Here is a 259,881-nt window from a genome sequence, read left to right as displayed (position 1 = left end):
CTCATTGCTTATCCGTTCCAAAGGCAATAGTTTGCATCTGCTCACCCCAAATTCCCAATCCATCCCATTCCTTCCCCCTCCCCCTTGGCAATGACGAGTCTGTTCTCCAAGTCCATGATTTTCTTTTCTGTGGAAAAGTTCATTTATGCCTTATATTAGAGTCCAGATATAAGTGATATGTGGTATTTGTCTTTCTCTGACTGACTTCACTTAGTATGGGAGTCCCTAGTTCCATCCATCTTCCTGCAAATGGCATTATTTTGTTCCTTTTTATGGCTGAGTAGTTTTCCATTGTGTATATGTACCACATTGTCTTAATCCAATCATCTGTCAATGGACATTTTAGGTTGTTACCATGTCTTGGCTATTGTGAATAGTGCTGCAGTGAACATACGGGTACATGTGTCTTTTTCAAGAAAAGTTTTGTCCGGATATATGCCCAAGAGTGAGATTGTTGGGGAAACCCTTATGAATTAGGGTTAAATCCTTATGTGAATAGTTGACAGGGGTCACAGAAGGTCAGAGCAGCACTACACAGGTTACTTCCTAGATGCAGGGGACAATTTAACTGTAACTGTATAATGGAGGTATCAGATTGTGACCACCCTAACTGAGAAATTAATCTGAGTTTTGCTAGTGGTTCACTAATCTTCAACAAGATTGTGTGTCTTCAATGGTGATATAATCTGAAGTGCAAGAGATCAATTGTAATTATTTATTCTAGCCAAAAAATGTTTTACATGGATCTATTAATCATTAGATTTTAATTCCAGTTTATAGGAAATGAAGAGAGATGAGGAACCAGATGAATGACACAAGGAAGCAATAACACAAAATTAGAAAATGGGAAATTCTGCAGGACAACAGTCCAGTGTCTTTAAACAAATGAGTATTGTGTTTGTAAAAATGACTTTTGTTAGATTGAAAGAGACAATACAGGGGCCATGATAATCATTTGCAATAGGTGATCCTGGATTGGATACCATTCTGGATTGTGGTTGTTTCTTTTTTAATTGTGGTTACCTAAACATAACAAAATTTACTATTTTAACCATTTTTAAGTGTTTTTAATGACATTAGTACATTCACATTGTTATGCAACAATCACTACCATCCAACCTCAGAACTATTTTTTTTAGGGCTGCATCTGCAGCAGGTGGAGGTTCCCAGGCTAGGGGTCAATCCAAGCTGCAGCTGCCAGCCTACACCACAGCCACAGCAATGTGGGATCTGAGCCACATCTGCGACCTGCACCACAGCTCATGGCAAGGCCAGATCTTTAACCCATTGAGCAAGGCCAGGGATTGAACCTGCATCCTCATGGATACCAGTTGGGTTCGTTAACCACTGTGCCACAACAGAAACTCCAAAACTATTTTATATTCCCAAACTGAACCTCTGTACCCATTCAATGGTATCCTGTTCTCCCTTCAGCCCCCAGTAACCCCCATTCTACTCTATGTGCCTCATGTAAGTGAAATCACACAGTATTTATCTTTTTGTGTCTAGCTTATTTCACTTAGCATAATGTCTTCAACAAGTACATCCATGTTATAGAATGTATCAGACTTTTCTTTCTTTTTAAGGCTGAACAAATGTTCCATTTCATGAATATACCACATTTTGTTTATCCATTCATTCACTAATGGGCATTTGGGTTGCTTCCCCCTTTTGGCTATTGTATGTAATGCTGCTCTGAATGTTGGTGTACAAATATCTTTTTGATTCCCTGCTTTTAGTTCTTTTGGGTGTAATCCAGAAATGGAATTGCTGGATCGTATGGTTATTCCGTGTGTAATCTTTTTGAGGAAGTTCTTTCAGAATTTTAACCTCGATGTAAGTCACCTCTCTAATGTGGGTCTCTGTTTCTTCATCTGCAAAATGTGAGTGGGTGGGGAGAGACGAGATGAGAGTAAGAGGGAAGGCTAAGACAAGGAAGAGCTCAAGAGGGTCTCTAAGGAGCTCACGAATTAATGACCATCTAGACCCCTGGACAAAAGTCCCCTCCCTAGAATCTCACTGAATAAGGAGAAAAGCTTTTCTTATTCTCAAGAGGCACAATTTGATTTCTACTAGATGATGGGCCTGGGGAGGCATAGAGGTAAAGGATGGAGGACAGGTAGCCAAGACTGCACGGGCTGGTGGCACAGCTGGGGTCCCTCTGCGTCACACCATCTCAACCCAGCATTTCCTTCTCCCCTCCTTCAACATCTCAGTTTGCCTGTCTGTGTTCAGAGAGAAGGCTGTCAAGCCAGGGCCTAGGCCAACCTGACACAAAAGCACTTGAAATTTTAGTAAGGAAATTTCCTTAAAAGGAACTGTGCACATCTTCCAGTGTCACCATGGAGACGGCTGAGATGAGCACTGTCAAGACCCAGTATAGCTTCCCTCCTCCCTCTGGGTACCAGCTGAAGTTAAATCTCAATCCTCAGTGATCTGGGAAGATCTTTGCAGCCAGCACGATCTTTCTGCCTCAGGATGAAGCCCAGAGTACAGACTCCTTAACAAAGCCTGTCCTGCCTGACCTTGTTTCAACCTCTCTCTTTGGCCTTGATTGCCCACCCCACCCAACCTACAGCAGATGCGCCAACTACAGTGGACTAGAAAGAACAAAGCGGAGTTCCTTTCGTGGCTCAGTGGTTAATGAATCCGACTAGGAACCATGAGGTTGCGGGTTTGATCCCTGGCCTTGCTCAGTGGGTTAAGGATCTGTTGTTGCCGTGAGCTGTGGTGTATGTCGCAGACAGGGCTTGGATCTGGTGTTGCTGTGGCCCTGGTATAGGCTGGTGGCCACAGCTCTGATTAGACCCCTGGCCTGGGAACCTCCATATGCCCCCAGTGCGGGCCTAGAAAAGGCAAAAAGACAAAGAGAGGGAAAAAAAAAGGACAAAGCCATGGACTTTCAAGCTTCTAGGATGCCAAGTGCACTTCTTCTAAATATTTAAGTTGAAAATAAATGTTTGCTTCTGGCATCTTATCAGTGTGTTTAGTGATGGCATATATACACAACTTGCTTTGGAGAAAAGTCAAATGCCTGAGCAATGTCTAATGACTAAGATGCCCTTAGGAATATAAGACCTGGAGATGAGGGGCTTCCCGCTGCCCCTTGTGTGCGGCTCTGATTCCTGCCCTTGATTTGCTCTGTGAGGTCAGGCAAATCTCTTTCCCACTCTGGGCCCCAGTTTCTTCACCTACATAACAAGGGGACAGCTACTCAAGGACCTTGCAAGGCTGTCTCTCCTCTGAGTTCCTATGCTTCTTTGATCTTCCCTGAGACCAGCTGGTTGACTCAGGACGACTCCCACACCCTTCCCACTCAGGACCCAAATGGCATCCCTGCAGGTTGAAGGGACAGAAAGGAAATTGTGATCCCTCTGTGTTCACAATGGTGCCATTGTACCCAGCAGAGCCTCCTTATTCTTTTCAGCGCAATCTCCCAGTCTTCCAGATCAATATCCATTTCCCAGCCATGAAAGGGGTGGGCAGCAGGGCTCATTAATGCTGTGGGCTCATTAAAGAGCATTTAGCAAGTACTTAATAGTAATAGCTGCCATTTGTGGAGTCTCCACTCTGTGAAGTGCCTCCTGGTTCCCAAAGGACCTTTAGCTAAGTTAAAGACTTGTCTAAGACCACACAGCCAACTAGTAGAAGAGCTGAGCCTGACGCACACCTGTGGTGCAAACATGCCATAACTACTTCCTCTTGTATCCTTTCTCATTTGCTGTCACCCAGGCATTTTCTAAAGTACTGTGTGTGTGTTAACTCATTTCACCCTCATAACAATTCTGGTGGGAAAGTGTTGTTATTATCATCATAAGGATAAAGAAACTGAGGCACAGAGTAGTTAAGTAACTTGCTCAAGGACACACAGCTAATGAATCTGTATGATTAGCCTGCTCAACATGGCTGTTCTCCTGCTCTCTGTATATCCTCTTGACCAGTTCCTGTTCATGCACATGACCATCCAATCCTTGTAACCATAGGGCTTAATCAGTAACTACCTCTGTGCTGGCCCCCTGCCCCAGCTGCTGCTTTCCCTGGTAACGGATGAGCTCAAACTGATGTCAGTCCTGCCCCTGCCTCCAATAAATGATAGTCTCCTTCTCTCTCAAGGAGCAAAGATTGCTGCCATGACCTTCTGCTATACGTGGTGATTTGTGGCTCCTGGACCTTTTGCTTCCAGTCAGATAAGAATTCCACATCATTGATGTCTGCGTTGCTCCCTACCGGCTCTTCCTTCAGTCTTGCAGCTGGGTAGTGACAAGACTTGCAGGCGTAGGGTGCAGCCCGACATGTCGTAGAGTTGGAACTTGGATAAGGCAGTCTGGCTCCAGCACCTACGCTTTTGCCATTATGCACCAGTCAGCTAACAAATTCTTAAATCTGACCTTTCATTTTCTGCGGTTTACGAAGCATTTCTTGGTGGGTTGAAAAGGGATTAAAGTATAGTTGAAAGAGCTCTGGTGCCCAAGTCTGATATCCACTGGGACTACGGGATCAGGCAGATGAATGAAGGGGCTAAGGAGGCCTTTGAGATTAGAGGTCTGATCCAAAGGGGCAGCCCCTGCCAGGCATGCAGGCCCAGCACCCCCAGATCTTCCAACTTTATTTAAAAAGGAACCAGAAATCTGGACTTTAAGCAAAAATGCCTGATTTTCAATGTTGACAATTAACTTTTTTACAATGCCAAATTGTGCTGGCTGAACAAATGCCACCTGTGGGTCACTTGTAACCTGCAGGCTTCTAGTCTTCACACTCAGGAGTAGACTGAGTCAGACCCCCTAACTTCCCAGGATTGGTGAAGTGGTGGGGACAGGCCTTCCTGCTCTCCTGCCTTCTCAGGCACCGTGGGGGAGAGGCTCCTGCCACCAGGGCTGAGAGCAGATGTCCCAGCCCTCTCCATCAAACATATCCCCTCTTGGACCAGAACCCCCCACCTGAGACCCCAGTCCTCAGGGAATTAGCATGTGATTTGGTGGGTCAGACCAGGATGCGAGGCTCAGTTGGAACTCTTGCTCCCCAGAGACTGTGCTCTGTCTCCCTAGGACTGCAGCTGTGGGGGGAAGGGCTGCTCCAGCTATGCCCTTCTCCAGCCGTGCCACACACAGTGCCCTGGGCCCAAGAAAACAGGCACATGAGACACTTTGATGTTCTTGGGGCAGGGGGCAGGACACTGGCATGATGTATCTTCGACCTTCCAGCTCCCTTAATCCTTTTGGGAGACAATTCATTTCATGAAGCATTAGCGCTGGAAGTTGCCCAATTGCTCATTTACGAAGGAGGAAATAGATCCCCATAGGGCCATTTTAGAATCTCAGACTTGAACAGATATTTGTACATCATGGTTCATAGCAGCATTATTCACAATAGCCAAAGGATGCTCCATTGCCTAGCAACGGATCAACGGATAAATGAAATATAGTCCATGCATATAATGGAATAGTATTCAGTCATAAAAAGGAGTGAGATTTTGACATATGCTACAACATAGATGGGCCTTAAAAATCATGCCAAATGAAATAAGCCAGACACAATATTGTAAATATTGCATGATTCCACTTATATGAAATACCTAGAATAGTCAAATTAATAGAGATGGAAAGTAGAATAGAGGTTACCAGGAGCTGGGGGAAGAAGGAAAGGGAGTATTGTGTAATGAGTATGGAGTTCGGTTGGGGATGATGAAAAAGTTCAGGTATAGCAGTCTTAAGAGTTATACAACACTGTGAATTTATCGTCATTTATGCTTACAAATGGTCAAAGTGGTAAATATTATGTTATATATATTTTTACCAGAATAAAAAATATTTGAAACACACTACACTTATTACTGGAGTCCCCACCCAAACACAATATCAAACATTTTAACATTTTAGGAAACTGTATAAGTTCCCTTGTGGCACAGTGGGTTAAGAATCTGTCATTGTTGGAGTTCCCATCGTGGCTCAGTAGTTAACAAATCCGACTAGGAACCATGAGGTTTTGATTTTGATCCCTGGCCTCACTCAGTGGGTTAAGGATCTGGTGTTGCCGTGAGCTGTGCTGTAGGTTACAGACGTGGTTTGGATCCCGCGTGGCTGTGGCTGTGGCATAGGCCAGCGGCTACACCTCCGATTAGACCCCTAGCCTGGGAACCTCCATATGCCGTGGGTGGGGCCCTAAAAAGACGGAAAAAAAAAGAATCTGGCATTGTGTAGTTCCCATCATGGCGCAGTGGAAATGAATCTGATTAGTAACCATGAGATTGTGGGTTCAAACCCTGGTCTCACTCGTTGGGTTAAGGATCTGGCATTGCTGTGAGCTGTGGTTTAGGTCACAGACGTGGCTTGGATCTTGCTGTGGCTGTGGCATAGGCTGGCAGCTGTAGCTCTGATTCAACCCCCAGCCTGGGAACCTCCATGTGCCACAAGTGCAGCCCTAAAAAGCAAAAAAAAAAAAAAAAAAAAAAAAAATTAAAAAAAAGGAAAACGTGTGAGTTGAGGAAGGCAAGGATTTCTGTTTCTGGCTGTGTTGTACTATGTTGTAGCAGATAGCTGTCTTGCCAAGATCTATTAGGAAAGCTGGATAAAACACAAAAAGCATCTGTGATAAAAGACAGAATAGTAGTTACATTTTGGGGAAGTAGTGATGGGAGAGAGCATGAGAGGGCCTTCAGGGATGTTGGTCATGTTTTCTTTCTTGCTTTGGGTGTGGTTTCCTGAGTGTGTTCACTCTGTGAACATTGAGTTAAACATTTATGATGTTTGTGGGGTTTTTTATGTTAACATTATACTTTAATACAAAAGTTTATCGAAGACTCTATCTGTGGAGTTCCTGTTGCGGCCCAGCGGGTTAAGAACCCAACTAGTATCCATGAGGATTCGGGTTCGATCCCTGGCCTTGCTTAGTGGGTTAAAGGGTCTGGTATTGCTGTGAGCTGTGGTGTAGATCTCTGGTGGCTTGGATATGGCATTTCTGTGGCTGTGGGGTAGGCTGGCAGTTGTAGCTCCAATTGTACCCCTAGCCTGGGAACTTCCATATGCTGTAGGTGCAGCCCTAAAAAGACCAAAAAAAAAAAAAATCCTATCTGAGTTGACTTGATGTAGTATTATGCCTTTAGACTTTTATGCAGTCATGCATTAATGCATAAGGGTTTTTTTGTTTTGGTTTTGTTTTGTTTTCTGGTTTTTTGGTTTTGGTTTTTAATTTTTTTTTTTGGCCACGCCCATGGCATGGGAAATACTTGAGCCAGGGATGAAACCTGCACCACACCAGTGACCCAAGCCACACCGGTGACAACAGAGTCCTTAACTACTTGGCCACCAGGGAACTCCCATAAGCTTTTTAAAAAATATTTTTACAAGCCCTTGGCACTGTGTCTAAAGGAAAAAAATGTCCCTGGTCTAGAGAAGTGATGGAGAGGGCACATGCTTCTCTCAGAAGGTTGGACTGGACAGACCTAGGACTAGAATTCAGAGCTCCCTCAGGCCACACTCTGTCATTTTCTCCCAAGAGCCACATGGTTGAATGTGGCAGACATAGCAAAGCTAGCACAGTTCAGGGAGAAGAGCAAATAGACCCCATCTGCCATCCTCCCTGCCCCCAAACAATGTTGCTTTGTACTGTTGCTCAAGCCACACCTCCTCTTACACTTACAGAATCCTAATATCTAAAACTTATTTCGTTACTTAAATCTTTGTTGGACTATTTTGTGTTAATTACTATGCTAAAAACTGGAAATATACTTCCTTTTCTGGCAATACGGTAGAGTAGACAGCTTGAAAAACATCCCTTGATGCCAGAACTTTAAAAATGCTGGAATATATATCCTTTAAAATTCATGGCTGAGCTGGGGAAGCAAAGCCTAGGGCCAGGGCAAAAGCGTAGTCGAGGAACAAGACTGGAATCTCCAAAATATCATACTCTCAGTGAAAGGGTAACTAAGAAAAATTTTAGTTTTTTTCTTAGGCAGAGAGCAAGGAAATGTGCCCTTTTTGGGGGCCACTTCCACAGCATGCGGAAGTTCCCAGGCCAGGGATTGAAATGTCCTTTTCTTTCTTTCTTTTCTTTCTTTTTTTTTTTTTTTTTTTTTGCTTTTAAGGGCTGCATCCACAGCATATATAAGTTCCTAGGCTAGACTAGGGGTTGAATCAGAGCTGCAGCTGCCAGCCTACACCACAGTCACAGCAATGATAGATCTGAGCCATGTCTGCAACCTATTCTGCAGCTCATGGCAGTACTGGATACCTAATCATTGAGTGAGGCCAGGGATCCAACCCACCTCCTCATGGATACTAATCAGATTCATTTCCACTGCATCACAACGGGAACTCTAGGAAATGTCCTTTTTAAATCTTAACTGTGGACAGAGTGAGGGAAGGTCTCCTCTGGAGAATTCATAATGATAGTATGGCTTTCCCCATGGTTTGGGGGCCTAAAGTATATACCTCATGTGCTAAACATATGGTCCAAGACAATCCAATCTTTCAATTTTAACTGGCAGAGCAAATGCAAATCTCTCTGGAGAAGAGCACCCTCAATCCAGATTGCAAGGAATTCCTCCATGTGAAGTGTCTCTGAAATGAGCTTGCCATCAGAAATGACATAATACAGGGCATAGAAAGTGCATCTTAAGTTAAAAATCAGGAGACACAAATAATAGCTGAACCATGCCTACAAACACTTAAGCTTTTATAAGATACAAAGTATAAAACAATTATGTTTAATATATTTAAAGACATAAAAACCTACCTGAAAGTATGAGTGAGGAATGAAAGATTATCAAAGACAAGCTAGAAAAAGAAAAAAATAGAACACTTATAAAAGATAAAAGAACGAGTCTATGAGGAGTTAGACAGCAAATTAAAAACAGCTAAATAGAGAATGAGTGAACTGGAAGATAGGTCTGAGGAAATTATCCAGAATATAGTTCCAAGAAGGAAATGATGGAAAATATAATAAAGAGATTCTGAAATAGGGAGGATAGAGTGAGAGGTGTAACCAACATCTGATCAGTGTTCCAGAAGATGTAAAGAGAAAATGGGAGAGAAGCAATACATGAAGGTATCACTATAAACATTTTTCGGACTCTATCACAGATACGAAGTCCTCAGGTTCAGGAAGATTATCAGGTTGGATCAAAAATAAAATCTAGCCATAATTGTTTATAAGACATACACCTAAAATAGGCGCAAAAAAAGGATACACCAGGCAAATACTAATCAAAAGAAAGCTGATGAGTCTATATTAAAACCAAAAAGAAAAAAAAAGACTGTAAGAAATTAAAAGATTACTAGGCATTAGGATTATAGTGATGGAATAGACAGGCCATCATCCCATGGGTATTCGAATATAGAAGGGGAGACCTGTAATAGACACATATGGAAGGAAGGGCGGGAGGAAGAAAGGGAGAAAGAGAAAGAAGGAAAAAGAGAAAGAAAAAGAAAAAAAGGAAAGGAAAGGAAAGTCAATGAGTGATCTTTTGAAAGAGCAAAACAAACAAAAACCTGTAAAAGCAAATGTGGCAGGAACATCCACTTTAGAGGTCAGATAAAAACTTTTTTTTTTTTTGGCCACTCCCATGGCACGCAGACATTCTCAGCCCAAGACTGAACCTGTGCCACAGCAGCAACCCAAGCCACAGCAGTGACAATGCTATGTCCTTAACCTGCTGAGGCACTAGGGAATTCCAGAACAGAACTTTTGGAAGAAGTGCTATTCTAGCAGACACCTGAAGGTTGCCATCTGGAGCATGGGGTGGGGACAGAGTATCCTGAAGAGTCAGAGTTAATTCTAAGAATAAGAGCTCTGAGTTTGGGAGAACTGATTATTGGAAGAGAAGGTTGTTGGGAAGAAGATTAGAGTGGCTGTGGCTGGGGAGTGAGGATGAATAATCCTTTTCCTTCCCTATAGAACCACTGATTGTCATCATCCAACCTTTGCTGTTCTGGGAGTTGAGAGCGTAGCCTTTTCTTTTGGAACAATGGTAAGAAGTTAAACACGAGCTCACGCAGGGAAGCCTGTATTGGAGAGAGGTCATCCCATTAGTCCCAAGAACTGTAGAGCCTCTGAGCTGCTTTTTGTCCAAATCATCCTTGCCATCAGGGCCTTGAGCATCCTCAGCTCATGGGCTGCCTGGGCCTGAGTCACCCCTACAGGTACCTTAGGGATGAGGGCTTGCCTGGCTCGTCCCATCAGGCAGGGCAGTCCTGGTCTCTAGGCCAGTTTGTTTTGATAAAAGGGGCTGGGGTCTCTTGGCTACTTTCAGGAAGGAGTCGAATTGGAAGAGAGATTTGCTGCCCTGGAAGGAGGAAGTCAGAGTTGGGATCCAGGGAGGGAGATGGACATCCTGGCCCTCAGCCCTTCTTTCCCTTAAGACGGTGGTGCCACTGGGGGCTAAACAGCAGACCAGCAAATACCACCCTGGGGCCAGCACTTTTCCTGGAAGAGAATGGCAAGGGTCAGAGTCCTCATCCAGTGTCAGTACCTCCCTCATATATTAATTTATTAAACAAACATTCATTAAATGCTGCATTTATTAATGCCTCCTGTGTGCCTAGCACCATCAGGTTCGGGCACCTAAACTCAAAGAATTAAGACCTGGAAAGAGCCTTGGAAATCACTAACTCTGATCTGCTTATCTCATGGACAGGGAGCCAGAGAGAAAAGGGCCTTTCTTATGCCGCACAGCAAATGGGGAGCAGACTTGGGAGCAGGTCCTAGGTTTCCTGCTGCCCAGGCCTGTGCCCTTTTCGCTAGCCCCAGCCCTCTGTCTACTCCATCTCCATTCAGCCACGTCCAGTTTCCTCTCTTGTTATGTAATTGTAGCTCTCTATTTGGAAAATGTGAGTGCCTTTCAGAACTTCAGGTCCGGTCTTTTTTTTTTTTTTTTTTGTCGTTTTTAGGGCCGCACCCGCGACATATGGAGGTTCCCAGTGTAGGGGTCCAATTGAACCTGTAGCCTCCGGCCTACACCACAGCCACAGCAGTGCAGGATCTGAGCCATGTCTGCAGCCTACACCACAGCTCATGGCAATGCAGGATCCTTAACCCACTGAGCGAGGCCAGGGATCAAGTCCTCATGGATGCTAGTTGGGTTCGTTAACCACTGAGCCACATTGGGAACTCCCTGATCTGAAAACTTAAGGAGAAAATATGCTCTGGATGGAAACATAAATATTTAACAGCCGAGTTTTAAAGTTTTTTTGAAGTATAGTCGGTTTACAATATTGTATTAGTTTCAGGTGTACAGCACAGTGATTAAGTTTTTATATATATATTCTCTTTCAGATTCTTTTTCCTTATAGGTTATTACTATGCTATGCAGTGAGTTCTTGTCAGTTATCTCATTTATATTCAGTAGTGTGTATATGTTAATCCCAACCTCCTAATTTATGCCTGCCCTCCAAATTTCCCCTTTGGTAACCACATCTGTAGGTCTCTTTCTGCTTTGTGGATAAGTTCATTTGTATCTTTTTTTTTTTTTTTTAAGATTCCACATATAGGTGATATTATGTTATTTGTCTTTGGCTTACTTCACTTAGTGTGATAATCTTTAGGTCCATCTATGTTGTTGCTGCAAATGGCACTACTTTGTTCCTTTTTATGGCTGAGTAGTTTTCCACTGTAGGTATGTGCCACATCTTCTTTATCCCTTCTTTTGTCAATAGACATTTGCTTCCGTGTCTCATCTACCTTAGTGCTGCAGTGAACATTGGGGTGCATATATCTTTAAATTTTCATCCACAGAGAATTCAAATGTCTTCACAGACCCCCGGCTGACTTCCCTAAACCTTGGAGGAAGGAACAGACTTGACCCAGAGCCATCAGGGACTGGAGGAAACAGTAGCAACCTTTTATTGAGTGCTTAGTGTATGCTAAGGAATTTCTAGTCATTTCTCCTTTACTTCTCAGAGCAGCTCAACCAGGCAGACAGAAGCATTTCCCACTTCACACATGGGGAAACCAAGCCTCAGAATGATATGGAAATTTGCTCAAGGTCACAGAGAGTTAGGGCCAGAGCTGTCTGGATCCTCCCCCCAAACTACAAAGCAACAGAAAGACACGCCAGCACATTGCTAAACAGAATCTCTCAGAATACATACCATGTGGATCCTGGCATTTATCAAAAGAAATGTTTATAGAGATCGAAGTTAAACAGCTCCAAGAGAGCTTTTAAATTGTCTTTTGCACAATAGAGCAAAGCAGCCGAGGACTGGCCAAGCTGGAGACGCAGAGGAAGTGCTCATGGCAAGCAAGGCCTAGACAGTGTTAGTGTTCCAGCCCCCTTCGGTTCCCCATGCCCACCCTGCTCCCAGGCTGAGCCGTCAGTCCTGATGGGACCAAGTGACAAGCTGCAGCAGATATCTACTTTTTTCATTTTTTCCCTAGACGCTCTCTGGGAGACTCTGTAAACAGAGAGGAGAGAGAAACCATGACCTACAAGGGGAGGATGATCACCAGTCAGTTTGCCTAGTCTTTTTTTTTGTCTTTTTTTTTTGCCATTTTCTTGGGCCGCTCCTGCGGCATATGGAGGTTCCCAGGCTAGAGGTCGAATTGGAGCTGTAACCACCGGCCTACGCCAGAGCCACAGCAATGCCAGATCCAAGCCGAGTCTGTAACCTACACCACAGCTCACGGCAACACCAAATCCTTAACCCACTGAGCAAGGCCAGGGATCGAACCCACAACCTCATGGTTCCTAGTTGGATTCGTTAACCACTGAGCCATGACGGGAACTCCAGCCTAGTCTTTTTTTTTTAATTTCTTTTCTGGACCCACAACATGAGGAAGTTCCCAGCCCAGGAATCCAATCCACGTCACAGCAGTGAAATGCCAGGGAACTCCTGCCTAGTCTTCATGGTGAAAGTTCTGGGGAGTTCCCGTCATGGTGCAGTGGAAACTAATCCCACTGGGAACCATGAGGTTGTGGGTTCGATCTCTGGCCTTGCTCAGTGGGTTAAGGATCCAGCATTGCCGTGAGCTGTCGTGTAGGTCAAAGATGTGGCTTGGATCTGGCATTGCGTGGCTGTGGTGTAGGCTGGCAGCTGTAGCTCATATTTGACCTCTAGCCTGGGAACATCCACATGTGTGTGGAGGTGTGGCCCTAACAAGCAAAAAATAAAAAAATAAATAAAAATAAAACCTGAGAATTATCTATAAAAAAAGAAAGAAAGAAAGTTCAGCTACCAGGAAACCAGCAAAGTGCATGTTGCTCACCGTGCGACAGGGTGGCCTGCTTTCCTCCCAGGACCTTGTCACACTGAGAAAGCCAGGCTGTGACATGAGCTCTCTAGGTGACCTTGGACAGTGGCCTCCTTTCCCTGGACCTCAGTTTACTCATCTCTAAATCAGAGGCTTAGCTAGGACCTCTGAGGAGGGTGTTTCTAGCTTACGCATTCCTCAGTTTATGAATATATGTCTTGCTGACCAAATTAACAGCATCTTTCGGTCCCCATATTGCCACCTCCCTTGGGGCAGTGCTGAGAAACCAACTGCAATAATCCAAGGTGACAACTGGATCCCTGCTGGAGTGACTGTTCCCCACCCCACACCCTTCATCTGTTCATAGGTATGTCAATTAGGAGGTGATTATGCATCTTACCTGCAGCAGAAGAGCACCTAAAATGGGGCCCACTCCACCCTCTGGGAATTGAAAGTGGGTTTACGGATTCCTGCTTCCTTGACTTTTTGATTTAATTTTATTTTATTACTTAATGAATTTTATTACATTTATAGTTGTACAGTGATCATCACAACCCAATTTTATAGCATTTCCATCCCAAACCCCCAGTGTATTCCCCCACCCCCTCAACCCATCTCATTGGGAAACCATAGGTTTTTCAAAGTCTGTGAGTCAGTATCTGTTCTGCAAAGAAGTTCATTGTGTCCCTTTTTTAGATTCCACATGTCAGTGATAGCATTTGATGCTAGTGTCTCACTGTCTGACTATCGTCACTTAGCATGATAATTTCTAGGTCCATCCATGTTGCTGTGAATGCTGTTATTTCTTTCCTTTTCATGGCTAAGTAATCTTCCATTGTGTATATGTACCACATCTTTATCCACTCCTCTGTCGATGGGCATTTAGGTTGTTTCCATGTCTTGGCTATTATGTACAGTTTTGCAGTGAACATTGGAGTACATGTATCTTTTCGAGTCATGGTTTTCTCTGGATAGACGCCCAGGAGTGGGATTGCTGGATCAAATGGTAATTCTATTTTTAGTTTTCTGAGGAATCTCTGTACTATTTTCCACAGTGGTTGCACCAATTTACATTCCCACCAACAAGGTAACACCCTTTCCAGCACTTATTGTTTGTAGACTTTTTGAGGATGGCCATTCTGGCTACTTGACATTTTAATCAGTGTGTTAGGGGCAGGGAAACTTGAAATGGAAGGGTCTAAAGTCAGGGCCACAGGCATTTCCATTTCAGCAAAGAATCTTCCAGCACGTACACTTGGCCAGAGGCTATCTTGAGGGTGACACAGTTCAGAGGAGCAAGGGCTCTGGCTTGGAGGAGCACCTGCTCAGCCCAGCAAGAGGGCCATACTCATAAGGGACTGAACTCAGGGTGTCCTGAGGGTCCTCAGGAAGTAGGGGAAGCTGGAGTGGAAGGTTGGATGGCATGACTTATCAGTGCAAACCCGGAAGGTTGGATGGCATGACTTATCAGCGCAAACCTGCCATAACTAGAGGGCCAGAACTGTTCTTTCAACCAGGCCCAAATAACTGTCTGTGGTCCTTGAATGCTTTAACAGAGGTGACTGAAAATGCTTTGAGAGGTGGGGAAGGAAGGGCAAGGGCTTCTGACTCAGGATGTTTGGAGGCCAGGGGGCAGTGGGCAGGCCAGCAGAGCAGCACAGCACAGAATCAGCAAGGGCTGTGGGTGCACAAGCAAACATCCCATCCAGAGGGGCTGACACCCCAGGCAGAGGGGGACAGCGTGAATGGATTTGCGTGGGGTCCAGGGTCCAGAGAAGGCTGGAAGGGAGCTTATGGTGCAGGGACAGGATTCTGGGATTCTAGGGCTTCACCTTGTAAATTTTTGCTTCTCACCCTGGGGTTTTCCATGGTGCCACATGGGGTATGTTGGGAGCACCAGTCACTTGAGGATAGGGACATTATTTTTATTGTGGAATAAATATGGATTTAGTATGGAGCAGACTGCAAACTGGATGAAGTTGAAGATAAAACTCAATGTTTTAAGGAACACTTCACTTACAACTGAATGCAGAGCCTTTGAGGCTATTTCAGTGGAGAAGTTTTGGGGGAGGGCTGCCAGGCAGCAGGGACCCAGAGAAGGGTTTAAAAAAGCAGACAAGTGGCAAGATCAGCTTTGTGGCTTATGGCCCAGAGGAGTATGGGGCTGCAGACTTTAGCCAAGGGTGACACTTCTCCCCAGCCCTCCTCCTCAGGCAAACTCAGCCTGCAGGATATCGGCTTTAGTTCCCTAGGGCTGCTGTAATGAATCGGCACATAGGGTGCTTAAAACAACAAAAATTTGGGCATGTGGCTCAGCAGGTTAAGAACCTGACATAATATGAGGTCAATCCCTGGCCTTGCTTAGTGGGTTAAGGATCTGGCATTGCTGAAAGCTGTGGTTTAGGTTTGCAGATGTGGCTTGGATCTGACATGGCTGTGGCTGTGGCTGTGACATAGGCCAGCAGCTGCAGCTGCACTTCCACCCCTAGCCTGGAAACCTCCATATGCCACAGGTGCGACCCTAAAAAGCAAACAAACAAACAAAACCCAGAAATTTATTCTCTCATAGTTCTGGAGGCTAGAAGTCTGAGATCATGGTGTCAGCAGGGCCCTGCTCCTTTGGGAGGCGTCACTCTAGTCATCTCCATCTTCATACACTGTTCTCCTGTCTGTAGGTCTCTCTGTCTGCATGTGACCTTCTTGTAAGGACATCAATCATTGGATTAAGGGCCAGCCTGATCCAGGATGATTTCATCTTAACTTGAGTCCATCTGCAAGGATCCTATTTCCAAATAATGTTACATTTACAGGTACCAGGGTTGGATGTCAATATGTCTTTTTGGGAGTTCCCACTGTGACACAGTGGGTTAATGATCCAGCTTGTCTCTGTGGAGGTGCAGGTTTGATCCCCGGCCTCGCACAGTGGGTTAAAGATCTGGAGTTGCTGCAGCTGTGGTGTAGGTCACAGCTCTGACTCAGATTTAGTTCCTGGCCTAGGAACTTCCATATGCCGTGGGTGCACCAAAAAAGGAAAAAAAAAAAAAGTATATATGTATATATCTTTCGGGAGAACACAACTCAATCCATTTCGGCATCTGCTTTCAAATATGGTTGTTAGCCTTGAAGGTCATGCTGTCTATAACCAATCCCCAACCACAATGACTCTGGATGCTCTTATCCCCACAAACTCTTGCTCCTCCAACACCCCATCTTTCCTCCATGTTCAGCCTCCACTGCTCTCCTGGCTCCTTCCCACCTGTATCTAAATGACCACCAGTTTCCCTTATAGCCTTATAGCCCTTGTGACTTCCTGGCTTCTTGCCTCTATCACAAGCCACTTTTTTTTTTTTTTTGGCTTTTTAGGGCCGCATTGGCGGCATATGGAGGTTCCCAGGCTGGGGGCTAATTGGAGCTGCAGCTGCCGGTCTACACCACAGCCACAGCAACACAGGATCTGAGTTGCGTCTGGGACCTGCACCACAGGTCATGGCAACGCCGGATCCTTAATCCACTGAGTGAGGCCAGGGATTGAACCTGCAACCCATGGTTACTGGTTGGATTCATTTCTGATGTGCCGCAATGGGAACTCCCATCACAGGCCACTTTGAAAGAGCTGTCCACATTTTCAGTTTCTAGCTTCTCCCTCTCCCCTCTAGCTGCTAGAATCTGACTTTCTTCAGCCAGCCTCTTCCATCTCTCAGGAGTTGGAATTCAGCCAAGGGCAGCCTTGCATAGTTCAATGGTCAGCCTTCATTTCTCGTACAATGTCTTGAAGTGTCTGCTTTAGCCCAAGGCCACCCTCCTTTGCAAACTCCACACCTACAAAGGCTTCTGGAATAGTTACCCTCTCAGTTCCTATTAAGATAAAAGAGATGTTGTGGAAGGCAGTGAGCCCTGAGCTGCCTCCACATTCACTCATATAATTTCTGCCTTTTTCCCCCCTCTTTATGGCTGCCCTGTGGCACATGGAGTTCCATGGTCAGGGATCAGATCCGAGATGCAGTTGCGACCTAAGCTGTAGCTGCAACAACACTGGATCCTTAACCCACTGTTCCAGGCTGGGGATCAAACCTGCATCCCAGTGTTTCAAGATGCCGCCAATCCTGTTGCATCACAGTGGGAACTCCTCATTTCTGTCTTGCTTAACTCCAGTCTGATAACTCATAGTAGAGGCAGGCAGGGGGGCAGGCCTGGGATGATGTCAGCTCTGTTGCTGATTGACTCTATGCCACTTGTCTACATGGAGCCTCAGTTTGCTCCTCCATGAAATGGGCATAATGTGACTTGGCTCCCAAGGATGCTGTGAGAATGAATGGAGATGATGACCTAAAGGAGGTCTGGAGAATGTAATAGATTGGACAAAGGTGGGTTCCAGAAAAGGCCCAGGCTAGCTGGCCCAGTCCACAGGACCTTGGATTTTAGGAGTGGTCTCCTGGAATGCACAAGAGGCTTTGGAAGACTCTGCTCAGGCTGAGGGAAGGGGGAAAGAGACGAAAGACCACCTCATACACAGGCAAACAGGAGAGCGAAGGCCTGCGCAGCAGTGCTCACGCAGTCAGCGGGCATTTATTGACAACCTACTGTATAAGCAATACAAGCACACCTCAGACAAGGATATCTACAATTTGTAACTGAAGAAGAAATGCAGACCTACTAAGCATTGAGTTTGCTGTCCTTCATGGGCAGAGCACTGTGTAGGGGACCAGGGAGTCCTGTGTGCCCTCCCTCATCCTCCAGGGTGGGCAGAGGAGCTGCAGGAATGTCAGCAGAGTGGAGAACTAAGAGCCAAAACAGACAGAGAAGGGGCTTGGGGCACACAAGGGAGGGGTGCAGAGTCAACACAAGGGTCTCCAGAACGTTCACAGAGTAGGCTGGGGTTGAGGAGAGATCTAGAACATCTTCCTGGGGTTCCAACCCTTGGAAGAAGGCTCTGTGGAGGCCCTGGGAGTGAGGGGACTTGGAAGAGAAAGAAAAGCTCTGCTGCCCCTCTGTCTTTTCTTTTTCTTTTTCTTTTTTTTTTTTTTGTCTTTTTGCCTTTTCTAGGGCTGCTCCTGCGGCATATGGAGCTTCCCAGGCTAAGGGGTCCAATCGGAGCTGTAGCCGCCAGCCTACACCAGAGCCACAGCAACTCAGGATCCGAGCCGTGTCTGCGACCTATACCACAGCTCACGGCAACGCCGGATCCTTAACCCACTGAGCAAGGGCAGGGATCGAACCTGCAACCTCATGGTTCCTAGTCAGATTCGTTGACCACTGTGCCACGACGGGAACTCCTGCTCCTCTGTCTTAAAGGGAAGAGAGGAAGGTGGCCTGGGTCAGGAGGGACTAGACCAGTTGGGCTGTGTGACTCAGGGTGGGGTGCAGAGAGGCAACTTGCCCTCCTCAGGGAAGAATTCAGCAGGAAAGCTTGCTGAGGCTGAGGTGCCAGGGCCCTGCTGCTATAAAGGCCAGTGGGTTGGGAGTTCCCAATATGGTATAGCGGGCTAAGAATATGACTGCAGCAGCTTTGACTGCTGCAGAGGCATGGGCTTGATCCCTGGCCCAGTGCCATAGGTTAAAGGATGTGGCTTGGGTCACAGCTGTGGCTCAGATTCAATCCCTGGCCTGGGATTTCCACGTGCTGTGAAAATGGGCGGGGGGGTGGGGTGGGCAGTGGGTCATTTCTGTAAGCTGAGGATGCCTTTCAACCAGCCAGCCACAACCTCCTGGCACAGGGTCCACGGCTGTACATCTCTGCCCACTTGGAGCGGTTTCAGAGGTCTGAGTAATCCCTCATCCCTCTCCCCTATGTGCCATTTAGGGGGCTGGGATGTGCTGGGATCACGACAGTATCAGATGTCCTCAGGATTCATCCAGGCCATCTGTCCCCCCTCCTCCCCTCCTCTCTAGCATCTGACACCGCAGCCAATCCAGCATCCGTTCACCCATTCAGAGCACCTCTTCTTCTGCAAGCGCTTGGCTCCTCTGTCCCCTCTGTGCCCAGGACACAAGTTGTCATTTGGCCTCTTTGAGCATTTTAACATCTTTCTTGGCATAAGGCAGATTAGCCAATAGTGGTTAAGAGTTTGGGCATTGAGGAGTTCCGTCATGGGTCAGTGGTTAAAGAATCTGACTAGCATCCATGAGGACACAGGTTTGATCCCTGACCTCACTCAGTGGGTTAAGGATCTGGCGTTGCTATGGCTGTGGTGTTGACCCCTAGCCTGGGAACCTCCATATGCCACGGGTGCAGACCTAAAAAGCAAAAAAAATTTTCCTTTTTTTTTTTAGGACCACACCCACAGCATATGGAGATTCCCAGGCTAAGGGTCTAATCGGAGCTGGAGCTGCTGGCCTACACCACAGCCACAGCAACAACACAGGATCTGAGCCGTGTCTTCAACCTACACCACAGCAATGCCAGATCCCTAACCCACTGAGCAAGGTCAGGGATCGAACCTGTGTCCTCATGGATGCTAGTCAGATTCATTAACCGCTGAGCCACGATGGGAACTCCAAAAGCAAAAAAATTAAGAGTTTGGGCATTGGCATTGAGGAGCTGCAGTTTGAAATGCTTGCTGTGCCACCTCACAGGCTGTGTGACCTTGGGCAGTTCCTTCACTTATGAGAGCCTTCATTTCCTCCTCACAATGTGAAAAACACTGCACACCTCAAAATCCTTTGTGAGGACCCAGCACACGCAGAGCACATTGCATACCTCATTGCCAAGTGCTCCCCAAGGGCAAGCTCGTTGGTCTTCTTGAGGTACAAGCTCTGGGGCTTGTTCTTTTCCTCAGAATTTTCACTTATTCCGCACTTCCGTGTGTGCATTTCCCTCATTTCCCCTCTTCTCGACATAAAATGATGATTCTTCTCGCTCACCTTTTCCAGACAGTTTTCTCAGAGTTTCCTGTCCCTGTGTCTTCCTCCTCCTGTCCCCTCAGCAAGGAGGTCAGGACCCTGATGAATGCACCCTGGGGAGCTGTCTTTCTGGGGCACATCTGAGTCCTGATTCCACACACAAGATAGTTGCGAGGGAAGCCTCAGGAGTACTGGCTGAGGAGTTCCCTTCATGGCTCAGTGGAAATGAATCTGACTAGTAACCATGAGGACACAGGTTCGATCCCTGGCCTCGCTCAGTGGGTTAAGGATCCGTCGTTGCCATGAGCTGTGGTGTATGTCGCAGACTCGGCTCGGATCCTGCGTTGCTATGGCTGTGGTGTAGGCCAGCAGCTGTAGCTCTGATTCAACCCCTAGCCTGGGAACTTTCATATTACATGGGTGCAGCCCTAAAGAGTCCAAAAAAAAAAAAAAAGTGCTGGCTGAGAGCTGAGCACACGTCCAAGACTACCAATACAGGTATTTTATCTGCTCCTCCACAGGAGTCACAGTCCCATTCCGGGTGAGCAACATACTTTTACGGCATGAGCCAGTGAAAGTTTATCCTGAGCCAGGAAACAGTTCATAAGAACAAAGAGTTATATGAACTGTGTGGTGACAAGAAATGACCCTAAAAACAGTTTACAAGTGAAGAGTGGTTAGAAAAGAACAGAGAGGGGGTAAAAACTAATCATTGAATTATCAACCCACTCATTTTATAGATGAAGAAATTGAGGCTCAGAGAGGCAAAGTGACTTGCTTAAGGTCACGCAGCAAGCTCGGAGCAGGGGCTTCTGACCAGGCTGACTCCAAGCTGAATGTCTTTCTCCCACATTCCATGGTCTACTCTATGGTATTTATGGAGTCATTAGTGTAACTTTCCTAAAATACTCTTTTTTTTTTTTTGGTCTTTTTGCCTTTTTCTAGGGCTGCACTATGCCAAAGCCACAGCAATGCGGGATCCGAGCCGAGTCTGTAACCTACACCACAGCTCACGGCGACACCGGATCCTTAACCCACTGAGCGAGGCCAGGGATCAAACCTGCAACCTCATGGTTCCTAGTCGGATTCCTTAACCCCTGAGCCACGAAGAGGACTCCATAAAAGATTCTTTTAACAGAATGAAATGAACATTGTCCTTAGGTTCTATTTAATAAGCTATTATTTCTGATTTAGAGCACACAGGTCTCATGTTCTCTTGGGAGAGCACCCCTGCGTCCCATCCTTTTAGTTCTTAGGGTTGGTCTTGTGGACAACAGGGGATGGGCTGCAGGAAGAGAGGTGAAAACTGCTCTAGAGGCTCCTTTTCCCTCCTGTTGCTCCCACAAAACACATTCCTCTGCACATAAAGGAGAAATGAGCTGCATTTTAAAAAATGACCCATTTTTAAAATAACACTGAGAAAAATAATCAAGGCTTGGAGCTACCAATGAAGCACTGCAGTTCTTTGCTTTCCAAAGTCTTATTTTCTTTCTAAGTGGACAGGTACTCTGAGGAATAGATTCTTTGTGTTGTGGTACTTTAGAGGAATAATAGTATCACCCACACCAGGCCTAGGGACTCTCATTCCATCAGGTGCTCCCTGTGGGTTTCACCCCCTTCTTCTGGTTGCTCTCGGATGACAAATCTGGAGACATTTGAGTTGACCCAAAGTCCTGCATGGGCGCCTGGCTTGGACATCAGGCAGTGCAGGATAGGCTTTTTCCCCCCTCTATCTTCAAGCATCAAGTCTTCCTCTATCAGTGGCATCTGGCGTGAAATTGATGAGCAAGTCTTTGCAAGGATGCAAATACGAATTCTGACCTCTGACCACCTAATCTCAACTCATATGTGCTGAGAATGCTTTATGGTGGTGGCTCTGCATTGATATGAGTATGAAGTGCTTCCTACCAGAGAAGGGATTTAAATCAGTCACCCTGTGATTTATCTTTAGGGTGCATTTGGGGAGCAGGGGGAATAGATGCCGACTGCTAATGTCTACATCATGCCAACTCTGAAGCTACACTCTCATCTGTCCCATATCAGTTACAGGGCCTCCAGACTCAAAGGGATTGCTGAAATCATCTAGCAGCTCCACAGCCACTTCTGATGCCATCAGTCCTGTTCCCATCAGTCTCTGTCATAATAACTCCATGGACAGGGAGCTCACTATTTCATGATGCTCAGGTGCTCAAAAATGGGAAAAGTCTGTAGTAATGAGGGATGGAAATCTGCTTCTCGTGACTTATCTCCCACAGGTCCCAGTTCTGCCCTATGTGGCCGCTTAGGCCACTACTGCCCCCTGACCCCCGTCAAGCTGCACAACTCCAGGCTTTCTGGCTACTCCTTGCAGCCAGTCTTCATGCAGTAGCTAGCTCTAGCATGCTCAGATTTCATAGCATACTCCTGCATGAGTGAGGTTGGGGTCAGCCAAGTCCCCAGGGTCTAGAGAAGCAAGTAGCAGGCAGGGCTTGCAGACAAAGGCTCAGAAATCTGGAGCCATCAAGGGCCGCCTGCTATCCCTGAAGTCCCTCCACCTAGGTTTCCAAAAACAGCCCAGACCCCTCTCTTATAGCTTCCTTATAAAAATGAAAAGGGAAACATAAAGCAGGAGTCAGATTAAGTCCTTAAATGGAGCTCACACTGTTTGAAGAGGTTGTGCCAGGAGGATGAAAGGGCTGGATGTAGCGAGGTCCCCACAGTTGATCCAATCCCCACCTCTCCTTGAAGGAATGAGGAAACTTAGCCCAGGGAGGAAGGGATTCACCCTGGGTCATGCAGAAGGTTAGGGGCAACTCTCAGTCTCCACTGCCAAAGGGCCAATACAGCCCCTCCAATCGACCCCAGAACACAGACCCTGAAGGCAGACACTGCTGCCTGACTTCATTGGCCCAGTCCCAGGTGACATAATCTGCCCCATGACTCTTGGTACAATAGAGCGGAGGGTGGTTCTTACTGAGAGGTGTACCTCTCTGTCCTCAGGCCTGGTGGGAGAGCGCAGTAGCTGGGGCACGGCTGTCCGGACCAGGTCGGAGGTCTGCGGGGGGCTTGGCCCAGCCGCACAGCTTTTGCAGGCCCTGGCGGAAGTCGCTGCGCAGCAGGCAGTAGAGCAGCGGGTTGAGGCAGCTGTTGGAGTGCGCCAAGCAGATGGACACTGGGAAGAGGTAGGCCTGCGCCAGGAAGTAGGCACGGTCCCAGGGCAGGGCATTCAGCTTGATCAGCGCTCCCCAGAGTGTGAGTGCTTGGTTGGGCAGCCAGCAGAGCTCAAAGGTCAACAGCACGCAGGCCAGCGTCCGGGTAACCTGGGAGCGTCGTCTGGGCCAGACCCCCGATGGCCAGCGTGCCCGCCGCCGCCGCAGGAAGCGCAGGAGCAGCAGTGAGCAGGTGCCCAGAGTGGCCAGTGGCAGCACGAAGGCCACGGCGATCTTTTGCAGGTGGTAGAAGGCCAGCCAGTTGGGACCTCCGTCGGGGAAGCGCAGCAGGCACAAGCGTTCATCTCCCACTCTGGCCGCTGTGGCAAACAGGGCGGTGGGCGCGGTAGCCAGGACTGCGATGGCCCAGAGCAGGCAGCACACGCAGACAGCCCATGGGGTTCCGGGCTGGCGAGGACGCAGCGCATTTGCCACCGTGCAGTAACGCACCACGCTCATGGCGCTGAGGAAGAAGCTGCTGGCGTACATGTTGAACACGGTGAGGGTCAGCACCACCTTGCACATGGCACCCCCGAAGGGCCAACTGAAGTCGCGCACCGTGTCCGCGGCCCAGAAGGGCAGCGTCAGGACGAACTGCAGGTCAGTGGCTGCAAAGTTGAGGAGGAAGCAATTGAGCAGGGAGCGGCGGCGTCGCTGTTGGGCCCGCACCGGGACCAGCACCAGCGTGTTGCCCACCAGCCCAACAGCGCACAAGGCCAGGTAGGCTCCTGCGATCAGGGCGCGCAGCGCCAGCGTCGCTCCGGCCCCTGCCACTCCCTCGAGGCGGTCCAGGCTGCCCGGACCCCAGGCCAGGCGGGTGCTCTCAGATCCGTTGTCCGCCGAACTGTTAGTAGGCAGCCCCAGCGGCGCGTCTCCCAGCCAGTTGAGGGGGAGCACAGCCCCGACGGCGCGGGCGATGCGGCAGCTGCCTCGGACTGATGCCATCGCCCTTGGTGGTGCGCAGTGGTCTGCTTAGGTCCACCCCGAGGCCAGTAGCCCGGCCGAGAGCTAGGAGTGTTTAGGTCCTCGCGGCAGCATTTTTAAAAAGCTGGGGGGCGCCCCGCTGGCCAGCGATTGGCCAGTTGCACCCTAAGAGCTTCCAAGCCGCATTTATATTGGCTACTTATTCGCCTTCGATTTCCTGGAGAACTGAGGACACTCCGCCAGGGTGGAGGCTGGGTACTGAGACCTGCAGGCTGGTCTCCGCCAGAAAAAAGGCTTCTGAGATTCAGGTGGGCACACGGCCGCTGCTGTGGGTAGGTGCGTGAAGATGCAACCCTAGCAACAGAGCGCCTCCGGCAGCCGCTCACACTCAGGGCTGGAGGAGAGGGGTTCAGACAGATTTTGCCTCCAGAGGCACCGCACACCTCCACATTTACCCTGTGGGCCCCCCACCTCACCCTGAGATACACAACAGGAGACCGCGGAGGGTTCCGACACCCGACAGCAGGGCCTGGCGGACCCTCTGGCCTCCAGTCCTTCTCCTTTGGACCCCCCGCCCAGTCCCCGGCTTCTCTTGATAAGGGCATTTCTCTAACTGTGCTTTAGCATTGGGTACCCCTCATCCCCACTCCCATTCTGTTCTGTTCTCTTCGTGCCAGATATCTACTTCCCAAGGCCAGATTTTTGAAATCAAATGTCACCTCCTCAGAAAATCCTTCGCTCAACCACCTCCTTCTTTACTTCCGAAAATATTTATTGTATACCTTCTACGTGCTAGGCACCTTGCTAAGTACTGGGGATGCAGTTATGCACATGGAATATATTTTCTGCTGGGAGAGGAAGATAAATAAATAAATAAGATGAACTCATAAAGAGGACAGTATTATCACCAGGATAATAACTCAGTGAGTGATAAAGCAGGAGGTGCAAGGGAGGGGGTTTAAGGATGAGCGGGTTCCCAGGGAGAGAGGAGATCATTGTCCCCTTTATGTTACTTACCAGTTGTGTGTCCTGGGGCTAATTTATTAACTGTGGCGGTCTGCAAAGGATGATAATGACAACCTCTGGCCAAGGTCATGGGAGAATTCATCAAGCTAATGAGGGAAAGCCCTCAGCTCTGCCTGCTGTGGAGCCTTGCTCCTCCTTTTCCTCCTCCTCCTTACTGAGAGGCCAGCTGACCTCCTGTTTTGCTGAAGGCCCTCTCAGCAAGTCTCCATTGGAGAGCCTACTCTCCGGAGTCCATTCCCTCTTTCCTATCCTCATGGGGAACATCGGCGCAGCATTCCCCCCCCCCCCCCCCCCCCGGGAGCTGGTTCCCAGAGTCTCTTATCTTTGATCAATGACCACAGGCATATTCATTTCCAGGCCTCCCTTGCCCAGGAGACAGAGAATCAGCAATAAGTGGGATTCTCTGTCTAGTGGCCAGAAAAGAGGAATTAACCCAATTACCCAGCTCTAGTCTGGGCCAGAACCCAGATGAACTGGTAATGTGATAGAAAGTTTGAAAAATTAGTTGTATTTTCCCAGGATTTCCCAGTGGGCCCACATGGCCCAGATGTTTTTCTTCCTGATGAGAGTTGTCAGTGAGTGCCAGGTAGTCTGGGTTGCTAGTCTCTGTGCCCTGGTCACTAGCTTGCTGTGTGATTTGGGGCAAGTGACTTACCCTCTCTGGTCTCAGTTTTCTCATCTATAAAATGGCTCTTGTTGTTCTCACATTTTGAGTTCTCTATGTACGTCTCATCTTATTCATTCATGTCTTTTGGGATGCTTCAGCCCAGGATCTTTTCTCCCCTCAGCAGTCAGAAGGTGAGTCAGATCACAGCAAGCCCCTGAATAAAACCCTCCATGTCATCTTATCCTGTTTAGAATAAACTCTTCACTCCCTCCTGACCAGCAGGCCTCTTGCCTGATCTGATGCCGACTCACCTCTCTAATCTCATCTGGTAGCCCTCCAGCCCCCACCCTGCTCTGTGCTAGGCTCCACCTGCATTGACCTCTGCTGTCCCTCCAGGGTGCCACATGATTTCCAGCCTCCAGGACTTGCTCTCTGCCTGGTGTGCTTTCCCCAGTGTATCCCAAGATGGGCTTCTTCCTTTAAAAAAAAAATTTTCAATTAAAAAAATTAATTTATATTTATTGAAATATAGTTGATTTGCATTGTTTCAGGTGTACAGAAAAGTGATTCAATTATACTTATTTATATGTTCTTTTTCAAATTCTTTTCCATTATAAGTTATTAGAAGGTATTAAATATAGTTTCCTGTGCTATAGTAGGTCCTTTTTCTTTTTTTTTTCTTTCTTTCTTTCTTTCTTCTTTTTTTTTTCTTTGTCTTTTTGCCTTTTCTAGGGCTGCTCCTGGGAGGTTCCCAGGCTAGGGGTCTAATCAGAGCTGTAGCCGCCGGCCTACACCAGAGCCACAGCAACGCGGGATCTGAGCCTCATCTGCCACAGCTCACGGAAACGTCGGATCCTTAACCCACTGAGCAAGGCCAGGGATCGAACCCACAACATCATGATTCTTAGTCAGATTCCTTAACCACTGAGCCATGACAGGAACTCCGGTCCTTTTTCTTTATCTAGTTTATATATAATAGCATGTATCTGTTAACCCCAAATTTCTTATTTATCTTCCCCCCTTTTAGTAAGCATAAGTTTGTTTTCTATGTCTGTGAGTCTATTTCTGTTTTGTAAATAAGTTCATTTGTATCATTTTTTTTTAGGTTCTGCATAGAAGTGATATCATATGACATTTGTCTTTTTTCATCCGACTTCACTTAGTATGATAATCTTTAGGTCCACCCATGATGTTACAAATGACATTATTTCATTCTTTTTATGGCTGAGTAATATTCTATTGTGTGTGTGTGTGTGTGTGTGTGTGTGTGTGTTTATCACATGTTCTTCATCCATTCCTCTGTCAATAGACATTTAATTTGCTTCCATGTCTTGGCTATTGTAAATAGTGCTGCTATGAAAATTTGGGTGAATATATCTTTTTTATTTAGAGTTTTCATCTTTTCTAGATATATGTGCCAAGAAGTAGGATTGCTGGATCAAATGGTAATTCCATTTTAGTTTTTTTGCTTGTTTGTTTGTTTTGTATTTTTAGGGCCACACCCATGGCATATGGAAGTTCCCAGGCTAAGGGTCAAATTGGAGCTCTAGCTGCCAGCCTACACCATAGCCATAGAAATGCCAGATCCTTAACCCGCTGAGTGAGGCCAGGGATCGAACCTGCATCATCATGGATCCTAGTCAGATTCGTTACTGCTGGGCCACGATGGGAACTCCTCTGTTTTAGTTTTTTTTTTTAACTTTATCTTTTTATTTTATTTTATTTGGCCACCCTGTTGTATATGGAGTTCCTGAGCCAGGGATCAGATCTGAGCCACATTTGCCACCTACATCGCAGCTGTGGCAACACCAGATCCTTTAACCCACTGTGCCAGGCTGGGGATCAAACCTGAGTCCTGGCACTGCAGAGAGGCCACAGATCCTGTTACACCAGTGTAGGAACTCCTGTTTTAGCTTTTTAAGGAATTCCATTCTGTTCTCCACAGTGGTTGTACCAATTTACATTCCCACCAACAGTGGAGGCGGGTTCCCTTTTCTCCTGACCCTCTCCAGCATTTGCTATTTGTTGACTTTTTGTTGATGGCCACTCTGACCAGTGTGAAATCACTGTAGTTTTGATTTACATTTCTCTAATAGTTAGTGATGTAGAGCATCTTTCCATGTGCCAGTTGGCCATCTTTATGTCTTCTTTGGAAAAATGTCTATTTTGTCGCTTACCCATTTTTTGATTAGGTTATTTGTGGTTTTTTTTTTCTTTTATTTTGGTCACTTGTGCATTTTTGATTAGGTTATTTGTGGGGTTTTTTTTGTATAAGCTGTTTGTATGTTTTGGAAATTAATCTTTTGTCAGTTGCCATTGTTTGCAATATTTTCTCCCATCGCAAGGGTTGTCTTTTCATTTTGTTTATGGTTTCCTTTGCTGTGCAAAAGCTTTTAAGTTTGATTAGGTCCCATTTGTTTATTTTTGCTTTTGTTTCCCTTACTCTAGGGGGCAAATCCAAAAAAATATTGCTGTCTTACGTCAAAGAGTATTCTGCCTATGTTTTCTTTAGGAGTTTTATAGTATCTGGCCTTAAATTTAGGTCTTTAATCCATTTTGAGTTTATTTTTGTATATGATGTTAGAGAATGTTCTAACTTCACTCTTTTAAATGTAGTTGTCTAGTTTCCTCAGCAACACTTTTACAATTATTTTTTTTGGGGGGGAGCCACACCCACAGGATGTGGAAGTTCCCAGGCCAGGGGTCAAACCTGTACCATAGCAATGACCCAGCCACTGCAGGGACAACACTAGATCCTTAACCTGCTGCATCACAAGAGAACCCCCTTGGCACCACTTATTGAAGAGACTATCTTTTCTCAAGGCTGACTTCTTTTTAAGCAATAGGTCTCAGAACAAATGTTACTTCTTTCGGGAAGTCCTCCCTGACTAGCCTACCCCTGTCACCAGACCCCACCTCTGCCTTCAAGTCCCCCTCCTATCCCACTAGGATTAAAAAAAAAAAAAAACAATTCCCTAGGAGTTCCTACTGTGGTGCATTGGGTTTGGAATCTGACTGGAGCACCTTAGGTCCCTGGCCTGGTGCAGTGGTTTAAAGGATCTGGCATTGCCGTAGCTGTAGCTTGAATTCAGTCCCTGGCCTGGGAACTTCCATATGCCACAAGTGTAGCCATAAAATGAAAAAAAAAGTTTTAAATGAAATGTAATATCCACACGCACCTGCCCATGTATCGTAAGTGTCCAGGTTGATGAATTGTCACAGACCAAACACACCCATGTGACCAGCACCCACATCAAGGAAGAGAACATGAGAAGCCTCCCCGGAAGCCCCTTCATGTCCTTTTAGCTGCCCTGCCCCCTTCCAGGGTAATTAGTGTCCTCACTTCTGATAGCACAGCCTACTTTCATATTTCATATGAAAGGAAACATACATGTATACACTTCAGGTTCTGGCTGCATGGATCTGAGAAGTTCAGCTGTGTTGTAGACTATAGCAGTAGCTCATTTGTCCTCACTGCTGTATGATCACCCTGGTTTTTATTTGTTGTTTTTCGCTTTTTGGGGGGCTGGTTCTGAGGCATGCAAAAGTGCTTGGGTCAAGGATTGAGCCTGATGGGAGTTCCCGTCATGGCTCAGCAGGTGACGAATCCAACTAAGAACCATGAAGTTGCAGGTTCGATCCCTGGCCTTGCTCAGTGGGTTAAAGATCCGGTGTTGCAGTGAGCTGTGGTGTAGGACACAGATGCAACTTGGATCTGGCATTGTTGTGGCTCTGACGTAGGGTGGCAGCTATAGCTCCAATTAGACCCCTAGCCTGGGAACCTCCATATGCCGCGAGTGTGGCCCTAGAAAAGACAGGAGAAAAAAAAAAAAAAAAGGATTGAGCCTGAGCCACAGCAGTGACAATGCCAAATCCTTAACCACTAGGCCATCAGGGAACTCCTTCACCTTGTTTTATTCACAGCACTTGTCACAATAAGAATTTATGTATTCGTTGGCATTTTTAAAATCTGCCTCCACCAGAAGGCTAGTTCCAGGGATGATATTTGTTCTGTTCACCCCCCATGTTGAGAGGTCAATAAAGAAGCATGGGGGAAAAAAAGCAAAAAACAAACAAAAAGGAGTTCCCGTCATGACTCAGTGGAAACGAATCTGAATAGTATCCGTTAGGACACAGGTTTGATTGCTGGCATCACTCACTGGGTTAAGGATCTGGCATTGCCGTGAGCTGTGGTGTAGGTTGAAGACACAGATCAGATCCTGTGTTGCGATGGCTGTGGTGTAGGCTGGCAGCTGCAGCTCCAATTCGACCCTTAGCCTGGGAACCTCCATATGCTGGTAGTATGGCCCTAAAAAAAAAAAAAAAAAAAAAAAAAGACAAAACAAAAAAACAATAAAAAGCACATGGGATGAAGGCCTGCAGGATACTGCCTGGTCTGGGCTCAGCATTTGGTTGGCACTGCAATGGAGTTGGAACTGGACCAGCATCAGTCCCACCCTCAGGAGCTCACAGGGCCTGGGAGAGCTCTGATGGGGAGAGCCAGCCCTGGGTGAGGGCTATTAGGACAGTGTTGGGGGCAGAAGTCACCTGGAGGGGGCAGGAAGGGAGGGCTGGGGGCTGTGAGCTCTGAGCAGACGGTAAAGATTCATTCCATGAGCACTTGTGAGCACATCGTGGGATGCGTTCTGTTTATGGGGAGACCTTATCTGGGTCTTCAGGAAGGCCAGAGCTAGAGGGCCAGTGAGCACAAGTGCTGGAAAGTGGATTCACTCAGGCAGGGGTTCAGGGAATGTCTCAGAAAGAACAGTTGGAGCCAGGGGAGGGGACGGCACTGAGGCCAGGGGAGCTGAGCCCATTTCTGGGAAGCAGCTACCCTCTCCTTAGTTGAGCGGCACTGTGTGCCAGGCCCAGTGCCAGGCATTTTACAAGTACCATCTCTCCAATCCTACAACTCCTCTAAGAGGCAGGGAATGTGATCTTCATTCTCATGGGAGGGGACTGAGGTCAGAGAGGGGACTTGCCTCATGTGCCACAGCAGAATCAGGAGCTCACCAAGCCTTCCTCTGAAGAGCCTGTCAATTTCCCTGGGGCGCTACGATGACAAGGCTCCGAAAATCTGCACTTTGGGGGTCCACCCAAAGTGGCATTGGTGGGAGAGGGTGATGGGCTGAGGATATATTTATTTTTCTTTCCTTTTTAAAATTTTATTATTATTATTATTATTATTATTATTATTATTTTGTCTTTTTAGGGCCGTGCCCACAGCATATGAAAGTCCCTAGGCTAGGGTCAAATTGGAGCTGTAGCTGCCGGCCTACACCACAGTCCCAGCAACATGGGATCTGAGCTGCGCCTGTGACCTACACCACAGCTCATGGCAACGCCAGATCCCCAACCCACCGAGTGAGGCCAGGAATCAAACCTGTGTCCTCATGGTTGCCAGTTGGGTTCACTAACCCCTGAGTCATGATAGGAACCCCTTTTTTTCTGTTTTTATTTTTGAAGTACCACTCTCCCTATTTTATTTTATTTTAATTATTATTATTATTGGCCGCCTCACAGCATATGGAACTCCTGGGCCAGGGATCAGATCCAAGCTGCAGCTGTGGCAACACTGGATCCTTAATCCACTGTGCTGGGCTGGGGATGGAACCCTCGTCCCAGTGCTCCCAAGACACTGCTGATCCTGTTGCGCCACAGCGGGAGCTCCTATTTTTTCCTTTCTTAAAAAAAAAAACAAAAACTTTTTACTATTGTTACTAAAATGACCAATAGCATTTCCTTCCACAGAATTTTCTACAAATGATGTGGCCAGTGTTGGGTTTTCCCTTTGGGTGATATTTTCCCTCAGTGAGATCATAGGTGGCTGTGTCAAAGGGTGTGGGTTATTTGGGGTTCTTCCGGTTCCCCATTTCCACTCCCACTCTGGGCCACTCAGCCATTTGCTTTGCTGCAATAGGAAGATCACAGGAACCTCAGGGCAACATTCCCGGGGGCCCTGAAGAGCCTAGAGGAAATGCGGAGGTTGGAAGGCAGGGGAAGGAAGGCAGAAGCCATGGCTGGAACAGCCAGGGTCAGGCATCCTCTTGGAATTGTGTCCCCTCCTCCCACAGAGGGTGCCTGGGTGTGTGTGTGACGGGCCAGGACAGAGGTGGCTGTTTTTCAGCTTGTGTGTCTGTAGTACTGTTTAACTCTTTTAAACCATCAACTTGAATTACTTTGACATAAATGCACATTAAATTTCAAAAGAGCAAAAACCTTTGCAAATTTAACTAGTAAGAAGTGCACTGCAGCGGCTTGGATCTATAGCTCTTTAATTGCTGACAGGAAAGTACATTTCTCAAATGTTTGTGCACCGTTTGTGTTTTTTCTAAATGCTTGGTATCTCTTGCCAGGAACAGTAGGAGACTGGCACTTGAGGGCAGACTTCCTTTCACGTCCTGCTCTGCTAGTTACTGTGTGACCTCACACAAGTGACCTAATCTCCATTTTGCTTGCCTGTAAATTGGATAGTAATAACTTCCCGCATAGGGTTGCCTGAGGGTTAATGAGGAAATTCATGTAAAGCATCACTCATGTGAGTATGCCAGTATCAGTTCAGGAATAAAGAACACTTGGATTAAACAAGGAATAGCTGTAATGCCAGGGGCGGGGGTAGTACAGGTGGTACAGTGTTGACTCAGGGTAACGGGGAGGGGGAGAACTTGCTGTCCCCAGGCTTGGTCCCCAGGGCACGCTGGCTGGCAATAGCTCCAAGTATCAGACGCTTCCCAGAAGCCTCCAGTACTGAACTCTAATTCCAGGCCACTCCCCTTTATCATGTCTTCCCAAACACGTCCAACCTAATTTTCATAGAAACAACTCTCCCTTTGTCCTCAGACATGGGCTTATTTATTTAATTACATTTCATAATATAACAGCAGAAGCAACAGTATAAACTGGTTTGGGAACAAATCCAGGTAGGTCTCAGAAAGCCTGCAGCTTATTTGGTGGGAAGAGAAATGTTTGAGGCCGGCTAGACCCATGTTTAAGATGCCCAGCCATCCCCTGGGGAGCTGGTGAAAGTGCACATTCTGATGCAGCAGGTTGAGGGCAGGCTGAGATGTAGCCTTTCTCCCCAGCTCTCAGGCATTGCTCGTGCTGTTGGTCTGAAGGGCTGCCCTTGATGTAGGGTGGGAGAGTGTGTTCGATTAGCAGCAAGAGATGAGCATGCCATGGGCATTAGTCTCTATGTTTTACCAGGAGGATGGCTGCTGAGTCCAGTCGGGCTGCTGAAACAAAATATCACAGACTGGGTGGCTTATAAACAACAGAAATTTCTTTCTCACAGCTCTGGAGGCAGGGAGTCTTCAGATCAGGGTGCCAGCATGGCCAGATGAGGGTCTTCTTCCAGGCTTCTTGTTATGGTTGTGACCACTCAAGGTATAAGGGGCCAGGGAACTCTCTGGGACTCTTTTATATATTTCAGGAGGGCTCCACTCTCAGCACCTAATCACCTCCCAAAGGCTGCACCTCCTAACACCATCACCTTTGGGGGTTAGAATTTCAAAATCTGAATTTTGGAGGGACAGACACATTCAGACCAATGAATGTTTCATTTCATAGCAATGGCAAAGTTTTGGTGAGCTGGATTGGCAGAGGTTGCTGTATAACGTCCACGGTGACTAATACTAGTTTACAAAGCATTTTCACATATGGCATCTTAATTTTCCCAGTGTCATGGATCATTGTTTTAATCTCTTAACAATGGGCCGTTGTTTAATCTTTAATATTTGCTAGGGTTATAAGACTTGGAAGGATCACGCAATTTGCCCAGGGGCATGCAGCTAGTTCTAGGCAGAGTTGGGGCTTATACCCAAGCATTCCAACCACAGAGCCTGTCATATTCTATCACTACGTGGAGCTCACCGTGAGAACATCTCCAGATCCTGAACCCAGTCAGCACAGAGTAGTAGCTAAGTGGAGCCAAGCCTGTGGGTCTTATCTTTACCACTAAGTGTTGGAATTGGTCATTCAGATGGTTTGCAGTTTTTTCCTGCACGTAGATCAGGTAACATCTACTGCTTTATTTTTCATTCATTTCTTTTGAGACCTCCCGTCTGGATTTCTGACTTCCTGTTCCAGTGTGAACTTGTGGTGCTTTTGGCCTTCTAAACAGTTGTGATTCTGAGATTTTCCTTTATTATTTTGGAGACTCTCTTTACCTTACATTTGTGTTGGATCACCTGTTGTTTAGTTCCCAGGTGTTCCCTTGTAGCTTCCCTCCTAATTTTGGTGGGCATATCTTCCAGTAACTTTCTGAAAAAAGGAGCATAAAAGGTAAATGTTTTGAGACCTTGTATATCTTAAAATGACCCTATTCTATGCTCACACTTGATTGAGAGTCTGGGAATTGAAGTCTATGTTAGAAACCACTTCCTCAGAATTTTGAAGGCATTGTTCTGTTGGCTTCTAACTTATAGGGTTGCTGGAGAGAATTCGGGTGCCATTCTGATTACAGAGTCTATGTGACCATTTTCTCCCCTTCTCTGGAAATTCTGGAAACAATTTTCTCTAGTACCTAAGAATTCTGGTACATCAAGATGTGTCTTGATATGGGTCTTTATTATCCATTGTGCTGGATGCCAGCAAACTCTTTCAATCTGAAACTCATGTGCTTCAGTTCTGAGAAGGATTCTTGTATCATTTATGTGATAATTTTCTGTCTTTTTTTTTCTGATCCCTTATTTTCTGGATGTTGGACTTAGGGAGTTTTACAATATGGAGAAGTGTTTGCTTTTCATGGAGGCACATCTATTAACTTTTTTTCCCTACGTATTTTGCTGGTGATTTCATCTTTAAAATATCCTTCCCCAACCCCCAAATTATATAACCAACTCCATTTTTAATGTTGGCAATAGCAATTTCACAATAAGGTTCATGCTGTTTTTATTCATTTAAGCTCCACTGCAGGCAGCACAAGTGAGTATCTGTTGGCTAAATAAAGGAGTGAAATGATTTATTGATTAAAAAATAGAAAAAGAAAAACGATCCCATGTAATTTATTTCATCCAGGATCTTATTACCAGCATTGATTCTGTTTTTTAAATGTTGGAATAAGTGTTTTCTTTACAAAAGTTAATAAAATTCCTGAAAAAGAATGTTGTAGGAAATAATGAACAAAAAGAGCTCCCAAACGCTCAGTAAATACAGTAGAAAAAGCATAAAAAGTTTTCAAATTATTTCCAGACATGAGGATATGGAATACCCATTGCTGAAACAATAGCATGAAAAAGGGGAAAAAAAACACAATTAAAAAAAAAGAGGAGTTCCCATTATGGCTCTGTGGGTTAAGGATCCCTGGCCTTGTTTGGTGGGTTAAGAACTTGGTGTTGCCATAAGGCGTGGCACAGGTCACAGATGTGGCTCGGATCTGGTGTTGCCATGGCTGTGGTGTAGGCCTGCAGCTGCAGCTCCAATTCGACCCCTAGCCTGGGACCATCCACATGTCACAGGTGCAGCCATAAAAAGAAAAAAAGAAAGAAGGAAGGAAGGACGGATGGAAGGAAGAAAATAACCAAGGCAACCATCAGGCTGCAGAGTGTGGGACAATAAGAGATCTAAGGATGGTTAGCTTTGTGCCAGGGTGAGGCTGGACCCAAAGACTCTCCATACAGCAGTCTTCTTCAGCCCATCAGACATGGCCCAGGCCCTCTGCGAGTTCATGGGCTAGATGTGAAGACAAGATCTGACTGCAGGAAATAACGTGATGGCCATGCTAAGGGTCCCTTTGGAAATCAGCATGGCTCTTGGCAATGGGCACTTGGGAGGTGTTCCAACATGAAAGCCTCAGTGGTCCCCCAGGGAAGGGGAAGGGGCCCATTTCCTACACATCTATCTGTCTAACAGACAGAAACAACTCTCAGAGGAGGAACGGGGAAGAAACAGACCCTTTGATGCAAGGAAGCTGAAACGGGCAATCTGGAAGACAGAGGTGTGTAGTGCTCAAGGACTCAGGTGCTGGGGTCTTTGGCAAACTACATACCCTCTCTGTGCTTCAGTTTCTCTATCCATAAATAAGGATAATAATAATGTCTACTTCATGTTGGGAGGAGGATTACATGAGACACCACGTGTAAAGCTTTAGTGCCAACCTGTGGGATACAGTATTCACTCCATGTCACAATTTGCCTCTGCCTAATCATCATTCTCATTGCCCAGGTGGCAGTGGGTGAGTCAGTGAATGCCACTGTAGGACCTTTGTCCCTGAGATGACTGATGGCTCTGAAATCTCCATGTGAGTAGCATCTGTGATGCCCGCGGTATTGTCCCTCATGATGGTGTAGGGGCAGCCCCCCTTCTAAGGTTGGGTAGTCGGCAGGTGAAGGCCACAGTGCTTCAAAGTATAGGAGAGCATCCATATCTCCAAGGCTTCCACAACAATGGCTCATCAGGCCCATGGCGGCAGCTCAGCAACTCATTCCAAGTCAATCATCTTGCACATTTCCAAGGCCAGCTCTTACTCAGCCCAGTTCCTACCTCAAGGCCAGCTCTTACTCAGCCCAGTTCCTTTTGGGCATCCCTCTTTAGCAATCTGTACCTTCAATTAACATTTAAAATTATTTTTTGCACTTTTTGCAATTTACTAGGGTGGAAGGGACCCATCAAAAATAATGCCAAATTAATTTGTCAATACTTCTCTATCAAAGTTGCAAATGCACATGCCCTGGACAGCAATCCCAGATCCAGAACTTTATCTTGCAGAGAGAAATAGTCACATCAAGAGACTAGAACCAATCTAAACACTTACCAGTAGGAGATGGGTATAATTGCATATAATCCAGTATCCAACATTTATTTGAGTAATTGAAAATATATCCTGAACATGTATTATATGCCAGCTATTGTTCTAAGTGCCTAGGATACATTAGTGAGCAAAACAAAGATTTCCTTCCCCCCTTGAGCTTAGTTCTGGTTTATGGGCCACATGCTAAGAAGCTATTGAAAGGCTGCAGCAGGTCCATAAGTAAGGATAGTGAAACATCTCCCAGCTCTATTGTTAAGTGAAAAAAGCCAGGTATAGAGTGTATATGTGCTACCATGTGTGTACAATGTAACTTCATGTTTGCATTGAATTTTTCTAGAAGACCCAGGAGAAACTGAGATAACAATGGCCCCTGGGAAGGAGCACTGACTAGGGGTCAGCTTTGGGAGGAAAAAATTACTTTACTTGTAAATTTTGAATGTTTTTCCTGTGCTTGCCTTAACCAAAAAACACAAAACAAAATATTAAAACAAAAGGCCTTTCACTCTGCCAAGTGCCTTCAAACTACTTAATCCTTCAGAGTTTCTCAACCTTGGCACTCTTGTCATGTGCGGCTGGATGATTCTTTGCTATTGGGGGGCTGGCCTGTCTGTCGTAGGATGTTTAGCAGCATCTCTGGCCTCTCTACCCACCAGATGCCAGTAGCACCTTCCCCTAGTTGTGACAACTAACAAATGCCTCCAGACATTGCAAAATTCTATGGAGGCAAAATCACCCATGGTTGAGAACCACTGCTTTAAAAACACTGTGAAATAGGGGAGTGGGAGGAGTTCCCTTTATGGCTCAGGGGAAATGAATCTGACTAGCATCCATGAGGACACAGGTTTGATCCCTGGCCTTGCTCAGTGGGTTGAGGATTCGGTGTTGCCGTGAGCTGTGGTGTAGGTTGAAGATGAGGCTTGGATCTGACATGGCTGTGGCTGTGGTGTAGGCCAGCGGCTGAAGCTGTGATTCTACACCTAGCCTGGGAACCTCCAGGTGTGGCCCTAAAAAAAAAGGAAAAATAGGGAAGTGGGAACCACTGTCTCCATTAGACAGATAAGAAAGTTGAGGCCCAAAGAAGTTGTATAGTGCTTTTTTTTTTTCTTCTTTTTTTGCTGCCCCACAGCATATGGCGTTTCCAGGCCAGGGACTGGGTCTAAGCCACAGTTGTGACCTACACTGCAGCTATGGCAGTGTTGGATCCTTTAGCCCCCTGTGCCAGGCTGGGGATAGAACCTACATCCTGGTGCTGGAGAGACACCGCCAATCCCATTGCACCACAGTAGGAGCACTGGTTTTATAGTATATTAAAAAATTATATGCCTCCTTTTTTCATTGTCATATATTCATTCATGATTTTAAATTCACAGTGCTTTACTGTACTCACTACTTTTTAAGGAGTCGCAATATACAAGTGTATATATAGAAGCAGAATGAATCTAGTTTCTTACTGAGTTTGATTAGTTTCTGGTAGTGTTTTAGCTAAGTTAAATCTCACTTGAGATGTTGGACTACGTAGCATTAATAATCATTTAAAGAATAAAATAGGGAGTTCCCGTTATGGCTCAGCAATAACTAATTTGACTAGTATCCATGAGGATTCAGGTTTGATCTCTGGCCTTGCTCAGTGGGTTGAGGATCCAGTGTTGCCGTGAACTCTGGTGTAGGTTGCAGATGTGGCTTGAATCTGGTATTGCTGTGGTATAGGCTGGCAGCTGTAGCTCAGATTAGACCCCCTAGCCTGGGAACTTCCATTTGCCGCAAATGCGGCCCTAAAAAAAGTAAGTAAAAAAAAAGAAATAAAATAATCTCTATCAGGATTTGTGTGTGTATGGAGGGACTGTCTAATCAGATACCTGACATTCTTAACAATTATACCAAACATGTTGAAATATCAAATCTTTTGCTTTGTTCGAAATGGATGTTTTACCCCCAAAATTTGGAATTGGCTGGCCTTATTCTTCCAGCTGGATTATTATTTGTGTCATGAGGGCAGGACGAAACCGCCGTTCTTTTGTGTCCTGTGGTGTCCAGCCTGGTTCCCGAGGAGGTTTAAAATGAAGGCAGCCCAGCAGGGTATGGACAGAGGAAAAGCCAGGACCTGGGACACTAATGGAAACAGGTGCAGACTGTTGTCAGCTGATGGTCTGAAAACACAAACTTCCTAGGCGCCTTTCAGAAAAGCCTCTAATCTGTGCTTGGCCTTGGCAGCTCACCAGAGGAGTGAGGACAGTGGATCGCCGTGCTGGCCAGGGAGGGATGCGTGGCCCCTCCTCAGATCCTCTCCCTCTCTGGGGCTTACCGAGCTGGGGCTGGGATCCCCAAACAAAAAAAAAAAGACATGACCTGAGTATCTGGGGTGGGAGTTTGGGGGACAGGATGTGACCCTGTCACTGGTGGCAAGGCCCACTGCTGTTAGGGGTGGGGGAGAAGTGGAAGGTGGTTGGGTGGGGGCCAGGGGTTGAGCAGTGAGTGTAGCTGGGAAGGGAAGTAGGTGAACCAGGAGAGGCTGGTGGGTGGGGGACAAGAGGGAGATGACAAGAAACTGGAGAAAGAAAAATACATAGAGTGCTGGTGAAGGTTCAGGGAGGCTGGGCAAGACAGCAGGGCGTGGTCTGAGAGTGGAGCATCTGATCTTCCCATTTCAGAGTGGGCAGTTGGGCATGACATGGCCTAGGCTGTGGCCGTGAGAGCTGGTGGCTAAGGTGGCGGGAAGGGTCATTGGAGGTGAGGAGGTCAAGGAATTGTGGAGCCATGTGCTGCATGGGACCCGCAGGAGGCTTGGGGTGAAGGACCCAGAAGGAAGCCTCCAGGAATGAGGGAAAGTGCATGTGCGATTGGACAGGGAGGAGGTATGTGGGCAGCAGGGGGCAGGGGGCTACATAAAGGCTGTCCAGGGGAAGAAAGCCGGCCACCGGGTTTTAGGGAAGGAGAGCTGGCATCTTCCGGTTAGGACCGGGTTGAGTGAAGGCAGGAGGGAAAGAACAGGAGTATTCCTTGACGGGGGCGGGGTCTCCTGGGAGCACAGGGGGAAGGGAGCAGGAAGCCAGCATCGGGGCTGGGGCCTTGGAAGGACAGATGGCCCGTGTTTGAGGCGGAGGATGTGAGGCTGGGGTTGGCCTGCCTCCAAGCTCCCAGGGGGCCCCTGTTGAGAGTGTGGGCTTCAGCCTGTGGGCCCAGCGGTGTGCTTCGCTCCAGGCAAACACACTTGGAAAGGAGTCTGGACGTGAGGAATTGTGGGACCTCGCCCTAAGTGGGAAATGGCCGCCCCTGGGGAAGTGTCTGGGCCACTTTCCCTGCTGGCTTTGGAGCAGAATCTACCTTGAGACCCGCAGCCCCTGTGGGCTCGGGTGTGAGACCCTGGACCCTCGCGAGGCCTCTGTGTCCCTTTTCCTTAGAAAGGAAGGCCTGCCTGGCCCAGGGAGCACACCGAGGGGCGCCTCCTCGAGCACAGTTTAGGGACGAGCCAGAAATTCTAGATTCATTGGAGGACCCTGGTGGGCTCCTGTCGAGAGCGCTCTGATGTCGGCAGGGCCCTGCTGGGCTCCACCGCCCGCCAGAGGGCGCCCTCGTCCCAGTGGGCGGCCGGGCGGCCGTCGGGGGGCGCCACTCGCTCCCGGTCGGCCGGACAGCTGAGCGGGTGGGCCGCCGGTGTGCGCCCGAAGTGGCCCGCATGGGCGGTGCGAGGGCGGTGCGAGGCCGGACCGGGCGGGACAGGGAGGGCCGGGCTGGGGGCGGGGGAAGGAGTCCGAGGGGCGGGGAGGGGCGGAGCGGGGGGCGGGCGGCTGCGCTCCCTCCCACTCCCCCTCCCTCCCTGCCTCCCTTTCTTTCTTTCTCTCCTTCTCACTCTCTGGTCTTTGCCTCCGCAGCCGGCCGAGGGGGCGGGCCCTGCAGTCTTTGTTGCCCAAGGACCGTGCGCAGCCGCCCGCCGGACCAGAGTTCGGGCCCGGAACACCTAGAGCTGCACGCGGCTCGGGTATGTCCTGAGCCGGACCCGGGACCCGGCAGCGAGTGGACGGGACGGACGAGAGCGTGCGCGTGGGGTCGCCCAGCGGCCGCCCGGCCCCGGCCATGCTCGGTGGCCCGAGTCCCCGCAGCCCCACGCCGCTGCTGCGCCCCCTCCTCCTGCTCCTCAGCGCCCTGGCGCCCGGCGCCCACGGATCCGCACCAGGTGGGTGGCCGCCCCCACCACCGCCCCGGCCGGCCCTGCCGCCCTCTCTTGCTCCCCGAGCCTCGGTTTAGCCCCTTCTCACCTCTGCAGACCCCGCGCTCGCCGGTCTCTGCCTGGAGCTGTCGCGCCCCCCTCTCCCCTGGTGCGAGGGACCGGGGTGGGGCCAGGGCAGCGAAACGGCGCCGCCAGGGAGCCTTTCTCAGCCCCCGACTCCGCTACCCCCCTGCCTGCAGCCGAAATCAGTCTTTTATACTCTTCGGGCTCCAGATTCTCTACCTCGGGTGCAGCAGAGCGCGTCTGTCTCTCTCGATCTCTCGTCCGAGGGGCTGGACGGAGCGCGGCTCACACGCGATGGAGTCGGTTTCTCGCTCTCAGTGTGCCTCGTCTGGAAAGCAAGCAAGTCTACGCCGTCCCCCTCTGCGTCCCGGCCCCTGCCCACCGCCTCTGCGGTGCCTGCCCGGCCCTCGGCGGCTCCCCGGGGCCGGGTCTCGCGCGGCTCTTGCACTTCCTGCCTCCCCCTCCCCCAAGTGTGAAGGCGCCCGGAGTGGAACGGGGAGAAGGAGCTTCTTTCCCCGGCCCTGGGCTTGGCTCTCCCCGCCCCGCCCGGCCGGCCGGCCGGCCTCCGACGAGTCTCTGGCTCACGTCCAGAATCTTCGGCTGGGCGGCGGAGCTCTGTAGCGTTCGGAACGGCCGGCCTGGGAATTTAGGATCAGAGGGTGTAGGGGACCCCTGGCCCAACGCTCAGGGAGCTCCTGGTCTGATGGGGGCGGGCCGGATAATAGGGAGAGCCTTGCAGGCTTTGTGGGGACGGGGCGAGGGGGGGCGCTGAGCTTGGAAGAACTGGAAGGATGGATGAACTTTGGATGGGCTGGAAGAGTGTGTGTAGGGGGGGGGGTCGGGGGATGGGGTGGCTGGATTTGGCCTGTTTGCTGGGCATCGGGGAGACCTGCCTCTCCAGCAGGGGGATTGTGGTTGTGAGGCCAGAAAAGCATATGGGTTGGAATGTACGGAATATTTAAACCAAATCTTAGAGGTTTGGGGAGCTGTTGAGGGAAGCAGCTGTTGAGAGCAGTGTTTTAGGGAGGGGGCTCCCTGTATGTATAGGAAATAGAGCAAACATTTAATAAGACCTGTTTTGTGCCAGCCTCCGGAGTTCTTATTTCTCATCTCCACAGCAGCCCTGCAAGGTGGGTGGTACAAAATCCTTTTATGGGTGAGGGAACAGGTTCAGAAGGGAGAGTGACCTGCTAGTTTGGACTCCTGGGCTACCGGCGTGAAGCCTGTGTTTTCTCACTGTCCAGAGCTGAGGATCCATGGAGATGAACCAGGTGACTGGGATGAGAAAGCAGGAAAGTGCTTGCCCCAAGGAACTGCTCCTGAGCTTGATCTTGGGTCCAGGCCCCCTGGCAGCTGTGGGAGAAAGGTTGGGGGGAGTCCTCTGTGGTCAGGGTCCCTTTCACTTCCCCTGCAGGCCAGACCTATGTACAAGCTCATCCATGTGCTAAATGGGTATAATGGTGTCTACCTCAAAGGGATTTTGTGAGAATTAAGTGAAATGCTGAACGTGATTGCTTAGCACGGGGCAGAGAGACGACCATGTAGTGGCCATTATTTTTATTAATCTGCCAGGCAGACCCAGTGGGATTAGGGAGTGCTTGTGCATCCTGTAACTTGAGCCTGCCATTTGGGGTGGAGGCAGGGCAGGCACTCCTATCTAATCTGGGCCCCCCTTTAGGGTGTCTGTCTCTAGTGTCCCCAGAGACACGTAGCATTCTTCTCCCACTCTTCTCCCACTCAGGATCCCTGACCTGAGGCTACTGAGTTCTCTGCATTTTTCCTGGAGCTGCCTGGGCGACCTAGACTGGGGGCTCCGCCCACTGAATGCCACCTTCTTTGAGGCCAAAGAGCACACCCTGGGCTTACCTTTAGGGAAATATGACAAACCAAGGGATTTGGGATTGCTGGACTGAGGCAGGGGCTCACCAAAATGCTGTGTCACACCTGTGAGCACACACATGCAGAACTCCCACATGCACACAAGCAAGTGCAGATGGACTCAGGGAGGAGGTTGTGACACACGCACACATGCACACACCCTGGTCATTTTTTCCTTTCGGCATGAGTTACGGGTCATTTGAAGGGCTGGATTGTAACCCAGGTACTTGATAAGAGCGTCAGGGTAAACACCATGTTGGCATCTCTCTGAGAGATGCTCCAACGTGACAGTTCTGTCACCTCAGAGTGATATTCAAAGTATTTAACACCCAGTGTGGCAGGAGCTCAGTCCAGTCACAACTGACCAACCTCCCTGGAGGGACAGACTCAGCCATGAACCACTGGCAGTCCCTCAGAATGGCACCTGCCCCCATCCCACTGTAGCTTGAGCTCTGCTGGCTCAGCTCCACTGCAACCACAAGCCCGACTGGAACCTGCAATTACCCCTTGCTGGCACTGGGTGGTGGTAGTTTTGGCCACCAAGGTCTCTATTAGACCTTGTGAGATGTAAGTGACATTGAGAGAGTTTATTTTTGTTTTTACAGCTGCGCCTGTGGCATATGGAAAATCCTAGGCCAGGGCTACAGCTGCCATACCTTGAAGCAACATCAGTTCCCTTAACCCATTCAATGAGGCCAGAGATCAAACCCAAATCCTCACGGACACTGTTGGGTTCTTAACCTACTGAGTCACAACAGGAACTCCATGAAAGTTGTTTTTTTTGTGTTTTGTTTTTTTAAGGGCTGCACCTGCGGCACATGGGAAATTCCCAGGCTAGGGGTCTAATCGGAGCTACAGCTGTCAGCTTATGCCACAGCCACAGCAATGCCACATCCAAGGTGAGTCTGCAATCTACACCACAGCTCATGGCAACACTGGATCCTTAACCCACTGAGCAGGGCCAGGGATTGAACCCACAACTTCGTGGATGCTGGTCAGGTTCATTACTGCTGAGCCACAGTGGGAATTCCAAGAGTTTATTTTTTAACTCGCTGTGTTCTCCTTTAAAAATATTTTATGGCAAACGGTACAAATTTGATTATTAAAAATGAATGCAGGAGTTCCCAGCGCAGTGGTTAACGAATCCGACTGGGAACCATGAGGTTGCGGGTTCGGTCCCTGCCCTTGCTCAGTGGGTTAACGATCTGGCATTGCCGTGAGCTGTGGTGTAGGTTGCAGATGCGGCTCGGATCCTGCGTTGCTGTGGCTCTGGCGTAGGCTGGCAGCTGCACCTCTGGTTAGACCCCTAGCCTGGGAACCTCCATGTGCCGCGGGAGCGGCCAAAACCAAGAAATGGCAAAAAGAAAAAAAAAAGAATGCAGAACAAAACAAGAAAATAAAACCTATTGCAGTTAAACTGGTCACATCCTGTATTTTTTCTTTTTGATTTGAAAAACATCTTATTAAGCCATTAGGCAAAGAGATAAGACAAATTTTTTTAAAAAATAGCTAAGTATACTTTGAACCTCTCTTGCTAATTTTCAGTCTGTAACTTAGTTGATATTTGCCATGTCATCTACTCTTCTAAGCATTTACATATTAGCTCATTGAATTCTCATTGTGTGAGAATTCAATTATTATCAGACCCATTTTACAGATGGAGAAAGTGAGACCGAGTGGTGGAGTCTGTACCCACAGCCCCACAGCTGTGCGTGGCAGAGCTGTGATGCACACCCAGGCACTCTGGCCTGAGAGCAGCCTAATTCTAACGCCTTTCACCTGCAGCATATTTCTACTTAGCTCCATCACATTTTTGAACTTAAGAAGATGCTTCTTTATAACACTTGAATTTGTCTTGCAATAATTTCCCAAGGTCTAGAGCAGGGATTCTCAAAAGGACTGTATATCTCCAAGGTCCCGGACGCCTCCCCAGGGACACTTTTGAGCTCTTGGGGCCATTTCTCTCTAGGAGTTCAGATTCCCCAGTCACATACATTCTGCCCCCTCCCATCCCTCCCCTTTTTTTGTCTTTTGTCTTTTTAGGGCCTCATCCTCGACATATAGAGGTTCCCAGACTAGGGGTCTAATTGGAGCTGTAGCTGCCAGCCTACACCACAGCCATAGCAATGCGGGATCTGAGCCACATCCGTGACCACCACAGCTCACGGCAATGCCGGATCTCTGACCTACTCAGTGAGGCCAGGAATCAAACCTGCATCCTCATGGATACTAGTTGGGTTCGTGAACCACTGAGCCATGACCGGAATGCCACACCCACGTTTGAGGACACTGCTGTGCCTAGAAGTGTGCCTTGGAGCTTCTTTTTTCTAGTATACTGAGCACTTCAGGGCTGGTTGGCATCAGCAGCCCCAGACTTCAGCTCATCTTTAGCAGCCTTGGTTGCAGCGATTCATGCTCTGGAGCTGCTGGAAGTACTCATTTGAAACAAAGCCTTGGAGTGTAGCCGTTGTCTCATTCTTCAGCTCTTTGCCCTGTGACCCTCATATTTTCTGACTTGGATTCTCTGAGCAGATGAGGAAACTGAAGCTTAGCAAGATGAAGTGACTGTCCAGACCACAACTATTATATGGCTGAGTTGAGACCCTAAGCTGGGCCTTATAGTCAAAGCCCGTACTTTGGACTTTTTTGACTACGCATTATTTTGTCACCCCACTGTCTCTCATTTCACAAAAGAATGCCAGGACCAAGCTTAACTTCTTGCTGCTTGTTCCCCTTCCTCCTGGCTTTGTCCTGCTTCTCTGGGGGCCTGCCATATGGTGTCCACCACCAAGATGCCCTCCTCATCTTCATCCTTAAATATGCACCCCTATGTCAAGGACACTTCACACGAGCCCCCTTTGATGACTTTTCTTCATCCCCATCCATCTGTGGGGTGGCGGTAGTTCACTCCCCTCTCCTGGACTGAGCACTGTGCCAGGGGTAAGGATTGCGAGTGCCCTGCACCCATTGCTCTGAGGGCAATGGATGGATGGTGTCTTGTAAGTTTTCCTGGAGTTTGGGGCACCTAACTGTCCCTCATAACACTAAATGCCAGGGATCAGGCAGGTAACACAACAAGGCTCGTGGGAAGACATTTTTCCTGAAACATGGGGCCTCCTGCCCCATCTGTTGTTTTCCCATTTTTGTTCTTTACTCAATGTAAGAGCATACACGTGTGATGCTGAGGACAGCTTCTATTTAGCTACTGCATGGGGAACACCATGGGGAGTGGTGGAGACTGAGGCAGATGAGGGCTCCTCTTTCGAGTGCTGCTCCTGACCAGTGGGAATTTAGGCCTGACATGGATGGATGACTTTAGGCTGAGAAATTGAGATTTTTATACAAAATCATGTGTGTGTGTTTTTTTTAAAACTCCGTCAACTAATTACTTTTCAATATTTGTGCTAGCCCAACAAACCACTCTGTCTTCCCAGATCAATAAACTGACAAACAAAAAGCAAGTCTGCAGGCTATGGTTGTGGAGTTGCCATCCCAAATATCCATAATATGATGTCAGGGCAAGAAGTCTCCTTAAATGATCCAGCCCTGAAATGGTTACCTCAGAATCCCCAGAAGGTTTAGAAAACTATAGATGATGGAACCTCGGAGCCCTGAGTCTATGGAATCAGAACCTCTGGGCTGGGCCCTGGGCAGCTGCAGTTTTCCTAAGCTCTCCAGGTACTGCTGGTGTTCAGCCAGGTTCACTTCCAGTGAGGAATTTCCTAACTTCCCTGATGATCCCAGTCCCCTGAGGCTTTTGGGATAAACAGCTTCCTAGTCCCGTTTCCTGGAGATGCTGATTCAGTGGGTCTGGGACAGGGCCTGGGAATTTGTTTTTAACAAATTCTCAGCCAAGAAGTCTGGGAAATCCTTGCACTGGTGCCCTCTTGAAAATCAGAGACAGGGAAGCTTTGACCAAAGGCACACAGTAAGCCACCCCAGCCCACCCTGCCTCCTGCCTCCTGCCCCTCAGAGCATGTTCAGAGAGGGTTGTGCCCTGATGGCTGGCCTGCTGGGACAGTTGTGGGTGGTGGGGGTTTCCTCTGCAGGGGGGCTAGCACAGAGGTGTGTAGGGCGCTCCTGTGTGTAGTTCAGCAGGAGACAGGTTGGAGGGTGAGGTGGGTTTCTGCAGCCTGGCCTGGATGGAGCTTCAAGCTGGGCTTGGCTTCCCTTCGAGCCCCAGCAGCAGCCACACGGGGGGCCGTGTGGGATAGCTGCAACGCACTCAGGCATTCTTGTGGGCATGACGAGTCACTGTCACAAGCAGCCAGGATCCCAGGAGCTGGGCATAAAGCCAGTTGATCTGGGAAGGACTGAGGGCTGGGAGAAACCTCAGATGGGCCAGTTTTGTACCTGGTCCTCAGAGCCGGGGAACTGAGGAGGAGAAAGGGGGACAAGACCATTAGCCTTGGGGTTCCTGCCCACCCCCAGCAGTGCTGCTTTTATGTGTGTGGGTCCACATGAGATGTCTTTTGAAGACTAGGTCTGGTGGCAAAAATGGTTTGAAAAACTTGATCTAGTCCATCTCCTTAATGTTAGCAATAAGGCAACTGAGCAAGGGGCAGGCTGCTGAGAATGTGGAAAAATGTTACTGAAAGATTGAAGCCATTTGGGAGACTTTGTTACTCTCCCTGTGACTAAGGGCCAGTCTCTGTACTTCTCTGAATGTCCCTTTGCTTTCTCCAGAAGCAAACTGGAGACTTTACTGCAGGTGTCCTAACTTGGAATCTGTAGCTGCAGGGACATGGGTGGAATCCAGAGGATCCATGAACTTGGATGGGATATATCTTTAATTTATCTAACCTTGAAGTGAAATTTAGCATTTTCTTCAATTGTAAATATTAGCAACAGATCATAATTGTGCTCATAGCATCTGTGCTTTTGCTACCAGTAGGAAAAGCAAAAAAAATTTTTTATCTTAATACAGTTGCAGGTATCTTGAACTAAGGTTGATGCTCATCATGACTTCAAAATCACCATAGTGTTAAATTTGCCATTAGATCTTGTTTAATGTATTAATAAAGGTGCACATAATGCCACAGCTTCTTTTTAAATTATTCTGACAACTGTATTTCATCACAATCAGTTTCCTATATATTTTATCTTGTGCATTTAAAAACATTGTGAGGGAGTTCCCTCTGTGGCACAACAGGATCGGTGGCATCTCTGCAGCACCAAGATGCAGGTTCGATCCCCGGCCTGGCACAGAGGGTTAAAGGATAACGTTACTGAAGCTGTAGCTCAGGTCTGACCCTTAGCCCAGGAAGTCCATATGCTACAGGGTGGGCAAAAAAAAAAAAAGAAAAAGAAAAAGAAAAAGAAACATTATGAGGAATTCCTATTGGCACAGCAGGTTAAGGATCTAGCATTGTTGCTGTTGTGGTGTGGGTTTGATCCCTGGCCTGAGAAATTTTGTATTCTTCAGGTGCAGCCAAAAAAAAAAAAAAATTCCTTTCAGAGTTATCTGGTGGCCCAGTGGTTAAGAATCACGGTTCGGGTTCCATCCCTGACCTGGGAACTTGTGCATGCCCTGGGTGTAGCTAACCCCCCCACAACAAAAAACCCCAAATCCCAAAAACACTCAGAGAAGGAATCCATGGCAAAAAAAAAAAAAAAAAAAAAGGTTACAAATCAAGCCTTACTGGGAAATAGTAGCAGAATGACTCGGAGAGGATTCTGCAACTGGCAAGGGCCTGAGCAGAAATCTGCAACTATTTTCCAGCCCTAGAACCTATTCTTCAAATGAACTCTTGCATGTGAAAGAAATAAACCAGAGCAGCCCTACTGAAGTGGTAGTGGTGAGGGGCCAGGGAGCCCTACCTGGGTGGTCCATCTCTGACTCTCCATCTCAGGAGGCCTGGAGATGCCTGCAGAACCCCCAGGCACTTTTTAAGAAACCCTTCAGGCTAATAATAGTCATTATAGCCACAGATCCAGTGTTGCCGTGGCTGTGGCGTAGGCCCCAGCAGCACCTCCACTTTAACCCTTCGCCCAGAAACTTCCATAAGCCGCAGGTGCAGCTGTAAAAAGAAAAAAAAGTCATAATCACCATAATTGCCATCATGTTCAGCCAATGGGCCAGGTGGAGTAGTTCAGTTCATTTAATCCAGCAGCCCCCAACATGTAAGTTATTATCTCCACTCTACAGATTTTACACAAATATTTACTGAGAAACTACTAGTTTCCAGACACTCTTCTGGCACTTAAAATCTTCAGCAAAATTGCCCTCCTAGAGTTCACGTTGGGAGGAGTTGGAGAAGGAAAAATAACATAATGAAGATGTTAAGTGATACAGTATGAGAAATGCTATGGGGAGAAATAAAGCAGGGAAGAGTGGGTAGGGCAAGCCAGGGAGTTGCAATTTTTTTTTGTTTGTTTTTGGCTTTTTAGGGCTGCACCCTGGCACATGGAAGTTCCCAGGCTTGGGGTTGAATTGGAGCTACAGCTTCCAGCCTGCACCACAGCCACAGCAACGCTGGGTCTGAGACGAGTCTGCGACCTACACCACAGCTCAGGGCAACACCGGATTCTTAACCCACTGAGGCCAGGGCTCGAATCCACATCCTCATGGCTATTAGTCAGGTTTGTTAACCTCTGAGCGACAGATGGGAACTCCAGGAGTTGCAATTTTAAAATAAAGTGAGGAGAGCTTTGAGGAAGGACTTGAACAGGAGGTGAGGGGTATAGTCAAGTGGAAAACCAAGGGAAGTGTGTTCCAGGTGGAGGGAACAGCAGTGCAAAATCTTGAAGCAGGAGCATGTCTGACTTGTTGGAGGAACAGCAAGGAGGCCAGTGGGCCTGGGGAATGGAACTTTGGGAGGTATAGCAGAAGTGAGATTAGGGAGGTAACCTTGCCTTGGGTCTCACAGGTCATTGCCACAACTCTGTCTTTTGCTGTATGTGATCTGGGAGCCACCTCAGGGTGTTTGGCAGAGAAGGGCCCTGATCCAGCTGGTTTGGAACGTCCTTGACTGCTTTGTTGAGGGCAGACTAGGCGAAGAGGACCCAAGATGGATGGACAACAGTGGAAGCAGGGATGACCTGGGGGAGGCCCCAGTGAGTGATGGCTTGCAGCGAGATCTTTTGTTTTCTTATGATTTTTATTTTTTCCATTATAGCTGATTTACCATGTTCTGTCAGTTTCTACTGTTGCAGCGAGATCTTAATTCTCTGCTCAGGAATTGAACCTAGGCAGCCTGGTTGAAAACCAGGAATCCTAGCCACTAGATTATCTAGAGGCTAAAAGCAGAATTTAGCCTCTTTCTTGCCACCTGCTGAAAGCAAGAATGTTTCAAGGAGGCAAAGACCGTGAAAATAGGTATAAAATTTGTTAGAGACACTGTACAACATATGGGAGAGTACACAGAGAAGTAGTTTATTTAAGTCGCAAGTAATACACACCCTAAAGAGGAGTGTGGGTGCAGGTGTCCCCCTGAGAAGGGCACCAGAGTGGTGATCTAAATCACTTATATGGGATGGTTCTTCTGGGTCTTTGTTTACCTTTAGCCAATTATCTTGTTTATTTCTCACACCTAACTGGACACAGGACCCTCCCCAATATGCATGCATATCTTTTGGCAAACATGGATTTCAAAGCAAAGGGTGTGGGGAAGGTATCAGGATTTATTATGGCCTGGCACCCCCTCCCTTTTCAAGCCCTCACTGAAAGTAAGTAGGAGTCTTACTGCACATGTGTAATTGGCGAGCTCTCCTTGACCGCAGGAGGGCTTGAAGTGGTCATCTTATCTTTCTAATCCAGCAGAGCTCAGCTCCTCCAATTAACTTTCTCCTCCAGGCGTCAAAGAGAAACAAGGCCCAATTTACTGGGCCCAAGACCCAGCTGTTCTCAGCCCAGGGACCCATCTACCAGGAGGGACCAATTAAGAGGTTCTCGCGATAACTTAGAAGGCGCCGCCTGCTCCAACGAGATGTGGCGTAGAGGTGCTGGGTGGCTGGTGAGGCCGTGCGTCTCCACGCTCAGACCTTAGCCGCCGTACTGGCAGCTCCTCACTCTGTCTTGGGGGTTCTCCCCACAGGGCACGCGGCCCAGGGTCGGGCGGCGCTGGACATCGTGCACCCGGTGCGCGTGGACGCGGGAGGCTCCTTCCTGTCCTACGAGCTGTGGCCCCGCGCGCTGCGGAAGAGGGACGTGTCTGCGCGCCCCACCGCTCCCGCCTTCTACGAGCTGCAGTACCGAGGCCGCGAGCTGCGCTTCAACCTGACCGCCAACCCGCACTTGCTGGCGCCCGGCTTCGTGAGCGAGACGCGGCGGCGAGGCGGCCTGGGCCGAGCGCACATCCGGGCCAGCGCCCCGGCCTGTCATCTGCTCGGCGAGGTGCAGGATCCCGAGCTCGAGGGCGGCCTGGCGGCCATCAGCGCCTGTGACGGCCTGGTGAGTGTGCGCGAGGTGCCCCGGAGGGATGCAGGGCTGCTTCCTCTCTGGCCTGGGGCGCGTCTGCTGGCTTTGACCCCCTGGCTTTTTCTCTCCCAGCTTCCGTATTCACACCTGTAAAATGGAGTGGGCATCACAGGTCTCCTTGTCCTCTAGGACAGCAATTCTTAAACTTTATTATGAACTAGAATCATCCAGGCCTCCTTAAAACCAAGTGTGTTGGGGCGGGGGGGGCGGGTAGGAAATCTTAAATTTCTGGCAGTTTCTCAGTGTTGAAGCTGCAGGTCCAGACACCCAACTTGGAGAATGACTGTTTGTAACTCAGAAAGCAGCTAAGTCCTTTTTCTTGGTTGGAGTGAGGGGTGGGGTGTCAGTTATGACTTTGGTTCCCCCCCTCCACTCCTTTAGGCTTCTCTTCTCCAGGACAGGAGGTGATAAAGCCTCCTCCCAGGCCTCAGCCTCCAGGTTTTTCCAGGTTCAGGTGATGCCCACTCTTGCGTGGGGCCCTAATTGCCTTCTTCTGCTTGGGTGCCTGCTTTAAGCAGCTCTGCTCCAGGCAGGTTAGGGCCCTTTTCTGCTCCCAGCTCCAGAGCGTGAGGTGTGGGAGAACTAGGGGGGATGGGTGTACATTCTCAGACATCCACTGTTCCCAGGGGGCAGCCTCAGCTCAGATTGTTTGGGAAAAACCATGGGCTGTGGCAGGACAGGGCCTAATGACAGCACACAGCACAGAGTTTAGGCTATCTTGGCCTTTGAGCTTATTTGCCTGGGAAAGTGTCATTTACGTACAGAGCCTGTGCTCCTTCCTTTCCATACAGTTAATTAATCTTGTTGAGCCTGTGTGACAGCCACATATATGGGCATTGTTCCCACTTTATAGATGAGGAAACAGGCTCAGAGAGGAACTTGGCCAAGGTCACTCAGTTATCCAGTGGTGGAGTCCATTTAAACTAGGTCTCCAGCCCCTAGAGCTGATGATACACTGTCTAGCATTCCAGACCCTACGTGACCCAACTGGCAGACTTGGAGCCAGTGAGGGAGGTCCGAGGGATGTGGTGGGTTGCACAAAGATACTTTCCAAGGCCCTTCCCTCCCCTGGCCTGAGTGCCAGTGGACATGCCCAAAACTCCCTTTGCTAGCTTCCCTTCTTTGGTGGACCCTGGGACCAGGGAATAGGATGTCTTGCTGGCAGTGGGCATCTTGTTAGATTTGGATGCAGGCTCATTTCTTTCTTTCTTTTTTTTTGTGATAAGATTTCTTTTTCTTTTTGTCTGTTTAGGGCTTCACCCATGGTATATGGACATTTCTAGGCTAGGAGTTGAATTGGAACTGCAGCTGCCTGCCTATGCCACAGCAGTACCATATCCGAGCTGCATCTGCGAACTACCTACACCGAAGCTCACGGCAACGCCAGATCCTTAACTCACTGAGTGAGGCCAGGAATTGAACCTGGATCCTCATGGATATTAGTTGGGTTCATTACCTCTGACTGAGCCACAATGGAAACTCTTTTTTTTTTTTTTTTTTTTTTTAATGGCCGCATCTGCAACATATGGAAGTTTCCAGCCAGGGAGTGAATCCAAGCTGCAGCTGTGGCAACCCTGGATCCTTTAACCCACTGTGCTGGGTGGGGGGGTCAAACCTGCACCTCTGCAGCGACCCAAGCCGCTTCAGTTGTATTCTTAACACAGTGTGCCGCAGCAGGAACTCAAATTTCTTTCTTTTAATTCATATATAATTGATATATTAGTTTCAGACAAGGATTTGATGATACATGTATATATTGTGAAATGATCACAGTAAGTATGGTTACAAATTTATATACATATAGTTGCGTATTTTTTTGGCCATGCCCAGAGCGTGTGGAAGTTCCCTGGGCTAGGGATCAAACCCAAGCCACAGCAGTGACAATGCTGAGCTCTTAATGGCTAGGCCGTCAGGCAACTCCTAGTTAGATTTCTTTTCTTGTGATGAGAACTTTTATGGCTCTTAGTTGGGAGTTCCTGTTGTGGCTCAGCGGGTTACAAACCTGAGGATGCAGGTTCTACTCCTGGCCTCGCTCAGTGGGCTGAGGATCTGGCGTTGCCATTAGCTGTGGTGTAGGTCACAGACGTGGTTTGGATCCTGAGTTGCTGTGGCTGTGATGTAGGCTGGTAGTTGCAGCTCTGATTCAACCTCTAGCCTGGAAACTTGCACATGTGGTGGGTTTAGCCCTAAAAACCATAAAAACAACAACAACAACAACAACAAAACCAAACAAACCAAACAACCCAAAAAATCTCTTGTAGCAACTTTCAGAAATACAACATAGTATTATTAACTGTAGTCACCATGCTGTACATTACATCCCCAGGACTTTTTTTTCCGCCCTTCTTGATGTTAAGCTGCTTTCTTTTTTTTTTTTTTTCCTTTTTTATGGCTGCACCTGTAGCACATGGAAGTTCCTGGGCTAGGGGTTTAATCAGAAGTGTAGCCGCTGGCCTGCACCACAGCCACAGCAACACTGCATCCAAGCCGTATCCCTGACCTGTGCTGCAGCTTGTGCTAGTGCTGGATCCAGGGATCTGTGAGGCCAGGAATTGAACCTCACAGAGATAATGTCGGGTTCTTAACCCGCTGAGCCACAAAGGGAACTCCTGATGTTCAACTTTGAGTTATAATTCCTGCTTATCTCTGAGGATTTCTTGCTTCTCATGGGCTAAGGGGTGGGCTGGGTGTAAGTAGCAGCTTCCTCGGGGAGGTGGCTTCTGAGCTCAGCCTAGAAGCCTTTGGTTCCGTGAAATGGCGGGGAAGGGCATTCCAGGCAGAGGGTACAAAGCGAACCAAGGCCCAGAGGGAGAATGGCAGTGTGTCTGGGGTCAGAAGGGGTGGTGGGCTCTGCTGGGTAGGACAGCCTTTTGGGATGGGTGGGAAGAGCAGCCTAGTGCCAGCCTTCCCTGTGTGACTCTGGTGCTTCTTCCGCAGAAAGGTGTGTTCCAGCTTTCCAACGAGGACTACTTCATTGAGCCCCTAGATGGTGTCCCAGCTCGGACTGGCCGTCCCCAGCCCCATGTGGTGTACAAGCGCCAAGCCCCTGAGACGCGAGCAGAGCAGGACGACTCCAGGGCTCCAGGCACCTGTGGGGTGGAAGGTGAGCATCTCTACTGCCAGCTCTAGGCTAGGGGATGGGCCTGGGGGCATGGACAGTCCTTTCTAGAAGGCTCTATCAACACCACCATGCTCGTCTCCTGTTGGACCAAAGGGTTGCAGACAGACCAACAGACACATCATCATAGCCTGTGCCCTCCAAATGTGCCACGGTGCTGAGGCCTCTGCCTTTCAGGCCTGCCCTAGCTCATCCTGGGACCAACTGCTCTTCCTGCCCCTCACCTTCTTCCCCCACCTCGGGGCTCCGTCTTGCCCTACCCACTTCTCACTCACCGCCTGCGTCACTTCCACCTCTGCCAACCTTTTTTCCTTCTGTGTCCCAGGGAGGTGGCGCCACACCCAGCCCCCGCAGGAGAGATAGTCAGGTCCCACCTCAGAGTAAGGGACTTCTGTTACTGGGCACCTAGAATGTGGCATCAGCATCTCCTCTATAGAGTGCCCCCGGTGCTGGCCAGTCCTGGGAAGGAGCTACCTGCTCAGGGCGGCCAGGGTGTGGGGCCTGTACCGACTTCACAAGCTGCCCACAGCTCAGGGACTCTGTTTGCTGGAACAGATAACCACAGAGATGCACTCTTTGGCCTCAGTTTCTCCAGCTTCGTGGATGTCCTTTCTCTTCTGACCTGGGGGAAGCCTGAGACAGAGGGGCAGGTCTCTAGTGGGGTCAGCTGGCTTGGGGCTTGGCCAGCCTCCACAGGATGGGGGGTTTGCATGTTCTGGAAGGTGTTCCCCCTACCCTACCCCACCCCACCCCAGTGGGGAGGGAGCAGTATGGGCAGGTTGGGACCCCGGAGCTCACCTCACCAGCACAGTGCCTCTCTGTGTTCATATCCACCATTTCACTGATTTCATTGGTTTCATTGGTCCCTGAGGTCACTCTGCGAGGCTGATCAGCTTAGCCCTTTGTAGTAAGGGCTTCCCAGGGTCAGAGAAGGGAAGGGACCAGGTCAAGGTCACCCAGCATTGTTCTGCTGACCGGGCGAGAGGCCCTTCCAATGTGTGCCCTGGGCCAGCCTACTGGCAGCTGACCTGCACCCCATCTGGAGTCCACAGGGTCCCCAGAGCTAGAGTTCCGGCGGGAGCGTTGGGAGCAGCGGCAGCAGTGGCAGCGGCCGAGGCGTCTACAGCAGCGCTCGGTGAGCAGAGAGAAGTGGGTGGAGACCTTGGTGGTGGCCGACCCCAAGATGGTGGAGTACCACGGGCAGCCCAACGTCGAGAGCTACGTGCTGACCATTATGAACATGGTGAGGCTGCCAGGGGTGGTGTCGGGGAGGTGCAAAGGGGGCGTGTGGCCCAGGCCTCATGTGGGACGTACAGGCTCCACGCTCCTGAGTACTGGAGGGGATGGGGGGTTCCCCACAGGGAGTCCGTCACTGGGAGAGAGCCTGGACAGAGGTGGGGCCCTCGGGGCTGCTGTTGGGGAAACACCTTTGGGTGTCATGCCACCTGCTGGCTCAGCAACCTCCATGCACTGCAGGGACTAGAGCTGGGGGAGGGGAGGCCGAGCTGGGGGAGCCTCAACCCTGTGCCCGCCCTGGGGGAGCTTGTAGACTGGTTGGCTCATCCACACCGCTCTGAACAAAGACCTCCCTCCTCTGTGTGCTGGGACCTGTGCTGGGGACACAGAAGGGCCCAGTCAGACTAGCCCCTGGCTGAGACGTCAGCACACGTGAGCGTTAGATCTGTTCAGTTCTGGGGTCTAACTAGCTGGTGCCTTGGGGCAAGCCACGCTCCTTCTCTTAGCCTTGGCTTCTGCTCATCTGTGGACTGGGGGTGACAGTACTGCCTTACAGGATGTCATACTGCTCTGGACCCCACAGGACGGTTGAGCTAACCTAGGCACTGAGAGGGTGAGTGACTTGCCCAGGTCCCACAGCAAGGCAGGACAGAGCCGAACAGGAGCCCAGGTCCCACATAGGGCACCATGGCAGGTTGGAGCTGGTGATTCTCCGAGCTGCCTGTAGTGCCAGCCGCTCCCTCCCTGCTGCTGCCGCCCAGATATGCAGGTGGGAGGCCTCAGGCAGCCAGGCTGCTTCCTGCGGCCCCTGCAGGAAAGACCTCTGCCCTGGCTTTCTTAGCAGGTCACCCACTGCCCAGCTCTGTTTCCCTCTGGGTTGGGTGGCTAAGAGCGGGGCGGGGGGGCGGGGGGGGGGTGTGCTCTGCAGCTGATGTGCCAGCCTTTGATCTCCGGCAACACCTCTGGACTGTTTAAGGTCTAGTTACCCCTTTTAAAGCCATGGAGCCTGGGCTCGGAGAAAGGTGGGGTCTCTGTACGTATCCATTAGACCCTCACTGCTTGAGTCCCTATGGGCAAGCTCAGCTCTAGGCCAGTTTCTACCCGACTTGGCCACCCTTGATGGCTCCCTGCTCCTTATAGAATAAAAGCCATGGCCTTCTGCTTAGCACTTGAGGCCTCTAAGGACCAGCCAAGTCTCCATTTAGCTTTGTCTGTCCAGGAAGAGGAATGACTAAAGGCCAGGGTTCAGAGTGGGGGCTGCTGCTGAAGAGCAGGGCCTGGTTCCTGGGCTGGGAAGTGGGCAAGGTCGGGTTCCCAGGCCATGAAGTCCTTTCCTTCCATTCTCCCTTCTCAGAGGCTCAGCCTGAAAGAAACCTTGAGCTTGGCTGGAGCCACTGATGGTTGGCTGGGTTCACTTGCCTCACTTTTGCTGAGTGATCTGGGTGCCCAGGTACTGAGCCCTCCAGGTTCCCTGGGCCATCCCCTGGGTAGCGGATTAGGGATTTGGTCCCAGAGCCTGGCCCCTTCCTGTCTCCCTGTCCAGGCTCGTAGGACACATGCATTCATGTTATGAGCCCCACCCTGGGAGGGCGGTCTGGCTCTCATATTCACCTGCTCTGGACAGCATCAGGTTTTCCTGAGCTGACCAGTCCAGCACCGGTTAGGACACAGTGGGGACACCTATGAGCCTAACAGTGCTAGACACCAAGGGGAGACCCCAGGAGATGGCAGGGGCACTGGTGGCATGCAGCCAGCCTCTCAGGAGGCCTGGACTGTGTGTTAGGGCTGGAGCCTTGGGAACACCTGTTACTTGTCTAGTTGTCCATACTCACTGGTTCCTCTAAGCCTCAGCCCCATTCACTTGAGGTTCAGAGAGGCCAAGGGACTTGCCCAGGGTCACAATAAGTGGCCGAGCTGGGACGGGAGCTCAGATTCATCTGTTTCCAAAGTCCTGCTCTGTTCTCTCTGCACCACAGGCTGCTCCAGAGCAGGACAGCTGGGTAGCACGGTGGCTGGGGTGGACTGGAATGATGGGGATGGGGAGAACTTACTCCCTTTTCCCTCTGGAGCAGATGTTTGTTCATCGAAGCTGACAAGCTGAGTGCCAGCTTGGTACCAAGCATAAGGTGATGGATGCATAAGAAGAGGATCTGGCGCTCAGGAAACTCTGCCTCACTGTAGCATTTCTCAAAGAATATTCCAGGCAGTACTTGTTCCAAGGGAAGCTAATAAGTGTTCTGTGGGGAAAGATGCTGCTGTTGAAAAAGTCTGGCAACTCGGGGTTTTTTGGGTTGGTTGGTTTGTTTGTTTTAAAGTAACACAGACTTCTTTATTGCAGGACTTCTCAGAGCCTCCAAAGAGAGGAGGCAGGCAGCACTTTCCAAACTTAGGAAGTAAGAGCAGAAGCTTTATTGCAGTCAGATCTGGATTCTGAGCCCATATTCAGCCTCTTTTTGAGCCTCAGTTACTCCATCTGTAAAATGGGGATAATTGGTGCCTGCCTGGGCAGTAAAAAGGTTAAGTGTGGGGTGGGGGGCAGGGGAGGAGTTCCCATTGTGGCTCAGTGGTAATGAGAGTGGGTTTGATCCCCAGCCCTGCTCAGTGGGTTAAGGATCCGTGAGCTGAAATGTAGGTCGTAGACGTGGCTCGGACTGGCGTGGCTGTGGCATAGGCCGGCAGCTATAGCTCCAGTTTGACCCCTAGCCTGGAAACTTCGATATGCTGCAGGTGTGGCCCTAAAAAGCGCTCCCCCACTAAAAAAAAAAAGTTTAAGTGCAATGGGCATGTGAAACTCCCAGCACAAAGCCTGTGTGCCTTAGGTTTGGTCAGTGTTGGCTGCTGCTGTTGTGGCTGCTGAAGCACCTGTCCTTCAGCCCCACAGCCACCTTCAGGACAGTCTCACTTCTCTTTACTGGGGCCTCTTACAGTTTCCAGTTTGTCAGTGTCCTCTCTCTGCCAGACCCAGACTGAGTCTGGGAGCCCATCTGGGTCTATTCCAAGCATAGCAGGAGAAGCCCCCTCCCCTGTTTTGTGCCCCCAATTCTGTTCATGTCCTCTGAGCTCACAGCCCCCCTTTTTTTCAATAACCATTTTTTCAAGTTGAAGTATAATTTACAATGTTGTGTTAACTCAATCACTGCTGTATACCTGAAGCTATCTATTTTTTTAATTTTTTTTAGATTCTTTTCCATTATAGGTTATTACAAGATATTGAATATAGTTCCTTATGCTATGTAGTGCGTCCTTGTTGTTTATCTGTTTTATACGTAGTACTCTGTACATCTTAATCTCAAAGTCCTGTTTATCCCCCTTCTGCCCAGCCTGCTATCCCCTCTGGTAACCATAAGTTTTCTATGTATGTGAGTCTATTTATGTTTTCTAAATAAGTTCATTTATATCATTTAAGGTTTTACATGTAAGTGATATCATATGCTGTTTGTCTTTGACTTCACTCAGTATAATCTCTAGATCTACTTCACTCAGTATAATCTCTAGATCTATCCATATTGCTGCAAATGGCATTATTTCATTTTTTTAATGGCTGAGAAATATTCCATTGTGTGTATATACTATGTTGTCTTTATCCATTCATCTGTCAATGGACATTTAGGTTGCTTCCATATCTTGGCTATCGTGAATAGTGCTGCAGTGAACATTAGGGTGCATGTATCTTTTAAAATTAGAGTTTTCTCTGGATACATGCCCAGGACTGGGATCGCTGGATCATACGGTAGTTCTGTCTTTAGTATTTTAAGGAATGTCCTTAACTGTTCTCTGTAGTGGGTACACCAATCACAGGCCCTTTTCGAGTGGCTCATGTCATACTGCCAGCTCACTGGGAGCTCATGGCTTCCTGTAACCCCCAGATCTTACTTTCAGGAACATCACCCGCCCCTGCTTGCTCTCTGGACTTGCACCAGAACAGGGCTCATCTTCCCTGGTTATTGTTTATCCAGTTGGAACCACCATGCTGAACTCAGGCTATAGGTGCTCGGTTGACTTGGTCAAGAAGTAACCACTCTGGGAGTTCCCGTTGTGGCTCAGTGGTTAACGAACTCGACTAGGATCCGTGAGGACGAGGGTTCGATCCCTGGCCTTGCTCGGTGGGTTAAGGATCCAGTGTTGCTGTGAGCTGTGGTGAAGGTCATAGACACGGATCAGATCCTGAGTTGCTGTGGTTGTGGTATAGGCTGGCAGCCACAGCTCCCATTCTCCTCCTAGCCTTGGAACCTCCATATGCTGCTTGTGTGGCCCTAAAAAGACAAAAAACCACTGCCTCCCTCCGGTGCCTCTGCATCTGTTTCACCTCCATACTTCTTGGGGGACAGTGAGAAGTGTTGTATACTCTGGGGGGGTGGGGGGCGGCTTTGTGGTATCGGGAAGCTGTCTTAGCCCTGACTTAGAACATTGGGGGGGGGGTGCTGGATGTTGGGACCCTCAGGGTCTTGTCATCCTAAGGCGTCTCTTTGTTGGGGGCTGCTGCGAGAGTTCACCTGCATGTCATCTAGGAAAGACTTGTTCTTTTAATCTGACTTTCTCCAGTGTATTGTTTCCATTTTCACTTTTTTTTTAATTTTAATTTTTTTTTTGTCTTTTGTCTTTTTAGGGCAGTACCCGCAGCATATGAAGGTTCCCAGGCTAGGGGTCCAATCGGAGCTGTAGCTGCCAGCCTACAACACAGCCACAGCCATGGCAGATCCGAGACTTGTCTTCGACCTACACCACAGCTCACAGCAATGCTGGATCCTTAACCCACTGAGCGAGGCCAGGGATCGAACCTGCAACCTCATGGTTCCTAGTCGGATACGTTTCTGCTGTAGCCATGGCTGAAACGCCTTGCTTTTTTTTTTTTTTTTTTTTAATGAGGAAAAACTGGGAAAACTTAGCAAGTACCCAAGATTCATTCATTCAACTATTTCTTTTTTTAATTTAATTTAATTCTTTATTACTCGAACGAATTTATCACATCTGTAGTTGTATAATGATCATAACAATCCAATTTCACGGGATTTTCATCCCATAACCCAAGCACACCCCCCCTACCCCCCAAACTGTCTCCTCCAGAGACCATAAGTTTTTCAATGTCTGTGAGTCAGCATCTGTTCTGCAAAGAAGTTCAGTCTGTCCTTTTTTCAGATTCTGCATATCAGCGAAAGCATTTGATGTTGGTGTCTCATTGTATGACTGACTTCACTTAGCATGATAATTTCTAGGTCCATCCATGTTGCTAAAAATGCCGGCATTTCATTCCTTTTAATGGCTGAGTAATATTCCATTGTGTATATGTACCACAACTTTTTTTTTTTTTTCTCTTAGCTGGTTGGGTTTGCTTCCCCAACTTTTTATTTATTTATTTATTTTTTGATTTTTTTATTTTCCCACTGTACAGCAAGGGGGTCAGGTTATCCTTACATGTATACATTACAATTACATTTTTCCCCCCACCCTTTGTTCTGTTGCAACATGAGTATCTAGACAAAGTTCTCAATGCTATTCAGCAGGATCTCCTTGTATATCTATTCTAAGTTGTGTCTGATAAGCCCAAGCTCCTGATCCCTCCCACTCCCTCCCCCTCCCATCAGGCAGCCACAAGTCTCTTCTCCAAGTCCATGATTTTCTTTTCTGAGGAGATGTTCATTTGTGCTGGGTATTAGATTCCAGTTATAAGTGATATCATATGGTATTTGTCTTTGTCTTTCTGGCTCATTTCACTCAGTATGAGAGTCTCTAGTTCCATCCATGTTGCTGCAAATGGCATTATGTCATTCTTTTTTATGGCTGAGTAGTATTCCATTGTGTATATATACCACATCTTCCGAACCCAATCTTCTGTCGATGGACATTTGGGTTGTTTCCATGTCCTGGCTATTGTGAATAGTGCTGCAATGAACATGCGGGTGCACGTGTCTCTTTTAAGTAGAGTTTTGTCCGGATAGATGCTCGAGAGTGGGATTGTGGGGTCATATGGAAGTTCTATGTATAGACTTCTAAGGTATCTCCAAAATGTTCTCCATAATGGCTATACCAGTTTACATTCCCACCAACAGTGCAGGAGGGTTCCCTTTTCTCCACAGCCCCTCCAGCACTTGTTCTTTGTGGATTTATTAATGATGGCCATTCTGACTGGTGTGAGGTGGTATCTCATGGTAGTTTTGATTTGCATTTCTCATATAATCAGCGATGTTGAGCATTTTTTCATGTGTTTGTTGGCCATCTGTATATCTTCTTTGGAGAAATGTTTATTCAGGTCTTTTGCCCATTTTTCCATTGATTGATTGGCTTTTCTGCTGTTGGGTTGTATAAGTTGTTTATATATTCTAGAGATTAAGCCCTTGTCAGTTGCATCATTTGAAACTATTTTCTCCCATTCTGTAAGTTGTCTTTTTGTTTTCTTTTGGGTTTCCTTTGCTGTGCAAAAGCTTTTCAGTTTGATGAGGTCCCATGGGTTTATTTTTGCTCTAATTTCTATTGCTTTAGGAGACTGACCTGAGAAAATATTCATGATGTTGATGTCAGAGAGTGTTTGCCTATGTTTTCTTCTAGGAGTTTGATGGTGTCCTGTCGTATATTTAAGTCTTTCAGCCATTTGGAGTTTATTTTTGTGCATGGTGTGAGGGTGTGTTCTAGCTTCATTGCTGTGCATGCAGCTGTCCAGGTTTCCCAGCAATGCTTGCTGAATAGACTTTCTTTTTCCCATTTTATGTTCTTGCCTCCCTTGTCAAAGATTAATTGACCGTAGGTGTCCGGGTTTATTTCCCGGTTCTCTATTCTGTTCCATGGGTCTGTCTGTCTGTTTTGATACCAGTACCACACTGTTTTGATGACTGTGGCTTTGTAGTATTTCTTGAAGTCTGGGAGAGTTTTGCCTCCTGCTTGGTTTTTGTTTCTCAGGATTGCTTTGGCGATTCCGGGTCTTTTGTTGTTCCATATAAATGTTTGGATTGTTTGTTCTAGTTCTGTGAAAAATGTCCTGGGTAATTTGATAGGGATTGCATTGAATCTGTAGATTGCTTTGGGTAGTATGGCCATTTTTACAATATTGATTTTTCCAATCCATGAACATGGAATATCTTTCCATTTCTTTACATCTTCTTTGATTTCTTTGATTAAAGTTTTATAGTTCTCGGCATATAGGTCCTTTACCTCCTTGGTCAGGTGTATTCCAAGGTATTTGATTTTGTGAGTGTACCACAACTTCTTGATCCACTCCTCTGTCGATGGACATTTAGGTTGTTTCCATGTCTTGGCTATTGCAAATAGTGCTGCAATGAACATTGGAGTACATGTGTCTTTGTGAGTCGTGGTTTTCTCTGGATAGATGCCCAGGAGTGGGATTGCTGGATCAAATGGTAGTTCTATTTTTAGTTTTCTGAGGCATCTCCATACTGTTTTCCGCAGTGGTTGCACCAGTTGACAATCCTATCGTCAGTGTGATAGGGTTCCTTTTTCTCCACACCCTCTCCAGCACTTATTGTTTGTAGACTTTTGGATGATGGCCATTCTGGCTGGTGTAAGGTGGTACCTCATAGTGGTTTTGATTTGCATTTCTCTAATAATGAGTGATGTTGAACATCTTTTCATGTGTTTCTTGGCCATCTGTATGTCTTCTTTGGAGAACTGTCTGTTTAGATCTTCTGCCCATTTTTTGATGGGGTTATTTGTTTTTTTTGGTATGGAGCTACAGAAGGTGTTTATAAATTTTGGAGATGAATCCCTTGTCAGTTGATTCACTTGCAAATATTTTCTCCCATTCTGTGGGTTGTCTTTTTGTTTATGTTTAGGGGTTTCCTTTGCTGTGCAGAAACTTTGAAGTTTGATTAGGTCCCATTTGTTTATTTTTGTTTTTATTGTCAATACTCCCTAAGAGGTGGATCTGAGAAGATGTTGCTGTCGTTTCTGTCAGAGAGTGTTTGGCCTATGTTTTCCTCTAAGAGTTTTATAGTGTCTGGTCTTATGTCTAGGTCTTTCATCCATTTGGAGTTTATTTTTGTGTATAGTGTTGGGGAGTGTTCTAATTTCATTCTTTTACATGTGGCTTCAACAACTACTTCTTGAGTCCATAATGTGTGAGGTACTTGACAGAGCCCTGTGGCTGTCAGAGGGAGCCCACACAGACACTGCCCTCACGGAGCTTATGGTTTGGAAGAGAGACGTTAATGAAACAGTCACCCTGATGAATACGAAGCTGTGATGGACAAATTCATGGTGGTTTGGGAGTGTCATGTAGAGTAAAGGCTCCCCAGAAGACAGGATGGAGGGCTGGGGAGCTGGAGAGAGGGTAAGAGGTCACTTGAGAGGGAAGTTGTCCCAGGCTGAGGGCACAGCATTTTCAAAGGCCCTGTGATAGGAAGCATCAGGGAATTCTGAGAGAAATCCAGAGGGTGTGGGGAGGGGGAGTAAAGCCGGAGAGGCAGGCAGGGGCCAGACCACCCAAGCCTGTGTGCCCCAGACCTAAGACTTTTGTCTTTAGCCTGTGGATAGTGAAGACTCAGTCATTGCTCTAAGCCAGGGCATAGTGGGATTGGATTTGCATTTCACCTACAGATGACTGGCAAAGCAAAATTTAGGAGGCAAAATTGGCTGATGTGAAGGAGGAGGGCAGTGCGGGGGGGAGGTGCCAGGCTCCAGCCCGTGGAGGGAGGTGGCAGGCTCATTGCATCCCCGTCTTCACCATTCCTGACCTTGGGTTCTGTAGTGTCATTCATCTCCATTATCAGTGATTTTTGTTCCCTCTTAACTGTGTTTTTTGTCTGTTCCTATTTGAATATTATTTTTCTCTATGGAATTGCTAGAAGGCAACTCACAGCTGGCATGTCCTAACATTTCTGCCTGCTGGGAACCTGACATCTCTCCTCAGTTGTTGGCTGGCCTCTTCTTCTTCTGAGGGAGCTTTAAAAGAGCAGATAGCTTTACCCCTCACTTCCTGCAACATGGCCCACAATCTACCTTTGGGGGTGGCCTTCTGTCTTTGTGTTGAGTGGTGATCTACCCGTGTAGCTATAGGGGTGTTGAAGAGACATGCACACCTGCCCTCTTAGGCCTGTGGCTCTCAGCCCCAGGGAAGGAGGGCCTTGGCCTGCCTCCACCCTCCCCCAGGCTCTGCCTAGGACATGCCTCATGGGAGGGCTTACTCCAGGAAATCTGGTCCTGGTGTTCCCAGGGTGGGGGGGACTGCAGGGCTGTCCCAGCCCAGGGAAGAGTAGGGCCCTGTGATGGGCCAAAAGCCAGCCTTTGGAGATGTGAGCTGAGGCGTAGGATCCTGAGCTGGTACTCAGGATTTGCTTGGGACAGGGTGGGGCTTGGGAGGCCCTTCTGTCCTCCCCTGGTTCTGCCAATGCAGGATTAGGGAAGTGCATGTACAAGTATGGGCACTTTGATGAGATGTGTGCACTGGGTGAGCTAGCCTGGATGTGAATCTGGGTGTGCATCCTCCAGGTAGGTTGGAGGGGGGCAGGGGTTGCCCATATCTTGTATCTAGGGTGACAGCCTGACTGTTACCTCTTGGGCAGGTGGCTGGCCTGTTCCATGACCCCAGCATCGGGAACCCCATCCATATCACCATCGTGCGCCTGATCCTGTTGGAAGATGAGGAGGTGAGAAGTCACGTGGCCTCACGCTGCCCCCTGGGATAGGTATCATCTCCCAGAGCCCTCCTGCCATTTATTGAGCTGCTTTGTGTAGAAGGACACTGTGAGGGCCTCCTTGGCCCAAGCAGTATCACATGTTACCCCTGGTCCCTGGCTGACCCTCTCTTAAGTCCCCTTTGGATGGTGCCCGTGGGAGGGTTGGCTAGACTGGAGGCTGGACTGGGGCCCACAGGCCTGGCTGCTTGTTTGCTGTCACCTCTGGGCCCCTGTCCCATCCCTCCCTTCCCTTCCTAGGTCTCCTCTGGATGGTGCCCAGGGGAGGGGTGTGGAGAATTGACCTGACCCTTCAGAGCTCGGGGGAGGCTTGAGTAGTAGCTGCTCTCTCTGCTCCTAGGAGGACCTAAAGATCACTCACCATGCAGACAATACCCTGCGGAGCTTTTGCAAGTGGCAGAAAAGCATCAACATGAAAGGGGACGCTCACCCTCTGCACCATGACACTGCCATCCTGCTCACCAGGTACTGCCAGCTGTGAGGGGGTGGGCCATGGGTGCACCCGGCAGAGCCTGCGTCGCAGAGAGGTGACCCTTGAGAAGTCCCAGGATGAGGGGTGACACGGCCCTGCTCTCAGGGAGCCTCATCTTTTTTTTTTTTTTTTGGTCTTTTGTCTTTTTAGGGTTGCATCTGCAGCACATGGAGGTTCCCAGCCTAGGGGTCCAATTGGAGCTACAGCTGCTAGCCACAGCCACACCAGATCTGAGCCGTGTCTGTGACCTACACAGCTCATGGCAGTGCCGGATCCTTAACCCACTGAGCAGGGCTGGAGATCGAACCCACATCCTAATGGATCCTAGTTGGCTTTGTTAACCACTGAGCCATGATGGGAACTCCTCAGGGAGCCTCATTTTGAGGAGAGTTTGTGCTCTTTTGACCTAAGACTGGATTCCAGCAGCACTTGGGGTGATGTGTTTATTTTGGGATAACTATTTCATGCAGTTGTCAGAAATAATGCAGGAAGATACTGTTTACCTTTCCCCCAGTTTCCCCTGTGATAACATCTGGTGTAAGTGTAGTGCAACAGCCCAACCAGGAAACTGATACTCATACAATCCACAGACCAAACTCAGGTTTTGCCAGTTTTACACGCACATATTTGTGTGTGTGTCTTGAGTTCTGTGCAGTTTTATCACCTCCACAGTCTAGATAGAGGTTCTGTTAGAAGGATCTCTCGTGCTGCTCTCATAGCTGTCCCCACCCCCAATACGACTCCAGCCTCTGGTGACTACCAGTCTGTTCCAAGGCAGTATTTTTTTTTTTTTTTTCCCACTGTACAGCAAGGGGGTCAGGTTATCCTTACATGTATACATTACAATTATATTTTTTCCCCCAAAAGGCAGTATTTTTTAACATGAGGTGGAGTTACTTCCCTCCGCTGGGTTCTGGCAACTTCTCTCAGCACCCTTTCTGGGGAAGTAATCCAAATTGTCTGTTCCCCAAGCCCTGATAGGTGTCCTGTGTGAACGAGGGTACCTGTTCCCAGATGCTCCTGTGCTGGTATCAGAGCGGCAGGAGGGGTATCCTTCTCACTCCCACCCTCCCTCGGAGTCAGCAGGGCCCCTCCCCTGGCCCCCTCAGCTTGGGTGGGCTTGGCTCCTGGCCAGGTCAGCCTGAGGACCCCTTCTCTCTGCATGTGCAGGAAGGACCTGTGTGCGGCCATGAACCGACCCTGCGAGACCCTGGGCCTGTCCCATGTGGCGGGCATGTGCCAGCCGCACCGCAGCTGCAACATCAATGAGGACACGGGCCTGCCCCTGGCCTTCACCGTGGCCCATGAGCTTGGGCACAGGTACCCTCCATCTCCCCACTCCTTACTGCTGCCCGCTACACTAAGAGCCCGGCCTCACCTTCCAACCTGAGGGAACCAGACAGCCAAGCTGATGGCCCACACAATCCCAGGGAAGGGAGCCCTGCCTTAAGGAATGAGCCAGCCTGGCCCTATGCTGTCCCTGCAGTGTCCCCAGCCCCATAGCCAGGCTGCTTCCTGGTTAGACAGGAGAAGGGCCCACCTGGACTGGAGTGAGTCTTACTTGCGGTGGGGTTGAGATGGGCCAGAAAGTCACCATAGGTCTTTGTCCCTTGTATTGCCCTCAGCGCTTGCATTTTTGATTCTTGGTCCCTACCATGTCCCTATTCCTAATTGCTCTGGGACCTCAGGCAGGTTCCCTGCCTTCTCTGGGCCTGTGTGGTCCATGTTGGTTGAAGGGGTTAGATTCTGTGATGTCCAAGGCTCCCTGTGTTGGACACCTGCCTGAGGCTGCTATGCCTAAGCATGGCCCATGCCATCCACCAGCTGTGCCTGGACTGTGTAGTCATGAATCTCACAGCATTTTAGGCAGCCTGGGAGCCAGTGATGGCCGTCTGGTCTGAGGTGTGGGGCCCTCCCTGAGGATTGAGTGAGATAGTGTTTCTCAAAGTGCTTAATATGCTGCCTGGCACATAGGAAGTGCTCAGCAAACAGTTTTTCTCACGTCTTTCCCAAGGGCGGTCTCCTGAGACCTTTTCTGTGGCACAAGAGCTGAGACTCCCTAACTCCACTGCACAGCCTTGGGACAGGAACCGAGGGGTGGGGTGAACTCTGTCAGACTGTTCTTGGTGCCAGCGAGTTTCAGGGGCCCCAGCGGGCCCTGTGCGTGCTGCTGGGCCTGCCCTTGTTGGCCAGCTCAGGGCAGAAGCAGGAGTGCTTTCCCTGGCGCTCAGTTCAGGCTCAGGCTGGTGCTCCTGGAGGAGGGTCCTGGGGGATACTGGTTATCACACCCAAGTTTAACCTTAAGGAAACCGAGGCCCAGAGATGGAATGTGACTTTCCCCAGGCCACACAGGGATTTGGAGTCAGGGCCAGGCCTGGGAGCTAGGATTCGGCACCTCGCAGACCACTGAGGGATGGGCGTGCTGGTGGCTTCTCTCCAGCTCACCCGCCCCTGGGGCCTGTGCTCTCACACAGTTTTGGCATTCAGCATGACGGAAGCGGCAATGACTGTGAGCCCGTTGGGAAACGGCCTTTCATCATGTCTCCACAGCTCCTGTACGACGCTGCGCCTCTCACCTGGTCCCGCTGCAGCCGCCAGTACATCACCAGGTTCCTCGAGTAAGACCCTCCCCCAGCCTGTCCGCGTCCCTGAGGTCAAGGTTTAATCCGGGAGATGCTGGCAGCAGCCCTCAGTGCCAGGGTAGAGCAAAGCACAGGGGGCCGCAGATAAAGATGGGCCTGGGTCCCCAATGCCCTCCTGTAAGGGCCCCCAAGCTGCATCTTGGGGGGTGTGCAGGGGTTCACAGATGTATGCATAGTAGGGGGAAGAATGGCGTTCCTGGTAGAGGAGACATTCATGAGAAGCAGGAGAGTTTCAGGGGATGGCAGGATATTGAGTGAGGCTATAGGAGCCAGAGCACGATAGGAAAGGAAGCGGGAGGAAGTGCAGGGCTGGCCACGTGGACGGCAGAGTCCAGTGAAAAGCAGGGAAAGAAGGGCCATTAAAGATGAAGGGAGTTCCCATCATGGCTCAGTGGTTATTGAATCAGACTAGGAACCATGAGGTTGCAGGTTCGATCCCTGGCCTCACTCAGTGGGTTAAGGATCCAGCACTGCTGTGAGCTGTGGTGTAGGTTGCAGACGCGGCTCGGATCCTGAGTTGCTGCGGCTCTGGCGTAGGCCGGTGGCCACAGCTCCGATTGGACCCCTATCCTGGGAACCTCCATATGCCTTGGGAGAGGCCCAAGAAAAGAAAAGAAAAAAAAATGCTTCTGAAATACAAAGCTTTGCCTTTCTTTCAAGTTCTTTTGATTTGCTGTGGTATTTTTTATTTGCTATTTAATGTTCTAAGTAAAGATACATTTAAAAATTTGAAAGGTTAGCAGTTTTTAAAAATTGAGGTATAGTTGATGTACAACATTATATACGTTTTAGGTGTACAACATAGTAACTCAGAATTTTTAAAGGTTATACTCCGTGTATAGTTATTATAAAATATTGGTATTCTCTATGCCATACGATATATCCTTGTAGTTTATTTTATATATGGTAATTTGTACTTCTTAATACCCTACCCCTGTCTTGACCCCTTCCCCACTGGTAATCAGTAGTTTCTCTATGAGTCTGTGGGGTTTTTTGTTTGTTTGTTTGTTTTTTTGTTTTTTACTGTCTTCACTAGTTTATTTCATTTTTTATATTCCACATGTAAGTGGTATTATACAGTGTTTGTCTTTCTCTGTCTTGCTTATTTCTTTAAGCATAATAACCTGCTAAGTCCATCCATGTTGTTGCAAATGGCAAAATTTCTTTCTTTTTTATGGCTGAGTCGTAATCCATTGAGAGAGAGAGAGAGTGCATATGTATGTATCTTCTCTATTCATCTGTTGAAGGACACTTAGGTTGCTTCCATATCTTGGCTATTGTAAATAATGTCGCTGTGTACCTTTTGAATTTTTATTTTCATTTTTTCACATGTATACCCAGAAGTGGAATTGCTGGGTTATATAGTAGTTCTATTTAAAAAATTTTTTTAAAAATTACTGTTGATTTACAATGTTGTGTTAGTTTCTGCTGTGCAGCAAAGTGACCCAGTCATACATACATATAAATTTTTTCTCACATTATCCTCCATCATGTTCCATCACAACCGTTTAGATATAGTTCTCTGTGCTATACAGCAGGTTCTCATTGCTTATTCGCTCCAAATGCAATAGTTTGCCTGTACTAGCCCCAAACTCCCAGTCCACACCACTCCCTTCCCCTCCCCCTTGGTAACCACAAGTCTGATCTCCATGTCCATGAGTTTGTTTCTTTTCTGTAGATAGGTTTGTTTGTGCCATAGATTAGGTTCCAGATATAAGTGATATCATATGGTCTTTGTCTTTCTTTTTCTGATTGACTTCACTCAGTATGAGAGTCTCTAGTTCCATCCATGTGGCTGCAAATGGCATTATTTTGTTCTTTTTTATGACTGAGTAGTATTCCATTGTGTATATATACCACTTCTTTTCTTTTCTTTTTGTCTTTTTAGTACCATGCCTACAGCATATAGAAGTTCCCAGGCTAGTGGTTGAATTGGAGCTGCAGCTACCAGCCTACACCACAGCTAAAGCAATGCCAGATCTGAGCCGGTCTTCGACCTACACCACAGCTCATGGCAATGCCGGATCCTTAAACTGCTGAGCGAGGCCAGACTGAACCCACATCCTTATGGATACTAGTTAGGATACTATATGGATACTGAGCCACAGTGGTAACTCCAGTATACCACATCATCTTTTCTTTTTTTTTTTTTTTTGGCCATTTCTAGGGCCACTCCTGCAGCATATGGAGGTTCCCAGGCTAGGGGTCTAATCAGAGCTGTAGCTGCTGGCTTACGCCAGAGCCACAGAAATGCAGGATCTGAGCCGCGTCTGCAACCTACTCCACAGCTCACGGCAACGCCAGGGATGGAACCACTGAGCAAGGCCAGGGATTGAACCCGCAACCTCATGGTTTCTAGTCGGATTCATTAACCACTGAGCCATGACAGGAACTCCCTACCATATCATCTTAATGCATTCATCTGTCAATGGACATTTAGGTTGTTTCCATGTCTTGGCTGTTGTGAATGGTGCTGCAGTGAACATAGAGGTTCATGCATCTTTTTCAATGAAATTTTGTTCAGATGTATGCCAAAGAGTGGGATTGCTGGATCATATTAAGTCTGTATTTCGTTTTCTGAGGTACCGCCATACTGTTTTCCATAGTGGTTGTACCAGTTTACATTCCCACCAACAGTGAAGAAGGCTGCCCTTTTCTCCACGCCCTCTCCATCATTTGTTATTTGTGGACTTGGTAATGATGGACATTCTGACTGGTGTGAGAGTGGTACCTCATGGCAGTTTTGATTTGCATTTCTCTAATAATTAGTGATGCTGAGCATTTTTTCGTGTGCCTGTTGGCCATCTGTATGTCTTTGGAGAAATGTCTATTTAAGTCTTCTGCCCATTTTTCAGTTGGATTGTTGGTTTTTTTTTTTTTTTCTGTTATGTAAGTTGTTTGTATATTTTAGAGAGTAAGTCCTTGTTGGTTGCATCATTTGAAACTATTTTCTCCCATTTCATAGATTATCTTTGTGTGTGTGTGTGTTTATGGTTTCCTTTGGTGTGCAAAAGCTTGTCAGTTTGATTAGGTCCCATTGATTTATTTTTGCTTTTATTTCTATTCCCTTGGGAGACTGACCTAGGAAAACACTGGTATGATTTATGTCAGAGAATGTTTTGCCTATGTTCTCTTCTAGGAGTTTATGGTGTCTTGTCTTATGTTTAAGTCGTTAAGCCATTTTGAGTTTATTTTTGTGCATGGTCTAGTTTCATTGATTTACATGCAGTTGTCTAGTTTTCCCAGCACCACTTGCTGAAGAGACTTGTCTTTTTCCCATTTTATATTCTTGCCTCCTTTGTCAAAAATTGACCATAGGTGACTGGGTGTGTTTCTGGATTCTCTATTCTGTTCCATTGGTCTGTATGTCTGTTCTTCTACCAGTACCACACTGTCTTGATTACTGTAGCTTTCTGAAGTCTTGGAGAGTTGCCTCCTGCTTGGTGTTTTTTCCTCAGGATTATTTTAGCAATTCTGGGTCTTTTGTGGTTCCATATAAACTTTTGGATTGTTTGTTCTAGTTCTGTGGAAAATGTCATGGGTAATTGGATAGTAACTGCATTGAATCTGCTTTGGGTAGTGTGGCCATTTTAGCGGTATTAATTTCCCCAATCCAGGAGCATGGATTGGAGAAGTCTTTCCATTTCTTTGCATCCTCTTCAATTTCCTCGATTAATGTTTTATAGTTCTCAGCATGTAAGTCTTTCACCTCCTTGGTCAGGTTTTATTCCTAGGTATTTAATTTTGGGGGGTACAACTTTAAAAGAGATTTTTATATTCCTTTTCTAATATTTCATTGTTAATATATAGAAATGCAACTGACTTTTTAAACTCAATGGATTTTATTATATTTACAGTTGCACAATGATCATCACAACCCAATTTTACAGAATTTCCATGGCAAACCCCCAGCCCATCCCTCTCCCACAACCTGTCTCCTTTGGAAACCATAAGGGTTTCAAAGTCTGTGAGTCAGTATTTGTTCTCCAAAGAAGCTCATTGTGTCCTTTTTTTAGCTTCCATATGGTAAATGTTAGCATATGAGGTTTGTGTCTCGCTGTCTAACTTCATTTAGCGTGATAATTTCTAGGTCCATCCATGTTACTGCAAATGCCATTATTTCATTCCTTTTTATGGCTGAGTAATACTCCATTGTGTATATGTACTACATCTTCTTTATCCACTCCTCTGTTGATTCTTCCATGTCTTGGCTGTTGTATATAGTGCTGGAATGAACATTGGACTACGTGTCTTTTCGAGTCATGGTTTTCTCTGGATAGATGCCCAGGAGTGTGATTGCTAGATCAAAAGGTAATTTTATTTTTAGTTTTTTGAGGAATCTCCATTCTGTTTTCCATAATGGTTGCACCAATTTACATTTTCCACCAACAGTGTAATAGGGTTCCCATTTCTCCACACCCTCTCCAGCATTTGTTTGTAGACTTTTTGATGGTGGCCATTCTGGCTAGGTGGTGCCTCATAGTGGTTTTGATTTGCATTTCTCTAATAATGAGTGATGTTGAACATCTTTTCATGTGTTTTTTGGCTGTCTCTATGTTGTATTTGGAGAATTGTCTGTTTAGATCTTGTGCCCATTTTTTTGATGGGGCTGTTTGCTTTTTTTGGTATTGAGCTCCAAAGTATTATATATTTTGGAGATTAATCTCTTGTCAGTTGCGTGATTTGCAAATATTTTCTCCCATTCTGTGGGTTGTCTTTTAGTTTTGTCTGTGCAAAAACTTAATTAGCTCCCATTTGGTTTTTTTTGTTTTTATTGTAATTACTCTAGGAGGTGGATCTGAGAAGATACTGCTGTGGTTTATGTCAGAGTGTTTGGCTTATGTTTTCCTCTAAGAGTTTTATAGTATCTGGTCTTATATTTAGGTCTTTAATCCATTTTGAGTTTATATTTGTGTGTTGTTAGAAAGTGTTCTAATTTCATTCTTTTACATGTGGCTGTCTAGTTTTCTCAGCACCAATTATTAAAGGGACTGTCTTTTCTCCATCGTATATTCTTACCTTCTTTGTCATAAATTAGTTGACCATAGGTACATGGGTTTAATTCTGGGCTTTCTATCGTGTTCACTGATCTCCCTCCCTCCCTTCCTCCCTCTCTTACTTTTTCTTTTTCTCTTTCTGTTTCTTTCTCTCTCTCGCTCTTTCTTTCTTTGTCTCTCTCTCTCTCTCCCTCCATCCCTCCCCCCCTTACTTCTTTCCTTCTGCTTTTTAGGGCCGCACTCTGGGCATATGGAGGTTCCCAGGCTAGGGGTCTAATCAGAGCTACAGCCACCACAGCAACACAGGATCCGAGCTGTGTCTGCAGCCTACACTATAGCTCAGGGCAATGCCGGATCACCAACTCACTGAATGAGGCCAGGGATTGAACCTGCATACTAATGCATACTTGTCAGGTTTCATTTCCGCTGCACCACGATGAGATTCCCATATTTTTTATTTTGTGCTAGCGCCATACTGTTTTAATGACTGTAGCTTTGTAGTATAGCCTGAAGTCAAGGGAGCCTGATTCTTCTAGCTCCATTTTAATTTCTCAGGATGGCTTTGGCTATTCTGGGTCTTTTGTGCTTCCAAACGAAATATTTAAAATATTTTGTTCAAGTTCTGTGAAAAATGTCCTTGGTACTTTGATAGGGATTGCCTTGAATCTGTAGATTGCTTTGAGTAGTAGAGTCATTTTGACAGTATTGATTCTTCTAATCCAAGAGCATGGTGTATCTTTCTATCTGTTTGTGTCACCTTTGATTTCTTTCATCAGCATCTTAGAGTTTTCAGAGTACATGTCTTTTATCTCTAGGTTTAGTCCTAGGTATTTTATTCTTTTTGATGAGATGGTAAATGGTATTGTTTCACTAATTTCTCTTTCTGATCTTTTGTTGTTAATATATAGAAATGCAGTTGATTTCTGTGTATTAATTTTGTATCCTGTGATGTGCCAGATTCATTGATGAGCTCTAAAAGTTTTCTGGTAGCATCTTTAGGATTTTCTAGGTATAGTATCATGTTATCTGCAAATAGTGATAGCTTTACTTCTTCCTTTCCAATCTGGATTCCTTTTATTTCTTTTTCTTCTCTGGTTGCCATGGCTAGGACTTCCAAAACTGTGTTGAATGGTGGTGGCAAGAGCGGACATCTTTGTCTTGTTTCTAATCTTAGCAGGAAATCTTTCAGCTTTTCACCATTGAGAACGATGTTAGCTGTGGGTTTGTCGTATATGGCCTTGTTATGTTGAGGTAGGTTCCCTCTATGCCCACTCTCTGGAGGGCTTTTGTCAGAAATGGGTGTTGGATTTTGTCAAAGGCTTTTTCTGTATCTATTGAGGGTATCGTAGGTTTTTATTCTTCAGTTTATTAATGTGGTGTATCACACTGATTGATTTGCGGATATTGAAGAATCCTTGCATCCCTGGGATAAATCCCAGTTGATCATGAGATACAGTCCTTTTAATGTATTGCTTGATTCAGTTTGCTAGTATTTTCTTGAGGATTTTTGCATCTATGTTCATCAGTGATACTGGCTTGGAATTTTCTTTCTTTTTGTGGTGTTTTTTGTCTGGTCTTGGTATCAGGGTGATGGTGGCCTCATCGAATGAGTTTGGGAGTGTTCCTTCCTCTGCAATATTTTGGAATAGTTTCAGAAGGATGGGTGTTAGCTTTTCTTTAAATGTTTAGTAGAATGGATTAGCAATGAGATCCTGCTGTGTAGCACTGAGAACTATGTCTAGACACTTATGATGGAGCATGATAATGGGAGAAAAAAGAATGTATACATGTGTGTGTAACTGGGTGACCATGCTGTATAGTAGAAAAAAAATTGTATTGGGGAAATAACAATAAAAAAATTAAATAATTGTTTTATAGAATTCACCTGTGACACCATCTGGTCCTGGACTTTTGTTTGTTGGACATTTTTATTTTGTTTTTGTTTTTTTTTAATTAATTAATTTATTTTTTGTCTTTTTGCTATTTCTTTGGGCCGCTCCTGCGGCATATGGAGGTTCCCAGGCTAGGGGTCGAATCGGAGCTGTAGCCACTGGCCTACGCCAGAGCCATAGCAACGTGGGATCCGAGCCGTGTCTGCAACCTACACCACAGCTCACGGCAATGCCAGATCGTTAACCCACTGAGCAAGGGCAGGGACCGAACCCGCAACCTCATGGTTCCTAGTCGGATTCGTTAACCACTGCGCCATGACGGGAACTCCCTTGTTGCACATTTTTAAATTACAGTTTCAATTTCAGTACTTGTGATCAGTCCATTCATCTTTTCTATTTCATCTTGGGTTAGTCTTGGAAGATTGTACTTTTCTAAGATTTTGTCCATTTCTTCTAGGTTGTCCATTTTATTGGCATATAGTTGCTTGTAGTAGTCCCTTGTGATCCTTTGTATTTCTATGACATCCATTGTAACTTCTTTTTCATTTCTCATTTTATTGATTTCAGTCCTCTTTTTCTTGATGAGTCTGGCTAAGGGTTTATCAATTTTGTTTATCTTTTCAAAGAACCAGCTTTTCGTTTCATTGATCTTTTCTATGGTTTTCTTTGTTTCTATTTCATTTATTTCTGTTCTGATCTTTATGATTTCTTTCCTTCTGCTAACTTTGGGTTTTGTTTGTTCTCTCTCTAGTTGCTTTAGGTGTAAAGTTAGGTTGTTTATTTGAGCTTTTTCCTGTTTCCTGGGGTAGGCTTGTATTGCTATAAACTTTCCTCTTAGAACTGCTTTTGCTGCATTCGGAAATTGGTTTTGGATTGTTGTGTCTTTGTTGTCATTTGCTTCTAAGTATTTTTTAATTTCCTCTTATTTCTTCAGTGGTCCATTGGTTGTTTAGTAGCATGTTGTCTATTCTCCACATGTTTTTTTTGCACCCTTTGTCAGGTGGTGATTTCCAGTTGTATAGCATTGTGATCAGAAAAGATGCTTGATATGATTTCAATTTTCTTAAATTTACTGAGTCTTGATTTGTGGCCTAAAATGTGACCTATCCTAGAGAGTGTTCCATGTGCACTTGAGAAGAATGTGTATTCTGCTGCTTTTGGATGGAATGTTCTATAAATGTATATTAAGTCTGTCTGGTCTCATGCATCATTTAAGGCCTGTGTTTCCTTGTTGATTTTTCTGTCTGAATGATCTGTTCATTGCTCCAAGTGGAGTGTTAAAGTCCCCCACTATTACTGTGTTACTGTCAATTTCTCGTTTTAGGGTTGTTAGCAATTGCTTTATATGTTGAGTGCATATATATTTGTAATTGTTATATCTTCTTGGATTGATCCTTTGATCGTTATGTAGTGCCCTTCTTAGTCTCTTATAAAATTCTTTATTTTAAGGTCTATTTTTTCTGGAGTTCCCGTCGTGGCTCAGTGGTTAACGAATCCGACTAGGAACCATGAGGTTGCGGGTTTGGTCCCTGCCCTTGCTCAGTGGGTTAACGATCCGGTGTTGCCGTGGGCTGTGGTGTAGGTTGCATACTCGGCTCGGATCCCACGTTGCTGTGGCTCTGGCGTAGGCCGGCGGCTACAGCTCCGATTCAACCCCTAGCCTGGGAATCTCCATATGCCGCGGGAGCGGCCCAAGAAATAGCAACAACAATAACAACAACAACAAAGACAAAAAAAACAAAAACAAAAACAAAAAACAGTTAAAAGGTCTATTTTTTCTGAGTGTTGCTACTCCAGCTTTCTTTTGAGTTGCATACACATGGAATATTTTCTTCCATCCCTCACTTGCAATTTGTATGTGTCCTTAGAACTGAAGTGGGTCTCTTGAAGACAGCATATATATGGGTCATGGCTTTTTTTTTTGTTTCAAAGGGCTGCACTTGCAGCATATGGAGGTTATCATGCTAGGGGTCGAATTGGAGCTATAGCCATTGGCCTATACCACAGCCACAGCAACACTAGATCCAAGCCACATCTGTGACCTATACCACAGCTCATGGCAATGCCAGATCCTTTACCTGCTGAGTGAGGCCAGGGATTGAACCTGCATCCTCATGGATGCTAGTCCCATTTGTTTCCACTGATCCATGGTGGGAACTCCCACAAGTTTTGTTTTTTGTATCCATTCAGCCAGTCTGTGTCTTTTGGTTGAGGCATTTAATCCATTTATATTTAAGGTAATTATTGATATGTATGTTCTTATTTCCATTTTGTTACCTGTTTTGGATTTGTTTTTGTTGGTCTTTTCCCTTCTCCTGTGGTTTGATGACTATCTTTAATGTTATATTTGGATAGCTTTTTCTTATTTGTGTATCTATTGTCGATTTTTGGTTTGCACTTACCATGAAGTTTTTTTGTTTTTGCTTTTTAGGGCCACATCTGTGGTATATGGAAGTTTCCAGCCTAGGGGTCGAATTGGAGCTGTAGCTGCTGGCCACAGCCACACAGGATCCAAGCCAGCTCTGTGACCTACATCACAGCTCAGTGCAATGCCAGATCCCTGACCCACTGAGCAAGGCCAGGGGTTGAACATGCATCCTCATGGATGCTATTCAGATTCGTTTCCACTGTGCCACAACAGGAAATCCTCTGAAGTTCTGATATAGGAGTCTATATGAATACAAGATTGTTTTAAGTTGTTGGTCTCTTAATTACAAGTGCATCTGCAGTGTCCTGCATTTGTATGCTCTTCTCACAGTTTCTGGTTTTGGTAGCATATTTGTGTGTGGATGATCTTCTACCTTTATAATATGTATGCCTTTACTGGTGAGCCTTGTCATTTGTGGTATTTTTGTTTCAAGTTGTGGCCTTTTCTTTTACATCTAGAGAAGTTCCTTTAGTATTTGTTGTAAAGCTGGTTTAGAGGTGCTGAATTCTCTTAGCTTTTGCTTGTCTGTAAAGCTTTTGATTTCTCCTTCAAATCTGAATGAGAGCCTTGCTGGGTAAAGTAATCTTGGTTGGAGATTTTTTTCCTTTCATCACGTTAAGCGTATCATGCCGCTCCCTTCTGGCCTGCAGAGTTTCTGCTGAAAAATCTGCCAGTAAACTTATTGGGGTTCCCTTGTAATTTTTCTTTTCTCTAGCTGCTTTCAGTATTTTCACTTTGTCTTTAATTTTCTCTTTGACTTTAATTTTGGTCAGTTTGATTAATACGTGTCTCAGGGTGTTCCTCCTTGGGTTTATTTTATGTGGTGCTCATTGCATTTCCTGGATTTGAGTGAGTGGTTCCTTTTCCATGTTAGGGAAGTTTGTGGCTATTATCTCTTTAAATATCCTTTTCTGTCTCTTTCTCTCTCTCTCTTCTCCTTCTGGCACCCCTATAATAACATCCTTCTGGCATGGATGTTGGTGCATTTAATGTTGTCCCAGAGTTCTCTGAGACCATCTTCATTTCTTTTCAATCATTTTTCTTTTTTCCGTTGTGTATCAGTGATTTCTGCTAGTCTGTCCTTCACTTCACTTATTCATTCTTCTGCCTCCTTATTCTGCTGTTGGGTGCTTCTCATGAATTTTTTATTTCAGTTATTGTGTTTTGTATTTCTGCTTATGTAAGTTTTAAATCTAGTATGTATTTGCTCAGTGTTTGCTCTAAATTATCAATCTTTGCCTCCAGTCTACTCTATTTCCAGTGTCCTGCATCATCTTTACTATCATCAGTCTAAATTCTTTTTCCTGGAGGCTGATAATCTCCAAATCACTTAGCTGTTTCTCTGTTTTTTTTTTTTTTTTCTTCTTTCTTCCTTATCCTGGTTATAGTTCTCTGCCTTTTCATTTTTATAGGTTTTTGAGGTGGTGTCCTTTCTGCAGGCAAAAGAGTTTGCAGCCTCTCTCTCTCTTTTTTTTTTTGGTCCATTGAGTGCCACACCTGTGGCATCATATCGAGGTTCCCAGGCTAGGGGTCAAATCAGAGCTGTTGCTGCCGACCTACACCAGAGCCACAGCAATGCCAGATCCAAGCCATGTCTGTAACCTACACCACAGCTCATGGCAATGCCCAATCCTTAACCCACTGAGCAAGGCTAGGAATTGAACCCACAACCTCATGGTTCCTAGTCAGATTCGTTTCTGCTGTGCTGGGACGGGAACTCTGCCTCTCTTAGTTCTGATGTCTGACCCCCTTGTGGCTGAAGTTGGTACAGGGGCTTGCTGTGGGCTTCCTGGTGGGAGCTGCTGGTGCCCTCTCACTGGTAGGTGGGGCTGATTCCTATCCCTGTGGTGAGTGTGCATTTGTCTCTGGGTGAGATTAGAGGTGTCTATATGCCTGGAGGGGGGCTAGTCTTTAGGCAGCCTGTTTACTGATAGGTGGGGCTGTGATCCCACCTGAATTTTTGCTTGGCCTGGGGCTTCTCAGTGGTGATGGGTGGGCCATATTTTCCCAAAATAGCCACCTGTAGAGGCGCACACCCTGGTGAATATTCCCAAGAGCTTTGCCTCCAGTGTCCTTCTCCCACAAGCCACAGTCACCCCCTGTTTTCCCAGGAAATCCTCCAAGAACTTCATTCAGGTCCAACCCAGATTCCCATGGAGCCTCTGCTTTGCCCTGTGACCCAGTGCACATGAAAGCCTTTGTGCACCTTTCAAGAATGGGGTCTCCATTTCCCCCAGTCCCGTGGAGCTCCTGCACACAAGCCCCACTGCCCTTCAATGCCGGATGCTCTGGGGGCTCTTTCTCCCAATGCCAGATCCCTAGGCATATGGACCTGATGTGGGGCTCAGAACTCTCACTCCTGTAGGTGAGTCTATATGATACAGTTACTTTCCAGTCTGGGGGGGCTTCCCATCCATCAGGTATGGGGTTGCTTATGTCGCATAATCCCCCCTCCTACCATCTCGATGTGGCCTCTTCTTTGTCTTCTGGAGTAGGATATCTTTTTGAAAGTTTCCAGTCTGTTTGGTTGAAGGTTGTTAGGCATTTGGTTGTAATTTTGTTATTATGAGAGAAATTGAGCTCCAGTCCTTATATTCTGCCATCTTAATCACCTTCCCATTATTAATATCTGTGATGTTTTGATTACTGTAGCTCTATAGTGTCTGGGAGTGTTATGCCTCCTGCTCTGTTCTTTTTCTCCAGCATTGCTTTGGCAATTCTGGATCTTTTATGGTTCCATATACACTTCAGGATTATTTGTTCTAGTTCTGTGAAAAACTGTCCTGGGTAATTTGATAGGGATCACATTAAATGTGTATGTTGTTGCTTTGGGTAGTGTGGCCATTCTAATATTAATTCTTCCATTCTAAGAGCATGAGCTATGTTTCTATTTCTTTGATTCATCTTCAGTTTCCTTTATTAGTGTTTTGTTGTTCTCAGCATGTATTTCACCTCCTTGGTGAGGTTTATTCCTAAGTATTTCATTTTTTTAGATGTGATTTCAAAAGGGATTGTTGACATTCCCTTTCTGATATTTCATTGTTAGTGTAAAGAAATGAAACCAATTTCTGTATGTTAATCTTGTGTCCTGTGACTTTGCTAAATTCATTTATCAGTTTTGGTAGTTTTTGTGTGGAGTCTTTTATTAAGGTTTTCTATATACAGTATCATGTCATCTGCATATAATGACAGTTTTACCTCTTCCCTACCAATTTGAATCTTTTATTTCTTTTCCTTGTCTGATAGCTTTGGCTAGGACTTGCAGTACTATGTTGAAAAGAAGTGGTGATAGGAGTTCCTGTTGTGTCTCAGTGGGTGAAGGACCCAGCTTTGTCTCCACAAGGATACAGGTTTGATCTCTGGCCTCGATCAGTGGGTTAAGGATCTTGCATTGCTGCAAGCTTTGGCATAGGCCACAACTGCAGCTCTGCCTCAACCCCTGGCCTGGGAATTTCCATATGCTACAAGTATGGCCATAAAAAGAAAAAAAAAAAAGTGGTGAGAGGGGGCATCCTTCTCTTGTTCCAGATTTTAGTGGAAGTCTTTCAGCTTTTCACCATTCAGTATTCTATTGGCTGCTAGTTTGTCGTAACTAGCTTTTATTATGTGAGATATGTTCCCTCTATGCCCCCTTTGGTAAGAGTTTTTATCATGCATGGATATTGAAATTTATCAAATGATTTTTTTGCATCTATTGATGTGATCATGTGGTTTTTCCTCTTTTGCTGATGTGGTCTATATCACATTGATTGCACCACAAGAGAACTCCTTGGAGGGTTATTTTTCTGTGGGAGCATCCCTCTGTACCTTACGTGGATTTGAATTTTCTGGTGTGAGGGCTGTTCTTAGTGTGGAAGTTTGCTGTCTCTTTCCTCAGCATGTTCTGGTTGTTACCCTGTTGATAAGAGATGTGATTGGTGTTGTGATCAGAGCCTGCCCTGGATATTGAGTTGGACCTCCTCTTTGGTCTGTGGTGGTCACTGCTCTGTCAGGGGCCAGGTCTGTTTCCTGGTTGTTGGAGTAGAGACCCCCAGATCTGTTTCTGAGCTATGGCACAAGATAGATGGGATTGCAGTATTCCCACTGGGAGAGGAGCCACTGAGTAGTCCTGTGTTAGAGCTGTGCATCGGTGAGTGTGCTCTGTCGTGTTACCTGTCACTTGTTGTGCAGGCTTACAAAGTACACTGTTGTTGGCACTGCCCATGGCCCAGTCCCAACCTTGGGAATGCCAGCAGTTGGTCTTGGTGTCCCTCAGGTGTTGCTTTCACAATGCCACTAGTGCAGGTCCACTGAAGTCAGGTTCCAGGGCTGCCGTGGTGGTGCATCTGGACCCACGGTGGGAGCTGTGGAGGCTCCCACCCTAGCCTGGCTCAGCCTCTGCGAGCACATGCCCACAAAGCCCACAGCTGCTTAGGCCAGACCCATCCCGGCCACAGGAGGACGTATTGTCCACTTGGATGTCTTGCAGACCCTGAATTTATGAGGCCTGAGGCAGAGATGTAAATCCATGGCTCGCGTAGCCACGAGGGGAGATTTTAGCCTTGCTTCCTAAATTGTGCAGTGCCTGAGCTCAGCTGTTGTTTCAGCCCCGCCTCTGCCTGTGGAGCCCACCAAGGTGGTGGCTGGGGTGTGGGAGCCTGCTGAGGTGGTGGCTGGGTGCACTCTCCTGGGGCCTGGAGAAAGAGGCTGCTGTGGCGGCCCCATCTGTGGTGTGCCACTTACAAGGGCACATTGCTTCTCTGGCAGGCCCAGGCTTCTTCCATGCATACTCTGGTTGCAGCCATACCATGGTCTAGGCCCTTCAGCTGTCCCCAAGCAGCCAACAGCAGTCCTCGCCTTCGTCCATCCTCTAAACCCTAATTTCCAGCAGCCAACCCCCCACCCATACCAGCAGACGTGTGCATAGGCTGGGGCATATGGGACGCTGGCACGACCATCTACGTAGGTCTCTCTCTGCCCTCCACAAACCAGTTGTTGCATTCTCCTCTGAGCCTCTGAAGCCCCCTTTCTGTCCCGGCTGAAATCCCCGCTGGTGAGGGCGCTTCCCAGGGTATAGGAACCTTTCCTCTTTTTCAGCTCCCTCCCAAGGGCATAGGTCCTGTCCTGCTTCCTCTTTTTTTTTTTTTTCCTTTTGTCTTACCCAGTTATGTGGAGACCTTTCGTGTATCTACAGGTATTTGAAGTCTTCAGCTAGTGTTCAGTGGGTGTTCTGTGACAACTGTTCCATCTTGTAGATGTTTATATCAGAAATATACTTGTGGGAGGAGGAGAACTCTGTGTTTTCCTACTCCATTTAAAAAAAAATTTTTTTTATTAGGACTGCACCTGGGGCATATGGATGTTCCCAGGCTAGGGGTTGAATTAACTGCAGCTGCTGGCCTACACCACAGCCACGCCAACACAGGATCTGAGTCTTTTCTGTGACATATACCACAGCTCACGGTGAGGCCAGGGATTGTACCCGTGTCCTTATGGTTGCTAATAGGCCTCCTCACCACTGAGCCACAGTGGGAACTTCCTATTCCACCATCTTGATTGGAGCCTTTGCCATCTCTCTCTCTCTCTCTTTTTTTTTTTTTTTTGTCTTTTTGCCATTTTCTTAGGCCGCTCCTGCGGCATATGGAGGTTCCCAGGCTAGGGGTCTAATTGGAGCTGTAGCTGCCGACCTACACCAGAGCCACAGCAACGCAAGATCCTCAACCCACTGAGCAAGGCCAGGGATCGAACCCGAAACCTCATGGTTCCTAGTCGGATTCGTTAACCATTGAGCCATGACGGGAACTCCTGCCATCTCTCTTTTATCTTCTCCTTCTGGAATCCTTCATATTCAGCTATTCCTCCTCCCCCTCTCTCCCCTCCCCTCCCTCCCTCCATCCTTCGTTCTGGAATCATTCATATTCAGCCCTTCCTCCTTCCCTTCCTTATCTCTATTTTATTGATTTCTTCTCTGATCTTTAAGATTTCCTTCCTTCTGTTGACTTCAGGTTTTATTTATTCTTCTAATTCTTGCAAGTGGTAAGTTGTTGATTTGAGATTTTTCTTATTTTTTGAGGAAGACCTCTATCACTATGAACTTCCCTCTAAGAACTGCTTTTGTGGCATCCCATAGATTTTGCAGGGTTGTATTTTCACTGTCATTTGTCTCAAGATCTTTTTTCATTTCCTTTTTGATTTCCTCATTGACGCCTTGGTTTTTTAGTAGCATGTTGTTTAGTCTCCATGAAGTCAGTTTTTTTTTTTCTCATTTCTTTTCCTTTGGTTGATTTCTAGTTTGAGAAGATGCTTGAAATAATTTCTGTACTCTTAAATTTGTTAGTTTTGTTTCCCCGTAGTATGTGATCAGTCCTTGAGAATGTTCTGTATGTACCTGAAAAGGATGTATGTTCTGATTTTTTTTTTGAATGTGATGTCCTGAAAATATCAATTAAGTCTGACTGTTGTCATTTAGGATCGCTGTTGCCTTATTGATTTTCTGTCTAGAGGATCTGTCCATTGATGTGAGCAGGGTGTCAAAGTCTCCTACTATGACTGTATTCCCATCCATTTCTCTTTTCATGTCTGTATTTGTTTTATGTATATGGATTATCCTTTATTGGGGCATATATATTGACGAGTGTAATATCCTCTTCTTGAATTGATCCTTTTATCACTAAATAATGTCGTTTTTTATCTTTCTTTATGGCCTTTGTTTTAAAGTCTGTTTTGTCTGAGTATTGCAACTCCCACTTTCCTGTCTTTTCCATTCACGTGGAGTATCTTTTTCCATCCCTCACTTTGAATTTCCGTGTGTCCTTTGTCCTAAGATGGGTCTCTTGTAGGCAGCATATTGTAGGCTCTTGTTTTTTTTTTTTTTTTTATCCAATCTGCCACTCTGTCTCTTTTTTTTTCTTTTTTGTCCGCCCTGTGGAATATGGAGTTCCTGGGCCAGGAATCAGATCCAAGCCACAGTTTCGACCTACACTGCAGCTGTGGCAACACCGGGTCCTTTAACCCCTATGCTGGACCGGGAATTGAACCTGTGTCCTAGAGCTGCAGAGATGCTGCAGATCTTGTTGTGCCACAGCAGGAACTCCTTACTCTGTGTCTTTTGATTGGAGCATTCAGTCCATTGACAATTAAGATAATTATTGATATACATTTATTGTTATTTTAAACCTTGTTTTCCAGTTGATTCTATATTTCTCCTTTGTTCCTTTTTCTTTTGTTGGTTGGATGATATTTATTTATTGTCTTTTTAGGGCCGCACCCACTGCATATGGAGGTTCCCAGGCTAGGGGGTCTAATTGGACCTGTAGCCACTGGCCTACACCACAGCAACGCCAGATCTGAGCAGCATCTGTGACCTACACCACAGCTTATGGCAATGTGGGATCCTTGACCCATTGAGCAAGGCCAGGGATTGAACCTGTAACCTCACGGTTCCTAGTCAGATTTGTTTCCACTGTACCATGACAGGAACTCCTGATTTTCTTTTCTTTTATGCTTATGTCCTCTTTTTGGTTTTGTCCTTTGTCCTCACAAACACCATGTTGATTCGTAACATGCTGAGCCATAATGGGAACTCATATTGCTTTTAATTTGTGGTTGCCCTGTTTTTCAAGTGTAATAACCTCTTCCTCCTTGCTTTAGACTGATAGTCATATAGGCTCAAACACATTCTAAAAAAAAAAGGTCTACATTTTCTTACTCTCCTTTCCCACATTTTATGCTTTGAGTGTCCCTTTTTACATCTTCATGTTTATCCTTTTGCTCTTCCTTGTGTTTATCATTGCTTTCCCATGTAAGTTATTTTTCCTTTTTGATCTGTATATTGGCTTGAGTGATAACTTTCCAGTTACGAGGTCCTTCATCCTCTATCTTCTTACTTTCCTATTTAGAGGAAACCTTTCAATATTTCTTTTAGAATGCGTTTAGCATTGCTATATTCTTTTAGTTTTTGTTGGTCTGCAAAATTCATTTCTCCTTCTATTTTAAATGATAATCTTGCTGGGTAGAGTATTCTAGGTTGTATATTTTTCCCTTTTAGGATTTTGAATCTAACTTGCTACTCTCATGGCCTGTAGTGTTTCTGATGAGAAATCAGCTGATAGCCTTATGGGGGCTCCCTGATAATTAACTCCTGGTTTTCCTCTTGGCTGCCTTTAGAATCCTCTCCTTATCTTTAACTTTTACTGTTTTTATTATGATATGTCTTAGTGTAGTTCTGTTTGGATTCAATTTGTTTGGGGCTCTCTGTGCTTCGTATCTTGATAACTGTTTCCATCTTTAGAGTTGGAATTTTTTCTGCCATAAATTTTTCTGCCATTTCTTCAAATATATTTTCAATCCCCTTTTCTTTGTTTTCCTTCTGGAATCCCTATTATATGTAGATGACACACTTTATATTAGCTCATAGATGTCTTATATTGCTTTCATTTTTTTTTTTCATTTGGTTTTCTTTCTTCCGTCCTGATTGGGTGATTTCCATTATTCTATCTTCCAGGTCACTTAGTCATTCCTCTGTATTATTCACTCTGCTGTTCAGTGCCTTTAACTCAGCTTTTGTCTCTGTAAATTTTCTAATTTTTCTTGGCTCCTTATAGTTTCTAGTTCCTTTTTAAATTTTTAAATTTTATTTTTAATTCCTTTTTAAAGTAATCTTAGTTACTGTTGATGTCCATTCTTAATTTCTTCAGTATTTTCATTACCTCCTTTTTGAACTTGGTGTCTGTTAGACTGCAGAGGTCTGTTTCATTGTTTGCTGCTTCAGGGGAATTCTCCTGTTCTTTTTAACTGGGAGTGGTTCTTGAGCTTCTTCATTTTGCTTATATTTTTCTTACTCTGTGTGTTTAGGGCAAACAGTTATCTACTGTAGTCTTAGAGGGGTGTTTATATGCGGGAGCATCCCTGGGTAGCTTGTGAGGGCTTACTCTTTTTTTTTTTTTTTTTTTTCCGCCTGAGGGCTGCTTTTGGTTTGGATGTTTGCTGTCCCTTTCCTCAATATGTCCTTGATGGGTGGGTGTGCAGGTGTATGGCCAGCATGTGCTTCTGGGGAGATCAGAGCTATTGGCAGCACCTGTAGACTGCTCCTGGTTGCAGGGCTCTGGGCAGTGCCAGTGACCCTCAGGGAAGTGTCAGTGGTGGGGCGTGGGCATTCCCAGGGCAAAGGTGACACTCATTTGCAGGGCCCTCTTCAGCAGTGACCTCTGAGGTGACTGGGGCTGCAGGCAGGGCCCATTTGTGGGACCTTTAGTGGTGGGGGGCTGTGTCCACCTCAGGAGTCTCAGCGTTTTCCTTCATTTTCTTATTTTTTACATTTTTTACTTTTCTTTCATTTCTCTGGAAGACAGCTTTATCTTTACCTTACGACTTTTCTATTAGACTTTTAATTTTTTCCTATTGTACTTTCAACTTTCAAAACTTTCTCCTTTTTATTAGCCTATTCTAGTTTCAAGAGTAAAGTATATTTTCTTTTCTTTTTGATGTTATATTTATTTGGATTTTATTTTTTTCTTTAGCTCCCTGCCATATCTTTCTTTCCTTTGAGTTATTTATGAAAAAAAATCCTTTAGAGTTCCCACTGGGGCTATGGGATTAGTGGTGTCTTGGAAGTGCTGGGACACAGGTTCGATTCCTGGCCCACTACAGTGGGTTAAGGGTCTGGCATGGCCGCAACTGCAGCTTAGAATGCAACTGTGGCTCAGGCTGATCCCTGGCCTGGGAACTCCATGTGCCATGGAACAGCCAAAGGAAAAAAAAATCTCTTTCATGTTAAAGGTTTTCTTAAAACGCCTTGACTGTGTGGAAGGAGGCCCTGGGCTGCCACTTGGAAGGCCTGTGACCAGGCAGCACTTTTCAAGTCACTGCTGAGGGACTGGTTGGCACAAGGCTATTTCTTTGGGAGATCTTCAGATGTTGGTCTCTAGGGTCATTTTTCTGATTGACCTCTCCTTAGAGAGGCATTCTCTAGTCTTTTCCTGGGAAGGTATAAGTCTGGCTGTGGCGTTTAAGCACCCAGACAAGGAGCTTTGGAGGTTAGATCAACATTCCTTGCATAGGAGTTCCTGTGTAGCTTAGTGGTTGATGAATCTGACTAGGAACCATGAGGTTGCGGGTTCGATCCCTGGCCTTGCTCAGCGGGTTAAGGATCCGGCATTGCCGTGAGCTGTGGTATAGGTTGCAGACGTGGCTCGGGTCCCATGTTGCTGTGGCTCTGGCATAGGCCGGTGGCTACAGCTCTGATTTGATCCTTAGCCTGGGAACCTCCATATGCCGCGGGAGCGACCCAAGACATGGTAAAAAGACAAAAAACAAACAAAAACATTCCTTGCATAGACTTTGGCTTGTCCCCTTTTCTCTGTAGGTCCCTCTGCCTTGGGCCTTTTTACTTTGTCTGGTGTTTCTGGGCCAGCTCTGGACCCCTCTCTCCAGGGAGTGTGCCCTGTCCTCTGCCAGGCTGAGAGGTGGCCATCGCCTGGTCACACAGGGTTGAGGAGGGGATGTAGGGTCTGATGGGGCCTTGTAGACTTTCAGCCAGACTCTTGTCCTCAGTCCTCCTGGCACCCAGGCCTCCAGAGGTTCCTGGGACCCCCTAATTCCTGAGCCCTTCCAGCATCTCACTTTTGGCTAGTTTTTCCCTGCAGGACTGGCTGTCAGCATTTCAGTCAGCTGCTACTCGACCATCTGCTTTCTAGCTTGTAGAATTTTGCTGACATCTTTCATATGCCAACATCACGTCTCCCTTGCCCTTTGTCCTTATGGATTTATGCCTTGTTTATTCCTTTCCTGTCATCTTAATTGGGTTCTGGAAGGGAGTAGAAATTTATCTGTGTCTGCTTAATGGGCCATATTTTTCTAGAAGTCCAAGGTTTAAGCAGAGATGTGACCAGGTCTGTCATGCCTGTGAGAGCAAAGACTCTGGCCTCGGATAGACTTGGGATTACCAGGTGGAGAGTGGTACTAGAAGCAGAGAAGAGTCGAGGGCGTTCCCCACGTGGCGCAGTGGAAACAAATCTGATTAGGAACCGTGAGGTTGCGGGTTTGATCCCTGGCCTTGCTCAGTGGGTTGAGAATCCAGCATTGCTGTGAGCTGTAGTGTAGGTCACAGATATGGCTCAGATCTGGCATTGCTGTGGCTGTGGTGTAAGCCGACAGCTACATCTCTGATTGGACCCCTAGCCTAGGAACCTCCATGTGGCCCTAAAAAGACAAAAAGACCAAAAAAAAAAAAAAAAAAAACAAAGGGGGGAAGAGTTGAGTTTGATGGTTAAGACCCTGGGCTCTGGCCCAGGCTTCTACCTGTGTTGACAGACAGGTTACATTAGCCCTTGAGCCTCAGAGACCGGGGATAAGGATGGAACTACCTCCTGGGCTGCTCTGAGGCTTAAAGGAGCAGACACTTGCGGTGTGTAGGACGGTACTGCCACGTGGTTATTTAGCATTCATGCTTGGTGACTGTTACCACCACTATCCAGTGATAAGGGATAAGGAGCTGAACCAGGGAAGTAAGTGGCCCTGGGCAGGGAAAGCAGGGCTGAAAACAGTCCCAGGGGCCTGTCCCCTCCCCCACAGGGGGGGATGAGAATGAGAGAATGGCTGGGAAATCAGAAGAACAGCTGCCCCCCCTGCAGTACCCTCAGGCTTTTCCCAGCTGCCCCAACCCTGGGTGCCGCCCAGCACCCTGGCTTCAGGACAGACAGACAGACACAGATGCTTCTGTCTTCGTTCAGCTGCTGGAATGCATGAGGGACTTGGCTGCGGGCCTGGGGCAGGGGTGGGAGGAGAGGGCGAGAGCCTGAGCAAGCCAGGGCCTCCCAAGAGCCTTGGCAGCGAGAAGAGCTGGATGGAGGCAGGAAGATGGAGATAGAAGTGCGGCCGACGGAGGGGAGCTGGGGAGAGAGGAGAAGGTCATCTCCCCAAGGTGGCCGCTCCCTCAGCTCTCCATCCTGGAGGGTCAGGCAGGAGGGGATCCCAAGGCTCAGAACAGGTGCAGGGGGTGTGCTCAGATGGGGCACATGCTACCAGTCGATCCTCAAGCCCTTCTGCCCTCTGTCTCCCTGCTGGGGGTGGGACAGAAGACAGGCTGTGCCCACCTAGACAGGCTGGGGGCTGAGGCGAGCACGATCCATAGAAGGAGGTGCCCAGTGGGGTTAGGCATTGTTTCTGGGGTGTGGGGGAGTCTCAGAGGCATTCAGATCACCTCCCTATCCCCACTGGACCAGAGGCTCTTCGGCTCCCTGCAAATAGATGTTTATCGGGCCTCAGAGACCCAGATGTTAGCGACTCCACTTGGTCTCAAGCTCGTTCTCTTGCTGTGCCAACAAATGCTAAAGTGCCCTGTGGTCAGGAGGACAGTGGTAGAGGAGACAGTGTCCCTGTCCTCAAGACCTGCACCGTTCTGGGCGGGGGTGGGGGACAGGCATGCGCTCCAGGTGCTTAGCACTGTGGCAGACAGCCCTGTGGGGTTTGTAGGAATCTGGAGAAGGGGCATCAGCTTCTCCTGGGCTCAGGGACATTGTCTGTGAGGAGGAGGCTTGGAGCTGCCCTCTAAGGACGAAGGAGCATCCTGAGCAAGAAGGGTGCTCTCGGCATGGTGTGTGGTGTGGTCAAGGGCTGCCTGTGCGGGAGCATGGCGTGGGCTGGAGGAACGTTTCTGGAGCCTCCATGGTCACTAGCCAGTCCAAGAGGTCAACCTGAAGGACTTGAAGAGCCTTTCTGGGCTGAGAGCTGCTTAAGGGACTCTGCTGTCTCACAAGGGACCTCTTGTTTCAACGAGCTGCTATTTGGACCTGAGGCCAGGGAAGGAAGGCCCAGTTTGCTCATATGCCCTGGCAGCCAGGCTTTCTGCAGGGAGAGAGGCAGGCCTGGCTTCACCCCGTGCCTCCACCATCCAGCCCGGCCCTGGGAGGTGGTGAGGACAGGGGACACACAGGTCCTGGAGGTGATGAGCCGCTCTTAGCAGTCCTCGAAGTGGGACTGACACTTCCAACTGGAGCCACCCACTCTGTTCTGACCCCATTGGGGCAGCCCAGCTCCACTATAATTAGAGTGAGGAGGGGCCCTGAGGGGAAGGGCTGACGTGTGTCAGCAGCACGGGGATCCTGGCGGTGAGCCGATCAGAGGAAGGAAGGGCTGGCTGCTGGCCACCCGTGTGACTTCTCCCGAGTAGATGCTGCTATTTATACCTCTGTTGCTTGGGGTCACATAGGCTGTCTCAGCCTCTTGTAGATGAGGTCATGCAGGCCCAGAGAGGGTGAGGGATGGCCCAAGGCCACAGAGCAGCTATAGCTGGGCAGAGTAGAACTTGGATTTCTGACTCCCTGTATTCTAGACCTGAATATGGTCTAGAATATGGCCCTCTGAGGGCTCCTTAGGCGCCCCAACCTCACACACATATAGGATGGCCCTGATGGTGGTGGTGGTTCTGGCTGCCCAGCAGCAGATGCACAGGAGCTTGATACATGGCACATCAGCCCTGCGTCCTGGCCAGGAAACTGAAGAGCTGGATGTGGCCGGGTGGGACCTGTTGGACCCCAGTCGGAGGAGCTCCCTGGCTGGGTCTGAGTCAGAGGAGTGGACGAACCTCTCAGGCACATCCTGAGTTGCATCCTGGCAGATGAAAAGGAGGAACCCCAGGGCCCGGCTTGACCCTTCACCTGCCTCCTCCTTGCCTCTGCGGAAGCTCTGCCCCAGTGTGCAGGCCCAGGGAGACCCCAGGCTGAGGCCTGCAATCAGAAAATTCCTTTCTCCCTGCCAGGCCTCAGCTGCCATGATCTTAAACTTAAACTTGGGGCGCAGTGTTGAGGCAGGCTCGCAGTCGGATGGGAGGAGCCCTGCGCCAAGGGCAGCCCAACGAGCGGACACATGGGCACTGGCAGCCCAGCGTCCTACCCTGACCATCTCGGGACAAGTGTGTGTGTGAGGAGACAGGGGTGGTAGAGTTTTCTGCCTGGGGGTTGTGGAGCAGGGGGGGAGAGTGCCTGGCCTGCGGTCATCTGGAGCAGGGCACCTGGTCCCGTGCCTGCTCATTTGGCCCACGCCCATTTTAGAGGTGGTGGTCCAGCTAGCACAGGTGGTCCAGGTGATTCTGGGTGGGGAGGGGTCCCCAGGGTCCTCAGCAGGAGTCTAGTCACCTAGCCCCTGCAGCTCTAGGTGGAGCCTGGGCCCTGCCACCAGGCTGGGGACTTAGGAGACCCCACAGACCACCTATCTTGGCCTGGGGTCACAGCTCTCGGACTTCTGCCTCTGAAATCTAGCCCCCTGGGTCCCCGTGGCTGGCTGCCCTCCGCCTCTCCCCACGAGGATCTGCATGTTGGCCTGTGTCTTGACCCTCTGTTTTTGCCATCTCTTCCTTGGCCCCTAGTCCCTCTCTGTCTCTCTCTCCTGGCCAGACCCCAGCATCCATTACCTCTGCCCATCTTTCCCATGCCTCCCTCATCCCTCACCAGGACCCTCTGCTCATCCTGGCTTCCTGACCAGCACAAGCCACTCTCACTGGAAAACTAAGGGTTTCTGCCTCCCCCTACCCTGCTTAGCCTGGGACCCGATGTCTCGCAGGTGCTGCCTCCCTCCTGCTGCTGCCAGGGAATCCTGGTGGAAGGCCGGCAGGAGTAAGTAAGGGAGTGACAGTGGAAGGCAGGCTGGCATGCAGGGCTGCCCCTGGGCTCTCTCCCAGGTTGCCGGCAGGGCAGGGGCAGCCTTCAGGCTATGGTCCGGGGCGGCACCGTCAGAGGCCTGCCGTTGTATCAGCTGTGAGATGATGCTCTCCAGATCCCGGGCTGAGGGGCGGAGGCTGCAGGAACTCAGAGCAGGGTCATGTAAGGGCTTAGTGGTCCAGGAGGCTTCAGGGGGAAGGGCATGATCTTGCGGGAGAGGCTTCACTGGCGGAGGAGTGGGGAGGGTGTTGGGGGCGGAAGGAGCAGTTTATGGAGAGGCCTGGCTCTGGGGAGCCTGGGTGAGCTGTTTGGCAGCTGGAGTGCCCTGAAGGTGATGGAGCGGCTGGGAGGGCCTTTAGTGCTCGCTCGGGTCATAGACTAAGCCAGGTGAGCAGGGGGGCTGGAGTTTTCCCATAAGCTTAGGACTTTAAGCCCCTTCTTATGCCCCTTGGCCCCCCAGCCCAGCTGAGGCCTCTCTCAGGCTGCCTCCTTTGCCCCAGAGGACAGGCAGCCCCTCACTCTGTCCTTCTGTCCCATCTGTGCAGCCGTGGGTGGGGCCTCTGCCTGGACGACTCTCCCGCCAAGGATGTCATCGACTTCCCCTCAGTGCCGCCTGGCGTCCTGTATGATGTGGGCCACCAGTGTCGCCTCCAGTACGGGGCCTACTCTGCCTTCTGCGATGACATGGATGTGAGTGTGGGGCATGTATAGACATAAGGGGGGGGGGGCAGCCCCCAGCAGTGTGCAGAACCCCCCTGGTCTGGCCCCAGGACACAGAAAGTGGCCTGTGGGAGAGGCCGTAGACCCAGGTCTGCATCCTGGGGGGACCTTTTACCAACTGTGGGACTTTGGCGAAGGCCCTCACCTCCTGGAGCTGGATCATAGGAGGTAAAATAAAACCCCTCCTGCGGGTTCCTGGGGAAGGTCATCCGGAGTGATGGCTGCAGGCATGTCAGAGCCCGCAGCTTCTAACTGGGGTGTTTCCCTTCAAGTAGGCTAGGGCTGGGGAGGTGTGGCTGGGCTAGGGACTGTGCTGAGCCGCCACCTCGAGCCTTGGGCCCCAGCCCAGGGCCCCCCACATCACAGGGTCCCGGGAAGATAAGTGAAGATCTCTGGGGCTTCAGTCTACAGACCCCACCAGAAGGGATTCCCAGGGGATTGGCGGGGTAGCCAGGGGACAGGGCAGGGGGTGGTACCAGGGAGGAGGTGAGGGTGCAGCCCTTTCCATCCTCTTTGCAGAATGTCTGCCACACACTCTGGTGCTCTGTGGGGACCACCTGTCACTCCAAGCTGGATGCAGCCGTGGACGGTACCAGGTGTGGGGAGAGCAAGGTAGGGGTGCCCCCGTCCAGTGTGGAGGCAGTGAGAGGTGAGATTCCCGGCCGGGTCTGTGCTCCCAGCTTGGACTTGACTCACAGATTTGCTCGTGCTCTCAGCAGACCCCCAGCCCTCCCTGGCCCGCGTCCCCATCGGCAGAGTGGGAGCCTGGGGACAGAGCTTGCTGGGGCAGTTCTCCAAGGTGCCTTTGGTGTGGAGAGTCAGCATGCAGGCTGTATTTTATTCCTTGCTCAGCTCCACTGTGGGGCCTGGGTCTCGGGTGGCTGGAAGGGGGCCTCCCCACCCCCTTGGGCCTTCCCCTCTGGGCCTTTCTGGGCCTCCCCCGCATTGCTCTCCCTGGGGCGAGGCATTCGGGACGGGCTGGCTCTACCTCTGCTTGTCTCGGTAGTGGTGTCTGAACGGGGAGTGTGTTCCTGTGGGCTTCCGGCCTGAGGCTGTGCACGGCGGCTGGTCTGGCTGGAGCGCCTGGTCCATCTGCTCGCGGAGCTGCGGCGTGGGTGTGCAGAGTGCTGAGCGGCAGTGCACACAGCCTGCGTGAGTGTGCGCCTGGGCCCGCCGGGCCAGGGGGAATCCAACACCCTGAACAGTCAGCGATGGCAGGGACCCCGGCTCTGTCCCAGCCTCCCATTCTCATAAGTGTCCCCATAGAGGCCAAGCCTGGGTTGTCTGAAGCCACCTTGAGTCACTTTTAGGGGCGCCTTTGAGGCTGGTTCAATCACCACGGCTGAGCCCCTGGTGGAGAGGGGAACACCAAGCCTAGAGACCAGAGGGATTCATCAGAAGCCACGTAACAAAGCAACAGCTGGAGGGAGGGAGGCAGGCAGGGAAGACAGTGGCTAAGAGCTTAGACCCTGAGCCTCAGATGGATCAGAGTCCATCCCCTTTCCTCTCCTTGGGTAGGACCCTCTCTTCCCCTTCTTGGGCCTCAGTTTCCAGGCCCGAGAAAGTCTATGATGAAAGTGTATGATGGGGCCACAGCAGTGCCCATCCAGTAGAGGGGTTGAGGACAGATGCAGTGCATGCGGGTAAAGCCTGGCACGCTGCAGCTGGTCTTTAGTAAGCGCTCAGTAAATACAGCGAATCGTGGCATCTGAGATACACATGGGTCCAAGGTGCAGTTTGGGGACAGCTGGGAGAATTGTGTGACCTGGGGCAAGTGACCTCATTTCTCTGGGCCTCAGTTTCTCCATGTAGGTGGGGTGGTGTGAGGATTCAGAGACAGCAGAGCCCTCTTCCCTAGGCCGCCCCTGTCGGCGGCGGTGCCCCTCCTGCCTCTGGACCTCCAGGTCTGAGCTGGGTTAGGGTTGAGGTTCAGGCTCTGTGCTGGGAACAGCCCTCTTGACTGGGCTGGGGGTGCCACCACCAGGAACATGCCTGCTGACATGGGGCCGTCAGGACACTGGGTCTCATGGGCTGGACACTTGGAGTAGCCAGTGCTGGTCACACCTGCAGCTTGGCCCCCCCTGTCACCAACCCTCTGTAGAGGCAACCCCAATCCCATTTTATAGATGAGAAGACTGAGGCATAGGTGAGAAAACCGAGGCCCAGAGGGGTCCAGAGACTTGGCCAAGGTCACATAGTAGGTTGAGGGCAGAGCTCAGGCTTCCTGCTGCCACCTTCCCTGAGATCCTTTCAAGCAGGGAGACTGTATCTGGGCCTGAGAGTGGGCGGTGTGCCGGGAGCAGAGGGGGCGGCGGGAGCCTCTGGGTCTGGGATGCAGGAGTGGCTGCTCCTGCTGAGGGCTCCTTCGGGGTCCAGGTGTGCAATCAGTGCTCACTGTCATGGTGCACTCACCCCCCATCCCCCCCGAACCCCGACTCTCCCCACAGGCCCAAATACAAGGGCAAATACTGCGTGGGTGAGCGGAAGCGCTTCCGCCTCTGCAACCTGCAGGCCTGCCCCGCCGGTCGCCCCTCCTTCCGCCAAGTCCAGTGCAGCCACTTTGATGCTATGCTCTACAAGGGCCAGCTGCACACCTGGGTGCCCGTGGTCAATGATGGTGAGTCCTGCCATCCGTGGGGACACTGAGCCCTGGAGGGGCAGAGATGGAGAGGCTAGGATGGCCCAGGGATATAGGCACTCTGCAGGGGCTACTGCTCTCTCCAAGGTCCCGTCCCCAAGGAGCCTCCACATCTGTGTGCTGCTCGGGAGCCTCCAGGCTGCCACTGATGCGTGTTGTGGAGGGGGGCTTCCCGGGGGCCTCCGTGCTTCTGCCCTGGCTGTCCCCTCATGGCTCCTCTGCTTGGGCCCCCAGTGAATCCCTGTGAGCTGCACTGCCGGCCCTCGAACGAGTACTTTGCCGAGAAGCTGCGGGACGCCGTGATCGACGGCACCCCCTGCTACCAGGGCCAGGCCAGCCGTGACCTCTGCATCAATGGCATCTGCAAGGTGTGCCAGGCTAGGAGGAGGGTCTGCAGCACTGCCCGCCCAACCCCCTGCTGGGCCACCTCTGGCTCTTTCCTGGTCCCCTCTGGCCACCCTCCCAGGCTGTACCATTGGGCTCCCCTGCTCTGCTAGTGAAGCCCTTTCATGATCTCCTGTCGCCTCTTAGCAGAGCCCCCACCACTCCTCCTGGGACTGGAGCCCCACGCACCGTCGAGCCTCACCCCCACCCCTCAGCTTCTGCCTCTGCACTTCGGCCCTCCTGCCTCCCCCCTGCTGGCTGCCCATGGCTTCTGAATGCTGGCCTGCACCAGGCCAGCCCCAGCCCGGACACCAGAGCTCAGGCGGTGGCTCGACCTCCTGTTGGTTGGATGACCTCAGGCAACAGTTTCCTCTGTGATAGGAAGGGACTGTCCATGTATCACCGGGTTAAATGCAGTCATTTAACAGGGCGTTGCAGGGCCATGCAGGGCCATGCAGGGCTCAGGGCCTGGCAGAGAGAGCGGCAGTGTTTGCTAACAATACTTAGACTTATTTCCAGCAGCAGCAGCGGCCTGTTCCCCTGCCTGTGTCCTCAGTGTGGTCTTCCCCTTGCTCCTAGGTAGGGAAGCCCCTGGGGGCAGAGGCCTGGGCTCAGAGCAGGACCAGCAGGGAACCCCCAGGCCTTTGATGTTGACTCCTGTTTGGGGGAAGCTCTTGTCTACACTGGTCCGGAGCCTGGGTGGCCTTTCATGAAGCTTTTCCGGTCTCACAGCAGGTGGGGCAGGTGGTTCTCCCTGTTTCATGTTTGAGGCAGCTGAGGCTCAGAGAAGTAGGAGGCTTTTCCTGGGGTCAGAGGGCACAGCTGTGTGGGGCCCCCACCCCCTGTCTTGAGCTCCCTCCTCCCCACCCCGGCGGGTCCCTGAGACTGGGCCAGAGAGCACTGGCAGCCCGCGGCCCGGTACCAGCCGCCTCCCTCCCCGTGTGTTGCAGAATGTGGGCTGCGACTTCGAGATCGACTCGGGAGCCGTTGAGGACCGCTGCGGCGTGTGCCACGGCAACGGCTCCACCTGCCACACCGTGAGCGGGACCTTCGAGGAGGCTGAGGGCCTGGGTATGGGGTGGGACTGCTGGTGGGGGCAGGGTGCTCTTGACCTAGTGGCACTTCCTCGTCTCCCTTGAACCCTTGCCCGCAGCCCTCAAAGTCCCCACAGTCCCCACCGTCCCCACCCAGGCTAGTGATGGATGGGAAGCAGGAAGCCGCCTTGTTGTGTCCAGGATCCTGCCAGGGGTCAGAGCACCCAGGGCCAGGTGCAGGGACCTGCCCTCACGGAATCCTCCTGCCCAGGGAGCCCAGGCTGGCCATCAGGGTAATGCGTGGCCTTATGAAGCATCCGAGGTCCCCCAGCCCCACTCCCAGCCTGTTTCACCTACTTTGGGAAGTGCCAGCTCTCCCTCTGTGAGGGAGACATGGAGGTGAAGAGCTCCGTCTGAACTTTTAGAGTGACAGGGGCAGTGGAGGGAGGCCTGGGGGGCTGCGAGAGCCCTGAGGAAGAAGGTCCTGGTCTGCAGCAGTCAGGGAAGACTTCCTGTAGGAGGTGGAATCAGCTGAACTATAAAAGACTCATGTGAAAGGGGAAGAGGCATTAGCCATGGAAAAAGAGCTTGTGCCCCACAAAGCATGGAGGCAGGAAGGATCACGCGCCATCTGGGGGCCTGTGTGTAAGGGCGGGGCTGTTGTGGGGCTTTGGCTAGTAGGCCAAGAAGCTTTGATTGCATCCCAGAGATGCAGTGCAGCATGGAAGGTGACCCTCAGACCTCAGAGTCTGATTGATAGCCCAGAAGAACCCTCTTGCACGTCGCTTAACCTCTCTGTGCCTCAGTGTCCTCATCTGTGAAATGGGGATGACAGTAGTACCTGTCTCATGGGGTTGTGATGTGTGTAAAATCCTCAGGATAATGCCAGGCCTGTGATAGGTATTACTTAGTGAAAGAACAAAAACAGGTTCTGTGGGCATGAGGAGGATGCCCCGGGAATGGCCTGGTCAGGTGGGGTTTTAGAAAGGGCGTGCTGAACCCAGGTATAGGGGGCGGCCCCACCTTGGGACGGGGGGACCAGCTAAGGGCTCCTGGAGAGGGTGGGGGGGGTGTGGATCATGGGGGCAGGACTTGAACCCTTTTGAGGCTTTGGAGATATAGGATGTAGGGCACATCTGAGCATGTGTCTTTGGGGAAACTGACTATTTCTTTTTTCTGCTTTTTAGGACCACACCCACGGCATGTGGGGGTTCCCAGGCTTGGGGTCCAATTGGAGCTGTAGCCACAGTGATGTGGGGTCCAAGCCGTGTCTGTGATCTACACCACAGCTTACGGCAACGCCAGATCCTGAACCCACTGAGCGAGGCCAGGGATCGAACCCACAACCTCATGGTTCCTAGTTAGATTCGTTTCTGCTGTGCCATGATGGGAACTCCAGGAAATTCAGACTCTTAAGTTAACGCAGGGGCAGGTGGGAAGAGAGATCGGGTGAGGGCAGCTGACCCTCTTACCTCCACACGGCCCCGCCAACAGGGTATGTGGACGTGGGGCTGATACCGGCCGGGGCTCGCGAGATCCGCATTGAGGAGGTGGCCGAGGCTGCCAACTTCCTGGCCCTGCGTGGCGAGGACCCGGATAAGTACTTCCTCAACGGCGGGTGGACCATCCAGTGGAACGGGGACTACCAGGTGGCAGGCACCACCTTCACGTACGCACGCACTGGCAACTGGGAGAACCTCACATCCCCTGGTCCCACCGACGAGCCTGTCTGGATCCAGGTGACTGCCTCCTGGGGCCCAGGTCGGGGGGAGCACACGTGGGGTCCGTGGGATCCAGCCCCTGGCAAGAGCAAGCGAACCTTGGGGCAGTCATGGGGCCTGGTCCTTGGCCCAGCCTTGTTGCTGGGGGCTCCGCCTCTGCCTCGGTTTCCCTGTCTCTCAAATGGCCCTGTGATGTAGCCCCAAGTTGCAGAGGCGGCTGGGGTTGGCTCTTTTAGGATGGGCGGCAGGTCTGGGCTGGGGGAGAGGGTGTCTCGTGCTCATGGGCCCCCTGCTGCCTGCCCCAGCTCCTGTTCCAGGAGAGCAACCCCGGGGTGCGCTACGAGTACACCATCCACAGGGAGGCGGACGGCCATGGCCACATCCAGCCGCCTGAATTCTCCTGGCACTATGGGCCCTGGACTAAGTGCACAGTCACCTGTGGCACAGGTGAGGCGAGGGGTGGGCAAGGCCTTTGTCTCGGGCAGCAATGCTTGGCTTCAGCTTCTGGCTCATTGGTTATTTGTTGGGCTGCCTGAGCTGGGAACCTGCTTCCAGACCTCCGTTCCCCCAGCTATCAAATGGGCCAGCAATAGGCCATCTCATCTCATGAGTTCCCTGGGAGAGTAACCGAGGTGTGAGGCAGGCACAGCAGATGGCCTCCCTCTTCTCATTGCTCGGCTCTGCAGGTCCTGTGCCTGTGGGTCTGCTCCATACCTGATCCGTTGGTGCTGCAAAGCCTTAACCTGCAACCCGGTCAGGGTGGGCTCCTTCCCCTCCTCCAGCTCCTGCCTCAGATGGGCTTCCCCGAGAGCCCCTTCCTCCTTGGTGCCCCCACCCTTCCTGGGAGGTCCAAAGCCTGACAGTCCCTGGGCTGCTGCCCCAGGAGGAGTGTCCCCAGAGCAGGGGAGGGGAGGGAAAGGGGGAGAGAGGGAGGGAGCCGGCATGAGACATGGGTCTTCCCACCTCCCTCTGAGCCTCTGAGCCCCGTGGCCTGTGCGCCTTGTTCGCTTACTCCTTTTTAACTTTTTATAAGAAGTATAACAATGTGACTTAACTCTCACGCTCCCCTCCATGTGGCTCCGTCAGTCTCCTGCCCCTCAGTGTCGAGGGGTCTCAGTATCAGGCGTCTGGGACAGAGGCATTAGAACATTCCTTAAAGTGCTATTATGATGACAAAATGACCACCGAACCACTAAACCAAGGTCGAAATCTTCAAAAGCTGCTAAAAGCGTCCTACCCCATAGAAGTATTGAATTTACAAGTGTGAACACAAGTACATTTGATGAGCCAGACACTGGGGAATTGTCTTTCACAAATTGGTGGCTTCCCACGTGGACAGATTAGGCGCGTGTCGAGTGGCAGGGTCCTGATGAGTGGTGGCTGAAGCAGATAAGGGTTTATCTGTCTTCACGGACAGAAGCCCCAGGGTGCACAGTCCAAGCTGGCTGGAGGGCCCCAGACTCCCTCTCTCAGCCCCGCCGCCCCTCGTGTAGCATGAGGTGGCATCATCAGTCCAGGCAGGAAGCCAAAGGGGTAAGGGGCCGACTCTGGGGAGGGACTTGTATGTTTTTCTCCTGGCACGACTGTGTCCCACACCCCCTGGCTGCAAGGGAAATCTGAACAGACCCAGAATTCCACCAGGGAGGGAGGAGAGGTGTGGATGGGACACTGGAGGCTCAGGGCAGGGGCTAGTCCCTCCTCTAGGCTTGTGGGGGGGAGGCAGGGTGAAGGCAGAACCTGCTAGAGTTGGTTCCACCACTGGGCCTCAGCTGGCTGTGTGTGTGGGGACGAGCACAGCCGTGCAAAGGCCCAGCAGCAGGCAGAGGCAGAGGGTGTGAGCAGTGACAAAGCTAGTGTGGTGCAGGGAGCAGGGGCCTGTGGGGCCCGGAGAGGAGGCCTCACCGGGCACTCTGAGCGGTTTCTTCTCCACACTTGCTGGGTGCCTCACCTGCGGGAGGCTGGCGCTGGGCTGTGGTCAGATGTGGCACTGGTGGTGCTCTTACCGGGCACCAGGCACAGGCTGAGCCTGCACCTCCGTGACCACATGATCTCTTCACACATGGGCTTCAAGCAGGTCTCGTCACTCCCACTTAGAGATGAAAACATGGAGGTTCCGAGAGGTGGAGTGAGCTGCCCAAGGCCTCCCAGCTAGGAAGGTGCTAGAACCTCCACACTCCACTGTCTTCCCAGGGGCAGGATGATGGCGGGAGGACTCAGTGTGGGGAGGGCCTGCCTTCCTCATGTCAGAGGCAGTGAGGTCCTGTTCTGGAAGGGTTCTGAGCAGAGTGGGTATAGCTGTGGCTTTGGGTGCAGTGGGGCTCAGGCAGGGGGCACCCTGGGTGCCGGGCCCAGGTTGAGCCCCTGTGGCCTCCCAGGCATGCAGCGGCAGAGCGTGCACTGCACAGAGCGGCAGGCAGGGCCCGTGGACGAGAGGCACTGTGACCCCCTGGACCGGCCCGACGACCGGCAGAGGAAGTGCAGCGAGGAGCCTTGCCCCGCCCGGTGAGCCCCCCCCCCGCCTGTGCCCACCAGGCTCCTGACGCCCAGGTCCCTCATGGGGGTCCCTGGGAGGAGCAGAGGGAGCTGGGCTCTTGGCCTCTCTTCCCAACCAGCACCTGGGCTCCCCTCTGCAGCCAGCATCAGCTAGGGGCATCCCTGGTCACTGGTGTTTGGGTCCCTGGATAGGGATGCTGGCCACTGGTCTTGCTCCCCTGCCCCAGGGTTGAAGGTGGCAGGAGCAAAGGGGGCTGTGCCCTGTCACTGGGCTTTGGGGGCCAGGGCGCTGACCTGGGCTTGGAGCCCTGGGGAATCATCCGTTGGGCTTGGACCTGACCTTGCCTGAATCCCAAGGGCCTACCTAGTCCATGCTGATGCCGCCTGTGTGCCCCCTGCAGGTGGTGGGCAGGCGAGTGGCAGCTGTGCTCCCGCTCCTGCGGGCCTGGGGGGTTCTCCCGGCGGGCTGTGCTCTGCATCCGCAGTGTGGGGCTGGATGAGCAGAGCGCCCTGGAGCCTCCCGCCTGCGAACACCTACCCCGGCCCCCTGCTGAAACCCCTTGCAACCGTGATGTGCCCTGTCCGGCCACTTGGGCCGTAGGGAACTGGTCTCAGGTGAGCATCAGGATGGGGTCCCCAGGTCTGCCTCTCGGTCTTGGGCTACAGGGAAGCTGAGGCAGCCTCTGGAGAGCTCTTGCTGCCAGGTACTCTCGTGGGAGGGAGGCTGGCACATTTCAGGCTCAGCCCTGTCCCCAAAGGGGCTAGGATGCCCTGGCAGGTCACAGGCCACAGGCCACAAGTCACGGCCTTGAGCTGGTTAGGGCCAGAGAGGGCTGGCAAGGCCCTGTGCAGTGACATTCAGCAGTGGGCAGGGCTTCTTGCCAGGCCCCAGCTTCTCCTGGCCTGAGTCCCTCACCTGGCGTTCCCTTTAGTGTTCAGTGACGTGTGGGCCAGGCACTCAGCACCGAAGCATCCTCTGCACCAATGACACCGGTGTCCCCTGCGATGAGGCCCAGCGGCCAGCAAGCGAGGCTGCCTGCCTTCTGCCACCCTGCCTGCAGGCCGTGGACACGCCGGGCCCTGAGGGCTCAGGCAGTGGCTCCTCCAGCCACGAGCTCTTCAATGAGGTTGACTTCATCCCTCGGCGCCCGGCCCCACGCCCTCTGCCCCCCTCACCCCCCGAGCCAGCTGGCATGGGCAATGCCATCGGGGAGGAGGACCCCAAGATGGGCCTGCCTGGGCCTGTGTTTGTGGATGACTTCTACTATGACTACAATTTCATTAACTTCCATGAGGACTTGTCCTACGGAATCTTCGAGGAGCCTGACACGGACCTGACAGGGGATTGGATGCCCCCACCCCTGAGCAGTCCTCCTGAGCCCCCCAAGCGCACCCCCGTGCCTGCCACAGAGCCTCCTGGGGCTGAGAAGGAGGGGGCTGTCCCCGGGCCCCGCTGGGCTGGTCACTCCCCTCCCCCGCCCTCAGAGCAGACCCCTGGGAACCCCCAGCTCAATTTCTTGTCTGAGGAGGATGCCCCCATTGGAGCCCCGGACCCTGGCCTCCCCAGCTTGCTTTGGCCCCCAACTCCAGTCAGCCTGGAGACGCCCGTGCCCCCTGGCAGCCAGACCAGCTTCCCCGGAGGGGAGTACAGCCAGGGCCAGCCACCCCTGCCCCCACCCCGGGGGGAGAGGACCAATGAGGTTTCCGAGGATGATGATGAAGCCACAGGCCACAAAGCACCGTACCTGCCCCAGAAGCCCAGCCCCACGTCGCCCTCTTTGCCCTCCATCAGCACCACCCACTCTTCAGGTCCCAACATGGTAGAGCTGTGGACAGGCAAGGTTGTGGCCTGGGACCCAGCCCTGGACAGTGGCCTGGGGCCCCAACCTCCTCCCACAGCCGCTCTGCCAGACACATGGGGCACGGACAGCCCCCTGGAGCCAGGGAGTCCCACCCTTTCAACCCAGAGAATGGCTCTACAAGATCTGCAGACAGGGGCAGTGCCAGGAATTTTCCTTCGGACGGCCTTAACTGGCCTAGGAAACACACCTTGGGTGACTGCCCTTAGCCCAGGACCCGTGGGCCAGCCTGAGTCCCCCAACTCTGATGAGTCCCCAGGCCCTGTGCTCCTGTCCATACCAGCTCAGGACAGTCTGGCCAACAGCAGCAGAGCCCCTGCCCCGCTGGTCCCCAGCCCGACTGAGGCGGAGGCCCCTGTGTACCTGCCAGCCGCCAGGAATGCCAGCTGGGAAGTAGGAAACTGGAGCGAGGCAAGTGGTGTGGGGGCAGGGTGCGGGGGCGGGGGGGTGAGCAGGACCCCGGAGGTGAGCAGAGCCTTGTCTGTCTGCCTCCCAGGGAACTGACTGCCTGTGGTGGCCACAGGCTCTGTAAAGTGGGAGGAATGTTGCCCGGCTTGGTCATCCTGCCCTCTGTGTGCTCCTGGGGCCAGTCTGCCCATCAAGCCTCAGTTTCCCTTCTGAGCAGCAGGGCAGGCAGGGGCATGAGGCCCTGGATGCCCCAGAGCTCAATCCTGAGCAGCACAGGGGGCGGCTGGGAGGGCAGGGCAGGCATGGCAGGCACAAATGAGGGGCAGCCAGGAGGAATGTTGCTCTTGTGCTATGGCTTGCATGCTCCCAGGAGCAGGGAGCTCACCCCAGACAGCTATGTTGATAGGGAAGCCTCCCACAGCCTCCAGGCCCGGTCCTGCTTGATGGTCCCACCAGGGTATGCCAGGGCTCTGCCTGGCTCCTCCAGGTTCAGCTCCATCCTTGCCACCTGGCTGTCCCCTCAGTGGCTCCACTTGCTCCATCAGGGGCTGTGAGGGCCTGAACCGCATGGAAAAGAGCCAGCCTGTGTCCCGCAGCCCCTCTCCCACTCAGACAGCCCCAGATTGTCACCGTAGGGGAAGTGAGCTGCCTCTGTTCAGATCCCTGGTTTTGGTGTTGGAGGGACAGGCTGAGGCCCACTGAGGAAGCACACTTCCTTCTCAGTGATTCTGGGAAGCAGTGGGACATCAGGGCCACTGCACATGTGTGTCCTGTGAGCAGGGACTGTTAGTTGCTAGGGGATTTGACTTTCTATCTTCATGGTTCCCTTGGGAGGTGGATGGAGGAGTCCACTCTACAGATGAGGAAACTAAGGCACTAGGTCCACTTGATGGGCAGCCCCCTGTCGGAGGAGCCGGAGGGAGCAGTGATCTGTCTCCTCATGGCCTCTGCGTCCTCTGCCCCCAGTGCTCCACCACGTGTGGCCTGGGTGCCGTCTGGAGGCCCGTGCGCTGTAGCTCCGGCCGGGAGGAGGACTGCATCCCCGCTGGCCGGCCCCAGCCTGCCCGCCGCTGCCACCTGCGGCCCTGTGCTGCCTGGCATACAGGCAACTGGAGCAAGGTGCGTGGGCACGGAGAAGGTGGGCGGCCTCAGGCTGCAGGGTGGAGCCCTGGGGCCCATGGCCTGTGCTTGGGATCAGCCACAGCCACCAGTGAGGACTGGGGAGGGCTCTGTGCCGTGTACCTTCGTACTTGAATTTCTAGTCTCTTTCCAGTCATTGCACCTTCGTGCGGCTTGGCCCACCCCAAGCCTTCTCCGTTGTCTTTGGGGTTTCACTTTCTCCTTGTTCCTCTCCTCCATCTGTCCCCTCCTTGGGCAGCCCCTGGCCAGGCCGCCTGCCGCCCAAGGCTGACCAGCTCTGACCTCTCACTGGGATTCTTAAGGGACTTGCCCTGGAGGGGGTTGGGGGCCCAGTGCCCGCCTAGCCACAGCCCTCACAGGGTCCACACGTGTGACCCTTGGCCTTCAGTGCTCCCGCAGCTGTGGCGGGGGTTCTTCCACGCGGGACGTGCAGTGCGTGGACACGCGGGACTTCCGGCCACTGCGGCCCTTCCACTGCCAGCTGGGGCCTGCCAAGCCGCCTGCCCGCCGGCCCTGTGGGGCCCAGCCCTGCCTCAGCTGGTACACCTCTTCCTGGAGGGAGGTGAGGCTGGGGCTCTGGGATGGGGGTGGGGGTGTCCTCAGACCCGGGCAGCGCCCACACCCCTTTCCCTGCCCTCCCAGTGTTCTGAGGCCTGCGGCGGGGGCGAGCAGCAGCGTTTGGTCACCTGCCCAGAGCCGGGCCTCTGCGAGGAAGCGCTAAGACCCAACAGCACACGACCCTGCAACACCCACCCCTGCACACAGTGGGTGGTGGGGCCCTGGGGCCAGGTGAGCAGGCAGGGTAGGAGGGGGGCACCTTTGTTCACCTGAGGAGTTGAGTGTGCACTGTGCACCTGGCTCTCTGTGATCAGTGGGGTGACCAGTGGTGGCCCGATGAGGTCCCCACCCTGCTATGGCTGACGGCTGCCAGGGAGACAGACTGAAAACAAGAGATGTGTGCCATGGTGTCGGGGAAGGTCTTCGGAGGAGGGGACTTTAGAGCGAGACCAAGGGGTCAGTGATGTGAGGGAGGGGTGTGCAGGGTCCTGGGGCAGGAGTGACAGGTGCTCAGGGGACTAAACAAAGGCCAGGCTGGCCGAGGGGGGATGAGTGTGGCCAGCGAGGCCTTGGGTGGGCAGGACCTCCTCCTGCCAGGCCTGTTTGGAGCTCACAGGTTTAGAAATCTCAGTCCTTGTCCCACTGGCTGCTGAGGGACCCCAGGAAGGTCGCTTTGGCAGGCCGCTTTGGCAGGCCTTGGTCTTCTCATCTGTAAAACGGGGCTTTGAGGATTAAATCAAGTCATGTAACAAGGGACTTAGCACATGGCCTGGCACAATGTTGGGCACAGGTTAAATTTATCTTTAGGAGATTTTAAACAACATCAGACCCCAATTGGTAAGACAAGGGCCTGACTCAGGATGGTGGGCCTTGTGTCCACTGCCCCACAGCCCCTCCCAGACCTCTCAGGCATGTCCCCTCTTGTGGGGGGCTGGCAGCTTCCCCCTGTCCTTGGGCCCTCCTCCAGGTCAGGACTGACCTTCTAAGGAGCCCAGCCTCCTAGCGAAGGCAGTGGCTGCCTGGATGCCCCCCTGCAGGGCAGGCCAAGGGGAGGCTCACCCCTGCCCCGCTCCCTGCAGTGCTCAGCCCCCTGCGGTGGCGGCGTCCAGCGGCGCCTGGTCAAGTGCGTTAACACCCAGAGTGGGCTGCCCGAGGAAGACAGTGACCAGTGCGGCCACGAGGCCTGGCCCGAGAGCTCCCGACCTTGTGGCATCCAGGACTGCGAGCTCACAGAGCTGCCACGTGAGTGCCCCGACGGCTCTTGGTGGGGAGATGGGGGTCCTCAGGCCATTGGGCACCAGCTGAGAGGGAGCCTCGGAGCAACTGGGGCTGTGCTGGGGTGGGGGCCCAGGGGAGTCGTCCCCCCGTGGGCAGCTTTGTTGAGCGCAGGGGAGGCATGGAGGTTGCAGCCTCAGCCCCTAGTCTGTGTGTGACGCCAGGCAAGCTCTTTTCCCTTCTGGTCTCAGTTACGCGCCTGTCCCCAGAATAAGGCCGGGATGTCCCTGAGACAGGGCCGCAGGCCGGGGTGAGCCCAGCCCAGGCTCTGGCCTGTCCGCTTCCTGGCCAGGGGAGGGCTGCCCGGAATGAGCAGAGGAGCCGCAGGAAAGGGCCTCCCTCCTGGGGTCCTGCGAGCTCCCAGCAGCGGGTGGCTTCCTGGCCAGCTGGGTCCTCCTGGAGGAAGAGCCTCTGCCAGAGGGGGCTCTGGACACACACACATTTCCTTCCTGCAGCACAGCACCCCCGCCAGCCCCATCCAGCGGTGCTGAGCACAGAAACTGTAGTCCCGGAGTCACTCCTGGCCGCCCCACATCCCTGTCCAGGCTGCCACTCTTAAGAGTGTAAAGGCGCAGACAACCCCTGTCCTCCTAAGTCAGGTCTTAAGGGGAAGGGCCTGGGACGTGCTCAGGGAAGGCTGGCTGCTTCCTTTCCCTCGTGGTCACCGCATCGCCCCTCATGAGGTTAGGAAGAGTGCCTCCAGCTACCTCTGCAAGTCAGGAGAACCCAGCAGCTTCTGTGCTTATCACGTCTGACCCCTGCCCCTAGGACAAGGTCCCCCCAGGACAAGGTCCCCCCAGACTGGCTCCTTGGCAGTCCTTGGACAGGCCCAGCCTAGCTACTGCTGTGCTTTGTTGCCCATGCCACTGGCCAGCGTGGTCTTCCTGCCCAGGTCTCCTTACCTCGAGGCCCAGCAGAAATCCCACCCACCCTGAGCACCCTGCCCTCAGCATCCATCCACTGAGTGCCTCAGCGCCTCCCACGCACAGCCTCAGGCTGGCTGCTGGTGCCCAGGTGAGGAGTCAGGGGTGGAGACCAGCCAAGGAAGTGACTGCATGTTGAGACCCTGGAGTCCCCAGGATGTTTTGATGCTCTGTGGGGCTGTGTGGCAGGACGTTTGGAAAGCCTGTTAACTCCAGGGTGTGTAGTCACCGCACTGAGGCAGCGGACACAGCTTGGCCACATCTGTTGGCCTGTGGAGGTGGGGCTCTGGAGCGGTTAAGAAACTGGCCTGAGGTCACACAGCAGGAACAGGTCTGCAGCTGCGTACGTTAGAGCTGCTCCCCAGAGCCACAGTGGAGGAGCCAGCCTGCTGCCTCGTGCCCTCTGCTGGGACCCAGGAATGTCCCAGGGCTGCCAGTTGCCTTCCTGCTTCTCTTCCCCTGGGGTGTCAGCTGGAGTGAGCAGGGCCAGGCGGCAGCTGGGGGCTGTCAGAGGCGGCGGGCGCAAGGCCAGGAGGCTGGAAGCAAGCCGTGTCCCAAAATAGCTTTGATAAGCACAGGGCAGGAGAGCCTGCCAAGCCTCAGCCCCGGACAGGCACAGCCGGCCTGCAGCCTTCCTCTGGCCACCCTCAGGAGGCCTGGGTTCCGCTGATGGGCTCTATGGTCCAGGTCACACCTGCTCTCTCTGGGCCTCAGTGCTTGGCCTGGCTGATGAGACCTGGTATGTGACCCACAACTGAAGCTGAGTATCACCCATGTGGCTGCCGGGGGTCAGGGAGGCCTGACAGGTGCCTTTGGGCAGAGGGAGGTGGCAGGGCTGGAGGGCAGAGGCCGCTGTAGGCTGGCCCGAGGCACCTGGGACCTTAGTTGACATGTCAGGTTGCTGGGATCTGCAGGGACAGAGAGGGGTGGCAGGCCCCTTGACTTCTCATGAGCACTTTCCTCTGGAAACCTGAGCCCAGCAGTGCCAGTGTTCCAGCCCTGAAGGTGGGGGCCAAGGCCAAGTGGGACAGACTAACAGCTGGAGATCTGCAACTCAGGTCCAGGGGAGCCCCTCTGGAAACAGCAGGCCGATGCTCCAGTGGTGGCTGCAGGTCTTCTTAAGGCTGCTGAAGGGCAAGGAGAGGGCCTTAGTCAAATCTCAGGGAAGCCGTGCCACTGGGGTACAGGCAGAAACGGGGCTGTTCTGGTGTCTTGACCCTCCCTCTGCCTCCAGGCTGTGAGCGCGATCGCCTGTCGTTTGGTTTCTGCGAGACTCTGCGCCTGCTGGGCCGCTGCCAGCTGCCCACCGTCCGCTCCCAGTGCTGTCGCTCCTGCCCCCCGCCTGGCCATGGCGCCCCCTCCCGTGGCCATCAGCGGGTCGCCCGCCGCTGACCCACGGCCCAGCCCAGCCAGGATTCCCAGATCGACAGACACACGGACCTCAGTGCCCAGCACGGGCCGCGGCGGAGCCCCTGTCCCTCGCGCCCTCATGGTGCTAACCCGCCCCTGCCAGCAGCAGGCTGGGGACCCCTCCCCTCAGAAAAGGTATTTTTTTATTCTAACAGTTTGTGTAACAATTTATTATTATATTATTATTATACATAAACGAGCATCTACTGTTTTGAAGTGCAGCTTGGCTTCCTCTTGGGCGGGGGTATTTGAGGTCAGAAACTCCAGCTCTGCCGCAGCAGAGACACTGTCTTTTCATCTCCACCAGGGGGAGAGGGCGGCTGAGAAGCCCGCAGGACAGGGCCCTGGGGGCAGGAAGGCCCGAAGGGAAGGCCGAGTCCTTGTGAGCTGAAGGCGGCTTCCCAAACGAGGTGTGCTCAGGGCCTCGGTGGGTTGGATGAGGGGTGGTGGGAAGCTTTTCTAGGCACTGGGAGCAGTTTTCAGAGGCCTGGGGGGATGATCCCTACTCGCCATCCTTCCACACCCCTTAACTTCATGCGCCCCACCCGGGGCCTTGGCGAGGAGGCTGGGGAAGGCCTGCCACTGGCTCCAGAAAGTGGCCTGTGCAGGCTCCCTGGCCCTTATCTCTGGCCCTGTGCCTTGGACTTGACCGTTTTACCACGTCCTCCCAAGTTCTACCCCTGGACAGGGTTTGCCCCCTTCTCCAGATGGGGAAACACCACTCATGTTCTGTTCTCGGGTGTCGGCCACTCGCAGAGCGTGATGGGAACTGGTGGTCCTGGAGCTGAGCGTGGGGGACATGAGGGCACTTGCCCTGGGCCCCATGGCTCCTCGTGGCTTGCTGTGTGTTCTGAGAGTGGGGTGGGGGTTGGGGGGACCCTGAAAATCACTCCTTGGGGACAGAGACCAAGAAATAGTATCAGAGGCTGAAGCAGTTGACAAGTGTCTCCCAGGACAGGACTGGAGTTAGAACGGTGCTGTCTCTGATCCCACATCATACCCTATTTAGTCGTGAGCACATTCTACGGGGCTGGAGTGAGTACCCTACTTTGAGATGAGAAGCCCAAGGCTCTGAGAGGGAGGGGTCTGGCCATGCGCCCGGACCGTAGGCCTTGAGTGCCCACCTCCCGCTGTGACTAGGTGGGAAGGTGGCCCTGAGCAGCCCCAGGGTAAGTCTGCACAGAGAGTCCCAGCAGCACTGCACTGTCTGAGGGTGGAGGGGTGTCAGGCTTGCTTCCTGTCTGTGTCTGCAGCAGCCGGCTGGCCCAAGGAGGCCCTGGGGACCCATGCTCTGAGAAATGGCTTCCCAGAGCTTTCCAAGGTCACAAGCGCAACCCCTTACAAGGGACAGGAGCAGGGCCCCTGACCCACACAGCCAGCAGGGGCTAGCACTGGGCTCCCAGTTCCAGCTATGCCATTGCTGTTGCGCTGTGACCTCGGGCATCCACAGCCTCCCCATCTCCTCGCCTGCTCTGTCTGGGAGTCCTCACTGGCTCCCCCCACTGTCGTCACACTGCGGAAAGACACTGGGTCTTAATCATTCTCATGTGTTTTTCCGACAATAGGGGGTGAGGGGAGTGGTGTCCCCGGTGGCAGCTGGGCCTGAGCTGTCAGCCCAGGCAGGAGGCAAACAACCCATGACTCAGGCAGAGCTCGTCACAGCTGGTGGGAGGGGGGTGCCCGCCTCCCTGTGGCTGCTTCAGCTCCTGGCTCCCCGCCCACCCAGAGCCCCCAGCCCTCACCTGCAGCCTGGACATGGTCTCAGGGCCTGCCAGGGCTACCACTGCTGACAAAGGCACACTGTGTCCCCCCCCTCCACCCAGAGCAGCCAAGAACAGGGACGCAGAGACACCCAGCTGGAAGGTGGAGAGCGCCCCCCCCAAAAAGCCTGCTCCACCTCTGAGCCCTGGGGGCTGAGTCTCATCACAAGTTCTAGCTGCACTTCAAACGAGAACATTATACAAATTAGTAGTTTATTTTGCCTTTTAGTATGACAATTCCAAAATTTAACCTGAAGGTAAGCACAGAAGCTGCTGTGACAAAAAGGAAAGGGTCACTTGGCAATGCCCCGAGGCCTCCAGTGCCGCACCCAGCCTCCTGCCTGCGAGGACAGCCCCAGGCAGACCCAGCTGCCCAGCACGCAAGCAGGAAGGCAGCACTGTGCAAAGCGAGGAGGGATTTGTGCAATAATACAAACATTTAGTTAAACCCGGACTGGCTATTTGCCTGGAATACTTCCTATATCGATATAATGTAGTTGAAACCAGGATTGTTCCCAGCAATCAACAGTCTTGGCTGCTGCCGGACCGCTGTCAGCATGACTGCAAGTAGCCCACGGCTACCTGGGGTACGAAGTGGGCCCGCAAACACAAAAGGGGACGTCAGTGACGGTCCAGCTAGAGGCCAGAGACTGCACAGAGGTGAAGCGCATTCCAGAGGCTCAGGTTTACATAAATACATATGAGGGAGTCGTGCACACAGAAGAATTTGTTATATAAAATAGATGTACATAATCTAGAAAACTTTGATAAAAATAGCCTATAAAAAAATAAACTGTAGTGAAAATATACAAAAGTAAAAAGTATTAACAAATGTTCAACCCATAAAAAACAAAAACCCACCAAGAGGAAAGCTGGAGGTGCCCACCTGGTGTGATAAGGGCGGCTCCCCTTGGCCGTGAAGTGTGCATCTGGGAAGTAGGCTGTGGGCTGCAAGGCCCACCTTGCAGGGGCTCCGGCTGAGGCAGCCCCTGTCAGAGGGCCCCCGACGGGCGCACGAAGGGTACCGAGCAGCTCCTTCCTCAGCGGCACAAGGGGAGGGGGACCAAGCCCTACAGTTCTGGAGGAAGGAGTGGGCTCCATCCTATTCCCCCCACTGGAGTAGGGCCAAGCATTCCCGCCCCCTGGACACCCAGTGCTTCATTCCAGAGGAGACCCTCCAGGAAAGTGTTACTGGTCCCTTTCCTCCCCCGTCTCTCCACTCACCCTTGCCAGCTGCCTGGTCACTGATAGTAACCACCTGGGTAACACCCCACCACCACTCAGGGAATGGCCACACACTGGGCTCTAGCCATACACGGCAGGCTCCTGGGCCCAATTCAGGTGCGTTTAAGGTGGTTCTGTTCCTATAGGCAGTGGTTTAGCCCCCAGGACATGGCAGTCCCAGGGGGAAAATCAACTTAGGAACTCAAGTCTCAAGGAAGATGGAGCTGATCCGTGGGACCCCAGCTCCACTCTTCCTGCACCTCCTGGGCTACTGTCCCCTAGGCTGACGGCAGCTGTGGGAGGTGGGCTGCAGCCCAGTGGTCCTGCGGGGGTCTGCGCATAGAAGTGAGGCTGCAACATTTGCCTTGGAGCGACCCAACTCCCAAGGCAGCTTCCTCCTGACAACCTCAGACAGCTACTCCCAGAGACCAAAACAATGAGAAAACACATTTCTGATATTCGAAAAGAGACTAAAGCTTTTGGCTACATATAGAGGCCAACTCCCTCTATACAGTGAAAAACCCAATTAACCAGCTTAACCAAACAGAAAAGCTAAGCTTAATCCTTACTATGCTAACTGCTAGAAGACCGACACTTAAGAACCATGCTCTGAAAAAGGCACTTCTTCAAATTACACTGTTTCAATAGTCTACGCATGTTTAATATCAGCTAAGGATTATTTCCAAGTTTTTCCAGGTAGTGTAAAAACAAACAAAAAAAAACCCATTTAAAATCATTTCTTTCCTATTCTTTCCTATTGAGTAATACTGTCCAGGAATCGTGCTCTCACACATCAGGCTGGTCCACAGACTGATTAAGCAAGAACAACCTCCACTGCACAAAGCCCCTGCCAGGCCTTCAGAAAGGTGGTGCTCAAAGTCCCAGCACTACCTGGGCGGCCTGACTTGCTGGGGATAACAGGAGCCCCACAGGGGAGGGCTGCCTTGCCTCAGGGAGGGGAGGACAGCTGCTGAGAACAGGATGCTTCTGTGTGGTGGTGGGAAGGGGACACGTCTGGGAGGGCTCTGCAAAACTCTGACCCCAAGCAAAGTCTTCCCAGCCGCAGGTCCTGGCAGTGGCCTCCCTGCCACCCTGGCCTGGCGGAGACACTGAGCATGGGCTCTTCCCGAGGAAGCCATGGGGTCCGGCAGTCCAGCAGCGTTCACACTGCCACTGTACCACTGCCCTGCAAAGCACCCCCAGAGAAGCTTCCTCCCTCAGCCAAGCCTGGCATGGGTCGGGGTGGGGGGGTAGGGGGCTGCTTTGTAGGCTCATGACCCACAGGTTCCTTGGAATCCCATCCACATGTGAAGAAGGAGCCAAGAGTCAACACTCAGATGGAAAGGGGAGCTCTGCACAGAGCCTCGTGGCCTGTGTGTGCGGAGTGAGTTGCGGGTGGGGGGTGTCTGAAGTCTGAGCATGAGAGGGGAAACGCTACGCCAGAAACAGGGGCATGGCTGGCCGTGTGGAGCCGCCAGCAGAAAGAAGGCCTGTGGACAGAATTTCCACAGGCTGCTTCGGCACACGGGATGTGCTTGCTTTCCTAAGGTTTTTTCCCACTAACCTTTATGCCACCGGAAGCAGTCAGACTCCGGCTCAGGAGTGTCTGAAGTGCAGTCGGCATCCTCCCTGGCAGCCATTCAAAAAACACCCACAGCCGCCCACCAGGTACAGGACACCACGGGGGAGATGGCCCAGGTAAGGTTTTCTAAGCAAGACACAGCAACACAGCTGACAGATGCTGTAAACAGACTCTTGGAAGCAGCTGACTGTAAGCTGGTGATGACCCACCAGGCAGAAAGCAGGGCAAGGCGAGCGCCAGAGGCCGCGGCGTGGGGATGGCTGTAGACAGACAAGCCCCCACCCCGAGTGGGAATGAGAAAGTGCAGTGTGGCTCTGACATCTGCCCAGCAGACGTCCAGAGACCACGGATGTGACATTCGGGCTTTGAAACGAGCAGACATGTCCCCGCTATTCACCTTTTTGGCACACTTTGGTTGTGAAGGCAAGAAGAGCAGCGTCGGGGTGGGTGGGGGTTGGGTGGTGCTCAGGTGTCCTCTTCCTCGTCGCTGACCAGCTCGCCCTTGTCAGGGCTGGTGTCCCGTTCACGCAGGAAGTCCTCCCGGATGGCCTCCAGCTCTGTCAGCTCCAGCCGGACCTTCTCCAAGTGGTAGGCCCGCCGGTTCCGGATCTGGCGCAGGGGGAATGGGTTCAGGTCCCCAAAGGAGATGCTGATCAGCTTCCTGGCAAGACACAGACCGAGCACGTCAGGGAGGCTCAGGCAGTGCTCACCCACAGCCCTCATTTCAGCCCAGAGGCCCGAGGGCACGGGGAATCCGGCTCGGAGGGCTGTGCTCTCGCGGGGGCAGGCTCACATGGTGGCCAGAATCCAGACACCAGCTCCACCAGGCACTTCCTGTGTGACACAGAACAGTTGAAGTGCCCCCTTTACAGCCTCCAATTCCATATCTGTACATCGCATAATTAATGGGTTCCTTGGGTTGCCACCCGTGGGCACTAGGACGGTGTCTGGCACTTGCTCAGTGACGGTGGGGGCCACATGCCTCTGACTCTTTGGAACCAGCAGGAGGCCTCGCGCAGGGTGTGCTCGGGAAGACTGTTGCCAAACTGATGGCTGGGGAGTGAACGGGTGCACGATGCCTGGGCAAGCCTGGGGGTAACTGGCAGATCAGTCAGTGGCATGGCAAGATGCAGTCTATGGGAAAACGGGTGGTTTATGGGTTTTGTACTTTCCCCAGATCAAGGCACCCAGCTACAATAAACATTTAAAAATCATGGTAATTTGCCCCTAACCACTGGCCAATGGTTTAATAAAAACAGGGCTAAAACGTGCCCTGAGGCCTGGCAATGGCTTCCAGCTGTCTCGGGCCACTGCAGAAGCCAGCTCCTCCAGCACTAAGCAGCAGGGAAGGAAGGCCCTATACACTTACAAACCCCAGGAGAAGCTGTGATGAAACAGAAATGTCACAGGACTTCCTCCTGCCTCTGTCAGAAAACAAACATTTGCTCCTGCTACTCCTCAGTCACTCGGGCTGCTTTACCATGACACATACATAAGAAAGGTCACACGTCCTTGGCATTCCTTCCTCTCATGCTTTTAACCTCCCTCTCCTCGGGCCTCACTCCAAGCCAGGGGGTGCTCCTGCAAGAAGGGAAAGGGCCAGAAAGGCTGGCTTTAAGGCCCGGCTCCCCGGAGCATGTTCTAGAACTTGTGAGTGAGAGAGGCTGGAGCCCAGCCATCACTCAGCGTGGGTCTCTGTGAAAAACAACACTGGCAGGGGACCGGGAACCGGGCTGTAAGACCAGCCCCTTTTCTCCGACAGCCATCAGTCACAGGCTCCGTATACCTGGGATGGAGGTGCCCCAGGCCCTTCTCTGCTGCAGAAAGCACCGAATCAAACTGATACTGGTCACTGCCGATTGAGGCCTATCAGCGCAGGCTGGGCAGCACGGGAGATGACACACCGCCTCTGCCTGGGCCTGGAAGGTCCAGTCTAGAGATGAGAAAGTGCCCTGTGCCCGCCAAGTTCAGAAGATGACGCTCAGCACGTGAAAGGTGCCTCGAAGTCTTGATTCACAGACTGGTCTAAGCTTGTCTCACCCACACCCCTGACCACATCTGACTCAGAATTCCCTACCTCCTCCTTGGCAGAACCAATCCATGGAGGCAGAATCAATGTTCCTTGGAGCCACTAGTCTGGGGAACTTACTAAAATACTGGGCCCCAGTCCAGAGGGAGGGCCAGAGCACCTGCAGTGCTAAGGACACCCCAGGTGATGCTGCTGCATCGGGGAGCTCCAGGCCTTGTTGGACCTTGACTTCTGGCGGCAGAGACAGAAATGCTGCATGAGAGCCTCTCACCAGATGGCGCTGCAGGATCGCAAGACAGAAAGCAGCCCTGCCCTGCCTGCCACAGAGCCGCCTGCCATGCTGACAATGACACCCGCACAAAACTGCCAGGGGCCCAGCAGGATGCCCTCCCTCCCCACGTGTTAGCTGTCAGAGTCAAGTTCACTTAAGACCATTCTTGTCATGTGACCTGACGTAAGATGAAGAAAACACTCTCAAGGCTCACCCCAGACTCAGTCTTTCACAGGCAAACGGTGTTCTTAGATATACTATTGTTGTTGACATAGCAATAAGCCTGAAAACCTCTTAAAAATCCACTTCCCAAGTAAAAGATCCTAACAACAGTGACAACTTTCGAGGAAGCCGGGTACAGCCTCAGCCCCCATCTCCTCCCGACGTCCACGTCCCTGGTCCCCGTGGCCTCACTCAAGAGAATTTAGAGTGTGGTTTTCCAGCCCGGTCCTCCATCTCCTCTCTCTGGCCCTGCACACTCTCCTGCCCCAAGACCCCTGCAGCAACGGTGCCCTGCAGCTCCCAGCTACAATGCTCCAGGATGTGTGCCCTAGGTTGTGAAATAAAATATTCTTATTATGGGTGGCAGTCCACAGAGTTTGGGAAACATGAATAAGCTCCAAATGCCTCTCAGTGAAAGGACTCCCGTGGTTTTCACGAGGTGCCCAGCCTGATGCGGGGGTCCACTCCCATGCAGGAGAGGCGGCTCAGTGCCAGGGCATAGCCAAGGTTAAGGTGGCCTCAGCGCCTCGGACGGAGGGCGCTGCACCGCCTAGTCAGCAGCAGGGCCACAGAAATCCCCTCGGAGAACACAGCCTCGGCCACCAGGGCCAGAGCAGCCACCACCAGTGGTCCAGGGCCTGTACGGACAATGAGGGTGGCCCAGAACAGGCAGTAACTGTGCTGGGGACCAAGGGGGCCAAGCGACCCCTGAACCCTCGGCTATCAGGGCCAGAAAGCCGGGGGCCTCCCAAGTTCAAACTTCTTCTCCACTCTCTTCAGTCTGCCCCCTTTGCTACCTCTGGGGGCATCGCTCTCCAGGCTACCCCCTCTCTCGCCTGCACCCCCCGGTCTTCCACCGCCAGTCCTGCTCCCACCTGACAGGCCCATCTCCTGTCTCACCCTGCAGGGACTTCCCAACCTCTCAGGATGAAGCACAAGGCCCTGGGAATTGTCCACAAGGCCTGAACAGTCCAGCTCTGTTCCCTCCCAGCCTTCAGCCTCGCCACATTGGCCCCACCCTGGCCACGCCACCCCTGCGGTTCCCCAAACACGCTGTGCTCCCACCCTCTGCACATGCCACGTCTTGCCGCCCCTTCCCAGCCGGGTGCACCCAGCTTCCTCCTGCATTGACCCCTTCCCTGGGCTTCCTCTGCCACAGCTGAGCAAATCAGACCGTCACACTGCCCCCCAAGTTCAATGACAGGGCCTGTGCCTCAGTGCCTGGCAGGGGGCCTACGCATAGTCAACAGTAAGTGCTTGTAGACAGATGAGAATGTTACTCTGGTTGCTGGGACCCCTGTTTGCTGGATGAAGAATAAAAGCATCTTTCACCTTAGTTCCTCCTGAATCTTTGGAGGCCACCAGCTGTTCCCACTCCTCTCCCCTTTCTCCCTGGAAGGAGGCGTCCTCGCTCACTGCTGCATGTCTGGGAAGGTTCTGGCTTTATGATGGTAGGGACAGGCTCGAGGAGGCAAGGGTCAGGATTCCAAGGGCTCACCTAGCATCCAGGATGGTGCGCGTGAAATAGCGGAGATACTTGAATATGGACATGGAATCTTGCAATTTCAGGATCTCCTCTTCCTTGTACTTAAAAAGTGCCAGGGCAAAGCGGAAGATAACCTGTGCAAAGGACGGAGGAGCCCGTGAGGAGAGAAGCAGCGCGGCCGCAGGTGCCAGCTCTGGGGGTGGACAGGCCTCCCCGGGGCCCTGGGAGTGGCCCCGCGCAGCAGACACCTGACCTGATACACAGCTTCTGCTGATGCGAATCTTAATAGAAAACCATTTTCAGCAACACTTCAACCCAAACCAAAAATTCCCCTAAGGACTAGAATCTTTGTGGAATCCTTCCACATTCAGCTCACACTTCCAGTCAACAAGCTATAAAGAACTGCAAATAATTTTAAAAATCAAAATTAGGGTCCTTGGATTCTGAAGCTCTTGGAGAGCCCTACCTCCAGAGGAAATTTTTATCTCAACTACTGACACTGGGCTCAGAATGACTGACTTCTGAATATGGTGACGAAGTCAAATTTTTGTTTTACTGATTCTTGGGTAGGGGGGCACCGCTTTGAGGCTAGAGGGACTGGATGCCTGGGGGGCCCCACAAGTTCAAGCAGCTTTGGGACAAACCACTTTGTCCAACATCTGAGGGCACAGGCTGGCCTGTACCAGCCTGCGCTTCCTCTTATCTAGAAAGCAATACCTACAGAGTTTAAGTAAGTTGTCTTTCTCTTAACATCCCTACTTAGGGCCTAATAGGAAACACTGTTTAAGCCCTAGTTGAGAACTCTTTTTAATAATGACAGACTAGATTTACAAGTTAAAACAGACTGTGTTGGGCAGAGTATGGGGAGATACACGCACTCAAACTTTGGGGTGGGAGCAGGAACTGGTGGGGCCCTTCTGAGGGCAATTTGGCACATTCTCGATGAAAACCACAGGGTCCTTGGGTTCTGGGTTTACCCTGGATACACTTGCACATGTGTAAGAGACAATTATAAGGAGTCACTGCAGGAGTTCCTGCGTGGCTCAGTGGTAACAAATGCGACTAGGATCCATGAGGATGCAGGTTTGATCCCTGACCTTGCTCAGTGGGTTAAGGATCCCATCTTGCTGTGGCTGTGGTCTAGGCCGGGGGCTGCAGCTCCAATTCCACCCCTAGCCTGGGAACCTCCATATGCCACAGGTCTAAAAAAGCAAAAAAAAAAAAAAAAAAGCAGTCATTGCAACACAGTTTGAAGTGGCAAAGGACAGGAAACAATGTAAGTATCCATCCTCAGGGGACTGTTATGTACATTTCTGGTTCATCTGTAGGAGACACTGTACAGAGTTTAAAAAAGAAGAAAAGCCAGATCTATATGCCTCAACATGAAACTGTCTCCAAGAAATAATCTGAAAAACATATTTCAGATATACATTAAAAACCCTTCAAAACAAGATATAATACATGGAGAGGAGCAGGCAGGGGATCTTCTTTCTCCTGCATACCCTGTTACATGAGCTGAATTTACCATGTATTTTATTCACAATTTTTTTTTTTAATACAAAGTAGACTGGGTGGTGGACTTCCCATGTGGCTCACAACAAAATAGACTGGGTGGGAAGCTTGTGGGCAGGAGGGCTCTGAAGCTGACCCCTGAGTTTGCCCCAGTCCTCTGCTTACTCTGGGCCTCCACCTCCTCGTCCGGACAATGGGGATAACACTGCCATCTGTGTGACAGAGGTTGAGGCTCAGACTGCAATTCCATGTTTCTGATGAACCAGCAAATGACTGCTGTTTCCTGCAACCCAAGCCCGGCTGCTGAGCTGCCCCTGCTGCTGCCCTGGCCACTGCCCATAGTCAGCCAGCAAGCAGACCCACCTTTGGTCCCTCATAAAGGAAAGAGTCCCATATTTTAAAGAGGATGTCACTAACGACGCTGTCCACAAACACCACCAGAAACCAGTTGAACGTGATGAGGGTGTAGTCGACTTTGTACTGTTCAAAGTGGGTGTGCAGTCGAGGCAGCTTCTCACTCATGAGGTCTCTGAACACCCGCTGGTCCACCTGGAGAGGGAGCCAAGGCAAGAAGTTTAGGGGGTCCGCCATGGCACCAAGTAGACCATCTGGGGCCCTAGCGGGGCTGCTGGCCCACCGCAACACCCCACACACGATGGCCTCACTCCAGGGCGGGCTGTTCTGCACCCCAGAAGCAGGTGACCCTGCATACCATAGGTGCTCATCAAGCGCCCGCTGACTGGCCATGGGTCCCATGGCCTGAAAGCCGCTTCTATCCTCCAGAGGCCCCTTGAAAACAGGCTGCTGCAGAGCCAGTGGGGAGCCACCCTTGCTAATCAGCGCAGCTAACAAAGGGCCCTACACCCAAGTCCCGGGCCAGAGGAAGGGTGAGTATCACCATGAATGCTCATCAGGTATGTACTGGGCTGCCTGGGGCAGCGAGGGAACCAGGACTCCAGAGTGAGATGCCCCAGTGTGAATGTCAGCTCCACCACTTTCTAGCTGGGTGGCCTCAGGCAGACTGTGTTCTGGACAGCTCTGCGCCTCAGCTGGATGACAGTTAATGATCTTTCACCAGGGCTACTGTGAAGGTTGCATGAGGCTTCGGTGAACTACCAACCAAAACAGGTGGCTGTTACTCACCCAGGCCCAGAGTTAAATCAGGTTCATCCCTGAACTCAAGGTGCTAAAAGACAGTGGGAAGCCAGGCGTAGGGACTGTTAGGACAGCCGTGGCCGGGGCCTGGGAAAGATATGTTCCCAGAGCTTTACAGAGCCCTGGATGGGTGCCAGCCACGCCTGGTGGACAGCCCTGTGCTGGGAGCACGGGACTCTGGGAAGAGAGGGTGTGAGGGAGGCAGCCCCACCTGGCAGGCTCCCAGTCACTGAGGAGTAGACGTCGCCCACAGGCCAGGGGCTTTTCCAGCCTTTGTGTGTGACCCACAGAAAAAATGGATCAACCATCACCCAGTCTATGTGCACAAAACAGAAACAAATGTTTCACAAACAATACTTAGCCCACATTGCAGGGCACACTTTGATGCTTCAATTCTAGTCTATTCAACTTAATTTGGTGGGGAAAAAAAAAAAAAGGTAGTGCCAACCCACTACACTGATTTCTCTACCCGCATGTGGAAACCGTAGCAGGCAATGAATGAGAAGCATTAAGAGGCTTTAAGCAGAAGAGTGATGCAGCTGGATGTGTGCTTTAGATCTGTTTCTCTACTTGCAAAGGGGGGCTGAGCTGAAGGGGAAGCAAGGCCCCCCGGAGCCCTGCCCCAGCACCCAGGGCAGAAGTGATGAAACCCTGAACTAAGGAGAGGGGGTGGGAGGCCAGGAGCACAGGGAACAGAACTACATGGTTCTGTAGAACCTACGGCCTGAAGAACCTATGGCCCCGCTGCTGCCAGAGGGAGGCCGCTCAGCACACCCAGGCTTTCCAGCTGGTGCACGGGAAAGGCTGGATCACAGGCACCAGGGCTGGGCAGTTGGGGGAAGCCTGGGACAAGGTGGTGCCCGAGGGGCATCTCTAGCAGGGTAAGCGCAGCCCACCAGAGACTGAGGCTGGGGCTCCCTCGGGGGCCTCCGCTGGGTGGAGTGAGGTCACCACCTGGGTGGTGAAACTGCGAGGAAGAAAGAGACCAGCTGAAGGAGAGTGAGCTGCAAATGCCCCACGGGCCAGAGCCAGGCTGTCCCAGAGTGAGGGCAGTGGTGAGGAAGTGCCGGCACTGGTGAAGGGCACCCACCACCCAAACGGCAGGTACACTGTGGCGCGAGGATGAAGTGGTACAACCATTTGGGAGAACAATCCGGCAACACCCAGAAAATGTGAAGACACTACAGCAGGTCTACGCTTGGGACTGAATCCCAGAAAAACATGCAAAACTTCCCCTGCCAATCGGTCAAGACCAAAGGTGTGATAATTCTTGGGATTACTGGGATACTAAAATAATGAGAAACAATCTAGATAATTTTTTTTTTTTTTTTTTTTTTTAGGGCTGCACCTGTAGCATATGGAGGTTCCCAGGCTAGGGGTCAAATTGGAGCTGCAGCTGCTGGCCTATGCCCCAGCCCACAGCAATGCCAGATCTGAGCCGCATCTGCGACTTACACCACAGCTCACAGCAATGCCTGGATCCTTAACCCACTGAGCGAGCCAGGGATCAAACTTGCATCCTCATGGATCCTAGTCAGATTTGTTTCCACGTGCCACGATGGGAACTCCAAGATAAATGTTAAAATGACATTTTAAAATGTCCTTTTCAGGACACCCCAAAACTCTGAGAAATTCAATTGTTCATCCTTTGGGGAAGTTTTTTTTTTTTTTTTTTAAGACATCTTGACAATAAAAAAGTTTTTTTTTAAAGAATGTTGGAGGTCTCTTGTAGTGTGGTAGGTTAAGGACCTGGCATTGTCACTACAGTAGCTTGGGTCACTGCTGTGGCATGGGTTTGATCCCTGGCCCAAGAACTTCCACATTCCACATGCTGTGGGCGCAACCAAAAAATAAATAAATAAAAAATAAAAAGAATGTTTCATAGATTCAAGGAGTTGTTATTGGCTAAAATTTAAATTTTTAAAAGGCAAAGTAACATAAAAAACAAAAACATATTATTTTTTACAGAAATGATTCTAAAGCATTGTAAAGTCATCCTGTGATCCAGAGAGGATAACAAATATTGGAAACAAACATTTTTGACCATTTTGCTTTCTAACTAGGAGAGACAAAATTTCAAAGATCCAAATTGGCTGAAATGAATTATAATTAACTTTTCTTAGAAGACTTAAAAAAACCCAGAAAGACATTAAAGTTATAAAACCACCCCAGGGTGTACAAAAAGTATCAGCCTCTCACCTTCTCACCCCCAACCACTCCCCACCCCTGCACCACCTACTGAAAAGCAAGTTATAAAAGCAGCCCATTGTGCCCTTGGGTAGCCATGATGACAAGCCATGCCTGGACATTCTCTTTGCTCAGTTTCCCTGGAAGTGGGTCTGCCTCACTTCCTAGTGATGGGACTTCTTTCCTGCCAGGGCTATTCCATCCCTTGGCATTTAAACAATGACTGCGGATGTGCCCTGGCCAGTGCTGGGGATCAGGTGCTGCATTGAAGGGGCTATAAACCGGCAAGGGAGATGGACCACTGACCACTGGACCAAGTGATGGCGATGTGATCCATTCTGCCCGGAAGGTCCAGGCTGAAGGTGCCTGAGAGGAAGGAACCAGTCAGCTGGCCTTGAAATGGGAGACCAGGCACAAACCTGTCCTCCCAGGTAGTGGCAGGTGGTGCTGGTTCTTGAGGCTGCCCAGTGATGGCAGAGGGCTGGTGGGGAGCATACTGCCAGGGAATGCTGGCTGGGGCCTCTGTTCAGCCCCCCTGAGCTTAAGAGGACGTGGAAAGACTATTCATCTCTCTGTGTTCAGTGCCTAGTGAGGTCCTGGCACACAATGTGCACTCAGCTGAGGGGACAGACGGAGAGGCTGCCGAGCATCTGGACTGCAGCACAGCATGCAAGGGCCTTGGGCCCTGGGCTCTGGCAGGAGGCGGTCTGCAAAGCACAGCCCTAGGGGCTGAGTGCACACACAAAGCTACCCCTGTTTTAAGAGTGGCCTTATGCAATTCCATCATAGGAGAAAGTTAAATACATCATGCCCATTTACCCGACTGAATATTACAGCCACCAAATATGATGGTTGAAAACAATATAATGATAGGGGAAAATGCTCAGGCTGTCATGGGAAATAGCCAGGAAAATCAGTCTCTCAATTTGGGTACCTAAAAATATTTGGGGGGGAGGCGAAGGCAGGAAGAGAGGACAGGAGGCAACCACAGTGATGCAGGAGAGGGGAGGGCGACCTAACAATGGTGAGGGGACCAGGGGAACAGACTTGCCGGGCAGGTGGCAGTGATCAGAAAGAGCAACTCCACGGACAGAGAGGGAGGAGGACTCAGGACTCAGGCTGACTCAGTTCCAAGCCTGGAGGACTAGCACTGAGGGAGCAGCATAGACGCTAAGAGAGGACAGTAACAAGGGTCCTTCCAGAGGCAGAAATGCAAACAGAACATAAAACGCAAGGCCCAACCAGGAAACAGAAGCCACACCAAACATTTATAACTGGGCTTCCCAGGGATATGGGCACACTGGTGACAGAAAAGCTGAGCAGCCAGACAGCTGACGGTGAGGCAGCCCAGAGGGCGTGATGGGGAGGCCATGGCCAGGATGGAGTAGGGGGTCCCTACTGGCACCGAGAACCCACCGGTCAGGTGGCAGTGCCTCAGAGGAGACAGTCACTGGCAGAGGCAGTGCCCTGACCTAGAGGGAGAGACCTGCCTTCAGCTCCCTCCCCAGTCCTGCCAGTGCCTCCAGCAGCTGACCAGGAGCTGGGTACCAGCGTACGGGCCCAGCTGTGGGGACAAGAGTAGAGCAGGGGAGGCGAGAAATGGCTGTGGGCAGGCAGGCCAAGTGTGGAGTGTGGCATGAGTGTGGAGAAGATGACGCAGTGGAGCTCGGACACCAGCAGAGCTAAGGTCAAGAGACAGAGGGCTCATGGGCAGGACCGGGCCAAAGGTCAGACAAGGAGGAGGGCCACCGGAGGCGAAGCAGGGAAAGGCCGCTACAGAAGCCAGTGATGGCCGCAGCCTTAGCCCAGCACAAGGAAGAGATGTCCTGAGCTGCAAGTGCCAAGGGTCTGGTCCAAACCAGGACTGTGCCAAGCAGGGACAGAACCCCTGGCCTCTGGCAGCCCACATCATCCTACCCTGCCCCTGGCTTCAGACTCCAGGAGTGGCGGGCATGAACTGTGCCACTGAGATCTCCTGCTGCAGGCAGTGACTGACGGCCCCAGGGCTGCCCACTCCAGATCCATCACCTCATTTGCTTACAGAAGCCATGTTTCGTTCCTGTGAGACGTGTGCGCCTTTAACAGGTGACCTTGGCTTGAGGAGTCCGCACTGGCCTGGCCAAAACCGCACAGCAGGCTGGGATCTTCCCCACCCACCCAAACCTCCCTCCTTCCCCAGGTCTGGGGATTCTCGGAGCCTTCCCCGCCCCTCGGTCCTTCGCAGGGGTTCCCCTCATAAATCTCTGGCACGTCTGCTTCTGCCTTGGCCTCTGCTGCTTGGAGAAGTTAAGCTAACACATCAGACTCCCCAAGCACCCCTGGATCGTAGCTTAGCCAGCCAGGCAGGCCAAGCCAGAGAGAGAGCGCTGAGCAGTGACCACACAGCGTGTGGTCTGCAGGCCTGGTCTATTTCTCTCTGGATGCAGCCCTCGCTCTGCTGGCTGCCAGAGTGCCGAGTGAGCCCAACCTGGCACTCACTCACTCGAGAACAGCCTGGCCCAGTCTGGGGTGGGGCCCAACCCTGGTGTGCCTCCTGGTCAGCTGCTGAGGCCACACATACGAAGCCGTACCCACCAAATCTTAACTCAGGTCACACTTCAGCTCTAAATTCTACAAGTTGACACACAATATTTTTAGAAGTACCTGGGATCCTAAAAGAGTCTTTGTGTAATAGTCTCGAGGCATGAAAACTTCCACTATGGTGACTAGACACCAGAAAGCATCCTCTTGCTCCAGGTACAGGAGGGCCACGGCCACCAATCTAAAAGCAAATGGAGAACAAGGTAAGCGCCAGCCTCCCGGCCCAGCCCCAGGCCCCGTGGCCGTCCGCAGGGTGCCATGCTCTCCTCAGAGAGAAAGGCATTTCCTAGTTTGAGCAGCAAAGCTACAGCCACCCTCCCCTTCACTTAGTTTTTATTTAAAGATGATGAAATTGTTTCCCGACAATCAGGCAGCCTCATTTTTAAAAATGTTTTCATGGTCAGATTTTTGCTAAGGCAGCTAATTCTTGGAGTTTATTGTTCAAGAAGTTCCAGCTAATCCTTTTATGCACAAAAAATCCAGAGGTGAATATACAGGACAAAGAGCACAGGATGGTTTAAAAACACCTTTCCTAATACCAGTCTGCTTGAAATGGGGGTTTGGATGAATGAAGCACGTGGGGGGCTTTCTCCAAGAACTGCCCCCAGAAACTGGCTTTCTCCCAGCCTGCAGGTGGGCTGGGGGAGGGGGCCCAATGTATCACCTGTCACATCACTCATGGCGACCGGAAAATTGGGTCTGGCTGTTTACACTGTCACCACTGAGAGTCTCCTCATCTAGTACCCCAGGTCGGCTCTGAGCAGGCCTTAAGGGCAGAAGGATACAAAGGGAGGGGGAGAGGAAAGCCCCCTCTACACATCCAAGGACCTCTGCTCACACCATGAACCTTCTGGGCATCACTTATGGGAAAACCCTAAAGCTACTTCTCAGAATTTTTTTTAATCCCTTTGATGAAATAATGAAGTCTCAATTTAAAAGTTTAAAAAGAAAAGAGAACTGGCAAGCAGATGCCCCAGGAGGCACGGATGGAATGGAGGGGAGAAAGGTAGCACTGGGTGGGGAGGGACAAGAACAGAAAAATGGGACACATGCAGCACCGAGGACGCCAGGGGAAGGAGCCGGGTCTGAAACCAGCCGAGCCTCTGAGGACAGCACTTGCAGTTAACCTATGCTCAGGATGACAGGCTTGAATCGCTTAGAAAAAGCTGGAGCTCTCCTGGGTTCTCAGAATGTACGTACGAAATATTTTAAAGGAAAAAAAAAAAAGTCCAGTAAAATGGTTAAAATTTAGAGGCCCTAATGGTGATCGGGTGGAGAGAAAGCTTTAATTTTCTGAAAGTTGTACTTTGTGTGGAAGAACTGATTCCATGACAATGTCAGACAGATGGGGTGTTATGCGACCCTCCCAGCTGGCATCCTCAAGTCCTAAAGTTAGGGAGGTTTTCAGCTTCCAAGAATTTTTAAACCAAGTATATCTTGTGAACTGCAGATTTAAGCAAAACAAGACTGCTTTGTTAGGCAGTATCTTATTTACAGGCTCTCTTTTTTTCTTTTTTAATGGGGACCACTGAGGAGCACCAAAGTCCTTTTACTTTCAGGGCTCAGAGAGGCCACCCTGTCCTGACCACAGAGGCAGTGACTCCCCGGAAACCACTGGTAACGGGTCTTAACCAAATCACATTCCAGTGTAAAAACCTTTCTTCCTTCAATACTATCATTTCAGATGCAAACAAAAGCCCTTATCTGGAGGTCAGGATCCGGCACCAAAGAGGATTAAAAAGACCCCTGAGGAGTTCCCGTCGTGGTGCAGTGGTTAACGAATCCGACTAGGAACCATGAGGTTGCGGGTTCGGTCCCTGCCCTTGCTCAGTGGGTTAACGATCCGGCATTGCCGTGAGCTGTGGTGTAGGTTGCAGACGCGGCTCGGATCCCGCGTTGCTGTGGCTCTGGCGTAGGCCGGCGGCTACAGCTCCGATTCGACCCCTAGCCTGGGAACCTCCATATGCCGCGGGAGCTGCCCAAGAAATAGCAACAACAACAAAAACAAAAGACAAAAGACAAAAAAAAAAAAAACCCTGAGCAGCCAGGATAAATAAAAAGCATTCAGAACTCAAGGCATGCACCTGAATTATAGGAGAACTGCTAAGACTGTACACAGAGTTTCTTCATTCTTACTTTGTCCATATTTCTTTTTTTTTTTTTTTTTGGCTGCACCTGCAGCATGTAAAAGCTCCCCAGGCTAGGGACTGAACCTGCACCATAGCAGTGACAGTGCCAGATCCTTAACCTGTTCAGCCACCAGGGAACTTTATCCATATTTCTGATAAGCTTGTTCCCTACTTTGACTACACAGAGGAATATAAATGGACGCTGTAACGACAGTGGTGAGCAGAAGCGTGTCAGCCAGGTAAGAGATGACCGGGAGGTAAAAAGCAGCATAGCACTCAAAGTGCAGTGATGGGAGCAGCTTCCTGGAGACAAAATCTCAGCACCCTGCCCCCGACCTGTGAACTCATCCTGCAGTAGCTCAGCTCAGAATGAGGAGCCCAAATAGTTAGGAGAAGTGAGAGGCTTTTCCGTGTCCTTTGCCTACGGAAGCAGGCAAGTATGCCAAACATTATAGAAGGTTCTAGTCCAAAAGAAAATAAGTTTGGGCTCTTCGAGGGCTAGGTTTCAACCAACTGAAGAACTGTTGGGGGCAACCTCCTGATTTATAAAGATCCTGGATAAATAAGGAGTGGCCTTGTTTTCACGACATGCATTATAAACAAATAAAATCAAACTTCCAATCAAAACCTGAATGAGCACTTCCCACTGTGGCTCAATGGTTAACGAATCCAACTAGGAACCATGAGGTTGTGGGTTCGATCCCTGGCCTTGCTCAGTGGGTTAAGGATCTGGCATTGTCGTGAGCTGTGGTGTAGGTCAAAGACTCGGCTTGGATCCCACGTTGCTGTGGCTGTGGTGTAGGCTGGCGGCTACAGCTCCAATTACACCCAGCTTGGGATCCATATGCTGCAGGTGCGGCCCTAGAAAAGGCAAAAGAACCAAAAAACAAACAAACAAACAAACAAACAAAAAAACTGAGTGAGAGGAGTTCCCACTATGGCACAGTGGCACCATGGCATTGGCAATATCTCTGTGGCACCAGGATGCAGGTTCAATTCCTAGCCCAGCACAGTGTGTTAAAGGCTGCTGCGGTGTAGTTCGCCACTGTGGCTCAGATCTGATCCCTGGTCTGGGAACTCCATATACCACAGGACAACCAAGAAGAAACAAAAACCAAAAATACCCTGAGTGTAATCTGAACAACAAGGAATCAAAATGAGGAACATAGTTGTTTCAAACAGTTTGACTTTGGTATTCTTCGTACTTTTCGAAAGCATGTTTGTTTCTCTCAATTACTCTAGAATTGGGGATGCTACATAATTAAAACTAGCTTACTGCAGCTACTTCTTTCCCTTAAAAGACTGGCTTTGCCTGGCTCTCCAGGAGGGGAGCCACTGTCAGGCCCTGGGGCTATAAGCCGTCTTCAATGGCAAATAGGAACCCGGTGTGGGCCCAGCACCCACCTGTTTAGACCTTGGCAGTAGCCGATATCTGGATTCCGCCAGGAGAAGGCGAGCAGGACGTTGCGTAACTTCTGTATGCCTTCTGAGGTGGGGCACGAGTAATGTTTGTTGTTGGGCAGAGTCCGCAGCAGATCCAGCTCGATCTGCTTGGAGGCCGGGTTCTGTTTCTCCAGCGCCTTCTGGAGCAAGTTCTGGAAGTAACCAGGCTGAGTGCTGTCCTTGAACTTCCTGGTGTGAAGGTCCACACACCACTTCCACACCTTGGAACGGTGCTCGTGGGGAATGCCTGCCCGGATCAGGTTCTTTAGTTCCGGGGAGCACATCATTTCCCTGTTCATTGTGCTCGCAAAGTAGTTTTCCCACTTGACCCCCGTGGAGACCTCCTGGTTTTCTGTGAGGTAGAGAGTCTTCAGGTCCAATGCCCGGACTTTGGCAACCAACTTCTCTTCCTCGTCATCCTCTGGGACGGTCCTAAACCCATAAATGTCATATTCACTGTTGAGAAAAACAAAAGGAAAAATTAAATGATGCCATCTGGGCAAAAGAAAATAAAAGGCTAATGAAACAAGAAAAGAGCCTAGAAATCGACCCGTGTAAATAGCATTTGACCAGGCATTTCAACTCAGTGAGGAAACAATAAACTTTCAACACACAGGGGAGGATAGCTGGCTACCTAAATTGAAAAACATTATGTTATAGATCTTTTTCTTTTCTTTTTTTCTTTTTTTAGCTGCACCCAGAGCATGTGAAAGTTCCTGGGCCAGGGATTAAACCTGCACCACAGCAGTGAGAAGGCCGAATTCTTAACTGCTAGGCCTCCAGGAAAGTCCTCTTCTTGATAGCATACAGGGAAAAAAAATCAACTTTAGATGTTTGAGGTGCTAAATGGGAAAAGCACAGAAAATATACGCAATACTACAAACGTAAGGCTGATGTATTGGCTACATTAATACATGTGTGCGTGTATGTTTGTATACCATACACACACACATAACACTTATGTTAGAAACTTTTCTTTTTTTTTGTCTTTTTGCCATTTCTTGGGCCGCTCCCACAGCATATGGAGGTTCCCAGGCTAGGGGTCCAATCGGAGCTGTAGCCGCTGGCCTATGCCACAGCCATAGCAACGCGGGATCTGGGCCGCGTCTGCAACCTACACCACAGCTCATGGCAACGCCGGATCTTTAACCCACTGAGCAAGGCCAGGGATCGAACCCGCGACCTCATGGTTCCTAGTCAGATTCATTAACCACTGCGCCACGAGGGGAACTCCTAGAAACAAATTTTAAAAAGTGAAAAGAAGAGTTCCCTGGTGGCCTTGTGGTTAAGGACCCAGCATTGTCACTGCAGTGGCTCAGGTTCGATCCTTGGCCCAGGAACTTCTGCATGCTGCAGGCGCAGCCAAGAAAAATAAAATAAAATAAAAAGTGAAAGGTCAAGGGGGAAATATTTGTAAGATATTAGGGATGAAAAAGAATTAAGGCTGTGGTAGGCAGAATAACGGCCCCCTAAGGATATCCCTGGAACCTGTGAATGTTACACTATGTGGCAAAAGGAACACTGCATGTGGAATTATGGTTGGAGAATTTGAGATGTGGAGATGATCCTGGGTTATCCAGGTGGGACACAGTAATCCTAGGAGCCCTTAAAAGTGGAAGAGGAAGGCAGAAGTTCTGCCCAGAGAAGAGACAGGGGGGATGGGAAGAGTGAGAGGGGCTGGACCCACTGTTGCTGGCTCTGGAGAAGGAAGAAGGGGGCCACAAGCCAAAGGAGGGCAGGCAGCCTCTGAGATGTGGGGATGGCCATGCCTGACAGCCTGCAGAGACAAAGACCTAGTCCCACAACCAGAAGGAACTGCATTCTGCCAGCCACCTGCATGAGACAGGACAGAGAGTGTCTCCGAGAACCTCCAGAGAGGCACATCGTGCTGCGGATACCCTGATCTTCATCCAGTGACACCGTGCGGGGCTGCAGACTGACAGAACTGTTGGGTAAGACATATGCATTGCTTTAAGCCACTGAATTTGTGATAATTTCTAGCAGTCAGAGAAAACCAATGCAAAGGCCTTTCACACACTGCTGCTGAGTGGGCACACCCAGACAAGTACCTTGGAAATGAGATCCAGCAGAGCTGAAGCTGTGCCTTCCCTGGAGGTCAAGAATTCCACTTGGAGCCTCCACCCTAGAGAAATTCTCTTTTGTGGACACGTGAAAACACGGACCATGATGCTCAGTGCATCACGGTTTTTAACAAGGAAAAAGGGAACAATTCTAAGTGTCCCCTGTGAGAGGAGAGAATAATGAGATACCCTCATACGATGAAGCTGTGTGAGGCAGGTAAAAAAAAAAAGCAATGCTAAGGAGCTACATGTATCAGCCTGCATAATTTCAGAAAATAATGCTGAAAGAAGTTGCAAAAAGGTATGAATATGATGGGATTAACATGTTAAAAAGCATCTTCAAACAGAGGTTCATTTTGAAGTGTTTAAAGGTGAAATGACTTGTCTGGCACTTGCTTTAAAATATTCCAGGAAAAAGAAACAAAACAAACTTTGGAAGGGAAAGGGGAAGAAATTGGCAAAACATCAATAATTGCTAAATCACTGTTTATCAGTTGCATGTGGGGGGCTGTTGTATTATTCCATCTAGTACTTTGTATGTTTGAAGTTTTCCATTAATGAAAATTTAAAAGAAAAACAATATATACAGCTATTCTACTTCCATATGAAATCTGAAAACCATAAACAGTAAGAGCTGCAAACACATATGGGCAGATGTGCTGCCCTCAGGGCAGATTCTGGGCCACCCTTGTGGGTGTCCCCCCACACCAGGAACAAAGCAAGAGCATGCAGCATGGAGACGGTGCTCCAGGCCTGAGAACCTGGCTGCCCCGCTGGGGTCCTGTCCTTCCCACTCACCAGCCCTATGACTCTGGACAAGCTATATAACCTCCCTAATCCCAGTGTCTACATTTGCTAAGGAGGATAAAAAACACCCATTGTACTGAGCATTGGGTACAGGTACGTGTAGAGCCCTTGGCACAGCTCCAGGCACACAGACCTCAGTAAAAGTTCTGTAACAATGGTGCCAGTCACATTCTGACAGCAGATTTTTGTTGCCATCTGAGTAGCATGAACAAGGCTGGCCAGTGCGCTAAGCACAGAGAAGGGAGAGAGCAGGTCAAGCTGAAGCAAGGCTGCCCCTGGAGCAGGGGTGGGGCAGGGGCAGCCAAGCCATAGCGGCCATCAGGGCCGGGGCACTGGCTGCCTGAGCAGCAAGGGGATGGAAACAGGAGGAGTTGGGCTCAGTGAATTTGCAGATTTCCCCTCACTCCAATATTTCATGGACCTCGTTTTTCAGATACTAGGATATGAAGGTTATTAATCCAAGATCCATCACAGGCTCCCAGACTCTGTGATTTTCTGAAAAATATATGTAATACCGTGTGTGTGTGTGTGTGTGTGTGTCCAAGTGCATTTTGGGGCCAAGCGTGTCCACGGCTTGTGTTGGACCCCCAGTGATTTCTGAACCACTGAATCAGGCTACTCAAGAGTCATTCCTATTCAGAGAAGGCCCAGTTCCCCATGACCCCACTGCTTTCAAACCACCCCTGGGTATAGCTGTGTCTCGGGACAGGGCCCTCCTCCCAGAAGACTGGCTCCTCTCATGCAGGACCTGGTGTTGCCCACACAGGCACATGGGCACACAGGACAAAGGTTTTGGAATCGAAAGCCTGGGCTGAATCCCAGCTCTCATACTTGCTTCTTATAGCCAGAATGATGAAATTTTCTGTTCTACTAACTGGACAGTCCTTCTCCTGAGCATCAAACAAGATACAGTGAGTTGTATAAAGTTCTCTGAAAAGGGCTATTACTCTTGAAAGAGGGGCTTGAGCACAGGGCCCACCGCCCCTACCCTCGCTAGCAACTTTACCTGACAAGATGAGGTTTCACGAACGCCTGCTCTGGATGCTCGGGGCTCTCGACCTGCAGAGCGTCCTCCAGCAATTGCGCTATGACATCCCGAGCCGGCCCCTGTTCTTCTGAGCAAACTGGGGTCTTCATTTCTTGGAGCAGTATCAAATATTTGCTTTCTATCTGGCAGAGCTTGGCCTCCAGGCTAGAATACTGCAGACAACGGGGTAGTTACTTCCATCCAGACAGAGACACATGAAAAGCAATTTCAAGTCCCTCAGGTAATCAATGAGTGATAAGCCAAATACCACCAGGAAGTGAGCCGGAGAGAGATGACATCAAAGACAGGAGATGACACCGGAGGCCTGCCTTGTTTAAAGGCCTGCAGTGGGCCCCCTCTTCCTTCTAGGGGGTCTGGTACAGAAAAGGTACTGATAATAAGGCCTCTGGGAGTCAACCCATATCTCAGTTCTGGACAGGGTTGAGGTGAGCAGCAGCAACCAGGCCACACACCCATTACGGAGGTCAGGCTGAGTGCTACTTGGCCCACGGGCCCTAAGTAGCCACCTCATGCTACAGCAATACTTAGGACACTGTGACCCAGGACTAGCTCCCACCTGCCACCTTATGAGACCAATCAATACACCCCTGGAGAACGTGGGAATAAGGTCTGGGAAGATGTTTTCACGACCGTTCAAAAGGTCAATGGGGTATATAACAGCTGCTGACAGTGTCACAGAATTTCATTTGAATAATTTTCATTATTTCGTTTGTCGTATCTGTGACATTGCCAACACTTTGCAAAGTCCCTTCTAGCCATAATCACACTGTCTCACACCACCGCCATCGGGTTCACAGAGGAGGCATCAATCATTCTCACTGCCCCACTGACAGATAAGACACTGATGCACACAGCTCAATGGCCTAAATCAAAATCCTAATAACCATAATTGGGAGGACCTTAGGACTGTATATAATGTTTTTCCTGTAAACTGCATTGTACGTGTGAATAAAGGCCGCATTTCAGGGCATTTCTGTCTGTCTTTATCACAGACAAGGGAGACGAAACACAGCCCTATGCACTATATATATTTTAAATATACTTTGGCATCAGTAACCACATCCCTGCAAGCATGGGAGTCGAACTGATTTTAAAGCATGTCCATTCTCGTATGGTTCCTGAATCGTACCTCCCACCAGATAACAGAATATATCCATCTGGACCCACCTTTGCCATCAAATCCCTCTCTCTTCTTTCTGCATTTCTCCGTAGAGCTGAGAGTTCTAAAATTTCCTTATTTAGAAATTTATTTTGGGTTTTGTACCCCTGCAGATTATCCTGTTGAAAAAAAAATTCCATCAATTCATGTTGGTTGAATGTTGACTAATCATTCTAGATAATTAATATTTTGCTGCTTCACCAATCAAATAGCCCTGCTAAGCTAAAACAAGCTCTAAGGAACTGAAAGCTGATTATCACGCATTTTCTGATTAAACTCTGTGGCCACCCTTGGCAGTAGAAGGAAGGCAGGAACTCCTGTTGTAACGAAGGAGATGAGGAAATAAATTTTTCTAGTGGTGGCGATTATTTTCAAATTACCTCAGGGGAAATGAGTAGGACTTATATCCTACATCTATGCAAATATTTTTTTTATCCACATTCACTGAGCTGGTACAAAAGGCAGTACCTTATATTCATTTTTTAACTAAACAAATTGAACAAATTTTCTGTAAATTTTCATTTTTTACTTATCCAGTTTATGTAGAAATGGCTACACATATATACAATGCCCTTAACTAAAGAATTACACTTGGGAGTTCCTGTCCTGGCTCCAGGGAAACAAATCTGACTAGTATTCATGAGGACACAGGTTCAATCCTTGGCCTCGCTCAGTGAGTTAAGGATCCAGCGTTGCTGTGAGCTGTGGTGCAGGTTGCAGATGCAGCTTGGATCTGGCATTGCTGCAGCAGTGGCATAAGCTGGCAGTTACAGCTCCAAGCTGACCCCTTAGCCTGGGAACTTCCATATGCCTCGACACTCCCCCCCAAAAAAATCATTAGGGTGGTAAAAGCCCTTTAAGACCAATATTTGCTTCTGCTTCCAAATACTACAGGAACAGAAAGAGACCCTGTATTAGACCAAAGAAGAAATGTTAGCATATTCCAAAAAGCAGAAATTTTTTCAGGCCACATACACACACTGACTACAAAGCAAGAAAGTGGATGTTAACAGTAGCAATTGAAAAAAAAAAAAAAAGATAGCTTCCCCCAAAACAAAATTTTTCCCCACCTAGACATTTTATTTTTTTATTTTTTATTTTTATTTTGTTTTTATTATTTATTTTTTATTCTTCATTTTTCTGTGAGATTTTTATTTTTTCCATTACAGTTGAATTACAATGTTCTGTCAATTTCTGCTGTATAGCAAAGTGACCCAGTCACACCCCACCTAGACATTTTAAATCTGGGGTCCAGGTTAGAAATCAATGTGGAAACTACGCAGTATATAGAACTGAAGGACAATAAGCTCCTTCACTGCAGTTCTTGCAGTGCCACCGCAGTAGAGGCATGGATGTGACAGTCTTCTGCATGGTACAGGGGATGCCCTGGCAATAACCGACCTAGGCAGAGCAATGTCAGAAAACATGAGGTTGCCAAGCCGGACAGGATCACTCAGAATGCACAGGCCACAGGGAGTTCCCTTAACAACCATTTTGCCTCTCCTTAAGCTGTGTCGCCACTTAACCTGACTGCTGTGGCACTCTGGACCCAGGGGATTTATATATTGAGAAATACTGGGGGAAAAAATTTCACCTGCTATGCTGCAAAAAAAAGGGAGGGGGGGAGTCCAATTCTGATAAACTCTGTCAGCTGTTTCCAAAAGGAGTTGTGCAGCGCCACAACAACAAAGCCACACATGCCCCCACACACCCTGGTCAGCTCCCCAGGAAAATGAGCTCCCCGCGCATGCCCCACAGCCCAGCACTGCTCGATGTGACCTGGAAACCAAACGCCCTGGTGTTATTCTCTAAACACCACAAAAGTAAACACGCTCGCAAAATACAAAATTCAGTTGACATTAAGTAACGGGTCATAAAATATGTATTACCGATGGGATGTGTATTTAGGGTCAGGGATACTCTAGGTTGTGTACGTGAGCAAAACCGACTTTTACTGGCAACACAACCGAGACCTTTTTTTTTTTAAACAGGGCTATTTTCATAGTAGATAAAATTTTTTAAATATGAAATTGAGGGTTTTGGTGGTGCCTTTTGGTTCTTCTTCTTCTTCTTTTTTTTTTTTTTTTTCTGTCTTTTTAGGGCCGCACCCACAGTATATGGAGGTTCCCAGGCTAGGGGTTGAATCTGAGCTGCAGCTGCTGGCCTACACCACAGCCACAGCCATGCGGGATCTGAGCCCCGTCTGCAACCTACATCATAGCTCATGGTAACACCGGATCCTTAACCCACTGAGCGAGGCCAGAGACGGAACCTACATCCTCATGGACACTACTCAGGTTTGTTAACCATTGAGCCACGACGGGAACTCCGCCCTTTTGGTTTTTCTCACCAATAAATCCTTCTCTCCTCACACCTACTGGGTGTGGCTACTGAGAAGCGGTCACTACAGGAGACCACATACACATTCCAATCAAGTCGTCACCGTTCCAGTGTTTTAACTTTCAGTTTGGATTTGCCCCTAAGGCCCAGGCATGTTATCCAATCCACTGACACTGTGTGGTAGCTACTGCTAGGCCTGAAGCAAAGCCTCAGGAACAACCTCAATGGTGGCAAATCTTCGCCTTTCAAGGACAAACTGCATCTGGGGACAAAACATCCTTGGTGCCACACCATTTGTAAAAAGAGGGGAGCCAGGTGAGAGAGACTTTGGGGCTCCAGGTGGGATCACAGCTACAGCCCTGTCTGGGGTCAGCTGGGGTCAAGTGCACTATAACCAATGCCTCATGTCCTGCAGACGATTCTCCATCTTAAGCTTTTCCAAATGGAGAACTGGTGTGGAGTTCTCGCTGAGGTTCAGCAGGTTAAAAACCAACTAGTATCCATGACTGTGCAGGTTTGATCCCTAGCTTCCATCAGTGGGTTAAGGATCTGGCATTGCGGTGAGCTGTGGTGTAGGTGGCAGACACGGCTCATACCCTGCATTGCTGTGGCTATGGCGCAGGCTGGCAACTGTAGCTCTGATTAGGCCCCTAGCCTGGGAACCTCTATATGCCACAGCTGTGGCCCCAGAGAATAAAAAAAAAGAACAGGTGGCAGCAAAACTTTGGGGACCCTCTCTGTGGCCTGACTACCATTCAGCTCTCCCCAGGAACCAGCAGCTTCCTTGCAGGCCCAGTGAGACTACCCCTGCCTCCCACTAATGCTGTGTGCTCTTCCCACCTCGCCAGCTGGCCACCACCCCAGGTCTGACTGGGAGAGTCCCCTCTGCTCAGGAACCAGCCTCCCATTCCCAGGGCCAGACCAGAGAGGGACACTGGGAAGAGAGCTCTGCCCTCCCTTCTGAGTGGCAGGACCCTCCTGGCTTCGGTGCGGGGGAGGGGGGGGGTGCACTGGCTCTGAGCAGGCTCTCTGCCCAGGTTTTGCTTCCGCACCTGAGCCCACACTTAGCTGTGGGGAGCGTGCTCCCTCACCCGGCCTCCGTCAGGTCCTGAGGCAGGCTGTGCCCCTGATGTCGGCGTGTACATCTATGCACAGAGGGGACAAGACACTGCCTCTGTAGGTTACACCGAATAATGGCGTTCTGAGGGGGTATGAATAGAAAGAGAAGTCTCAGCTGCCTGAAAGCAGGGAGGGGAAAGATCGGAAACTGGTCTGACCTATGACAACACGGGTGGACTGAGACTTTCATTTTCCAAGTAAGCTTCTTAGAAAACTAATAATTATCTGACTGTAAATCCTGAGACACTTGTTTTGGGGTGGGGGGAGGCGCAGCTGCTTTGCTGTCATGCCAGATGAGCTCATTGAGGCCAGCGGCTCTGGAGTGACATCAACGGACAGGCGGCTGGATTTCTTGCCCCGATAATGGGAGCCCACGCCCTGCTCTTACTTTCAGCTTGTCCAGCTCCAGCTGGTCCCGGCTGGAGGGGGCGGCCATGGGAGAGCTGGGCGTGGACGTGGGAGAAGACACGCTGCCCTCACACTCGCTGAGCTGCCGGGAGAGCTTCATGATGACCTCGTCCTTGGCCTGGATGGTCTCCATCAGCATCCCCAGCTGCTCGCTCAGCTCGCCCACTTTGCTCTTCAGTGTCTTCACTTCCTGCTGAAGGCTCTCCTTGTCCAGGGTGAACCTCTCCAGTTGGCTGCTGAGGCCCAGGATCTGGTCGTCCTTCTGGTGCAGAAGCCCCAGCGTGTCCTGCGGGACCCCCTCGCAGAAGCGGCTGCTCGTGAAGTACTTGTCATACTGGGAGGACCTCACCGTCTGCTGCAGCAGCCGCACAAGCTCCTGGAGCCAGAGGAGGAGGGAGTGAGGAGAAGGGAGCGAGGAGGACAGAGTATGGAGGACAGAGTGAGGGGAACAGAGTGACGGGGATGGAGTGAGGGGGACAGAGTATGGAGGACGGAGTGAGGAGAAGTGAGTGAGGGGGACGGTGTAAGGAGGACAGAGTATGGAGAAGGGAGTGAGGAGGACGGAGTGAGGGGGACGGAGTGAGGAGAAGGGAGTGAGGGGGACGGAGTGACGGGGATGGAGTGAGGAGGATGGAGTATGGAGGACGGAGTGAGGAGGACGGAGTGACAGGGATGGAGTGAGGGGATGGAGTGAGGAGGACGGAGTATGGAGGACGGAGTGAGGGGGACGGAGTGAGGAGGAGGGAGTGAGGGGGACGGAGTGAGGAGGAGGGAGTGAGGGGGACGGAGTGAGGAGGACGGAGTGAGGGGGACAGAGTGAGGGGGACGGAGTGAGGAGGAGGGAGTGAGGGGGACGGAGTGACGGGGATGGAGTGAGGAGGACGGAGTGAGGGGGATGGAGTGAGGGGGACGGAGTGACGGGGATGGAGAGGAGGACGGAGTGAGGAGGACGGAGTGACGGGGATGGAGTGAGGGGTTGGAGTGAGGAGGACGGAGTATGGAGGACGGAGTGAGGGGGACAGAGTGAGGGGGACGGAGTATGGAGGACAGAGTGAGGAGGACGGAGTGAGGAGCGGGACAAGAAGGGAGCATAAGCCATGACAACTCTACATGGAGTGGCCATCGGAATCTGAGCAAACCCAGACACTCTACTGGAAACATTTTAATACCCAACTTCCCCTTGAAGGACCTTAAAAATAGAGAATGAAAAACATTTATTCTATAAAGCCTGTCTGTAGAGAACAATAATAGAAAATAGGACAGAGTGGACAGGCAGACTGTACTTAGCAATGGTTCCCAGTAAATGTTCATCCATATTAAAAATCTAAATTCATGGACCTGCTGAGGAATTAAGTATAATTAGGTGTGATTAGCTTAGACGGAAACTGTTGTTTCACAGGATGTGGAAACTGTTTTAACAAGTGTTCATGGACCTTGGGTTGAAGCTATGCTCAGAGATACGAAGACAGAGAAGGAGTGGGCGAGGTGCAGACACCACCCACCCTGGGTCTTCGTTCTCCTCAGAAATTCAAATGTCTCTGAACAAACGATCAAGCAGAGCAGCAGTGCCTAGGATGGCGGCCATGGCAACATACAACTCTTGGGGGAAAAGCGCCTTCTGGAAAATAACAGAGTCAGAGAAACTAGAAAGCCAGGCTTTGCTCCTCTGATCCCTGGTCTGCTGATGTGAGATGAGATAGAACGTGAGGAAGAATAATTACCTTCTGACTGGACAAATCTTTCCTTAACCTCTCCAGCTCTTCCTGCTGGTTCTGGACCTGCAGCTGCATCTCGGAGGCCAACTTGTTGGCACCACCACTGCCCCATGTCCCCTCAGTTGAAGGGTCAACACTGCTGTGACGATTTTTGTATGATCCAATCATGTCTTTCAAAGGGCGCCTTCCTTTGTAGGGAATACGTCCAAAATCAAAGGGAAATCCTGAGCCCGTTACTCCTACACAAAAACAAAAAGTTTTTAAGACAAGGCCAAATCGTCTTGCGGAAATTCCAGTAAAATGACATTCGAGTCTCACCTATCACCCTCCACGGAGTTCTACATTCATCACTTTCTGCTTGGGCCTCGTTCTGGATAATAACCCAGCGTAAAATCGAAGATGGTTCCCTCACTGGATCCTTCACATGATCACTTTAAAGAAAGCGTTCCCTATCTGACTGCTCAGTTAAGACCCATGAACGGGCTGACTGGGAGCTCCTGTTGTGGCGCAGTGGAAACGTACCCAACTAGTAACCAGGAAGATGCGGGTCTGATCCCTGGCCTCACTCAGTGGGTTAAGGATCCAGCGTTGCCATGAGCTGTGGTGTAGGTCACAGACACAGCTTGGATCTGGCGTTGCCGTGGTTGTGGTGTATGCCGGCAGCTCTGATTCGACCCTTAGCCTGGGAACCTCCATAAATCTCAGGTGAGGACCTTAAAAAAAAAAAAAAAAGCAAAGGCAGCCTGTACGTGGGCATTAATGAGGAACTGATGACAAAACTATACGTCTTTCAAGAGTCTTGAATGTTAGGTTTATTTGCTAAAGATCAGGGCTAAGCCCATATGTTCACATCACCATTTCCCTATTTCAGGTACTTGCAGGACCAAAGAGCACAGAGACACAGGGAAAGGGTGAACATGGGTGCAGCAAGTCCCTACAGCATCCTGAAGACACGGTGTCCCTCCCTCCCCAGGCACCTCAGTGAGGACAGGGCCCATCTACAAAGTTCGAGGGTAGGGCTTAGAGACATACTAGGGATCCTTGGCTTCTTATTTTTTGCTAGTCTGTCGTTAGGAGAAAAAAATCCCCCCTCCCCCACCATTTATGTGTTCTTAAATGTAAACACATTTTCTCTCTTCCTTAAAAATGAGTATTTAAAAATATTGAGGGATCCAAATTAATTTCAGTGTAAATGGATTCAAATATATATTCAAAAAAATAAAGAGTTACAAAAGAGTACATACTACATAGATTTCATTTACATAAATTTAAGAAACAGGCTAAACAATCTATGATGTTAGGAGTCAGGACAGTGGTTCTGGGGCCGGGGGCAGGGGCATAGGGTCCGAGGTAGTGACTGGCAGAGACTTGGGGACCGGGCTGGCTCCTGATACTGTCCTCTTCCTTCACGTTAAATGATGGCTACAAGGATATGTTCACTTTGTAAAAATCCATTGACCTATTAGGCATTTTTGATGTGGGGCTTTTCTGTATGTTACTTTTTAATACTTTGATTTAAAATTTACCTTAAAATGGGGGGGAAAGACAAGGAAGAATAGCTTACGTCTCATGAATAACATGGGCAAGATGCTGGTGGGCTGATAACTGGAGCCATTAGGAAATATCCACGAATCAGTAAGATTGAAACCCAGGGACTCGGAGTTCCCATCGTGGTTCAGTGGTTAACAAATCTGACTAGGAACCATGAGGTTGCGGGTTCGATCCCTGGCCTTGCTCAGGGGGTTGGGGATCTGGCATTGCCGTGAGCTGTGGTGTAGGCTGCAGACACGGCTCGGATCCCGAGTTGCTGGCTCTGGTGTAGGCGGGAGGCTACAGCTCTGTTAGACCCCTAGCCTGGGAACCGCCACATGCCTCGGGAGAGGCCCTAGAAAAGGCAAAAACAAATATATAAATAAATAAAACACAGGGACTCATGTGTCCTCCATAGGCTCCCCCAAAGGCATCAGGGGCTGGACAGCGGCTGGGAAGGCTGCTCCAGCAGGAGCTCCTCTCCAGGCTGCCGGGAGTGTCTGCCAAGCTGCTGAGTCACTGAGCCTGACGGACTTCCTTCCCAGTCTTGCTCCCACGCCCCTTCCATTTCATTCCTAGAATCTCTGCGGGAAGTCAGAGCCAACACAGTCATCTTCAGCAATCCAATCCTCCAGCCCAAATCCTTGTTCCTCCAGGAGGTATTCCCAGTTCACAAGGAGCCCCTCTCCTGGGTGTCCCCAGTGGCTGGGCCGTGCACTGGGTCACAAGGCTTGGCCACATCTCCACCACACCACACTGGGCCACAGGGTTCCATGTTACCATCTTGTGGCTCACGAGTCAAGTCCCCATTGAAGCAAGCCATGGTGGTCCTTTCTTAGGGGACAGAAAACATATTTCCTTTAGTAAATACTTGCTCTCAGTAAAAATCTCCTGAAAGCCTGCCTTCTATTCCTGCCAGCTCATGCTAGAATCAAGCATAAGGCAGAGACTCAAAAGTATTTATTGTTATTTTACATTGAAAACATCCACATTTCCTCAGTGGATCGATACATGTAGGATCATGAGGGGCTGCTTGATACATTAGGCAAAAGGCTGATGAAGAAACATAGGAATGGGGTCACGCTGACACCCTAAATCCTGACCAACCTTAATATCACAAAAAAGGGGAAACAACATGATGTGGTTCCAGATGTGATGCAACAGGAAATAAGTAGCACCCCCAACCCCCCTTCCCAGCAAAACATTTTTATCATAATTAAAAGTCAACCCTGAACCTGGGAGGCCTCTGCTCTAGCGACCAGTGCACAGAAAATACAGGAACAGAGGAGCATGTGACAGGGCCTCAAGGGAGTACCATTAGCAAAATCCTGACGTTCCTGGGCGTGAGGACCCTGTCCTTCAACAAGTACAGCAAGGGGAACGGAAGACAAAACCAGCAGCTGTGCAGACTCAAAGAGATCTAAGAAGACAAGCAGCTAAACACACTGGGGGGCCTTGGTAGCACTTCATTTGCACAGGCCGACTGCAAGCAGAACAACCAGGGAAGTATACAAGAAGGATTTACTGTAACTGTCTTTAGGTATAATTATGAAGCTGCGGTTATGATTTTTTTCTTTTCACAGCCTCACCTACAGCCTACGGAAGTTCCTGGGCTAGAGGTCAAAGTGGAGCTGCAGCTGCTGGCCTACACCATAGCCACAGAAACACCGGATCTAAGCCACATCCACACCTATGCCGCAGATGGTGGCAGCGCTGGATCCTTAACCCATGGAGCGAGGCCAGGGAATGAAACCCACATCCTCACAGAGACAATGTTGGGGTCCTCAACTGGCTGAGCCACAACGAGAACTTCTTGATTCTTTTTAAAGAGTCATCCCTGAGAGATACGTACTAAAATGTCTACAGATGCAATGAATTAATATCTAGAATTTACTTTTAAATAATCCAGCTGGTGGTGGGTGCTGGGAGGGCCGGGAGCTCAGAGTACAGAGGAAATAAGAGAGGCCATCAGTTCGAAACTGTGGAAAAGGACACTACGTAGTCTACTTTTGTGTGCATGAATAACTTTCTAAAAAAGTTTCTTCTTTTTTTTTAAATCAGTATTTCTATAAAGAGTGGACTTCTGGATCACTATCTCCTGAAAAAGTTTCAGAACCACAGGACTAGACAGTTATTTATTTCTTGTGACATTTAATTTTCAAGCCTGTGTGTTTTATCCGCCACAAAGAGGACACAGCTCCTAATGGGCCCCACACTCCTAGCGATTACCTGCTACTAAAGGGCCTCTCACATCACCGGAGGATTACAGATGGGGGCGGAGAGAATGACAGACAACAGGAACCACATGGATACCTTTGTTCCCTTCGGCGATCGGCTTCTTCCTTTCCTCCTGTACCATGGACTCCTCCAGGTCCTTAGGGCTTGGCTCTAAAAGCTCCCACTCTTCATTGGTATAAAACACACTCTTCCGACTGTCATTATTCCCTCTTCCAGGACGAAAAGAAGACATTGAATTTCTATTGGGAAAAATGAAATGTTTTATCTCTTTAAAAATGGTACAGCAAAATGTAATGTCACATTCATACAGCTGACAAAAACTAAAATCTAATATCCAATGTTGGCAAGGGTTTGGAGCAATCAGAACCCCCCCCCCTTTTTTTTCTCCCAGTCTTCTTAGGGCCACACCCACGACATATGGAGCTTCCCAGGCTAGGGGTTGAATCGGAGCTGTAGCCACCAGCCTACCACACAGCCACAGAAACTTGGAATCCGAGCCATGTCTACATCACAGCTCATGGATCCTTTACCCACTAAGGGAGGCCAGGGATCGAATCTGCGTCCTCATGGATGCTAGTCAGGTTCGTTTCCACTGAGCCATGAGGGGAACTCCCGAAAACCCTCATACACTGCTGGTATGAGTATACGTCAGAACTATTACCATGGAGGGCAATTCAGCAACACCCAGCTAAAGTTGAAAAGTGGAGTTCCCACTGTGGCGCATTGGAAACGAATCCGACTAGGAACCATGAGGTTGCGGGTTTGATCCCTGGCCTCGCTCAGAGGGTTAAGGATCCAGAGTTGCTGGGAGCTATGGTGTAGGTTGCAGACGTGGCTTGGATCCCAAGTTGCTGTGACTGTGGTATAGGCCAACGGCTATCGCTCTGATTGGACCCTGAGCCTGGGAACCTCCATATGCAGCATGTGTGGCCCTAAAAAGCAAAAAAAAAAAAAAATAATAATAAAATAAATACAGAGTTACCGTCATGGCTCAGTGGTTAACGAATCCGACTAGGAACCATGAGGTTGTGGGTTTGACCCCTGGCCTTGCCCAGTAGGTTAAGGATCTGGCATTGCTGTGGGCATTGCTATAGTCCAGCAGCAACAGCTCCGATTAGACCCCTAGCCTGGGAACCTCCATATGCCGAGGGTGTGGCCTTAAAAGGACAAAAGACAAAAAATATAATAAAATTAAAAAGTCAAAAAGCTTTTTACCCTAAGACTCAGGAACCCAGTATTTCTTAAACTCTTGGACATGTGCACAAGGAGATACAAACAAGAACATTCATGGCAGCACTGTTCATATCAGCAACCCCAACAACCTCAACATCCACTGACAGAATAGATAAATAAACTGTAGCATATTCATACAAATACTGTACATCTCTTAAAGTGAATTCACTCATTTAACAAGCATTTGTGCCTACTATGTGCCAGGCACTATTTAGGTGTTTGGAATATACCAGTGAACAAACAATCTTGTTTTTATGGAACATTCTAGCTAAAGCTACATGGATCATATGGACAAATATTTTTTATTTCTTTTTCTTTTTTTTTTTTGTCTTTTTTGCCATTTCTTGGGCCGGTCCTGCGGCATATGGAGGCTAGGTGTCTAATCGGAGCTGTAGCCACCGGCCTACACCACAGCCACAGCAACACGGGATCCGAGCTGTGTCTGCAACCTACACCACAGCTCACGACAACACCGGATCCTCAACCCACTGAGCAAGGCCAGGGATCGAACCCGCAACCTCATGGTTCCTAGTTGGATTCGTTTCTGCTGTGCCATGATGGGAACTCCATGGACAAATATTTTTTAAATGCTGAATGAGAAAAAGAAAGAAAAGTGAAGAATGACATGGAAGAACATTATATTGTTTTAAATATTCAAGATAATACTAATAGATACTATTTACAGATACATACATATGTAGTAAAACTATTAAAAATCCACACAAGAATGGTAACTATCAACTGCAGAATACTGGTTACCTCTGAGAAGGGCAAGAAAAAAGTGGGGTCACAGAGATGAAAGAGGATTTGAACTTTGTCTATAATATTTTAATTTGTGTTTTTAAAAGTACAGCAGAATTACGGCAAAATTATATAGCTGGGTAAGGCTACCCAGGGAATCAATTTACTACATTCTATACGTGCCTGCGTGCTAAAATTATTTCATTAAAACGTTTAAAAACTAGGTTGAGGTTTCTACTTCCAGTGAAGCTGGACTAACAGGGACAGGGTTTACAGTCATGTCAAACAACTACAAACTTGAACAAAATATAGGAAACAAGGACATTCCCGATACTGGACATCAGGCGGCACAGGGCAGTGACCCTGAGAGAGGGAAAACAAACAGGGTGAGCCCGCCCTGCCTCCACTGACTGCCTGGAGCCTTTCCAGGCTATGGTGCAGGCAAAGGGAAGGCAGGCAGAGCCCTCTCGTGAACAGATAAGGCAGAGCTGCGACCCCCCCGGGCAGCTGGCGCTCACAGGACAGAGAGAACACGGCAAAGAGAGCTGCTGAGATGGCAGAGGGCTCCCCACGTGCCCAGCTGAGTACCAAGCTGACCTGTAAGAAGGCGACCCGAGATGGGGTGAGAGCACCCAAAGAGAAGCATCCCTGAGTCTCCCATGGCCAGGAACAGCATCCAGTCCCACCAGCCAGACTGGAAAACCTCACATGTCATGGGGCATCAGGGAGGGTACTCAGGAAAAGGTTGCTGATGTACCACTAAAGGCTGCTCTCATACTACCGAAAGGTCTTAAAATTGAACCTTAGAAGTTCCTGTCATGGCTCAAAGGAAACAAATCTGACTAGCAGCCATGAGGACACAGGTTTGATCCCTGGCCTTGCTCAGTGGGTTAAGGACCCAGCATTGCTGTGAGCTGTGGTGTAGGTCGCAGATGCAGCTCAGATCTGGCACTGCTGTGGCTCTGGCGTAGGCCGGCGGCTATAGCTCCGATTAGACCCCGAGCCTGGAAACCTCCATATGCCACAGGTATGGCCCTAAAAAGACACAAACACAGAAAAATTGAACTTCAAAAATACCAAACTGTTTCTGAGTAATTAAACCACATTCCCCAACAAAGCTCGAGAATGTATGTGTGGGAATAATAAAAAATCTAGCACCTAGAAAGGTAAAACTCATAATATCAGGCATCCAATAAAAAACTGCCAGGCATGCAAAGAAGCAGGAGAATACACCCATTATAAGGAGATAAATCAGGAGTTCCCATCGTGGCGCAGTGGTTAACGAATCCGACTAGGAACCATGAGGTTGCGGGTTCGATCCCTGGCCTTGCTCAGTGGGTTGGGGATCCAGCGTTGCCGTGAGCTGTGGTGTAGATCGCAGACCTGGCTCAGATCCTACATTGCTGTTGCTCTGGTAAAGGCTGGAGGCTACAGCTCTGATTCGACCCCTAGCCTGGGAACCTCCATATGCCGTGGGAAGTGGCCCTAGAAAAGACAAAAAAAAAAAGAGAGATAAATCAATAAACAGAAACAGACTCAGAAATTACAAATGATAAAATTAGCAGACAAGGACTTTAAAAATTATAACTGTTTCCCCATGTTTAAGAAGTTAGAAGAAAAACTGAATATGTTAAATAGAGATGTGGAAGATGTTTTGTAAAAATCCAACTCAAAAGTTCTAGAGGTAGAGGAAAACATAGGCAGAACACTTTTTGACATAAATTGCAGCAATATGTTTTAGATCCACCTCCTAGAGTAATGGAAAAAACAAAAGCAAAAGTAAATGAATAAGACCCAATTAAATTTAAAAGCTTTTGCACAGCAAAGGAAAATATATTTAAAAAAAAATGAAAAGACAACCTACAGAATGGGAGAACATATGTCAGCAATGTGACTGACAAGAGATTAATTTCCAAAATATACAAATAGTTCATACAGCTCAAAATTAAAAAAGAACAAACAACTCAATAAAAATGGGCAGAAGACCTAAATAAGGCATTTTTCAAAGAAGACATACAGATGGCCAATAGGCACATGAAAAGATGCTGAATATCACTAATTATTAAAGAAATGCAAATCAAAAGTATAATGAAGGATCACCTCACACTGGTCAGAATGGCCATCAACAAAAAGTCAACAGATGATAACTGATAGAGAGTGTATAGAGAAAAGGGAACACCCCCTTATGCTGTTTATGGGAGTGTAAGTTGGTGCAGTCACTATGGAGAACACTATGGAGGTTCCTTAAACTAAATTTAGAACTACCATATGATGCAGCAATCCCACCCCTGGGCATGTAGCCATAAAAGCTGAAAACTCTAATTCAAAAAGATAATGCACCCCTATGTTCACAGCAGCACTATTCACAATAGCCAAGACATGGAAATAACCTGAATGTCCACTGACAGAGGAATGGATTAAGAAGATGTTGTACTTATATACAATGGAATATTACTCAGCCATAAAAAAGAATGAAGTAGTACCACTTACAGCAACATGGATGGACAGAGAGGTTATCTATACTAAGTGACGTGAGTAAGACAGAGAAAGACAAATATATGACCACACTTTACATGTGTAATCTAAGAAACATACATGTGAACTTACTTATGAAAGAGAAACAGATTCACAGACATAGAAAGCAAACTTAGGGTTAACAAAGGAGAAGGAGGGTGGGGAGGGATAAATTAGGAGTTTGAGATTAACAGATACACACTACTATATACAAAAGAGATAAACGACAAGGGCCAAAATAGATAAAGCACAAGGAACTATATCCAGTATCTTGTAATCACCTACAATGGAAAAGAATCTAAAAAGAATATATATGTATATCTGAATCACTTTGTTGTGCACCTGAAACCAAAATACAACATTGTATATCAATCATACCTCAATTAAAAAAAAAAAACTCCTAGAGATAAAAGTACAATAGCTATGATAAAAATACATTAGATGGGATTAACAGGAGATGATATACACTGCAGAAGGAAAGCTTTGTGAATGTGATGATAGTGCAACAGAAATTATCCAAAATGAAACAGAAGACAGACAAAAGAAACGAAGGAAGGAAAAACCAACAAGCCATGGGACAATGTTAACTGATGTTCAGCAAGGGTGCCCAGAAGTTCAAGGATGAAAAGACAATCTTTTTAAAAAGTAGTACTAGATATGGTTATCTAATATGGGAAAGAATGAACTTCAACGCCCACCTCACGCCACACATAAAAATTAACTTAAAATGTATAAATGAGTAAGAATTAAAATCATTAAAAGTCTGGAAGAAAATAAGGGAGAAAATATTTATAACATTGAGTCAAGCAAAGGTTTCCTACACAGAACATACAAAAAAGCACAATCTATAAAAGATTAAAGTGATAAAATGAACTTTAACAAGATTAGAAAGTTTTTCTTTTTTAGTAAGTATTTTCAAAACCTGTACCTTACAAAACGCTTATATCCAGAAAAAATAAAAAACTCTTACAACTCAGTAACAGGAGAATAAACAACTCAATTAAACAGCGAGTGGAGGACTTGAATAGTCATAAATGGCCAGCAAGCACATGAGACTCAACGTTATTAATCATCAGGGAAATGCAACTTAACACCACAGCAAACCACACCCACCCCAACGGCTAACGTCAAAAAAACAGGCAACGCCATGGGTTGGGAAGGAGGTGGAGCGACTGCCAACCGTAAGCACTGCTAATGGGAACAGACGGTGCACCCACCCTGGAGGAGGGGAGGGCGTATCTTACAGAGCTGAGCATCTGCTTAACTCAATGGCCGGGAATCCCAATCTCATACATTTACCCCAAAGAAATGAAAACATGTCTACATATAGGACTTGGGTGTGAAAACTCAGAGCAAGCATTAGTCACAATAGCCACAAACTGCATATAAACCAAAAATCCTTCCACTGGTGAACAGATAGCCAAATTCGTGCCATATCCATACTTACTACACTATTTGGCAACAGAAAAGGAATGAGGGATGAAAACACTCAACGACACAGAGGATTCTACAAAAAGATTATGCTAAGTGAAAGAAGACAAATACCAAAGACTATAATCACCACATCATAAATCAACAACACTTTAATTTTAAAAAGACTACATAGAATATGACTCCATTTATATGAAATTCTTCCCGCAAAGCGGCATCTATGTAGGTTGGTGGAAATTCTCTATATCATAATTAAGGAGGTGTTTACATGACTACATATAATTTCTAAACTCCATCAGCCTGTACACTCAACATAAGTAAACTTACCATAGGTAAATTATACTCCAATAAGCTTATTAAAATAAATGTGCATTATTTGGTGTTTCCTGAGGTAGATTAAACGTGAGGGGGGAAAGGTAGCTTCATCTCTAGTGTGAATCCAATGACATTCTCACGTAAAATCGTCATTTTTCTTTTTTTTTTTTTTTTTTGGTCTTTTTGCTATTTCTTGGGCCGCTCCCGCGGCATATGGAGGTTCCCAGGCTAGGGGTCGAATCGGAGCTGTAGCCACCGGCCTACACCAGAGCCACAGCAACGTGGGATCCGAGCCGCGTCTGCAACCTACACCACAGCTCACGGCAACGGCAACGCCGGATCGTTAACCCACTGAGCAAGGGCAGGGACCGAACCCGCAACCTCATGGTTCCTAGTCGGATTCGTTAACCACTGCGCCACCACGGGAACTCCCAAAATCGTCATTTTTTCAATGTTCTATGTTTTGGAAAGCATGATTTTTTTTTCTTTTGCTTTATTTAAATTTCATTGAAGTGCTTTAAAAATTTAGAAGAATGCAGAGAAACTACCCGAAACACTTACGTTCCCATCACTGTATTGAAATACAAGACTGCACAACCTTTTGCAAACTGTTTCTAACAAGGAGTCACCAGAAACCTGGCCATTACACTTGTTTATATGTTTATGTCCGATAAAAGTCTTCTTACAGGCCATTTACCTGGGACCAAGAGTGAGTTGGCAAATAAACAAGGTAAATAAAGCATGTTACACATGCTCTTTATTCCCCGAGTCTCTCTAGTGCCTGGCAACTGTGCTACACATCTCCACAGACAACTGCATAAAGGGATTCCAGTCAATTCCCCACTGCAACCCAACAAACAATGTCACAGTAAAGTCAGATTTTATAAAAACTATAGGACTGTGGAGAAAGCTATTTTAAAACAGCTGCTCAGGAGAAAAAGAAACTCTCACAAATGCTGCAAGTACTTTTGCTGGTTTCTTTGATACAAATGGCTGAGTACAGGCACCTCGGGATCCACTGCACTCGAGTTTCAGTGGCCCTGCTTATGGCAAGGGTCTCAAGGCAGCCTTCACTCCCAGGTGGCATGTTACTACCATCACCATCGATTTGAGGACTTAAATTCTCCCTGCTCCTTTGGCCCAACCTTCAAACTGTGCTATTTGGCCCTGGTCCTCAAAGAGGAGGATGCAGGATGGTGGAATGAGGGGGTGGGGAAGAACCGAACATGCCTGGGGAAAACAAACTTAGACTTCGCCTCGACATGGTCTCACACCTGCACACTAACGCAAGGTCCATTTGCACAAAAGCCAGGCTCTCACCTGCAGCTGAGGGACTGAGCCTTGGTTGGGAGTGGTACCACCTGCCAAGCCTTAGGTGATGGGTTCGGGTTCAAAGGGAAAAGCCTCTTTAAGCTGAAACACTACACAGCCAATCCCTGCTTTAGATTTTACCTGGCAAAATCCAATTCTGTGACAGTGCAAGAACGGGCTCAGTAGAGCCCCAGCTTCTCGAACCTATCCGCTCTGGCCAGCAGAGGCCTCTGCACTGACTACTCAAGAGTTCACGGCCAGTTTAAATTTGCGGGGTCTCCTAGCTATCCTTGAGGCTGTTCTTGTACAGTGCTTGCTCTTTAAAGAAGCCAATGTCATCTGACAAAACTTTGAGAGGAATTTCTGTGTCCTTCCAGGCACTGTGCTAAATGCCTGCTGTTTTGTTCAATAAATACTCAGCCACTGTGATCTGAAGTCAGAGACCACCAGGCAGCCAAATGTCACTCTCAAAGCTGCAGTGTTCAGCCTGAACCTCTTAAAAACAAATACTAGCAATTTATATAGTTAATAAGATAACCTGTTTCCAGAGGTTTTTTTTTTCCAGATTGATTTCAGATTGATTTCTCCACATAAAAGTTTAAAATGTCCAACTAAAGTAGTAATAATTAATTTAACATTCATTTCAACTCCGATAATCAGCCAGACTTAAGTTGATAGAATTGCTGGGAGATGCCCCTATCAAATCCTTCCAGAGCTCACGGCTCCACAAACACCCTGCACAGCCAGGTTTTGGGCACTACCACCACTTCATCCGTGGCAGGAAGACACGGGCAGATGGAAGTAGATTACCTCTGAGGCAGCCAATCAGCTCCATCCCACACGACTACAAGCCCCATCAAGAGAAACAAAAAAGGGGGAGGGGGCTCTTATTGGCAACAGCTAACCTAATAAAGATAATGCTGTGTTTCCTTTTGTATAAATCAATTCTTCAGATATATTTTCACAAGGACATGAGATATATGTACAAGGATATCAGGACGATGTTATCTGAAATGAGTTCCCAGCGGGTTAAGAACCCAACTAGTATCCATGAGGATGCAGGTTCCATCCCTGGCCTTGCTCAGTGGGTTAAGGATCTGGAGTTGCCAGGAGCTGTGGTGTAGGCTGAAGATACGGCTTGGATCTGGTGTTGCTCTGATTGTGATGCAGGCCAGGAGCTGTAGTTCCAATTCAACACTTGGCCTGGGAACTTCCGTATGCTGCAGGTGCGGCCCTAAAAAATAAACAAAGAGGAGTTCCTGTCGTGGCGCAGTGGTTAACGAATCCGACTAGGAATCATGAGGTTGCGGGTTTGGTACCTGCCCTTGCTCAGTGGGTTAAGGATCCGGCGTTGCCGTGAGCTGTGGTGTAGGTTGCAGACGTGGCTCGGATCCCGCGTTGCTGTGGCTCTGGCGTAGGCCGGTGGCTACAGCTCCGATTGGACCCCTAGCCTAGGAACCTCCATATGCCGCGGGAGCGGCCCAAGAAATAGCAAAAAAAAGACAAAAATAAATAAATAAATAAACAAACAAACAACAAACAAACAAACAACAATAAAAAGAGCAGAAATAACTATAAGGGACTTGCAGATGTGATTAAATTAAAATCTTGAGATGAGGAGATCATCCTGAATTATCTGAGTGGGCCTTAAATGGCGCACAAGTGGTTTTGTAAGAGGGAGGCAGAGGGAAATGTCATCATAAAACAGGAGCAGGTGGCATGACCAGGAAGGCAGATCAGAGTGATGTGGCCACAGGCCAAGGAATGCCAGCAGTCACCAGGGGCTGGAAGAGGCCAGAGACACTTTCTCCCATGGAACCTCCAAGAAGAACTGGCCCTGCTGGCACTTGGACTTTAGCCCAGTGAGACTGATTTGGACTTCTGGCTTCCAGAACCGTAAGAAAATGAATTTGTGTTGTTTTAAGCCACCAAGTTTATGGCAGTTTGTTACAGCAGCCAGAGCAAATGAATACAACCACTCACCAGGAAGACGCTGCCCTTCAAACCATGAGCTGTGGGAGAACACTTTTTGTTATGGTCCAAACTTCAACAGGCATTCAAGTTTGGAGCTTCATGTGTTAAGTTAAAATAGATTACTGTTGATATAATGACCTGGGAAATAAGTGTCATCAGAAAGGCCCTTTCCAAAACATCCTATACATTTAACAGGGGTAATTCGAGTCCACCAATTCTAAAGTCGTCAGAACACACATCTTATAAAGTGTGCACTGCCTCAAAAAAAAATTAAAATAAAAACATCTCATTGTAGAATTTTTGGGCAGGTACTGCTCTACAGGTTTCCTGTTGCCCAAAGCAAAGACACAACCCCATCCCTTCACCCTGGGGCTCTTCAGAGACTCTTTGATCATCACCTGCACTCAGCGCCCTAAGCTCCCAGCACATGCACTTGTGAATGCATGAAACCCTACTGACTTCCATACCTTTGCACAGGTGAGTCTCTGTACTTGCCTGTCCCTTTGGCAAGTCCTGCCTCATACTTCAAGTCCTAGGTTGAAACATCTTCACGGCAAAGCCTGCCCTCCCCACCCCACTCCCACCCCTAGTGCATCCTCGGAGGCAGCAACATGCTGGGTTTGGCCCTCAACTGCACCCTATGGCACCTGGTGACAGGGCTCCTTACCTGCCTGTCCGTCTCCCCTGAAGACTGTGAGCATCTTGAAAGCAGGGAGAGACTACCTCTTATCCAAGGGAGCACTTGTGCCACAGAGGCGGGGGGGGGGGGGGGGCGGGTAGAAAGATGTGAAGGTAACTGGGGTAGGGACGGGACAGTCTACACACTCAGGGGCAGCCTTCAGAGCAGTGCTTCTCAAACTGTGGGTGGCAACCCATTAGCAAGCCAGGAGATAAAATTAGAGTCATGAAATTAATCTTCAGGGTTATGATGAGAATTTTTTTTTTTTTTTTTTGGCAGCACCTGCAGCATGTGGAAGATCCTGGGCCAGGCATCAAATCCGTGCCACAGCAGTGACCCAGGCCACTGTGGTGACAATGCTGGATCCTTAACCCACTTTGCCACAAAGGAATGCCACGATTAGTTTTTTTTTAACACAATGGAAGAGAAAATAGTACTTAGCTTTTCTAGACGGAAGAGTGAAAATTTTATGAAATTTCAGTTTCATGGGCTTACAAAAATATGCACTTATATATGAATGCATAGTATTTGCTGTAGATTTCTAGTCAGAAATGTGAACAACACTTCATTAGAAGGAAATCCCTTCCCAGGAAGCCAAACAGAAAAGGCAGCACCCCAGGAACTACAGCCCCTAGCTGGAAGATGTGGACAGGGCCACCCACACGCCTGCACAGGGCCAAGGGAAGACATGCCCTGAGCAACAGCAACAGGGAGTCTCCACTCCGGAAGGGCCCTGGGCCCCTCGTTCACCACCCCGTCCTCAAGCAGGATGCAGACACCCACCACATGCCAGGCGTGTGAGAGGTGCTAGGGATACACCGGCCAGGACAGACTGGGCCCCTGCCCCCGTGAGCCCTGCTCCCCGCGAATCCCCCTCCCCTCCCCTGGCAGTGGGCCACCGACAGGCATGCAAAGAAACAGTAAAGTGGTAGTAAAGGCTGTGAAGGAAAAGCACGGGGTGGGGGTAGAACGAGGCTCCCCTGAAGGGGACTGGGAGTCACCAGGAGAGAGCCCTTCCAGGCAAGGGTCAGCCTGGGGCAGGGCCTGCAGGGAAGACAGTGTGAAGAGCTGCAAGAGGCCAAGCAGGTCTGTGACAGGACAGATGAGCCCACTGGACCTCCAAGGCCATGTTCAGCCGCATGGCCTTCAGCCCAAGGCCAGGAGACGCCTCTGAAAGGCTTGGGCTAGTGATTTGCTGGCCCAGGACAGGCAGACCTACAGGGTGCAGGCAGCTTCCCCTTGCCAGCCCCCAACTCTACACACAATGTCAGATGTGGGCCAATCACTCCCTCCCTCAGTGGCCCTGAACAAGGCACCAAAGTTCTCTGGGCCTCAGTTTCCCATGTCCAGTCAGATGACCACACCCCCAGCCAGGGTTAAGCCACTGCCCCTCTCACGACCGCAGCGATTTTCATGGATGGCATCACATCCCCATGGCCCTTGTGATGTGTGGGCCCCAGAAGTGTGTGACTGTCAGAGAGGATACACGCCAACTCCCCCAACCACTGCAAAGCCACTGGCCAGGGAACCAGTCACCTTCATCCAGGCTTCCTTTCCAGGAGGCCTGGCTTTAAAACATCAGTGTGGGCAGCAGCACGGTGACTAACTTCTTTTTTGGTATAGAGCGAGCTCTGCCTTACAAGGAAAACCACAAATAAATACCATGTCACAGCTACTGGGCATGAATGACTTCCCCAAATTCACCAAATATCCACTTGCTTTGGGCAGAGTCAGGCCCTTTGCTACAAACTGGGGCTGAAGACATGAGCCACCAGGCATGGCCCTAGCCAGCAAAACCAGAACAGTCTCCTGAGAACATCAGCCATGCACACAAATAACTCTATCTACCCGGCCTGAGGGGTCAAGAGGAAAACAAAACAAAAGCTCAGAGCAGGGCCAGTGGCAGGGCCAGCCGAAGACCTATCAGAGGCAAGCCCAGATGCATGAGCGCATTTTCCCAGCCAGTTCGGTCTTCATACCCATCCTCCAGGAAGGCACCCTCTCCACTGATGGATAATAAAGATCCACTTCACTTACTGGCTCAGCGGAGACAGGGCAGCAATACCAGCAGGAATGGATTGTGTAACCACTCTTTACTGAGCACTTACAATGAGCCAGATACCAACCTAGGCAGTTCTTATTCACAATGTTAACAGTCACACCCAGTGGAGAAAGGACACAGAGAGAGAGACACACACATACATACACACCCCAATTTACTGCTAATGGAGAATACAAAGCTGAGAGAAGTTAAATAACTGGCTCAACATCACACAGCTAATGAGTAGCAGGGCTGTGGTTCCAAAACCTAGTCTGACCACATAGAGCACTAGCTGTGGCATGACCCCACTCCTGAACAGAGGGACAGGCAGAGCTAGACCCTGGGAGCTGCTGCTCTCGTGGTAGGCACAGCTGCGTACCCAGCAATGGACTCAGGGGACCACATAACCACAGGACAGAGCTCACTGCTATCACAGAACCTGCAGTCCCGCTGCAGCCTAAGCACACCTCCCACGCACACCCGTCTCGCTAAAACTCTGCACCGGCCCCAGAGCACACACTCATGCTCCCACCCCCGAGCACGTGTATTTACCCTTGGACCAGCCAGAATTGCACCTTGAGAGCTAATTCTTTTACCTGAAGTGACCTGGACTGTTAGCAGATTAATGAAAATGTTCATTAAAGCAGGGAACCATTGACCAGTAACTTCAAACACATGTACCAATAAAGCCATACACAGTGTGTGCTCTGGTGTGCCAGCCTCCTGATGTAGGCCAGCCAGGGCTTCTTCTCGAGTCTGGGGCTACTGACCACAGTTTGCTGGTATCTTTCTTGGATAAATCACACCCAGAAGACATCGTCTAACTTTTCCAAATTTGTTTTCCTTCTTCTTAAAAAAAGGAGAATTGGTACTTATAATTGTGAAATATTCTAAGTATACAATCTTTACAAGGTTTGAACAATTTTTTTCCTATCTTTCACAACTGTGTCACCCACATCCTGGTAATTTTTTAGTGACTCACCTTCATCAAATTTCCCCCAAGCGTTCAACTTACTTTTCCACAGAAAAAAAAAACAATTTCTTTTAATATGTTATGGGTTTACTAAGTATTTCATTGAATAATACAATTGCAAAAATAAGTACAACAGGCGTTAACTAGTTGGGAGCAGACTGAGCCAACTCTTGGTAAGTCTGCAGCTCGCTGGGGGGAGAGGGCAGGATGGCCTGCAGCAGCCCATTAGTCTCATGCAGTCGTCGTGGACCAAGGCTCTACAGAGGGAACTTAAAATGCCAGTTAATTACCTTTGGAGTGGATAAGCAATGGGATCCTGCTGTGTAGCACTGGGAACTATGTCTGGTCACTTGTGATGGAACATGACAGTATGAGAAAAAAGAATGTATACATGTATGTGTGACCGGGTCACCTTGCTCTGCAGTAGAAAATTGACAGAACACTGTAAACCAGCTGTAAAGAAAAAAATAAAAATCATTATAAAAAAAAATGCCTGTTAGACAGGGGAGTTGGTGGAAGCTGGCTAAGAGAGTTTCACCTGTATTGATAAACAGAAAAAAAGCATAGCAGACAAGCATTCGATTATTCCTTAAGCCTTGACTACACTCTAATTTAAACGCCATTTTAAATTCATATAAAATACACATAATTTTTGAGCCATGAATTTATAATACAGAAATACTGCTTTACTATTTCCATGGTCATTAAAATCTCTCTATGCACCTAAAGCATTTTATTTAAACCCTCATTAAGCACTCCGTACGTTAAAAAGAGAAAAAAGAAAACAAGAACCATAAACACCTAAGATCACTATGCCAATCAATAAGCATCAGGGTTGCTGGACCCTGGTGGAGAACGGCTCTGCCGTGAGCTGTGTCTCCCTCAATGATGCAGCAACTAGCCCTCGTCTAGTGCTCACTGAGGGTCAAGTGCTGCTCAAAGTAGCTTATACTCATAAAACCATCATCGCCATGTCACTCTCCTGGAGTATGCGTGATCATTACCCCCATTTTACTGATGAAAGTTGAGTAATTTGCCTGTTGTCCAGCTATTAAGTCCTAAAGCTGGGAACAGAGCCTGGCTCTTAATCACTGGGAAGGCACATCTGATAGAAGATAACTCCAAAAAGTCTGCAAACACTAAATGCTGGAGAGGGTATGGAGAAAAGGGAACCCTCCTACGTGGTTGGTGGAAATGTACATTGGTGCAACTGCTATGGAGGTTCCTTAAAAAACTAAATATATTACTACCATATGACCCTGCAATTCCACTCCTGGACTATATCTGGAGAGAAACATAATTCAAAAAGACACATGCATCCCTATGTTCATTCGAGCACTATTTACAACAGCCCAAGACATGGAAGCAATTTAAATGTCCAGCCACAGTAGACAAAAAAGATGTGGTACATATACACAATGGAACATTTTTCAGCCATAAAAAGAAGGAAATAATGCCATTTGCAGCAACATGGAGGGACCTAGAGATTATCATACTGAGTGAAGTAAATCAGATAAAGACAGATATCATATGATATCACTTATATGTGGAACCTAATAAAAAATGATACAAAAGAACTTATTTATAAAACCAAAACAAACTCAGATTTCAAAACCAATCTTATGGTTACCACGGGGGAAACCTTTCGGGGGAGGGAAGAATTATAAGGATAAGAATAACATATACACACTACTGTATAAAACAGACAATATACAAGAACCTACTATACAGCACAGGGAAATTTACTCAACAGTTTGTAATAACATATACGGAAAACAAATAGAGATATATATATATAGATATACATACATATATAGGTATGTAGTATACATGTATAACTGATTCACCTTGCTGTACATCTGAAACTAATACAACATTGTAAGACAACTATACTCCAATAAAACTTTTAAAAAAGAAGATAACTTCTAGTACCATTTAACCCTGAACATGAACCATCAGTTGTTAGAAGCAGGGTAACACACACTTACTTTCCTAGGTAGGATATGCACCATAATCAGAAAGCCCTCTGTGTTACGGGTCTGTCTCCCCTCGTTCCATTATCTAACTTTGGGAGCAGATGAGCCTAGTTAGGCATGAAAATCTGACAAATCAATCATTTCCCAAATATGTTATGATGCAAGGTGGAAGGATCACTGGGCTCCAATCAAGGCACCGACCATGCCTTTCAGATCTGCCACACACCTGCTATGTCTTGAGCAGGTCTCCTTATCCCTCTTAAGCCTGAGCTTTTTAACCTGTAAAATAAAGGAACAGCCTCATGGCGGCTTTCTAACATTTTTAGGAGCACAGAACCCTAACAGGTTGAAATCTCTCAAAGTAGTGCTGCTCTAGTTGCAGGCACCCAGGAAGAGAGCCCCTCTGGCTGCTTCCCTCCTCCCTTCCCTGGGTGCTGGCCCATGAATGGGACTGACTCAGATGAGATGGGCCCAACTGGGCAGAAGGACACACTATGAGTGAAGGTCCTGGGTGAAGAGCAAGGTATGGAATGGCTGGAACACAGTGGCTCAGGGGAACATGGGAAACAGCGGTCTAAGGAACAAGCCACTTCTTGGACCCGTAAGAGAGGGGAGGACACAGGGCAAACTGCTACCCCAAATGTGGGAGAGACAGGCCAATACCGGGAGCTGTGGCTTCCTGGAGCAAAGACTCATCTGCGGAACCAGTGCCATGGTAGGAAAACCTACCATAACTGATGAATTGCTGGAGGCTCAGTATAGACAAGGCTGCAGTTAAAAACTCCAGGGGGCCCCATCCTAGGGGAGCCCCCACAGTATTGTGAGATATACCTCCAGTACTGTGACATGACCAGGTTCCCATAGACAATACCAGAGAAAATCCCCCTCTGGTTTCTGGCAGAGAGAGGGGAGAAGGAATTTTTGGAGGGCTGCACCCACGGCATGTGCAAGTTCCCGGGCCAGGGATTGAACTTGTGCCACAGCAGCAACCCAAGCTGCTGCAGTGACAATGCCAGATCTTTAACCCGCTGTGCCACAAGAGAATTCCAGAAATCATTTTTAAATACTAACAAGCACTCTGTTCTCAACAGAGAAAACTATAAACCAGAGCCCAAGCTGGGTATCCTCAGAGCTAACTGAGCTGGGGGAACTCTAGCCCATTCTAGCCATCCTGTCCCACATAAGGGCGAATAAAAATACTGAGAAATGGAGTTCCCACCATGGCACAGCAGAAACAAATCTGACTAGGAACCACAAGGTTGCAGGTTGGATCCCTGGCCTCGTTCAGTGGGTTACGGATCTGGTGTAGCTGTGAGCTGTGGTGTAGGTGGCAGGTGCGGCTCAGGTATGGCGTTGCTGTGGCTGTGGTAGGGTGGCGGCTGCAACTCCAATTAGACCTCTAGCCTGGGAACCTCCATATGCCGCGGGTGTGGCCCAAAAAAGGACAAAAGACAAAAAAAAAAAAAAAAGTCCAAATACATAAAAAAGACAAATACTGAGAACTACTTCTGAATTTCAAACTCCAGAGATACAGGCTCACTGGAAGACTGAGCCCTCATCACACAAGGATACAACTCTTCCCCTCCCCTCAAGCTCATCACCATGTTACTAAAAGCCTATTGGCAGCAGCTCCTTTTACTTAAAACATCATGTCCAGCTACCAAGAAAAAACTGACAAGGTATACCAAAAGGCAAAAAAACCCCAAAGCTTGAAGAGTCAAACAATCATCAGAACCAGACATGGCAGCGATGTCGGAATTATCAGACTGGGGATTTAAAACTATTATGATTAATATGCTCAGGGCTCTGAAGGACAAGGTAGACAGCACGGACAGTGAAGTCCTAGGAAAGACACTAGAGACAGAAAACACTGCAACAGAAATGAAGAATGCCTTCAGCGGGCTTATTAGTAGACTGGACACAGCTGAGGAAAGAATCTCTGAACATAAGGACATCTCAATAAAATCCTCCAAAACTAAAAGACTACGAGATCAAAGACTGGGGTGGGGTGGAAGCGGGGCAGGAAGGGAAAAAGGACAGAATAGCTGAAGACTATGAGATAACCACAAAAGGTATAACATAAGCATTTAATGGGAATATTAGAAGAGAGAGGAAATGAAGAAGTATTTGAAAGGATAAAGATGGATTATTCCCACAAATTAACATCAGACACCAAACCACAGCTCCAGGAAGCTCAGAGAACACAAGTAGTTTAGATAAACGCCAAAGACCCGTACCCTGGCATACCATTTTCAAACTACAGAAAAATTAAAGATAAAATATTCTTAAAGAAATCAGAGGAAAAAACCTGCCTTACCTGTAGAGGAATAAAGATAAGAATTATATCCCGCCTCTCCTCAGAAACCATGGAAATGAAAATAGACTGAAATATTTAAAGTGTTGATAGGAAAAAAAAAATCCCACCAACCTGGAATTCTGAAATTATCTTTCCATATTGAAGGAAAGGGAGTTCCCTTGTGGCACAGCAGGTTAAGAATCCAGTGTAGTCACTGCAGTGGCCTGGATTGCTGCTACGGCATGGGTTCAATCCCCAATCTGGGAACTTGTTCCATATGCAGCAGGTGCGGCCAAAGAGATATAGAGAGAGAAAGAAAGAAGTGAAGGAGAATTAAAAAAAAAAGGACTTTCTCAGACCAAAAACAAAAAACGAAACACACAAACAAACAAACAAACAAAAAAAACTGAGGGAATCTGTTGCTAGTAGACCTACCAAGCAAGAAACATTAGGTTCTTTAAAGGGAAGAACAATAATGCAGGTCAGAAACTCAGATCCAACATAAAGAAAGAAAGAGTACTAAGAAGGAATAAATGAAAGTAAAATAAAAATGTTCATTTTCTTATTTCAATTGATCTCACAGATAATGGTTTATTCAAACAATAATACCAACAACGTATACCTATGTATACATGTTATATATGTTATGCTGATGTATGCTTTATAGATGCATGAGCTCATATTGTGCAATATTATGTATGCTTCTGTATACATGTGCTATGTATACTTTGTATGTAGTGAAATGAATGACAGCAATGATTCAAGGGCCAGGAGGGGGAAATTAGGACTATTTTGTTGTTATAAGGCACTCACACAACCTGAGAAGTGGAATAGTGTTATTTCAAAGTAGACTTGGATTAGTTGTAAATGTATATTGGAAACTCCAGAGCAACCACTAAAAAAAGTAAAAAAAAAAAAGTACAACTGATATACCAAGAAAGCAGAGAAAACAGAAACATATAAAATGCTCAATTAAAACCACAAAAGGGAGTTCCCGTCATGGCACAGTGGAAATGAATCCGACTAGGAACCATGAGGTTGCAGGCTCGATCCCTGGTCTCGCTCAGTGAGTTGAGGATCCGGCGTTGCCGTGAGCTGTGGTGCAGGTCACAGACGCGGCTCAGATCCTGAGTTGCTGTGGCTCTGGCGTAGGCCGAAAGCTACAGCTCCAACTAGACCCCTAGCCTGGGAACCTCCATATGCCTCGGGTATGGCCCTAAAAAGACAAAGGACAAAACACACACACACACACACACACACAAAACCACGAAAGGCAGTAAGAGAGTGAGAGACAAAAACAGAAACAAAGAACAAGGACAACAGATAGAAAACAGTAATGAATATAGTATATATTAATCCAACTATATCAATAATCACTTTCAATATGGATGGTATAAATGCACCAATTAAGGAGTTCTCTTGTGGTGTAGCAGGTTAAGGATCTGGCATTGTTGCTGCAGTGGCTTGGGTTGCTGCTGTGTGCAGGTTCAATCCCCAGCCTGGGAACTTAAAATAAATGTACCAATTAAAAGACAGAAACTGTCAGAATAGATCAAAAATCAGCCTGCAACTATATGTTGTCTACAAGAAACCCACTTTAAAATAAAGACACAAATAGATTAAAAGTAAATGGAGAAAAACATCAAAAGAAAGCAGGAGAGCTAGATTAGATTCAGACAGAATGGACTTCAAAGTAAGGGATAAAGGGGTCGATTCTCTAAGAAGACAATTCTTTTTGGCTGCGCCCATGGCATGCAGAAGTTCCTGAGCCAGGGACTGAACCTGAGCCACAGCAGTGACAATGCCAAATCCTTAACTGCTAAGCCATCAGGGAACTCCTAAAACATAACCACTCAATGTGTACACACCTAACAACAGAGATTAAACTATGTGAGGCAAAAACTGACAGAAATGAAAGGATGAATAGATGAATCCACTATCACAGATGGAGACTTCAACACTCTCTGCCTGAAAGAGACGAATCCAGCAGGCAAAAAATCAATAAGGACATAGCTGAACTCAACAGCATCATCAATCAACATGATGTAAATGACGTCTATAAATTACTCCATCCAACAAGAGGAGAATATACATTTTCCTCACGTGGGACATGCCTCAAGACAGACCACATTCTGGGCCATAAACCACACCTTAACAAGTCTTAAGACTAGAAATCATACAATGTCTGTTTTCAGACAATGGGATTAAACCAGAAATCCGTAACATAAAAGTAACTGGAAAACCCCCAAGTACGCAGAGATTAAACAACACATTTCCAACTAACACATGAGTCAAGTGCTTAGAGCGAAATTTAGAGCATCGAATGCATATATTAGAAAAGGAAAAAGATCTAAAATCATTCTAAGTTTCTAGCTTAGGAAATGAAAAAGAAGAGAAAATTAAATCCAAAGTAAACAGAAGAAAAGAAATACTAAGCATTCAAGTGGAAATCAATAAAATTTAAAATAGGAAATCAATACCAACAAAATGAAACCAAAGCTGTTTCTTGGAAAAGATCAATCAATTAGATAAGCCTCTAGCCAGACTAATGATGGAAAAAAGAGAGGATACTAATTACTAATATCATTAAAAAGGGAAAATGATTATAGATTTCATGGAAACTAACAGGATAAGCAAGAAATACAATGAAAAGCTTAATGCCCATAAACTTGATAACCTACATAGGAAATGGTCCTTGAAAGATACAATCTGCCAAAACTCACACAAGAACAACAGGCCTACATCTATGTTTAAAACGGAATCAATAATAACCTTCCAAAACAGAAAACATAGGCCCAGATGCATTCACTGATGAATTCTCCCAAACATTTAAGGAAGAAGCTGTATTAATTATCTACAATCTCTTTCAGAGGATAAAAGCAGAGAGAATACTTCCTAACTCATTCTGTGAGGCCAGCATTCCCTGAATGCCAAAACCAAAGACATTATAAGAAAAAAACAAAAACAAAACTATAGACCAATGTCTCTTATGAACATAGGTGCAAAAATCCTCAACAAAACATTAGCAAACCAAATTCAACAATGTATAAGACGAACTACACTCCACAACAAAGTGGGATTTATCTGAGGTATGGAAGACTCATCCAACATTTGAAAATCAGTTAATGTGATCCATCACAGCGACAGACGAGAAGAGGGAAATTCCATGATCAAACCAAGAGGTGAAGAAAATGTATCTGACAAAACCCAACACCCATTCATGATACAAACTCTCAGTAAACTAGAAACAGAGGAAACTTTCTCAACCTGATAAAGACTATCTACAAAAAACCTATGGCTAATATCAGACTTAATGGTAAGAAACTCAAAGTGTTCCCACTAGGATTAAGTACAAGGCAAAGATGTCATCTCTTACCACTCCTTTTCAACTCTGTATTGGAAGTCCTTGCTAATGCAAAAAGGCAAGGAAAAGAATTAAAATGTTGGGAAGGAAGATATAAACCGTCTATGCAGATAATAAAGAAATGATCAAAAATCTCTTGGAACTAATATGTGATTATAACAAGACTGCAGAATACAAGATTACTCCACAAAATTCATTTGGTTTCCTGTATACCAACAGTGAACAAATGGAATTTAAAATTAAAAATACAGCATCATTTATGTTACACCTATTAAGATGGCCAAAATCTGGAACACTGACAACACGGAATGCTGGCAAGGATGTGGAGCAACAGGAACTCTAATTCATTGCTGGTAGAAATGAAGGCAGGGCTGTACAGCCACTTTGCAAGACATTTTGGCAGTTCCTTACAAAACTAAACATATTATTACATATGATCCAGCAATCGTACTCCTTGGTATTTACCCACAGAAGTTGAAAAATTATATCCATGTAAAACCTGCACATGGATGTGTACAGCAGCTTTATTCATAGCAGCCAAAAAGTGGAAAGAACCCTAATGTCCATCAACTGAAGAATAGATACACAAAATATGGTATATCCACATAACAGAATATTATTCCGCAATAAAAAGAAATGAACTATAATACATGCCACCACATACATGAACCCTCAAAACATTATGCAAAGTGGAAGAAGCAAGACACAAAGGACCACATTCTGTATGATGTCATTTATGTGAAATATCCAGAACAGGCAAATCCATTGAGATAGAAAGTAGATTAGTCGTTACCGAGGGCCAGATTGGGAGGAGTTTAGAGGAAAAGGGAAGGGACTGCTAATAGGTTCTGGGGTTTCTTTTTGGGGTAATGAAAATGTTCTAAAATTGACTGCAATGATGGCTATCTCTATAAAATATCAACGGTATGACCTACCTCACAGAGTCAAACAATTAAATTAAACCATGAATGTGAACGTGTTTCACAGTATCAGGCACACAATAGGTGTTCTGTACAAGCTAAAAAAACAACGAAGTATACAAAAGTATCTTGCGAATGATGAATACCTTCACAAATGTCAGGTGGTTTTATAATTTCACATTTAAAACTATAACTATATTATCAGAAATAATCCATTTTCAGTTTCACGTGTCGCTTTCCAAAGACTCACTTGAGCTCAGTGCCCCATTGTTTCAAAGAGAAGTTGATGGAATTTGGATGTCCTGGGGCGGGCTGATTTGCAGCTTGCTCTCCCACCAGCTCTCCAGGGGCAGTTTCCACAGCTAGGACATTTCTGGCTTTTTCCGCAGAAGCATTTGCGTGTGAGTTAATTAAATCTGAAAAAACAAACAAACAAGTGTCAGTTACTCAAAGCTTACACAGGGAATTTGATATCCTACATAACATACTACCTTGATATATAAAAATCTACATAATATATATTATAGGTTTTTTTTTTTTTTTTAATCTTTTTAGGGCCATGCCTGCGGCATATGGAAGTTTCAAAAGCTAGGGGTTGAATCAGAGCTACAGCTGCCGGCCTACACCACAGCCATAGCCACAGCAACTTGGGATCCGAGCCGCATCTGGGACCTACACCACAGCTCATGACAACGCAGGATCCTTAACCCACTGAGCGTGGCCAGGGATCAAATCCATGTCCTCATGGATACCAGTAGGGTTCATTACCCCTGAGCCACAACGGGAACTCTTATAGTATATTTTTATTTCTTTTTCTTTTTTCTCTTTTTTTTCATTTATTTATATACATATTTTTTCTACTGTACAGCATGGTGACCCAGTTTCTTACAGTATATTTTTAATGCATACTACATAAAAATACAGTCTACAGGTGGCTACGGTGTTCTGCAACCATTTTCATCTAAAGTGGGTCCATGTTTCTCAAAGGAAAGTTGTATATGCCTCAAACCATCAAATGTTAATAGCATCAGCCCAGGGAAAGAAGCTAGGGCTCTTCTCTGCTGTCTTGTTAATCAGTAAACCCAGCATGAAGCTGAGATTATGGCCCACTCACAGACAAGGAATAATTCCTAGAATAAATTATTAGGTAAAAAAAAGCAAAGTGCAGACCAGATTACGCTAATGCTCTTTTGTATAAGAAAGTGAGGGGAATAAAATATATACATACTTACTAATTACAAAGAGTGACAGATAAAAAAAATTTGCATACAAAGGATGGCAGTTTAGTAAATTCACAGGCAAATGTATTGATGCTAGAGCATGATCAAATTTCAGAATATATTTTTAAAATGTAAATGTCTGAAATATTTGTTGCAATGATACGATGCCCAAGATTTGCTTCAAAATAATATTGTTATTTAACAAATAATAACTGTCTCAAATAACATGTATTTGCTTCCAAACAACAAAATTAAATGGGTAGCTATATCAATGAAACAATATGGGTCATAAAATACTAGTTGTTGATACCACCTAATAAACATGCGGATAATATTATATTATTCTCTCTTTGCGTATGCTTAAAATTTCCCATAATACAAACTTACTTTTCTAACATTTGGTTAAGATGTATGCAATAGTACTTTGTACTCTTCCACATGATATAATCTCTCTGAGAATATACATGTTTGTAAACAGAATTTAATATTGTTTCACAATTATCCATTTGATCCATATACCTCCCTTTAATTAAGCATTCCTACACTGGCAACATCAACCATCACTCTTTTAGGAGAAACAGAATCAAAGTGGAATGCTGAACACTGATATTCAAGAAAAAAATTGCTTTCTAATCAGATGAGCACATAACCTGAGCCACTTAGGCCAGGTCACTGTGAAAGTCAGTGGAATCCTGGACTCAGGGGCCCTGGAAAACTGATGTTCCGAATGAGAACACCTTATGACAGGCTCACACATTGTTGGAAGCTCACTAACTTGACCACAGTCAGTGTGGGAAGGGCTCCAGGAACACACTGGGGAAAGAAGCACTGGGGGCGACACAAAGCTATGGCTGTGTATCCACCAGAGGATCTGGGGCCTGGCCAGGAGAGTCAATACCTGGCTCATAGTAGGATTCTGAGTAGGAAAAGCAAGAGGGTGTGCTGAGTGTCAGAAGAATTACAGGGATGGCAATGGATTACAAGATTAGGTCCAGAAGGCCTGTAATTACAAATCACCATTGATGCTTCCCTTTTTTTTTTTTTTTTTTTTTGTCTTTTTAGGGCATACGGAGGTTCCCGGGCTAGGGATCCAATCGGAGCTACAGCCGCTGGCCTATGCCACAGCCCCAGCAATGCCAGATCCGAGGCGAGTTTGTGACCAACACCACAGCTCACGACAATGCTGGATCCTTAACCCACTGATGGAGGCCAGGGATCAACCCTGCATCCTCATGGATCCTAGTCAGATTCGTTACTGCTGAGACACAAAGGGAACTCCTGATTCCTGATTCTTGGTTCAAATTACCACCATGTACGAAGCACTAGGTACCTAGGCAGCAACAATGAGACAGAGTTCTTGCTCTAAAGAGAAACACATCTAGGAGAGAGACATCAAATGAGTAAATGTAAGCTCCAAGTCACCTCTGAAAGCATCGAGTCCCTGATCTTCTGAGGCTTATTTAGGGTTTAGGAGAAACCTCAGGGATTTTCAGAGGGAGAGAAGGAAAGGGTCTACCCTCAGCCTCACTCTTTGGTTCCTCTTTCCTCTATACACCAGAGTTCCACTTGAGCTTTCACTTGGCTAAAGAGTTCTAATAAACACATAAAAAATAAGCTCGAACACCACTAATCAGGTCTCGTCTCCTCTACTGACTTCATTTGTCAGGACAGGAAGGCCTACAGTCAGGGCTAGAAGGCAATCACCTGCCCCCGCAGTGACAACTGTCAAAGGGCAGGTGCAATACCCTCACAGGCAAAGCCTTACAACTCTACGCTGAGCCAGGAAATAAACACAAAGCACTGCAAGCCGAGTCCGGCCCCTCCTTCCTGTGTGGGCTGCCAGCAAGGAGAGCAGCGGCCCCTCTGTGGGTGAGGCTGTCAAGTGCTCTCGCAGGGCCCAGCGCCTGTTACCAAGCTGCTCAGGCCTTGTGGCAGCCCTAGGCCCACACTGGAAACGCTTCCTGAGGAACTCGGGCCCTGGGGGTGGGGTGCAAAAAGGGGACTGGAGGCCAGGGAGGATGTTGGCACAACAGACTGTTTCTCAAAGTCATTATTTGATGTGAAAAAGAAGCCATTTCCCAGTTTTAGCTATTATTGTTTTGTCTGGTTTTCTGTTTTCAAAAGACCACGTGAAATGTCCTAAATTAAAAGTGGAGCTGCTGGCTTCTCCTCAATTCACGTCCTATCATTAGCATTCAGGGAACTGCCTTAACGAGGACACAAACTAGGACAAGGCAGCATTTCCTTGAAGTCCTTAAGCGGATGGAGTGGATTTATGAATGTATGCTTTATCTTGCAGCTTCAGTGGGGAGAGAAAAATCTGTGTGCTTAAAGAGTTTTGGTGTTGAGACCGTCTCCATTATTTTAAAAATTTCTCAAATGCCTAAATGACACTGCTGAGCGAGCTTTAGAGTGCGAAAATTTACATTTCCTGGCTTCTGATTCCAGAGTGGCCATCCCCGGATCTCCAGGAGTCCTTCTCAATGGACACTTTCTAACACCAGGGGCCCAGAGTCTCCTGCCAGGATCCACACGGGGAAGGATCCTGTGCACATCTGGCACCTCTGTGAACACCCCCACCCCACCCCCACTCCTGGACCGCTGCCTCAGTCAGGCCCAGGACCCCTGCCACAGGAGACCTCCCATAAAACCAATGATGTGGTGGCGGAGGCGGCAGCCCAGAGGGAAGGGAAGAGCACTGAGGAAAGGCCATTACACGTGTGTCACAAAACATGCAAGAGCACCTGCAAGTCCCCGCTGGGACCCAGCTGGAGGACAGGCAGGGATTAACCTGAAAAAGCTTCGTTCCCCCTTTACGGAAATGAGATTAATCCAGCTTGTGAGGGTTGGTCAGGGGCTGTAGTCACCTTCCAAATGAGGCCCCACGTGCATCTAAGCCCAAAAGGAAGAAGCAGCCCAGCCACTGGGTGTGAGAGCCCCCCTGGGGGACAGTCCACATATCTGGGACTACCTGTCCATCTGCTCTCTTCTCACCACGGCCATAAATCCTGTGAGGAGAGCTGGACCCTAGTCTGACCTTCTAAGAGCCATGTGCCCAACAGCAGGCACAGAGGGGCTCACTAGACCCGAGTGAAAGGCTGCAGGGATGAATAACAGCCGACTGCGGGCAGCAGCCGGAGCCTGCCATTGCTCTCTTAGGGGCCACACTCCCATCCCTCCTGACTCCCCCGCTCCTGCGACCTCGCCTCTGAGAGACCCCCTGAACTGGGAGTGGGGGAGCACCCCTGACTCCGGGGTTTCCTGCTCCCTGCTTCCCTGCATCCGGTGCAGTTGCCCCGTTACCCTGCATTCACTGCACCCGATGCCACACAGAGCCAGGCCAGCCTGTCCCCACGGGCACCACACTCCAGCCTTCAATGGACAGTCTCCTCAGCTCTTCTCCAGGAGGCTCCCATAGGCTCCACCAGATACGGCCAGATCTAACCCCCTCACCACCTCCCTCCTTTCAAAGCCTGACACTAGGAACCACAGCGCCTTCGATCTAGAAGGGACCTCACAGAGCATCTTGTTTGCAGATGGGGGAAGTAGTGTGTGCCCGAGGTTCCAGAAGCTTTCTCCACTAGATCAGGCTGCCTCTCAGATACGACGCCGACAGTGACCATGACTTATGCTTTAAAACAACACATGGCGTTTTGTAGCATTTTGCAAACAGGATTACATAAAAGCACAGCTGCTTTGATGACTCTAGGGAACCGTGACATGACACGATTCCGTGGAATTCCTACAGCAGTGCTAAAGCAGGTGGTGTCCCATCCTCCTGGTTCCCCCCTGCCAGTTCTAGAGCTTGCACCAGACAGGAGGCGGCTGCAAGGCATGGCCACTTCCCCTCCCCTCCCCCCCACAAGCCGCCAGAGCACAGCAGTTACGGTCAGGCTGCTTCAGAGGAGGAAATGTGCAGTCATCCCTTAAACCATCTTCACCTTACCATTTTAAGCGAGAAATGCCCCCAAACTCAAACATGCACTTAGGCACTGAAGCCTCCTGTGTGCATGTGGGCTTCTGGACTCCTGAACTCTCCAGAAGTCTTAAAAGAACAACGTCTTGCCCTTCCTGGCTTGCTTGCTTATTAGCTGATATGGGATGTGAGGTAAGCAGAATGGGCTGGACGTACATTTTGTAATGAGGCTATTGGCTCCTCACAGGCCTCCTGTAGGTTCTGGCTGCTCATTCCCAACAGCGAAACAGTCTGCATTCTCTAGATTTTATCTGTGCAAGTCATTCCTTTGTGTTGAAACTAGGTCTTTATCTCTCCAAGCAAGGAAGATAGCAGAGTGCTGTTTGAGGCCAGGCATACTTTCAGAGGCCAGGCTGCAGAAGGAAGGCAAACGGATCAGACAAAAAGGTGACAAAGTCATTCCACTTTCTAAGACCTGACTGACTAATACAAAGCTGCGAATTCCAATCACACAGATGAACGGACTCTTGCTCTGTCACACAAACTCTAGAAAGGTAGGCAATTACGTGACAGTGCTGGCTGCCTGTCCAGTACTTGCAGACCCTGGTTTTGATGGTGGCCACATGCTCAGCTAAAACGCCCGCCTCCTCAAACTCCAATCCAGCTAGAAATGGCTCTGTGGCACAGTTCTAGCAATGAGGCATAAATCAAGAGTTTCTGGGAAAGCTTTCTGTTTTTTTATATATAGGTGCCACTCCTAAAGGCAGCTCAAATTAGTAGGAAAACTAATATTCTAAGGTCGAGCTACAGAACGGGTCCCTGCATGGCCCTGGCGAGTAACATAGCCAGCTATGAACTGCCTGTCAAGAGATGACCTCTATTTGTAAATCCCTAGTAGGTTCCCTGTTAACTGTAGCTGAGGGTAATCCTAACAGATTCAAAAGGATAATACATGGAGTTGCCATCATGGCTCAGTGGTTAACGAATCCAACTAGGAACCATGAGGTTGCAGGTTTGGTAGCTGGCCTTGCTCAGTGGGTTAAGGATCCAGCATTGCCATGAGCTGTGGTGTAGACCACAGATGTGGCTCGGATCCACACTGCTGTGGCTCTAGCATAGGCCAGTGGCTACAGTTCCAATTGGACCCCTAGCCTGGGAACCTCCATATGCCGCAGGAGTGGCCCTTGAAAAGGCAAAAAGACAACAACAACAACAAAAAAAGGATAACACATGTGTACATATATGTGAGACATAGACACCTTTACAATGAACATGCGGTTTCCTGTCTGATCCTCATACTGGGGGGACGCAGGACCAGGGGTGGACAAGGTTGTTGTTAGTGTTCCTTCCAATCCCCTCCAGCCAAAAGCCCGGCCAGGGGCCTGCATGGTGCCCTCTGCCCTCCTTCTCCCTCAAAGCTAATCCCATCTTTTAATCCTCCAGTTCTTCCACCATAAATCTCCCAACTCTTCCCATTTTTTTCCATCCTCCCTGCTGCAACTCTAGTCAAGGCCACTAGGATTTCTAGGCTGGACCACCGGTCTCCCTGCCAAGGAATCCATTCTCTCCCACTCGGCTATGGTTAATCTTCTCAAATGCACATTTGACCCTATCACTGCGCTTATCTTAGGTCTGGTCCCTGATCATCTCTCTGCTTTCTCTGTGTCACTCCTGCCCAGCCCCTCTACCTTTGAGTCACACCCTGGTCTCTAGGGTCTCTAGGGTCTCCAGGCCTTTCCTTCCTGACTCACCCGGCCAGGTCTGACCTCATCTTCGGGCCCCAGTTCGGCCACCTCCTAGTCCAGGAAGCCTGCTCTGATACCGCCAAGACCCTACCCTTCAACGCCGATGTGCAGGTCGGATTCCTGTGCTCATTCTGGCCCTGTGCTTACCAGATGGCATTGCACCGGCCTCTGTGCCTGTCTGGATCCCTCACTAGACCACAAACGCCTTGAGAACATGGACTGTGATTTATTTATCTTTATATCTGGCACCACACCTCGATGCAGGAATGCCTAGCGTGAAAGACTCAATGAACAATCTCCACGTGACAGATGAAGAAACAGAGGCTCAAAAAGAGAGGTATGCTCAAGACACTACAGCACGGATCAGCAGAGTTTTCCTTAAAGGGACAGATAGTAAGAGATTCTTTAAACTTGTGAGCCAAATGGTCTCTGTCTCAACTATTCAACTCTACCCCTGGTGTGCAAAGGCAGCCACAGACAACATGCAAATAAATGAGTGGTGCTTTATTCCAATAAAACTTCATTTCCACAGGCTGCAGTTGCTACCCTTTACTAGAGAGAAAATGACTCACTCAGTCTGACAGATAGTAAATATCAGATCCAAGATTCAAACCCAGGCCCACAGGGCTTCTTCCACCAGATAAGCTGCCTTCCAAGACACAGCTGCTTGTCAATGGGGATGTTTATTCCCCTTGTGTTTCCCCACGTTGACTTTAGGTGCTAGGAGGGTACCGATGGATGACACCCATTAGACAGATGAAAATGTTACCAAAAACTGGGTAGCAAGGAGAGGAGAGTAAGAAACGTTTTTACTTTTTAATGCAAATCAGAGTTAGAAAGACAAGTCTTCAATCCTAGCTAGAGTCAACATGGTTTAGGCTAAGCTTAACCTACTTTAACCAATTTTTATCTAAAATGACGATAAAACGAAAGGGCTACAATCTAGCTTTTTCTTCTTGACTTCCTTCTTTGTCGATTTTCTGATTGCCTGACGGTGCCAAGTTTCATTATTTGTTCTTAGAAGCTATCTAAAAATCAGCAGAAGTTCAAACGCTTTCTGTACATAAAATCTTCAAAGGCATTCCACAGGTCTTAGAAAAGTCCAGAGTCCCAAGTGCAGAGGTTCAGGCCCTCCCCAGCTCAGCTCACGGCCCCTGGGTTTTGGTCCTTCCATACACTCCTCTTTAGGTTACTGGAGGGCACTCTGCTCCTCTTACCCACCCTGACTCCTGGGCATCCTCAGGTCTCAGAGGGAGTCCCCACCCACCCTAAAGTTGTGCTCAACCCGGGCACGCTCTTGGGACCCTGTGCCTTCCCTGTCATGTTACCTTACTTGTCACACTCTGCTAGACTTGAAATTCCACGAGGGGAGGATCCAAGCCTATAAGGCATTTACTTGCTGAATGGATGAGTAAATGCCCAGGGTGCAGACCCTCAAGCCCCATACCAGAGTCCCAAAGCCAAATGTGGGCTGCAGGTGTTTTCTCCAGCTCCCCAGCTTCAGCACTTTGGCTTAAAAATGGAAAGATACATGTTATAAAGAGACCACGGCGCTAGTCGCCACTCCCTGCCCCTCTTTTGGTCTAATGCCTGAGTGTATCTTAGAGAGAAGTACTTGGGGTCCTCAGAACAAAGGAAATGAGACAAAATGAGCATCGTCTGTGCCAAAGGCACCAGCTACCACCTTGAATACTGGAGTTTCCTGGCAGGTTGCCAACACTGCAAATGACTGATACTGACTTATAGAACTTCTCTGGATCAAAAGTTCCAGAATAGCGGCATTTTTGAAAAACTCAGTCATCAATGAGCAGGAGTGTGAACTAAACATAGAGGGGGTTCTGGCTTGAAAAATGGAGGCATCCCCTGAGCTCTTGGTATCATTAGTGTTTAGGACATTCATGAAAATGACCCTAGAATTTTCACAGCGCAACAGATCAACAGGAATGAAGTACCCACAGTAATTTCTCACAGTCTGACCAGAGGGGGTAACGTGATAAAAAATATGGTGATTGGTAAAAAAACAAGGTTGGCAGGAAACACAGGGGATGTGGAGGGAAAAAATTTTTTTAAAAGTCCAAAAAGGTGTTTGCTTGCAAACCAAGTCGGCTGCACATGTGCCAGTGCTACCACCGATTTACCAAGAGCTCAAGTGCAGCCAGTGTTCTGGGCAAAGGTCCCCAGGGGCTGGGAAGTTGGGACCACACCTCTTCACAGGCGTGAGAACTGGCCTGTACTGGCTAAATTCCACTATGAACTCCTTTGATCCTTAAGAAATGCTGGTGTGATGGCCTGGCCCTTTCACACCTTACTTCCAGCCTCAGGGGCTACTTTTTCTGGGCTTGCTTTCCTTCTTGTGTGAAGAAAGGGTTCTCCACAAATAGAGCCCCACCTCTGCAGTCTGCAGAAGGCGGGGTGGGGGATGGTCTGTGAATAACTATCATCCTGTTTTTTTTGTCTGACAGGGCTCAGCACAAGTGACAGTCACAGGGGGTTTAATTTTTGATATTCAAATATAAAACCACATCATGGCTACACTGCAACTGGCCAGGATTAGCATGAGTTGTGGAAATGCCACAGCTCCAGGTTAGAGGGAATCTGACTGAGTCTGAGAGGTAAGGCCCTCCCAGTGGGCATCCCTGAGCCGTGGTGAGCGCCCTGGAGCACCTTCCCCACCTGCACAAGCACCTGGGACTCTACCACTCCTCCCCGGAGGGACTGTGGGCCTGGGGGCTTCACCTGCACAGAGGGTGGAGAGCAGGCTGGCCCCACAGTCAGACTGGACCTCAGCACCGCAGCCTGCTCCCTCTGCCCTCAGCCTACCACCTCTTCAGGGGGCTTGGTACATACAGGTTGTGCCTGACTCCTGAGGTTGTCATTAGGTTTAAATGCAATCTTGTACATGGAAGCAGAAGCCCCGAGTGACTGTGCAATGCTGCCTATTCAAAAGGGATCATCACCAGTATTTCCCTGCTAAGCTGACTGGCTATGTCAAATGTTGATACACCAGCAGTGACACAGGTCCCTCCCGCATCTGACCTACCTGTGTTATCTCTGGCCACAAGACCCTTAGAAAAATCCCCAGGAGTCGGGGAGGTCCTGCTGTCCCACTTTACCAGGTCGAGACTGTTGCAATATTCCCATCTCTTCTGCTGAAGCTCTTGTAACCAGTAAGTCATGAGTTGACGATTAGGGGCCTAAAAAGAAGGAAGGAAGAAAGCGTCATGGGCACCGATAAGATGAAGAACTTAAAAAATTAATTATGTTTACAGAGTTCCCATTGTGGCTCAGCAGGTTAAGAACCAGAGACAGTGTCCGTGAGGATGCAGGTTCAATCCCTGGCCTCCCTCGGTGGGTTAAAGATCCAGTGCTGCCACAAGCTGCAGTGTAGGGCACAGATGCAGTAGGATCTGGTGTGGCTGTGGCTGTGGCACAGGCCAGCATCTGCAGCTCCCATTCGATGCCTAGCCCAGGGACTTCCATATGGTACAGATGCAACTATTAAAAAAAAAATATATATATATATACACATATACACACACACACACACACACACACACACACACACACACACATATGTGTGTATGTTTTGTGAGGACAGACAGGACACTTTATCACATGAAAGGGGGAGTTCTCTTTGCCACAGGTCAAAGAAATGTCAATTTCAAGACTAGTAGCTTTTGTTCACTACAAGTGGGTCAAGGAAACAGCAATTTTTATATAAAGGATTTAACCTTAATAATAAGAAATCTTTTTAAATTCTAAAATTACAGAATGATTTATAACATTTTCCTCAAAGGTTTTAGGAAAGCTTGATATTCCTAGTGCTCTCTCAACTCTGAGTATCTACAAATTCCATCTTAAGAAATCAAATCTCACATAGGTATGGAGGATACCCTTGTCAAATCAAATCAAGTAATGGTATTTAAATTCTGTCAGCATCTGCGAAAGTGTGTAAAGGAAATGTGGATTAAAAACTAGAGGGAACATTTATTACAATGGCCAAACTTTTTACAAATGGACAATACCAAGGGCTGGAAAGGGTATAGGACAACTGGAACTTGCATTCACTGCTGCTGGGGATGTAAAATGGTGCAGCTTTTTGGAAAACAGTCTGGCAGTTCCTTATAAACACATACTAAGTGACCTAGCAATCCCACTTCTAGGTTTTCAGCCAAGAGGAATAAAAACATATATTCATGCAAAACCCTGCATGCAAGAGTTAAGAGGCTTTATTCATAATGACCAAAAATTAAAAACAAGCCAAATGTCCTTCATCTGGTGAAGAGCTCAACAAACTGTGGCATGTCCATACAATGGAGTACTATTCAGCTATGAAAAGGAGCAAACCAGTGATTCACACAGCATGGATGAATATTACATGTCTATGTGAAAGAAGCCAGTCCCCAAAGCTACATATGTATGATTCCTTTTATGTGACTTTCTGAAAAGGCAAAACTATAGGGACAGAAAACAAATCTGTGGCTGCCATGGCTTGAGTGAAGCAAGTGGCTGACCACAAAAGGGCAGCACAAGAGGATCTGGAGTAATTGATTTATTCTGCATCATGACCATGGTGGTAAATACACAAGACTATGCATCTGTCCAAACTCAAAGAACTATATGCCACAAAGAGTAAGTTTCACTATATACATTAAAAACAAAAACAAAAACAACCAAGATGTGGAGGAAACCCCAAACAATGAACCTAGATGTAGGTTCAAACAAGCTAGATAGCAATTGTGGGTCACAGGTCTCCAGGCTGCCGCCCCCGCCCCCCACCACAAAGGGGTCCCAAAGAGAAGGATGTCACGGCATGACCATGGGAGCCTTATCATCAACAGCGTCTAGTGTGGTGTGCAAACATCAGACATGGTGGTTCCCAGGTTAGAGGCAATCAGGAAAACTGCTTCACAGGCCTGATGGAAAGTGGCAAGCCAGAGACCAAACCTCTACTGTCCACAAGCAAAGGACGATCTCCTGGTGCTCTGGCTACAACCTGGACTCTTTTTTACTGACACTTGCATACTGAGCCCCAGTAAGGAAAATTACTCACTACAGGATCTCTGGGTATCCTGCAGAAAATTCTTCCATTTATCACCCAAACCATCATTTTATCTATGCATTTAACCAACATTTACTATTAAAAAAATTTTTTTTGTCTTTTTTCTTTTAGGGCTGCACCCCATGGCATATGGAGGTTCCCAGGCTAGGGGTCAAATCGGAGCTGTAGTTGCTGACCTACGCCACAGCCACAGCAACGCCAGATTCAAGCCTCTCTGCAACCTACACCACAGCCCACGGTAATGCCGGATCCTCAACCCACTGAGCGAGGCCAGGGATGGAACCTGCGCCCTTATGGATACTGGTCAGATTTGTTTCCCCTGCCACAACACGAACTCCAACATTTACTATTAACATGTATCTATCAGGTACCTGGAATCAGGGCTTGTGAGAAAGATAGGAAAACTAAATCTGTAATTTCAAGAGTGTGTTAAGGAGTTCCTGTCATGGTTCAGTGGAGTCCTAAATGTGACTAGCATCCATGAGGACGCAGGTTTGATCCCTGGTCTTGCTCAGCGGGTTAGGGATCTGGCGTTGCCATGAGCTGTGGTGTAGTTCGCAGACGCAGCTCGGATCTGGCATTGCTGTGGCTGTGGTGTAGGCCGGTGGCTACAGCTCCGATTGGACCCCTAGCCTGGGAACCTCCATATGCCATTGGTGCAGCCCTAAAAAAACAAACAAAAAAAACAGTGTGTTAAGTATTATGACAGAGGTCCGAGTGGGCAAGGTGGGGCTGATGTGACCAGAGGGCACTGAGGAAAGGAATCTAACCATGCAGAGGAGAAAGGACAGGGCAAGGTCCTGAAAGTTTAAGAAAACTGCTACCTAGAAGTTCAAAAGTTCACAGTATTGGCTTAATGTCTATCTTCTCCAATAAGACAGACTTACTGGAGAGGTCTCCATTTCTCTAGCATCAAGCTCAATGCCAGACACACATTTGTTCAATACAGAAGTGAAGAAGTAAATGAACAAAAAATCATGAAGTGATGCAGGAGCTTGGTCTTAAAGGGGACAAAGATGGTGGCCTGATGGACAAGACAGAAAGAGAAGGCTCCAGGCAGAGAAGAGAGTGTGTGCCACGGCCAGAGGCACGACAGCAGGGGCCACGCCCAAAGGGACTAAAGTGCCTTCCTGGATTCTTGGCAGGACAACGAGGAGCTCAAAGTCACTGCTCTTGAAAAGCAGTTTCGGGGCCGGGGAGTGGGGGAAAACTGGGAAGAAGCAGAGGTCAGGTGGCAGAAGGGATTCGAGCAGGCCCAGGAGCCCTGAAGCATAGCTGGAGTCTGAGGGGCAGCTGGGTTGCAGGGTGGACAGAGGGACAGTTAGGTCTTGGCCTGGCTCCAAGGCAGGACAAAGAGAAGGGGAGACTGGCTAGAAGTGTAAGGCGCCTGGAGACACAGCCGTGGGAGTCCAAAGCCCACCTAGTCCCTCCCCCACCCTCCTTCCACAGACTCCATATTGAGCCCCCCGTCTCCCGAACCCCAGCTTAGAGGAAAGTGTGTGTGGGGGCAGTGTGTGCATGTGTGTGCATATGTATGCATGTGTTCTAGTCCTTGCACCAGCTCCCCTGCCTGGCCCCCATCCCCATTCCAGTCAGAAGATCTGTCAGATCTGTCACTAGCTGTCCCTAGCTGTCTCCTGCAAGGCAGGCACCATGAGAAATGTGCTTTTTTTTTCAGTTAGTTTTTTTTTTTAATTATAGTTGATTTATAATGTTGTGCCAATTTCTGCTGTACAGCAAAGCAACTCAGATATATACTTACATACATATATATACCTACACACACTCACACATATACATATATATATATATATACACACACATACATACACACACACATTCTTTTTTTATATTCCTTTCCATCATGGCCTATCCCAGGAGATTGGATACAGTTCCCTGAGCTACACAGTAGGACCTTACTACTTATCCATTCTATTCTTTTTTAATCTTTTTAGGGCTGCACCCACAGCATATGGAAGTTCCCAGGCTGGGGGTCGAATAGGAGCTGCAGCTGCAGGCCTACACCACAGTCACAGCAACACAGGATCCAAGCCGCCTCTACAACCTACACCACAGCTCATGGCAACGCCAGATCCTTGACCCCACTGAGTGAGGCCAGGGATCGAACCTGAGTCCTCATGGATACTGGCTGGACTTGCTACCACTGAGCCACGATGGGAACTGCCTACTTACCCATTCTAAATGTAGTAGTTTGCATCTACTAACCCCTAACTCCTAATCATTCCCTCTCCTTACCCACTCCCCCTTGGCAACCACAAGTCTGTTCTTTATGTCTGTGAGTCTGTTCCTATTTTGCAGATAGGTTCATTTACGTATTTTAGATTCTACATATAAGTGACATCATATGGTATTTGTCTTTCTAATTGACTTCACTTAGTATAATCTCTAGTTGCATCCATGTGGCTGCAAATGGCATTATTTCACTTTTTGTGGGGTCTTTTGTCTTTTTGTCTTTTTAGGGCCGCACCCACGGCATATGGAAGTTCCCAGGCTAGGGGTCCAATTGGAGCTATAGCCACCGGCCTACAACACAGCCACAGCAATGTTGGATCCGAGTGGCATCTGCGACCAACACCACAGCTCACAGCAAAGCTGGATCCTTAACCCACTGAGCGAGGCCAGGGATGGAACCTGCAACCTCATGGTTCCTAGTCAGATTTGTTTCCACTGCACCACAATAGGAACTCCTATTTCGTTTTTTTTAACGGTTGAGTAGTATTTCATTGTATATATGTACCACATCTTCTTAATCCAGTCATCTGTCAATGGATATTTAGGTTGTTTCCATGTCTTGACTACTGTGAATGGTGCATGTATCTTTTTCTTTTCCTTTCTTTTTTAAGTTACTATTATTATTATTATTTTTTAATAGCGACAAGTGTAGCATATGGAAATTCCTGGCCTAGGGGTTGAATTGGAGCTGCAGCTGCTGGTCTATGCCACAGCCACAGCAATGCCGAATCCAAGGCGCATCTGCAACCTACACTGCAGCTTGCACCAATGCCAGATCAAGGCCGGGAAATGAACTAGCATCCTCATGGATACTACTTGGATTCTTAACCTGAAGCTGAGCCATGATGGGAATTTTTTTTTTTTCTTCAATTTTACGGCTGCATCCATGGCATATGGAAGTTCCTTGGGCAAGGGACTGAATCCAAGCCACATCTGTGACCTATGCCACAGCTGTGGCAACACTGGATCCTTTAACCTGCTGCACTGGGCCGAGAATCAAACCTACACCTCCACAGTGACCTGAGCCATTGCAGTCGGACTCTTAACCCACTGTGCCACAGCAGGAACTCCAGGATATGTCTTTCTGAATTATAGTTTTGTCTGGATATATGCCCAAGCGTGGGATTGCTGGATCATATGGTAGTTCTATATTTAGTTTTGTGAGGAACCTCCATACTGTTTTCCATAGTGGTTGCACCAATTTACATTCCCACCAACAGTGCAGGAGGGTTCCCTCTTCTCCACATCCTCTCCAGCATTTGTTATTTATAGACTTATTAATAATGGCCATTCTGACTGGTGTGAGGTGGTTACATCACTGTAGTTTTGATTGTATTTCTCTAATAATTAGTGATGTTGAACATCTTTTCATGTGCCTGTTGGCCATCCATATGTCTTCTTTGGAGAAATGTCTATTTAGGTCTTCTGCTTATTTTTTGAATGGATTGTTTGTTTTTTTGTTGTTGTTGTTGAGCTATATGAGCTGTCTATATAAAATGGGAAAAAAGACAGCCTCAAACAAGTAGTACTGGGAAAGTTGGACAGCTGCATGTAAATCAATGAAATTAGAACACACCCTCCCACCATGTATAAAAATAAACTCAAAATGGCTTAAAGACTTAAACATAAGACATGGCACCATAAAACTCTTAGAAGAGAACACAGGCAAAACATTTTCTGACACACATTGCACAAATGTTTTAGGTCAGTCTCCCAACACAATAGAAATAAAAACAAAAATAAACAAATGGAACCTAATCAAACTTACAAGCTTTTGCACAGCAAAGGAAACCATAAAAAAAAAAATGGAAAGACAACCTATGGAATGGAAGAAAATATTTGCAAATGTTGCAACCGACAAGAAATTCATTTTTTACAAGGAAGACTTTTTCCTTCAAATTTCTGGGGAAATTAAATCTGACTGGGGAACAATTAGTAACCTCTTAATCATCTCTCCATAAATTCCTGGGGCAGGAAAACTTTTGGATCATATGCTTTCAGTGTCTGACATATTATTCATGTCATAGAAATCTGGTCAATAAGGCAGGCAAATACTACCTCAAAACAGTGATTAACTGGGGTTCATTCATTTCTTTTAAAAAAACATAGCAATCACTAAAATCATCTCAATGTCAATCCCCGAGCAGCTGTGAAAGGCCACTGGGAGCACATAGATGTGGGGATGTGCTACGATCAAGGAGGCAGAAAAGTCCCCAAAGGTCCTTCCCTCAAGGGAGCTAAAACCCAAAGACAGGAGGGCACATCCATTATAAGATAGGGCAGAATTAAAAGTAAAACACAGCAAAATCAGCAGAAATCAACAAAGCCTCTGTGTTCCCCATATGATTTTTTTTTTTTTTTTTTGCTTTTTAGGGCCACACCTTCAGCATACGGAGGTTCCCAGGCTAGGGGTCGAATCGGATCTGCAGATGCCAGCCTACACCATAGCCTACATGGGATCTGAGCCTTGTCTGCAACCTACACCACACCTCACAGCAACGCCAGATCCTTACCCACTTAGCGAGGCCTGGGATCGAACCTACATCCTCATGGATAGCAGTCAGATTCGTTTCTGCTGAGCCACAGCGGGAACTCTTCATTTGATATCTTTTAAACAGAGACTGACTTGAGGTTTGGCCTTACTCGGTCCTAAATAGATGTAGAATCACAAACCAGTCTCTTGGTTGCCCAATCTCAGTTAGTAATGTAAAGTTAGTCTAGATCTGCCGCAACCAACACAGTAGCTACTAGCCACACATGGCTGGTGAGCATGGGAAATACGGCCAGTATCACATGATGAAATAATTAGAGATACACTGGGTTCAATAAAATATGTTTATTAAAATTAATTTCACCTACCTAATGTGAATATCCCAAAATTTAAAAGTATGTATCTGGCTCACATTGTATTTGTACTGAACAGATCATGATGGCAAACCAATTCCATCTGAGAGCTAAGGGTGGGGGAGAGCTGGCTAGGTGGGAAACGGTTGCAGGGATGGCCAAGGGCATGGGGATCTTGAGAGTGTGGGGCAGCCAACCTTATTCACCTCCCACAGGACCCTATGACTCAAGGTCTAGGCACCTCCATGTCTCCAACTACCCCATGCTCTGCTAACATCCATGGAGATGCCAACATTATCATCATCATCATCATCACTCCCATTATTATTATTTGGCCACACCTGCAGCATGTAGAAATTTCTGAGCCAGGGATCGAACCTGCACCACAGCAGCAACCTGCGCCACTGTGGTGACCACATCAGATACGTAACCTGCCGAGCCACATAGGAAATCCGAGATGCCAGCATTATTTAGGGACCAAAAAGAATAGATCTGGCTGGCCTGGCTGATGGCTCACAGTGTCGGTACCTTCACTACCCCCTCCCAAAAGAGGGCAAGTAGGACCCTCAAGGATCTGGCTTCACAGAGAGCACCTCAACGGGTCTACCACGTTGTAAGCCACATGGGAAGTCCTCCATGGGTCGATCATGGAGCTCCCTTCACTGAGCTCCAGCCCAGCTGGTGACACATGAGCCAGTCAATGCTGAAGCTTATCAGCTCCAGCAGCACAACCTGGAGAGACTCAGTATCTGCCCCACCCTACCCCAAATGACCATCTTAAATGCTTTAGTCCCCCATTCTAGGGAACTAGATGGACATTCCAATCATGCTAGAAGGAGTGGAGATGAGGAAAGCTTCACGGCCCAGCAGAGTGAGAGCTAATGGCAGGTAAGCATCCTACAGGCCAGATGTCAGCAGCTGCTGTCTGAAGGCTCAACAGGGCCATATCCTGAGTCTCCCCTCACTCCAGTCTCTCCAACTCCTACTCATTCTTCAAAACCCTATGCAAATGCCACCTCCAAATAAGATTTCCCTGTCCTGAGCATGCATGTTCTCCCCACTCTCAGAACAGGGAGCTCACTGCACCTTGTAGCCCAGGACAGCTTCCCATGGTGATGGGGGCATTCCCTGTGAATTCTTCACTAAGTTCCTTAAAGACAGAGACAAAACCTGCTGGCCTCAATATCCCTAGCACAATGCCTGGAACACAGTTAAGCACTCTAATATCTGACTCACTCTCTCCTATATTCAGCTACTGCCTACTGCCTCAAGATTGCTAAAATTTTACTTCAAATATGGCACCAAGCCCAACATAAGAGACCAAGTCAAACATCTTGGAAAGCCATTCTGGCTGTTCCCTACAGAGCTGCATGAATGTCCTGAGAGTTAAGGGCACACAAGGACTGGGTGGGTACAGTCCTGATATGACACATATCTGCTGCATTTAGGTGCCATGACAGGTGGTGCCAGTTCAGAGAATGAAAGCCAGGCCATGCCTCATCCAGCTTGTCGTGGAATTCGGTCCCTGAGAAGAACCATGTGATGCCTCTGCTCTTCCCAGATCTCAAGTAGCCGAAACCCAGAAGCTCACACTGGGGAGCCCCAGACACCTGCCCTTCTCTTGAACCCCAGGGACTTTCCTTCCTCCGAGCCCAGCCCTTTCCTTGGTGCACAAGCAAGCCTCACAATAAAGTTAATTCATCTTGACACATTTACTAAGGGCCCACTCTTGCAGGCAGGTGCATTACTTGGGGAGCAGCAATCTAGCAACACACACAGGGAGTCAGGACTCATCCCCCAACCACATTCTTGCGACACCACCAACTGAACCAAACTCTCTTACTCCCTGGGTCTCCAGCCCTGTAAAGAATCTCCATCTACCAAGACTTAGCACATTTTAGCAGCTGTAATAATGCTTATCTCCTTTCACCCAAAACTCCATTCCTCAGAATCTAAAGTAATTCAAAAGAAGGAAAAGGGGGAAATACCACATACAGAAAAATGTTTGTTCATTTACTTGGCAAATATTTATTAAGAGCTTAACTCAGGCCAACACAGCAGTCAACACCAGGGGTACAGAACTGAGTAAGACCTGGTCAAATCTTGCCTCTGAGACACTCCCAGGGAGCAAGCGGTTTCCTTTACCCTAGCAATAGACAGAAATGTGTTCACAATTATAATCAAAATATAAAATGCATATACATTTAAGAAGCCCTTATGCATTACAGGAATTTTATTTTTATTTTTTATTTTTCATCAGAAAGGATTCTTTACTTTGTGAACCATCAGAAAAATGTGAGACATCCATGGGAGGTACAACCTCACTCCTGCCACACTGCTAACACTGACAGTAAGCCAGAGGGTGGAGCCTCAGCAACTCTCATTCACTGCAGACAAGGAGGTGTCCTGACAAGCCATGCGGGAAAGGCTCTGGCTTCATCTAGGAAGCCTGAAGAAGGCACCCATCCTGACCCCTCAGTTCCTCTCCTAGAGGATTCATTACAGGAACTTTAAAAAATCCAGGCAATGGAGTTCCCATCATGGCTCAGTGGTTGGCGAACCCAACTAGGATCCATGAGGATGCAGGTTTGATCTCTGGCCTCACTCAGTGGGTTGGGGATCTGGCATTGCCGTGGGCTGTGGTGGGGCTCACGATCCTGTGTTGCTGTGGCTGTGGTATAGGCCAGCAACTGTAGCTCTGATTGGACACCCAGCCTGGGAACTTTCATGTGCTGCAAATGTGGCCCTAAAAAGCAAAAAAAAAAAAAACAAAAACAAAACCAGGCAAAATTCTAAAAAGTTCTTCATAGTATGGCAAAGAGATTATAAAATTCATCTGAAGTTTTACTTGATTTTTTTTGTCTTTTCGTCTTTTTAGGACCACACCCGCAGCATATGGAGGTTCCCAGGCTAGGGGTCTAATCGGAGCTGGAGCTGCCGGCCTACGCCAGAGCCACAGCAACACCAGATCTGAGCTGTGTCTGCGACCTACACCACAGCTCATGGCAATGCCAGATCCTGAACCCACAGAGCGAGGCCAGGGATTGAACCTGCAACCTCATGGTTCTTAGATTTGTTTCCATTTAGCCACGCCTGGAACTCCTGAAGTTTAACTTTTGAGAACTGTGAAAAAAAAAATAAGGCATGAGGCTTTGCCCTACCAATAGGTATATACATATACACATACATACATACATACACACACACACACACACACACACACACACATATATATATTTTTTTTGCATTTTAGGGCCACACCCACAGCACATGGAGGTTCCCAGGCTAAGGGTCCAATTGGAGCTACAACTGCCGGCCTAAACCACAGCCACAGCAACGCAGAATCCAATCCGCATCACCACAGCTGACCTAAACCACAGAGCATGGCAACGCTGGATCCTAAACCCACTGATCGAGGCCAGGGATAGAACTCGCAACCTCAAGGTTCCTAGTCGGATTTGTTTCCAATGCCCCATGAAGGGAACTCCAGGAAGTATATTATACAGCCACAATAATTAAAACAGCACTCTACTGCCAGAGAATCAAAATACAGGGATAAAAAGATATAAAATATTTATACAGCATTGCAAATTAAATCAGTGAGATACATATTATTGAACAATGGTATTAGGACAACTGACTAAAAATTTGAAAAGAAATAAAAGTATTATGAATTATGACGTAGGTATGAAACTTATGTCACAATAGAAAATAAAATAAATTCAAATTTGATTCAAGATTTGAACGTAAAATAAAAAGCCTTTAAAATAGTAGAAGATGCCTATGTAATTAAAATTGAGTTTCTGCCTCTATACCTTATAACAATAGTTGCATGGATTTCTGCCAAATTTTGAAGGTGTGCGAGGGATGATCTGACTTTAAATCCAGACATTGGCATGGCAGAAATTCACACGGAAGATATGTGCAGAGATCTCCTGAACAGCTAACACCAAGCACCATCAGTGGCCATGACGAAAGCCATGTGCACCCTGACACTGTGGACGAGGAAAAGCAACACCCTTTCAGGACTGATCCCCAGAATGAAAGCTCGAAGGGCTGATTTTCACACTGTAAGTAAGCCCCAGAGCTGCTTCTCGCAGGGGCAACTCTAGGGAGCTGACTCCGGGCCGAGCAGGAGCAATCACACATGGATATTCATGGGGTTGATTATTCTCCCCAACAACAGGGAAGAAACTTCCCCTGTAATATTTCTGTTCTCTTGGAATATAAAGGAAAGACAGCAGAGAAAGAAAAAGAAAGAAAGACAGCAAAGACGTCTATGTGTCCAACAAAATTAAGCAAAATTAAAAGACAAAAGATAAAGTAAGAAAGAGCGCAAATGACTTGTGAGTCACTGAGCGTGGTGTGGAGTTTCATGCCACCATAGCTCTGCAGAGGCACCTCACTCTGCCAGCACTTAGAGAAACCCTGTCTGCCTGGGAGCGCCTACTCAACTTTAAGAAAGCAAACAAAAAACAAAAACAAAGCCTAACAGCAGCACATTTTAGACCCTTATTTCAAATAATAATAACCCACGTTTGCTGCAGAAAATCTGGAAAACACAAAGAAAAAGACAATAAAATGAACATAATAACCATATCACCAGTAATAACCTCAATCAAACAAAAAAGTAATACTATTAAATACCATTAAGTAAACAATTACTATATGCCAGACATTGTGCTAAACACTTTATACACACTCTCATTTAAAGCTCATAACAATCTCACAGGACAGTATTATCTACTTGGACTTTGGAACCTAACTGTGAGTTCACATCCCAGCTCCATCACTTGCTGGCTGTATTAGGCAAGTTTACTTGAGTGACTGGGATTCCTCATTGGTAAAACGGGAATAATAAGAATCTGCTTCCTGTCATGTTGTTATGAGGATTAAATGAGTTAATGCATGTTAAGCTCAGAACAGTGCTTGGCACACAGTAACTGCTCATTAGGCATCAACTATCCATATTCTCATGATCACCTGAGATCTCACAGCAGTTGGCCTGGCCAAAATTCAAATTTGGGCCTGTGTTCCTTGCTGTCAAAGGGAGGAAGGAGAAGAACATGTCCAAGACAAAATCCATCCTCTCAGCATTTCAGCAGGAATTAGAAGTTCCTCTATGGGAGTTCCTGTCGTGGCTCAGCAGAAATGAATCTGACTAGTATCCATGAGGATGTAGGTTCAATCCCTGGCCTTGCTCAGTGGGTTAAAGGATATGGCATTGCTGTGGTGTGGTGTGGTCGCAGATGCGGCTCAGATCTGGAGCGGCTGTGGCTGTGGTATAGGCCAGCAGCTACAGCTCTGACTCAACCCCTAGCTGGGAACCTCCATATGCTGCAGGTATGGCCCTAAAAAGACCAAAAAAAAAAAAAAAAAATTCCTCTATGGTCTTCCTCAGATTCTGACAGTACAGAAGATGCTCTGGACAAAGGAGGGTCAGCACAGCTTCACTGAGTTGAGAGCATGACCATTAATCAGACTATGAGGTGCTCCCACTGGATGCTCACAATTCTGCTCTAAGGACTTTTCTTGAAAAATAGACTGCAGCGAGTAATAATAAGACCACAAGTAAAACATGGAGAAGAAGAAAGAAACTTCTCCAGCATAGTAGGACTGCCTGGTCTCCAAGTCCAAAGAACCCCTTTGTCAGTTTCTCAGAATCAAGTTCCCAGACATTGTCCTGATTCATCAACTTTGGGCCTCTGAAAGAACGTTCTACCTCAGTCTCCCCTCTCCAACCCTCTTCTGACATGTAGCCAACAAGGGCATATGTATTCCATGCTTAAAACTCTGATGGCTTCCAAGTGCCGAGCAACCTGGCAAGGTAATCTGGCCTGCACTGTTCCACACTCTGCGAGACCATAGCCTCTCCGCCACACAACAGGCACATGGAAGTCAGCTCAGCTTCAACAACCCCTGCTCTTACTGCTCTAAACCCACTTGCGAACTCCTCAACACCCAGTTCAAACATCCCATCTAGGAGGTCATCTGACATCTCTTACAGAACCAATCATGTTAGATGTAATGACACAGCACTTCAGTCACCCCTTAGGGTGTAAACTCTGGTCTCCTCCCCAGAGGGTCAGGGCCTACCGGGTTTATAAGCCAGAAGAACAACATAAGTGTGGTCACAATGGAGCTGCTAGAAGGAGAATACAGATGTGCGAAGTTTGCATGTCAGAGAAAGCAATTCAAACTGCATGGATAGTTTGATTCAGTCATACTTCTTAAGAGGATGCAAAGCCTGATCTTGACGAAGGAATTTTTGTTTCTTGAATCTAAAGAAGGATGTCTAGATTTCCAAGGTAGTTCTTTCATAGCAATAAAAAGCACAAGAGTATTGTAAACAGCCTGATAGTACAAAACAAAACTCAGATGAAAAACAGACTACAATCCCATATCTGATAAATAACTCTAGGTTCCAAATTTTCTTCTGAACATTTCAAAATCATGAGCCTGGAAACAATCTCAAGGGATCTGGCCCAGTACCAATGGAAAAAATAAAAAGTAATTTTTCCTTGGAAGGGTTTTGAAATCTTCTGTTTCAGCCCATTGGCCCAATGACTGAGGCTGACAAGCAAAAAATACTGAATTTCCCGGTCCCTGGGATGAAGGATGCAACTGCAAAGACCTCTGCTCCTCTAGGGAACATGGTAAGTTCTAGGTAAGTTCTTTGTCTTCTTCTTCTTCTTCCTCTTCTTTTTTTTTTTTTTTTTGGCTGTCTCAGGCTTCCTGGTCCAGGGATCAGATCTGAGTCGCCATTGCAACCTATGCTGGATCCTCTAACCCACCGTGCCAGACTGGGGATCGAACCTGTGTCCTAGCACTGCAGAGATGCTGCTGACCCCCTTGCGCCACAGCAGGAACTCCCTACCTTTTCCTTTTTTTTTTTTTTTTGTCTTTTTAGGGCTACACCCGTGGCATATGGAGGCTCCCAGGCTAGGGGTCAAACCAGAGCTGAAGCTGCTGGCCTACACCACAGCCACAGCAATGCAGGATCCAAGCCTCATCTGCAACCTACACCACAGCTCGTGCCCATGCCAGATCCTTAGCCCACTGAGTGAGGCCAGGGATCAAACCTCTGTCCTCATGGATGCTAGTCAGATGTGTTTCTGCTGCGCCATGAAGGGAACTCCACTAACTTTGTCTTTTTAAACGGCTACCCAAAGGTCAGCATTTTCATATACTTTATTATGCAAAATAATTACATGAATTCTAATATAAATGCTTTTCAAAGACTGAGCAAGAATCTAGGCGCCCATCCCCTCATTTTCCCTGTCTGAGAGGGAGGGGGGCAGACTCTCCTTGGGAAGGTACCCTGCTCCTTGCCCATTCTGGAAGCAAGGAGTTTTGCCTTCTCTAATGCTCAAGCTTCTGCTTTTAAAAAGCAAACAACTTGAAGGAATAGCCATTCCTTAAACCCATCTTTAACAATCTAATGGAGATCATGAACTGAGGGCAACGGACCAAGAGAAGAGAGCCTACCAACAGAACAAAGGCAAACACGTGTTCCAGTAAAGAGGACAACAAACATAACTAGGATGACAGATTTCACCAAGACAAGGGCAAGGACAGGCCACTCTCTGGGCCTGCTCTTCCCTGCAGGAAATGTGAAAGCCTGTCAAAATACTTTCTGTTTCAGGGGGAAGCGGAGCACGTGGCCTCTGAGTGACCACAGGGCTGCATTCCTATGGCTCCCTATCAGTTCTACCGTTGCACAATAAGAGAGCGCCAGGGTTTTATGAGCTTAGGATAAATAAAAACTCCTTCAGTGACAGCCAGCAGATTGGTGGACAGCCACACCCCACCTCTGCCTGTGATGGTTTCCCCACACCATGCAACACAGCAATGTTCTGGCTTGATGGTTTTTAACTTAAAAGTAGGACACAGGAAAGGCTGACTGAATATGCAGTGTTAAGAACTGGGGTTTGGGAGGGGCAGATTCCCAGGCTCTGCCCATCGGAGATTAGGGGGAACCTGGGAGCCTGGCACTGGAAATCTGCCAAACTTTTGGTGAATTTACAGGACGGGAGGGGGAGCACGTTGATTTCTAACATCTTTTAAGATAGAACTGGTATCTCAGAAAACCGTCAGATGGTTCTACATCATTCGGTTATTCACCCCTCTGGGTGAAAAGGCAGGGGCTCTAAAAGCCCTTGCCAGCTATTTGGTGGTGGTAATCATTAAAACTCTCTCTCCCAGATGACACTCCTGTAAGGATGCCAGGCGGACACCACTGACCTCCAGGAGCTCCCTACTGAATGGCCCTGGAGGAATTCTGGTGCATGGTGGAGTACCAGTGACTAAGGGATCAGCACAGGAGACAGAAACCTCACAGGCCCCAAACCATTGCTCTGGAGCATAGAAACTCAGAAGGCAAAGAAGCTAGCAGACACAAACCACAGTGTCAACCTAAGGATAAAGGGCTCACAGCGCTCGACTGGTCTCCACCCACGCAGTCTAGTTATTTCTAGTCCACTTAGAAAACCATCCTTCAACAGGGCCAGTCTTTACTTCACAAAGAGAACAGTCATTCACGATCTGGAGGACAGCAGTGTTTCTCAAAGAGAGGGCCACAGAGGCCTGCAGCACAAGGGTCAGGATGATGCACAGATTCCCGAGGTCCGCCCTGGCCTACTGACCAAGCAGGATCTCCCCACAACCTGCACTTTAACAGGACCCCAGGAGGCGCCTTCCTTGTGATAAATTTGAGAACCACAATTCTCAAGGAGGGGCTTCCCTTTAAAGGACAGAAATGAAAATAAACCTCATCAGCATGATACTCCTGGGACAGTATATGTGAGAGAGCTGTGTAAACCGGGAAGCTTAAAAAAGGGGTTCACTTGGGAGGCTGGAGGGCGTGGCTTCCAGAGCAGCAAGAGAAAACACACACAGGACCAGTTTTCCTCTCCACACCTCCAAGGAGAAGGCTCCTCAACAGGGAAGCAGCACCAGTGTCTACTACCAATCAACATCCACCAGAAGTTGATCACGTAGCCTATTAATTTCCAATTTTTATGTGACTAAAATCTTACATCTATGCTGCAGCACCAAAGGTAAATGTACAATTTTAGTATCTGTATACAACAATTAAAAACAGAATAAACAACAACAACAACAAAAAAGACAAAAAGACAAAAAAAAAGGAGTTCCCGTCGTGGCGCAGTGGTTAACGAATCCCACTAGGAACCATGAGGTTGCGGGTTCGGTCCCTGCCCTTGCTCAGTGGGTTAACGATCCGGCGCTGCCGTGAGCTGTGGTGTAGGTTGCAGACATGGCTTGGATCCCTTGTTGCTGTGGCTGTGGTGTAGGCCAGCAGCTCCAGCTCCGATTGGACCCCTAGCCTGGGAACCTCCATATGCCGCGGGAGCGGCCCAAGAAATAGCAACAACAACAAAAAAGACAAAAAGACAAAAAGACAAAAAAAAAAAAAACAGAATAAGCCTAATTTCCTACCAATGGATTAAGATGGAAACATGACGAAAATAGCATTAAACTGCTGGATTTAAAAATAGCGAAATATCACTTGGGCATCTGGGGGAGGCTTTGGTGCCAGAGTTGCTGCTAACTAGCTGTGGGACTCGGTTTCTCTCTGAGTCACGCAGGCGGCAGGGCGGGCTGATGTGAGGACCTCTTCAGTTCTAACTCAGAGATAATGACCCTGAGAACAAACACACCCAGTGACTTCCTCCACCTCATAGAGACACTTGATGTCAGTGCCCTATGAACACTGTCAGACACCCCAGAACAGGACAGGACAAGCTCCCTGAGGCCAGAGGCAACACCTGACTCCCGCTAGATGCCCATCAGGCCCTTGCTCAACCAAGACTGTTAGGTGAAAGGCTGGCTGGCTAGCCCCCTCTCTGCAAGCCTAGTCTTCCCTGGGACATCACAGGGCTGGAACAGGAAATGAAAACTGGGCTCGCTGCCTAGAAATAATTCCTAAAATCCAAGATCAACATCTCTGATAACACTGGCCTGTCTGCCTCCAGCCCACCACCAGGCCTGCTGCCATCCAACACTTAGACAAGCGCTTGCCTGAGGGCAGACTGCTCAAGGGAAGTCTGCTCTTTCCAGTAGGGCTGGCCCTGGAAAGGGCCAGAGAGGAGGCCAAAGGATCCCAGCCCCTGACCCTCCCCTTCTCCCCTAGATTCCTGGTCTCCCACACAATCTGAGAAAGTGAAGCAAATGGCCAAGCAGGCACACGCACGAAAAGACGCTTGAGTCCCATCCAAAGGGAACACTTCTTGCTGATCCAAAAGGAACAAATTCTTTGAACAGCTACACAGCTATACCCAAAGCTAACCAACTCCCCAGCCTCTTTCTCGGTCATCAGTCCTACAGATCTCTCCAATTTCATGCCCACAGAGATCATCATGCGAACCACAGATTTCTGGCTCTGGGCAATATCCAAATCAGTACTTACATGTAGGATTCCCCGCCCCCTCTTTATTTACTGTGGAAAGAGGCCAGACCTCCCTCAGAATCCAAATACTTGCTGACATTTGATATTTATTCCCAACGCTGAATACTACAAAAGTTTTTTTTTTTTTTAAAGCTCTCAGGTGCTAATCTATTTTTAAAGTCTTAGCACTGTAGTTTCTTAAATGAGTGGAAAGTTTTCACTGCTATATTTACTGCAGAAAAAAGTATAATGCTTACAACATGGCGGATGCTCAAAAAATATTTGCTAAAGGAAGAAGCAATGGACACCACGGATCTCCTTCTGACTGTGCCACAAGAACATAACATTCACCCTAAGAGGACACGAGGGTCTGAAGTGGTCAGCCTGTATATACTGAACATCGCATCCGTGCGTGACACTCCCCTAAGCGTTGAGGCTGAACTGGTGAACCACACAGAAAACTCTGCCCTCATGGAGCTTATGCTCTAGTAGGGCATAGCATCAGACGCTCAAAAACAAGGAGAGGGCTAGATTCAATTTAGGGAGCAACAGCATCCTGAATCTCACAGGTCAAGGGTTTCCTGTGCTGCTTGGTGAACTTCTGTCTATTGCGTGATTGTGAAACCTGCAGCCTCTCCAGGGACCATCTCGGCCTCCTGCCCCTCAGGGCCTCGCACGTACAAGTGCCCAGTGTGTTCACTTCACCGCATTCTCCAGGTAGAGTATCTAGCAGAACACGAGTTAGAAGCATCACTGCTTCTTAATTCACGGTCCCATGCTGCATTCGCTCTGTGAAAGCAAACAAAATCCACGGAGGACTGGGCCTGCTAGGACGTAGCTAAACAGCCACTCAAATGTCATTAAGACCCTATGACATAAACCTCTAAAGAACTGAAAATTCCTAATCCAAACCCCTTCCACTCCCCCAGTTGGAAAGTCACTTCTACAATAACAGGGTTCTTTTCTTTCTTTGGAGGGACAGTTATTATCTATATTTTGTTCTGCCCAGAGATGGGATGGCTGTAACTCAGAGGCTGATGGGCGAAGGTACCTGAACAAGGAGACCCGTCCACCCTCAGAGGCCTCAGTGAGATAGGACAGCTGGGATTCACGTCTCAACCCTTAATGCATCTGACCCCTCCATTTCTCAAGCAACAGTTCGCACCAAAGGGGAAGGAAACTGGCAATGCGCACACAGCAAAGCAAGTGGGACAGGAGAAACCAGGGAAAGTGGCCATGAGAACGCTTCAGGAAAGGTGGTCCATCCAGCAGAGTGGGTGGGGCAGGCCAAGGTCACACAGCCCCCGGGCCAGCTTCACAGGGCACTATGGCAGCCCCGGCTTAGAGACAGTGGTGCTAAAGAAGCAATGAACCATGAGATCTTCAACTCTGCATTATCTACTTTAAAACCTGTTTGCCATTGCAGAATATATTAATATTTCAACTCTGAATACACAGGACAAGACAATCCTCCAACAGAATTAGATGAAAATACCGGACACAACCCAATCATCAGTTTGGGAGGGAAAAAAAAAAACAAAACCCAACTATTTGTTAAACCCTGCTGAAAATTCTTCACTGATTCCTATAGCTGGGGCCCAAAGCCCTCCCCTGCCAAAGGCCCCAGTCCCCCAGCACACCTCGAGTCCCCCACACACCTAAGGGCTCTGCTCCTGCATTTCCTCTCCATTCCTCCAGTTAACACCAAAGTGTCCTTCACACCTCAGCTCCAAGGTCACTTCCTCAGAAAGTCCAGCCCTCCAATCTAGATCAGGATGACTTGATATAAATGCATCCCATCTCTTTTCTTTTTTTTTTTTTTTTTTTTTGTCTTTTTAGGGCTGCACCTGCGGCATATGGAGGTTCCCAGGCTAGGAGTCTAATTAGAGCTGTAGCCGCCGGCCTACGCCACAGCCACAGCAACACCAGATCCGAGCCACGTCTGCAACCTACACCACAGCTCACAGCAACGCCGGATCCTGAACCCACTGAGCAAGGCCAGGGATCGAACCTGCAATCTCAAGGTCCCTAGTCGGATTTGTTTCTGCTGCGCCATGACAGGAACTCCCAATCTCTTTTAAAGTTCACAGCACTGGTTGGTATTGGTTTTTTTGAAATGTCTATCTCTAGGCTACACAGAAAGCTCCCCAAGGAAATGAACTGTGTTCCTCTTATTCAGTCTGTGTCCCCAGTGCCTAAGCACCCAGAATGAGTGTGTGAATGAATGAGTGAGAAGTGCTCAGGCCCTTCCTCAAACCCCAGAGTCAGTGAACTGCAGCCCCACCTGAGGGCCATATCCAGCCTACTGCCTATGTTTGCATACATAGCTCTGAGCCAAAAATGGTCTTTACACTTTCAGATGGTTGAAAAAAAAAGAATCAAAAGAACAACATTTTGTGACACGTGAAAATAAAATGAAATTTCAACTTCAGAGTCCATGAACAAAAATTATGGGAACACAGTGACATTCATTCTATAATTTCTGTACTACCACAGCAGAGTAAAGAAGTTACAGAGCTGGCATGGATACAAGACCTAAAATCTTTATTAAGTGACCTTTTGCATAAAACATTCGCTCACTGCTACAGCAGTGCCCTCAGAGTCTAGACTGTGAACATGAAATACAAGAGACCTGAGAATTAAGGGCAGACACTAATCTCTCTTTGGGATCCCTGGTGGCCTGTTACATTTAGTGGGCATTCACTGAATGGCAGCCACCTCCAGGACATGTGGTAAGAATGTCATTTAATACATTTGAGAAGTCTGGCTGATCACTTCTAAAGGGTTGGAGCTCACACCAAAACCAATGCTTAGTGGGTAACCACCTTCTACTCATTCATTCAACAAATGTCCACCTGGGGTGGGCACCTCCTTTGCACAGGCGCAGTTCTGGAAGGTGAGGATACAAACTGCAGTCCTTGGGGCTTCTCTTGAGCAGGAAACAGGGTGGAGACGATACTGCAGTGAGGACTGTGCGACAGGCAGGGGTGGACAGAAAGCTACTGTGATATCACACGTGAGACTGTGCCTGCTTTAAGGAACTTACGCATTGGGAAGCTAGGACAAACCCATGATAAGTGATACCTCGAAAAGATTTAAAAAAGACTTCAAGACCCCTGAGCAGACGCCCCAGGGAAGAATAGCTTAGCAGAGCCATTTAGCCAAGAAGGCTGGTTCACCACATCTATTTTGTACAGAACATGCTATGATTACCCAAGCTAACAAATGGTTGTCATTAAGCTGAGAGCAATTTCAACACCAGAGAATGTGCGCCCTTCCCACAAAAGTGGGTTAAGAACAGGGATGCATGATTGTTCAGTTATGGTGTGACTCGGAAACCAACACACATGTCCGTTTGAGCACCACATGCCTTCAGGAAAAGGAGCGGAGGGAGAGGGGCTCATCTGCTGACGGTCTGATGACAGTCCTTGCCCCCAAGACTGTGGAGATCTGGCAGCACAGGCTCATTCAGGCTTTCCCTCCAGTCAGTCACATGCTCTTCTTCCCTAAGGGCCAGCTCACCCAGAACCGCCCCCTGTGCCTCAGAACCCACTAAAGCTCAGAGAGAAGCAGCCAGCACCCCTACACACACACACACTCACACACACACACACACACACACACCCTGTACCCATCTGCCTGATGTGGCAGTTTCCAAATGTCTAGTAACAGGTACCATAACTCCTGGTAAAGAATCAGCAGGCAGGAGTTCCTGTCGTGGCTCAGCGGTCAATGAACCTGACTAGCATCCATGCGGGTGCAGGCTCGATCCCTGGCCTGGCTCGGTGGGTTAGGGATCCGGCATTGCTGTGAGCTGTTATGTGGGTTGCAGATGTGGCTCATGTCTTGTGTTGCTGTGTTGTAGGGCCGGTGGCTACAGCTCCAATAGACCTCTAGCCTGGGAATCTCCATGTGCCGTAGATGTGGCCCTAAAAAGAAAAGAAAGAAAAAAAAGACAAGAATCAGTAGGCAAAATGTCCCTGGTGCTTTCTTTCTGCATGACAGAAATCAAATGCAATAAGAGAAAAACCGCAGAGTTCACATCGTGGCTCAGTGGTTAACGAATCCGACTAGGAACCATGAGGTTGCGGGTTCGATCCCTAGCCTTGCTCAGTGTGTTAAGGATCCGGCATTGCTGTGAGCTGTAGTGTAGGTCGCAGATGCACTCGGATCCCGTGTTGCTATGGCTCTGGCATAGGCCAGGTCTATGGCTCCGACTGGACCCCTAGCCTGGGAATCTCCATATGCCGAGAGAGCAGCCCAAGAAATGGCAAAAAGACAAAAAAAAAACCCCAAAAACCACAACATCTTATCTAATCCAAAACCACTGAAATCCAAAGTCAAAAAAGGGAGACTTGTCAAAACAGTTAGGAGAATTAAATACTCAACATTTTGGCCACTGACTGTTCCTGGAGTCTCTACTATCAGAGGGTCTGAGTCTACCTTCATGATCTCAGACAAATCATATCCTCTCTCTGGCCTCTATTCCCTCATCTGTAAAATAAGGCACTGGACCACATCCCTGAGTTTAGGACTAGAGAAGTTTACCAAGAAATTCCAATATCGGCTTTCATTAAGACTCAAGCAGTAAAACATTTTGGAAAAGTTCAACAAAACCACAGCTTCTCCAGAGAAGGCGGAAAGTCACTTTAAAATAAGAACCATATGATAATAGACTAAGCAAATTGCTGATTTTTTTTTTCTTTTCTTTTTAACCCATCAAAAGAAATGATATCTATAAAAGTATATACAACTAGCTGGAGCTTGAGCAGGGCTTAATCCTCACTAACCTACAATCCCCCCTGGAAATCAGGGTCTACCCCACAGCTGAGCAGCCCTCAAGGGAAGCATTAAAGTTTATGGGAGGAGTTCCCGTCCATCGTGGCTCAGTGGTTAATGAATCCGACCAGGAACCATGAGGTTTCGGGTTCAATCCCTGGCCTTGCTCAGTGGGTTAAGGATCCGGCGTTGCCGTGAGCTGTGGTGTAGGTTGCAGATGTGGCTCGGATCCTGCGTTGCTGTGGCCATGGCGTAGGCCAGCAGCTGCGGCTCCAATTTGAACCCTAGCCTGGGAACCTCCATATGCCACGGAAGCGGCCCAGGAAATGGAAAAAAGACAAAAAAAATAAAAATAAATAAAGTTTATGGGAATCAGTTTTTGGATCTGAAAAGTGAGAAGGAAGATACATTGCTAATTTTTACTTTTACCACCATAAAAATTTTTCCTTCCACTGTTCAGAAGGAATCACCATACACTAAACTCATCCTTTAAATACACCCCTACTTGGAAACTCTTCATTCTGACTGCTCCCTTCTTTTTAAAAGTTTTGCCTGTGTTTCCTTTTCCATTGTTTTTATAAAGCAGACCCTTGGACTCGGCACTGTCTTATTCTGTGACTAATTCAACATTACAGACCAAAATATTCCATAGTCAGTTAACCCATATGAGGATCGATTTCCTTTTTCTTTTTTCCTAAGGAAATATTCTGAACATAAAGACGGATAGAATAACACAACCCACATGGGCGTCACTACCATCCAGTCCTAGAAATAAAATACCGCAAAGACACTGGAAGCCCCTGGACACACAGTCCCACTTTACATTCCCCTCTCTTTCCAAGTGGGAACCACCATCCTGAATCCAGGGCCCCTCACCCCCACACAGCCTTCCCACCACCCATGCAGCATACACATTGGCATGGTCTTCTTAATCTTCATATAAATGGTACCATTCTATATGCAATCACTCTGTAACTTAGTTTTTCTTTCTCAATTTTATGAACGTTATCCACAGTGACACCAAGGCTCTCACTCCCTTTTGTTCACTACTGCATAATATTCCATGGTATGAATGCATTAGATAATTGACCAAAGACACTACTTGTTTCACATGGCTGCCAGGTAGTACCCATTCTGGGTCAGCCATTTTCCATAATATTTCCCAGAATTCTCAAAACTAACCAATGAGGAAGGTAAGAGTCCCACTAGACCGAAGAAGAAATTAAGACAGAGAGGTGGTGTAACTTGCTCAACATCTGTAACTTGCAGATTCAGGCTGCAAGTTCAAGTCCATCCAACTCTAAAGCTAAACTCCTGACACTGCATCTTGTAGCCCTGCTTATGTAGATACTTCTATTTTTCAAAAAAAATTTAATGAAAAAACCTGATAGAGAGCTCCAAAATCATCTGAGAAAACCTGAAACAGGATGCTCTGTTTTCTTTTTTAACAAACAATTACACAGGAAATTCAGCTGTACCCAAGGACAGTCCATGTGTACAGTTAGGACAAGCCTTTCTTTGGCAACAGTCGCTGTGTACTAACTGGGATCATTCCTAAGTTTACACGATTGCTTTCTAAGTAAGTACGAGCTGGACTGCAATTCTGCTTGGCTTCCTTTGCAGAAACAGACTGTCTGCACCCACTTAAAGAAGGGATGGAGGAGCCTAAAAGAATACGGGAATCAGAATCCACTTGAAACGGCAAGAGCTGAGTTGACAAAGCTCTAAGAACGACCTCGAAGAGCAGCTCCAACTGCTGCTGGCTTTAGAGATCCTGGGAACAGCCCTGTGCTTACAAGGCCAAGGGTGCTAGGCACAGCCCACTCTGCTCTCCACTTGGCCAGCTTTGCAGAGTCTTCACACATCCCAGCCCAGCCCAGCTGCTCTGGAGAAAGCCCAGCTTGCAATACGGAAGAGAAGCGAGAAAGAGGAGTGAGGGCGGAGGCTCACAGGAACCAGCAGGGAGCAGGGCTGGCAGAGAGACCAGGCACAGAGGAGCCTTCTCGGCACCAGGACCAAGGCTCCTGACTCTAGTCCCATGATGTTTTCTCTGCCAGAAGATTAAGGAAGCCTCAAATGGGCAAGGCAGAATTGGCTGAAGCAAATCTTTCCTACCTCTGCCAACCAAAATAGGGAGCAAGCAAATGGGCTCTGCCACTTACTGGCTGCAAGACCTTAGCTGGAGCATCCCTGCCTACTCTGGAGGGGACTGCAGTAGGTTATCTCTAAGGGCCCTGACATCTCTGACTCTGTCCACAGCACTGAAAGCAGAAACATTTACCCGCCGATAGAGTATATTTCATGTAATCCCAACACCCCCACGCAGTAGATACTATTGCTAGACCCATTTTACAGAAGAGGTAGCTGAAGCACAGACAGGTTAATAACTTACCCAAGGGCAAGATGCCTACAGTCATGAATAACTGGGAGGGTTACTCAGGACATCCACAGGATGGGGGCGGGGGGGGAGGGACAGAGAAGGGCCCGAGGGAAGGCGCAGAGGGAGATAACGGGTCAGGGGACTGAGTAGCCCCCAGCCACTCTGACCTAAACCCAGGAAAGGGCTCGAGGTGAGGACACGGACAGACTCTAAGGAAGAAATGGGGAAAGGAAAGCAGACGGGCTTCAGAGAAAGGAGGGTGGATGCAGAAATCCCAATGGGCAGAGGAGCTAGGCTGAGCAAGGAGGTTAAGCAGGAGGAGCGGCGGAAGGGCGTATGGGCGGCTCCCCGGGAGGCAGGTGCGGGGCGAGAGGTCCCACCTTGAGCACCGTGACGGCTCCCGCGCTGTGCACCTGGAAGTGCGCGGGCGGCTCGGCGCCGGGCTCGGCCGCCTCGTCCGGGCCGGTGTAGCTAAAGCAGGCGTCCGCAATATCCAGGTGACCCAGCGGCAGAGCGTCCTGCGGGCTCTTGAAGTAGTAGAGGTAGCAGCGGCGCGAGTCGAACACGAACCAGCGGCTGCGGTAGCCGCGCAGCGGGCCCTTGCCGGACAGCTTCTGCAGGTAGCCGCACAGCCGCGCTGGCTCCCGCCCGGGCCCTACCCCAGGCTCCGCGGTGGCTCCCGGGGCCGCGCCCTCGCCGCCGCCGCTGCCCTCCTCCGCCCGGGTCCCGGGCCCCGGCATGGCCAGCCCGCGCGCCAACCGCCAGCGCCCCGGCCCCCAGCGCCTCCGCGCCGCCGCCGCTGCGCCCCCTCCCCTCAGCCCAGCCACTCCTCACGACTTGCGGGAGCGCAAAGCAGCCTGGGACTTGTAGTCCCGCCCCCGCCCGCCCCCGGGAGCTCCAGCCCCTGCCGGGGTTGCCCCTTCGAGCTCCCCAGAGGCCAGGTCCTGGAAGGTCAGCCGTGCCATCTGGGCCTTCGTGTAATGTGGTTTTCAAAGCACCTCGCTGCGGGTGCTCTGTTTCTTTGTGGGAGTGTGGGTTACACGGGAGCATGAATTTCTCAAAACCTATCCAGTATCCCCTTAAAACTGTATTTCACTCTAGGTAAATTACTTTAAAACCTTGTTTTTAAATCTCTGCGCTGCCACATTGGCAGGCTTACATTGCAAAAATGGGAAAGCCTATTGCTTGGCGCTGAGGGGATGCTCAGTAAATATTTATAGAATGCATAAATGAAAGACAAAGCATTTCGCACCTCTCCAGAACTCAGTTGTTTGCTGAATTAAACAAATATTTACTGTGTGCCAGGTACAGTTCCACACCCTGGAGGATACAGCAGTGAACACGCCAATCATTTCCCTGCCCTCATGGAGATAATAGTCTGATAAGGCAGAGAGATAATTCATAAAAAGGCAGATAAATATATGCTATGTTGTATATATGCTGTGATGAAGTTTTTAAAAATGATTACCAATTAAATAGCACTTATCACTTACCAGTGCTTTATGTATTAACACATTTGAACTCACACAAGAACTGCAAGAGGCAAATACTATTGTTTCACAATAAAGCAAAGTAAGAGGATAAGGAGATGGGAGTTCCCATTATGGCTCAGCAGGTTAAGAGCCTGACATAGAGTCTTTGAGGTTGCAGGCTCCATCCCTGGTCTCCATGGATCAGTGGCTTAAAGATAGGGCCTTGCCACAAAGTGAGGCATAGGTCAAAGATGCCACTCCGATCTGGCATTCCTATGGTGGCTATGGCATAGGCCTCAGCTGCAGCTCTGGGGAGAAAAAAAAAAAAAAAAAAAAAAAACAGAATAGGATGAGGAGATGGAACTGTTGAATACAAAATTTTACTCAAAGAAAAAAGAAGGTTATAGCTACCTTTGTGAAAGAGCCAAATCAGAACATCCCACCTTCTCCATTTTGCATGTTCTTACAAACACGCTAACAGACACAAGCGGAAAATCCAACACTGAGATGAACAGGGACACCAAATTAGTCTGCTTCACTGGAGACAGGCTTCAAGAGTGAGCTCCCAAGGGCTCACCTAGGGAGCAGCCAGGCAGCTACAGGTCCTATGTTAGCTGCCACATGACCACCCCTTTCCCGGCCAGGCAAGGGTCTGGCTGGGTGACCATAGCAAGAGCGCCTCCACCTTAGTGCCGTTAGGTTCTCTTTGAGAGCAACGCAGCGTCGTGTTAAGGGCTGGGCTCTGGATTTGTCTCCTAACTCTGCCACTAACCAGAAGTGTGTCTTTGGCCAAGTTCCTTTACCTTGCTGAGCCTCAGTCTCTTCATGCATAAAATGGGGATAATACAAGTAGCTACCTCATCCCATTGTTCTTGTAAAGATTACAAGATCATGTGGAAAGTGTTTAACATGCTGCCTGGCACATAGGAAGCACTCAATACATACCACCTCCTCCTATTATTATTATTATTATTAATATACCGTTAGCACAGATTCTGAAAAGGGGCTCTAGCAGCCCCCACACATGGGAGGCCAGAGAATGCACTGCAGGAGTTGGATGGACCACCCTCAGGAGTGAGGGAACCGTGTTTAATTTGGGCCTTCCCACGGGCAAGCGGATGCCGATGAATTGCTAGTGGGGGCGGCAGCCAGTGTAGGGTGTGAGCAGGAAATCCTATGGAAAGGGGAAGAGCTGGGAGAGCTGAGTCTTCGGTACACAGCGCTAGCAGGGGGCCAAAGGGGAGGAGGGCGCAGCCCACCTCCGTCCTCAGCTCTGTCAGTGTGTCTCGTGAAAGTGGGGGTGGCCGGAGCCTGGCATCCCAGAGGACAGAACTAAGCCCCATGGCATATCCGGTGGAGGCAGGGATCTGCTGGGCACCTGGAAGGCATCCTTCACAGGCCCAGGAGTGAAGCCCTGGCTCTGCGATGAGGGTTTGGCCTGGCTGGCCGGGGCCGGCAGACAGTACTGGGCGAGGAACATCTGCAGTCCCTCCTTGTGCTTCTCAGGCTGGCCTTAAGCCTGACCTTCCTGCACTTGAACTTCCAGTCTCTCTCTGTCATTGTCACATGCTCGAGGGCCCTGCCCTCCTCCTTATGGAGGCCACACCCCACATCCTATCAAATATATTAAAATGCCCTACATCCCATAGTAAACATGGTCATAATTTTTTCTCTAAAAATGTTCGAAGGATTTTCTGGCATTATGCTCTGGATGGTATCTGACTATGAGAGTTTCATTTTAATTTATGTTTGACTACAATGTCTTGGCAATCATCTTGTCTAGGTGGAGATCCTGGGTGAGTGAGAAAAGCCCAACGTATAGATTGTTTTCAAAGGGAAGGACCTTTTTTTCTATTTTTTATTTGTTTATTTTTTTAGGGCTGCAACTGTGGCACATGAAAGTTCCCAGGCTAGGGGTCAAATTGGAACTGCAGCTGCTGGCCTACACCACAGCCACATCAACACAGGATCCAGACCGCATCTGAGACCGACACCACAGCTCACAGCAACGCCAGATCCTTAACCCACTGAGGGAGGCCAAGGATCGAACACGCATCCTCATGGATACTAGTCAGATTCTTAACCTGCCGAGCCACAAGGGAAATTCCCTAAAGGGAGTATCATTTTTATGATGACTATGAAGTTGACACAATGTTACCCTTTGTAGATATTTCATGAAATACTTGTTAATTTTGATTTTCCTCTTTTTCTTGGGTTTTGGAGCCACTATATTTTTCTTAGGCTACATACATTTCCTAGGGCCTTTGAAAGCTGGCAGACCCGGGGCTGACCTACAGTATCTAAGGAACAAACTCTCCTAGCTGGCCTTTCCTGGCTCTGGCTGGGCCCAGAAGTGGCCCTCTGAGGAGGCTGCCCAGCCACAAGCTGGGAGACTATGATGAGAAGGGCAAAGTGTAGAGGCCTCAAAGCTGGTGGTGACATTGCAGAAGGGGCCCCTGGAGGGCTCTGCATCTCTGCCCACAGGCAGAGCCAAGGAGAAGTAGCCCAAGTCTTCTGAGTCTCCATAGAGCATCCAGAACCAAGCCCAGTACCCTCTGGACCCTCCAGGCCCACCTCCCTGCCAGTTCCCTCCAGGCCACTCCGGGATGCTGGGTGTTTCCTGAATAAGCTCTGCATTGTCTCACCCCTCCCCACCCCCATTCCTAGGGCCTCAAGCTAAAGGGGGTTAAACCATGGACCTTTATCTCGTCTCTCTTAGCACCTCTCTCTATCTTCAATTTGGACAATTTTTATAGTGTTTGTAAAATGCTCAACAAATGCAGTTTTAGTCCCCCTCCCCTTTCCTAGCCAGATCCCACCACCCCAAGGCCCTCCTGCAGGAACATTCTGGGCCTGCCTCTGGTGGCGTCTAATTCCTTGGGACCCTTCCTCAATGGCTTATTGACATTTTGCCACTTGCAAAGTGCCTTAGATTAAAGGTCAGTATCCTGTGGTGCCTCTCCCGTGGCCAGCATGGGTGAGCTTGGTGCCAGAGGGTCTTGCATGCATGTCCATGTGAGCCCCTGCCCCTTCGAGCCTCTCAGGAACCCAGTGACAAGAAGGAAGTGGCCAACCCAGGAGGAAGTGGCTGCTGTTTACTTAAAAGAGGAAATTTGGGCAGTGAACTGGCTGCCACATGGTCAGCCACTAGGCAAACCCCGGGGAACACAGAGCCAGTGACTCATCCTAGTCCAGTTTCCCTAGAGTGGGGCAGGGTGAGAGGCCTCTGATGAAGCACCAGCCGAACACACTGCTTCGCATCTCCCAGACCCCAGAGCTGGCTGAGACACTGACCTGCTGCAGGAGGATCCCACAGTCCCGCGGGAGCCCAGAGAAGACCTTACCACCTGACATGCTGTGTGCCCTTCGGCATGTCTGTGCCCTCTCTGGGCTGCAGTTTCCCACCTGTACCACGAGGGAATGGATGAGCGAGGTGATCTCCAAGGGCCTTTCCCTGCCTGATCTGAAATGGATCAGTGACATGAGGCATAGCTGGGAGGGGCTGTGGCCATTCTTTCTGCAGCTCCCCAGGCCAGCAAAGGTTCTGCTTTTTTTTGTTTTGTTTTGTTTTGTTTAGGGCCACACCCATGATATATGGAAGTCCCCAGGCTAGGGGTCCAAATGGAGCTGCAGCTGCCACCCTACGCCACAGCCACAGCAACATCAGATCCGAGCCACATCTGTGACCTACACCACAGCTCATGCTGGATCCCCAACCCACTGAGTGAGGCTGGGGATCAAACCCACATCCTCATGGATACTAGTTGAGTTCATTACCGCTGTACCACTGAGCCATGACAGGAACTCCCACATTTTTTTTTTGAGCTTCCCTGCTCAAAGACCTCTTGAGGAGTTCCCATCGTGGCACAGTGGAAATGAATCCAACTAGGAACCATGAGGTTGTGGGTTCAATCCCTGGCCTCGCTCAGTGGGTTAAGGATCTGGCGTTGCCGTGAGCTGTGGTGTAGGTTGCAGATGCGGCTCGGATCTGGCGTTGCTGTGGGTGTGGTGTAGGCCGGCAGCTACAGCTCTGATTTGACTCCTAGCCTGGGAACTTCCTTCCATATGCTGCGGGTGCAGCCATAGAAAAGACCAAAAAAAAAAAAAAAAAGACCTCTTGATTTTTCCAGGCGTTACAACTGACCTAACACTTCCCCCTTCAGGGTTCTATTTCATCCTACAGGCTTGGCCGGCCCACTCTGGTTATCGCAAGCATTGCCACGCTGCATCTTTCTCGGTACTGGAGAAGCTGCCCTAACCATTCTTGCCACACAAAAATGGCCCTGGTGGAGGCCTTCTGAGCCTGAGGCAGAGCGTGCTGGAAGAGGTGGCTCCATTATTTGGGGGAGAGGGACACAAGGCAAGCTTGGTGGGGCCTTGTCAACTCTGGAGGGAGTTGGCCTGGATAGGGAGGGGATTGGAGTTTGTGGGGTGAGGTTGGGGAACAGGAGCTCGGATGGGCTGAGCACTGGAGGGTGGGAGATAGAGCGGGGCGAGCCAGACGGCTTCAGAACAGAGGTTGCATTAACCAGGGTGAACAGCTCCCATGGGGAGGCGCCACCACCACCGGAGAGAGGGCTGTCTGTGTGCTTCCACAGAGGCAGGGCCAAGCCGCCTGCACTGATAGAGGGTCACTGGGAGGAAGGGACAGGGCTCCTGGAAGCTGTGGCAGTTCACTGTGTGTCGGGGGGGAGGGGCTATGTGACAGTGCGTGGATCACTCTCTGTGCCTCAGTTTCCTCATCTGTAGAATGGGGCCTAATAATAGCATTGAGCTCCTAGAGCTGTTGTGAGGTTTAAACGAGATAACACATGCAAAGCATTAGGCACACTCCCTGATGAGGCGAGTCCTTAGAATGGCAGCCGCTTCATTCGACAAACACCCTGGCCCTGCTCTTTGCCTCCGCCTGGTGTTGAGTGATGCTGAAACTCTGGAAAGGACTGGATCTGGCCCTTGATGCAGGAAGGTCTTGGTCCAGCCAGATGAGGGGAGCTTCAGAGAGGGGAGCCCTGCCAGGGGACCCTATCTGCCTTGATTTGCAGTCTCCAGCATCCAGGAGGCCTCATTTCCCTACCAAATTGGCAGGCAAATCTACACACCTGTGGTTCTCTTTTTTAGAGGGAAGGCATCTGGGGTGCTGGCCAAGTTCCCAGCCCAGGGGACCACGGAGCCAGGGCTCAGACAGGTAGAGCCGTGATGGAGGAGCTGATGGAGGATACAAGGTTTGCAGGAGCTGCGAGCCAGGCAGGGAAAACTCGCATAGGTGTAAGGGAGAACCACATTGCCCAGGGAGCAGGTGAGGACTGGACCCCAGGAGAGGCAATGGGGCTGTAGCTGCAGTGCCCTCTGTGGTCACTGTCCTGTTTCTGGGCCTGGCACTGTGCCCAGGACACCATAAGGTCCTCTGCCTTTTCACTCACCTTTCCCAGGAGCCCTTTTGGCATCCACTTCTCAGTACCCCCATCCCTCAGCTAAACCTGACCTCAGATGCTTCCGTGCTGCCCACACAGGCATTAGGACTGCAGCCAGTCTGGGAGGTAGCGCTGTTTTAACTTGCTTGAAGAGAGGCCATTCTTGGTTTTGTTTTTTGTTTTTGTTTTTTTCATTTGAAGAGACTCCATTCTAATGGTAGACACTCTCCTGGTTGGGTAAAGAGATCTCCAAAGGAGTTTCAAAGGTGCTCATGCAAAGCAAAGCAATGACAGGACAAGACCTTGGAGGGAAGGTCCCAGAAGGCAGTCAGGAGATACTGGGCAGGGAGGAGACCCAAAAAGAGCTGATCTTGGAGGGAAGAGGGGAGAGGTTTAAGCTTTGCTCTGTATTTTGAAGTTTGAATATACTGACTAAATATTTATTTATTTATTTTTGTCTTTTTGTGTTTTTAGGGCCACACCCGCGGCATATGGAGGTTCCCAGGCTCAAGGTCTAATCAGAGCGATAGCCGCTGGCCTACACCACAGCCACAGCAACGCCAGATCCGAGCCGAGTCTGTGACCTACACCACAGCTCACAGCAATGCCGGATCCTTAATCCACTAAGTGAGGCCAGGGATCGAACCACAATCTCATGGCTCCTAGTCAGATTCGTTTCCAGGGCACCACAATGGGAACTCCTACTCATTTTGAGTCAATGTATCTTAAGTCAAAGTATCTTAAGATACTTCCAGAATTTGAGTAGCAAGGAAAGGAACCCCAGGTAGGGAAGATGTCAAGAGCAAAGGCATGGAAAGTGGATGCAGCGTATATATGGGGAAGTGGGATGGGACACACAGGATCTGGTCTTGGCCCTGCCACAGACTTGCTCTTGGCCTTAAACAGGCCATTTCCAGTCCTAAGTCTCAGTTTCCCATCTTTACAAAGAAGACACATGGAGATGGTATCACGGTTACCTTGTCTACCTGTCATAAAGATAATGGGAAGAACCTAAATGTATTTGAAGTGCTTGGCATCAATGGCCATCAACATCATCAGAGATCTACTGGGGCCTCCATTTTTCCAGCTGTGCAGTGAGGCCAAGGGAGGTGGGGACAGGTTTAAGTGTGGGGCAGCCCCAGGGGCCCCCACTGTCCGAGCTGTCAGGAGCGCCAGGCCACCTGATTTTCCCAAGAGGCCCTAAACCAGTCCCTACATACCTGACCTTCTCCAGTTCTCATGAGCAAACGTCACACAATTCTGTAGATTTTCATTTTCATAGGGGACTCAGAACTACTCACTGGTGAGGCCGGCATCTACAGAGAAATAAACCGACATCTCGTTCTTGCTGCTAAAACTGAAAGGTACACCAACAGGGGAGCCCCTCTGATCTGGGGGTGGTTTCTCTTTCCTTTGGGGTTGTCAGGAGCCCACAGGCTCAGAGCAGGGCACGGAGCAGGTGGGGCTGGCAGTGTTTTTAAGACCTTGGTAGGTCCAAGGCACTCTTCTCATAACGAGTCCCCATCTCATTAGGTAGCAAGCAAGCAAATAAATAAATAAATCATTTTAATGACACAGCTACGTTTTACATTTAAAAATTATACACTGGAGTTCTCTTGCAGCGCAATGGGCTAAGGATTCAGCATTGTCACTGCAGGGGCTTGGGTTGCTGCTATGGCACGGGTTCAATCCCTGGCCCAGGAACTTTCAAGTGCTGTGGGTGTGGCCCCCAAATTATATCAACATATAATATTAATTCATGTTATACATAATTATAATATTGATATTATGTGTTAAATATGGCATACTATATCTTATATATATACCGTACACATAAAATTTTTTCTTTGCTTTGAACTTTTTGGAAATGATTAACTTTAGGATTTTGCTTTGGAATGAACTGGCTTTGAGAATTCATTTAACTGACAATTGGTGACAATTTGACAATTTGTTGGCAGTTTTCCTGCACACTTGGGGATTCTTGTGAAATAAGACAATCTGACCTCCAAACCATTTTCAGATATGATGAAACTCTTATGAATACTAAATGCATACTTGAAGCTGACCCAATGTTACATTGCATAGACATTTACACACACATTTGTTGTGATTTTGCAGTTTTCTCTTTTCGGAATTTGGAGCCAATACTGGTAAGGTGGGTTGTTGTTTCAGGTCTCAGACTTTTGTTTGTTTGTTTGTTTTTTCAGATACCTTAGCAGCATATGGAAGTTCCCAGGCCAGGGATTGAATCTGAGCTGGAATTACAGCAATGCCAGATCCTTTATTTATTTATTTGCTTTTTAGGGCTGCACCAGCAGCATATGGAGGTTCCCAGGCTAGGGGTCAAGTCAGAGCTACAGCTGCTGGCCTACACCACAGCCACAGCAATGCAGGATCTGAGCTGCATCTGCAACCTACACCACAGCTCATGGCAACAGCAGATTACTGGATCCTTTAAACCACTGCACCAGGGTGGGTATCAAACTGGCGCCTCCAAAGAGACAAGCTGAATCATTAGCCCACTGAGCTACAGTGGGGACTCCTCAGACATTTCTATCAGCCCTTTTAAAGTTCTCAGGACCTGGCCATTTTCCTTTAAGTAAAACAGAACCGCCTATTTGATGGGAAGGCGTCTGTAAGAAACAGCTGTGGGTTCTGGCTTCTCAACACAACAGCCATGCTCTATCCATGAAAAGATAAGCTCCCTCAGTAACATCAAGGGAGCAAAAGAGTCACAGTGAAATTGATGACCTCTCTGGACCAGCATCAGTCCCCTTCCAGTTTTTCTTGCAAGCTGGGGGTCCCCAAATGACTGAGCTTGACTATATTATCCATTGTCTCTTCATTCATTCACTATTTACTGAGCATAATTAACTGCAACCACTAAAGGCATTTTGGCGACATCTATCAAAATGATAAGTGCAAATACCGTTTTGATTGAGCAATCCCACTTCTGGGAACATGTTCCATGGATGTGCTCTCTTATGTTTCATCAAATCTGTATAAGGTTATCCATTGCTACATTGTTGGAAATACAAAAAACACTGGAAATGACCCAAATGATAGTCAACAGGATATGGTTTGGTTACAAAAATTATAGTGTAGCCATGCAGCTGTAACAACAACAACAAAAGGCATCCCTCTGTACTCTTATGGAAGGAGCTCTAAGGTATGTGTATATATGTATGTACATATGTATATATTTGTCTTTTTAGGGCTGCACTTGTGGCATATGGAAATTCCAGGCTAGGGGTGGAACAAGAGCTATAGCTGCCGCCTACACCACAGCCACAGCAACGCCGATCCACATCTGCAGGCTGCACCACAGCTCATGGCAATGCCAGATCCTTAACCCATTCAGCAAGGCCAGGGATGGAAATAGCACTCTCATGGATACTGGTTGGATTTGTTACCACTGACCTGGGAACTTCCTGAGGTATATTTTTTAATAGTTTTAAAAAGCAAGATGCAGAACACAGTATAGAATTCTACCTTCGGATAAGAAAGGGAGAAAATAAGTGTGTGTATATATATGCATAAAATACGCATTTTAAAAAACCAGGAAGAACAATGAATGACAGTGGTTACTTATGGGAGCTAAGATGGAGCTTGGTAGATTGGGTTTAATGCCTGGAGGGGGGATATTTTTACAGATACCTTTTAATATATATATTTTTTTCTTTTTAGGGCTGCACTTGCAGCATATGGAAGTTCCTGAGTTAGGAGTGGAATTGGAACTGCAGCTGCTGGCCACAGCAATACCAGATCCAAGCCGTATCTTCGACCTATACCGCAGCTCGTGGCAACACTGGATCCTTAGCCCACTGAGCGAGGGGCACAGCCTGAATCCTCTTAGCTCTTCTCTCTCCACCTCTGGGCACCCACATCTTCATGGAGATGACTTTAGGTTCTTAACCCGCTGAGCCACAACAGGAACTCCTAATACTTTTTATTTTTAAAAACCATGTGGATGTATCATGAATTTGGGTGATAATTTTAAATATACCTATTGAGCACCTGACTGTGCCAAGCATTGTTCTAGGCACAAAGTACAGTGGAGAATAAGGCAGACCATTTGAGAAAAAAAGAAATAGGATCATTCATTCTCCACTTGCTACTACTGCGGAACAAATTCTAACGGAATAACTAAGGGGCATGAAAATGCAGTGTTCATAAACAAAAACAAGCACCTGCTAGAACTGAGTGAAAAGTCTCCTTTGGCATTCTACCCGGGAGGCTGGCTGCCGGCAGCGCTTGGCCATGTATTAGGTTTCACGGCACAGGCTCAAGAAAAGGGTGGGAGCGTTAGTGCTGGGGTTCTGGCCATACTCAGTGGGCGTTGGTCAAAAAGGCTGCAAAGACACTGCCTCTGAGCATCTTGCTGGAGAAACCCGAGAGGTTTCCTCCTGAGATGCCATGCCAGACCAAGCTCTCTCAGGAGTCAGGAATTTAGTGGCTTATCCATGACCATGTATGGGTCCTACAGGAGAAGCATGACCTAGAACAAGAACCCAGGACAAGGAAGTTTCTATGAGACACACTTAGCCTCCTGGGGACTTCCCAGCTGGGGGATGACTTGGAGCTGGGGCTCATGTTTATCGTACGTGCACTCGCCTGCATTGGATCAGCTCACCGAACCCCCGAACCCTGCCACGTACGTACTTTTCTCTCCCTTCCATTTATACACACAAGGAAATGGAGACACAGTGAGAGTAAGTATCTCCCTGCAAAGTTACACAGCCAGCAACTGAGAAAACCAGGATTCTAAGCCGCTCGTCTAACGGCACAGCCTGAAGCCTCTTAGCTCTTCTCTCTACACCTCTGGGCACCGAGGGTTGGAGAAGGAGAGCAGAGCTGCCCCCAGAATCCTCTCCTTGTCCCAGGGTCAGTAAGTGACCACAAGTGATGATTGGCACAGAGAGATGTGAAGCACCGTCAGAGACAACCCACCCCCAGTCGTTCACAGAGCTCACCTGATGCCCCCTAACCTGGCCTCACCCCTCCTCACCCTCACTTCCTTTGAGTATAAAAATAGACTCCACTTTATTTGCCTGACTTCAGAATCTTCACATCTGGCCCGCAGCCATCCTGGGCTCCCTCTTCTAGTACACAAACAAAGCCTTTGTCTTCTTATGCAAATGGCCAGGTTCTGCTCATAAAAGTACCCCACCTTAAAAGGAGGTGGAGAGAGAATGCCTCATGGAAAATTGTAGAAACACATTTCTTTGTATTTGAATATTTCCAGAACTTTGCGTTGGCAGCAAACCAACTCTGGGTCAGCTTCCTTGGCCTTTTTTGGGCCATGAACTTCTGTAGTATCTGGCAAAGCTCATGACCTTCTTGTCAGAATGGTGTTTTTAAGTGCATGAAAATAAAATACACAGAATTACAGTGGAAATCAAATTATACTGAAATAAGTTCATCTAAATATCTAAAAAGCAGTAATATGATGTGTTCCTTTATTGGCATGTTAAATAACAAGATCCAAGGAGTTCCCTGGTGGCCTAGTAGTTAAAGATTTGGCATTGTCACTGCTGTGGCACAGGTTCCATCTGCAGCTGGGGAGCTTCCACATGCCTTAGGTGAGGCCCCCAAAACAAACAAATAAACAAATAAAAAGATCCAGCACTGGGTCTAATTATTATTATAACTTGGAACTAAGGATGAGCAAAAGCAATATTGCAAGATGTCTGCACCGGCTGTGATGTGATAGGAAAATATCTGTGATTTCCATTGGTGACAAAGTCACAAGTGCTCTGAACACTGAGAAGGTTTGTTCCCTGTACTCGCCATGGAAGGGCATGCTGAATTTCAGTTAGAGATTGGGGAAGATAAAGATGTAATCCACCCCCACTCCGCCTCCACTCCAATTTAGGAAATTCCAGTCCTTGCCAGTTCGAGCCTGGGATTTCCATTCTGACCCCAGAATATTCTTGGCTTACATCTGTGGCAGGAAGACCATTTTGCAAGTATGTGAATCCCTCCCAGTGTCCCCTGTCTGGAGTTGATGCCTCTCTGTCGAGGCTGGAAATTGTTTATAAAAAGCAATGTTTCCAGTAGCTGATCCTCCAGGAACACTTGCTGTGTGAAGGACTTGACTTTCACTCCATCCATGGGTGAGGCAAGCGGATGCCCTGCAACCCTTTTTACAGATGCAGAACCTGAATCTCAGAGACAGGGAATAAGTGGTCCGGGGGGGGTGCGGGGGGCGTTGCAGGTATACTCATGTCCTTGCCTTTCCTCTAAAGCCTCTGTATCACACACTGGCCATTGGTATTTTTATCTTGATTTGCAATGACTGTGATGAAATTATAATAGTAATAATGAAAACAGTTACCAACAGGGGAGGACCCACTGTATTTCCGTCATTACATCATCATCATCATCAGATAATATTCTAATAGCTTATGTTATTTCAGACTCTGTTCTAAAGGCTTGACTCATTTAACCTTCTACATAACAGGTTGTGTTATTGTCTCTGTTTCAAAGATAATGATACTGAAGCCCAGAAAAATTAAGTCGTTTCCTCAAGGTCCCATAGCTGGTCAGCTGGAATTGAAACCAAGGGGATATGGCATCGCATGCCCCCTTTTTTTTTTCTTTTTAGGGCCACAACCTCGGCATCCGGAAGTTCCCAGGCTAGGGGTCGAATTGGAGCTGCAGCTGCTGGCCTACGCCGCAGCCACAGCAATGCCAGATCTGAGCTGAGTCTGCAACCTACACCACAGCTCATGGTAACACCAGATCCTTAACCCACTGAGTGAGGCCAGGGAGAACCCGAAACCTCATGGATCCTAGTTGGGTTCATTAACCACTGAGCCACGAAGGGAGCTCCCTCATTTTTTTTTAAGTGAGCTGTTTTGTTGAAATAGACCATATACATTGAAAAGTGCATAAATCAGGAGAGCTCAATGAATTTTCACAAAATGAGCACATTCATCTAATTTAACCTCCAGATCAGGAAATAGAACATGGTCAGCACCCAGCAGCTCCTCACCCTTTCCCAGTCATATTCTCCCCAAGGTAACCATTATCCTAACTGCTATTGCCATTGATCAGTCTGCCTGTTTTTGAACTTATACATCTTCTCTTATTCTTAACCATTATGCTAAGCCCTAAAGTCTAGAAAGAAGCTGTTTCTTACCATTCCCATTCTACAGATGAAGAAATTGGAGTTTCTGCTGTGTCTCAGTGGAAATGAATCTGACTAGTATCCATGAGGTTGCGGATTCAATCCCTGGCCTCGCTCAGCGGGTTAAGGATCCAGCACTGCCGTGAGCTGTGATATAGGTCACAGGCGCAGCTCGGATCCCACATTGCTGTGGCTGTGGTGTAGGCCAGTGGCTATAGCTTTGATTCAACCCTTAACCTGTGAACCTCTGTATGCCAAGGGTGTGGCCCTAAAAAGACAAAAAAAAAAAAAAGGAAAGAAAGGAAGGAAGGAAGAAATGGAGCTGTCTGCAACCACTAAGTAACTTCCCTGAGGCCCGTGCCAGTTTGATGGAAGCAAGATTCTAACCCAGATCCTTGAGGCTGACTGTAGGCAATATCCCACTGTCAACTGAGCCTGGATTTCTGCTGTGAAACTTGGAAGCACATTCGAGATTCAGGGATGTTTGCATGAACAAACACCCTGGGCCCTAACTGGTCCAATGCTTCCTTATGGCAGCCCTTCTAGGAGACCCACCAATTCCAAAGGGCCCCCCTCTGCTCCAGCCACACAAGATTCGGGTTGTTCTTTGGGATCTTCAGTGGCTCCTACCTCACAGTCTTCACCTACTTGCTCTCCCGAGCACCATCTCTATGTCCTCCTGTGCTGTTCCAGGGGCACCTGAGCAAGGCTCCCCCAACCCTGACCCCGTATCTAAATAACACATCCCATCTATTCTTCTTCCTCCCCCTTTTTCTCGGAGAGCTTATCATGCCATATTCTCTATAGGTATAAGTTTCCTTCTATGGAATGTATGTGCCATGAGGCAAAGGCCATTTTGGTATGTTGACAGTAGACACTCAATAAGTCTTGCACAGAACGAAGAATTAGCACAGAACTTCACCAAGATACAAGAGGCTTCCATGAAGGAAGGATAAACTGAATTTAAATTCACCACCTTGCTAACAGTGGCCGTGTCTGGACTTTAGCCAGAGTCTGGTCTTTAGCGGAGACAAAGACCGGAGGTTGGGAGAAGAGGCCAAAGCCAGTGGAGCAGCTCATCTCCTAGCCAGGAAGTCATAGATCCTTCCCCTGCCCTGCTCAGGCTGCTAATGTGACCCCCTCCCCCCAATGTCCCCAGCCAGCCAAGGTCCCCGCCTCAGAGCATCAGAGATGAGAACCAGCCACCAGCTCAGAGGTGACAATAGGGCTCCTGTGTGCTGCGGTGGTTGGAAAAGGCGTGGACTCAGGCAAATGAAGCGGAGCACTCACAGATATAGAGGCATGCGGGTGGTCTGGGTGCTGCTTCCACTTCAGTGCTCGTCGGAATGGAGGGCAGCCTAAGGCAGCTCAGCCTGGGCAAGGGGCCCGAGGGGGCCGGGGACAGCCAGGCCCTGGCTGAGCTGCAGGAGCTGGCCCTGCGGTGGTTCATGGAGACGCAGGCCCCCCTCATTCTGCAGAACGGAGCCCTGCCCCCCTGGTTTCATGGATTCGTCACCCGCAAGTAAGGCTGCCCCTGTCCATATGCCCAGCATGGCCCCTAGCCCCTCGGGACCAAGAAAATGGTCTAGGAAAAGACTGGTTCCCGCCTTCTCCCTGGGCTAGGTAGGGACCCTGAAAGGGTGGGCAGGGGAACAGACTAGGGATGCTTTGCTTCCATGGATAGGATGGGTGAAGGCTTTGGCCCTACTCTGAGTACAGGGCTGGCGTGGCTGGGGCTGCCAGGCTGCCAGAAAAACGAAGGGCAGGCTGGAGCAGGATGGGCTCAAATCAGCTCTGAATACCTTGATGAATTAATTACTAGGGGGACTGATTCATTTATCATCCAAACCAGACCACTATTATTAAGTAGAAGAACAAACAAAACCCGAAGCAGGAAAGAAATCATAAAAATTAGAGTAGTAAGTAGGCTGGGAGAACTGTTTTAAGTGGGGACTGTCCTGGGCAAACCTGAATGTAGAGTTACTCTAGGAATTAAAGCCAAGATGCGGGGGTTGGCTTTTTGATTGAGCCGGATCTCCCAGCTGCCAAAGCACGAGATGAAGGAATGACAAATCCAGCCAGTGAGTAGGTCCTCCTGGCCCAGAATCTGGCATTGAACCAGGGCCAGCTTCACGGGCATCGACTGTGAAGGGCCCTATTCTAGGCTGACTGCTCTGTTGTCACCACCTTGAACCACATTCTTACTTTTTGAGTACGGGGCTCCAGATTTTCATTTCTTACTGAGCCTCGCGGAATTTATATTTGATCCCACATAGAGCAGGCACTCCGTAAGTATTTGGTGAGTAAGTGGGTGAGGAAATATCTGGTCTATGTCCTGCCAAACGAGAAGACAGCTGGAATTTTCCACCATGCTTCCAAAATACTTGGCATCATTTAGAACTATCCATAGCTGCCTGCAGCTGAAGGGGACATGCAAGGCAGGGGGGATGAGAACTTACGAGTTGCTATTATAGTCAGACTCCAGGCATAACGGCACCTTCTCCCTGCAGAAATTCTTGTGTAGTGCACATCCTGCACCACTGTACACAGAGGTCCTGAGCAAAGACACCATGAATCTAACATTTTCCAGCTATATGGCTGCATTCTTGCTATAGAGCCACTCAGGTGGAGAGAGGCAGTGGCTTTTGTGCCTCCTGGTGAGGCTATAGTGGAGGGTGGTATATGTGACCTCAGGACTCCAACCCAGTCCCAAGCTGAGCCGTGGGTTTGCTTGTCTGAGCCCAGAGAGACCACAGACCTAGCCAAAGGTCTAAGGGAGCTCTCTATAAAGGACTGCATGTCTGTGCACCAGGTCTGACACCCAAAGCCACGGTAAACAGGGACTCTGAGGCAGGTCTAAGTTAAGCTGCTCCTGCTGCTTGGGTGGGGGGGGCCCCGCCCCAGCTAACGGCATGTCCTCTGCCCAGGCAGACAGAACAGCTGCTCAGGGACAAAGCTCTTGGCTCCTTCCTCATCCGCCTCAGTGACCGGGCCACCGGCTACATCTTGTCCTACAGGTAAGAGAGAAAGTCCTCTGCGAAGGGCAGACAGCTTCTCCACCAGCCCACACTGCTGCGCTTTCCCTGGGTCCCGACGCCCTCACCACCTCCTTCATCCATCCATGTCCCACCGTGGGCAGCTTCTGAGCGGCACCAGCCATATACTAGGATGAAGCCCTCGCCTTCAAGGGGGTGAAACCACCACAGAGGTGAACTTCGAGCCCAGGACAGAAGGAAGAACAGCAACTTATTAGGCAGAAAAGGAGGTGTGATTGGGGTTTAGGCAGACATTTCCAGTAGATGGAACTGCATGTGCAGAAGAACAGAGGCAGAGCAGACTAGGGCATGGAGGAGCCACAAGTTGGTTGGTGCAGCAGGATGCCTGCTTTGAAGGGAGCAGTGCCTGGAGAGGAAGGTCGGGAGGCAGCTCAGGACAGCCTGGGATGCCTGGCTATATCGGTAGACTGTGAAGGGTCATCTGGTTAAACTTAGGTTTTGCAAGAATCCTTCAGGCAGCTGATGCAGGGAGGACTCAAGACAGAGGCTGGAGGGGTGGGGGAAGTTGGGACCCCTGAGAGGTGAGGCCTGGCCTAGAGGATGAAGTCTGGGCTAGGGTAGGGCTGTGGGCATAGAGAGAGGAGACAAGATGGCCAGGATGAAGTCAGACGTGGTGACGTCAGAGCCTGGGCCGTGAGTACTTTGGGTGGGGGAAGCAGAAAAAGGAAGTTCCTCCCCTACCTCTAGTTAGAAAGGGAGGCTGGGGCTCCAGGGTGAATCTCAGAAACTTCAGGTGCAGATTCAAAATTATCACTTGCCCAGACCGCCCCAGTTCACATCCTGACCTTGAGCAACGAAGGTACTTTGCCTCTCTGGGGCTTCGTTTCCTCATCTGAAATGGGAAAATTGTAATTATCTACTTTGTAGGACTGTGGAATGTGTTCAATGAGTTTATCCCTTTAAAAGTGCTTGGGGAGTTCCTGCTATGGCACAACAGGATCAGTCTCTGCAGCTCGAGGAAGCAGGTTCGACTCCTGGTCTGGCACAGTGGGGTAAAGGCTCCAGCATTGTCTCAGCTGTGGTGTAGGTTGCAACTGTGGTTTGGATCTGATCCCTGGCCCAGGAATTCCACATGCCATGGGGTGGCCAAAAAAGAAAAAGAAAAAATGCTTGGTACATGGTCTGGAACATAGTAGGGATTAAATAAATATTAGTCATTATTAAAATACCGGTTATTGTTCTATGTGCCCGATACCGTCCTAGGCATTTGGAAACTCAGCAGGTTTCAAATGTCTTTTTAGCATCAGGGCTTTTTGTTCATATCAGTTTATTAAAGAGATCAAAGTGGGAATGCTCAGAGATATGCAAATAGATCCACAGAATCCAGAAGCAGTCCCCCACATTTGGTTATTTGATTTGCAACAGAGGTGCCACTGCAATTCAGCAGGGGAAAGCTGGCCTTCTCCGTAAGTGGTGTGGGAACAACTGGCTATCCAAATGGAAAAAAATGACCTCTGCCTCACTCATACACAAAAATTAATTCTGGATGAATCTTAGATGCAACTGAGAAAACCAAAACAATACATTTGTGAAGGAAAACATAGGAAACATTTTTCATGACTTTGAGATAGGCAAAATTTTCCTAAACAAGACACAAAAGCACCGATCGTCCAAGAGAAGACTGATACATTGCATTTCTTTAAAATTAAGAATTTTTGTTAATCAAAAGAGACCATTAAGTGAACAAAAGGACAGGCCACAGTGCTGGAGAAGTTTGTCTTGTAATATATATATCTAATAAAGGACTGATATCTGGACTATATGAAGAACTCCTACATATCAGTAAGACTAAGATGATACACACACAGGCAAAATAAAGTCACTTCACAAAAGAGGGCTCAAAAGCAGGTTTAGCAATCAGGAAAATAGAAACTAGAATCACAATGAGTGGCTACGTGGAAAGACAGAGGCCACCAAATAGTTGCTGAGGATGTGGAGCACCTGGAACTCTCACACTTGGCAACAATTTGGTATAATCTACGAAAGCTAAACATAGGTGTACCCTCGATCCACCCATTCTCCTCCCGGGGATATTCTCAACAGCCATGAGTACAGATATTCAGCAAAAGCCACGTATAAGAATGCTCACAGCAGCTTTAATTATAACAGATCTGGTAATAGTCTAATGTCCATAGCAGAATGGATAAATGTGGATTTTTAAAACTGAATGGAGTACTACTTAACAATAGGAGGAAAAAAAAAAAAGCAAATTCTACATGGAGATGAATCAATCTCAAATGTAAAGAGATGAGTGAAAGAAGCCAGACACACAAAGGAAATTCTGTGTGAGTCCATTTACGTGAAACTCCGTAGCAAGCCAAACTGATCTCTGTGGATGGGGGTCAGAGTGGTGGCTATGTTTGGGGGGCACAGACTGAAAGGGGCTACGGGGGAATCTCCTGGGGAGCCGTCATGCTTTCTGTTTTGCTCTAGGTGGTGATTACATGGGTGTTAGGACGTGTGCACTGTCACTGTGTTTCTGTTACTCGCCCATGAAAAGGAAACAAAGAGGCGTTCCCATTGTGGCTCAGTGGTGACAAACCTGACTAGTATTCATGAGGACAAGGATTCAATCCCTAGGCTCACTCCTTGGGTTAAAGGATCCGGTGTTGCCATGAGCTGTGGTGTAAGCAAAGACGTGGCTCAGATCTGGCATTGCTGTGGCTGTGGCGTAGGCCAGCAGCTGTAGCTCCCATTAGAGACCTATCCTGGGATCCTCCATATACTGTAGGTGCGGCCCTAAAAAGAAAACAAAAGGAAAATGAAGAGGTGGGACTTTACAGGGTGGAGTGGAGGTAGGAGCTGAAATTCAGTCTTTTCAACCTGGCCAGGATTCAGGTGAGGCAAGTGAGGCTAAGCTGTATGGGTGTGAGGTCAGACCTCATCTTTAAGACTTGGATGGTTTGCTCATCATGGATATTTGGGTAATAATTTTGATTTTCTAAAATACTGCATTATTATCTTGATTGCTGAGTTATGTGGTATTTTGCAGCCAAGCTCGGAGCTGGGTGGCTTATTCTGCCTACCTGCCCCGGGCCCTCGCCCTGCCCTCCGTGACTGATGCTGGGGGTGGAAATACCCCCTCTCTAGCTTCCCATCACCTGCCAGGCTGAGCTGGTTGGATGCCAAGCCCCGCTTTACAGAGGAACACCAGGTCAAGGCTAAGTGGGCAGTGTGGCCCCAGGTCGGCTCCAACCCTGGGCCAAGGTGGGGCTGCTGACACCAAGTGCTTCTGTTGCAGGGGCAGTGACCGCTGCCGGCATTTCGTCATCAACCAGCTCCGAAACCGGCGCTACCTCATCTCTGGGGACACCCAAAGCCACGGCACCCTGGCCGAACTCGTGCGCCATTATCAGGAGGCACAGTTTGAGCCCTTCGGGGAGACCCTGGCTGCTGCCTGTCCCCGGGTAGGCACCCCTCTTCCCCAGGGGAGGGTGGCAGGGCAGGGTGCCCAGGCCTGGGGTATCTGCCACCCTTCCTTGCTGTCCCTATTTCCTGCTGCCCGGGGGCACTCAGTGCAGGGTCATGGTCCCCATCTGCCAAGGCAAGACAGAGACAACATTCTATCTGAGGTCAGGACCTCGTAGGAATGTTTGAGTCCCTAGCCAGCAGGCTCTGGCAGGCGGCTGGAGGCCACCCAGGGGTATATGACCGCACACCTGCTGTGTCCCCACCACCCCCAGCCAGAGGACAATGATCTGTACGATGCCATCACCCTGGGCCTCCATCAGACTACTCAGAGCCTGGAAAACCCACCTGCTGCACTGCCTTCCATGGAGGTTCCAGACAAGGCCACCAGCCCCCGCCTGTCTCCAAAGCCCCAGGTCTCCTTCCTCCACAAAAAGAGCCTGGATGCAAGTTCCTGGAACCTCTCTGAGGAAGAAAGCATGGAGGTGAGGAGGACTCTGGGCTACCTAGGGTCAGGGGTGCTAGACCAAGATTGTGGGTGCCACAGCTACCATCAGGCCCTGCGAGGCCACACTGGCCAGCCCCTCAGGCTGTGGAGGGTGAGTGCCAGGCCCAGAGAAGAGCCAGCCCAGCCTAAAATCATCCAGTGGTTCACCCATGCCGTGGCCTCTGGCCAGCTGGATTCAGTTCAGACTATGGCTTGGCCTTTCTAGCTGAGTGACTTTGGACAAGCCGCCTAACCCCTCTGGACCTCAGCTGACCAAGCCCGAGGTTCCTGTGAGGATTGAATCAGGAAATGGATATGACATGTCTGAAAAACCCCTTTGTAAACTGTAGAGTGGGGTCCCTGTGAGTCAAGATCTTATTCTCCTCCATGGCAAGTCACAGAAGGGACTCAGAGTTTTTCTTAATATATATCAGATCACAGAATGTTGAGAGCCTCTCCTCATGCTTAGAAGAAAATCTGAAATCTTCACTAGGATCCACAAGAGCCTCACCAGGTGTCCTGCCACCTTGCCCCCTTCTTCACTTTTCTCAGGCCTCACTGGCTGTGGCGTCATCCTTGCTCCCACCTCAGGGCCTTTGCACCTGCTGTACCCACTCTGCCAGGAATGCTCTTCCCACCAGATATCTGCATGGCTTACACTCTCACTGCTTTCCACTCTCAGCTCAAGGGTCATCTTGTCAGAAAGGCTCTAGGAGGCCTCTCGTGGCACAGCAGGTTAAGGATAAGGATTCAGTGTTGTCACTGCAGTGGCTCAGGCTTTGATCCCTGGACCAGGAACCTCCCCATGCTGTAGGTGTGGCAAAAAAAAAAAAAAAAAAAAAAAGACCTACCACCTAAACTACAGAAAATATCCCCTCTTCCACCTCTCGTCTCCTTGTCCTATTACCCTGCTTTGTTCTTTTTCATAGTTCAGATCATGAGCAGACAGTATATTATCTTGTAATGTATCATTACATCCATCACACTGTTACATCAACAACATTAAACTATATAACCGAGCAGCATGTTGCTCATCTCCAGGTTATAACATAAACTCCCAAGAGTTAGTCTCAGTCATCATTGAGCCTCTGGCACCTGAGATGGTGTCTACATGGTGCCTACTAAACATTTGTCGAATAAATACAAAATTGGTGGACTGGGGAGGGATCCGTGAGTGGGTGGGTTCAGAGGGCTTTGAGGGACCTGTGGACCAGTACCAGGAGGTGCAGTTTGAGCCCTTTGGGGAGACCTTGGCTGCTGCTTGCCCCCGGGGAGGCACCCCTCTTCCCTGGGAGAGGGTGACAGGGCAGGGTGGGGAAAGGAGCAGGGCAGGATGCTTGTTGGTTGGAGGTAGAGCTCATGGCCCCTGGCCTTGAATGCCAACATAAAGGCCATGTGGAGGGTCCGAGAGCATGAAGCTGGCAGGGACCCCAAATGTCAACCAAGCCCTGCATGGAACAGGTAAACTGAGTCCAAGACCCAGGGCCTCAGCTGCTTTGAGAGAGCTGCAGTTTACCTGAGGGCAGCTTGGTGACAGGGTAACCTTTAAGCGGCTCTGTCCCTTTCTCCCCAGGCCCCCGTCAGGGTGCCTCCCCTCCCGGAGAGGAGTGCCTCCCTTCTGGATGAGTCTTTTGGAGGCCCCGATGACATCGTCTACGCAGACCTGAGGAAGAGGAACCAGGCACTGCTAGGCCTGGGCGCAGATGTGTCCGGTAGCCAGGCCTGCTCCCTAGGCAAGGAGGCCCTGTGGGGACTCTCAGATGGAAGCCAGAACAAACCTGACAGCCCGGGACCTGCCCTCTCTGGAGTGAGCCCAGACCAGGGCCCTAGAGTGTCTCCCACATCTTGGGGTCTCCTCCTGTCCCCCAGTTCTGAGGCCCTAGGATCCTCAGCTGCTACCTGGAGCCAGGGGTCTCCAAAACTGAGTCGCGGGGCTCAGCCCTGCTCCCAGGGTGCTTCTGCAGACAGCAATGAGCTCATCCGGATAGCAGGCCTCCCAGAGGAGGCCAGGGATGTGCTGGACCAAGAAGGCGGCAGTACCTATGAGCAGATCGCAGCCTGCTGGGATGGCCTGCCCAGGCCCCTCTATCCTGGGGCCAGCCCCACATACAGCAAGATTTCAGGGCCCATGGACTGTGGCTACGAGAGGATCTCAGGGGCCCCGGAGCTGCCGGAGCCCAGAAACACCTATAAACAAATCCCAGCAGTCAAGAGCAAGGAGGCAAGCCGGACACATAAGGTGGGCTTTGTGGATGGGGTGGGGTGGCTGCCAGCCCTTAGAGAGCACTTGACCAGAGGAGGGAGCCTTGGCCCTCAGGCAGGGGCAGTTCAGTTCACTGCCACTGCCCAGGACTTTCCAGCCCTAACTTCTGCTTGGAGATGGTGGGAGAGGCAGCTATTAGGTTTGGATCTTAGATGGGGGCTTCCAGGCCCTTCTGAGGTCCTTCTCTGTGGCAGAGCGGGACCCCTATCCCTCCCTCTTGCAGGGGTCTTGAGCCTCAGAGAGGTGGACAAGGGTCCTGGCTTCAGGTCTGACTTCCCTTGGCCTTTGTCCTGGCACAGCTACTCCCTGGCCACGTGGCTTTGGACAAGATAGTTTCCCCAGCAACCAAGTATGTCCCCAATACTGCAAGTATTCCTCATGTACCTGAAGTTGAATTTTACCAGGCATCCTGTATTCTTATTTGGCACTTATCCAGGATCTCCATTTCCTCATCTGTAAAATAGGCTGGTCCTACAGCTGCGTCCAGGGATGGCTGCCCAGGTGATAGTGCGAGGCATCCTTACAAGCTCAGGACACAGCCCACAGACAGCAGTCTGTTAAGAGCTGCTACTGCTGAGGGTTTCTGATAAGAAAGGAAAAAAGGGGAAGCAGGGATGAGGAGGGCGGAGGGAGGTGCGCAGGGGAACCCTCCTGAGCTCTGGGCCCCAGCGAGCCTGCCTACACCTGAAGCCAGCGAGCTGGGAGAGAGCATGTCCTGAGGGGATAGGCTCAGATTCCTGGCGTGTTAGGACCTCCTCTCCAGGCCCGAACAGCGAGACCCCCAAACCCAAAGCTCCCAGCTGGAAGGCTGTCACCAGAAGCTCTGCCAGCTCCTCCCTGTGTACAACCCCAGCCCCACCCCAGGGCATAGTTAGCCAGAGAGCCCTGGGGTTGTGGGCCCCAGGGGAGCCAGTGAGGGAGGGGGAGGCTCGGCCCTTCTTCTCCACTTTGCCTTAAATTCCTCAGCCGGAGGGTGAATCCTTCAGCCAAAACCAGGAGGCTGCCGTGGAAGTCCTGGCACTGAGGGCCCTGGAGCAACTATCAGTATTCCAACTGGGGGAGTTCCCATTGTGGCTCAGTAGGTTAAGAACCCGACTGGTATCTGTGAGGATGTGGGTTCAATCTCTGGCCTCGCTCAGCATTGCTATGAGCTCCAGTGTAGATCACAGACATGGCTGAGATCCCACATTGCTGTGGCTGTGGCTGTGGCTGTGGCTGTGGCTGGCAGCTGTACCTCCGATTCAACCCCTAGCCTGGGAAACTCCATAGGTCGCAGGCGTGGCCCTGAAAAAAAAGAAAAAAAAAGACAAAAAAAAAATTCCAACTTGGCCTCTCTCTGGCCTTAGGCCCCAGCCCCCAGCACTGCCGAGGGACCCTCTGAGCCTGGCTCTCCCCTCCCTGTCCAGGGACCCAAGCTCCAGCATCTTCTCCCTCCTTGCAGCCCGACAAGCTCCGGAGGCTCTTCTTCACGGACAAGAAACATAAATCCTGAGGAGGCCTGGCTGCCAGCAGCCCAGCAGGGGGTTTCCCAGTACCCGGGCTATGCTGGAGGTTACTGGGAAGCCCTCAGCTCCCCTGAAGTCACCCCGTGGACCCTCAGACCCAACCAGCCTGCTCAGAAACCAGCTGAGAGACACAACCCAGGTGCCCACTGGAGACAGGGTGGGAGGGGACCCTCCTGGTGCCTGCAGCTCAGGGCTGTGTCCTGCTTCCCCACTGCCTCCCACCCAGCCAGAGGAAATCAAGGCCCGAGAGGAGTGGGGGCCAGCCAAGGGCAGGGGTCAGCACCCCACTTCCAAGATGAGCTTCCTGGGGCCCGGGCTGATGGACTGAGCCAGCCTCCCACCACTGAACACTTACTCAGCTTGGGGCGGGCCCTGTGCCACGCGTAGCATTTTCCTAACGGGCTGTGTGACTTCACACAGTTGCTCTTAAGACCAAAACCAGTCCCCCTCCTCCTGGCGCAGCAGAAAGAGGGGAGGGCCCAGGGCCACATCCCTGCTCCTGCCCCAGGGGTGTGGGACAAGAAACCAGGGAAGCGGCAGCACAGCCCCAGCCTCAGAGGCAACGGTTCTGACCCTGGAGCAGTTGGGCTCCCAGGGATCACCCCCTGGGCCCCTGTCTTCCATTGTAGCCTCATTGTGCAAGCTTGGCAGACCCGAGTCCAACCCCCCTTTGGTGCACATGGGGGGAACTGAGGTCCAGAGAGGTGCAGCAACCTGCTTAAGGTTGCCCAGTCGGTCAGAACCTGGGTAGACACCCCTTCAAAGGCGGGCCCAAGCCTGGTTGCCTGTGTGGAGTCAGCCTGAATGCACTGCTGGGCAGTTTCTGGAGCCAACCAATGGGTGTTTGCTGGCCATCCCTATATGACCAGGTCACCCTTATTGGCCCTCTGTCTCCAGCCAGTCTTGGTCTTCAGGGGTGGCTCTCAGACACCCCCCATGGGACCCAGGCCCGAACTGGTGGCCCTGCCCTCCAAGGAGCCCTTAGGCCTTGCCAAGACACCAGTCTGCAACAGGGCCCTCAGGCTTCTCACTGCAGCCATTCCTTCAGGGCAGCCTGGCTCTTCCTGGGTCCCCTTCCCTCAGCATCCTTCCTGTTCTGTCCCACTTTCCTTCTTACCCACATATCCCCATCTCTGACAGTGAGCAATTGGCCTGCTGCCCCCTGCCCCCGCCCCGCACCCACTTCTCCCAGGCAACTCACCACGCACAGACAGAACATGCAGCCTCCCTCCCTACCCCTTCTGGGCAGGTGGCTCTCTTCCCATTTGTGGGGAAATCCTACCCGAGGCGGCCCCTGGGCTACACAGCCTCTCCCTCTGAGAAATGGGGTGATTAGCATTCCCATCTCACGGGGGGGGGGGGGGGGTTGTAGGGATTGGGAGTGGAGCAGAAGTCTGCTTGAGGTTGTACAGTCACTCACCCTCCTAAGGCAAGCCCAAGCCTGGCTGGTGCCTGGGGTCAGCGTGGGCATGGCTGGGCAGTTTCTGGAGCCAGCCAGTGGGCGCTTGCTGGCCACCCCTGTGGGACCAGGTCACCCTGGGTCCAGCCCTTTGCCTAGTACATGGTTCATGTTCCATAAACGCCCACTGGAACAACCATCACTAGGAGGCAAACGGAAGCAATTTTCGCACCCGCTTTTTGTGGGGCTCACTTGAAGATTTCGGGCACAGCTGTGTCTTCCTCTCAGACACAAGCCCTGAAATAAAAGTTGGTGCCTAAAGTGGGAAGGCAAAGCTTAATCCAGAGAGGGGACGCGTTCACGGTGGGATTTCCAACAAAGGGACCGATGAACACTTCCTAGCCTTGGCCAACACAGAGAACAAGGGGATGTGAAAGTGTTTTACTACCAGGAATTCACAAATCGGTGGACAGCACACACCAGTGAGGATCCCACGCCATTGGGGAGGCGGATGGGGTGGTGCTTGGGACCCGGACAGGGACGGGGACAGGGACAGAGCCCTTGGACTGACCATTCACACTGGGAAAGGTCGGGGGAAGGGGCAGGCGGGGCTGGGGCGCAGCCTGGCTGTGGGCTTTGGAGAAAGATTGCATAGCTCTTTCAAGTCTTGTCCTCTCCATTTTTTCCCCTTCACTTTTCCCTGGGCAGCCGGGGTGCCTGCCCAGCGCTCGGACGCGGCAATAGCCCTGGCCTGGTAGGTGTTCTGCCTTCTCCTCTCAGTGGGGCTGTTTCTGATCGGGAGGGGACCAGGGTGTGAGGAAGGTCGGGGGACCGCGGCAGGGCCTGTGGACGGGGCTTGGGTCCTGTGGCTGGACCACGGGGGCACTGGGAAGGGCCCTGCTCCACACAGCCCCCCCTGCCCTGGTTGAGGATTTTTTGCTGAAAGGGCCGAGGAAATGTTGGTGGGTGTCAACCCCAGAGGCCACCGCTCCTCTCCTGGGGAGCTTGAAGGTCATACTGGTGGAGGCGGCACAGCTGGACAGTCAGCTTCTGGGCCCCTGCAACCTCAGCAATGTCCTCAGATCCGGATGTGGAAAGTGCTGGAAAGAAAGAAAGAGCAAGCAAGGGGTGAGAGACCCTGGACTGGGTGGGTGAGGCTCCTTGCAGGAAGGGCACCCAGGCCCCACGCCCCACCCTGGACAGTTCCTCAAGGAGGATGCAGTGGATGTGCACTGGCCACACAAGGGGAGGGAGGCCTGGAGGACCACGGGAGTCGGGAGCCCAACCCCGATGGAACCAAGGGCCCCGGTCTTTGGTCTTCACCTGAGAGCCTGGCCCTGCTGGGGAAAGAGGACGTGCCAGTCACACGCCAGGGGAGCTGTGCCTGGAACGGGACCTCCTGCCTCGGAGCCCATACAAACCCGCCCAGGGCCTGCTGGGCATCACTGCTCTCGGGAGCAGTGACAGGGCCTCTGCCCCGCGGTTCCCCTGGCGGTGCCCCCCCGCCCCCACTCAGGCCTGCCCTGCCCACGCCAGCCCCTTGGGGTGGCACCTGAGGAAGTCAGGGGCCTTGGCGATCATGTCCTCGAAGTCAGCAAAGCCCAGCTTGCCATCGCCGTCTAGATCGGCCTCCTCAATGACCTTGTCGCACACGAGCACCACCTCGTCCTCGTCCAGCTCTGACTTGGTGAGCCGGGCCAGCGTCAGCTCCAGGTCCTCCTTGCAGATGAAGTTGTCAGTGTTGAAGTCTGCGGGGTGGGGCAGACACTCAGGCCACTCTCGTCCGGGGCTGGTCACATCAGACTCTTCTGCTACCCCCTCTGTGCACACTCTGAAGACACTGGATCCCCATCCCCAGCCCACAGGGACCAAGAGGGCTCACCCACGAAGCACCTCTTAACACGACATTTAACAAATTCAAATTCACAGCCTGCACAAAGCCCCACCATGACACAAGCATGGCCTTGGCCAGAGACACTACGAATGTCTAAATCTGAGGCTTCCTGGGAACGTCCTGGCCTTGCCCCACAATGGACCCTGCGTTTCCTCTGCAGCTAAGGAAACGAAGGCCCAGAAAGGCTGAGTGACCGAATCAAGGTCAGATGGCTGCCTGGAGGGGAAGCTGGGGTTCTGACTGGGGCCTGTTTGATGCTAAGACCCATGTTTCCTACCCTGCACCATGCTGCCTCTGGTCCCTGAGCCAGGAGACTTACATGTCCCTTAGAGAAGCCCTGTGGCTGGCTTTTGTGCATGCAAAACAGAGTACCTGGTTCGATCCTACTTGGTAAAAGGCACTACCACTGCCCACAGCAAGATGTTCAGAGGGCCGAGCCACGCACAGACTCATCACAGGGATGCCAACACTCTTCTGAGTGTTTTGCTTACTTTTAAATTCTTTTTCTGTCTTTTTTTAGGGCCGCACCCACAGCATACGGATGTTCCCAGGCTAGGGCTTGAATCGGAGCTACAGCTGCCGGCCTACGCCACAGCCACAGCCACAGCCACGCAGGTGATGGCACTTCCTAGACATAAGCACTCCTCCTACCCACTGGCCAAACCCTGGCATGCATGGCAGTGATGAGGAGAGTAACTGCCACTGCGAATATGCATATGCACCATCTCATTTAATTCTCAACACAAGCCTATTCAATGGGTACAAGGAAAGGGCACAGATGGGGAAACAGAGGCTTGGAAAGGACGAGTGACCTGAAGTCACATCCCTGGTCAGTATGGGACCCCAGAGCCCAAGCTCTTAAGTAACATCCCCCCACTGGCCTGTCAATGCCCCTGGGCAGGCACCAGGTAGGATTCAGCTCTGTCCTCCCAGTGGCACCTCTGCTCTCCAGAAAGGTGTGCTGGCTAACTAGCTGGCTGCTTCCATTCTTGTAGCGTTGGCAAGATGGGGATCCCTGTGCCCATGTTATATGAGGAGACTAAGCAAGTGGGCGACCTTTGTTGGAGGTCAGGCCCCAGTTCCCCTAGCACCAAACCTCAGGTCCCAGTTGCCTTTCTCCACACCACCCTCAAGTCCAGGGGGGGCAGGGGAACTCTGGCCACTCTTCACCTGGCCCCATGCTCTGTACTCCCCTTTCTGGAAGACTGCAGCCCCTCCCAGGAGCAATGCTGTAGGGTCCAAGATGCCGTGGGGTCCAAGGCTGGGGGATGATGCGTGGAATTTGAGAAACTTTTTACTTGAATCTCGCAGGCGTGTTGTAGAGGGTAAACAAGGTGGGTACAGTGCTTCAGAGGTACAAACACAATATGAGGGCACAGATGTATGCAGATCAAAGTCCCCTGAAATACACCTGTAACTACAAGGAGTTCCCTGGTGGCTCAGCAAGTTAAGGATCTGGTGTCGCTGCTATGACTTGGGTTAGATCCCTGGCCCAGGAAATTTCACATGCTGTGGGTGCGGCCAAAAAAAAAAAATTAGATGGTGACCAACGTAACAACTACAAAATGAAAAAAAAAAAAAAAAAAGCCCATTAGGCCCTGTTGTTTGGATCCCCTGGTTGATCAAAGATGTTGGGGACAGCAGGTTTGTCTGTGGCTCCTCTGGCCTCAGATGGGTCCCAGCCTCTCCCTGGGCCTTAGGTCCCCATCTGAGCACTGTTTGAGGGACAGCAGTCAAGCTGGCTGTCAGACTCCTGAGCTCTATAGCATGTGAAGTTTTCCCTCCTATCCCTGTAGGAGGAACCAAGGGCTTTGCGGGTGCCCAGTGCCCTCTGGTGGCCACTGGGACAGCTGGCCCTGGGCTGGGCTGGGGCAAGGTGAGTCCACCCTACCTCTGGCAGCAAGAGGGGGCAGGGCTGGGAGCCTCCCTCCCAGCCTGCCCTCTGCCAGTCTAGCTCCTCCAGTTCACACCTCCAGGATGCCAAGTGATCTTTCTAGAACATAGAGCTGCCTGGCCTCACCTGAAACCTGGCAGCGGTCCCCCAACTCCTTGGCTGGCTCCTCGCAGCCCAGCCCCAGTACCCTCTCCAGACTCACCCCATCATGTTCATCTCCCAAGCCCGGTGCTTCTGCCTCCCTGAGTTCTCCACAGGCAGCTCCACCTAGAGGTGTGCCTGCCCCCATTCTCCTCCTCTTGTCCTTGGGTGGCCCTGCTGAAATGCCACCACGGGTGATTGTCCTCCTGTTAACTTCCTCCCTCCTCTGCTCTCAGGACCCTGCAGGTGTCTCTGCTGCACTATCTGTCCCCATTGGCCACTGCGCTGGACAAGCCCTCTTCAGGGTGTCCTTGGTGTCCCCGACGTCCCCAGGGTGGGAACCAGCAGAAACTAGGTGGCCTACGAATGCCACCTGCAGCAGTGCAGCCCCTCCCCGAGGCCCTCCTTACCGTAGATCTTAAAGGCATAGTTCGCCTTGAGCTCGCGGGGAGCCGACTCACAGAGCACGGAAAACATGTCCACAAAGTCGTTGAAGGTGAGGTTCCCCGCCCCGTCCTCAGAAAAAGCCTCCACGATCCTCTCCTTGAAGGGATTCTCCTGAAAAACAACCACAGCCATCACCATGGGTGTAAGTTTACTGGGAGGATCCTGGGGCCGGACGGCTACGCCCAACGTGACCTTGGATCAGCGATCTGATTCCGCTGAGCCTCAGCTTGCCCATCTGTAAGATGGGGATAATAACTGCTCCTGCCGAATGGGGCTGTGAGAGGGGTGAATGAGGTAGAGTATGTAAGCTGTTGGTCGGAGGCCTGGCACCAGTGAGAGCTCTGCCAGTGTTCTGTCCTGTTACATGGTTCAGATGAGCAGAGAGCTCAGCAGAGCCGAGGTGCGCCCCCTGGAGGCAGCCCCTCTTCTGAGGCAGCAGCAGGGATTCGTCCCATTGCCCAGGAAACACAGGGAAGCTCCCGTCCTGACCTGGAAGAGAAGACAACCGCCCAGCGCCTGGGCTGCCCTCAACTCAGGCTGAGCTCACAAGAGACAGAAGCGGGGCCCCAGAGGTTGGATAACTGGGCTGGGACCGGCAGCAGGAGGCAGCCCCCAGGCCAGCAGTGCCCCTGCTCCTATACATTCTCTTGGACCAGCCCAGGAGGTGGGGGCCCTGCCAACAAGTCCCTGCTCTGATTGCTGCTCACTCGGGACCCACTCTCCTGACGCCCTCCACCCCAGCTGGGCCAGCACTGGGCTACCCCACCCTGTGCCCAGCCCAGGCCAGCACAGGGGGCTCAGAGACAACCCCACGGTTCCCTCCCCAGTGCCTCTCACCCTCCAGTGATTCTCTGGGCCTGGGCTCAAGCCCCTCTCTAGCCAGGCTGGTCACTTGTCCAGGGCTGAGCCTGCGGCTCCCTGTCCCTCAAGACTGAGGTCACACAGGAAAACAGGCCCCAAGTGGATGCCGTGTGAATCCCAAGTGGATACCCAGACCCCAGGGTCACACACCTGAGGCCCGGAGAGGGGCTATATGCAAAGTCCCATAGCAAGGTAGGCTGTGCCCCCAATTCCCAAACCCTTTCTTGCTTGGAGTGTGCTGTATGTGTATTATAGGTGAGGAACTCGTGACATGAAACTTTCATGTCAAACATTATCTGTGGTCTGAGAACTAACAGCATCAGCTTGTTAGAAAAACTGAATCTTAGGCCCTACCCCAGACCTGAACCTGATGAAATCCATGGGTGATTCCTGTCTGAGAGGGGAAGCTGTGGCTGACCCGCCTGTGAGAGGCCACAGCCATGCAAGGAGGAGGCTGAAGAATTACCGTAAAACACAGACACAAACAAGGTCTGCCAAGGACAGCAGGCTGGCCACTTAGCAAAGGGGCAAGCGGCTGAGCACAGGCCAGCAGCCCTGAAGAGTGTAAGGCACCTCTGCTGCCCGGCCCATGCGGAGGGGCAGAGTCCCCAGACCCTCGGCCCACCCTTCTCTAGCTGCTTCCCCTTCTCTGCCCCGCAGCAGCGGCCTCTCACGTACCCGGAGCTCCGGCATCTGGATGATAAGGCTCATGGGCACGTGGACGATGGGGCTCTTCCTGTAGTCCATCGGGACGAGGTTGGGGGCCAGCTCATAGAACCGTGCATGTAGCCTTCGAGGGAAGCAGAGAAATAGTGTGGAGGGGGTGCAACCTGGGCTCCCCACTCGCCCTGCGGCCCAGTGCTGCCCAGCCTGCACCTCGGCTTCCCACGCTGGAGACCCCCTTTGGCCAGGGGCCTCGGGGGACTGTCTGCTCTGCCCACAGGGTGTGGGATTTGCGAGGGAGGCAAGTTCTGTGCTAATAACCAGGCAGTGTCCTGGCCATTCCCACCACCGCTGCCACCCCTGCCATCCCCCTACCCCCGTGGGCCTGCAACCCGTGTTCCTTCCTCTTTAGGCTTGAATTAAGTGCTTTGTATGTGCCAGGCATTTTAGCTCTTTAAATTTCTTCCCCATGATGCTGCAGACAGATGCACTGAGACCCCAGTTTAGAGCTCAGCAAACAGGCCTGAAGAGGTTGAAAGTGATTTCTCTAACACCACAGAACTAGGAAGTCTCAGGCATCGAGGCTGGAAGCCAGGATCAGAATTCCAGAGCAGAAACCCTTTTTCTTTCTTTCTTTTTTTTTTTTTTGGTCTTTTTAGGGCCACACCTGTTGCATGTGGAAGTTCCCAGGCTAGGGGTCCAATCAGAGCTGCACATGCCAGCCTACACCACAGCCATAGCAAAATGGGTCCAAGTGGCATCTGAGACCTACACCACAGCTCAGGGCAACACCATATCTATGACCTACTAAATGAGGCCAGGGATTGAACCCGCATCCTCATGGATCCCAGTTGGGTTCATTACCACTGAGCTGCGATGGGAACTCCAGAGCAGACACTCTTAACCCCTCCTCCCCATGTGGCTCCCCACTCCTGACAATCTTGAAACTCTGGCCCAGTTTGCTGCCCCTGACCCCAAGCCAGGCCCTGAGGGCTGGGTCTCTGGAAGGGCTCCCAGAAGCCCACACATCCTGGGAAGCCCCTGCGAATGGCCCATGGGCAACCTCTTTTCATCTGGGAGCCGGCCCTCTTTGCTGGAGGATCAGGTGCACAGCTCCCTTCTGCCCTCTCGCCTTGCTCAGGAGGCCCTGGAACACAAGGCTCCCCCCCCCCCCTCCCCTGCATGCTGTGTGGACCCTCAAGGGCATGACACTGTCTCAGCTGGAAGGCCCTCCTCCATTAGTCGGTCCTCTCCAGCCCTGTGTCCCCTTGTCCGGGTCTCTGACATCCCAAAGCACAGCCCTCCCCTCCCACCTCTAGGCGGGTACGAATTAGGTTCAGATGAAACTGTGTGCATGAAGTGCAGCCAGATGGGGGGACAAGTGGCCAGGCAGTGACTGGGCACTGTGGTAGGCAATCTGCCCAAGGTAAGGCCTAGGGCTGCTGGGGGCTGGACTGAGAGGTGACCACACATCTCCTGGGGCCCACCTGCCTTGCAACCTCAAGGCCAGATCAATCCTGGTCTTCTTCTAAGCAGCATGACCCTGTGACGTGCTCCCGGGGTCATCCTCAGCAGGCCCTTCGGCACAGCCACCCAATCCCCCATCAAGTTCCACCCAACTCCTGTCGCCCTGCTGCCCAGTGCTCTCCAGTGGACCATGGAACTACTTGCTCAGCTCACACAGGCGACGTTAGCCACCGTTTAGGGAGTGCCCACTCTGTGCCAGACTTTGAGTTAATCCTCTGGGTACTAATCTTCTCAATTGAATCCCCAAACCACCCATGAGGAGGTGGGGAGAGTCCTCTCCCCACCCTGCCCATTGCTCAGGTGAGGAAACTGAGGCTCAGGGGGTTAAGCGTCTGCCCAGCTTCCAGAGCCAAAAGTGACGGGGCCATCCCCACCCAGGCCAGCACATCACAGAACCTGGTTCAAAGCACCTTAGGGCAAAGCAAAGGCCACGTGCCCACTCGGCCAGTCACGAGGCCCCTGTAAAAGGGTCTGAAATCCCAAGGAAGCTCCAAGGCTTGGAAACAGAGAGCTGGAGAGAAAAACCCCAAACCCTGTCCTTTGGGTGAAAGAGGGCCAGCCGATAACAGAGGGAGTGACAGAATCAGGCTGCAACCCTCCACAAGGGGGCGCGCGAGGACTTTCTTTGCTCTTATTTTCATCATTGAAGGAAAATCTGCCCTTTTTTACACTGTCCCCAAACATGGAACCAAGACTCTGTATCATCATTTCTGCATCTGATTTCATGTGCTTTAGACAGGGCCATCATATCTGCAATGGGAACATTTCCCACTTGACACTGACGTACTGGAATGCGATGAGTGTTTGGGGGGGCGTTGGCTGACACCTCCAAAGTTAAGGGGGTGGCTGCAGCAGGAGCCTGAAGTCAGACTAAGGCTGGGGCCCTGTTTACACCTCTCCTTTGCTGCGTGGCCATGGGCACGGGGTGAGCCCCCCGGAGAATAAATTTCCCTATGAGTGAAATGGGGATTTCCTACCCTCCTCACACTTGTGTGGGTTAAAAAACCACCTGGCCCTCAACTGGTAGCTATTAGCCTGCTGCCTGTCGGGTTAGGGGCTCCCTGGAAGAAGGGGATTTGGGAGAAGGGATGTGGCTACTGATGGAGTTGAGGAGGTAGGTGTCTTCTGGGGTGGGAGGCCAGCATCTGTCCTAGGACAAGGAGCTGTTCTGAGACTATGTCTAAAGTGATACTGGATTTTTAAGATTTGTTTTTTAAAATGTTATGGCTGCATCCATAGCATAAGGAAGTTCCCCGGGCCAAGGACTGAATCCAAGTCACAGCCGTGTCCTATGGCACAGCTGTGGCACACTGGATCTTTTTTAACCCACTGTGCCAGGCTGGGGATTGAACCTGCACTTCTGAAGCCACCAGAGCCACTGCAGCCTGAATCTTAGCCCACTGCGCCACAACAGGAACTCCTGGACTTTTTTTTTTTTTTTTTTTTAAGGAAAACTCCAGGAGAATTTGGAAAGATGAACCACTAAGGGAGAAATTCTAAAAACTGTCCAGAGAACTGCATTTCTGTTACCCCTCCTCCCAGTACAGGGCATTACTGAATTCAAGATTTATATGTTAGTCCTATCATAAGCCCCAGAAGCAGAAATAATGCCTATGCTACTTGAACTATTTCAGAGCATGGGGCGAGAAAGTAAAATCCTCCCAGTTTATTTTACGAAGTTAGTAAGAACACTGCTACCAGACCTTAGCTGGTAACACCCCAAATGGACCAATGGCACTGAGACATACAGATGCAAAAATCCTAGCACCTATTAGTAAGTCAGGTCCAACAGCATTTGAAAGAGTAACACATTTGGGACCAAGGAGGACTTATTCCAGGAACGCAAGGATGGAGCAATATTTAGAAATCTATGACTATAAATTGCATTAATATGCAGGAAAAAATACTTTGATCAATTTGATAGTTGCATTTATGATAAGATGGTTGTATGGAAAATTTCAGAAAACTCTGAAAAGTATATACCACGTTTACACTGATGGTCTCTGTGAGGCAGGAGTGGAGAGGGGTGATAAGAGGGAGGTGACTTTCATTTATTACTTTACCTACTTCTGAATTGTTTGAGGTTTTAGAGGGTTTTTGTGTTGCTTTTTAGGGCCATACCTGTGGCATATGGAGGTTCCCAGGCTAGAGGTCAAATCAGACCTACAGCTGCCAGCCTACACCACAGCCACAGCCACAGCCACGCCAGATCAGAGCTGCATCTGCAACCTACACCACAGCTCACATCAATGCTGGATCCTGAACCCACTGAGAGAGGCCAGGGATTGAACCCACAACCTCATGGTTCCCAGTCGGATTCGTTTCTGGTGTACCACGACAGGAACTCCTAGAGTATTTATTAATAAACATAAAAAGTATTTTTAAAGTATACATTAATTCTTGTCAATAAAAACTGAAAATCCTTAGTCATACGGAAACAAAAGGATACGGGCTACCTCCAGTCAACACCCAACATTATAATTAAATGATGAAGGACTCTAAATGATAAAGTATCATTATAATTAAATGATAAAGTACTATCCCATGAAGTGGGATGCCCACCATCACCATTACTATAAAACGTTTCCTCTGTGAGTGTTAATGTAATTAGGAACATAAAATCGTATATTTAAATACTGGAATGGGGAAGGCAAATTATTATTTGCTGGAAAACTAAAAATTATCAGTTTAAAAACTGCCTCAATGAGAAAGAGCTCAGTAGCCCTTCTATACAATAGCTTTTCTATCAGCATCTGCCTATTTAAAAACGTTATATATGGAGTTCCCATTGTGGCGCAGTGGAAATGAACCTGACTAGGAACCATGAGGTTTTGAAAGGTTCGATCCCTGGCCTCGCTCAGTGGGTTAAGGATCCAGCAGTTGCCGTGAGCTGTGGTATGTCTCAGACATGGCTCGGATCTGGCGTTGCTGTGAGCTGTGGCGTAGGCTGGCAGCTACAGCTCCAATTGGACCTCTAGCCTGGGAACCTCCACATGCTGCAGGTGCAGCCCTAAAAAGACAAAAGACCAAAAAAAATTATATAAAAAAGATCTAATTCACAACATGAAAAAAACCCCAAAACCACTAAATATAAAATAAATACAAAGTGTATACAAAGAAAACCATAAAACTTTACCAAAGGATGGAAAATATTTAGGGAATAAGATAACTTTCCTGAAAGGCTTACTACTATAATGATGGCCATCCTCTCTTCATTTTCCTATAAAATGAATGGTCTTAATTTAAATCTGCAAAAGATTTGAGAATTTGCCAACCTAATTCAAAAGTTTGTTTGGAAGAATAAATGTAGGAGACTTGGTGGGGGGGAGTAGTGGGATGCTGAAAAGTACCTGGGGGAGTTACTGCTGTGGCACATCAGGATCAGGCATCTCTGGAGCACTAGGACACAGGTTCAATCCCCTGCCTGGCACAGTGGGTTAAGAATCCAGCGTTGGGGAGTTCCTATTGCGACTTAGCAGTAACAAACCTGACTGGTATCCATGAGGATGTGGGTTCCATCTCTGGCCCCACTCAGGAGGTTAAAGATCCCGCACAGCTGTGAGCGGTGATGTAGGTTGCAGGAGTGGCTTGGACCTGGTGTTGCTGTGGCTGTGATGTAGGTCGGCAACTGTAGCTCCGATTTGACCCTTAGCCTGGGAACTTTCATTTGCTGCGTGTGTGGCCCTAAAAAGCAAAAAAAAAAGAATCCAGTGTTGCCACAGCTGTGGCTTAGGTCATAACTGCAGGACTCAGGTCTTATCCCTGGCCCGGGAATTTCATATGCTGTGGAGTGGCCAAAAAAATAAAAAGAGTAACTGAGGAGATGTTTGCCCCATCAAATTTTTTTTTTTTTTTGGTCTTTTTAGGGCCGCATCCATGGCATATGGAGGTTCCCAGGCTAGGAGTCCAATCAGAGCTGTAGCTGCTGGCCTACACCACAGCCACAGCAACAGGGGATCCCAGCGGTGTCTGTGACCTACACTGCAGCTCACAGCAACGCTGGATCCCTAACCCACTGAGCGAGGCCAGGGATCGAACCCACGTCCTCACGGATACTAGTCGGTTTCATTAACCACTGAGCCACAACAGGAACTCCCCATCAAATGTTAAACCATAGTTTAAAGCTAGAATAAGTAAAACCACATGGACTCTGGTGTAGAAGAGGCAGATCTGAATATAAACGAGAATCAGTTCATGACAAACAGCATTTGACATCAGTGGGGAGCAGATGGATTCTTTTAGAAGTCCACATTCAAGTCCAGCTTTCACATAAAACAACTGAAGTAAATTAGAGTATTTAAAATTTAGTTGCCAACATTAATAAATTCAATGATTGTACACAAAAACCCTGGATTTCTTGGCCACTTTGGGCCTGGATTTCCCCAAGGCCATACCAGCAGGAGCCCCAGAGAATCTATTTCTACAGATCCCGGTCCTACAACATTCCCACATGGCTTCATTTATTTGCAGTGCATGTTGGCCCCTGCGGGTAGCTGAGTCTGAGACCCTTGAGATATTCGATAAACAATGTGATAATGTAACAGCCAATGTGACTGAGAAAGTAGGGGAATGCAGACCACGGCCGCTGGTTCAAAACCTCTGGAGGGCAATCTGACAACAACAGAAACGAATCTGACTCAGTGGAAAAGAATCTGACTAGCCTCCACGAGGATGCAGTTTCCATCCCTGGCCTTGCTCAGTGGTTTAAGGATCCGGCGTTGCTGTGAGCTGTGGTGTAGGTCGTAGATGCGGCTTGGATCTGGCGTGGCTGTGGTTGGGGTGTAGGCTGGCAGCTGTAGCTCCGATGTGACCCCTGGCCTGGGAACCTTCATATGCTGTGGGTGCAGCCCTAAAAAGACAAAAAAAGGAATGTATTCTAAAGACATAATCCCAGAGCTGCGAGTTACATGTCATATTGTCACAAGGATGTGCACTGAAGCGCTAAATTATAACGGTGAAACGCTGAAAATCTAAATGTCCAGTTACATGAGTTGAGGAGGGGGTGAGATCATTTTTAAAATCTTACCTATTTTTACAAGTTGCCTACGGAAAAGCAATTTAAAGCAAATGACAGGAAAACCTGATCCAAATTTCCGATAAACACACACAGAAGAAAAATACTGGAGTGATTTATACCCAATGGCTAAATATACTGAGATATTTCTAGGTGGTAGGATGACAGATAATTTTTTGTTCTCTTTTGGCTAGCTTTATTTTCTAAGTTTTCTACAGCTGTCACGTGTCACGCGTGAAATCAAACATTAAAAGTAATGAAAATAGGAGTTCAGTGGTTAACGAATCCGACTAGGAAGCATAGGTTGCGGGTTCGATCCCTGGCCTTGCTCAGTGGGTTAAGGATCTGGCATTGCCGTGAGCTGTGGTGTAGGCCGCAGACGCAGCTTGGATCTGGCAATGCTGTGGCTGTGGTGTAGGCTGGCGGCTACAGCTCTGATTCGACCCCTAGCCTGGGAATCTCCATGTGCCACAGGAACGGCCCTAGAAAAGACAAAAAGACCCCCCCCACAAAAAAAAGAAAAAAAAGAAAATAGATTATAAAGAGTTTTCAAAGGGTTGAGAAAATGCAATAAAGTAACAAGTAGGCCAACACTGAGGGCTGCGAAATGGGCCTGTCTGTGCTGAGGGGCCAAGCCCGGGGCACAGGCTAGCCGGGGGCCGGGGGAGTTACCTACAGGAAAGGTGGCTGAATGGGGGACTCCTCCCTCAGGCTCAGCGTCAGGGAGGAAAAGCTGCGCCCTGGGGAGCAACTGGATCCCCAGGGTGGCAGGGGGTGGGGGGGTGCCAGTGCGTATCTATGACTTGGTGTCACTGACCCGAGGTTGCCAGCGAGCTGGGCCCCAAGCTGCAAAGAAGAACCTGCTCCTCACGTTTCCCCCTCGCCATCTGCTCAGTACTCAGGGCACAGCTCACCCAGAAAACCATCTGGGTGGGGGTGGGGTGACAGCGCTGGGAGGCCCTTGGGAGGAGGGCCCTGGCCCCAGCGCCTGGCCCTGCTGAGGACCTGCTGTGTTGCTGGCCAGGTCCTCGCTTCTTGTCCTCACTGGGCTCGGGACCTTGGCTGTCCTGCCTGGACCTGAGTGTGAACAGGGGAGAAGGCATGCCTGGCAGGGATGGTCCGCCTCACCAGCCCTCGCTGGGGCCCAGAGAGAAGGTTGGAGAAAAGCGAGGGGCTGAAACTGGAACCCAGCAATTGTGACCACACCTGGTCCCTCCAGGGCAGGCAATCCCACACGCTATCTGGCCTTATGACCCTTTCTGAGTGTGGATGAGTGGGCGACAAAACTCCAAGCCCCCTGTGCTGTGTCACTCTGGCCCTCCCAGCCACGGGGGCCTGTGGGAAAACAGCTCCAGGGCCACTGCTATCCCCTTGCTGCAGACATGACAACTCAGACAAGGCAGGAGCTACACAGTAGGGACCAGGTCCCAGGGTTCCTGCTCTGGAACCTGCCCCAGTGGGGCTTTGCCCCACCCCGCACCCCCAACATGACCACTTCACAGAAAAAGCACTGAGTCCCATCCCTTGGTCCCCAATAGTCCTAACACAGGGGTGGGGCCCGCAGGAACAAGGCAGGGGGGACTTGGGAAGGGTGTCCAGCTGCTGGGGGGGCATGGCTTTCCCCCCGTCTTTAGACCCTTGGCCTGGGTTGAGCTACAGAGCCCGGGGCCCTGAAAGATGCTGAGCTGGGCAGGGCAGGGCTGTGGGAGGCCAGGAATGCTCCTGTCCCTGCTCAGACCACCCACCTGCCTATGACTGAACATTTGCCAAGAGACCAGGGTCACCCCCAAGGCCTACAGCATTGGATCCAAGTCCTGGCCTGGCCTCTGAACCACCCTCCTCCTGCTGCTCTCAGGAAGACCACGGGGTGGGGCGAGGTAGCGGGGAAGGGGGTCTGTGTCCTTGATTCCCCTGCTCCTCGTCTGGAACGTTCTCCCCTTGGCCAGTGCTGCCCATCCTTCACCCACACACTCTAAGTGCTCCCTGGTGACTAACAGGTGCTGTGCCCAGTGCCAGGCATTGGGAGCCTCTGTCTCGCCTGACTTCCAGTCCAGGGGAAGCTGGGGGACTTCCAGTCCAGTCCACAGAGCCCCCTAAAAGCCTGCAAAAGCAGCTGCATGAGAACTGGGGTGCAGGGAGTTGGGGGCTACAGAATGGATGACTCTGGAGTGGGTCCTGGAGGATGAACGGGAATGCAGTGGGAAGATGAGAAAAGGTGCTCCAGGCAGCAGGCGGCCAGCGCAAAGGCCTGGAGCCAGCTTTTGCCGCCAGTGCAGCAATGGTGGTGGGCCTCAGAGGACCAGCAGCCTGGGCCCGGCATCCACAAGGTGGGAGGTCAGGATGCCAGGAGCTCCCTGCTGCAGAGGACAAATTAGGATCTGTGCCAAGAGCTCTGAAAGGTAGGAAGGGCCACAGGAATGCCAGGGGCAATAGGGGTGACAGCCGTGGTATTACAGTTCTGAGAACTTTCTGTCCAAGTGGGAAACCCGCCCCGCACCTCACTCAACCTATAGACCAAATTCTGTTTATCAATCCCCACACCTTGGCATTCCTGCCTCTCAGCAATGCTACGAGGGTTTTAATAGAACAAACAGAGGCTCAGCAAGGCTCCAAGCGTGTCCAAGGCCAGAGCTGGGAAGTGGGAGTAGAGCCCAGGTCTGCAGATGCCAAGGCCTGGAGGCTTTGGCTGTCACCCTGCCTCTCCGAGGTGACAGGAGCGGGTGTCCCTGCCTGCCCAGGGGACAGGCAAGGAAGACCAGCTTGGGCAGAGGGGAGAGACCGAGGGACACTGTCTGGGCAAAGTGATGAAGGCAACAACAAACCCCAGCTCCTTTGGGAAGCTGTAACAGGCTCTAGCCCCAGCCTGCCCATCGACCTCCAGGGAAAGTGATCCTGAAACCTTGCTAGCTTTTACTGCCACCTGATAGCCCAGGAAGGGGCACCCGGCAAGGCCCTTGGGACCAAGTTTCCTGGCATTCTATGAGTCCTGCTCAGCGTCTGGTCCTGGGGTGACTCTGAGGCTGCCCACCCCCTTCACCTCTCCTGTCTAAGCGCCCCCCACACACACACACACAAGAAATGGACTGTCCTGCAAAGGGAAGACATCCCCCGGTGGACAACTCAGGGCAGTGGGGGCACTGCCTGTCATGCCCCTGAGTTTTGGAGCTCCCAGGACTGGGCGGACCTCAGAGCCAGAGCCAGAGGGCTTGTAGGGACCCCTTGTCTAACAGACAGGGAGCCCCTAGCATGACAGGTCCCAGGGTGCAGGAACCAGTGAGGAGCCTGGAGTCAGAGGCCAGGTCTTCAGCCCCCCGGCTGGATGACTATGGCCAAGTTGCTAAGCCCCCATGTGTAAAGCAGCTAAAAGGATTCTCCTGTTACAAGGGGAGAGTGAGGATTAAATAAATGAAAAATGTTCCTGACACTAAGCAGACATCCCGATTCCTGGCAGAAGGATCCGGGCCAGGGAGGGGTGGGAAGATCTTCAGTTCACCCAGCAGCCTCCTCAGCTATTGCAGCGCCCCCAGCCCAGGGTCCCCGGCCCCACCCTCCCCCAGGCCCAGCTCCAGCGGGGGGGGCACAAACGCCACACTTACTTGAGGATGTCCTTCTTATTGAAGAAGGTGCAGTCCTGCAGAAGGAAGACACACATGCAGTCAGTTGTACGGCCCCCAGACCACTTCATTCCTCCCTCAGGACCACACAGGAGCAGCCGGTCCAGGACTGAGCGCAGCCAAGTCACCACCACCAATCCCCAGCCCAGCCCATTGTGGGAAGCAGTCTCATGGGTCCCGAAATTGCCCCTGAAGCTTTCGACCTGAGCCAAGGAAAGGAGCGCACAGCGTGGAGGGCTGGGAGGCAGATGGAGTTCAGAGGTGGGGCCAGGGGACACCACGGGGAAGTGATGTGTAATTCCTTCTGCGTGTTCCTTTCACATCATTTGAACCAATCCTCAAACAGCTCTATGAAACAAGTATAGATATTTCACAGAAGGGCTTATTAAGGCTCAGAGATGTTAAGCAATTTGCTCAGGAGTCAGGACTGACAGGACACCCCATGCCCAGCTGAAGGGGGCACTGTCCGCATTGCAGCCCCTGAGGCTGGTGCCTCACGGAGCTGTGGGTGGTGTGTGTCCTGAGCGGCTGCAGGCAGCAGCCCTGTGCTCAGAGACGGAGAGCTCCAGGTACACACACTAGGGAACCAGCAGCATCTAATTGGCACCTGAAACCCCAGGAATAGATGAGGTCGCAGAGGGAGGAGGTGGACAGGCTGGGGGTGAGGAAGGAACAGGGTGAGGAAGAGGGAGGAACTGGCAGCATCAGGGCAGAGGGGGACCTCCAGGTAGGCATGACTTGGGGTGGGGGCAGCACTTGGTCCTGAGGTCACCCAGGTTATAAGTGCATCTTGGGGGTCCTGCCTTCGTCCTGCCTCCCACGGTCACAGCTCTGCCCACAGCGTGGCGGGCCTGGTGATGACAGCTGCTGTGCCAGGCCTCGTGGGAAGGAGGGAGGTGAAAAGGACCCAGCACTTTGTAAAAGGTCCAACCATGCAGGGGTTCAGGGCTGATCCCTGCCGTTTGGGTCTTCTGCCTTTGCCTGTTGTCGCAGCATGAGGGAGCCCAGAGCCAGAGGCGGCGGGGCCTCCTGGGGTGGTATGTCCACCGACTGGCTCTGACAGGGGGCTCATGGCCGCAGCGCGAGCTTGCAGACGGCCAGGCTTGCAGGGGAGGAGCCCCGGAGCCCTGGACTGCACACTGAGGAGGGCCTGAGAAAGGACACCTGCAGGACACACGTCTAGGGTTTTCCCTGCGCTCCGGAAGGGGAGCCAAAGACAGGAGAGTGGGTGACAATTTCCAGGCCTCAGTGAGCACCTGAGCCATGTGCTGCTCAGTGGGAGTCAGACAGACTAAGGACTCCCCCTCAACACACACACACACACACACACACACACACACTGCTGGGAGGACAGACTAAAAGACCCCCCCCCCCCCGCAACACACACACACTGCTGGGAGTCAGACAGACTAAAGACCGCCCCCAACACACACACACTACTGGGAGTCAGACAGACTAAAGACCTCCCCCCGCAACACACACACACACACACACATACACACACACTGCTGGGAGAAGGACAGACTAAAGACGCCCCCCTCCACACACACACACTGCTGGGAGTCAGACAGAATAAGGACCCCCCCCCCCAACACACACACACACGTACACACACACTGCTGTGAATCAGACGGAATAAGGACCCCCCCCCCCCTGCTGCCTTTGCCCTTCTTGGAAACACAGGGGCTTCTACTGGGGGGCTAGGCTTTCCGCAACAGCTTCTTTGTAGGAGCTGGAAGAGGCTCCAGGCTGGGGAAGCAGTGCCCCCTCCCCACCCAGGGCAGAGAACACCCTGCCTCACAGGCTGGGGACCCTGTGTGCTGACCTCTCAGCAGGCCTCAGGACGGAGGAGCAGGCAGCAAAGGCCGCCTAGCTGGGCCTTCCAGGTGCAGACCGATCCTGGCCTCATGGCTAGTTCTGTGGCCTGAAAAGCTGCCCAGCGAGAAGGGCCAGGGTGCTCCCAACCGGGTGATCGGGGTGTCGGAGGAACTGGGAATGGAGAGACGTCCTGCTTCTGCTCTTTCCCCACCCTAACTTCTTCCCTCTCCCCCCTTCCCTCTCTCCTCTCCTCTCCCATCCCCTGGTTTGGAAGGAAGTACCTGGGTCCTGACCTAAGGGGTCTACTGGCAACATGCGAAAGCTTCTCACATGACCCTAGTTTCCTATCCCAACTCCTTACCTCTGTCCTCATCAAGGGTCCTCCAGGTGCGGTTCCTGGACCAGCAGCATCAGCCTCACCTGGGAACTCAATGGACATTCAGATTCCCAGGCACCTCTCCAGACCCACAACCAGAAACGCTGGGGGCGGGGCCCAGGAACCTGCATTTTAACAGTCCTCCCAGAGATGCTGATGCTTGCTAAAGTGTGAGGTTCACTGCTCTAGAGCAGAATCACCTGGGCAACTGCTTAGACACCCTGGGCCCCCTCCCACGACCACTGACGGACTCCAGATCAATGACATCAGCAGCCCTAAAGGTGGATACAGGCATCAGCCGTTTCCAGAACCATTGTTTGCAACGTGCAGCCCAGGCTGAGGACCACACCATGATCAGTCTGTGATTACCATGGGCTGGTCCCTGGGGGCTCTGAATATCCAATTTTGTTTAATCCTCATCACTAGCCATTGTGAGGGGGGAGGCATTATCTCCCCATTTTATAGATGGGAAAACTGAGGGTCAGCAAAGTTGAATAGCTCACCCTAAGCTGCACGCTGCACACGCAGAACAAAGGGCTGGGCTAGAACTCAGGCCTATGCAACCACTGCCCATTGACCGTAAACCGAGCTGCAGTCCACCCAGGACCATTGGACACCCACCACTCCATGTCCTGCTGCTGCTGGGTATTCCCATGGCTGGTACATGGTGCATGGGCAATACAGGCTGATGGAATGAGAGAACAGACATTCCATATAAACCTTCCACAGCAGTTACATGATCATTTCACTGGCTGGGGAATATCTTTTTTTGTTTGTTTTCTGTCTTTTTAGGGTCATACCCACGGCATATGGAGGTTCCCAGGCTAAGGGTTGAATTGGAGCTATAGTTGCTGGCCTACACCACAGCAACGCAGAATCCTTAACCCACTGACCAAGGCCAGGGATCGAACCTGGGTCCTCATGGATGCTAGTTAGGTTCATTTCCACTGAGCCACGACAGGAACTCCTGGATGGGGAATATCTTACTGAAGCATCAGCCCTGTATAACCTCACCTTTCTCCTATGTCTGAACATTTAGCCACAGCTGTTTCTAGGTTTTCAACTTTATCAATCAAGCTGCCATGAACCTGCTCCCTGACTGATGTCTTGCTTTTTCTCCTGCTGACTTATTTCCCTGGAACCACCCTAGGGAGGCAGCTCACAGGGGAGTAAGCAACATGGCAAGTGCCTTAATAACTTCACAGGACTCCGAGTGGCTTGGCAGAGGAAAAGATGTAGCAGTCAGATTCAAATTCTTATCTTGCTTTGGACCCTTAGGCAAGTCATTCTTCTTTTTGAGCCTCAGTTTAAGCATCTATAAAATGGGGATAGTGCCTCTCTGAAAGGGGCAGTGACAAGAGCAAATGAGGTAAGAAGCAGGAAGCCTATAGGCCACAGGTTCCCTCCCTATTTTGTGCAACAGCTCCACCCACCATCCCAGGTCCCAGAGGCATTCCTTTAGAGTGCACAGCTCTGCTCCCACTCTGAAGACACCAAATAAAAACCCCGCATCCAGGAGTGCCCGTCATGGAGCAGTGGAAACAAATCCAACTAGGAACCATGAGGTTGCAGATTTGATCCCTGGCCTCGATCAGTGGGTCAAGGATCTGGTGTTGCCATGAGCTGTGGTATAGGCCGGTGGCTAAAGCTCTGATTAGACCCCTAGCCTGGGAACCTCCATATGCCGTGGGAGCGGACCTAAAAAGCAAAAAAAACAAAAACAAAAAAACAAAAAAAACCAACCTACATCCATGATGGAGGATAATGTGAGAAAAACAATGTACGTGTGTGTGTGTGTGTGTGTGTGTGTGTGTGTGTGTGTGTGTGTGACTGGGTTATTTTTGCTGTATAGTAGAAAATTGACGGAATACTGTAAACCAAGTATAATAGAAAAAATAAAAATCATTAAAAAAAAAAAAAGAAAAACCTGTATCCCTCCATATTCTCAGCTTCTCAGAGAGCTGGTGCCACAAGGTCTGCAGGAATTCCTCATTAAACTCTCATTAAACTCCACTGAGAACAAATGCCTTGTCACTGCCTGGCCCCTGACAGTTCACAGGGGCAGGTCTTCAGGGGAGTGTCTCAGCTCAGGTTAGGGTCATGAGGGCTGGGAGAAAGGGAAGGAGGGGGCCTAGTCCAGGAGAGGTGGGCCCTCGGGATTCTGGCAGGCCACGCTTTTACAGCAGAAGCTTGGGTGTTAAGCCAGTTAAAGCTGGAGTTCCTGCTCCAAGGCCCTGTTCATCCTATTCGCTCACCTGGAGTGGCTTCCCCACCTTTCCATGGCAAGCGGCGTGTCCAAACCCTTTCCATGCTCCAACCTCCACTCCAGGGTACTCTGTCCAGGTAGCCTCCCTGCCTCCCATCTCACACATACCTGACTTGCCTGTGCCCGTGGTCACCAGCCGAGCCACAACCGCCCCAGCTGGAGTGGACCCTCCATCCAGCTGCGCCAGCTCAGGCCTTAGCACCACCTGGCTGACTATCACACAGCTAAAGTGATCCCCACAAGGGCTCGGTGACACAAGCACAGCAGGGTTAGTGGTTATTCCCATTGGAGAGGTGGGCATACTGAGACCCAGAAGGGAACCAGGGCTTACTAAGCCCTACAGTATCAACGGCCCAGCCATGACTTGAACCCAGGACTTAAAAATCCCTGGAGTTCTTTGCCCTCCTTAGAGCCATGAAAGTATTCATTCATTCATTCAGACAATATTCCCCACTGCCTCTTCTGTGCCTGGGCAGAGACACACAGGAAGGGGGACAGAGTGTAAACAGACAGTGATGAGTGGGTATAAACCATGCTGTAGCCGCAAGAAGGGACTCTGCAGAGGGCATCAGGGAGCCTGTCCCAAAGAGGTGAGGCCTGGTCTTAACAGAGAGATGAGCCAGACGAGGCTGCTGAAGAAGTGAGGGGAGGGCACCAGGAGAACCAGGGCGGAGGTGAGGCCATGCTTGGCTAGAAGCCCTTCAGTGGGCCTGGAAACTGAGGTGCCACGGGAGGGACTAAGAATGAGGCTGGAGCCTGGCTGAGTCCAGCTCTGCTCTGCACTCCGCTCAGGCCCTTATCTCATGGCACCAGAGTTACAGGGAGAGGAGAGGGTCACACCCATGTTTTAGAAAGATCCTTCATGTCCTTGACCCTGCATTTCTACCCCAGGCGTTCATGACCCACAAAGGGACAACTCCCAGAGGGCCTCCCACAGCAACAGGGGATTGATTGGTTAATAGACACAATACCACTCCTGGTCCAGGGATTCTTTTTAAAGAAAAAAGTTATTTTATTTTTACCTTTTATTTTTTTCTACTGTGCAGCATGGTGACCCAGTTACACATATATGTATATATTCTTTTTCGCACATTATCATGCTCCATCATCAGTGACTAGACACAGTTCCCAGGGCTACACAGCAGGATCTCATTGCTAATCCATTCCAAAGGCAATAGTCTGCACCTACTAACCCCAACTCCCCGTCCATCTCACTCCCTCCCTCTCCCCCTTGGCAACCACAAGTCCATGATTTTCTTTTCGGTGGAAAGGTTCATTTGTGCTGTATATTAGATTCCAGATATAAGTGATATCCTGGGGTATCTGTCTTTCTCTTTTGAAAGAAGTTGTTTTACAACCATGATGCGCACTGTGTCCATTGAAAGCAAATGGGAAAGAGGGAGAAGGACTGCGGCAGCAGCCACACCTTTAGTCCACCTGAAACAGAGGAGGCCTGGCCTGCAGCCCTGGCTGTGGAGGGTGAGGAGGGGGTCCCCAGGGGAGCCTCCCCGAGAGGCTGTTACAGAACTAGTTCTTAACAGAAAATATGGGTGCTGGGAGAGCAGAAACCAGCTGGAAGAGCAGCTGGGGGGTCCTGGGGAAGCCAGTGAGCCCTTGGTAGTTTGAGGGGTCTAGGGGATGGATATGGAAGGCAGAGAGATGGTCTGGGAAGAAATTTGAACTCTGAGAATCTCTGGCACCTGGGAAATGGGGAAGAGGGCAGGAAACTTGGGATCAGTTGGGGGAATGGGTGGCTATTCCTCGGGGGGTCACCCCCTGAAGGCCCTGGCTGGCTAAAGAGTGCCAGGGAGGGATGCATGAGGCTCTCAGGTTTCACAGCTCTCGTTTCTCCCACCAAGCCCAGCATCTGGCAAAGGATCAGAACCCAGCACTGGGCCTGATTCTGAAGGGTAACTCAATGCCAGACTGGTCTGAGTGGGAACCCAGGCTCCCCACCCACCCGGGGCTACACTTCTGAGCCTGGTCTACCTGCTTGCCTGGGCCCACCTCCAAGCCTTTATCCAAGCTGTCCCTTCCGCCTGGACCCTGGGCCCTGATGGGCAAAATCCTACCTATCTTTCAAGGGACTGTGCAAGTGCCACATTATTTCTGTGCCAGGCTGAGGATGGAACATGCACCTCCTCAGTGACGAGCTGCTACAGTTGAATTCTTTTTTTTTGTCTTTTAAGGGCCGCACCCGCGGCATACAGAAGTTCCCAGGCTAGGGATCAAATTGGAGCTGCCACTGCTGGCCTACACCACAGCCACAGCAACACCGTGTCTGCAACCTACCCCACAGCTCAGGACAAAGCCGGATCCTTAACCCACCGAGCAAGGCTGGGGATTGAACCCGCATCCTCATGGATACTATTCAGGTTCTTAACCCACTGAGCCATAATGGGAACTCCTGCAGTAGAATTCTTAACCCCCTTCGTCACAGTGGGAACTCGGCTGCATTGTTTCTGAACCTACCAGTCAGAGCAAAGCCCCCTCCCTCCTGGCCACCCACTGCCCCCATGACCCTCCCCTAGAGGACACTCACCCCCTGCCTCTCACTGGAGATGAGGGTCTGTCTCTGCAAACAGTGAGAGCCTTGGGGACAAAAAGCACACACAGTCCTCACGCTCAACGAAAGGAGTGAGCCTCGGATTCACCCTGCCTGGGCAGAGCACTGAATGGCTTCTCAGCCTTTGTTTACTGTACTGTAAAATGGGGCTAATAATCCACCTCCGTGTAATGATCAAAGGAGTTGACACATAGAGAGCACCCGTTACAGTGCTGGGTATGCAGAAGGCGCTCCGTGAATGTGGCACCCCCATTCCTTCTTAGAGCCTCTTGTGGAGCTGAGAAACCTGTGTTATTGACAACCAGGGCTTCCAAGAGGCCCTTTTTCTCCTGGAAGGGTCTTTATTTCACTTGTGCCCACATCAGAGGACCCACACTTCAAGCTTGATTCCAAAATAAATATTCACAATGGCAACAGGCAGCTGTGGACACCCTGCTGGTGCTCATCTGTCCCAAGCACCCTCCACACGGGTGACAACATAATCCAGCCCCTCTGCCTGGCAGAGTCTACAAAGAGGCATCAGAGTCAGGCCCCGGAGGATAAGTGAGATCATTTGGAGAATGAGGAGTGGCCTCCCAGAGCACCAGCAAAGAGAGGGAGCAAAGAGCCTGTGTGTCAAGGGACCACAGACAGTTCTGGGGTGGCTCAGTGAATGGTGCACGGAAGGGGTCTGGGCAGGCTGGCTGGGGCTCTGGGCAGGTCAGGAGGTTGGGCTCCATCCTGCAACCAGAGAGAGTCTGTATATGGGTGGGAGGACAGTGAGGTCTGGACAGCTGCCTGGCTCTGGAGCCAAAGGGACCTATAAGGGTCTAAGGGGGTGGCTGCTGGGGGTCCAAGAGAACCTGGAGAGGTGACCATGTAAGACTGGTACCTGACTTGTCTTTTTTTTTTTGCTTTTTAGGGCAGCACCCGCGGCATATGGAGATTCCCAGGCTAGGGGTTTACTTGGAGCTACAGCTGCCAGCCTACACTACAGCCACAGTAATGTGGGATCCGAGCTGTGTCTCTGACCTACGCCACAGCTCAGGGCACCGCCAAATTCTTAACCCACTGAGCGAAGCCAGGGATCGAACCCGCAACCTCACGGTTCCTAGTCGGATTTGTTTCCTCTGTGCCATGACAGGAACTCCCTGACTTGTCTTCTTGCTCCAATTATTTCCATGCTGGGGCCAGAGGGTGACACCCCCATGGATAACAAGATGCCCCCAATCTAGAAGGGCTAATGCACTTCACTGCCAACCCTGCTCATTTCTTCTGCTTTACAGAGAATCAAGCTCATGGGCTGCTTCCCAGACTTTGGGGGGTGGAGAGGTCCTTCCTCCAGCCTACGTGTAATGACTCCATCTCCGCGCCAAGGTGGGCGCTGGGATGAGTGGTTGGGGGGTGGGGGTTCGCGTCCGGCTTGCGGCCAAGAGCAAGTAGTCTGAATGGGAGAGAGAGATAAAAGAACAAAGCACGCTAGAATCTTCTAACTGGAAAGCACTCTCATTCCTCGGGTGGGGAAACTGAGGCTCGCTCGGAGAAGTCACCGGCCCAAGGTCACGCGTGGAGCGGAGGGCAGAAGCAAGGTTTGAACCCCGTGAACTGGCTTTCGGGAGGCCTCGGCAAGCGACGGGAAAAGAGGGGAGGGGCCGAGGGGCGCCGCTTCTGGGACCCGGGCAGCCAGGCTCACCTGGTAGTTGTCCAGCTGCTCTTCGGTGAAGATGGTCTGCTTGTTCCCCATGGTGGCCGCGGCGCCGTCGCTCGCCCGCCGGGGCGCCGCCTTCCATCAGCGGCCGCCGGAGCCCCGCGCCCGCGGCCCTCGCCAGCCCCGCGGCGGGCAGCGTCCGACGGCCGCCGGACCCGCAGCCCCGCCCCGCCGCGCCCGGCTGCCCACCCAGAGGGGGCGGGGCGGGAGCCTGGGAGGCTGGGAGCCCGCCCCGAGCGGCGGGGACTCCGCCCCGCGGCGGGAGAGGGCGGGCGCCGGGCTCCCCACCGGAGCGCGCCCAGGGACCGCCAGAGGGCGTTCTGGCGCTGGAGGCGCTGCCCGGCCGGTCTAGCACCAGTGCCTGCGTCGGCTGGGCGGACCCAGGAACTTCCGGCCGCCAGGGCCCCATTGGCGCCGGCTGAGAGTGTGCACCTCGGGCAGATCCATTCGAAAGGTGCAGTGGAGGCTAAGGCATGCTTGGCGCCCCTTGACGTGGGCGGGGGTCGTCAGCGAGGTGCAAGGGGAGAGCCCTGGACTATGAGCGCGGGGATGGAGCCGGGGCAGCTCTGCTAGCATCTCACTCGCGACCTTCGACGCCGTCCCTCCTCGGAAAAGGAGAGGGTCAATCAAGATGACCTCTAAGGCCCCCCTACCGGGCCAGGCCCGGGGAGGTTGATCTGCTTTTGACTGCTACCTGGGCAGAGTACCTCAGGCCCTCTGGGTCTCTTGCAGAGGAGGATAGTGTTTGCTTGCCTTCTTTGAGCCCTTGGATACAAACTTGAGAACATTTAAATGACTTACTGTGTCCAGAGATCCTTCCGGCAAGTCTTTTAAGCAAATGCTATGCATGCAGCAAGGGGGGCCACCAATCACTAGATAATTTTTAGGGGTCCAGCTCCCGTATTTGTTATTTCTAACCCCAGGACAGCTGATTCTCTAAGTATTATCACCATTTACAGGTGAGGAAACTGAGGCTGAGAATCGTTCCGTAACCTGTCCCAGGTTACACAGCTGGGAAGTGGCAGAACTGGAGCTGGACTCCGGCACTGGCTCAGCCCACACCTGGTCAGGGCTTTATGCTTCAGAATAGGTGGTTTGTTTCTTTAACCACTGAGAGCAATGCAGCAGAATCACTTGGGAGGCTCCATCCGCCAGAGTTTCTGATTTAGTTCTGGGATGGCTCCATCTGCCAGAGTTTCTGATTAAGTTCCCAGAAGGTGGGCAGCCCACCAGTTCCCAGGTGATGCTGATGCTGCTGGCCTCTGGGCTTAGGCTGCAGGGTGAGGGTTCAGTAGGAGCAAGCATCCAAGTTTGGCAGAGGTTGGGGTTTTCCAGCATTATGTGACCAGAGATTGTGAGAATGTGGAATTTTAGGGAAGAGACAGGTCTTTATAAGATTCTGTACCTGCCCTTTCTCCCACATTAGAGCTGGGGAAACTGAAGCCCTCTCCAAACCCTTCAGTTGCTAACCACAAACACCTTAAGTTCCACATTGGCCATGAATAGGCTGGAATTCTGTGTGTTCAAATCCTGCTCTGATACATTCCTTTACAGTTGCTAACATGCTGCTCATTTGCATGCAAGGTATTCTTGGCAGAAAAGCCAGAACTTCTACAAAGAGGACTGTTTTCAGTTCTGGGAGTCCCTCCTCTCACAAGCAATAAATAGAAGCAACCAGCCTGACTGGAATATCCCCTTCCCAGATCCTTTTTTTTTTTTTTTTTTTCCTGTCTTTTTGCCTTTCCTAGGGCCACCCCTGCGGCATATGGAGGTTCCCAGGCTAGGGGTCTAATCAGAGCCGCAGCTGCCAGCCTACACCACAGCCATAGCCACACCAGATCCGAGCTGTGTCTGTGACCTACACCACAGCTCATGGCAACACCAGATCCTTAACCCACTGAGCAAGGCCAGGGATCGAACCTGCAACCTCATGGTTCCTAGTCGGATTCGTTAACCACTGAGCCACGACAGGAGCTACCCCCAGATCCTTTTTGACTGCTACTGCCATTGCCCTACATGAGCCCTTCTCTCTTGAACTATTACAACAATGCCATGAGAGGGGCATGGCGTACAATTCCTAGGTTACAGGTGAGAAATCCTGGTCTCAGAGAGGCAAAGTGACTTACCCACTGCTATCCAGCAGGGAAGGGCCAAAACAGAACTCTTCACCTCGTTCTGATTCCAAATCCTGCTCTGCTGTTCCCAGACATTGGGTGTGTTTGTCTGAGGGGAAGGTGGACAGAGGGAGAAGAAAGAAGTGTTGTTTACCCACGCCGTGCCCAGGATTGGGTTGGATGCTTTACATTTACTGAATGTGATTATTCCACGAACACCTCTCAAGTCTGCAGAGTTTGGTGTTATTTTGCTCTTTCACAGATGAGGAAATAGAAAAGACAACTTGCCCAAAGTCACGCAGCCAGAGATGGGCAGATTTAAATCTAGGTCCTGGCTGTCTTGATCACACTGCCTAGGGGCAGGGGAACATGTGGTTACTGCTGTTTAAAGGGGGCTAACTCCTAGGCAGTGGCAGTCTTTGTAAATGATGTAACATCAGGAGGTGGCAACGAGGGGTAGTCTGAGGGTGCCACGGGGATGCCGAAATCCCAAGGACTGAATCTGATAGGAGGTAAAGAGTCTGAGTAAATACAATAAAATGTTAATTTCTGTCCAAAGCCCTCTCTCCTCCACTGAAACATCATGATCTGCAAATTGTTAGTCTAGGACTTAGAATCTAAGCTGACCTTTATTTTTTTTTTTAATTTAAATTTTACTTATTTCTATTTGTTTGGCCACCTGCGGCATATGGAGTTCCCAGGCCAGGGATCAGATCTGAGCTGCAGTTGCACCTTACAACATAGCTTTGGCAATGCTGGATCCTTAACCCACTGTGTTGGACCAGGGATTGGACCAGCGTCCCAGCACTCCTAAGACACTGCTGATCCCAAGGTGCCACAGTGGGAACTCCCTAAGTGATGGCAGAGATGAAGTGCTCTGGGGCCGAGGCCTGGGTGAGGACACCTCCTACAGGAAGTCTTCCCTCTAGCAGGCCCATGGGCTCAATGAGTCACTCTCCAGTTCTACACGCAAATCTTTTGCTAAGCTACCTCTTGTTTTTTTTTTAAGCAGTTTCAGACCACCTGCTAATATGACCTGCTAGCTATCTTGGCTTACCTGAGTCTTCTCTATCTTAGGGGTGATTTTAATATCATTACTTCCTGAAGTCTTATCTTTCCCTAGAGAGCGCTTATCTTGGCCTCTCCCCTGACACAGCTGCTGTGTATATTCTGTGAGCTGTCACTTGGTTGGCCTCATCTCCTACACCCACAGATGCCTCATAGCCCATTTTTTAATCCAGTCTGTGTTCTGGCACTGAACAGATTGTCGGGTAACTTTCCTGGATCTCCAGGAGATCCAGGATTCTTCATGAATATTTGGTGGATAAATGAATACATAGCTGGGGCTTTTTGGAAGCAGAGGGAGTATTACCTCTCATACACTAAGATTCAGGACACTGGCACCACATTTTCATTTGGTTCTACTGCCAGGCTCTAGGGAAAGGTCTTTAGCAAATACTGCATCAACAGTCTTTAAAAGAATACATTTTCAGAGTTCCCAGGTGGCACAGCGGGTTAAGGCCAGAGATTGAACCTGTGCCACAGCAGCTGGAGCTACAGCAGTGACTCATGGTATATGAAACTCTACCCTTTTTTTTTTTGGCGGCACCTGTGGCAGGCAGAAGTTCCCAGGCCAGGGATCAAACCCATGCCACAGCAATGACAACACTGGATCCTGAACCTGCTGAGCCACTGGTGAACTGCTATAAAACTTTACTTTTTAAGCTTTTTTTTTTTTTTGTCTTTTTAGTTATTTCTTGGGCCGCTCCCGCGGCATATGGAGGTTCCCAGGCTAGGGGTCGAATCGGAGCTGTAGCCACCGGCCTACGCCAGAGCCACAGCAACGCGGGATCCGAGCCGCGTCTGCGACCTACACCACAGCTCACGGCAATGCTGGATCCTTAACCCACTGAGCAAGGGCAGGGACCGAACCCGCAACCTCATGGTTCCTAGTGGGATTCGTTAACCACTGCGCCACGACGGGAACTCCTACTTTTTAAGCTTTTATTTCCAAACGTCAAATGTGAAGTATTGCCTGAATATCATCTTACCTCTCTTAAATCCAAATGTCTTTGTTCTAAGTAGTGCAAGCATGTGACTACTTTATTATGTCTTCTGGTGCCTTAGGCCTGAGCATTTGCAGATGGAAACACATATTATTTTAACATAATTGTTCCTATTTCCCCGTTTTATATTGATTGATATAATTGTTATATTGATTTAGTCTTTTCATTGCATGTATAAGTAGGTTCTATTATCCAGATATTCGAAGTATTTATTCGAGTTCCCGTTGTGGCTCAGCGGTAATGAATCCGACTAGTATCCATGAGGATGCGGGTTTGATCCCTAGCTTCGCTCAGTGGGTTAAGGATCCAGTATTGTGATGAGCTGTGGTGTAGGTCAGAGGTGCAGCTTGGATCTGGCATTGCTGTGGCTGTGGTGTAGGCCGGCAGCTGCAACTCTGATTCAACCCCTAGCCTGGGAACCTCCATATACTGCAGGTGCGGCCCTAAAAAGACAAAAAAAAAAAATGTATTAAAAGGTGGAAGGAGGTCCTACCTGACAGCGTTGAGACTGTAAGATCCTAGAGGGCAGAGAGCAGAGACTTCCTTCCCTGTCTCAGCTTCCTCCCCTGTGACTAGCCATGGAATATAGTAGATGCACAGAGAACCTTTTTTGCATGATGAAGGGGTTGAAGGTAACACCCTGATTTAGGTTTAGGCAGCCATCTAGGGCCCTTGGCTGAGATGGGGAACACGGGAGGGAGGGCAGTTTAGGGGAGAGAGTGATGAGCTCAATTTTCGTTGTAGACGTTTGGAGAGCCCTGGAGCTTTGAGTTGCAGTGGCTCTGCAGCCCCAGATTGCTCTCCAAATGCCACTGAAGAGTGGGAAGTGCAGCAGAGTGTCAATGCATGTTTGGTCCATAAACACTGCGAGCATCTCTGTGAAGGATGGACAGATCAACAGGGGCTGAGAGGCTCACGGTACAGGTGCGTGTCTCGGGGCGACATGTGTACCTGCCCAAACCCTCAGGGGGTGGGGGCTCCTCTGACATAGGGAGCAGGACTCCATCTCTAGTCTGACCTGACAGAGTGATCAGCAGTGGCGCTTCCTTCTATTTCCTAGATGAGAGGCTGCCCAGTTCATGAATCATTGAATAGAGCCAATTAGATCTTCCAGTTTACTCAGCTGAATTGTGCATTTGGCCCCGTAACAAGAGCTGGATTTTTTTTTTTTTTTGTCTTTATGTCCTTTTTAGGGCCAAACCTTCGGCATATGGAGGTTCCCAGGCTAGGGGTTGAATTCGAGCTGTGGCTGCTGGCCTATGCCACAGCCACAGCAACACCAGATCTGAGCCGCATCTGTGACCTACACCACAGCTCATGGCAACGCCGGATCCTTAACCCACTGAGTGAGGCCAGAGATGGAACCCACAACCTCGTGGTTCCTAGTCGGATTCGTTTCCGCTGCACCACGATGGGAACTCCAAGAGCTGGATTTTTCAGCCCTGCTCCCCATTCTCTGGAAGGGAAAAGGGCTGGAAATGGAGTAAATAGGTCCATCGTGCCTATGGTATGAAGCCTCTCTACAAGCCCTGAAAGGTGTGGGGTTCGCAGAGTTACCAGCTTGGTGGACACAGCCCAGATCCACAGGGACAGAAGCTCATCTGCTTGGGACCCTCCCAGGCCTCACCCTACGCCTCTCTTCATCTGACTGTTCATCTGTATCTTTTATCAGATCCTTTAATAAAATGGTAAATGTACATAAGTCTTTCCTGGAGTTCAGTGAAGCCTCTCCAGCAAATTAATGGAAAATGAGCTGGAGTGAGTGCGGCAATACTGTGAGAGTTTGGGAAGGCACAGGTGGAAAAGAACTGAGTTTTTTCCAACACACATGGATAAATCTTGAAAATATTATTTAATCACAAAAGAACACAAACTGTGTGATTCCATTGATATGAAATGCCCAGTGTCGACAAAGACATAGAAACATAAAGTAGATTGGTGGTTGCCGGGGATTGGGGTGCTGGGGGGATGAGGAGAGGCTGAGGGAGCAGACCATGTGGAAGAGCATTGCAGGCATGGAGGCCCTGCCGTGGGAGGAAGTGTGGCCTGATCAAAGAACAGCAAGAAGACAGGTGTACCTAGAAGGGAGTGATAGAGGGGACGGAGGTGGGAGATGAGAAAAGAGAGAGGGTGGCAAGAACAGACTTCGAAGGACCTTACTGGCCACTCTGAGCGCTGGCTTTTACCTGGGGTGAGACAGGATGGCACTGGCTTGGGAACCTCCATATGCCGTGGGAGTGGCCCTAGAAAAGGCAAAAAATAAAAAATAAAAATAAATAAATAAAAAATAAAAAGTTTATTTCCTTGACTGTGAGCTGAGGACTCCAGTCCCTTTGCCCATTTATTTACTAAAGTTCTAGTATTTCGGAAAAGAAACCAGGGAAACTGTTGAAATAAATTTGTATTCCTTTGGTAAAATTAAAAAAAAAGCTTTTAGTATGTGAATAATAATTACATTCCTATTTTGCTGATTTATGAATTTGAAAATTGCCATCTTAATTAAACATTTTAGAGTAAAAAAAAAAAAATTTAGAGTGAAACCCACCTGGATTGGGTCATGCTGTGGTCATAAATAAGGACACACCTTCTAGATCTTTCTCCCGAGTGGCAAAGGTTTCCCACCCTCTGGTCCAAACATACCTTGCTGATGGGATCTCTGGACACTACAGAGTGCAAGGGACAGGACAAAGGGGCTTGACCTGAGGAGACATGACCTGCAGATTGGAGGAACTCCGGAACACGTATGATGAGTAGTGCCTGGAAAGCTGGGGCCTGTGCACAGACTCAGGGAACGGGTCCCAGCTGAGGGGAAGGCAGTTTTATTTTCTCCCTTTCTTTTTTAAAATTACTTTTTTTCTTTTTACGGCCCGTGCCTGTAGCATATGGAAATTCTCAGGCTAGGGGTGGGATCACAACTGCAGCTGCCAGCCTACACCACAGCCATGGCAATGCTGGATCCCAACTGCATCTGCAACCTAGCTGTAGCTTGTGGCAACCCAGATCCTTAACCCACTGAGCGAGAGGTCAGGGATTGAATCCACATCCTCAGGGATACTAGTTGGGTTCTTAACCCACTGCATCACAGTGGGAACTCCAGAGGTGTTTTTCTGTCCCCTGATGTCCCTGCAGCTGCTCTGGAGTCAGGGAGCACCCTGCTCTGGGAGCTGGACTGGGAAACCTGAAGTCCTTTCAGGCCTGAGAACACAAGCTTCAGAAGATTGGACACTTTCCTGCCTCTAAGTCTTTGCTGGCCCTGATCTCCCACTTGGCTCATCTCAGGTTGCTGACCTCCTTAACCTCTTCAAGGACTGATTCAAATGCTACCTCCACTGTGGACTCTTCCCTCCCCCCTAAACTGTTAGAGCATCTGTCACGGGCTAATTTCTTCCATGTCTCTCCCTCACTAGACTCCGAGGGCAGGGCTGGCTGATTCATTTCTTTGTCCTCACGATGCACCTGGCAGGCGCTAGGCTTGGGAAGGCTTTGTTGAGCTGAATGACCCCCGTCCTCAGGGGAAGCTTAGCATTTAGAAGTGCCTTAGTAATTAGGGGGCATCCTAGTCTATGACATCAGCTTCATCGCTTACTAGCTGTACCTCCATTTCTTCATGGAATTGTTGTGAAGATTAAATGGATGTCGGAGAAAGTCATTTGGCATTTGTTTTGTTATCACTGAGCAGCCAGTGTCTTCAGTGTATAGGTCTATATTCCAGAAACAAAGACACAGCAGATTTCCTCTGGGGTCGTGGAGGAGCTCAGGGATATATAGCAGGAGAGAATGTGATTTGGTTTCTGGGAGAGACAGGAACCAGGTGCCAGGGGGGCGCTGAGAAGGCAGAGGGAATTCGTGGTTGAGTCTTGGGGGCTGGCTTTCCAAAAGGAACCAACATCTGAGCTGCATCTTGACAAATGGCTGGAATTTCAACAAGTGGAAATGGGGGCAAAAGGGCATTCAGGGAATGGCGGGAGCACAGGGCGGATAAAATATGGGAGGCATTTGGGGGCTGGCCAGGAGCCCTCCTTGGCTGGTGTTCCAGGACTTTGGGTTGGAAAGAGTGGCAGGAAATACAGCTGAAAAAAGACAGTGGTATAAGATGAATGCAAGAGAAATCCAGGAGGTTTTAGGGCCCGATGGGGCCCTGGTTGAGCTGTGAGTGATGGAGAGGGCTGTGTGGAGAAAGGACTGGAAGAGGCAGGTTGGTGGGTGAGGAGGCAGCTGCAATTGCTTGGAGGGCAGGGCTGGCCCTGGAGACGGGGCGGAGGGGGACTGTGGCGAACACTTCAGGGAGGGGCTGCCAGAGCCTGATGAGAGGAAAGCCCCAGGAGAAGAGAGACCAAGGAGATCCTTCTGTCCTGACAAAGCCACAGACTTAGCTGTGCTTTATTATTTTATCTTATGAAAGCCACTGGCATCACTTCTGCACCTAATTCACCACCTTTCTGGGTGGATGGGTAGCTCCTCTCTGGATGGACCCTTTTCCAGGGTGAGGAGGGGAGAGACTCGGTCTAAGTCACCCGGGTACCCAACTACCCTGGTACCCAAAGATCAGCAGAGCTCTAGGACTGTGTGTGGTTGCTGAGGAGAGGATGAGGAGGAAGGGGAGTAGGTATGTTAGTTCCTCAGAGAGGTCTTCTCTGCCCTCAGTGTTAGATTTGAATAGGTTCTCTGATTTTACCTTCTCATGACTCCTTGCATTCTTGCTTCTTGACACTTAGCACAGTTTTAAATTCCACGTTTGTGCAATACCGGATTGGTACCTTTCTATCCCACTGGTGTGTACGCACCAGCACTTAGAATGCAGTGGGGAGGGGAACAGGCCCTCCCAGAACAAAGGGAAAGCAACATGCAACACCAGCATCTGCACCGCCTGTGCAGTTCTGCAACAGCGCAGCATAACCTGTATCGATGAGCGGAGGCATATCTATAACTGTACATTCAGAAATTACAGAAGGCATGTTACCTTATGAGGGGGACAAAGGGACCAAAGTGTAAAAGAAAAAAATAATGGAGGGTATAGGGGCTCAGCCTTTGGATATGAATCCACTGAGCCAGTGCCAGCACGAATAAAAATGCTGCTTCCCGGCAAAAGGGCCTCTGTGTTCTGTCTCCCTGTATGTAAGTCCTGCAACAAGAACAGTGTCTGGTACCTAGCTGGCACTCAAAAATATTTGTAGAGCTGTAAAGGCAGAAAGCAGATCAATAATTGCAGGGAGCTGGCACTGACTGCAAATGGACACAGGGAACATTTCTATAAGTTCAAAAACTGGATTGTGGTGATGGTTATCCCACGGTTTACATTTACTAAAAATCATTGAACTTAGAGTAAATTTTATGGCACATAAGTTATGCCTCAATAAAAGCTGTTAAGGAGTTTTCCGTGTGGTGCAGCAGAGAGAATCCGACTAGGAACCACGAGGTTTCACGTTCAATCTCAGGCCTTGCTCAGTGGGTTAAGGATCCTGCGTTGCTGTGAGCTGTGGTGTAGGTCGAAGAGGCGGCTCGGATCTGTCGTTGCTTTGGCTGTGGCCTAGGCCGGCAGCTGTAGCTCCAATTAGACCCTTAGCCTGGGAACCTCTGTATCCTGCCTCTGAGGCCCTGAAAAAAAAAAAAAAAGCCGTTAAAAAAATAAACCGGATTGTAGTGATGGTTGTGCAACTGTTTACAGTTACTAAAAATCATCTCACTTTGATGCTTATGGTATGTAAGTTATACCTCAATGAAGCTGTTAAAAAATAAGTA

General features: G+C 49.5%; 5 protein-coding genes across 9 annotated transcripts; 2 read left to right on the top strand and 3 right to left on the bottom strand.

Moving 5' to 3' along the window:
• Positions 1-22,997: 22,997 nt before the first annotated feature.
• Positions 22,998-24,155, bottom strand: LOC125136612 (relaxin-3 receptor 1-like). The gene has a single exon (XM_047797460.1). The coding sequence runs from the start codon at positions 24,153-24,155 to the stop codon at positions 22,998-23,000; it is 1,158 nt and encodes a 385-aa protein (XP_047653416.1).
• A 16,186-nt stretch (positions 24,156-40,341) lies between these two features.
• Positions 40,342-108,877, top strand: ADAMTS7 (ADAM metallopeptidase with thrombospondin type 1 motif 7). 2 transcript variants are annotated; one of them, XM_047796075.1, is made up of 24 exons: positions 40,342-40,685; positions 50,657-51,012; positions 53,977-54,142; positions 55,210-55,400; positions 64,903-64,986; positions 65,375-65,499; positions 66,677-66,826; positions 67,981-68,124; positions 92,644-92,788; positions 93,338-93,430; positions 93,825-93,970; positions 95,266-95,435; positions 95,691-95,824; positions 96,791-96,911; positions 98,369-98,613; positions 98,901-99,042; positions 100,971-101,097; positions 101,490-101,703; positions 102,021-103,358; positions 104,322-104,474; positions 104,884-105,057; positions 105,138-105,284; positions 106,133-106,295; positions 108,486-108,877. In XM_047796075.1, the coding sequence occupies exons 1-24, from the start codon at positions 40,586-40,588 to the stop codon at positions 108,641-108,643; spliced, it is 4,986 nt and encodes a 1,661-aa protein (XP_047652031.1). In that variant the 5' UTR covers positions 40,342-40,585; the 3' UTR covers positions 108,644-108,877. The 2 variants fall into 2 exon arrangements, with proteins under 2 accessions (XP_047652031.1, XP_047652030.1); XM_047796074.1 differs by lacking the exon at positions 108,486-108,877 and having other exon boundaries at positions 106,133-106,486.
• On the bottom strand, positions 105,834-199,864 carry TBC1D2B (TBC1 domain family member 2B). 3 transcript variants are annotated; one of them, XR_007137035.1, is made up of 14 exons: positions 199,442-199,818; positions 174,376-174,529; positions 164,705-164,870; positions 142,762-142,925; positions 138,925-139,157; positions 137,184-137,579; positions 133,345-133,455; positions 132,136-132,329; positions 128,203-128,697; positions 124,733-124,850; positions 119,111-119,296; positions 117,248-117,369; positions 113,625-113,888; positions 105,834-108,378 (listed from the first exon to the last, which is right to left on the bottom strand). XR_007137035.1 is itself a non-coding variant. In XM_047796076.1 (13 exons), the coding sequence occupies exons 1-13, from the start codon at positions 199,799-199,801 to the stop codon at positions 113,693-113,695; spliced, it is 2,895 nt and encodes a 964-aa protein (XP_047652032.1). In that variant the 5' UTR covers positions 199,802-199,864; the 3' UTR covers positions 110,621-113,692. The 3 variants fall into 3 exon arrangements, 1 of the variants encoding a protein (XP_047652032.1); XR_007137036.1 differs by having other exon boundaries at positions 105,834-108,375; XM_047796076.1 differs by lacking the exon at positions 105,834-108,378 and having other exon boundaries at positions 110,621-113,888; positions 199,442-199,864.
• A 14,558-nt stretch (positions 199,865-214,422) lies between these two features.
• SH2D7 (SH2 domain containing 7) lies at positions 214,423-223,782 on the top strand. The gene is made up of 6 exons (XM_047797459.1): positions 214,423-214,598; positions 216,004-216,093; positions 219,374-219,539; positions 219,816-220,025; positions 221,601-222,284; positions 223,732-223,782. Exons 1-6 carry the CDS (start codon positions 214,423-214,425, stop codon positions 223,780-223,782), a joined length of 1,377 nt encoding a protein of 458 aa, XP_047653415.1.
• Positions 223,783-225,620: 1,838 nt separating this feature from the next.
• On the bottom strand, positions 225,621-250,246 carry CIB2 (calcium and integrin binding family member 2). Of its 2 annotated transcripts, XM_047794693.1 has the most exons (6): positions 249,948-250,100; positions 241,232-241,266; positions 231,110-231,221; positions 229,534-229,681; positions 226,747-226,942; positions 225,621-226,294 (listed from the first exon to the last, which is right to left on the bottom strand). In XM_047794693.1, exons 1-6 carry the CDS (start codon positions 249,996-249,998, stop codon positions 226,273-226,275), a joined length of 564 nt encoding a protein of 187 aa, XP_047650649.1. In that variant the 5' UTR covers positions 249,999-250,100; the 3' UTR covers positions 225,621-226,272. The 2 variants fall into 2 exon arrangements, with proteins under 2 accessions (XP_047650649.1, XP_047650648.1); XM_047794692.1 differs by lacking the exon at positions 225,621-226,294 and having other exon boundaries at positions 226,707-226,942; positions 249,948-250,246.
• Positions 250,247-259,881: the final 9,635 nt, after the last annotated feature.

Source organism: Phacochoerus africanus, chromosome 9 (assembly GCF_016906955.1).
Source record: "Phacochoerus africanus isolate WHEZ1 chromosome 9, ROS_Pafr_v1, whole genome shotgun sequence".
NCBI lineage: Eukaryota > Metazoa > Chordata > Mammalia > Artiodactyla > Suidae > Phacochoerus > Phacochoerus africanus.
This window is presented reverse-complemented; position numbering and strand designations above follow the sequence as displayed.

Bases quoted from the DNA above. Each gene is read 5' to 3' on its own strand.
- LOC125136612 (XM_047797460.1), bottom strand. From the start codon at position 24,155: ATGGCATCAGTCCGAGGCAGCTGCCGCATCGCCCGCGCCGTCGGGGCT.
- ADAMTS7 (XM_047796074.1), top strand. From the start codon at position 40,586: ATGCTCGGTGGCCCGAGTCCCCGCAGCCCCACGCCGCTGCTGCGCCCC. The intron at 96,912-98,368 runs GTATGGGGTGGG...CCCCGCCAACAG, and splicing joins CGAGGAGGCTGAGGGCCTGG to GGTATGTGGACGTGGGGCTG. The intron at 101,098-101,489 runs GTGAGCCCCCCC...TGCCCCCTGCAG, and splicing joins GAGGAGCCTTGCCCCGCCCG to GTGGTGGGCAGGCGAGTGGC.
- TBC1D2B (XM_047796076.1), bottom strand. From the start codon at position 199,801: ATGCCGGGGCCCGGGACCCGGGCGGAGGAGGGCAGCGGCGGCGGCGAG. The intron at 124,851-128,202 runs GTGGGTGCTGGG...ATTTGCTTTTAG, and splicing joins TACTGCCAAGGTCTAAACAG to ATTGGTGGCCGTGGCCCTCC. The intron at 119,297-124,732 runs GTACTTCTAAAA...CTCCCTCTCCAG, and splicing joins AGACTCTTTTAGGATCCCAG to GTGGACCAGCGGGTGTTCAG.
- SH2D7 (XM_047797459.1), top strand. From the start codon at position 214,423: ATGGAGGGCAGCCTAAGGCAGCTCAGCCTGGGCAAGGGGCCCGAGGGG. The intron at 214,599-216,003 runs GTAAGGCTGCCC...TCCTCTGCCCAG, and splicing joins CATGGATTCGTCACCCGCAA to GCAGACAGAACAGCTGCTCA. The intron at 219,540-219,815 runs GTAGGCACCCCT...CACCACCCCCAG, and splicing joins TGGCTGCTGCCTGTCCCCGG to CCAGAGGACAATGATCTGTA.
- CIB2 (XM_047794692.1), bottom strand. From the start codon at position 249,998: ATGGGGAACAAGCAGACCATCTTCACCGAAGAGCAGCTGGACAACTAC. The intron at 241,267-249,947 runs GTGAGCCTGGCT...TTCCTTCTGCAG, and splicing joins AGCAGCTGGACAACTACCAG to GACTGCACCTTCTTCAATAA. The intron at 226,943-229,533 runs GTAAGGAGGGCC...CCCACCCCGCAG, and splicing joins CTATGCCTTTAAGATCTACG to ACTTCAACACTGACAACTTC.